General features: G+C 44.4%; 3 protein-coding genes across 10 annotated transcripts; 1 reads left to right on the top strand and 2 right to left on the bottom strand.

Annotated features, from left to right (window-relative positions):
* Positions 1-31,629: 31,629 nt before the first annotated feature.
* zgc:154093 (uncharacterized protein LOC777623 homolog) lies at positions 31,630-45,921 on the bottom strand. 2 transcript variants are annotated; one of them, XM_041179089.1, is made up of 3 exons: positions 45,665-45,921; positions 39,756-39,888; positions 31,630-33,250 (listed from the first exon to the last, which is right to left on the bottom strand). In XM_041179089.1, exon 3 carries the CDS (start codon positions 32,989-32,991, stop codon positions 32,245-32,247), a length of 747 nt encoding a protein of 248 aa, XP_041035023.1. In that variant the 5' UTR covers positions 32,992-33,250; positions 39,756-39,888; positions 45,665-45,921; the 3' UTR covers positions 31,630-32,244. The 2 variants fall into 2 exon arrangements, with proteins under 2 accessions (XP_041035023.1, XP_041035024.1); XM_041179090.1 differs by lacking the exon at positions 39,756-39,888.
* Positions 45,922-102,736: 56,815 nt separating this feature from the next.
* LOC121272522 (regulator of microtubule dynamics protein 3-like) lies at positions 102,737-162,385 on the top strand. Its single transcript, XM_041179137.1, has 13 exons — positions 102,737-103,236; positions 113,102-113,224; positions 116,227-116,476; positions 128,372-128,474; positions 130,021-130,081; positions 131,196-131,268; positions 145,306-145,349; positions 146,474-146,561; positions 151,640-151,689; positions 152,811-152,889; positions 156,096-156,145; positions 159,716-159,803; positions 161,982-162,385. Exons 1-13 carry the CDS (start codon positions 102,737-102,739, stop codon positions 162,030-162,032), a joined length of 1,560 nt encoding a protein of 519 aa, XP_041035071.1. The 3' UTR covers positions 162,033-162,385.
* Positions 162,386-175,515: 13,130 nt separating this feature from the next.
* zc3h4 (zinc finger CCCH-type containing 4) lies at positions 175,516-252,644 on the bottom strand. Of its 7 annotated transcripts, XM_041179177.1 has the most exons (13): positions 252,233-252,434; positions 244,043-244,280; positions 223,185-223,295; positions 221,843-222,131; positions 220,431-220,993; positions 217,935-218,048; positions 216,179-216,290; positions 213,953-214,062; positions 207,129-207,481; positions 204,258-204,598; positions 203,181-203,423; positions 199,574-200,534; positions 175,516-175,709 (listed from the first exon to the last, which is right to left on the bottom strand). In XM_041179177.1, exons 1-13 carry the CDS (start codon positions 252,331-252,333, stop codon positions 175,703-175,705), a joined length of 3,543 nt encoding a protein of 1,180 aa, XP_041035111.1. In that variant the 5' UTR covers positions 252,334-252,434; the 3' UTR covers positions 175,516-175,702. The 7 variants fall into 7 exon arrangements, with proteins under 7 accessions (XP_041035111.1, XP_041035106.1, XP_041035108.1 ...); XM_041179172.1 differs by lacking the exons at positions 175,516-175,709; positions 252,233-252,434 and adding an exon at positions 252,442-252,644 and having other exon boundaries at positions 196,366-200,534; XM_041179174.1 differs by lacking the exons at positions 175,516-175,709; positions 252,233-252,434 and adding an exon at positions 252,473-252,644 and having other exon boundaries at positions 196,366-200,534.
* Positions 252,645-288,358: the final 35,714 nt, after the last annotated feature.

Below are 288,358 nucleotides of genomic sequence, written 5' to 3'. Positions count from 1 at the left end.
GGAACACAGGCTGAGGTCAAAGAGCCACATATTTATCTGTAGTACCAAGTGGTGATAGCATTGTCTTGCAAGTTACTGAAGCTAACTGAACTCTTTAGCCCATTGATTTAGATAAGGCTGGACATTATTCAGGGTATCCGAAGTCTTGACACATATTGTGATTAAAGCGCTGGGATCATGTTAGTTTTGATATGAAAATGACATTATCAGGGTTTAAATGTCATTAAGCAATGGAAATACATTGTAACCCGGAGTAACTGTTTTTACTTCCTGTTTTCAAGGCAAACAAAGGGAACTAGATTCTAATTTTATTCGAAAAGGAAACATGAATGATCCTCAGGAAATCCTTTGAGGAATCCGGAAAAATTCCAAAAAAACTTTAGATATGTAAACTTGGGGCAGAAGAATTTATAGGGCAGGAGGATTCATCACCATTAGCCTTTTCAGTTAGATCATTCCTAATCTGTATCTTAACACTGTCTCTCTTCCTAGGTTTCATATCTCTTAATATCCTTGCACAGCAAAAATAGATCAGTTTTGAAATTTTCCATTGACCCCCCCCTCCCCCCACCACCCCCCTGCACCAACACCCCCCCCCCCCCCCCCCCCCCCCCCCCCCCCCCCCCCCCCTAGCCTCAATATCTCTTTGAGGAAGTGAGTTCTGGATTTCCACACTGAAGAAATGCCTCCCAATATCATAAGACCATAAGGCATAGGAGCAGAAATTAGGCCATTCGGCCCGTCAAGTCTGCTCCGCCATTCAATCATGGCTGATAAGTTTCTCAACCCCATTCTCCTGCCTTCTCCCCGTAACCTTTGATCCCCTTACCAATCAAGAACCTATCTATCTCGGTCTTAAATACACTCAGTGACCTGGCCTCCACAGCCTTCTGTGGCAATGAATTCCATAGATTCACCACTCTCTGGCTAAAGGAGTTTCTCCTCATCTCTGTATCACTCCTGAATCGCCTGGCTCCAATTTTAAGGTTCTGCTTCTTTGTTCAGTCTGGACCTCCCCAGAAGTACAATCCAATCATCGTAAGTTATCTCCTTCTCTTCCCAACATGGCCACTGCAGCCTAAGCTCCAAGGTGCTTTATTGTGTTACCGGGGATGTGGACACAAAACAATGATAAACCTTGTGGAGTCAGATTGATGAAAGACTTAAACCTTCCTAGCACCTTTCATGTTCACCATGCATCCCAAAGTGAGCGTCACGCTCAGTGGTTTCAATGCCAGAGTTGGCACAGACCATCAGACCTGGGGATGGAGTCACAGGGAGGTTAATGTGGCCCCATTATCAGCCTCAAAAGGACTGAAATCATGTACCAACCAGCCTCACAAAATCATTATGTGAAGCCAACTATTACAGTCAATGGTTGAAAGCTTATAACAGTTGACACATTCACCAACCTTGGCAGGACCCTCTGAAAACAAAGTCAGTGCCAGAATAGCCAAGGCCAGTATTGCCTTCAGCAAGCTCCAGAAAACTGTCTGGACCCAAGAGTAATTAGTCCCTCAGCAAAAGGGAAGGTTTGTCTGTCCCACTCTCTTCTTCGGTTTGTGAGACGTGGACAGTTCACTCCAGGCAAACAAACTAACCACTTCTGCCAAGACTTGCTTGCGGACACGACTCAAGGTCAGATAGCAGGACAAGGTTCCTCACACTGTGGCCCCCTCCCTGACTGACAGGCCTAGCATCTGCACCCTACTGAAGAGAACTCAGATAAGATGGACAACACACATTGCCCGGAGGCCAATAAGGCTCTTCTACGGTGAGATAATTGAAGGCAAACATTCACCTGGAGGCTAGAGAAAATGCTTCAAAGACATTCTGAAGGTATCCCCGAAGAGTTTCAACATCACCCCTGAGACGTGAGAGGACCTCGCACAGGATCACTCTATAGGTCATAGTCTCTCTGTGAACAGAGTGTAGATTGGACCCCAAGTCAGGTGAAGTATGAAATGAGACACAATTCCTTTTCTTGATAGTTGTTTTATTTACAAAGTGCAGCATTACATCTGTCTGCCACCTACCTACTAAAACCCTGTGTCCCAGCAGACTTTCTTTATATGCACTCAAGGTACTTAATCCATGTCCTTTACCTGTGTATCCTTAACCTTGATAATATAATTAACATATCATTAATACACTGACCAAAAGGGAACATGAGCTTCACAAGTCCAGAGCCATAGGCACTCTTTCCACACCAACAATACGTGTGTATCCAATTCGCAACAGGCCTTTCCGTGCTCAATTGGTCATTTGCGGATACATCACACCCGAAACCTAATTCAATGAATTCTAGTCGACGTCGTGGTTATTTTCGACCATCAAGGATAAACAAGTGACCAACATCCCAAAGTGCTCCTAGGCAATGATTTACTTTGTGAAGTGCAGTCACTGTTGTCCTGTGGGTCAATGTGGGGATCAGTTTACCCATGGCGAGACCGCACAGGCAGCGAGTGGGATGCATGGTCAGGTAATGGTCTGTGTTGGTTGAGGGAAGAATGTTGGCCCGGCACAATGGAGGAAATCCTTGGGCCGTAAATTCCGACTAGCGTTGAGAAGAGATAAATGCACAAATACTTGGCCTTGAAAATTGCGTGGCCACTTCCGTTCGCCGGAGCTGTTTGGGGGCTGCATTGAAAGATTCCTCGCAGGCCCCAGTGAACCCTAGCTCTGGCCGACTCAAGGAGGCCACGCCCCCTTTTTTTACAGCAGCCACTGTCGTAAAGCAGGTAAGTTTAAAGGGCCGGGGCAAGTGACAGGCCAGGGAGATGGTGAGTGTCTAAGGTAAGTACTTAGGATTTGGGGGTTGGGGGAGTCCGGAGGTTGTGGATCTGAGATTGTGTTGGGGGGGTGTTTCGGGGTCCGAGGTTGTGGGGGGGGGGGGGGTGGATTGGGAGGTTGGTGGGGGTGTTGGGGAATCTGGTGGGTTGGGTTAGTGGGGGGCTTGGGGTCCGGAGGTCCAATGTCGAGGAGAGGGGGGTCCGATGTCGGGAGGGGGACCGAGGTCGTTCAGGGGGGTCCAAGGTCAGGGGGGTTCCAATGTCGGGGGGTGGGGGAGGGTGGTGGGTCAGATGTTCCGAGGTTGGACTTCTGAGGTCCGGGGGGGGGTCAGAGGTTCCGAAGTCTGAGGTCAAGAAGGTCTGCGGTGGTGGGGGGGGGGGGTAAATTCCAAAATCAGAGGGGATGGGGAGGATTCCCGTGAGGTTGGCCTAGGCCTTTACAATAGTCACCCAGAAGTTGGAAGAGGTTTTAAAACTTCTAACTTTTTCTGGGTATAATCCCAGCGGAACCACGTGAAGTTTATGATTTAAATCGCATATTCAGATGGTCCCCAGCGCAGTGCAATTGTCCAGACGAAGTCTGCACTTCTGGGCAATTGGCATGCAAACCCTCACCTGGGGACCTGCCAGAGGGATTCCCCCCAAATCCATTGCTGGAGAGCGTGGAAGTTCCAGGCCAGTATGTTTTTCATAATCCTCCACATGAACCTCTGCAGCACTCCCTCAGTACTGAACTAAAATATCAGCCTAAACTATGTCCTCAAGTGGGGCTTGAACCCAGAACCTTCTGACTAGGGAGTCAGTAGCACTATCCGGTGACCCAATGACATAAAGCTTACTGAGTAAATGAGGTGCTCTCTGGGACACTGACCGAGACAGAATAGAAAATCCCACAGGGAAGCAAAATGCTGCACATGCTGGAAATCTGAAATAAAAACAGAAAATTCTGGAAAACCTCAGCAGGTCCAGCAGCATCCGTGGGGAGAGAAACAGAGTTAATGTTTCAGGTCAATGAACTTTCATCAGAACCGGGAAAACTTAGAGGTGTGACCGTTTTTAAGCAAGTGTGGGGGCAGGGATAAGGGCTGGAGTGGAGGAAAGAGCAAAAAGGGAAGGTTGGTGATAGGGTGGGAGGCAGGAGAGATTAAATAACAAAACGGATGATGGTGAAAGGCAAAAGGGAGGTGGTAATGGGGCAAGGAAAGAAGCAAAAGGTGAGTCTGGAAGAGGTACAAAGTGGAATAATAGAAACATACCCAAGAGCTGCTGTTTGAATCAATCCCCACTCCGTACTGCACAGACAAAGCTCACTGACTCCTCTTCTTAATTCATTCACAGGATGTAGGCATCACTGGAAAGGCCAGGAGTTGTTGCCCATCCCTAATTGCCCTTGAGAAGATGGTGGTGTGCCACCTTCTTGAGTGGCTTGCTGGACCATTTCAGAGGGCAGTTAAGAGTCAACAACTTTGCTGTGGGTCTGGAGTCACATGTAGGCCAGACCAGGTAAGAAGAGATAATGTCCTTCCCTGGAAGGTATTGGTGAACCAGAATGGTTTAATGGTCACCTTTACCGAAACTAACTTTTTATTACAGATTTATTTAACATCACACCAATTGTGACATATGGGGCAGAATATTACACTCGTTATTTTCCTACACTGAGAGGTCCATGAGGCAGACAAAGCACATGTTTACGCCTGTTACCATGGCTGTGCTTTTCCTGGAATAGGTTGCTAGCTTGAGGCCAGAGGCTATAGCTTGAGGACCACCACTCCACATCAAGCACTGACCAGAAGTCTCCTCAGTCTTACTGCCACAAAACCTCCTCATCTTGTACTCCGAACCTCTTGCAATAAAGGCACCTGGATTTCTAACCAGTAAAGTAACAACTATGCGACAATACCATATTAAAAGTGTTAATTTAATAGTCCAAAGCTCATCATCTATAAGTAGTAATGAACTCAAAATGATTGTTTATGATAAGCTCCCACCTAGGGTTGCCAACTGTGATTAAATGTATTCCTGGAGGTTTCACCACCTGACTTGCCCCCCACGCTCCATTAGTCGGCCAACATGTCCATCCTTGTGACATACGGCCTTCCTACACCAATTGGAAAGCAAAACGATTCATTACCCAATTGGGTGATGCTTGACTGTCAGCCAAACAGCCTCTTTCCCCCAATTTTCAATATCTTTAAACCTGGTAAAAGAAACGTTCAATGAAAATGGCAAAAATAAACCCCCAATCTTTTTTAATGTGCCGATGATTTTTCTCCAGGGTGGCACACAGCAGTGTCCTGCAGATTGATCTTCGATTCCTGGAGACCCCAGGCCAATCCTGGAGGGTTGGCAACCCGACTCCCAACCCCCTATCCCCGAGAGTGATGACCTTTCCCTCATGCCAAGCGAAGCCAGCTCCTGACAGGATTCACACAATAATAGAAGCAGCAGGTTGGGAAATAAAACTAAAGCCGGGAAAAAGGCCGAGACAAAAGTAGGGATCAGACAGATGGGGGCAGACTCCCAGCGATACCCTATCACACAGCAGGAACAGAAAGACCCCAGGGGTGCAAGGACTTCAGCCTATTATAGAAAGTTTAAATGAGGTCAGTCTTCTAAGAGGCCACTGGCAGGGAGGAAGTTCCTATTTAGTACAAAAGCTCACCCTTTACTTGACCTGCAGGTTTAGAGTATTTTTGGACGTGCCATTTTTAAGGATGAGAGATTAACCCAGCAGCACCTTTTCAATTGACTCTGGTGCCAGCAAGATACCCATGAGGGGCAGAACAAGAAACCAGCATCACCCTGCACCCAGCCGACGGACCTGAGAGTCGCTGGGCGGGCAAGAGAGGAATGTCCAATCCAAATCCTGTCTCTTTACAAAAGGAATGGGGGACGCACAGAAAGAATTTTGACAAGGCTGAGAGTAAACAGGAGGCCACTCAGCCTATCATGTCTAATGCTGGCTGTTTGAAAGAGCTACCCAATTAGTCCCGCTCCCATGCTCTTCCCCCATACCCCGGGAGGGTATTCCTTTTCAAACATTTAGCCAATTCCTGTCCGAAAGTTAATATTGAATCTGTTTCCGCCGCCCTTTCAGGCAGCACATTCCTCTTTGTAAAGGCTCACAGTGTTAAAAATAATGCCCTCATCTCTCCCCTGGCTCTTTTACCAATTACCGCAAACCTGTCCTCAGTCACCAAATCTCCTGCTAATGGAGATTTCCTTTCTTATCCTTTCTGTCAAACCCTTCATAATTTTGAACAGCTCTATTAAATCTCCCCTTAACCTTCTCTGCTGTAAGCAGAACAGTCCCAGCTTCTCCACATTAACTGAGGGCCTGCATCCTGGGACCATTACTAGTCAATCTCCTCTGTGCCCACTCCAAGGATTTGACATCCTTTCTAAAGGGTGCTGCCCAGAATTGGACATAATACACCGGCTGAGGCCCAATGACCCTCGAAGGGAATAAAGTGCATCCTTAGGGATTGCTGGAAGAGAGGGTTTTCATATTTTTTCCATGGGATGTGGGCTTCACTGGCAAGGCCAGCATTTGTTGCCCATCCCTAACTGCCCTTGAGAAGGTGATGGTGAGCTGCCGCCTTGAGCCGCTGCAGTCCATGTGGTGTAGGTACACCCACTGTGCTGTTAGGGATGGAGTATCCAGGATTTTGACCCAGCGACAGTGAAGGAACGGTGATATATTTCCAAGTCAGGATGGTGAGTGACTTGGAGGGGAACCTCCAGGTGGTGGTGTTCCCATGTATTTGCTACCCTTGTCCTTCTCAGGGGTAGAGGTCATGGGTTTGGAAGGTGCTGTCAAAGGAGCCTTGGTGAGCTGCTGCATCTTCTAGATGGCACACACTGCTGCCAGGGTGTGTCAGTGGTGGAGGAAGTGGATGGGTTGCTTTGTCCTGGATGGGAGTTGCACTCTTTTTTAATTCATTCATGGGATGCTGGCTAAGCATTTATTGCCCATCCCTAATTCCACTTGCTCAGGGGCATTTAAGAGTCACATGCAGGGCAGGGCAGGGCAGGCCAGGATAGCAGATTTCCTTCCCTAAGGGACATTGGACATTTACAACAATGGTTTCATGGTCATCATGAGACTTTTAATTCCAGATTTTTATTGGATTCAAATTTCACCACCTGCTGTGGTGGGATTCGAGCCCAGGTCCCCAGTCTCTGGATTTCTAGCTCAGCGCCAATACCACTCTGCTAGTATTCCATCACACTCCTAGCTTGTACCTAGTCGATGGTGAGCAGACTTTGGGGGAGGGTGTCATGATACATTCAAACCTTGCTATTTAAATGCAAGTCTTTGATATGCAGCTTCATTGAGGCTGATCATCCTTGATATGGAATCCTAGATGGGACAGAACCAGGTCCAGGCCAGGGAGTAGCAGACTTGCACGCTACCTCTGAACAGAAGGGATGAAGGTGCTTTTTCAGCCCTGAGCTAATTCGCTTTCCATGGCTGGAACTAGGAACTCTCAGCTTAGAAATTTCCACTTCTGGCTCTGTCCCCTGCCAGCCATTGACCATCTGACAGGCAGCATGTAATCTCACAGGAAAAGCAGAAATCTGAGGCTTTCCATTAAATCCGTGGGGATTCCACGAGAGTTAGGGAGAGTTATGGGCAAAACTCCCAAGGAATCTCAAGGCTTAAATCCCTGTCTTGTCCAAGCAGAACTTCATTTAATGTTGTCAGTTACTTTTGAATGACCAAACACAGCAATGATATTAAATGAAGGCTCCTTAAGCCAAGGCTCCTTCGATAGCACCTTCCAAAACCGCAACATGTCACCTAGAACTTCAAGGGTGGCACCACCTGGAAGTTCCCCTCCAAGTCACTCACCATCCTGACTTGGAAATCTATCACTGTTCCTTCACTGTCGCTGGAATCCTGGAACTCCCTCCCTAACAGCACTGAGGGTGTACCTACACCACATGGACTGCAGCGGCTCAAGAAGGCAGCTCACCACCACCTTCTCAAGGGGAGGTTAGGGATGGGCAATAAATGCTGGCCCAGCCAGCGACACCCACATGCCATGGAAGAATAAAAAATCGCATACCCAGTTAGCCTCGAGAATAAAATTAAACTTGAAATCATGAACGATAGAATGAACAATCATTCAGTACGCTCCACCCATTGGGAGTCTAGTTGGGTCACAGAAGCTACGTCTCAAATGTGTCACTGGTCTCTGATACAGGTGGCCTCAGTTGAGGTGGTGGCTGGAGCATTGCTAATGCTCTCAGGGTGGACAACCATGAGGGGTTCGTGACCCTTCCTGGAGAGCATGGGCGTTGGCAGGACCAGGTGTGGCAGGACCAGGTGTGGCAGTACCAATTGTTGGCAGGACCAGGTGTGGCAGGACCAGGTGTGGCAGGACCAGGTGTGGCAGGATCAGGTGTGGCAGAACCAGGTGTGGCAGGACCAGGTGTGGCAGGATCAGGTGTGGCAGGATCAGGTGTGGCAGGACCAGGTGTGGCAGGATCAGGTGTGGCAGGACCAGGTGTGGCAGGACCAGGTGTGGCAGGACCAATTGTTGGCAGGACCAGGTGTGGCAGGATCAGGTGTGGCAGGATCAGGTGTGGCAGGACCAGGTGTGGCAGGACCAGGTGTGGCAGGATCAGGTGTGGCAGGATCAGGTGTGGCAGGACCAGGTGTGGCAGGATCAGGTGTGGCAGGATCAGGTATGGCAGGACCAGGTGTGGCAGGACCAGGTGTGGCAGGACCAGGTGTGGCAGGACCAATTGTTGGCAGGACCAGGTGTGGCAGGACCAGGTGTGGCAGGACCAGGTGTGGCAGGATCAGGTGTGGCAGGACCAGGTGTGGCAGGATCAGGTGTGGCAGGATCAGGTGTGGCAGGACCAGGTGTGGCAGGATCAGGTGTGGCAGGACCAGGTGTGGCAGGACCAGGTGTGGCAGGACCAATTGTTGGCAGGACCAGGTGTGGCAGGACCAGGTGTGGCAGGACCAGGTGTGGCAGGACCAGGTGTGGCAGGATCAGGTGTGGCAGGATCAGGTGTGGCAGGACCAGGTGTGGCAGGATCAGGTGTGGCAGGATCAGGTGTGGCAGGACCAGGTGTGGCAGGATCAGGTGTGGCAGGATCAGGTATGGCAGGACCAGGTGTGGCAGGACCAGGTGTGGCAGGACCAGGTGTGGCAGGACCAATTGTTGGCAGGACCAGGTGTGGCAGGACCAGGTGTGGCAGGATCAGGTGTGGCAGGATCAGGTGTGGCAGGACCAGGTGTGGCAGGATCAGGTGTGGCAGGATCAGGTATGGCAGGACCAGGTGTGGCAGGATCAGGTGTGGCAGGATCAGGTGTGGCAGGATCAGGTGTGGCAGGACCAGGTGTGGCAGGATCAGGTGTTCCAGGATCAGGTATGGCAGGACCAGGTGTTGGCAGGACCAGGTGTTGGCAGGACCAGGTGTGGCAGGACCAGGTGTTGGCAGGACCAGATGTGGCAGGACCAGGTGTTGGCAGGACCAGGTGTTGGCAGGACCAGGTATGGCATCCGTTCACCCTGGGGAAATAGCCAGGCAAGGTCCAGCGTAGAGGTGAGCGAGCACTAGCTATTTGATTGAGGCTCTGGAAGATAGTTGCCCACATAGATCCACAGCTTGGATAGCACCTTCAGGAGAGGGTAGAAGAAACTGAGAAAGTTCCATCAGAAAGGAGTTAGGAATAATGAGCAGTCTGCTGCCTGTTCTGGGTAAAGAGGTGGAAGTGGTTAGCTGCGAGCTAATTGGGGATAATTACCTTAAGCAATGCGTTTCCTTTCTTTCACTGGAGTGAAAAATTACTTGATTGAATGGAACAAAAAAACATTCCCAAAGCAATTTTAAAAAATGTAAACAGTAATTTACCCAAAGTGTACAGGAGCTGCTTGTTTATGAAACAAAATCAACGTGCATTCTTATGTCTTTAGTTCTAATCTCAAAAGTCTGGAAGTGATAGGCCTCAACTTTCAAATGCTTTTGCCTATCTTTCCATCCCTCAATGGCCTTGCTGCTCCCTATCTCTGTAATCTCCTCCAGCCCGACAGCCAATCCCCACTTCCCCACCCCCATCTCTGCCCTGCAGCCCCAATCTCTTTGTGCATTCCTTTCACCCCATGATAGGATAGATGTGTCCCTCAGTCTCACTCCCTGAAATCTTCCCCCTAAACCCCTCCACCTCCTTATCCTCTAGGACCCTTCATTAACCATCCACGCTTTTGGTCCTCGTATCCCCCGGTTTAGCTCAGTATCCACTTTTCCTCATATCCCTGTGACCTAGTCTTCATGGTGTTTTACAACCACCGTATAAATGCAAGTCACAGTTTGTTGTTAGCATCAAATTAAAATGTGCCCAATTCCGAGTGTTGGAATGTACAACACAAAGAAGTGGATCATTATACATTTTGGAATGTGACCCATACACATTTGGCAATGGGAATTCCAATCACACTGATGACTGGAGCCCACTTATTTCGCATGATTTCCTATCAGCGTTAACATCAGAAAATTGAAGTTTTAGCCTCTGGACGTCAATTCCAGGAATGTTTTTCATGTCCAGAAACTAAAGCAAAGGAGAAAGAGAAAAATACAAGTGAGTATCTCTCTTCCCCGACCTCAGATTCCTTTAAGTATCTTTACTGCTAGTTGAGGCTTAACCTCACGATCAGTATTGCATTGTATTGATGCCATGTTGTACCTTGCAGTTGTAATTGATAGGGATTTCCATTGCTAGCAGGGGAGGCAGTGGCATAGTGGTATTATCACCATTCTAGTAAGTCAGAGACCCCAGGGTAATGTTCTGGGTTTGAACCCCACCATGGCAGATGGTGGAATTTGAACCCAATAATTAAAAAATCTGGATGTTAGAAGTATAATGATAACCATGAAACCATTGTCAATTGCTGTAAAAACCCATCCGGTCCACTAATGTCCCTTTAGGGAAGGAAATCTGCCATCCTAACCTGGTCTGACCTACAAGGGACTCCAGACCCACAGCAATGTGGTTGACTCTTAACTGACCCCTGTCAAAGGCCTTGTAAACCACTCAATTCAAAGGCAATGAGGGCTGGGCAACAAATGCTGGCCTTGCCAGTGACACCCACATCCCAGGAAAGAATAAAGAAAAAAAAAAGCGGACAGTCACAGCAAGAGTGAGATCAGCCAGGAGGTGCATGGCTGCCAGACAACTCTTGCAGTGGTGTGGGGGAGGTGCCCTCCCTGGATGTTGCTCCACTACACAGATAAAAGCAGCACGCTGCAGACAGCTGGAAATCTGAAATACACACTGAGACCTGGCAGCATCAGTGGAGCGAGAAACAGGAGTGGGAAATCCATCTCAAATAGCCACATTTTACTCAGTGCTGGTAGCGAACCTGAAAGATTGTGGGTGTTTTTTTCTTCCTCCCACAGGGCTTTGTGCTCAGGTGGTCTGTCATGAAGCCAAAGCGTTTACTCCAAATGGTCTTTACCTTAGCGTTTCAGCCCAGCTTGACAAACATCTCACCTCACCGTGCAGACCAAGACAGAATCAGAGAATGGTATAGTGCAGAAGGAGGCCTTTCAGCCCATCGTGCCCATGCCAGCCCTTTGATTTATTTAAAGAATGCGACACGGCCAATGTCAGCCTCCTTTCTAACCAACAACCAGAGTCTCAGAAGTCTCTCTTTCTGAAAACCTAATAATGGTTAATCAGTTAAATGCACCATTTGAAAGAGGCACTTTTACGTCACTGTGACCATAACAAACTTTAATCAAATTGAAATAATATTCTTGATGTCGATGAGGCATCCCAGAACCCTCGCTCGGTGCCCAGGGATGCCAACTCTTTGAAAACTGCTGTGTAAATAGTGCCACGTCCCTATTTTAACTCTGCAGCCCTGAGAACGTTTTCCCTTTTCAAGTGGGCCTTTTGAGAGTAACTAAAAAAAAATGTATTCCTTCATGGGATGTGGGTGTCACTGGCAAGGCCAGCATTTGTTGCCCATCCCTAATTGCCCTTGAACTGAGTGGCTTGCCACACCATTTCCATGGGCAGTTAAGAATGGAGAGTCTTTTCTGAAGAAGAGTCACACAGATTCGAAACCGTTAACTCTGTTCCTCTCTCTCCACAGAGGCTGTCAGACCTGCTGAGTTTTTCCAGCATTTTCAGTTTTTATCTCAGGTTTCCAGCATCCGCAGTATTTTGCTTTCATCTTATGTAAGAGACAACCACGTTGCTGTGGGTCTGGAGACACATGTAGGCCAGGCCAGATAAGGACAGCAGATTTCCTTCCCTAGTGAACCAGATGGGTTTTCATGACAATTGTCAATAGCTTCATTACTGAGACTAGCTTTTCAATTCCAGATTTATTAATCGAACTTAAAGTCCACCAGCTGCCATGGTGGGATTTGAACCCGTGTTCCTAGAGCATTAGCCTGGATCTCTAGACTGCAAGTCCAGTAACATTACCATGACACCACCATCTCCCCAAATTGGCTTCTACGGACCATTCAGGTAATACATTCCAGATCAGAACAACTTGCTGCATTAAAAAAATCCTCCTTATCTCGCCTCTGGTTCTTTTGCCAATTACCCTTAACCAACCCACTGGAAACAGCTTCTCTTATTTACCCCATCAGAATTCTGAACTCACCAATAGAATGATAGAGTTATGCAGCACAGAAGCAGGCCCTTCGGCCCATCGAGTCCATGCTGGCCATCAAGCGCCTATCTACTCTAATCCCATTTTCCAGCACGTGGCCCATAGCCTGTATGCTATGGCATTTCAAGTGCTCATCTAAATGCTTCTTAAATGTTGTGAGGGTTTCTACCTCTACCACCCCCTCAGACAGTGTGTTCCAGATTCCAACCACCCTCTGGGTGAAAAACTTTTCCTCAAATCCCCTCTAAACCTCCTGCCCCTTACCTTAAATCTATGCCCCCTTGCTAATTGACACGGGAAAAGTTTCTTCCTATCTACTCTATCTATGCTCCCCATAATTTTGTACACCTCTATCAGGTCCCCCCTCAGCCTTCTCCGCTCTAAGGAAAACAACCCCAGCCTAATCAGTAAGATAAAAGCAAAATACTGCGGATGCTGGAAGTTCTGATGAAGGGTCATACAGACTTGAAACGTTAACTGTGTCCCTCTCTGCAGACGCTGCCAGACCTGCTGAGTTTTTCCAGCTATTTTTGTTTATGTCCCAGCCTATCCAGTCTCTCTTCATAGCTTCATACCTATTCTCAAGCTGAAATACTCAGCCCGCCTTAGTGTTGACATTCATGTTTGGAGATCTGTTTTTATTATAACGCTAGATATGGACAGCTAATTAAACAGCAACTTGAGAGATCATTCTAAAACACCAGGCATCTTTCAACACAATTTGTTGCAAATAATTCAGTTTATCCCTAAAATGTGTTCACAATTTTAAAACTCCAATACACAGCTCTCTCTGGTAGAGATAGGGGCTGCAAGTGTTCAGTTAATACACATGGTCAGTTGTATGAATAGATAAAGCTTTATCAATCACCCAACTGACATCTTACCGTACACCTAAAGCATGATAAAGGCACTGAACAGGAAAGGCTGTTTGTAAATGGACTTGATCAGTCTTCCATTATCTATTGATGGGACATATTGGGGACATGGCCCACTTAGGCAGGGTGGAGTTTTCCGTGTCAGCCCGCGGCAGGTTTCGTGATGGGTGGGGCTGGAAAATTTGGAGAGAGGTCAAAAATCGGAAACATGCCGGCGGGAAAGCAGTTTGGAATTTTCCCCTCACTGTTTTTGTGGCAGGCTGACAGCGGGTCAGGTTTCTTGGCAAGTTCCCCATTTGCAAGCCTTCCCATGTCGTGAATGCTCATTAAAAAATGGCTACTTGTCGGGATCATGTAGACCCTCCCAATCTAGCAGGAAATTAGTCCGGTCTGAAACACGTTTGGAACAAAGTGCCGTGCCGCTGATGGCCCTCACTCCCGACTTCGAGGTGAACTGCTCCGGGTTCTCACCAAAGGCAGTGACATGCTGCGCTGGTGGGGGTTAGGCTTGCTCTCCTCACTGGTTTCCTGCGTTGTCCGGGAGGGTGTTATCTCAGGGACTAAGCCAGGGCAACAACCCAGACAGAGACCAGCATTGAAACCTGGGGCGGGGTGGGAGGGGGAAGCAGGAATGAGACACGGGGTGGAGGGGACAATGGGGAAGGGTGGGTTTGGGGAAGCCGGGAGGGGGCGGGTTAAGGGGTTACAAGGAAAATGGACAAAGATGGGGTTGGGGGAGTGGAGAGTGGGGAAATGTCAGCAGGCAGAGGGGGGACTGAGGGTGGGGAAGCTGGAGCTGACATGAAAGATGGGAACGCAGACACAGTGGGGGGTGGAATGGGAGGAGGAAGCTTGTAGGCTCAGGAATACGGTGAGCGGGGGTGCGTTGTGTTAGTTTGGCACAAGGGGTAAGGTTTGCATAAAGCTTCATGGAGGTGGGGGAGGGAGAAGGATTGCACATGACGGACGTGTCACACAGAGGGGTAGAGGGTGTGGACTGCAATGGCAGCTGTCAGGAAGGAATGGGAGAGCCAAGAGAAAGGCAGTCATGGTCCCTGGCCTGGGGCCAAGTAGTCAGGGTGCGAGAGTGAAGTCAGTCCTGGAGCTTTGTGGGCCATGCTACAACCATGGCATGCAAGTTGTAGCCCTACTCCAGGGAGGGGCAAGGCCTGTGTGCTCAATTGGGACAAGGCCCAGCTTGGTCTGCAGGGTGTGGTCATGGTCTTACTGTCTCTGGCCATGGTATTGTCTATCTTGGTACTGGGCTACAGATGGGATGGTCAGGGTTCTGGGAGGAATCTGTAGCCTGGAAAGGAGGAAAACGTAATACAGAGTTGGGGTTTTCGAAACTTTCTTGGGAGGTTCCCCTCTGTACGTGACCATGCTTCAAGATGGGGAGGGGCGAGGTCCACGGTGGGCACTGGGACATGTACAGTCATATGTTCAGGTGGGTGGGTTGGAATTTTGACCACAATGACAATGGGAGTCAGAATTATTGGGCGAGGCTGGAGAACAATGGGAGGGAGCTCTTCCTGCACATCATGGGATTTCAGGAAGATTGAAGGGACAGTAACTGTCACGAAGGGAAGGTCAAAGTTGGTCTCATAGGAAAATCTGAGCACCGCCATCTTGGCAAGTTGAAGTTATGGCGCAGTCAGAAATGGCACCTGGGCAAGAATCTGGTTGGGAGTGGCCAGGGTTAGTATGGGAGGAGACCAGGGCTGCACTCAGGGGCCCATTTCATGGGGCAGCCTCACCCTGCTGCACTCAAAACATTGAAATGGAGTCAGAGATGAGAGAAAAGTGGAAGATCCCGTTGTGAATGTTCCACTGGAGCCATTGCCTTTTTTAGCATTTTAAAGCTCCCCGTTACATCTACAAGATGCACTGCAGGAACTCACCAAGGCTCCTTCGACAGCACCTTCCAAACCCATGACCACTACCATCCAGAAGGGCAAGGGCAGCAGATAGATGGGAACACCACCCACCTGGAAGTTCCCCTCCAAGACACTCACCATCCTGACTTGGAAATATATCGCCGTTCCTTCACTGTCGCTGGGTCAAAATCCTGGAACTCCCTCTCTAACAGCACTGTGGATGTACCTACACCACATGGATTACAGTGGTTCACAAAGGCAGCTCATCACTGCCTTCTCCTAGGGATGGGCAATAAATGCTGGCCCAGCCAGCGAAGCCCACACCCCATGAATGATTTTAAAAAAAGAGCAGGAGTCACTGGCTTCACAATGCATTGTGATTCGGATATCAAAGAGAGGTATGTGAGAATGTTAAGGAGAGCAAGTGTCTAGGAAGCAAAGCTGCTGCATATGTGCCACATCATCAATGAAAACCTCTAATGTGTTTCATCCAATTGGCATGGATCACGGACCAAAGGGCATCCAGTCATTGTTGTGGTGCAAGTTAAGGCTGATTGGGATATATGATAATAGATCGCAAGAGTTCATTTGGTAAGGTCACACATTTAATGATGTCTTCAAAGCTCTCACGAGTTTTGTTGGATTGAGGTGTCAAGTGTCAGAGTTGGCATTGTGGCCACCTAGGCATATAAGTGTGCACCTCAGCTATAAGGCTGTGTCAGTGAGAAGCTATTAATGCAGATGCAGCTCTGGGGCATCACATTGTCCTTCTGTGTGCAAGTGGAAGGTCTATTGTAACTTTTGTATCTACCATTCCCCAGGGAGAAGGGTTGAAGTATGGAGCCTGTGCTCAATTCTGTCCTATTGGTGGCTATGATCTGACTGAAGAGTAGGAGAAGGGCCCGCTGCCGCCTAGAGCAGCTTCGAGAGGACACCCGGCTCAAGGTCCATGGTCCAGTGGAGTCCCAGCAACACCCAGAGGATGAGGAGGTTAGACTCCTCCCAAGGAGGCGACTTGCACGACCAAAGGTCTACTGCAAAAGACTCTCCCCTCTGGAGCTGAGCGACAGGCAATGCCGTGCCCATCTGTGCTTGTCAAGAGAGCTGGTGGATCATATCTGCCACATTCTGTTGGAGGATCTAATGCCCCCATGGACTGGGAAGATATCACCTGCCAGTGGCTCTGCAGATCACCGCCGCACTTAATTATTTTGCCTGCAGATCATCCAGGGATCCACTGGGGACCTGTGCGGCATCTCACATCCCTTAGCACAGGAACGTATCTAGGAGGTGACAGATGTCCTCTACTGTGAGGCTCATCATTATGTGAAGCTCACACTCGATGAAGCTAGCCAGGCTGCTAGATTTCTGGGGTTTGTGACCATCTCAGTCTTCCCTGGAGTACAGGGTGCAATCGACTGCACGCATATGGCATTGAGAGCTCGATGTCAACAGCTCCTGATGTTCATCAACAGGAAAGGGTTGCACTCCCTGAATGTTCAACTGTGCCAGGTACCCAGGAAGTTCCCATGACACATACATCCTGAGTCACTCCCAGGTGCGTCACATATTCTAAGTGTCCCAGCGAATGAATGGGCTGGTAGCTTGGGGATAAGGGGTTCCCAATCAAATGGTGGTTCATGACACCCGTGCATTGTCGCTCAGAGGAGAGATACAACGAGGCGCATAAGGCAACACGGTCCAACATCGAGCAGACCATTGACATTCTGAAGATGCGCTTCTGATGCTTGGACCACTCAGGTGGGGCTCTTCAGTGCTCTCCAGAGAGGGTGTCCCACATCATTGTGGTGTGTTGTGCCCTTCACAACCTGGTTCTTCAAAGGGGGGCATCACTTGCCAGAGGGAGACATGGAGGAGGCTGAGAACTCCCTGGATGATGAAGAACAGGATGGGCAGGATCCTCAAGAGGGAGGTGACGATCAGCTCCCAGGTGAGGACGCCCACAAAGAAGAACAACATGGAAGACTTGCCCGTGACGCGCTGATAGCCACAACATTCCAGGAGGAGTAAGGTACAGACGATGGGACACATCCACAATCATTTTCTCCCTTACTGCCTTGCCTGTGAACTGAATATCCTTTACGGCCAGTGACATTGAGAGCAATCTCAGCATTAGGCCTTGCACCTTCCAACCTCATGATTCACTCAGCTCTGTTCATTGGAAAGGTCAGCACTGGTGCACTCTGGGAAGTGATAGTCACCACAACAGCGCAGAGGCTGCGTCAAAAGCCTTGATGCAGTGGTGACCATCTTTCTGGGAAGGTTTTTATGGACACTAAGATGCGCGCATGGTTGGACACAGCATCATGTCTACAGATATTGCGCTTTGGCACCAACAACAAAGGTAGCCGCCTCTACTGCAGAGACAACTACAGCTACCCTCCAAGGCTAGCGAGGACTCCTAACTCCATGTTGTCTTGTAAGAATTATCATGGCTAGCACATTTTGCAGAGCCTTCAGCAAAGAGTTTCACATTTCTCCCTGACAATGACACAAGGGTAGAATAAACATCACGAGTCAGCTACACATCACATGAATGTGAGGCTCACGAAGAGAGGCAGGCAAACATGGATCACCCTCTCAATAAGATGGCATATAGAGCAAGTGTACAATGCTTTCAAATAAATACTCCTCCTGAACAGCAAATGTATTTACAAGTGTGCAGGATACTTATAATGATTGAACACCTGTGACCCAGACATGAAATCAAAACTTCTTAATTTTTCAGATGCTACCACATCCCCGACATCTGCAACACAGCTGGAGGTATCATGCTGACTGCTATGCCCTGTTGTCTTTGGTGACTTTGGCAGGCATCCTCTAGGAGGGCTGGGAGCTGGAGGACCCCAGCCTGCATTGGGTGTCCTGCTGCAGGGTAGGAGCACCCTACTCGGACTGTACAGCTGGAGGTGATGGGGTCACAGGCAGAGGGGACTGGGATCATCTGGACACTCTCGCAGTCACCTGGATGTTGCTCCCGGGATGCCCATCTGCTAGTCATCCTCCCTGTGGGTGCCTGAGGGCCTCTGCCAGACTCCCTGACGAGAGGAAACACCTGGAGGGAGGTTGAGGTGCCCCACATTACCCCCCCTTGCCTAGCCTTGATGGATCCCACCAATGCCAAAGGCGATGGAGTGTAGGTCCAAGCACAAATCCAGCAGAATTTGTTGGTCCAAGGTCTCCAAGATGGTCTTCACCCTTCCCATGGTGACCTCGAGACACTTACATGTCAGTGCCACAACATCAGACAGAATGTGGACAGACTCCTCCATCCTTCACTCTGGTCTGTGGGCTGCCTCCCGCAACTCTACCTGATTTTCTGCCGCCTGTCGTTGCATCTCCAGAATGTTTGACATGGCAGTTTCCAGAGGATCATCATCAGACTCGGACTCAGCAGATGCCTGATCTCCAGCAGTCCTCTGAGTGCCAGGGAACTGTGCTGTCACTGCCTCTGACTGCTGTGGTAACAGGTCTGTGAGATGTTACCCAGAATGTGACCCCGAGCCTACTCTGCAACTAGGACCCACTGAGGTGTGTGTCTCTGAGCTGGAGAAGGGTGTAGGTGAATGCAGTGATGGGTCTGCACTGAATGGATCTTCAGCTTCCTCATCTAAGATGGCCTGGGGGCCGGATCTTATGTTGGCTCTGCTGATATGTCTGGACCTGCTGGTGCCTGTAGGAAAGAGCAGATAGATTTAGTTCATGAACAGACGGGATACAACATTGCATGTCACTCACTGAGAATGTCAGGATGTGATGAACTCACGGAGGGATCCTCTGTACTTTCTGGGAGAAGCTGATCTTGCCTTCCCCTCTGGAGCGGTCCCTGTCCTCCCCTGCCAACTCACCGGCATCCTCCTCGAATTTCATCAGGCCCTCCGCCCTCCAGTCTGGGATCTCTCTCTCTTGTTGTGTGCAAGGTTAGCCTGGGTGGAGACAAGTAGATGGAATGTGATGAGAGGAGATGGAGGAGGAGAGGTTGGGAAACCTGCATGCCTGCTGAGCCCTCCCAAGTAAGGGCTGAGAATGGAGTTAGTGCAGCATGATGGATCAGATGCTGGTGAGGCGAAAGTGCCCATCGGACAATCAGTGGTGACGTGTCCCCCATTAACATAGTGTGAGATCCCTGAGCAGCGTAACCCTTTGAGTGCATGATGCCATAATGAGAGTGTGAGATTGGAGTGAGGAGAAGGTTGACTTACCCTGGCAGAGCAGATGAGGTCATTCATCCTCTTCCTGCACTGGACTGAGTTGTCTGAAGCACTCACCACCCTCGCGATGGCCTCCCAGGCTGGCGAGGGGAGGCCGGTGGGCTTCCTGGAGCCACACACCCTTATCAGAGCCTCCAGGGAATCATTACAAAACCGGGGAGCAGCTTTCTTCTTTGCTGCTGCCATCTCCACACGTCTTCTTCTGAAAGCTGGCCTGGAGAGAGCGAGGCTGGCGTTTAAATATAACACCTGGACCTTCCAGCCCATTAGGTGATGACAGGTTGGGGAGGTGGGGGGACGGACGAATCAGTTCCCCACTCGCCACGTGATTCAGAGGGAAACCCGCCTATGCATAATTAATGAGCAAACATTCACGAAATCGGGAACGATTTCCCACCATGGCGCCCAGCAGGAGACGCACCCTGGAACCCACCCACCACCGCACTTAGTTTCAAAAATGGAAGCTTTTGCCCATAGTGGGAGATGGTGGTGCTGTTGATAATATCACTGAACTAGCAACCAGGTTAATGCTCTGGGGATGTGGGTTCAAATCCCACCATAGCTGGGGGAGTTTAAATTTAATTGAAAGCTAGTCTTAGTAATGACTATGATCATCAATTGTAAAGACCCATCTGGTTCACTAATGTCCTTTAGGGAAGGAAATTTGCCAGCCTTACATATGGTCTGATCTACATGTGGCTTTAGACCCACAGAAATGTGGTTGACTCCCAGCTGTCCTCTGAAGTGTTCAGTTCAAGGACAATTAGGGATGGGCAATAAATGCTGGCTTTGCCAATGCCACCCACATTCCATGAGGGAATGATTTAAAAAATGGCATGAAATTGACTGAGGATGTGAAATATTGAGCACACAGTAAATGTACAAAAACATCACAGAGATACAGTGAATAAAGCTGCATACAGGGATGTGGATTTTGCTACAGAGGCAGAAGGGTCAGTAATTTTGCATAGGAGCATGCTGATTGCCTGACTTATCACCGCCTCCTCCCAGCTTCTCCTGGATTATCCTGGGAAGGAGGCTACCTGCCAGGTAATGGTGAGACATCAATTCGTCTCAGTATTAATCCAATGGAGTGGTCTATTTCCTCAAGCCTGCAAATTTTCCATTGGCACACAACCACTGAATCAAAGCTCGGTTGTTGCCTGGAGAGTCTTCCAGGTGCAGGCCAGAGGGGAGCAGTGGGGGGGAGCTGACAGGACTACATTGAATCTTGATCCCCTACCCCAGAGATCACCAGGCCACGTCTGTAGACCAGCCTGTGAAGGCGCTCCCCCTTCCCACTTTTAACCTGACAGCAGTGGTCTCATTTATAGTTAAAAGTTTTAGAAGTCTTCAGAGGGTGCCTCAATTTTGAGGTACCCTTGAGGTCCCCCAAATGCGTCAGCAGCGCCCACCTCCCCCAGTGGAGTTGCCAGCAACCCCCCCCCCCCCCCCCCACCCCCCACAGCCGTGGGCGCTCTGATTGGCCCACCCGGCTGGGTTCCCTAATTGAACAGCAGGGTGGACTCAGACACCATTGGGGTCAGGATCCGTATATGGTCCCAACATTGGGACCAAGCAGGTCCCAATTTACCAGCAGAGCCAACATAAGCCAATGGTAACCCCTTGGATGTTGATGGTGGAGGATTCAGCAATGGTAATGCCATTGAATGCCAATGGCAATTGGTTAGAAAGAACAAAAGAACAAAGAAAAGTACAGCAGAGGAACAGGCCCTTTGGCCCTCCAAGCCTGCGCCAATCATATTGCTAATCATTTCCCTCTATTCCCATCCTATTCATGTATTTGTCAAGCTGCCTCTTAAACACCACTATCGTACCTGCTTCCAGCACCTCCTCTGGCAGCGAATTTCAGACACTCACTACCCTCTGCCCCGCACATCTCCTCTAAAGTTTTCTCTTCTCACCTTAAATCTATGTCCCCTAGTAATTGACTCTTCCACCTTGGGAAAAAGCTTCTGACTATCTACTCTGTCCATGCCACTCATAATTCTGTAAACTTCTATCAAGTCACTCCTCAATCTCTGCCGCTCTCGTGAGAACAATTCTAGTTTTTCCAACCTCTCCTCATAGCTAATAACCTCCAGACCAGGCAGCATCCTGGTAAACCTCCTCTGCACCCTCTCCAATACCTTCATATCCTTCTGGTAATGTGGCGAGCAGGATTGCACACAATATTCCAAGTGTGGCCTAACCAAGGTTCTATACAGCTGCAGCATGACTTCCCAGCTTTTATACTCCATACCCCTGCCGATGAAGGCAAGCATGCCATATGCCTTCCTGACTAACTTATCCACCTGCGTTGCCACTTTCAGTGATCTGTGGACTGTACACCTGGATCCCTCTGCTCTTCGATGCACTTAAGGGTTCTGTCATTTACTGTATAATTCCTAGCTGTATTGGACCTCCAGAAATGCCATTATCTCATATTTGTCCAGATTAAACTCCATCTGCCATTTATCCGTCCAAGTCTCCAACCAATCTATATCCTGTTGTATCCCTTGACAATCCTCTTCCCTGTCTGCAACTCCTTCAATCTTAATGTCATCTGCAAACTTAATTAGCCCAATTACTACAAATAGCAAAGGTCCCAGCACTGATCCCACTAGTCACAGCTCTCCATTCAGAAAAACACCCTTCCACTGCTACCCTCTGTCTTCTATGACCAAACCAATTCAGTATCCATCTTGCCAGTTCACCTCTGATCCCATGAGATTTTACCTTCTGTACCAGTCTGCCATGAGGGACCTTGTCAAAGGCCTTACTGAAATCCATGTAGATAACATTCACTGCCCTTCCATCATCAATCATCTTTGACACTTCCTCGAAAAACTCAATCAAGTTAATGAGACACAACCTCGCCTTCACAAAACCATGCTGCCTCTCGCTAATACGCCCATTTGCTTCCAAATCGTAGTAAATTCTGTCACAAAGAATCTTCTCCAATAATTTCCCTACCACTGACATGAGGCTCACTGGCCTGTAATTTCCTGGATTATCCCTGCTATCCTTAAACAATGGAACAACATTGACAATTCTCCAGTCCTTCTGGGACCTCACCCGTAACCAGTGAGGATACAAAAATTTCTGTCAAGGCCCCAGCAATCTCCTCCCTTGCCTCCCTTAGTACTCTGGGGCAGATCCCATCTGGCCCTGGGGACTTATCCACCTTAATATTCTTCAAGATGCCTAACACCTCCTCTTTTTTGATCTCAACATGATCCAGGCTATCTACACACTCTTCCCTAGACAAATCAACCGTTAAGTCCTTCTTTTTGGTGAATACTGATAAGAAGTACTCATTTAGTATCTTTTCCATTTCTTCTGGCTCCACCCAGATTCCCACCTCTGTCCCTGAGTGGGCCCACCCTTTCCCTGGCTACCCTCTTGCTTTTTACATATGTATAAAAGGCCTTGGGATTTTCCTTAATCCTGGTTGCCAGTGACTCTTCATGACCCCTTTTAGCCCTCCTGACTCCTTGCTTAAGCTTCTTCCTACTTTCTTTATATTCTCCATGGGCTTCATCTGTTCCCAGCCTTCTAGCCCTTACGAATGCTTCCCTTTTCTTTTTGACTAATCTCACGATATCCTTTGTTATCCAAGGTTCCTGAAACTTGCCATACTTATCCTTCATCCTAGCAGGAACATGCCAGTCCTGAATTCTTATCAACTGACGTTGGAAAGCCCCCCAACATGTCAGTTGTTGATTTGCCCTCAAACATCCCCTTAAGTTTTCTCTTTGGAGATGGTCATTGCCTGGCACTTGCTTGGCACGAATTTACACAGTGAGAGATATAGACAGTAACTGTAGACACACGGTGTAGGAATACAATCTATGGATTAAAGTACTACACCAGTCAAAGCTAATTAATGGAATCCCTACTAGAGAGAATAGCAGAACATTTCAAAATGCAAAGATGCGATAATGACTAGTCGGCAACAATCTTGTTGAAATTTTTGAAGTGGTAACAGAGAGAATAGACGATGGTAATGCATTAGTTATCAATTATCTAGGTTTCTCAAAAGGCCTTTGATAAGGTACCCACAAAATAGACTGATGAATAATGTCCAGGAATGCAGTGTCAGGGGACAAGTAGCAGATTGGGTTTCTAGCTTGTTTCAAGACAGCAAACAGAGAGTGGGAGTACCAGATGGTGGGAGGTGGTGTTCCACAAGGATCAGTGCTGGCACCACTGCTGTTCACAATTTACTTTAATGAGTTAGACTTTGAAATAAAAAACATAGGCCGGGACTTTCCCTGAAATATGCAAGGTCCATTAGCAGGTGGGAAAAGCAGCATTCCACCCACTAGCCCCAATGGCAGCTTTTTGCAGAGAATCACCTGCATCACAGCCGATTAGTTCTTCATCCACAGAGAACATGCCGTTCCACTGGCAGGTGGCATCTGACTTGCCCGCCCCACTGTGACCTTGGCGCTCCCTAACCCCAGGTGCCATATTTAAACGGTGTCCCTGCCCAGCGTTCATACTCTCTGTAGCAGCACCAGTGAAGACATGGTCCCAAAGGAGCATGCTGCACCCAAACTCAATGATGCATCACTGGAGCGCCTGTTGAACACAGTCGAGCTCTGCCACGATGTTCTCAAGCCCCAGCTCTGCCTGCAGGCCTTCCCCCAAGGTGACCAATCCAGCTTGGGAGGCGGTCGCTGTGGTGGTCAGTGTAAATGCCCTGCAGACGAGGTCAGCCACCCAGTGCAGGGAGAGGATGAATGATCTCATCCATTCCACCAGGGTAAGGGAACCATCTATTCACTTTCAATTCACACACTGTCAAGCCCATCGCACATTCACAAGGATCTCACTCACTGCCACTTCCAGGGACATCACCACTCACTCACACACGCCCCCACATCACCATCTGTTCTCATCTCCTCTGGAGTTTGCATCCCAATCCTGACCAGGACTCCACTCGCCACGCACACACTGTAGGCATCCTTATCATTTGACCTCGTATGCGTCTTGCTTGTACTCTCTCCATCTGTCTTCATGCAGGACAAGCTGGCTCACAATAAGGAGAGGTCCCATACCAAGGGTGGAGTTCCTGAGATCAAGGCTCTCATGGATTTTGAGAACAGAGCCATAGAGCTGGCTGCAAAGAACGTAGACCATGCTTGTGTTGACAGTGAGGTGCAAACTCAAGTGAGGATCCTGCGCTAGAATATCCAATAGACAACCATACTGTGAGTGATAGCTCCTGTTTCAGAGTCACCTGCCATTCACTCATTGTCTCTACTTTCTTTCGTAGGCACTTCTGGGAAGCTGCTAAGGACATCCACAAGACAAGCCCTCAGCTCCAGCCACGACGACACTGTGGACTAGGAACCAGGGGACAGCACTCAACCCACACCCTCCACCAGCTCAGAGATACACACCTCGGTGGGACCTAGTTCTAGAGTAGCTTCGGGGTCACAATCTGGTGAGCACAGAGCACCATCTGGACCACAGCAAGTGGAGGCAGGGAGATCAGAGGTTGCCGGCACTCTGAGGACTGCTGGAGGCACCGATTCTGCTAAGTGTGAATCCAATGACGAGCCTCCGGACTAGGTCCTAAATCAGTTCCTGGAGCTGAAACAACAAACACGGGAACATCAGGAGGGGATGTCAGATGCACCCCTCAGACTACAACGCACGATAGAGGGGTCCTTCCGCCTTCAGTGCGAGGTGATAGCGCCGGCATGCAGACGCACCAAGGTCAACACTGGCAGGTTGGCGGTCGCCATGGACACTTTGCGCGGGCTGAACTCCATCACTATAGCCGTTGGTGGCATCCATCACTGTTAACGCGAGTGGGCTGCAGGGCACCTCAATCTCACTCCAGCTGCCCCTTCTCCTCAAGGAGTCAGTCAGGATCTCTTGGGCACCAATAGGGAGGAGAACCAGCAGCTCGACACACAGAGGCCATGGTATTCCATCCCACTCCTGACTTCTGCCTTGTAGATTGTGGACAGGCTTTGGGGAGTCAGGAGGTGAGTTACTTGCCACAGAATTCCCAGCCTCTGACCTCCTCTTGTAGCCACAGTATTTACATGGCTAGTCCAGTTCAGTTTCTGGTCAATGGTAACCCCCAGGGTGTTGATGGTGGGGGATTCAGCTAGGGTAATGCCATTGAATATCAAGGGGTGGAGATGGTCATTGCCTGGCACTTGTGTGGCACAAATGTTACTTACCATTTGTCATCCCAAGCCTGGACATTGTCCAGGTCTTGCTTCATTTCAACATGGACTGCTTTGTGAAGAAGACATAAGGAGTTTTCAGACAGATATAGATAAGTTGAGTGAGTGGGCAAAAAGCTGGCAGATGGGGTATAATATGGGGAAATATGAAGTTGTTCACTTTGGCAGAAAGAATAAAAAAGCAGAGTATTACTTAAATGGAGAATGACTGCATAATTCTGAGGTGCAGAGGGATCTAGCTTTTCTTGTTCATGAGTCACAAAACGTTAGTATGCAGGTACAGCAGATAATCAAGAAGGCTAATGGAATGCTATCCTTTATTATGAGAGGGATTGACCATAAAAGTAAGGATGTTATGCTTCAGTTATACAGGGCATTGGTGAGACCTCATCTCGACTATTGTGTGCAGTTTTGCTCTCCTTATTTAAGGATGTAAATGTGTTGGAGACGGTTCTGGGGAGGTTTACTAGATTGAAACCTGGATTGAGTTGGTTGTTTTATGAGGAAAGGTTGGACAGACTGGGCTTGTTTCCACTGGAGTTTAGAAGAGAGGGGTGACTTGATTGAAGTATATAAGATCCTGAATGGTCTTGACATGGTGGATGTGGAAAGGATGTTTCCTCTTGTGGGTGAGCCCAGAACTAGGGGGCATTGTTTTAAAATTAGGGGTCACCCTTACATTGATAGAGATGAGGAGAATTTTTTTCTCTGAGGGTTGTGCGACTTTGGAACTCTCTGCCTCAGAAGGTGGTGGAGGTGGGGTCACTGAGTATTTTTAAGACAGAGGTGGATAGATTCTTGTTAGGTAAGGGAATCAAAGGTTATCGGGGGTAGATTGGAATGCAGAATTCAAAACACAAACAGGTCAGCCATGATCTTATTGAATGGCGGAGCAGGTTCAGGGGCTGAATGGCCTACTTCTGCTCCTATTTCTTATGTTCGTATGTTCATATATGATTTTATGTTCAGTATCTGAGGAATCGCAAATGATGCTGGACTTTGTGCAATCATCAGCAAATATCCCCACTTTTGACCTTATTGTGGGTGGAAGCTCATTGATCAAGCAGCTGAAGATGGTTGGGCCTAGAACACTAACCTGAGGAACTCCTGCAGTGATGCTCTAGAACTGAGATGACTGACCTCCAACAACCACAACCATCTTCCTTTGTGCTAGTTATGATTCCAAGCAGTGGAGAGTTTTCCCTGATTCCCATTGACCCCAGTTTTGCTAAGGCTCCTTGATGCCACACTCGGTCAAATGCGGCCTTGATGTCAAGGGCAGTCATTCTCACCTCACTTGCATCTTCATGTTAAGTGTGCTTGTAGAACGAATCTCATTCCCATGCCTCATAGGGTCCCGTGATGTGCATTCTTGACTCTGAGCGATTGAGGCCAGGGTATGCACCTATCTCATCTGCGTTCTTGACAGGTGGAGGTGTGGTGTTTAAGGAGAGATGCGCTAACACATGGAGAAGGCTCATGTACCATCCAACTCTATCCGTCCGCTGTCTCTCAGCAGGGTTATAATTGTAGGTACAAACCTACAATCAGAGCTTATGTGCGCTGCCTTCAGCCAAACAGGTTTCCGATGTACCGGGTATCAATCTGCTGAGCTCAGCAAAAACTGGGATAACTTTGTTACCTCAAGGTGATGAAGCAACGGCACACTTGAGTGAGACATCCAACCTTAAGCGTCTCTTAACTTGTAGTTGCGACTATTGCAGGGAGAAGGGTCTGGCCACAAGGTTGATAAACAGTGGTGTGCGTCCCATCACCTTGACAGTCCCCAGTGACTGATGCTGCCTCTTGGTCTTGAGGGTTCTGCTGCTTCCTTTGGTGTTCTAGGTGCCTCCATTGACTTCTTCTCATTCTTCCTTCCTGCCTATAAGCAATAATACAGGCAGCGATAACACCAGGATCCATCTTTCTGATGGCCTCCTCACTGCAGTGTCTTTGAGAAACATGCAAGAACCAGCATTTGTTGCCAAAGGTCCACTTTCTGTCCGTGATTGTGGGCTCCAGCCCTTTTCACACATGCTAGAGAGTACCGGCCCCTAAAATGATGCCCAATGCGGGATGCACATGAACGTTCACCACGAACCCCACCTTCTCCTAAAGCCCCCATGACCGACTGGCGGCAGCTTCGGCCAAGTGACTGGATGTCCTCCTTTCAGCAGAGGCGCTGGGATCATCGCGAGACCCCCCCCGAAACTGATGCAGTGCAGCCTGTGAAGCGTGGCGCTGACCCCCTATGGGCCACGAGCACTGCGCGATGCAAGGTATGCAAATTCACCTCGGGGTCAGGGGCCAAGTGCAGGTTGCCAGCTGCACGTCAACCTAAATCCTGTTGGAAACATGTTCTAATTGCACGCTGATGTGGGCTCTTAATCCTGTGGGGAGAGATGATTCCAGTCAGCAGGCGTCATAATGAGACGCTGATTTACGCTAATGGTGTTCGGGACATTCACCAAAGACAGCTGAAGCGCACGACGGCTTCCTCATTTTACATCGTTGTAAAACCGGTTTTGGGCCTTCCCCTGAGGTTTAGCTCTCACGCCTGCCATGGCTCCCACCGCGATCGGGAGCTGAAAATCCTAGCCACAATTTCTAAGTTTGCGGATGACACCAAATTGTGGGAATGGTCAATACTGAGGAGGGCTGCAACAAAAGTACAAGATATCAGCAAACTAGCAGAACGGCCATATAATTAGCAAATGAATTTCAACAATGTGCATTATTGTGTTTTGGCAAGAAAAGTAAGGAGGTTTGCATTTTACTTTGGAAATAGGAAGCTAATGGGGTCAAAGTGCAAAGGAATCTCAGAGTACAAATACATGAATCACTAAAAGTTGCACCACAGGTTAACAAGGTCCTAAAGAAAGCAAACAATGCCAATGGGTTTATTTTTAGAGGGATAAAACTGAAAAGTAAGGAAGTAATTCTAAACCGGTACTGAACTGTGGCTAGACCACAACTGGGGATATCCTGGTCACCATACTATAAAAAAGATATTGAGGGACTGGGAGGGTGCAAAAGATTTCTCAGGGAGATATCAGGCGGGCAGGGGTACAGATAAAGGATAAACAGGTTGGTTCTCTATTCTCTTGAAAAGGGCTGAGAGGTCACCCAATAGAGGTCTTTAAAATTATGAAAGGTTCTGATAAGAGTTGGCAAAGAGAGAATGTGTCCATTTGTGGGGAAGACTTGAAAACTAGAAGTTATCAATAGAACATTCGCTGCCAATGCCGTGCAGGCGCAGTTGTACTGTTTTACTCCTTTACCTCGAGAGAGTAACGACCAGGAACAAAGATGGCATGTTTTAGGCAGCTTGATATGTCTTAGTGGCCTTGTTTTTTTCTTCTTTATTTTTGACTGGCTATCTCTGTAACTGACTTACTTTGCTCTGTTTTAAAACATTTGAATAGCTGGCAGGGAGCTGCTCCTGATCTGCAGGGCTCATTTCCATACAGCACACAGCTGCCTCAAGGAAGAATGAAGACTATCCACGTCAAATAACATGTAAAAGATAATTGCTGCGGAAAATGGCAATTTTAACCCCCTCCTGCGAACGAATAAAAAACTTATTTCGAGAAAGGGCACAGAAACCGGCAGATGGTGTGATGCATGGTGACATCTTTGACGCATGTGTAGAGGATACTGGCATGCTGGGCACAGAGGAGCGACGTCAGTGGATTTCTGCGTGTGCATAGACCAGTGCCAATGTGCAGATGGGTTCCGGTGGCCATCTTGTGCTTTGGCAGGAGACGCAGTGTATAAGATCATCACCAAGAAACCAAATAGGAAATTCAGAAAGAAACTTTTTTACCCAGAGGGTGGTGAGAATGTAAAACTCACTACCATAGGGAGTGGTTGAAGTGAATAGTGTAGATGTATTTAAGGGAACAAGCATATGAGGGAGAAGGTATAAGAGAGTTACAATGATAGATTTAGATGAGGAAAGATGGGAGGAGGCTCGAGTGGAGCATAAACGCCAGCATGGACTGGTTGGGCCGAATGGCCTGTGCTGTATATCCATTGTAATCCTAGGCATAACCTAACTGCACCATCATTGTTTGGCCTCCCCAGCACAACATTCATGGTCATCATCGCGGGCTATTTACCGCTCATATTCTGAAACAGTCATTTCACAAGAATGGAATTCGGTTTTGTTGGAACAACCAATTAAGCATTTTAACATTTGAAATGCAAACAAAAAAGATTAAATTCCATTCCACAGATAGCTGATGAGCTTTAGCTGCTTAAGATTATGTTTGTACAATGTATTTCTTGTCATAGTTATGGCGGTTCTGTGATATATCCCACTCAAGGACACACGTTGATTAATGGATACTTACTAAAAGCAGAGGTCAACAGGACCAAAGCACACAACATTTTCCCATTTAATAACCAGAAGCATTTCTGTTCCCCACAGTCCCAAGACAGCGAAAGGCTCTGCAAGACTGCGTGTTGGATCAGCCTGAATTGACTGCCAGTAAGAGCGCTTTAGTCTTCAGGGAAACCAGGAGATTATGGTGCCAATGACCCTTCACTGCTCTTAGCTAACTCCTAATGATAATGGCACAATAACAACTGCAGGGGTAAGGGAGCTGGGAGCTGGCCGATTGCAAGGTATGCATGTTTTGGCTAAGGTACGGAGTGAAATTTTACGCCAATGGGATTTTACATTCCCGACTAAGTCAATGGATGCTTGAAAGGCTCCAGGATTGGCCTGGAGTCTCCAGAAATTGAAGATCAATCTCCAGGACACTGCTGTGTGCAACCCTGGAGAAAAATCATAGGGGCATTAAAAAAAGATTGTTTTTTTTAAAATTTTCTTTGAACGTTTCTCTTTACGAGATATAGAAATATTGAAAATGGGAGGAAAGAAGCTGTGTGGCTGACAGCCAAGCAAAGGCCAACTGACTAATAGGTCTTCTTGCTTCCCAATTGGCGTAGGAAGGCAACACATCACAAGGATGGATGTGTTCACCGACTAGTGACTGGAGCATGGGAGCGAGGCAGTGATGAAACCTCCAGGAATACATTTAATCACAGCTGGCGACCCTCGTGGAATGAGGGAGGAGAGGCCAACACTTACCTTCTCAACTGATGGCTAACCCAGCAGCTGCAATAGGTCGATGGGGATGTCAGACAGTTTAGAATTAAGGGGACAACCTGTCCAGTTTTGCACTAGACAGTTCTAGTTTTGAGTGGGCAATCAGGAAATTTCTAAACTAAATGGCGAGTATGTTTTTTTTTAAACAAGTAACTTTTGCCTCCCTTCTGCTGTCTCGTGAGCTGAAGGTGTTAAATTAGCAATGTTTTAAACTAATTCTCATCATCAGCACTGTAAACATCAGACCAGCAAACTACCTTGGTCCCATTCTACTCCCAGGCTGAAGTAGGCCCCTGCTCTTATTTGGAAACAGCAGCAATAACATCTTGCATTTATATGGTGCTTTTAAACTAGTAAAACATCCCAAAGCGCTTCAGAGGCACGGTTATCAGACAAAATTTGATACCAGGCCACATCAGGAGAGGTGAACAAAAGCTTGGGCAAAGTCGAAGGTTTTAAGGATTGCCTTGAAAGAAAAGAGGTAAAGAGACAGGGAAGGTTAAGGAGGATATTCAAGTGCTAGGACGAAGGCTGCTGAAATAAAGGCCGCAGATGGTGGAGCAAAGGAGACCGGGGATACGCAATAGGTTAGAATTGGAGGAGGGTTGTAGGGCTGGAGGTGGTTACAGAGATTTGGAAGGGTGTAGAGCTGGAGGTGGTTACAGAGATTTGGAAGTATAGCAGGGCTGGAGACAGTTACAAAGATTTGGGCGGGTTGTAGGGCTGAAGATGGTTACATTGATTTGAAAGGGTTGTAGGGCTGGAGATGGTTACAGAGAGTTGGGAGGGTTGTAGGGTTGGAGACAGTTACAGAGATTGGGAGGGTTGTAGGGCTGTGGAGGAGTACAGGGAAAGGAAGCCATCAGTATCCAGAGTTGGGAGCCAATTTCTGCTAGCTTTATTGAGCTTTAAAAATCTGGAATAAAGAGCTGGTATTAATAACGGCGACCATTATGCTATCAGATTATTGAAAAACCTTAACTAATTCAACATCATTTCAGAGGCATTTCCATCATAATATCTTGCATGTATTTCTGAACTCTACACTATTGTGCTATTCCACAGAGAATGCAGACAATAACTATTTTTTTAAAGTTGCAAGTTAAGAGTTTAACAGGGTTTTTAAATAATAGTTTAGCAATTATAGCTCACAGAGTTGTATATAATTCTGATATCACCCAGCATTGAAGGGAGCTTAATAAAGTTAAAGGAGAACAGGTAATAGTTTGTTTTCTGTGTCCAGTTAACTTCCTTACACCAACATGTGGATGAAGTTCCAGTTTAGTGAGCGATAAATCTGTGATTATACAGAAGGAGTAGTTTCTAATGTTTGCTCTCAGGCTGAGGCTCAAGTAAGGATTCCCTTGAAGTGTCACCAGCCAATGATATAGTTCTGTACGGACAGAATGGTACATCCTGAATGTCACTGTCATTTCTTCAGCACCTCACCCCATTGGTAAATTGGACAGAGTTTATTAGATTTCTTTATTTCACTGGATCTTGTATCCATCCATGATTCTGAGAACATCATCCAGTATTGATGGCCCTAAATCTAGGTCCAAACCAAGGGAGGATTCAGAACCACTCAGGTAGGAGTCAGAAGGAAAAAGATTCTCGTTGTTGAGGGACATCTCACTGTTGAAGATTAAGGCTCTCTTCCCATCCAGCTGCCCGATGCCAATGACAGAGCATTCAGAGGAAGTGTTTGATTCTGCCAGTAAGGAAACTGATGATCCAACTGTTTTGCTGAATGTTGGGATGGTGAACATTTCTTCAGTGCTGTGGAAACATTCTGTTGAACAGCTGACTGACAGTGACCTCTGACCTGTGCCTTCTTCCAGGTGGAGTCTGGGAGGCTTTGGAGGTGCTTGCTCCTGGTCTTGGCCTTTGTGCGCGCCACTGAACGCCGGAAGGGAAACAGCGTTCTTCAGGAGGGTAGGATAACCCCCTGCTCCATTGTTAAAAGCACGCTCATAGTTGCGCTTCCCATCCAGTCCTTGCCCCGTGCTTTGAGAAGTTGGCCGCCTGTTGAGGTTCGGAAGGAGGTCATAGTTGCCCTGCAAAAAGGAGATGTCCCCGAACATGTCACCTTCACCACCCTGCCCGATGTGGGCACTGTGGCGGAAGTCGCCCAGGGGTGGACTGATCATGTCGCTAGACAGAACGTCGCGTAGTCTCAGCTTCTTGCCCCGCTTGGGGGTCGATGTCTTTAGATACATGGGGGTTTTTGCAGGCATGCTGGGCTGGGTTTCTCAGGCTGAGCTAGTCCTCCACCGATAGAAAAACCCAAATGCTCGGAAACTGTTCTCGTTTTCTCTTCAGTGAAGCATCTCCCTAGCCAGCAGCTCCTGTTTTCTTAGTGTATTGGTGTCACACTCGAAGATGATTCTCACATTGGCAGCAGTGTCACTGGTCTTAGTTATGCCTCAGATTAGAGGATTAAAAAGGCAAAGACCAGGACTATGCAGAATCTGTCACTTCCTTATACACCAGAGCCTGAAAACACAAAAAACTGAAACATTAAATGTTCATTGCAGCAGTTTCACACTGTTAACTAGAAATGTTTCATCCCTTCACAGATTTCTAATCACATTTTACCACTTTGGGTTTTTTTTTAAACTTTTAACCTGCTGTGTAAATATTTCAATATGGTTGAATTTTCAGCAGATTGATGACCAGCAAGCTGTTTTATGTTTTAAATGAAGATTAAAAAGGAAAATCTCTTGTAAAAGTTAGAGAATCTCAGTTGCAGCAATAGTTGGTGCACCAAAATTGATTTCAGATGGCAGTTAGTGAGGAGGTACAAAATTTCAATCTTGATTATTATCGCTGTTGTGTCTCAGTGGATAACATTCTTATATGAATCAGAGATTGTGCCACAGCTCTGTGATTACCTCCTTGTTGCATCTGAGTCAACTCAGACATTACTCCAAACTGAGATAGAGACAGGAAAAGTGTTCCCTGAAAGCCCTCGGCGGGTAGGGTCTTCCGTGGGTGACCCAAATCCTCTTCCTTTCCTGGATGAAAGTGCCCAACTCACCAACAAACCTCCAAAAACAAGCCTCAGTCTTTCCACAAACGTCTCCACTGTAGACATAAGTCAAAAGCAAATTGGATAGCTGGGGACTGGGAGGGATCTCATGCAGCTGAACACATGTCCAGGTGTTCACAGGGCCTGCATGGTCCAAGTTTGAAAGGCTTGTGCCAAATCAGCTGGATGCGCCATTTTATGGCTTCAGGCTGGGTGTATGACAGAGAAAGAGAGAGTTGTAGGAGCTGGAGGAGGTTACAGAGATTTGGGAGAGCTGTAGGAGCTGGAGGAGGTTACAGAAATTTGGGAGAGCTGTAGGAGCTGGAGGAGGTTACAGAGATTTGGGAGAGCTGTAGGAGCTGGAGGAGGTTACAGAAATTTGAGAGAGCTGTAGGAGCTGGAGGAGGTTACAGAAATTTGGGAGAGCTGTATGGGCTGGAGGAAGTTACAAAGATTTGGGAGGGTTGTAGAGGCTGGAGAAGGTTTGGGAGGGTTGTTGGGGCCGGAGAAAGTTACAGAGGTTTGGGAGGGTTACAGGGCTGGAGGAGGTTACAGCGAAGAGTTGTCAGGACTGGAGAAGGGTACAGAGAAAGTGAAGCCTCCAGCAGGCGCACCGGAGTTGGCAACGCATCCACCGACAATTAAAAGGCCCAATAAGGTCATTAGAAAGTTACTTAAAAGAAATTTTTCACTGCCGGTCCAACCTTACGGTTGGCGGGCAGGCAAAAAGGCCAAGCAGCCTTTGCACGTTTTTGGAAACCTCATCCACGGGCGGGATGAGGTTTCCAATAGCAAATAAAAACTTCTATTTTTTCATTAATAACATGTCCCTGCTCATGTGACAGAGTCACATGAGGGGACATGTTTCATAACATTTGTAAAATCTTTTAATTTTTTTTTTTGAAATCAGTTCATCTCCGAGGCAGCTCTGTGCGCACTCGCACGCATGCGTGAAGGTCGTGCTGGCCCCGCTCGCACTCCCCACTCACACCCGCATCTCCCCCCCCACCACCCCCCCCTCCGCCTGCTGAGTGCTGCCATTGGCGTTTTATGCTGCGTGGGCCTTAATTGGCCCGCCAGTGTGAAATTGCCTTCCAGGCCTGATCGCGGGAGGAGGTCGGCTTCCCGATGGCCCCCATTCACTCCTGCCGAGCCCGCATGCCAAGGGCAACATTCTGCCCCATAAAACTTCCACCTATGTTGCTCTTGTCCATTAATATGAATGTTGAAAATGCTGAACTTGAAAGAAGAAAACTCTAACTATTTGAGTAAAACATTACAATAGTTTCCACAGTTTATCTGATTTACATTCGACTCCAGCTCAAACGTTGAGAATTCGGTGGAATTCAAACAGAAAACACGAAAGCTGCCAGGAAAACATTCCATTATTACTGATCAGCCTTGAAGATGCCAGCAATTTACTGTGGGGAGTTTTATCAAAAATGTGGAAAAAGTACTGAATGTTTTTTATGAAGGCCCAACAATTTTTGGGTCATTTGTGGAAAGTTTTGATCTTCATTCACAAAATACCATACATTCATAGCCCAACCTTGGAGCAACACTAAAATAAGTTAGATCGTGTTGTCTAGAACACCCTTGTTCAAACTCAAATTTTAACACCAGAGTTGATATTTATGCAAATATGTTGAGTTATAATCTTCTCTTTCCTGCTTTTTACCCACATACCCCACTACAGGAACAGTGCCAGGCAGTAGAAAGCAGAGTAACACACACTCAACCTTGTGTCTATAAATCTCCCTTTAGGGTCCCTGAAGGGGGAGGGACAGATAAGTCCAGGGTCTAGCTTTTCCAATTGGCATTATCTTAACCCATTTATCTTAGGGCATGAAAATAACGCTAATCAGAAAATCGAGATCCAAAACGTAAAGGGAGTTTATTGGAGTCTCAAGTATCGCTTAAGAGAATTAAGTAGACACAGGGTGGAATCTCAGCCCTCCCCTAATGGGATTCGGTGCACTTAATGGTATCTCCATCCACCTCCATGTTACAGGCTTAAAGATTGCCATTTGGGAGCAGACATTGGCTGGGATTTTGCACTCCCGCCTGTGGCGGGTGTCATGGCAGGTGGGAGTGGAAAATATCGTGAGATGAAAAAAATCAGGTTCACGTCAGCAGGAAAACAGGGCTGGCTCTATTGTCCGCTGGGAGCTTCAATGGCGGACTGCGTTTCCCAATACGCAATGTTGGGAAGGCCGTTTGAATATATTTAAGTGTCATGAATACTCATTATAAAGCCTGCTTGCCGGTATCATCCCTCAACAGTGGATCAAGAGGTAACTTCAGCATCTAATTGGACCAACGTGTTTCACAACCAGATATAAGCGATGCACCTGTTGACTAGCACATTACTCGTGACTTCGAGAGTTGGTCGCCTGCCTTTCATTGCCCAGCGCTCGCAGCACCTCGACTCAGTGCCAGGCTTCGCAGGCAGCACCCCATCGTTCTCACAGGCAAGGCTCTACCTACCAGACCAGCAATGGAAAGGGCCACTGGGCAAGGCCTCCTCCGGGGAGGGACAATGGTGGACAGAGCTTGTAGAAGGGGGCTGCGGGGCATGGCCTCAACCGGGGATGTGCAATGTGGACAGGGGTTGTGGAAGGGGCTGCAGGGCATGGCCTTCACCGGTGTAGGGGCGATAATGGGCAGAGGTTCGACTCAGAAATATGACATGGGCAGGTTCGGGGCGGGCAAACGTCCTCTGGGCCACAATGGAGAAGAGTCTGTTACAAAGGGACATAAGTGAGTTGGGGCCAGAATGGGGGGATAGCAAGGTGAAGAAGTGCTCCATTTTACATGGCGGACCTTGCAAAGACCCTCCTTGTCCCAATCCAGGGATGGTGAGGGCATATTGGTCCAGGGTCAGTAATGCCAGAATGTTGTGCACAGATAGTCTTCATAATACCCCTCGGTCCATGGGGGTTTCTGGCATTATACTGTGCTGCAGAAGGCATGCTCACAATCAGGAAGGCATCTGCCGCCTATAGATGGGGAAAAATAGTGCAGGGGCATTGGAGGGTTCTGGGCAGTGGTGTGCTATATGTCTCACTGGTCAGGAGGCCACAAGATGGGGAGGGGTGAGATCCACGCAGGGCACAGGCACATCAACTTACAAAGATTCTGGGGGCAACACATGGATTTCCACCACAAGCAAAATGCGTTCAAGAATTGGAGGGAGGATTGATAATTGGTGGATGCAGGGAAACCTGGAAATTGAGCTCCTCCAGGCTGATGGGAAGAATTTTTAGTCACACAGGGCAGGTTCAAGCTGGTCTGCGAGTGAGAGCTCAGCACCACCATCTTCCGACCTGAAGCGATGGTGCAGCACGAAATTAAAAAGAGTTGACATTCTAATGGTGAGAGCTTTGAGGGCCGATTGGGGGTCTGATGCTCTGCACTGGGAGGCCGATTGAAGGGGCACCCCAATGAAGTGTGTTTCACCAAATGTGGGGAGATGCACACCTGAGACGTGTTCGGCACCTTTCAGTGGCAACGCAGGGAATCAGAAGAGTTAAGCACGGAAGCACTTCACCATTCCTAGCACTAATCGAACTCCTTGTGTTAACCCCTCATTCCAAGCGCTGAGATTCCCCAGAGCCATCAAAAAGTGTGGGGCTATTGGGCCCCTGGACAAGTTGGAGCAGTTTCTTAAATGCAGGGGTTCAGGATACAGTTGCTGGCAGCTGACCGGATGAGAAGCCTCAGCCCCACCCCACCCTCATCAAATAATTACACATCCTCAGTAAACATTTGCCCTGACGTCTTTTCCAAAGAGTTTAATTAACGAGTGCAGTGGATGAGGGTCCCAGCATCAGGCCTGAAAGCTGCACCACCCAAGCGACTGGCCAAAGCAAAGTCACAACAGTGGCTGGTGTAGAAGGCGGGATGGGGTGGGTGACCACAGTGAAAAGTAAGTGCCAAGATTTCAATGGCGATTCGGTGCCGACACTGAACCCAACAACTTGAACCCCAGTCACTCATTATTCATTGACAGTAATAGAACCTTTGGAGGCTCATGTTCACTCATGTCGTTTTCCAATTTATGCTGCAGACAGCAGAGAGCAGTCCTCCGTCAGCTGATTGTCCATCCCTTTTCCTGCCTTCGTTCAACCTGGGACTTGGATGGTTGGAGGCGCCTATTAGACTTTTAAAATCTCAACCCACCCACCAGTTTTTTGGGGGTTAAGAGTCAGCTCAAAGAATGAAGACTTGGGGAAGAAACAGTTACAGAAAGATTATTTTAAAATCCATGTCATTAAAAAAAAGCGCCTGGTAATCATTAGTGTATTTATCGTATTAGCCAAGAGTCAGTCCCATTTCTCATGTTGTAAAACTGTTCGTGGATCAGAACTCATGTGGAAATTCCCTTCAACTAATATCAAGAATTAGGAATAACACTGAAACCACCGTCAGCAAAGATGTTGAATTCTTAACCTCACCCAGGTCACAAGCCTCAGAGAAGCTGTTTCAAAACAAACACTGGGAACAATGGGGGAAACATTAGATAACCAAGATCGCTATGTAATAGGATATAATGATTTGGATTCGTTTCCGTTCAAATGCTTGGGGATTGCAGAAACAAATTTGAAGCTTCAAGCTTTGGAATCCAGAACAAAAACAGAATTACCTGGAAAAACTCAGCAGGTCTGGCAGCATTGGCGGAGAAGAAAAGAGTTGATGTTTCAAGTCCTCATGACCCTTCGACAGAACTAAGTAGAAATAGGAAAGGGGTGAAATATAAGCTGGTTTAAGGAGTGTGTGTGTGTGGGGGTGGGGGGAGAAGTGGAGGGGGGGTGTGGTTGTAGGGACAAGCAAGCAGTGATAGAAGCAGATCATCAAAAGATGTCACAGACAACAGAACAAAAGAACACATAGGTGTTGAAGTTGGTGATATATATCTAAACGAATGTGCTAATTAAGAATGGGCACTCAAGGTATAGCTCTAGTGGGGATGGGGGGAGCATAAAAGATTTAAAAATATTTAAAAATAATGGAAATAGGTGGGAAAAAGAAAAATCTATATAATTTATTGGAAAAAAACAAAAGGAAGGGGGAAGAAATTGGAATCCAGTGTCATTTTAACCTTGGGAACACTCACCTCTGTATCAGAAAGGCAGAGGTTCAAGACCCACAACAGGCTGTTGTGCATAAACCAGCCTGGTTCGGCGAGCACTAACCACATTCATAAATGTTGGCAGATACGGATATTATTCTGTGATGCTAACACAACCAATGCAGAAGCCTGACACTTCAACTGAGGGAGTGCCACCTTGTCGAAAGTGCCTTTAAGATGAGTTAAACCGAGTCCCTCTCTGCCTTTTCAGGTAAAAGGTCCCGTGACACTATTCAAAGCACGTCTTCCTGGTGCCCTGGCCAACACTCATCCCTAAAACAATGTCAATAAGAGAATGAGCCATACCCTTCTAGAAAAATAACGGCCAGTTCACAACACGCGCCGTTATTGATATGCAACTCAGCCAGCTGTTTCAGGGGATGAAGAGGAATGTCACGAGTAGCAAATCTCCAGAACATTTTATTTTATTTACACCACTTCGCCCATTTACTTTGAACAAACAACATTTCACCTTTAGCCCCCTTGTTAATTTTAAGAACTGGATTTTACGCTGGATTTACACATTAATTGCCATTAAACTTGTCACCGTAAGTAAGTTAAATACCAGCAACTATCCTTTTGACAGTGTGATAATTGTTAATGTAATACTAATCAATCTTTCAGGCCCAAAAATTTAAATTGTTAAGTCTCGTTTCTGCATGCGGTAAATTTTTCTTCGTGCTTTTTAAAAGAGTCCCAAGTTTACACACTTGAATTTCAAACTTTAATCACTTTTTTCTGACTTTTCCTTTCTAGTTTTTTATTGCTCTCTTAACCCAATCTTCCTTTGCCTCACTTTATTTCTCTTTCTGGACATAATTTGACTCTAATTCACCCACCTTTGCCATTGTTCATCTGTTTGTTCCTTCAATCGTTAAATCTCACGGTCTGGTCATTCACTAAGATCCCAGGTGCCCCTTTGTCCTCACTGCAACATGATCAGCTCACATTAGAGGAAAAATTATTTTCGAGCTGATGGGTAAGGCAAAAAGTCTAATTAACAAACGAATTAAGTCACCCAATTCAGAAAAAATTGTGCATCCTTGCTGCTGTGGCAAATTGACTGGCGTTTGCCTACATAACAACAGTGAATTATATTTCATTGGTTGTAAGCTATTTTGGAAATATCCAAAAAATATTAAAGGCACTAAATAAATAAATGTTACATCCTTCTATCCAGGAGCTTTAATGTTCAGTTATAGGTGCCATAGGTTAAATTAACAAACCAGAGACTTTCAAATTTACAGGCAATCACCAGCACTAAGAGAGACATCAGCTCGCTGTATTTTTTAATCAAGTTGTTCCCAAGTCATAGAGTCATAAAGGTCTATAGCACAGAAAAAGGCCCTTCGGCCCATAGAGTCTGTGCCAGTCAAACAAGTACCTAACTATTCTAATCCCATTTTCCAGCACTAGGCCCATAGCGTTATATGCCATGGCATTGCAAGTGCACATCCAAATACTTCTTAAATGCTATGAAGGTTTCTGTCTCTACCACCCTTTCAGGCAGTGAGTTCCAGATTCCCACCACCCTCTGGGTGAAAAAGTTCTTCCTCACATTCCCTCTAAATCTCCTGCTCCTTACTGTAAATCTATGCCCCCTGGTTAATGATCCCTCCACCAAGGGGAAAAGTTCCTTCCTGTCTACCCTATCTATGCCACTCATAATTTTATACACTTCAATCATGTCCCCCCTCAATCTCCTCTTCTCCAGGGAAAATAACCCCAATCTATCCAATCTCTCCTCATAACTAAAACACTCCAGCCCAGGCAACATCCTGGTAAATCTCCTCTGCACTCTCTCTAGTGCAATCACATCCTTCCTATAAAGTGGATTCCAGAACTGCATACAATATTCTAGCTGTGGCCTGACCAGCATTTTATACAGTTCCAGCATAACCTCCCTGCTCTTATATTCTATGTCTCGACTAAAAAAGGCAAGTATCCCTTATGCCTTCTTAACCACCTATCTACCTGTCCCGCTACCTTAAGAGACCGGTGGACATGTACACCAAAGGTCCCTCTGATCTTCGGTACTTCCCAGGGTCCTACCATTCATCGTGTATTCCCGTGCCTTGTTTGTCCTGCCCAAGTGCATCACCTCACACTTATCCGGATTAAATTCCATTTGCCACTGATCAGTCCATCTGACCAGCCCGTCTATATCCTCCTGTAATCTAAGGCTATCCTCCTCACTATTTACCACTCCACCAATTTTCATGTCATCTGCGAACTTACTGATCAACCCTCCTACATTCAAATCTAAATCATTTATATATACCACAAACAGCAAGGGACCCTGTGGAGCCCCACTGGACACAGGCATCCATTCACAAAAACACCCCTCGACCCCTCTGCTTCCTGCCATTCAGCCAATTCTGGATCCAATTTGCCAAATTGCCTTGGATCCCATGGGCTCTTACCTTCGTTATCTGTCTCCCATGCAGGACCTTATCAAAAGCCTTGCTGAAGTCCAAGTAGACTACGTCAAATGCATTGCCCTCATCTACACACCTGGTCACCTCTTCGAAAAATTCAATCAAATCACCCTGTAACACATCCTCTTGTTAATATTGAGAACTTCTAGTTGAAGGGTCAAGGTTTATTATCCGGGACATCAACAAGGTTGAAGGGAGCAGAAGATCAGATAAATTTAGAAGAGTTCGTCCAATGATTCAGATAGACTAAACAAAGGGAGACTGTTTTCAACGGCTGAAGAGTTGGTAACCAGAGGAAACAGATTTAAGATGTTTGGCAAAAAAAAAGAGGTGACATGAGGTAAAAGTTTGTTATGGAATGAATAGTTAAGATTTGAAATGTACTTCCTCGTAAGGTGGTGGATACAGATTCAATAGCAGCATTCAAAAGGGAATTGGGGTAAATGCTTGAAGGAGAAAAAGTTGCAATGATACAAAGAAAGAGCAGGGAATATGACTAACTCGACTGCTCTTCAAAAGAGCCAGCAGTGACTAGATGGCTCAAATGGCCTCCTTCTATACTGTACAATGATTTAATGACACAAAGTATGGACAGGAAGGGAAGTCTGAGGTAGTTAAAGAGCTCTCCAGATCTGTGGTCCTGGTAAAGAATGAGTTAAAGTATGAGGCAAAGAATCACAGTTAATGAGTTAAAAGTTACTGGGCAAGAATCACATTGTGCAACAATAATAACAAATGCGATTTACATCCTGGTACAAAATTATTCTGTCCATTATTTTACTGATTTAACAGCCAATTTAAAATAAATGAGTTAAATGCTTCTGCCAGAAGAGTGGATTACAGAATTTTTTATCAATTTGTTAGTCCCTAATATTACGCAGTTTGATTCCAAATCCTTCCATTTTAATGTAGGTAGAATAAAGTGAAGAGCTAACAGGCAATGTACTTGCAGTTTAGCAGAAACAAACAAAGAAAGTTTCAAAAAGCACTGGCCATACTAATATCAACAAGATAAGCAAGGGAGACTGCTACTCTCTATAGGGCCTTACAGAGACCTAGGAGGTGCCATCTTTACAAATCTGTCTCTACTTCAAGTTCACCTTGACTACATTTGGGATTTAGAGTCCAATCCAATTAAGGATATTTTGATTTAAGTCATTCTGCTACAGTTGTTCAACCATTCTCACACCTCCGTTTTCACAAGTCCACTCAGGTGAGATTGGGCAGACTTCCACTGTTTCAAAATATGTCTGACTTTCAACTAAAATTATCCATGTTGGTCTGAAAAGGATTATATTTTTAATTAGACAATTGATTCATATGCTATCACAACCTTAGACCCCTGTTATATTATGCCGGAGGCAGTTATTGCGTTGTGGTGTATATAGACAGCGCCAGAGAAGAGCAGCATCTGCACAAAAGTCTCCAAAAGGGGTAACTCACTGAAAATCACTCTCCCACCAGCCAAGCATTTGGTGGACGGCCATCTTTTCAACTCACTGAGCGAGGAGATTTCAAACCGGATACATCCCTTCAGCGTGGCCACAGTAAGGGATAATTCACCCAACATTTTGTTGATCAAATTCAAATTTTGTGCAGTTATCTTGGTTGTTTGATTAAATTGTAGCTCATAACTCAGGCGGTTGGATAAACGGAAGGGTGGATGGACGGATGGACAGATGAACGGACGGACGTATGGATAGACAGATGAATGGACGGATGGATGGACGGACGGATGGACAGATGGATGGATGGATGGTGAATGCTGGATGGATGGACGAATGGATGGATGTTCGGACAGATGGATGGACAGACAGATTGCGTCTTTCATGACCTCAGAATGTCCCAAAATGCTTTTTTAACCAATGCTTGTGAAGTGTGATCACTGTAATGTAGGGGACTTTGCGGTCAATTTGTACTCAGTAAGATAGTACTCACAAATGACAATGAGATAAGTGACCAGACAATCTATTTTAGGTATTGGTTGAGAATTAAATATTGGCCAGGACAGTGGGAAAACTCACTGGTTCTTCTTTGAATAGTGCCATAGAATCTGTTATGTCCACCTGAGATAACATACAAGGCTTTGCTTTAACGAATCATCCAAAAGATGGCTCTGTTAACAGTGCGGCATTCCTTCAGTGCTGCACTTAGTGTCTGTCTAGAATACTTAAAAATTCAGTGAAACATCAGCTGGTCTTTAAACCAAGGCACATATTTAAGCACCAGTTAAAGACTAGGCATTTCTAATTTGAGAAAATATTTTATGCAGCGCCTCCCTCTGAAACATCTCAAAGTGCTTTATATACAGGGAATTGATTTGGAATGCAGGGTTCGTTGTGTAGACAAGACTAACATTTAAAGTAGTTTTGAAATGTAGTCACTATTGTAATGTAGGAAACACAGCAGCCAATTTACATACAGCAAGATCCCATAAACAGCAATGAAGCAAATGACTTGATAATCTGCTTTTTAGTGATGTTGATTGAGAGATAGATGTCGGCCAGGTCACTGAGGAGAAATCTGCTATTTTCCTACATTACAACATAGATTTTGCTTGAAAAGGACTTAATTGGCCATGAGAGGCTTTGGGGTGTGAGAGTGATATATAAATGCACTAGACTTCAGTTAAGTCTGCATGGCTTGCTCACAATTCCTCCAGAGCTGTTGTTATATTGGGCTTAATGGGACGTGGGTCTCTCACTTGCCGAACTTGCCAACATTGGTACCCCAGGAGACCAGGCCAAAAACAGAATGTCACTCCAGCTGACAGCCTCAGTAAACCTGATAGTTGTGTCATACCTGTGCGCTGAGAGATGATAGCAGTGCAGGCTACAAAGCCCAGTGGCCCAGAATTTTGCTGCAATAGCAACAATTTTAACGGTGCATGCCATTTTTAATGTGTAAATAGCCAAGAAACTTTGGTGAGGGAGAGGTACCCTGTGATAGCAAAACGCTTGATGATTTGTGCTCCTCTGCCATTAGCCTCGCAAAAAGCAGTGCTCGGCCTCAACCTCCCAGCCGGTTTTAAGAAGTTGCTGCATTTCCACATTAATCATAATGAAACTTGCTCCAGAAAATTAAGGCTAGTACTTAGCATCATAAGTAGCTAAATAATGACAAGATTATTGTTCCTTCAAAGCAACCTCAACCTCTCTGGTCAAGAAAGGAAACAATTTAGACCATGGATTTTCATTCCAGCGGGTAGCAATTTTTTAATTCTTTCACAGAATGTTGGTGTCACTGGCAAAGTCAGCATTTGTTGCCCATCTGTAATTGCTCCTGTACTGAACATTTCAGAGGACCGTTAGTCAACCACATTGCTGTGGGTGTGGAGTCACATGTCGGCCAGACCAGGGTAAGGACAGCAGATTTCCTCCCCTAAAGAACGTGAACCAGATGGGTTTTTACAACCTTCGGCAATGGTGTCGTGGTGATCATTACTGAGATTAGCTTTATCTTCCAGATTTGTTAATTGAATTTAAATTCCATCAACTGCCATGGCGGGATTTGAACCCATGTCCTCAGAGCATTAATCTGGGCCTCTTGATTATTATCACGAGGGCACCATCACCCCCATTACTCTTAGGGAATTTTTGAAATTAAAATTTTTCACGCTTTTCTTATTGTTCCCTTCTGGTGTCTTTTTCTCTCTCTCTCTCAATCCAATCTTTACCACGTTCTGTTTCTCTTTCTGCATCTGATTTGACCCTTCTTCACCCTATTTCCTTTCCCGCTGGTCTTCTGTTTCTTTTTCAACCCTTAAATCTCATTAGTTAAGGAGCTGGATGATTTGCCCTGCTGTTCACTCATGATCCCTGGTGCCCTGTTGACCCCTGTTGTTAGCCCCCATTCCAGCAATTTTTAATGCAAGTCTTTTTCGAACTGAAGGGCAAGGGGGAGGGGGGGGGGGGGGGGGGTAGTTGAATTAACACTTTGAGATGCCTCAGCAAAATGTGGGCCATTAATATTAAAGCAATTCAAGAGCTGGAAGGATGCCAATAGTTGGTAGTTCCTTTCTAATTTGATAAAGCAATACACAAAAATTAGATTTTAATCTTTCCATAATTGCAATCATTAATTCAAAATACTGGCAAAATTGTGAATGAAAAATACATTTTAGCAAAAGCAGGAAGGGAGATTTGAACAGGACCTGAAGTTAAATTGATGCATCCAACACAGAAAAAAAAACAACTTCTTTGAAAGGAAAAATGTAAAAAAAAATTGCTAAAAGAAAAGTGGATCCCCCAGCAACACAGAGTGAGTTAAAAGGAAATCATTACCTATGTAGATACTTGGAAATTGCTTACCTGAAGAAACTGTCCTATCTGTTCTTCACTCAGTTTTTAAATAGTTTTCTTTTTCTGGTTTGGTTACAATTGAAAAAAAATGATGTTGGAGGGAAAAACAGATCGCAAGGCTGTGTGTGTGTTCCAGCACGAAGTGCTCTAGGAGCTCACTAAATTCCAACCAGGCAGCACACAGCTGAAGAACTGTCTAACGTCAAGAAACAGTTTGGGTCACTCTACCACATGCCATGAAGTGTGAGACTGACTGCAGGGAGAAGGCAAGGGGAGGGGAGGGGTGGGGGAGTGAGTGGGCTGTCACCCTGCAGCTACACCCTCAGGCTCAGGGAGCTGACGTCAGAATGGCAACATTGCTTAAGCTTCTTCACAGCTGTCTCTTACTGAGACGCTATCTCACATTCAGATTAAATCTCGGCATTGCTGTTTGAGCTGCCTGTGTGACTCAACCCTTATCAAAGTGTCACCAGCAGAGGCAGGAGAATAAACTGGCCTCTTATGAGTTATCAAGCTGCTATTTGATCCACTGAAAAACACACAGGGCAGAATTTTTCAGTCAGGGATGCTGGGGCAGGCCCGACATGCCGATGCGTAAAATGACGCGAGATGACATTGGGCATGCATCCCGCGATATTTCATTCAGCGGGCGCGCGCCAGAGTCAGCTGTGAGCCCGCCAGTATGTAAACGGCCTGTTAGGGCCATCAAGAAATTAATTGAAGTACTTGTTAATGCTGCCTGTCCAACTCTACGGTTGGTGGGCGCGAAAGGGCCAAGTGGCCTTCGCGTTTTTTAGGAAACCTCATCCACGAGTGGGCTGAGGTTTCCTAAAGCTTTTATGAAATAAATTTAAAAATTGGCCTGCTGGTGTAAAATGGTGGCACAGAGCTGATTGTGGACGGTGATTCACTCCATGACTGACCCCGCCCATTCCCGCCGAACCCACTCATGGCCTGAAAAGTTCAGGCCACAGACTCTACTTCAATACATCCCTGCAGGGGGTGGGAGGTGGGGAGAGGGATGCGTATGGATGTTGATTGGATGTTGATGAATAAGTCAGTGCTCCTCCATGTTAAACACCACTTGGAGGAAGCACTGAGAGTGGCAAGGGTGCAGAATGAACTCTGGGTGGGGGGCTCCAATGTCCACCACTAAGGATGGCTCAGTAGTATCACTACTGACCGAGCTGGCCGAGTCCTAAAGGACACAGCTGCTAGATTGGGTGTGCAGCAGGTGGCGAGGGAACCAACAAGAGGGAAAAACATACTTGACCTCATCCTCACCAACCTAACTGCCACAGATGTATCTGTCCATGACAGTATCAGCAGGAGTGACCATCGCACAGTCCTTGTGGAGAGGAAGTCCCATCTTCACATTGAGGATGCCCTCCATCGTGTCACGTGGCACTATCACCTTGCTAAATGGGATAGATTTTGAACAGATCTAACAACTCAAGATTGGGCAACCATGCGGCACTGTGGGCCATCAGAAGCAGCAGGTACTTGAACACAGTCTGTAACCTTATGGCCTGGCATATCCCCCACTCTACCGTTACATCAAACCAAGGGATTGAACCTTGCTCAATGAAGACTGCAGGAGGCCATGCCAGGAACAGCATCAGGCATACCTAAAAACAAGATGTCAACCTGGTGAAGCTACAACACAGGACTACTTGCATGCCAAACAGCATAAGCAGCAAGTGATACTCAGAGCTAAGCAATTCCACAACCAATGGATCAGGTCTAAACTCTCTAGTCCCGCCATATCGTGTCGTGAATAGTAGTGGCAATTAAACAACTCACTGGAAAAGGAGGATCCACAAATATCCCCATCCTCAATGATGGCGGAGCCCAGTACAGCAGAGCAAAAGATAAGGCTGAAACAGTTACAACAACCATCAGCCAGAAGTGCCAAGTGGATGATCCATCTTGGCCTTGCCCCAAGATCCACAGCATCATAGATGCCAGTCTTCAGCCAATTCGATTCACTCCATGTGATATCAAGAAATGGCTGAAGGCACTGGATACTGCAAAGGCTATGGGCCCTGATAATATTCCAGCAACAGTGCTTAAGACTTGTGCTCCAGAAATTGCCGCACCCCTAGCCAAGCTGTTCCCATACAGCTACAACACTGGCATCTACCCAACATGTGGAAAATTTCCCAGGTATTCCCTGTGCACAAAAATCAGGACTAATGCAACCTGGCCTTGCCCTATCATCAGTAAAGTGATGGAAGGGGTCATCAACTGTGCTATTAAGCGGCACTTACTCAACAATAACCTGTTCACTGACGCACAGTTTAGGTTCTGCCAGGGTCACTCAGCTCCTGACCTTATAGCTTTGGTTCAAACATGGACAAAAGAGCTGAACTCCAGAGGTGAGGTGAGAGTGACTGCCCTCGACATCAAGGCAGCATTTGACCAAGTGTATCATCAAGGAGCTCCAGCAAAACTGGAGTCAATGGGAATCAGCGGGAAAACTCTCCACTGGTTGGAGTCATACCTAGTACAAAGGGAGATGGTTTGGTTGTTGGAGGTCAATCATATCAGTTCCAGAGCTTGAATGCAAGAGTTCCTCAGGGTGGTGTCCTCGGCCTAACCATCTTCAGCTGCTTTATCAGTGACCTTCCTTCCATCATAAGGTCAGAAGTGGGGATGTTCGCTGTTGATTGCACAATGTTCAGCACCACTCACAACTCGTCAGTTACTGAAGCAGTCCATGTCCAAATGCAGAAAGACCTGGACAATATCCTAGCTTGGGCTGATAAGTGGCAAGTAACATTTGCGCCACACAAGTGTCAGGCAATGACCATCTCCAACAAGACAGAATCGAACCATTGCTCCTTGACATTCAATGGCATTACCATCATTGAATCCCCCACTATCAACATCCTGGGGGTTACCATTGACAACTGAAATGGACTAGCCATATAAATACTGTGGCTACAAGAGCAAGTCAGAGGCTAGGAATCCTGCAGCAAGTAACTCACCTCCTGACTCCTCAGAGCCTGTCCACCATCTACAAGGCACAAATCAGGAGTGTATTGGGATATCCTCCACTTACCTGGATGAGTGCAGCCCCAACACACGAAAGACGCTTGACATCATCCAGGACAAAGCAGTCTATTTGACTGACACTACTTCCACAAACACTCACTCCCTCCACCACCAACGCACAGTAGCAGCAGTGTGTACCATCTACAAGGTGCACTGCAGAAACTCACCAAGGCTCCTTAGACGGCACCTTCTAAACCCACGACCTCTACTATCTAGAAGGACAAGGGCAGCAGACACATGGGAACATCACCACCTGGAAGTTCCCCTTAAAGCGCTCACCATCCTGACTTGGAAATATATCGCTGTTCCTTCACTGTCGCTGGGTCAAAATCATGGAAATCCATCCCTAAAAGCACTGTGGGTGCATCTACACCACATGGACTACAGTGGTTCAAGAAAGCAGCTCACCACCACTTTCTCAATGGCAATTAGGGATGGGCAAAAAATGCTGGCCTAGCCAGCAATACCTATATCCCATGAATGAATAAAAAAAAATCCCTCCTCACAAGACAACCCCCTCCATCCCTGGGATTTGTCTGGTGAACCTCAGTTACACTCCCCCTCTATAGCAAGTGCATCCTTCCTTAGAGGCATATGGTGATGATGCACAACTCTACCTGTTCGCCACCTCTCTCAGCCCCTCCATGTTGTCAGACTGCTTGTCCAACATCCAGTCTTGGATGAGCCGCAATTTCCACCAACTGAAGGTTACAAAGATTCAAGCCATTGTCACAGTTCCTTCACCACCAACTCCATCCCCCCTCCCTCATCATCAACTCGCATTGAACTAAACAGTTCACAACCTTGGAGTTTGGTTCAGCACAGAATGGAGTTCCTGAGCCCATTTCCCCTGTCACAAAAAGCACTTACGCCCACTTCCATAGCATTGTCCTACTTCAAACAATCTGCTGCTGAAACTCCCTGCTGTACATTTGTCACCTCCAAAATCAATGATTCCAATGCTCTCCTGGTTAACCTCCCTCTCTATAAATGTTAGCTCATCCAAAACTCTACTCCCTGTCAACTATTCCACACCAAGCCCTATTCACCCATCATTCCCACTCATTAAACTACTTTAGCTCCGGTCCCCCAATTGCTCAAGTTTAAAATTTCTATCCTTGTGTTTAAATCCCACGATGGCCTTGTCTCTCCCTGTCTCTGTAATCTTCTCCAGTGCTCTGATATCCCAACTCATTCTGAATGTTTAGTTAATGTAAATTTGATTTAAATTGAGTTCTGAGGAGGGGGCTTTTGTCATTGGCATGGCCAATGGTTCATCCCTAATTACCTTTGAGAAGATGCTGGTGAACCACCTCTTGAACCACTGCAGCCCATGTGGTGTAGATATATCCCTACTGCTGTTAGGGAGGGAGTTGTCTCATTGTTTAAATTTCTGAGGTTTGCAAATTAGGAATAATGTCTGTCCCTGACTGTGACACTAGATCACACTCTACAAATAATAGTGAATTTAACTGTGATGTGCTTTCCTGCTTGGGTCAATTAATGAAACACCCAGAAATCTAAGAAAATAGGTGTCAACTATGGCTCAATGGTAACTTTCTCACCTCGGTCAAAATGTTTAAGTACCTTTCCAGACACTTTAGCATGATACAAAAACAAAAAAAATGCGGAAAAATCTCAGCAGGTCTGACAGTATCCATGGGGAGGAAGACAGAGTTAACGCTTCGAGTCCGTATGACTCTTCATCAGAACTAAAGGGAAATAGAAATGTGGTGAAATATAAGCTGTTAAAGGGGGGTTGGACAGGTGAAGCTGGATAGAGGGCCAGTGATAGGTGGAGGCAAAGGAGAGATTGACAAAGACGTCATAAGCAAAAGGTCAAAGGGGTGTTGCCGGGGGTGATATTAGCTAAAGGATGTGCTAATGGTGACATTAAGGGTAGAAAGCAGGATGAGCAAGTGACAGATAGCCCTAATGGGGGTGGGGTGGGGGGAAGGGATTGAAATAGGCTAAAAGGTAGAGATAAAATAATGGATGGAAATACATTTTAAAAATAATAATAGAAATACGTGGGAAAATTAAAAAAAATATAAAAATATATATAATAATTATTAGAAAAAAGGGGATCAAAAAGCAGGTGGGGATGGGGGTGGAGGAGAGAGTTCATGATCTGAAGTTGTTGAACTCAATGTTAAGTCCTGATGGCTGTAAAGTGCCTAATCGGAAGATCAGGTGCTTATCCTCCAGTTTGCGTTGAGCTTCACTGGAAAATTGCAGCAGGCCAAGGATGGACATGTGGACATGAGAGTAGGGCGGAGTGTTGAAATGGCAAGAGATAGAAAGGTCTGGATCATGCTAGCGGACAGACTGAAGGTGTTCTGCAAAGCGGTCGCCCAGTCTGCGTTTGGTCTATCCAATGTAGAGGAGACCATATTGGGAGCAGCGAATGCTAAACTAAGGACTAAATTGAGAGAAGTGCAAGTGAAGCACTGCTTCCCTTGAAAGGAGTGTTTGGGCCCTTGGACGGTGAGGAAGGGGGAGGAAAAGGGGCAGGTGTTGCACCTTCTATGGATGCAAAGGAAGGTGCCATGGGGGAGGGTTGAGGTGTAGGGGGTGATGGAGGAGTGGACTGGGGGGGTGTCCTGGAGGGAACGACCCCTACAGAATGCCGAAGGGGGGGAGAAGGGGGGGGTGAAGGAAAGATGTGTTTGGTGGTGGCATCATACTGGAGTTGGCGGAAATGGCGGAGGATGATCCTTTGAATGCGGAGGCTGGTGGGGTGAGAAGTGAGGACAAGGGGGACCCTATCATGGTTCTGGGAGGGAGACGAAGGTGTGAAGACACGGTTGAGAGCCATATATTTTTCTTTTCCCACCCATTTCTATTATTGTTTTAAAAATTTATTTCCATCCATTGTTCTATCTCCACCTTTTAATCTATTTCAATCCTTTCCCCCCACCCCACCCATGCTAGGGCCATCCGTCACTTGCTCATCCTGCTTTCTACCCTTAATGTCACCACTAGCACATCCTTTAGCTAATATCACCACCGACAACACCCCTTTGACCTTTTGTTTATGACATTTTTGGCAATCTCTCCTTTGCCTCCACCTATCACTGGCCCTCTATCCAGCTTCACCTGTCCAATCCCCCTTTAACAGCTTATATTTCACCTCATTTCTATTTCTCTTTAGTTCTGATGAAGAGTCATACGGACTCAAAACATTAACTCTGTCTTTCTCTCTGCAGATGCTGTCAGACCTGCTGAGTTTTTCCAGCAATTTTTGTTTTTGTTTCAGATTTCCAGCATCCGCAGTATTTTGCTTTTTCCTTTAGCATGATATCTAGGCTATAATTCCACTGCACTACTGAGGGAGTGCTACAATGTTGGAGGGGCTGTCTTTGGATGAGGCATTAAACCAAGGCCTTGCCTGCCCTCTTAGGCAGATGCATAAAATTCCACAGCATTATTGGCAGAATTGTCATTATTGGCAGGAGAATTCTTCCCTGTGGGCTGACCAATATTCATCCCAACCAAACTTACTAAATCAGATTATTTGCTCAGTATCACTTTGCTGGTTGTAGGATCTTGCTATGCATAAATTGGTTGCTGTGTTTCCTACATTACAATGGTGACTGGGCTGGATTTTGATTTCCTGGGTGGGTAGCTCAAGTCGGGAAATTTCCTGGCTTGACACAGAGATCTGAGGAAAAAGTGCCCCAAATCTTGAGATTGCTGCTCTGAATAGTGTGGGGTAGAGTCGAGCCCGTCAACCCCAGACACAGATCAGAGGCAGCCACAGGGATTGCTGAGTGCCAAGGCTGTTTAAAAGACCCACTTTGGTTCAATTGGGACATCCCAGTTGTTTAGTTAAATATTAGGCCCTCTAGCCCTTACCCCTCACACCGCATCAGCTGCCCCCCCATCCACTCCCATACCTTATTCATGCCAACCCATGTACCCCCCCAAGCACCCCCATAGCTCCTCATCACTTCCATGCCAACTCATGCTAACTCATGCTCCCCATCCGCCATTCTTTTCCCTTGCACCCTCCATGCCGAATTCATAACCCCACATCAAAGACAGCTAATCCTTTGATAACCTCTTTGAGCTGTCAATCAAATTGTGAACTTATAACCCCCTGCTAGGACAATTGTACGTTGCAGGAAGCAGTAAAACATTAATAATGCTATAATAATAACACTTGGGGTAATGTCAACAAACAGCTCTTGCAACAAATAGAACAGATTTTTTTCAACTCTCACTGACACAGGCAAGATTTTTAAAAAAATTTTAAATCAAAATTGAAATAGAGAGCTTGACAGTTCTACATACCTTTTCCACACTTCACAAGCATTTACATCTCTTCCATCAATTCATGACTCCCACACTGTAGGTTAAAGGGAACTTGCTACAGCAAAAATGTGCTCTGAGTTCAAATGGCCCTGCTGAGTCCATGTTTCCCTATGTGTGCATCGTGCCCTACTCCATTTCCCCTAATGGCAAAAATGGGATCTGTTAGAAAAGGTGGGGACGGTGGGTGGGGGGAACTTCTGGATCCAGTTCCCGTCTTCCATTTTTAAAAGTTTGAGGCATCTCAATGACAAAATCCAGCCCCACGTTTCAAAAAGTATTTCATTGGCTGAGAAACGCCTTGGGATGCCCTGAGCTTATGAAAGGTGCTACATAAATGCAAGAGTTTCTTTCTTTTTTACCCCTTAAGTCACAAGGAATGTCTCCAACTACCAGTTATATTGCAGACTCCAAATATTTCAACACTATCTGAGAAATCAAGTCACTTGGCTCTTTAATTGGTGTTTTATTATGTTTTCACCATCACTGCTCATCCATTGAATCTCTGAGGACAGAAACTTGTCCTCACACTTAATTTCATTCTCATTTGAAGATGGAATGTCCCAGGTAAGGCATCCACACGTCACCAATTTATAGCAACAATACCACCTGCATTTAATCAGCATTTTCAACTTAAGAAAACATCCCAAGACCCTTCTCAAGAGACTTAGCAGTGAAGAATTGACATTGAGTCACAGAAGGAGATACCAGAACAGAAGGCCAAAGAGGTAGGTTTTAAGGAGCATCTTAAAGGGTGAGAGAGGGGTAGAGAGGCAGGGGAGGGAAGTCCAGAGCTCAGGACCAGGGCAGCTAAATGCTGTTCATGCTGTACAACACCCCAAAACCAAACTAACCCTTTCTATTTCATAAGACAGAATAATGGCACACTGCACCAACCAGGCTACTGGACTCATTTAAAATGCAGTTAGATGTTGTAATTGGAAGACAATAAAGGTTGCCTTTCTGAAAGGACGAGATTAAATTGGCTGAAGGACCTTCTTCACTCAAACCAATATTATCTTTTTTGTCACCAACCCTAGGCACTCTAGTGCACTCTTCCCAGGTCTTGGCAACTTGCTCTAGCAAAGAACTGGCACAAACTTGAACATTTCAGAATAGCACAAGTACATTGTTTGCATTTTAAAGGGAATTTCTTGGTTGAAATTCCCAGTTCCAGCCTCAATCTGAGCTGAATCGGCAGGACCCAGGGGAGACATTGAGGCTGTAACACTCTTGGATTTTGCAGGTGAAACGTCAGACAGGATTCGCACTCTAGTGATCCCAACTGGAAAGAGCCAAGTGGATATCTGGCAAGATCATGATCAATTTGATGCCCCACTCCTGGTTAAATAGCCAACACCATATGAAGAAATGCTCCTTAAGAGATGTACCAAAAGCCGAGTGGCACACATGGAATTTGAGTGCAGCACAAAACCAGCACAGGATTGCCACCTCTGACGCAAATATTAACGTATGACCTACAACTGCCCCCACCCCACACTCCCACAGGTTGCCTGGTCTGTCCATCACTGCAGCACCCAGCCTAGGCCCACTAATTGAAAAACATATGGACTCTTTCTTTACCCGACTGAATGATACTTCAAACAACTTTTCCACCCCTCCTCCACTCGCAATTGCAATATTTGTATAACTAAAACATTCAAAGAGAATGAAAAATAATTGCACAATTTATTTAATGCTCCTGTGACTTTTTTCCAGGATTACTCACTGAGGGACCAGGAGACTCCAGGGTAATCCCTGAGGGATGGTAGCTACTGTTAAACATTTTTAAAGACCAGGAAATGAAAGGAAGCTATTGAGAAAGTACCTTTGATCCACTCTTGCATTGTTGATTCCTCAACCACCTTACAGAGCATAAGGTAAGGGGATCACAACCAGCTTTTTGAATATTATTGCTGCCTCGCTATTGACAGCATCAGCTGCCAAGCCCCTCCTCCTTTAGACACAAGAGCATTATTTTGGTACCCATGGTCCACCCGCACCCTCTCCCCTATCCCCCCACCCCCCTCATCCATCATCTTTCCTATAGCTTAGCTTCCATTTTGATCTCACTTGTATAATGACCAGGGCCAATTTTCTTGGTCACAGGTGATGTGTAAACAGGAAGAAAGTCTTGTATTTATTGAGGCTTTTTAATGATCCCAGGAGGTCTCAAAGCACTTTACAATCAATTAAGTACTTTTGAAGTGTAGCCACTGTTGTAATGCAGCAGCCAGTTTGCACACAGCAAGCTCCCACAAACAGCAACATGACAAAAATAGAAAGACTTGCATCTATATCGCGCTTTTCATGACCACCAGGCATCTCAAAGCACTTTACAGCCAATGAAGTATTTTTTGAACTATATTCATGCTTGCACAGAGCAAACACCCACAAACAACAACCATGATAACCAATGACCAGATCATCTGTTTTCTGTGATGTTGCCTGAGGGCTAAATATTGGCCAAGACCCAGCGTTAACTCCCCCATTTTTCTTCAGAATAGTGTCATAAGATCTATTACTTCCACCAGAGCTGGCAGATAGAGCCTCAAATATGTGAGACTTGACTTTTGTGCCTATGTCAGAGAGCGGGATTCAAACCTAGGGCCTTATCATGCAGAGGCAAACTTGCTACCAACTAAGCCACAGCTGACACAATGGTCAAACATCCTACTTTAATGATGTTAGTTAATCAGGACACAAGGGACACAACTGCTCTTCTCCAAAATAGTGTCACGCAACATTTGCGCCCATTCAAGAGGGGGTTAGTTTAACATTTCATCTCAAAGGCAGCATCGCCAACAGTGAAGCATTCCTTCAGTAGAGCACTGGGGATTTCAGTCTGGACTATGCACTTTAGTCTTGCAGTGAGACTTGAGCACACAACCTTCAGACTGAAGCAAATGTGGCTTCTGCTAAGAGACAACTGACACCACCCAACTGATGGTTCTTATTGCTGCAGTGAGCTTGCTCAAGAGGCTTGGTGCTTTTTGACACAGAGTAATTGTTAAGCAAAATGAACATCAAAATGACAACATTATCCCAAGTGGTAAAATAAATTTGGTTTTGATAGGGTTAAAACTGTTTTCGTAGAGGCATTCCGGTGAGCTAATGGGATTTGTGTTTGTCTTGGCTTTCTGCCTCGGCTCCATATTTGGCCAGAAAGCTGAACTTGTTCTATTGCCAAATGATCTGAGAATGACAAATTCTTTACTCATGTGGAATTAGGATTTTGGATAAGTAGCCCAAGAGGCCTTTCCGAGGGAAGCACAACTTTACTGGAAGCATCTGTTTTGTATTTCAGCTGGTGGGAAAACTGAAGTCTGACTTTAAAAACTAGATTTAATGAGCCTTATCCAGGCCCCTTTTTGTTTAAAAAAAAGTGAAAATTACTCCCACATTAATGCTAGTTTGTTTTCATCTATTTTGCATAGTTTCACTTATAGGTCACCTTTAAAATGACCCCCTCCTGCATCCTTAGCTGCGTTCTCACAACTGCATGCAAATGGATTCCCCAAGATGTGGTATTTCATGTCACCCCTGCCTGCTTTGGCACGCAAAGATGCATCCAAGATTAGCCTGATCTCTTGAACATGCTGATCAGGTTAGTTTTTACGTTTGGTGACTGAAAAAAAATTAACTTTAGAGCTAGCTGATTTAAATTGAAGCTCTGGAAAAGGTTTCCACTGGGGTCACTACTTCAGCAATTTACAGCGCAGAAGGAGCTCGTTCAGCCCATCATGCCTGTGTTGGGCTTTTGAAAAATCCATCCATTCAGGTCCACTCACCCTGCTCCATCCCCATGGGCACAATTTTGCCGTCGGCGAGCAGGAGGCGGGGCCCGCTTGCCGACGCATAAAATGACGCAGGATGACATCAGGCGGAACCCCCGATGTCACCGCGCCCCATTTAAATTTTCAGGAAGGCGGGGGCGCAGCAAAATCAGCTGCGGGCCCGCCGACCTGTCAATGGCCAATTGAGGCCATTGACAGGATCATTTAAACAATTGAAGGACCTGCCCGTCCAACCTTAAGGTTAGCGGGTTGGCCAGGAGCCCCGGTGGCAAATAGAGAAAACGTGGAACCTCATCCACAGGCGGGACGAGGTTTCATGCAGGGTGTTAAAAATTTTAATAAAGTTAATCTGTAAATTATGAACATGTCCCATCTCATGAGGGGGACATGTTAGGGAATTTTTTTTCTCTATTTTTCATATTGTTCAAAGTGGAAGCGATCTCCCTAAGGCTGCACTTAGCCTCAGGGAGATGTGCGCTCTTCTGTGCGCATGCATGAAAGAGCGCGGTCTCGCTTTTACGGAACCCCCCCCCCCACCCGCACAGGAAGCGCATAGCGCTTTCCGCCAGACGTCACGCTGGGTGGGCCTTAATTGGTCCACCCACGAAAAATGGCGGCGGGGCCCACTTATCCGGCGGGGATCGGCTCCCCGCTCGCTGGAGATTGGGTCGGGCCCGCCCACCCAGCAGGCAGAAAATTCTGCCCCATAGCTCTGCAATGTTTTCCTTTTCAAGAATTTATCAAATTCCCTTTGAACACTATTATTGAGTCTCCTTCCATCACACTTTCAGGCAATGCATTCAAGTTCAAAACAAGTCACTTTGTAAAAATTATCCCCTCATCTCCCCACAGGTTCTTTTATCTCCAACCTCTGTCCTCTGGTTACTGACCCTCCAATCGCCGGCAACACTTCCTCCTTATTTACTCTTGTCAAAACCCCTTATAATTTTTGAACATTATTATTTGTGGCTACAAATTTTGAATGCTTTCCTTGAGGAATAATGGCCCAACATTTGCAGGGGAGGCCAAAAGCAGCTAAGGACGCCGGAAGGCAGGGAAGATGGAGATCCTGTTGATCTTCACGGCAGGGACTCAACAACATTTTGTAGCTCCATTCTCCGTGCGCAGCCAGGCCAACAGGCGGGAAGAGAAGGAACGCCAACAGGAGGGTCAGCTTCATCCCCAAGGCCCGTCTTTGGATATTGCACCCAGTCCAAAATGAATGATAGGACCCATGATGCTCAAAAAAAGTACAAGTCAACAAAGTATGCTTAAAGGTTTAATTTCAAGGAGAACAATACTTAGAAACAGCTGAAATCAAGGCTTTTCCTTTTGTTTAGAATTCTACTCTAACCATTTATTTCTGTATTTTGATATTAATAGTGTAGCAGTAAAGTTTTTCCTGAGAAAGGGGACGCATAGTGACATTATTCAATTTGTTGTGATGTATGGGTAGGAGAAAAAGTTGGTGCAGGGAGCTAGAAATTTACAGCCTGCGTAGAAAGTAAGGGAGTTAACACTGGTGGGCAGTCCTTAAACCGGAGCCACAGAAAGCATGTTATTTCAAATCTGTGTGCACGTGTGTGTCAGTTGTTTAGCTCAGCTCTCCTGCATTTTTGGAATTAGTGACTCCTTCAAACTAATTCCTTTCATTTTATCAGCATCGGCAGTCTGAAGAAAAATCTTCCAAAAAGAAAATCCAAGCATAAGAGGCAAAAGTGTATCCGTTATAACCAGGGCAGATGATTTATTGCAATGCGTGACTGGCAATTGCTCAACAACCTCCTCAGCCACTCAATGTAAAATTGCAGGATTTGGCTGCAAATTGCTCGAGGCAGGGTAAATACATGTTCTAGGGCTCATTGGAAAATGTTGAGCCATGATAGTTCACTAATTGCAACAACTGGTCCATTATTTTACTTTAAGCAGCTTAACAACTATGCTAAAACAGTACAAGATAGGAATTTAACAAGAATGCATGAACCAGCACACAAAAGAAAATAGGCTCCTTAAAAGGGTGATCCATATATCCTAAATAAATATGTTTTAACGATAACTCCAAATCAATCATTTATTTCAAAGTCTAACGGTATGGTATTGCATTAGTGTGAGCTGTGGCTCGGTTGGTAACATGCTCACCTCTTTTCAGTTAGAAGTTGTGAATTCAAGTCCCACTCAAGTGCGGGAATATAGGTTGGTGCTCCAATGAAGTATTGAGGAAGTACTGCACTGTAAAGGGTGTTTGTCTTTTGAATGCGATGTTAAACTGGGATGGATCTAAAAGATCCCATGGCACAATTTGAAGAAGAGCACTAAACCAGATGATCTGTTTATTATCACATTGCCCTTTATGGGATCTTGCTGTGTGCAAATGGCTGCCATGTTTTTTATATTACAACAGTGACTATAATTCAACAAAAAGGTTAATTGGCTGTAAAACACTTTGTGACATCCTGAAGGCTGCTATACAATCATAAGTCTTTCATTCTTCTGGGACGAACTGGAAATGGGTGCACCTGAGGTTGCTTTTGGCTACATTCTGGATAACATTTACTGTAACTCTACATCCATTTGCTAATCCCAATCGTATTTAACGTTTAACCTGTTTAAACTGTAAGCAGATTAACAAATAAATCATCTATTTATAGCCCAGTATTAGGACTCGCTTTTCCAGTAAAACCTTTTATTATAAAACCTGTGCACAACAATAACAGCTGTATCCAAGTGGCCTTTATCAAGTGCTGCTGGTTTCCTACGGCAAGTTCCAGTTGCAAAAATGATGGCACTAGCCAGCAAGGAATTTAGCAAGGCTTGTGACAAGCTCCTGCATGGCAGACTAGTCAGAGCCCTTGGGAGCCAAGGGCAAGGTGCAAGTTGGATCCAAAATTAATCAGTAGCAGGAAACAAAGGGCAATGGTGGATGGGTGTTTTTGTGACTGGCAGACCGTTTACAGTGCAGTTCTGCACAGCTCAAGGCTGGGTCCCTGGATTTTTATGGTTTTATTAATATCTTAGATTTAAATGTAAGGAGAATGATTAAGACTAAATTACATTCACTTTTTTGGCCTTGCAGGACCCTTGCATGTACTGCAAGTTGCACTGGAGATGCAGGAGAACAAATCCTCAGAGGACCTCATTCCTCCTGAGGGCACATCCACACTGAAGGGGTGGGGGCAATGGGTGAGATTTTTTTTTTTAATTTTCCATGGGATGTGGGTATCACTATTTGTTGTCCATCCCTTATTGCCCTTGAGAAGGTGGTGGTGAGCTGCCTTCTTGAACTGCTGCAGTCCATGTGGTGTAGGTACACCCACAGGTGCTGTTAGGAAAAGAGCTCCAGGGTTTTGACCCTGCAACTGTGATAGAATGGCGATATGTTTCCAAGTCAGGAAGGTGTGTGGTTTGGAGGGGAACCTACAGATGGTGGTGTTCGCATGTGTCTGCTGCCCTTGTCCTTCTAGGTGGTAGCAGTCATGGGTTTGGAAGGTGCTGTCCAAGGAGCCTTGATGAGTTGCTGCATTGCATCTTGCAGATGGTACACACTGCTGCCACTCTGAATTGTTGACGGAGGAAGTGAATGTTTAATGAGGTGAATGGGGTGCCTTGCCCGGGACTGTGTCAAGATACTTAAGTATTGTTGGAGTCGAAGTCATTCAGGCACGTGGAGAGTATTCCGTCACACTCCTGACTTGTGCCTTGTGGATGATGCACAGACTTTAGGAGACAGGAGACGAGTTACTTGCCACAGAATTCCCAGCCTCTGACCTGCTCTTGTAGCCACAGTATTTATATGGCTAGTCCAGTTCAGTTTCAAGGACAATGGCAACCCCCAGGATGTTGATAGTGGGGGGATTCAGTCATGGCAATGCCATTGAATATCATGGGGAAATGATTAAGTTCTCTCTTGTTGGAGAGGGTCATTACGTAGCACTTGTGTGTCACAAATGTTACTAGCCACTTAACAGCCAATGCCTGAGTGTTGTCCTGATCTTGCTGCTTATCGATATTGACAGCTTCAGTATCTGAAGCTTGAATGGTACTGAACACTGTGCAACCATCAGCGAACATCCCCACTTCTGACCTTATGATGGAAGGAAGGTCACTGATGAAGCAGCTAAAGATGGTTGGGCCTAGGACACTACCCTGAAGAACTCCTGCAGAGATATCCCGGGGCTGAGATGATTGGCTTCCAATAACCACAACCAACTTCTTTTCTGCTAGACATGACTTCAACCAGTAGGGATTTTTTCTGCTGATTTCTGTTGGCTTTAATTTTGCTTGGACTCCCTGATGCCACGTTCTGTCAAAAGTGCCTTGATGTCGATGGCTGTCAGTCTAACCTCACCAATTGAGTCCAACAATTTTAGATCATAACCTCTGCCTCCATTTTGTTTTGTAGCTTTTTTCACTGGTTTGTTTTTTTTTCATTTCTTTGTTTATTTTTCACTTTGCATTTTGACGGCTGCTATCTAGCTATTCACACCTCAGCTAGAGACACCTTTTGTTTCTTTACCCATTACCACTCCGTTTAGTTTTTGTAGCATGAAATCATTTGTCATTTGATCTCTCCTACCCTCCATAGTATCAGAGCCTTCCTTTTTGTTTTTCCTCTTCCCTCCCCCCATTTTATTTGCTCAAATTTCTATGGGTAGGATTTTGAGGTTGTTGGGTGGGCGCTGTGGGCAGGCCTGGGAGTGGCCAGGAAACGGTCTGCTGCCCGTGATTGGGCTCTGACTGCGATTTCACGCTGGGCGGCCCAAATAAGGCCCACCCAGCGTGAAACGTGACTCCGCATTGTTCGGGGAAGGCCGGGGGGGTTGGGGAGCAGGGGCGGGGCCCTGTCGGCTGCCGGGTCCTTTAGAAATGGCCCAGGCAGCCCCGGTAAGCTGCCACAGAAGAACATCTCCTCTGTGGTCTCAATATCAAAGTTATGGAGTCGAGTGCGGCTGGACACGGCAGGTTGGGTGGGCAGGTTGGGTGGGCACTCGGCCCCCTGCATTTTGGACAAGTGCCTCACCATCCTCCCGGAGGAGGTGGCTGCCAGGAGGGACTCCCTTGTCCTCAGAGATGGGAGTTGGAGGCCACCGCACCTCACAAAAAGGGCACGGGAGGAGGTGGCAGCGCTGATGAGCAGTGGACATGGGTGCAATGCCAGAAGCGCTTCAATGACCTGCTGCACTCAGGAAGTGTGAGTATCGTGTTGGCATGGGTCGTTGTGCAGAAGTGTTAAGGTGTGGCCTTCCCCCCATGGACCTCAGGCGGGCTAGAGTCTGAATGCCAACTGTCAGTGATGCCGGAGCTGGCCAAGGGGGTGAGCCCCGGCCACTTAGACTGAGTGTCTTACGGCTCGAGGTCTACGACTCTGATGTGCCCTGCAAAGAGTTCCTCAGCTGGGGTTGGCCAGGCTGCAATGGTGAGAGTTGACTAATCAATGTTCCTCTGTCCTTTCAGGAGAAGACGAGCCATAATCAAGTAGAGAGGACACATACAGGTGGAGGCCCGCCCAACCTCCTGCTGCTCACCAGATTTGAGCGAGACACCCTCGAGCTTGAGTGCCGGCATGCTCCAAGTGTAACCAGGTGTGGAGAGGCAGGGGTGCCAGATGAAGGTAAGAGTGCAGTGCACGGAGCTGAGACTTTTGGCTTGTGCAACAATTCCAGTGTAGTCTCTTTATTGATAGGAGCCTTGAACCTGGAGTCCCCATTGATCATTGGAAGACGATGCCACCATGATGCAGATCTCCATTCTCACCAGGGTGCCTGGCATGCACAGTGGCAGTGTGATGACTCTAACTAATGACATGTCCTTGTTCTCTCTTTTAGGTTCACCATCAGGCGTGCGCTCTCTGGACTCCAAGGGCCACCCCTAATGCCAGGGGGCCACCTGGCTTCAGTTGCATCTGCATCACACCCACTCTCTGAAGCAGGCACCAGCGCAGATACCAGCACCTCGGTGGGCATTAGATTGGCAGCTAATATCTTGTTGCACATTGGTGAGGTCGCTTCACACTCGCTTGAGGTGCAGGCGGAGGCAGAGAGTGCCAAGGGCACTGGCAGTCGGAGGACTGCTGGAGACCAGGACGATGCTGAGTTGAAGGCTAATGATGAGCCTGTGGAGTTGTCCATTAGGTGGCAGATGCTGGATGTCCAGCGATATGTGCGGGAGGATCTGGTGAGATCCATGAGGGTATGTGCGCCATGGTCTCCGCAATGGAGGAGTCCATGTGGAGCGTGAGCATTGTGCTGATGCTCATGACTGAGCGCACTGCCTCCTCCATTGAGAGAGTGGTGGCTCTGTGAGGCAGATCCAGGGACAGAATCAGGGGCTCCTGGGGTTGCGCTCATACCTGCAAGCCCTCACAAAGGCAATGACCTCAGGTGATCAGTGCCAGTCTGGGAGATGGATGAGGCACCCAGTATCCCAGCTGGGTACCCGTCCATCAATAGTGAGCAGGGAGGTCCAGAGTGACCTCACTTTGGTGCACGAGCTGCTTGTCATCTCTGTGGGCTCCTCTCAGGGCACTCTGGGTGATGGCAGCAGCTACTCTGCCTCTCTGCCAGTGACTATCACATCTAATGAGGCTATGATAACTGGGGAGATGCTAGACGTGGCACTGGCCGCTCCCTCCCAGGCAGGACCAGCACAGGCTCCACTGGCCAAAGGACGACCGTCAAGGTCATCAAGGCTAACAAGACAGCAGAGTCAGCAGCTGTTTCCAATGCCAGTGCCAGCAAGGGGGGGACACCAAGACACAGCACTCGCAAACGTAAGTTAAAGGCCCCATAAACACAAGAGGGACTGTTCACAGGTGATTTTCTGTTCAGTTATGTTTGCTTTATCCAGACTGGTCTGGGAATGAAGACCAGAGAAGGTTATGTAAATTGTTTGGAATTGTCAACATGAGATAAATTTTGCTTTTGTCGTAGTGGCCTGAGTATGCTTCACCTTTGCATTTTATTGGTGCAGAGTGCGCCAGTATGTAATGCTGGATGTGAGAGGCTCTAAACTTCATTGCACAGGCACTGAGTGGACTTTGGATTCAAATGAAAGGGTCATTTCAGAATCTGGGATGGAGGCGGCAGTCCTGGCATGAGGTGGAAGCAGATCTTGGGCAGCCCAGCCGAAGGAGCTTTGGATCAAGGCGTCCCTGGTGTCCCTGCCTGCCTGGAGATTACCTGGGCCTGCCTCCACATCCCCAGTATTCTCCTCACCGTGCTCCTCTTCTGACTCACTACTGGATTCATCATCTGTGGCCTGTGGAGCTGCATCAAGATCCTCTTCCTCCAGTGGGTCCCCCCATTGCCAGTGCCAGATTGTGGAGAGTGCAGCGTATAACCACTATCAGTGACACCCGCGTTGGGGGGTATTGTAGTGCATCCCCTGAATGGTTCAGGCATTGGAAGCACATCTTGAGAAGACCTATGGTCCTCTCTACCACCGCCCTTGTGGAGGCCTGACTCGTATTGTAACGCTTCTCTGCCACTGTTCTTGGGTGGCGGAGAAGCACCATGAGCAACCTCTTCAACGGATTGCCCTTGTCACCCAGCAGCCATCCATCCAGTCGGTTTGGAGCACTGAATAGCCTCGGCACCTGGGAGTGTCTCAGGATGTAAGCGTCATGTGAGCTGCCAGGGTACCTTGCACAGACTTGCTGAATCTGCATCCTGTGATCACACACTCTCTACATGTTCATGGAGTGAAATCCCTTCCTGTTGACGAAAGCACCCAGCTTATCAACTGGCGCCTTAATGGCCACATGTGTGCAGTCTATAGCACCCTGGATACGGGGAACCCAGCAATGGCTGCAAAGCCTCTGGCTCGCTCAGCCTGGCTGGCCTCGTCCGTACGGTAAAGAATAAAGGTCAGTAGCAGCCCGATCAGAGCTTCTGTCACCAGCTTGACACAACTGTGGACAGCCAATTGGGAGACTCCACACAGATCCCCCACTGACCCTTGGAAGGAGCCGGAGGCATAGATGTTGAGGGCCACTGTGACCTTCAGAGCCACTGGCATTGGATGTCCACCCACACAGTTGGAGCTGATCGCAAGCCCAATCATCTAACAAATGGAGGTCACTTGAGAGGTGGAGCCTCCTTTGGCATTGCACCTCGGTCATACTGAGGTAACTGCATCACTGCCTGTAAATCCTGGCAGCAGGATAGTGGCATCTTCTGCTTGGATCTCTTGCTGGCCCTGCACTCCTTGTGCCCGTGCCTCTCCTCCAACAGGCCAATCTCCAGGAAGTTGCATAGGGACACCTGGTTTCTTCTCCCTTCTGCCCCTCCCTTCCTCCCCAGAGGAGGTGCCTCCAGCGGAGACCACAATCCCCATCACCAGGGTAATGGGAGGTTGTCTGACACTTGCAAGGGTCCACATGGTTTGAATCCTCTGAGGGACTTGGAGACGCCAAGGAGTCCAGAAATGAAGCCTGGAAATGCTAAGAATGAAGCTCCGAACAGAGATGAAGCTGCCAAGTACCAGTAAGTCACCAACAACAAACTATGTACCAAATTCCCCACTACTGACACTGGCAATGCTGCTCACCCCTTTAGCTCACCCGTGGATAAGGTTTTTGAAAATGTCGGCTGGCCGCCTGCTTGTTTTGCCCATGCAACAAGCGCGAAATCGCACGGGCAACGAAAATTCACCGTCAGTTGGATTGATAATGACCTTAAGTGGCCTTTTAATCGATTGCAGGTGTGGGTCTGGCATCCTCTTGCGCCCGCTGACCAACGTCGGGAAGCCCACCCGATGTCATCACGTGCTATTTTATGCTCGATCAGGTTGGGCGTGCCCGTGGGACATAAAATTCTGCTCTATATTTCTGCATTTCTATATTTCCTCAGTTCTAATGAAAGATCAGGTTGAAATATTAGGCTGGATTTTCGTGGCCAACTTTGGAGGCCTTTAAAAATGGCGGGTGGGATCCGGATGCAGCAATCCCAATACCATTTCCAGCAGATCCCATTTTTGCTGGCAGGGAGCAGCACATTAATCACACAGGCAAGAAGCCCGAACTCAGCAGGGCCATTTAAATTGGTGCTGAATTCAAATAGACACCATTTTGGCTGTTCCAAGGGCCTGCAGTGTAGAAGTCACAAATTGATTGAGCAGACATAGGCACTCTTGTAGGGCAGATAATGTATATAAAGTGTCATGATCTGAAGCTATTTAAATCCCCAGCCCATTAAACATGAATAATACCAAGCTGCAGTTGTCAGTTAAAGCAAAAAAAGATAGCTGCTGCTGGAGTGCATTGATTACCAGGTCATCGGTTGTAGCTTAATCGGCAAAAAAAAACAATTACCATCTGTTCCTGAAATTTCAATAGACTTCATTGCTGACACTTCCCAAAGGCTGTTATTACAGATGATCCAATTATGAATGCCTGGCTGAGTTTCAAAGGCTCCAAAACCATTTATCTCAGTGGTGGTGTGGGGGGGGGGGTGAGGTGGTGGGGTCACTGAGCCCATATTTTGAATGACAGTTTTAAGAGGGTATTAAAATATTGTCTGTCTTTGATATGGTTACTGAGTAGAAGTGTGTTTGTTTTTATAGCAGATGCACCACTTGTGGGGATTTAAAATCTTTTAATGGGTTTCATGAATGAGAGTGTTTTTCTATGTCTAGTGTATATGAATAAGAGCTCTAATAGATGCTTAAAAGTTTTTTTGTCTCCACATGGCTCCTGAAGTCTGCCCATAGTGGATATTGGGTGAGTGGCTATGGAGGTGGCATGTGGGGGTATGAGGTGGCATAGTGGTTTGAGGTGGTATGTGGGGGGGTTGGTGGAGGGGCTATGAGGGGCATTGGAGGTGGATGAGGGATGAGAGCTTGACAGACTAACAGCCTTTTATTAATCTGGCCAGTCACAGAGAACTGAGGTGGGCCTCCTAACCAGCCTCCATGGCCGCCTCCAAGCTGCCTCCATAGGTGACAGCCCTGCCTTGATCATGCACCACCCCTCCCCCGACCCTCCCTGGAGCGAAAATCATACATGTAGGGGTCACTTCCATGGACACGGGTATTTCTCAACCCGAGTTTCCCATCTCTATGGTGAAAATCCAGCCCATTAACTCTGTTTCTCTCCATATATGTTGCCTGACCTGCTGAATATTTCCAGCATTTTCTGTTTGTATTTCAGGTTTACAGCATCTGTACTATTTGATGTTTGCATTCACCACTGTGCTCAGCTTTCTGTCTTTCAGCTAATTTTTGTATCCACACTGCCAGGCTTCATGCTGTTCATCCTAATGAGGGTCAGGAAAGAAGGGCCCTAGAGTAATTGATTTAAAAGGTTTAATTTAAAGGGATAAGTCATGGCAGGAGAGCTCCAAGCTGTGGTGTGCTCCTCGTGCTCCACGTGGAAAGCCGGGGACATTTCCAGTGCCCGGGACCAGCAGGTGTGCATGAAGCGTGTCCAGCTGCAGCTCCTGGAAGCTCGGGTTTCAGAACTGGAATGGCAGCTGGGGTCACTGTGGTCTGAAAGCATCGTGGATAGCACGTTTGGAAAGGTGGTCACACTGCAGCTGAAGGGACTTGAGGAAGGAAGGGAATGGGTGACCACCAGGCAGTCCAAGAGAAACAGGCAGGTACTTCAGGAGTCCCCTGGGGTTCCACTTGCAAATTGGTATTCCATTTTGGAAGCTGATCAGGGTGCTGGTTCCTCCAGGGAGTGCAGACGGAGCCAAGCTTCTGGCACCACAAGCAGCCTGTCTGTACAGAAGGGGAGGAAGAGAGGAAGAACAATAGTAATAGAGGATTCTATAGTCAGGGGAACAGAGAAGCGCTACTGTGGCCATCAACCTGACTCCAGGATGGTGTGTTGCCTCCCTGGTGCCAGGGTCCAGGATGTCACTGAACGACTGCAGGGCATCCTGAAGGGGGAGGGTGATAAGGCAGAGGTAATGGTACATGTTGGTACCAATGACATAGGTAGAAAGAGGAATGAGGTCTTGCATCAAGAATTCAAGGAGTTAGGCAGTAGACTAAAAAGCAAGACCTCTCAGGGTGTAATCTCTGGATTACTCCCAGTGCCACATGCTAGCAAGCTCAGAAATAGGAGAATAGCACATATGAATACGTGAATAAAGAGTTAGTGCAGGAGGGAAGGTTTTAGATCCCTGGATCACTGGGACGATTTCTGGGGAAGGTGGGATCTGTACAAGCGGGACGGTCTACATCTGAACCAGAATAGGACTGCGGGCGGGTTTGCTATTGCTGTTGGGAGGAGTTTAAATAACTCAGCAGGGAAGGGGACACAGAATGTTAGCAGAATAGGGACACATCATAATACAGTAAAACAATCAAGTTACAGGGAGCCCAGCTGCATTAAGTTTCAAGGGAGCAAGGCAAGGCTGGATAGCCTCTACTTTAATGCCAGGAGTATTACAGGTAAAACGGGTGAGTTGAGGGTGGGGATTGACACGTGGGATTGTGATATAGTAGCCATCACAGAGGCGTGGTTGAGGGAGGGGCAGGATTGGCAGCTCAACATTCCAGGATATAGAATCTTCATGCAAGACAGGGGAGGGGGTAAAAGAGAAGGAGGCATTGCATGATTAGTTAAGGAGTCAGTTACTGCAGTAAGGAGAGATGATATCTTGGAGGGGGCATCAAATGAAGCTTTGTGGGTAGAGCTTAGGAATAAAAAAGGGGCAGCCACATTTTTAGTGTTTATTATAGACCCCCAGATAGTCAGTGGGAAATTGAGGAGCAAATATGTGCATAATTTGCGGAGGTGTGTAAAAACAATAACAATAGGGTAATTATATTAGGTGATTTCAACTTTCCCAACATTAATTGGGATAGGCATAGTGTTAAGGGCTTGGAAGGAGTGGATTTCTTGAAATGTGTACAGGAGAACCTTTTAGGTCAATATGTTGAGAGTCCAACAAGGGACGGCGCAGTGCTGGACCTAATTCTGGGGAATGAAGCCAGACAGGTGGCTGAGGTGGTGGTGGGGAAGCATTTTAGTGATAGCGAACACAAAATGGTACAATTTAAGCTTGTTATGGACAAAGAAATAGACAGGTTGCAAAAAATTGTTTTGGATTGAGGGTGAGTGGATTTTCGTAAAATAAGGCAGGATCTGGCCAAGGTAGACTGGGAACAGCTACTTGCGGGGAAATCTACAGAGGAGCAGCTGGGGGGGAGGGTATAGGCTCAACATGTTCCCTCCAGGGTGATAGGAAGAAGTAACAAGCCTAGAGAACCATGGATGACCAGAGATGTTGAGGTTACAATGAGAAGGAAAAGAGAGGCTTTTAGCAGGCACAAGGGAAACAAATCAGCGGAGGCATTAATGGAGTACAGAAAGTGCAGGGTGGAGCTTAAGAAAGCAATTAGGAGAGCAAAGAGGGGATATGAGAAAGCTCCGGCTGGGAAAAGCAGGGAAAATCCTGATATTCTATAAGTATATCAATGGGAAGAGGATAACCAGGGAAAGAGTAGGTGCCCATAAGGGACCAAGGGAACAATCTATGGGTGGAACCAGAGGACATCGCTAGAGTGTTGAATGAATACTTCACATCAGTCTTCACCCAAGAGAATGAGGATGAAGGTATCGAACTCGGGGAGAGAGACTGCAAGATTCTTAAGCAAATTGATATAGGGAGTGATAAGATATTGGAGGCATTGGCAGGCTTAAAAGTGGACAAATCTCCAAGTCCAGACAATTTGTGTCCCAGACTGCTGAGGGAGGCAAGGGAGGAGATTGCAGGGGCTCTGACCCAAATTTTTAATTCCTCTCTGGCCACGGGGCAGGTGCCAGAGAGCTGGAGAATAGCTAATGTGGTTCCGCTATTTAAGAAGGGTTGTAGAGATAAGCCAGAGCACTGCAGGCCAGTGAGTCTCACGTCAGTGGTAAGGAAACTATTGGAGACAATTCTGAAGGAGAGAATCTATCTCCACTTGGAGAGGCAAAGTTTGATCAGGGATAGTCAGCATGGCTTTGTCAGAGGGAGGTCATGCCTAACAAATTTAATTGAATTTTTTGAGGAGGTGACCAGGTGTGTAGATGAGGGTAATGCAGTTGTTGTAGTTTATATGGATTTCAGCAAAGCCTTTGACAAGGTCCCGCATGGGAGACTTATAAAGAAGGCAAATGCACACGGAATACAGGGTAATTTGATAAGGTGGATTCAAAATTGGCTTAGTTGTAGGAGACAGAGGGTGATGACAGAAGGATGCTTTAGTGACTGAAAGCCAGTGTCCACGTACCACAGGGATCTGTGCTGGGTTCCCTATTATTTGTCATTTATATAAATGACATAGATGACTATGTGGGGGGGTAGGATTAGTAAGTTTGCGGATGACACAAAGATTGGCCGGGTGATTAACAGCAAGGTTGAGTGTCTTGGGCTACAGGAACATATATTGCTTGGCCTAAATAGCCAAGTGGTTATGGTACTGGGTTTGTAACCCCAAGATCAAGAGTTCAAATCTCACAATGGCAAACTGTGAAACAATGTAACTTCATCTGAAACAGATGGAACCAGGTTTGTACTCAAAAGAGTTACAGGAACATATAGACAGGATGGTCAAATGGGCACATAAGTGGCAGATGAAATTTAACCCTGAAAAGTGTGAGGTGATACACTTTGGAAGGAATAATTTGACAAGGAGGTATTCAATGAATGGCATGACACTAGGAAGTTCTGAGGAACAAAGAGACCTTGGCGTGTGTGTCCATAGATCTCTGAAGGTGGAGGGGCATGTTAGTGGGGTAGTGAAAAAGGCATATGAGACACTTGTCCTTTATCAATCGAGGCATAGATTACAAAAGTAGGGAGATCATGTTAGAGTTGTATAGAACCTTGGTGAGGCCACAGCTGGAGTACTGTATGCAATTCTAGTCGCCACATTATAGGGAGGATGTGATTGCACTGGAGGGGTGCAGAGGAGATTCACCAGGATGTTGCCTGGGATGATACATTTAAGTTATGAAGAGAGGTTGGATAGACTTGGGTTGTTTTCGTTGGAGCAGAGAAGACTGAGGGGCGACTTGATCGAGGTGTACAAGATTATGAGGGGCATGGACAGGGTGGATAGGGAGCAGCTATTCCCCTTAGTTAAAGGGTCAGTCACAAGGGGACATGAGTTCAAGGTGAGGGGCAGGAGGTTTAGGGGGGTTGTGAGGAAAAACCTTTTTACCCAGAGGGTGGCGACAGTCTGGAATGCGCTGCCTGGGAGGGTGGTGGAGGCAGGTTGCCTCACATCCTTTAAAAAGTACCTGGATGAGCAGTTGGCACGTCATAACATTCAAGGCTATGAGCCAAGTGCTGGTAAATGGGATCAGATAGGTAGGTCAGGCGTTTCTCACATGTCGGTGCAGACTCAATGGGCCGAAGGGCCTCTTGTGCACTCTGTGATGATGAATATGGCATTTTACTTGATTACAATGCTGCTTATAGTAGAGTAACTTGTTTACACTATTGCTGAGAGTCAAAATGCGTAAGATGGCCGGTGCCGTTGTAAATTTGAATATCAATTTGATTAAAGTTAAAGGGAAATTAAATTGAGGATGTTTATTTAAGTAAAATAAAAAAGCTTACAAGGATTGTACCAAGACAATCCATATGTACCTTGAGTTACAATTAAAAAGGTATAAATGATAGAGATACATAAATAATCCCTCCACCACTGATGCACAGTGGCGACAGTGTGTTCCATTTACAAGATGCACTGCAGCAACTCACCAAGACGCCTTCGACAGCACCTTCTACATTCGAAACTCGAAACGTTAACTGTGCTCCTCTCTGCTGATGCTGCCAGACCTGCTGAGTTTTTCCAGGTATTTCTGTTTTTGTTTTGGATTTCCAGCATCCGCAGTTTTTTGTTTTTATCTCTGTGTTTAATTGACTGCCACTACTCTTCAAGAAATGCCTACCTTGAAGAAGTTTTGTACTACTCTCCATCAGGATTTTCGAATCTCTCTTTTGCCTTGGTCACCTTCATTGCTTTCCATTTCTCTCCTGGTGTTTGACAAGGTGTTTACTAAAACCCGCTTTCACAGCCATATCTCCTTTCTCAGTGACTGTTTCCGTCTCTGGCTTACTCCACGTGGATTTCAACTGAAATTCTATCCCTCATGTTGCGAACCCACCCAGGATTACAGGTATCTCCGGGATATAAAATATTTCTCGGACAGCTGCTCCCATCACATTCTGAGATCCACACTCAGTGCCATGTGCAGCCATATGAACATACTCGACCTCTCCCTCCAGCAGCACCGCCACACCCATTTTCAAAGCTGCGTGTGCCCTCAGTTTCATTTTATTCTTTGTCTCATCCGATGCCTCAACAAGAAACTTTTTCTCTTTCTCTCAAGTGCTAAGGAACGCAAGCTCCAACTCATCGACACCAACACCCATCTAGGACCCTCCACCCCTGCCTGTCCCTCCATCCCCACCCCATCTTCCAATCCCAGCCCCAGCCGTGTATTCACTATACCCCCTGACCTTCCCCTCTCCAACGCTGAACCTTCAGTGCTCAGCAAAGGACTCAGTTTCATACCCTTACGCCCTCATCTCAATGAATTTCGGGCTCGGCACGATGCTGAACTCTTCTTCCGCCGCCTTCACCTCCGTGCTCACTTCTTTGGGCAGGAGTCCTCTCCCCGTTCAAAGGATCCTTTTACCCACATCCAATATTCTCCCTCCACCTGGACCCCTCCCTCTGGATTCTTACCTTCTCTTCATCTTTTCATTGAGAACTGTCGGTGTAACATTAGTCGTCTCAATTTCTCTGCTCCTCTCACCCATTCTAACCTGTCTCTCTCTGAACTTACTGCACTCCATTCTCTCAGGTCCAACCCTAACATTGTCATCAAACCCGCTGACAAGGGTGGTGCTGTTGTTGTCTGGCACAGTGACCTCTACCTCGCGGAGGCTGAACATCAACTCGCAGATATTTCCTCCTACCTCTCCCTGGACCATGACCTCACCACTGAACACCTAGCCATTGTTTCCAGGACTGTCACTGACCTCATCGCCTCTGGATATCTTCCTTCCACAGCTTCCAACCTGATTGTCACCCAACCTCGGACGGCCCGCTTCTACCTCCTACCCAAAATCCACAAACAGGACCGTCCCGGCAGACTGATCGTGTCAGCCTGTTCCTGCCCCACGGAACTCACTTCTCGCTATCTTGACTCCTTTCTCTCTCCCCTTGTCCAGTCCCTTCCCACCTACATCGTGATTCCTCTGATAGCTTACGTCACATCAACAATTTCCAGTTCCCTGGCCCCAACCACTTCTTCTTCACCATGGACGTCCAATCCCTCTACATCTCCATCCCCCACTGGGATGGTCTGAGGAGTCTCTGCTTGTTCCTCGAACAGAGGCCTAAACAATCCCCATCCATCACTACTCTCCTTCGTCTGGCTGAACTAGTTCTCTCACTGAATAATTTCTCCTTAAACTCCTCTCACTTCCTCCAATTAAAAAGTGTGGCTATGGGTACCTGCATGGGCCCCAGCTATGCCTGTCTCTTTATGGGGTACATGGAACATTCCTTGTTCCAGTCCTACTCCGGCCCCCTCCCACAACTCTTTCTCCAGTACATCGATGATTACTTCGGTGCTGCTTCATGCTCTCGTCGGGACCTGGAAAAATTTATTAATTTTGCTTCCAATCTCCACCCCTCCATCATTTTCACATGGTCCATCTCTGACACTTCCCTTCCCTTCCTTGACCTCTCTGTCTCAATTTCTGGTGATAGACTGTCCACCAAAATCCATTACAAGCCTACCAACTCCCACAGCTACCTCGACTATAGCTCCTCACACCCCGCTTCCTGTAAGGACTCCACCCCATTCTCTCAGTTCCATCGCCTCCGTCGCATCTGTTCCGATGATGCTATCTTCAAAAACAGTTCCTCTGACATGTCCTCCTTCTTCCTTAACCGAGGTTTTCCACCTACAGTAGTTGACAGAGCCCTCAACCGTGTCCAGCCCATCTCCCGCACATCCGCCCTCACACCTTCTCCTCCCTCCCAGAAACATGATAGGGTCCCCCTTGTCCTCACTTATCACCCCACCAGCCTCCGCATTTAAAGCAAAAACAGAATTACCTGGAAAAACTCAGCAGGTCTGGCAGCATCGGCGGAGAAGAAAAGAGTTGACGTTTCGAGTCCTCATGACCCTTCGACAGAACTTGAGTTCGAGTCCAGGAAAGAGCTGAAATATAAGCTGGTTTAAGGTGTGTGTGTGGGGGGCGGAGAGATAGAGAGACAGAGAGGTGGAGGGGGTTGGTGTGTTGTAGCGACAAACAAGCAGTGATAGAAGCAGATCATCAAAAGATGTCAACAACAATAGTACAATAGAACACATAGGTGTTAAAGTTAAAGTTGGTGATATTATCTAAACGAATGTGCTAATTAAGAATGGATGGTAGGGCACTCAAGGTATAGCTCTAGTGGGTTTTTTTTTTATTTTATATAATGGAAATAGGTGGGAAAAGGAAAATCTTTATAATTTATTGGGAAAAAAAAAGAAGGGGGAAACAGAAAGGGGGTGGGGATGGGGGAGGGGACTCACGACCTAAAGTTGTTGAATTCAATATTCAGTCCGGAAGGCTGTAAAGTCCCTAGTCGGAAGATGAGGTGTTGTTCCTCCAGTTTGCGTTGGGCTTCACTGGAACAATGCAGCAAGCCAAGGACAGACATGTGGGCAAGAGAGCAGGGTGGAGTGTTAAAATGGCAAGCGACAGGGAGGTTTGGGTCATTCTTGCGGACAGACCGCAGGTGTTCTGCAAAGCGGTCGCCCAGTTTACGTTTGGTCTCTCCAATGTAGAGGAGACCACATTGGGAGCAACGAATGCAGTAGACTAAGTTGGGGGAAATGCAAGTGAAATGCTGCTTCACTTGAAAGGAGTGTTTGGGTCCTTGGACGGTGAGGAGAGAGGAAGTGAAGGGGCAGGTGTTGCATCTTTTGCGTGGGCAAGGGGTTGTGCCATAGGAGGGGGTTGAGGAGTAGGGGGTGATGGAGGAGTGGACCAGGGTGTCCCGGAGGGAGCGATCCCTACGGAATGCCGATAAGGGGGGTGAAGGGAAGATGTGTTTGGTAGTGGCATCATGCTGGAGTTGGCGGAAATGGCGGAGGATGATCCTTTGAATGCGGAGGCTGGTGGGGTGATAAGTGAGGACAAGGGGGACCCTATCATGTTTCTGGGAGGGAGGAGAAGGAGTGAGGGCGGATGCGCGGGAGATGGGCCGGACACGGTTGAGGGCCCTGTCAACGACCGTGGGTGGAAAACCTTGGTTAAGGAAGAAGGAGGACATGTCAGAGGAACTGTTTTTGAATGTAGCATCATCGGAACAGATGCGACGGAGGCGAAGGAACTGAGAGAATGGGATGGAGTCCTTACAGGAAGTGGGGTGTGAGGAGCTGTAGTCGAGATAGCTGTGGGTGTCGGTGGGTTTGTAATGGATATTGGTGGACAGTCTATCACCAGAGATTGAGACAGAGAGGTCAAGGAAGGGAAGGGAACCCTCCATCATTTTCACGTGGTCCATCTCTGACACTTCCCTTCCCTTCCTTGACCTCTCTGTCTCAATCTCTGGTGATAGACTGTCCACCAATATCCATTACAAACCCACCGACACCCACAGCTATCTCGACTACAGCTCCTCACACCCCACTTCCTGTAAGGACTCCATCCCATTCTCTCAGTTCCTTCGCCTCCGTCGCATCTGTTCCGATGATGCTACATTCAAAAACAGTTCCTCTGACATGTCCTCCTTCTTCCTTAACCAAGGTTTTCCACCCACGGTCGTTGACAGGGCCCTCAACCGTGTCCGGCCCATCTCCCGCGCATCCGCCCTCACTCCTTCTCCTCCCTCCCAGAAACATGATAGGGTCCCCCTTGTCCTCACTTTATCACCCCACCAGCCTCCGCATTCAAAGGATCATCCTCCGCCATTTCCGCCAACTCCAGCATGATGCCACTACCAAACACATCTTCCCTTCACCCCCCTTATCGGCATTCCGTAGGGATCGCTCCCTCCGGGACACCCTGGTCCACTCCTCCATCACCCCCTACTCCTCAACCCCCTCCTATGGCACAACCCCTTGCCCACGCAAAAGATGCAACACCTGCCCCTTCACTTCCTCTCTCCTCACCGTCCAAGGACCCAAACACTCCTTTCAAGTGAAGCAGCATTTCACTTGCATTTCCCCCAACTTAGTCTACTGCATTCGTTGCTCCCAATGTGGTCTCCTCTACATTGGAGAGACCAAACGTAAACTGGGCGACCGCTTTGCAGAACACCTGCGGTCTGTCCGCAAGAATGACCCAAACCTCCCTGTCGCTTGCCATTTTAACACTCCACCCTGCTCTCTTGCCCACATGTCTGTCCTTGGCTTGCTGCATTGTTCCAGTGAAGCCAACGCAAACTGGAGGAACAACACCTCATCTTCCGACTAGGGACTTTACAGCCTTCCGGACTGAATATTGAATTCAACAACTTTAGGTCGTGAGTCCCCTCCCCCATCCCCACCCCCTTTCTGTTTCCCCCTTCTTTTTTTTTTTCCCAATAAATTATAAAGATTTTCCTTTTCCCACCTATTTCCATTATATAAAATAAAAAAAAACCCACTAGAGCTATACCTTGAGTGCCCTACCATCCATTCTTAATTAGCACATTCGTTTAGATAATATCACCAACTTTAACTTTAACACCTATGTGTTCTATTGTACTATTGTTGTTGACATCTTTTGATGATCTGCTTCTATCACTGCTTGTTTGTCGCTACAACACACCAACCCCCTCCACCTCTCTGTCTCTCTATCTCTCCGCCCCCCACACACACACCTTAAACCAGCTTATATTTCAGCTCTTTCCTGGACTCGAACTCAAGTTCTGTCGAAGGGTCATGAGGACTCGAAACGTCAACTCTTTTCTTCTCCGCCGATGCTGCCAGACCTGCTGAGTTTTTCCAGGTAATTCTGTTTTTGTTTTGGATTTCCAGCATCCGCAGTTTTTTTGTTTTTATCTCCGCATTTAAAGGATCATCCTCCGCCATTTCCGCCAACTTCAGCATGATGCCACCACCAAACACATCTTCCCTTCACCCCACCTGGCGGCATTCCGTAGGGATCATTCCCTCCGTGACACCCTGGTCCACTCCTCCATCACCCCCTACTCCTGAATCCCCACCTACAGCACTTCCCCATGCAAATGCAAAATATGCAACACCTGCCCCTTCACTTCCTCTCTCCTCACCGTCCAAGGGTGCAAACATTCCTTTCAAGTGAAGCAGCATTTCACTTGCATTTCCCCCAACTTAGTCTACTGCATTCGTTGCTCCCAATGCGGTTTCCTCTACATTGGAGAGACCAAAAGCAGACTAGGTGACTGCTTTGCAGAGCACCTTCGGTCTGTCCACCAGCATTACCCAGACCTCCCTGTCGCTTGACATTTTAACACTCCACCCTGTCCTCTTGCCCACATGTCTGTCCTTGGCTTGCTGCATTGTTCCAGTGAAGCTCAATGCAAACTGGAGGAACAGCACCTCATCTTTCGACTAGGCACTTCACAGCCTTCCGGACTGAATATTGAGTTCAACAGCTTTAGATCTTGAACTCACTCCTCCATCCCCATCCCCTTTCCATTTCTTCCCCCTCCCTTTTGTTTTTTCCAATAATTTATATAGATTTTTCTTTTCCCACCTATTTCCATTATTTTTAAATGTATTCCACACTCTGTTTATTTCACCCCACCCCCACTAGAGCTACCTTGCTTGTCCTGCTCTCCACTCTTAATTAGCACATTCTTTTAGATAACACCTCTTTGTTCTTTTGTCTGTGACATCTTTTGGTTATCTCCTCCTATCACTGCTTGCTTGTCCCAACAACCTCCCCTCCTTCTTCCACCCCCCACCCCACCCCCCCACCCCCCAAGCCAGCTTATATTTCACCCCTTTCCTATTTCTACTTAGTTCTGTTGAAGGGTCATGAGGACTCGAAACATCAACTTTGCTCTTCTCCGCCGATGCTGCCAGACCTGCTGAGTTTTTCCAGGTATTTCTGTTTTTGCTTTGGATTTCCAGCATCCGCAGTTTTTTGTTTTTACCTTTTACATTCATGACCTCTACCATATAGAAGGACAAGGGTTGTCATGGAACTATATCGTCGTTCCTTCACAGTTGCTGGGTCAAAATCCTGGAACTCCCTTCCTAACAGCACTGTGGGTGTACCTACACCGAAACAAAGTGCAGAGATTCAAGAAGCTCACCACTACCTCCTCAAGGATACTTTGAGATGGGTAATAATGTTGGCCTTGTCAGTGACGCTCACATCCTGTGAATGAATTAAAAGAGAAGCTTAATGATAATCTTATACCCCATGTAATTACATTCTATTTTAAATAAAACACAAGTAGGCTTATAGACTTTGGAAATTAGTATTTGCAGACTCTTTCCCCAGGGAATCCAACCCCAGTCTGCAGAGCAGTGTGGGAACAACCATTTCTTACTGCAGTTTATAATTTCACTTGGCAGTAAGTTCCAGTGGCTGTTTATAGATGGTTTAGTCTTAAAATTAGATTACGTTTCTCAATCTGAGCTACCTGTTGTTAAAACAATACAGGAAAATACAGGCTATTATCTGATCTGGAGTGACAGTTCCTCTGGTTATGTTAAGAACATAAGATCATAAGAAATAAGGAGGAGGATTAGGCCATTTAGCCCCTCGAGCCTGCTGTCATTCAATAAGATCATGGCTGAACTGATTGTGGCCCTAATTCCACTTTCCTGTCTGCCCCCCCATAACCCTTGACTCCGTTGTCAATTAAAAATCTAATTCAGCCTTGAATATAATCAATGACCTATTCTCCATTGCTTGCTGGGGGAGAGGATTCCCCAGACAACGACCCTTTGAGAGAAGAAGTTCCTCCTCAACTTTGCCTTACATGGGAGAGCCCTCATTTTGAACGTGCCCCTTAGTTCTATATTTCCCCATGAGGAGAAAATCTTCTCAGCATCTACTCTGTCAAGCCCCCTCTGAATGATCTAACCTGGAGGGAAGTTCCTCTGACTATTCTGCACTAGCAGGAAGATTTTCAGCAGTCATAATTTCTAAGAAACTACTAAATATTTTCTTTCAGGATACGTTTTTGTTTTCATTGGAGATAGTGAACAATGGGAATCTCTCTGCCTTGTCAATGATGTCACCAGTAAGTAGAAATCAGAGCAATTCTCCCTGTCCACCACCCAACACTGCCCCCAGAAGCTTCCCTCTGTGATCTACTTGTGAAACCATAAACACAGTCTTCATGGATGTATTTTATGTAAGCCTCTGTAAAATTTTTCTATATTAAATTGAGCTCTAAATTCAGGTTTTTATTATTCATTAATTTTGAAACATATATAAACACTGAGAAAATCTCCCCCATAAAATTGTGAGATTGTAAAATTTGAAGCAAATATCACAATTGAAGTTGTGTACAGAGCAGACTAAAATTGTCTCTTGCTACACTGGAAACTCCCTTCAAAATCCACAGGGTGAATATCAGGAATTACAGGTTACAAGGTTAAGCTTGGACTGATGTTCACAGAGGTACAACCAAACATCTTTATATACTCACTGAACAGCTGCCATAATTTCAGCAAAAACTCTGACCTCTTCCCACCACCGCCCCCCCCCCCTGCCCCCCAACCCATGACAAATGAGAGTGGCGGAGGTGGAGTTGAGGGTTGGGGTTAAAATATAGAATGTGTGGAACAATACCTCCCAACCCATTGTGCATAGGTCCAAAATCATTGTTATGGTGTTCGAGTGTTTAGCCATGGAGAAGTGGGGTACTTAATTCACATATTCAGATTATTGGACACAAAGGAAATCAAGGAATGTAAGGACAGGACAGGAAAGTTGATTTGAAGTAGAAAATCAGCCATGATCAGGCTTGAGGGGCTGAATGGCCCACTCTTGCACCTACTTCTTATGTTCTTAAATTGGGCTCTCTGAAGCCTGATTAAAATTTCACAGGGCTTGGGAGAAGGGACGCAAGAGCTGCTGGCTCCATAAGGGAGAAGACTACTTTTTACAACACTCCTTGTTAGCCAGGAGAAACAGGAGTGCTTCCCCCAGGCCCCTTAAAGAAGCCATCATTCTCCCATAGCCTGATTTCCAGCTTTCACCCCTGCCCCCAGCCCTCTAAATTGGCAACCTCCCTCCCTCATCTTGGGCCCCTCAAGGAAGGCTTTGATCTCCCCCAGCCCTATTTCTTGATTTAACACCCTATCGCGCAATTGCAGCCCCTCCAACCCCAATCACCAGATCTCCCCACCCCCCAATTCACGACCAGCATCTCCCAGCCTTGACTGTGTGCTCCCATCTCCCCACCACCTGCCAATTGTTGAGGACCAGCCCCTGGCTGCAACCTCCTGCAATTGAGATTCTCTCCAATTTGTCTGTCAGGCTTTTGGGCAAGAGACAGAGCTAAAAGATATTGGCAGTGCCCTCAAGTCCCCCATCCTTATGTGTGTTTCAGCCATTTTTGGCCTCTCCTGTGCCTTCCCTGTAATTACTGGGGCCCAATTAATGCCTTTTTGCCCCAATCATTTATTGCAATTACGGCGGCTAACCAGGAGAATCCCAAAGGAAACACTTGATGGGCATCTTTAACATAAAAAACCATTCCGTGGTGCTTCACTGAGGTGAAAACACTGAGCAGAAATTAAAAAGTTGGGGAAGGAGATTAAAAGCACAATGGATGAGGTAGATTTTGTGGAGACTTCTGAAGGTGTGGAGAAGATAATCAAGTGGAGGGGTTTAAGCAGAGTTGCAGGATGAAACGAAAGTCTCTAACACAGAAAGCAGGAGTGCAGGGTAGAGGAGGCCACAGTCAGAAGAGTGTGTGCCATCACATAGGGCTAGAGGAGATTGCAGAGGCATCACAAAGTGACTTGTAACTGAAGCAACCTCAGTGTTGGGCTGGCTGAGGTGAGCTAATTGCGGTAGAATTGTACCTGGAACCTTTGGCCTGTATACTGAATGCAAACAAGGTGATGTGTTTTATTCATGAGGGTAGCTGTTTTGCTTTTTTGTAAAGTTAGTCTTCCAAAGCACCCTGGTTGATGTTCTTTCAGTCACCCTAAATAACTCCACCTTGCTATCTCTTTCAAGAGCCTGCAGAAAATTTGTTGTTGACCCTGCTTTCATCCTTCGTCCCTTTCCCTACGAACACTCTTTTCTGCTCCCCTTTTCCTGCTCCCCCTTTTCTCCTGGGCTGCCCTTGCTTCTGCTGTATCCTTCATGATGCAGATACAAGGCCTACATTCTTTCGGAGTTGGGAAAGGCTTGTGTAGAAGCTGCAAACAGCGTTCTTCGATCCTTCATCTGTGAAGTGTGTATCGGTTGGTTAACTGAGCTGTCAGGGAGTTAGCTTTGGACTTGTAAACCTTAATCAGTATAAATTACACAGGCTTTTGTTGCAACAGTTAGTGAGTTTCAAAGTTAGTTCACTGTGTGAAGGACTTTGAGATAAGATGATGTATAAATGAAACTAATATTATTTTTCTTAGATTCCTTTAACAAATTGAAATATCATCAGTCACAATAAACAAGTGGCAGCTTCATGGCGAACACCTTGAAACCTGTGTTTCCTTTGCAGAGGCAGGATGTGCTATTTTCATAAGTCAGTTTATTTTCTCGGGTTTACCAGGCAGATAAAATGCCTGTAGATCACAGGGATTTTCTTACTTCCTTTTCCTTATCAGTGCTGTGAGAATATCCTGCACATGATCTCATCGTTATGTCATATCACTGATAACAGGCAACTTAAAGGATCATTCAGAGTTCTGCCAGAAACCTTTAACCCTTTCTGCTATTGTGGCGAATTTACCAATGCCATTGTTTCTCCCCTGGTAGCATTATTACTTGACTGAGGGGATCTGTTACATCATATTATTCCATGATTCTTTGTGACTTTTTAAAATTTATCTCCATTTCCTCCCACATTTTCCGATTGTATTAATTTGCTTGTCCATCGCTTAATTTTTCAATCGCGTAAAAGAATCCACACCAGGGATATAAACTTGTCTGTTCTCTCCACACATCCTCACCCACTGGTTATACGTTTCCATCTTCTAATTTCCACCCCTCCTGAAAGCGCTGGCCCAGACTGGGGCAGTGTTCTTCATTGCAAGGCCCTTGAGCCAGTGGCAGCTCCCATCGGCACTAAGTGCAGCTCCATCCCCAACTCCCTCCATCCATTTTCAGTAAGGGCTTTATTTATCCTCAGAGGGCCAGAGCCCAACCCAGCATTATATTCCTATTTATTTTATTTTTAACATCAAAAAAAGTGTTCCCAGCCTGTCAAAAGTCAGCCTTCTTGACATGTCACATTGACCACATGGTACAATGTGCGCCAATAAGTATAAGTATCAGTTATATTACCACAACAACCACCATAGAACTAGCAGAGTATTCAACCATTGGTGTTGTGTATTTTTTTGGCCCAAGTGAGCTACTGGAGTAGTAAGCAATGATAATTTAGTAGCCGATGTGGCTCTCGCACTGCAGGTTTTTTTGCTAAAGTGGCCCTTGCTTGAAAAATAGTGAAGACAACTGGACGAGGGTATGGGAGTTCAGCTATATGGTGAGACTAGAGAAGCTGGGGTTGTTCTCCTGAGAGCAGCAGGGGTTAAGGAGAGATTTAATAGTGAGGGGTTTAAATCATAATTATGAGGGGTTTAAAAGTGTAGATAGGGACAAACTGTTTCTGCTGCCAGGAGGTCAGTAACTAAGGCACAAATTTAAGGTAATTTGCAATAAAAGAAGGGATTGATGCGGAGGTTTTTTTTCCACAGTAAATTGTTATGATCTGGAATGCACTGCCTGAGAGGGTGGGAAAGCAGATTCAACAGTAACTTTCAAAAAGGAATAAAAACTAAGGGAGAGGGTAGGCTTTGTTTCTTTACTAACCATTAACACTCCCTTTACCTTTTGTTTCATGACATCTTTGTCATTTAATCTCTCCTGTCCTTTACCCTATCCCAGACCTTCCTTTTTGTTCTATCTCTCCCTCTTCCATTTCCATAGCATAAAACCCATTACATTTCTACCTCCCTTCAGTTCCGAAGAAGAGTCAGATTTAACTCTGTTTCTCTCTCCACAAATGCTGCCAAGACTTGCTGAATATTTCCAGCACATTCTGTCTTTATCTCAGATTTCCAGCATCTGTAGTATTTTGCTTTTACTTTCAAACGGAAACTGGATATATTGTTGAAAAGAAAAGCTTCAGGTCTACGGGAAAAGCTAAGGGCAGTGGGGATAATTGGAAAGATCTTTCAAAGGGACACAATGGACCTAATAGCCTCATTTTGTGCTGTAAATTTGTATGATGTTATGATGGGTGGAAGATATCATTATGGAGCGTGAAGAAAAAGAGCATGTAGTGGTCCAAGCGCCAATGGTCATCTAACAAAACCATTCTGCTGAACATGATTGAGGATTCCTTCTCCTAAGTGTCCCTCTGCAGGCTTCTTATTTCAAGTCCCCCCCAACACTTTTCCTTTGGTCTCTTGCAAGCGAATATTCTAAGATTACTACTGGTACTTGCGAGCCAAGCCTCTCTTCCAACAACCTCACGTTGCTACCACAAACCAAACTCTACAGAAAGGAACAAATATGTTTCATTTCCAGTCAGTTACACTGGGCTCGATTTTCAAATCAGGGTTGATCATTTCTGGGTCCTGACCCCTACGGCACATCTGCGTCGCTCACACGGCATCGATCACAAGGCTCAATCATCAAACGTAAATGCCCTGACTGGGACAATGGTGAGTTCAGCACCCAATTAGTGGTGCGGAGTTCCGCCAGGAGGCAGGAGCTATCTGCAGAGGCTGAGCGGCAAAGGCAGACTGCAGCCATGATAGGGTTTGCCTCTGCATTGCAAATAAGAAGAGGTCGTACATTGGAGGACCAACAGTCCTATTGCTCCCAAAAAAAGGCCATACAGCCAGCTGAAAGTACTGCGCCCAAGTGGCACAAGATCTCCCAAAAACTTTCATCTTAAAAAGAATCCTTTATGCCTTCCCTCACTGAACCTGACTGCTGTGCACTAACGTTTGAGTGCAGCAATTTACAAAGTAAAAATCACCTTTCCTCCCTCGCCGTCCCATTAACAAGCACCTCAGGGAGCTTAGCAGGCTGTTAATTGGAGGTGAGTGGGATCCTGATACCCACCCTCCTCACTTTGAAAATTACAGGCACATCTCAGAGGCATCGGGACACTGACACACCATCCAAGAGTACTATTGTCAATGTGCACCCAGCTCCTGTTCTGGGCCCCAATTGAAAATCCTAGCCACTGAATGTAAAGTCAAAGTCTGCCACCACAGAACTTCATACACCTGTGCAAGGACATCCACATCTGTCTGCTCTCTGGCACTATTTCGAAGAAGAGCAGGGAAGTTCTCCCAGGTGCCTTGATCAATATTTATCCCACAACCAGCATCACTAAAACAGATTTTCTTATCATTATCTCCTCATCACCGATCATTATAAAAAGCACTTGCTCACATGGGAATCATTAATATCCAGCCATATCTGAATCAGTAGACAGACTGGTTTAACATCTCATCTGAACACAGCGACCAACGGCATTCCCTCGGTGTTGTTCTGGAGCATCCAGCTATTTTATGGACAGATGTTGTGCAATGGGGTTGAACGAACAATCCTCTGGCTTAGAAGCACAAATCAGTACCTGTACCAATTTGACAGCTAAGTGCATTAATCAGTTGAAAGCAGATTAATTCCTAAACAGTGGCATGGATGTAAAACCAAAATCACTTTGCTTTCACACAAATCCTATTGTACAACTGTTATATACATTTTCAATTTCATCATGAGTTGAAATCCTGCTTCGCAATATTAATGATGGATGCATTAACATATATATAGGATCACTCTGACTGTCATTTCACAAAAGCATGAACATGTGGATATTAGCTTTCATTATAGGGCTTTGGAAAAAGAATTTAATTTGAACTCTCAATGCGTTTGCTGTTGGTAACACTCGATATGCCTTAATAACCACTTGAATTATAAGAATATTATTCAATTATGAGGTTGGAAATTTGTTATACTATCTTCATGTAAGCACAGGACTCCAATCTTCAGACAAAATGCTAATGAGGCACCAACTTTATAGCTCAGGTCTGGCAGCTCCATCATCCCTGTGCTTGTTAACCTACCACTGCTCCTGATCAGACAGCACTTCAATTTAAGATTCTTATTATTGTTTTCAAATCAAGCGGTGGCCTCACCCCTCACTATCTTTTAGTCTCCTCCAGTTCTACAACCCACTGAGCACTGTGGCAACTTGTACCTCCCCACAAACATCTGCACCTTCAGCTACGAGGCCCTGAGCTCTGGAATTCCCTCCCTAAAACCTCTCTACCTCTCTCCTCCTTTAAGAAGCTCCTTAAAACCTACCCCCCTTCCAAGCTTTTGGCCATCTGTCTTAATGTAGCTTAGAAGCTCCCATAAACAGCAATGTGACAACGAGCAATCTGTTTCTGGGATGCTGATTGAGGGATAAATATTGGTGACTCCCTCAGTGCTGCACTGAAGAGTCAGCCTTGATTTTTGTGCTCCAGTTCTGGACTGGGACTTGAACACACAACCTAAAGCCTCAAAGGTAAGAGTGCTACCAACTGAGCCACGGCTGACACAACAACAGCCAACTACCGATGAAACTCTGTCAAAACCAGCAGAGACAGACAAAGCTGTCAGAATGGTCTCAATCCCTTAAAATATGGTCTGCAAATTCTTATCAATCCATGGAAGCAATAACAAAGTACACTACCTTGTAACTTATGCTGATTCTGTTTCTTAATTCCTGCATCGAAAGTACTTTAGCTTTATTTCAGCGAGTTATCTTTACACCCATTCCCATGCCTTATCCTCATTGCCCAACTCTAAACTGTTTTGGAATCAGCTGTATCTACACAAAGAATTAAAACAGTACAGTGAATCCTTGTTTAGTGTTGCAGCTGAGTTCCTGAAAAGTGCAACTCTGAGTGAACGACATTGTGGGTAGAGTTTTGCGTCCTGAGAGCGGGTGCGCGCCAGACACGCTTGGGTGTGAAATCACGTGAGATGACATGGGTGAGCGTCCCAATGTCATCACACACTCAACGGATAGTTCGCTCAGTGGGCGCGCTCGGGTGTTGGAACCATCAATTAAAAGGCCACTTAAGGCCACTAAAAAGACAATTGACCAATATTTCATGTTGCCCATGCAATCTTGCACTCATTGCATGGGCAAAACAGGCAGGCAGCCAGCCGACATTTTGCAAAACCTCATCCAAGGGCGGGGTAAAAAGGGTCAGCAGCATTGCCAGTGTGAGTAATGAGGAGTTTTGGAGATAGTTTGCTGCTGGTTGCTTATTGGTACTTGGCAGCTTCATCTCTGTTCAGGGCCTCATTGTTAGCATTTCCAGGCTGTATGTCAGGACTCTGGTGTCTCCAAGGTCCCCGGTGGATTCAAACCATGTGGATCCTTCCAGGCACCAGACAGCCTTCCCTTACCCTGGTGATGGGGATTGTGGTCTCTGCTGGAGGCACCTCCTCTGAGGAGGGAGAGAGGGGCAGATGGGAGAGGAGGCCACGTGACCCCATGCAGCTGCCAGGGGAGCGACATGTAGGAGAGGCGCAGGCACAAGGGGCGCAGGGCTGGTAAGTAGTACAAGGCGGAATGAGCCACAGAAGATGTCACTATCCTGCTGCCAGGGTATACAGGTGTCGATGCAGTTACCTCAACATGACCGAGGTGCAATGCCGAAGGAGGCTCCACCTCATGAGGGAGACTGTGACCTCCACTTGCCATATGATTGGGCCTGTGATCACCTCTGACTGGGTGGGTGGAAACCCCATGCCAGTGGCTCTGAAGGTCACAGTGGCCCTCAACTTCTATGCCTCCAGCTCTTTCCAGGAGTCAGTGGGGGATCTGTGTGCAGTCTCCCAATCAGCTGTCCACAGTCATGCTGGTGACAGAAGTTCTGATTGGGCTGGTACTGACATTTATTTATTTTTGTACAGATGAGGCCAGTCAGGCTGAGCGAGCCAGAGGGTTTGCAGCGATTGTTGGGTTCCTCTGTATCCACGGTGCAATCGACTGCACACATGTGGCCATCAAGGCGCCAGCGGATCAGCTGGGAGCCTTTGTCACAGGAAGGGATTCCACTCCATGAACATGCAGATAGTTTGTCTCCACAAGACACAGATTCAGCAAGCCTGTGGAAGGTACCCAGGCAGCTCCCATGACGCTTACATCCTGAGACACTCCGAGGTGCCGAGGCTCTTCAGTGCTCCAGCCCCACTGAGTGGATGGCTGCTGGGTGCCAAGGGCTAACCCATTGAAAAAGTGGCTTATGATGCCTCTCCACCACCCTAGAACAGAGGCAGAGCAGCGTTATAATAGGAGTCATGCCTCCACAAGGGCAGTCATAGAGAGGTCTTCTGAAGATGCACTTCTGATGCCTGGACTATTCAGGGGGAACACTACAATACCCCCAAATGTGGGTGTCACTGATAGTGGTTATACGCTGCACTCTCCACAATCTGGCACTGGCAAGGGGGGCACCCACTGGAGGAAGAGGATCTTGAGGCAGCTGCACAGGCCACAGATGATGAATCCAGTAGTGAGTCAGAAGAGGAGCACGGTGAGGAGAATACTGGGGACATGGAGCCAGACCTAAGTAATCTTCAGGCAGGCAGGGACACCAGGGACGCCTTGATCCAACGCTCCTTCAGCTGGGCTGCCCAAGATCTGCTCTCACCTCATGCCAGGGCTGCCGCCTCCATCCTGGATTCTGAAATGACCCTTTCATTTGAATCCAAAGTCCACTCAGTGCCTGTGCAATAAAGTTCAGAACCATGCACATCCAGCATTACATACTGGCACACTCTGCACCAATAAAATACAAAGGTGAAGCATACTCGGACCACTACCACAAAAGCAAATGTAATGTTATTGTCACACTCAAATCACACTGACATGACCATTACTGGTGTTGATGTCCACTCCAGCAGACATATAAACCAAACATAACTGAACAGAAAATCACCCATGAACTGTCCCTCTTGTGTTTATGGGGCCTTAAACTTACGTTTCCGAGTGCTGTGTCTTGGTGCCCCCCCATCGCTGGCACCGGCATTGGAGACAGCTGCTGACTCTGCTGTCTTGTTGACCTTGATGACCTTGGCAGTCGTCCCCCGACCAGTGGAACCTGTGCTGGTCCCGCGTGGGAGGGAGCGGCCAGTGTCACGCCTGGCATCTCCCCAGTCACTGCAGCCTCATCAGATGCCACGGTCACTGGTAGAGGGGCAGAGGAGCTGCTGCCGTCATCCTCAGCTCCCTGAGAGGATCTCACAGAGATGACAAGCAGCTCGTGCACCAACATGAGGTCGCTCTGGATCTCCCTGCTCGCCATTGGTGGACGGGCACCCGGTTGGGATACTGGGTGCCTCATCCATCTCCCACATGGACACTGACCACCCGGGGTCAGTGCCTGTGTGAGGGTTGCAGGTTCGAGAGCGACCCCAGGAACCCCTGATTCTGTCCCTGGATCTGCCTCATAGAGTCACCGCTCTCTCAATGGAGGAGGCAGTGCACTCGGCCAAGAGGGTCAATGCAGTACTCCCGCTCCGCATGGACTCCTCCACAACAGAGACCATTGCATACATACCCTCTTGGATCTCACCAGATTCTCCCACACATCCCAATGGACATCCAGCACCTGTTGCCTAATGGATGACTCCAGGGGCTCATCATTTGCCTTTGGCCCAGCATCGTCCTGGACTCCAGCAATCCACTGACTGCCAGCACCCTGGGCACACTCTGCCTCTGCCTGCACCTCAAGCGAGTGTGAAGTGCCCTCACCAACGTGCACTGACAATGTAGCTGTCAATCTGATGCCCACCAAGATGCTGGTATCCGCGCTGGTGCCTGGTTCAGAGTGCAGGTGTGACGCAGGTGCAGATGAAGCCTGGTGGTGCTCTGGCATCAGGGGTGGCTCTTTTGGGTTGTGAGAATGAGTGTGTGCAGGCGAATCTAAGAGAGAACTTGGACATGTGTTCATGTCCTTTTTCACTATGCATGCCATGCACCCTGGTGAGACAATGGAGATCTGCATCACGATGCCATCCTCTTTCAACAATCATTGGGGACTCCAGGTTTGAGGCTCCCATCAATTAAGAGACTACACTAGAATGGTTGCACAATCCGAAACTCTCACCTCTGTGCACTGTGCTCTTACCTTCGTCTGACACCCCCGCCTCTCCGTGCCCAGTTGCACGTGGTGCATGCCGGCTCTCCAGCTCCAGGGCGTCCTGCTCAAACCTGGTCAGCAGCAGCGGGTTGGGTCAGCCTCCGCCTGTCCGTGACCTCTCCAATTGGTTATGGGATGTCTTCTCCTGAAAGGACAGAGGAGCATGGATTAGTCCACTCTCTACCTGCAGCGCCATTGCAGCCTGGCCGACCACACCTGAGGAACATGTTTCAGGGCATATCCGAGTCGTGGCCCTCGAGCCGCAAGGCACTCAGTCCAAGCAGCCAGGGTTCACCCCCTTGGCCAGCAGCGATGTCACTGACAGTTGGCACTCAGAATCTGACACTCCTGAGCTCCACGCTGGGGGGGACAGCCAGCCCTTCACACTTCACCCAGGCTGATCCATGTGTACATGGTACTCACCTTTCCTGAGCGCAGCAGATCATTGAACCTCTTGCGGCACTGCACCAATGTGCACTGCACAACTCATGGCTGCTGACCTGGGCTGCCACCTCCTCCCAGGCTTCCTTCATCAGATGTGGGGGCCTCCTCCTTCCGTCCTTTGCTGCAGGAGTGTCCCATCTGGCAGCCACCTCCTCCAGGAGGACAGCGAGGCACTCGTCCGAAAAGCCGGTGGGGGGGGGGGGGGGGGGGGGGGGGGGGGCGAGTGCCCACCTGACCTGCCCTCCCGCCTGGCGTCTCTAACCGCTGCCAAGGCCACAAGTACCGTCTCGGCAACGCAGGATGTATGCTTCTTCAAGGGGCTGCCTGTGTTGTTTTTAAACTGCCCGCTGGGTCGCCATTGGACACCCCTCCCTGCCCGGCCCTTTCCCAGCCATTGGGAAGCCGTGTTTCACGCTGGGCGGGCCTTAATTGGCCAGACAGTGTGAAATCGCGGTCGTGGGCCGATCGCAGGCAGGGACCTGTGTCCCAGCAGATCCCGGGCCCGATCACACCCGCCTGCCAAACTGAAAATTCAGGCCCATGTGAATCAGATTTTCCCATTATAATCAATGTAAAATCTGCAGTGAGGTTCTATAGGCCCTGACAAAAAAAATCATGAAACCTTTATGCCCTCTAAGTTGAAATGTTATACATTCCTAAATTCCTACATTCAGAACTGAAATAACTTTTTAAATACATTTAAAAGTGTAAAAGAAATATGCTAGCTCTTTCTACTTACCTCCCCAAAGCTCCCGTTGACTGCAACCCTCCCCACCACTCCTGATCCCCAACCCTCCCGCTCTCTGACCCTCCCGCTCACCACTTGCCTCCCGCTCCCTGATACTCCAGCTCCACAATTATACCTGCTCACCACCTCTCCCGCTCGCCTTTCCCTTCCCGGTGCACCCTCTCATTTGCTACTTGCCTCTCCCTTTCCCTCGTTGTGAGTGCGGACACAGGAGAGGAGCGGCGAGAGGGAAGAAGCAGGAGATGGAGCGAGAGGAGACCCGGGGAGGGAAGTGGTGAGCGGGAGAGTTGACAAGCAGGAGGGTTAGCATGCAGGAGGGTTAGTGAGCAGGAGAAGCAGTGAGCGGGAGAGAGGTGACGAGCGGGTGAGAGATGGCAAGCAGGGAAATTGGAGAGCGGGAGGGAGGCAGTGAGTGGGAAGGTTGGAGAGCGGGAGGGAGGTGGTGAACAAGAGGAATGGTGAGCAGGAGGGAGGCAGTGAGCAGGAGGGTTGGCGAGCGGGTGTGAGGTGGTGAGCAGGAATGTTGGAGAGCAGGGGGGTGGTAGGCAGCGAGCAGGAGGGTGGGACACACAGGATCGAGGCTGTGAGAAGAATGGTTGGCAAGTAGGAGGGAGGTGGTCAGCAGCAAAGTGCAGAGAGCAAGAGAGTCAGCAACTGGGAGAGAGAGACGGTCAGCGGGAGAGAGGCAGCGAGCAGGGGGGTTGGTGAGCAGGGAGACAATGAGCGGGAGAGTTGGCAAGTGGGTGAGCTGGAGAGTGAAAGCGTCAGCAAGCGGTAGAGAGGCGGAGAGCGGGAGTGTCAGCGAGTGAGAGAGAGGCGGAGAGGGGTAGTGTTGTGAAGAAGGAGAGAGGCGGGGAACGGGAGTGTCAGTGAGTGAGAGAGAGGTGGAGCGTGGGAGTGTCAGTGAGCAGAAGAGAGGTGGAGAGCAAGTGTTGGCAGGTGGGAGAGACGGAGATCAGGAGCTTCAGCAAGTGGTAGAGGGGCGGAGAGGGGGAGTGTTGGCGAGCGGGAGAGAGGCGGAGAGAGGGAATGTTGTTGGTGGGAGAGAGGCAGAGAGCGGGAGTGTCAGTGAACAGGAGAGAGGCAGGGAGCAGGAGTGTCAGCGAGCAGGAGAGAGATGGAGAGCAGGAGTGTCAGTGAGCGGAAGAGAGGTGGAGAGCAGGAGTGTCAGCGAGCGGGAGAGAGACGGAAAGTGGGAGTGTCGCCGAGCAGGAGTGTCAACGAGTGGGAGAGAGACAGAGAGCGGGAGCTTCAGAAGTGGTAGAGAGGCGGAAAGCTGGAGTGTCCGTGAGCAGGAGTGTCGGCGGGTGGGAGAGAGGCGGAGAGCGGGAGGGTCAGCAAGTGGGAGAGAGACAGAGAGCAGGAGTGTCAACAAGCAGGAGTGTCAGCGAGTAGGAGAGAGACGGAGAGTGGGAGTGTCAGCGAGCAGGAGTGCCAGCGAGTAGGAGAGAGACGGAGAGTGGGAGTGTCAGCGAGCAGGAGTGTCAGCGAGTAGGAGAGAGACGGAGAGTGGGAGTGTCAGCGAGCAGGAGTGTCAGCGAGTAGGAGAGAGACGGAGAGCGAGAGTGTCGGTGAACGGGAGAGAGGCGGAGAGCAGGAGGGTCAGTGAGTGGGAGAGAGAAGGAAAGCGGGAGTGTTGGCAAGTGGGAGAGATGGAGAGCAGGAGCTTCAGCAGTGGTAGAGAGGCGGAAAGCTGGAGTGTCCGTGAGCAGGAGTGTCGGCGAGTGGGAGAGAGGCGGAGAGCGGGAGGGTCAGCAAGTGGGAGAGAGACAGAGAGCAGGAGTGTCAGCGAGCAGGAGTGTCAGCGAGTAGGAGAGAGACGGAGAGTGGGAGTGTCAGCGAGCAGGAGAGAGACGGAGAGTGGGAGTGTCAGCGAGCAGGAGTGTCAGCGAGTAGGAGAGAGACGGAGAGCGAGAGTGTCGGTGAGCGGGAGAGAGGTGGAGAGCAGGAGGGTCAGCAAGTGGGAGAGTGGTGACGAGTGGAAGAGTTGTTGAGTGGGAGAGAAGTGGGGAGTGCATGAGAGTTGGCGAGTGGGAGACAGGCGGCAAGCGGGAGGGGGTCGGTGAGTAGGCTGCAGGCAAGATAAATTTGGGCTGCATAATGAATATCACTGGTATAGATATTCTTCACACAAAATTGTACTGTAGAGTTTTAAGTAAAAATCGCTGCTGCTTCAAGTGTGAGCAGAAGCTTCTCCTTGCATGTTGTGCTATTAATGAGAGGGTTGATCAGCAGACATTTTTTGGGTGGAAACTTTATGTTTATTTACAATATACTCAGCAGCAACTACACGCGTGCTTTCAACTCCAACTCTAATTCTGCACTGACCGCTGAGGTAGCCCGCGCGACTCTCCTATTGGTTACTACAGATCATGTGAACTTTCTTAACAAGTATTATTCTTAAAGATACGCTGCACACTAAATAAAACCATAATTGCTGCACTGCAATTGCCCAAAATGACACTGATTGGGTCACACGGCAAAACGGCGCTAAACCAGAAATCCTGACTCTTCTTGTGAATACCAGCTACATCCACAATGTTAAAGCGGAATGATGCTAAATGAGGTGACTTAAAACGGGGACTTACCGCAAAGCAATTCACATCGAAATATCTGGCTCAGAATAAGGCTGCATTTCAAAATCAAAGCTGATAGCATTGTTATGTGGATTCAATAATCTAATATTTGACATAATTCTTTCGGTGACTGTCATATTTCTCCAGCTTTATCAATACATTACCCTTTTTGCTTCCTTTTTCAAAACATTGTCAATATATTACTACATTACAGCAGTGACTACATTTCTAAAGTGCTTCATTGGCAGCAAAGCACTTTGGATCAACCTGAGATCATGAAAGACCCAATAATAATGAGGTTTTCTTCCTTTCCTGCAAAAATGACTGGATGCACTAATTTGACCTGGATCCCCTTAAGATAGGTGAAATTTCAACCTGTCAGTGATTCGCCCTAAATAATCTGGTGCTTTGGAGTTAACTGTGAGCCATTCCACCTTCAGACTCTCCGAATCTCTATCCACAGTGGAAGAGGAAAGGTATCTAACGTCAGAGAGCGCCACCTTTGGGCCTTCCCCGTTGGAGCAGCCTGGGGGTGAAGGGGCAAAGGCCAGAATTTTGGGTTGGCCGAGCGGGCAAGCGGGAGACATGAATGGTCGCAAAATGGGGCATGGTGACGTTGGGAGGGTGTCTCGACGTTAACGTGCCGCCTCGCAATATTCCAGTCTGCGGGCGCGCGCAAAGATCGCAACTGGGCCCACCGCCAGTTAAAAGGCCAATTAGGCCCATTTAAAGAGCAACTGATAGCGATTTTGAGTGGCCCGTGCGCTCTTACGCTTGGCACATGGGCCAATCAGCCATGGCGGCCTTCACGATTTTCATTCATTCTACGTCCAGGGCAGGATAAAAGGTCCACGGGACGTTGGCAAGGTGAAGAGTTAGGAGTTTTGCTGAGAGTTGTTTGGAGTTGGTGTAGAGATCGTTGCTGGCATTTTTTTTTGGTGTTTTGGGTAACTCTCTGATTTCTAAGCATTTGCAGAGGCTTCCTGCAGAAGGGCCCCCTCGGTGCAGAAACCTGTGGAACCATCTGGGCAAATGGGGATTGTGTACTTTGCCAGCGGGGACTTCCTCAGAAGAGGAAGAGAGGGCCAGAAGATACAGGAAGCCAGCTGCCCACAGGCACCGTCCCAGAATCGGCCCTATGGACCGACAGACGCAGCCACAGGGGGTGGAGGGCCAGCAGGAATTGCAAGGCAGAAGGGTCCGGAGAAGGCACCATTACCCAGTGGATAGGGTCTACAGACAGTGATCATCCTACCTGGACATGTCAGGGGTTCAGTGTCGAAGAAGACTCCGCCTCTCCAGGGATACTGTCACCTCCATATGCGAAGTAATCGACCCTGAAATTGCATCCAACTGTGTAGGTGGCCACCCTATGCCAATGGCTCTGAAGGTGACAGTGGCCCTGAGCTTTTATGCCTCCGTTTCTTTCCCGGGGTTAGTGGGGGATCTCTGTGCTGTCTCCCAATCGGCTGCCCACAGCTGCATCAGGCTGGTCAATAACTCATTGTTCCGAAGGGCTGATGAGGCCAGCCTGACAGAGCGAGCCAGAGGCTTTGCTGCAATTGCACGATTTCTCCGAAGTCAGGGTGCCATTAACTGCACACATCTGCCCATAAAGGCACCAGCTTGGGAGCCAGGTGCCTTTGTAAATAGAAAGGGCTTCCACTCTCTCAATGTTCCAGTCGTTTGTGACCACAAGAGTCAGATACTGCAGGCTTGTGCCAGGTATCCAGGAAGCTGTCATGATGCCTCCGTCCTCCATCATTCCTAGGTGCTGAGGCTGTTAATTGCTCCGGCATGCTTGGAAAGCTGGCTCCTAGGGGACAAAGGCTATCCGCTGGAAAGGAGTCTGATGATGCTGCTGAGACACCCAAGGACTGCAGCTGAGGTCATGCCTCCACAAGGGCAGTCACTGAGAGGGCCATAGGCCTACTCAAGGTGAGATTTCACTGCCTTGACTGCTCAGGAGGATCACTGTAATATTCCCTGAGCGTGTATCCCTTATTGTTGTCGTGTGCTGTGCACTGCACACTCTGGCTCTTTCAAGGGGGTCCCACTGGGAGGATGAAGATAGCGATCCTGGTCTACAGGTCGCAGAGGATGAATCAAGTGCTCAGTCTAAGAAGGAGACCGAGGAGCCCCAGGGTGAGGAGCAGGATCCCAATGTGAAGATCCTGGGAGGCAGGGAGACCAGGGAGGCCTTGATTCAGAAGACTTTCAATTAGGAATCCAAAGCAAGGAGTCAAAGTGATGGCAAGGGAAATGCCACCTAACTGATCAGTGCTGATGAGACACTCCTGTCACACTTCACTCAAGTCCTGACATCTGAAATAAACCTTGCGGCCCTTTATATTTGTGACACATGACTCCCAGGCCTCTTCCCTAACAATTGCATGAAGCACACTACGGCCATTGCATATTATCTAACATTTTAATAATCAAGGCAAAGATATATATATGCACCATTACACATGTGGCAAGGAGAAATTAATCATCCATGAGACCCCGAATGTGACCACTGTGACTTAAATTTCCATTTGCGAGTGCTACATCTTGGTGCTTCCCCCTCGCTGGCAGCTGGATTGGAGGTAGGGGCTACTAACTCTGATGGCCCATCGACCTTGATGACCTTGGCGGCCATCCTCTGGGTGCCTCTGAAGGGTGGGAGAATCCAGCGCCATGGCTGGGCACTCCTCATCATCATGGACTGTTCAGATGTGATGGCCACTAGCGGAGGGGCGGAGGAGCTGCTGCCATCATCAGGAATGGCCCGAGAGGAGATTGCAGCTGCAAGCTGCAGCTCGGCTGCCAACATGAGGCTGGTCTGAACCTCCCTGCTCACCATTAATGGATGGGCAGCTAGCAGAGTCACCAGGTGCCTCATCCATCTCTCACACTGGCAGTGACCTGTTGACGTCACTGACAGAGTGTGGGCTTGCAGGTCTGAACGCTACCCCAGAAACCCCTGATTGAATTCCTGGAGCTGCCTCTCCATGAGAGTCACCACTCCCTGTATAGAGGAGGGTGTGCGTTCGGAGCTCTGGGCCAATGCAGTGCTCTTGATCCATGTGGACTCCCCCAATACTGAGACCATGGCACGCAGGCACTCAGGGATCTCTGCCAGATCTTCCCACACATCCCACTGCACACTCAGCATCTGCCGCTTGACGGACGACTCCAGAGGCTCATCATCTGCCTCAAGCTCAGCATCATCCTGGTCTCCAGCAATCCTCCAACTGCCGATGGCCTGGGGACTCTCTGCCTCCGCCAGCTCCTCAGGTTGAGTGTGACATGCTTTCACCACTATGCACCACTATCTGCTCTGATACATATATGTTCACCGACATGCCTGTATCTGCGCTGGTGCTTAGTACAGAGGGAGAGTGTGACATGGAAGCATCCAGCAGCTGGTCATCCTTGGAGGTCAAGGGAGGGTCCTCAGGTTCCTTATGGGGTCGTGATGATGTTCCCTCTGAGGGGGGAAGAAAAAATGTCAGTATGGAACAGCATTATGAAGTCACTTTGCGTGCAGTCTGGCTGCTTCTCAGAATGGATGTCCGGCTGAGCAAAGATTTCTGAATGGACGAGCAACAGGGATTAGTGGATTTCACATGTTAGTCTTACAACTGCAGCCCTACATCACTCATACCCTCCACTCCTACATCACTCACACCCTCCCCCAATCTGTTCCCTGTCCACTGGACTCTTACCCTCATCTGACACCTCTGCCTCTCCATGATCAGTGAGCCTGGCTCCACATTCGCAGGCCATTTCTAGTGCTTGCTCCTCTGCCTGACTTAGGAGAAGGAAGTTTGGGATCCTATCACCCATCTGTCCTCGCTCCTGCTCATTGCTACTCCTCTCCTCCTGAAAAGACAAAAGTACTTCCATGAGTCCTCCTCTACATGCCAGGACATTCCAGCCTCCCCCCCAAAGACGCAGGTTCAGGTGACCTTCACATTACCACACCTCACCCTGACATACATGCCAGCGATGATCTAATGGCACAATGCTGGTCACAAAGGAATAATTTTGTTGTTTGAACGCTGCACAATCACATGCTTGGTAATATCTCTTCTCTTAAGCAGTGCCTCAGGATCGAGGATGACTTGCTTCCATTCCATTCCGATGGGTTCTGAGATGGCTGATAAGTCCAATGTGTGATCTGCAGACTCTGCCATGTGCGGGGCATGTGGTGCTTGGAGAGTCAGGTAGATGAGGTATATGGAGGTTTGTGTGCTCTCTCCAATGTCACAAATTCACCCCTATGTATTCCCAACAAAGCCTTTCGATCTGTTCAGTTCCTTCCTGAATGAACCTTCATCATTTTGCTCAGTCATCTTCAGGGATGCTTGAGGACATCCCTAAAGGATTCCCGCTGTCCTCCTGGGGGTCTCCAGTCTCACTGTAATATAGTCATCCAACCCTAGAGGGGGAACTAGGAGTGTTCTGTTGGAAAACAATTCAGTGCTAGTCTAACTTGTTAATATTAGGGTCTTTTCCTGCAATTAAATAATCAATATTTATTGAAAAAAATGAATACGACATGAAGTTTTAATGGCTTCTCGCTTTCCTGGTACAGAAATGATTTGTCCCTTTGTAAAAAATTGCAGATCTCCCATGGTGTCCCACGTTCAAAGTCAGGATGGAGTGTAATTCCAATGGTGCATTCACAATGTTGCAGGGGAGTTTTGGGGATCTGCAGCTTCTGGAGCTCATGAGGTACATCTAGTGGTGGAAGTGCGCCATTGCATTCATCATCAGACTCCCCAAAAAAGGAATGCATAGCTTGCAAAACAAATTAAATAAGAGATTAGACCAAAATATATCACAAAATAAGACAGATTTTTGATCACATTTGCCATAATTGAAGAACCAAGCTGTGGAAGCCTGCCAAACAGAAATCTGTCAATCTCGGTTATGAAATTTTCAATCCCACCCCTCAACAGCAATTTTGGGAGGGAAGTGCTCTTTCTTGGAAGAAGAGCTTCTCAATATCACCTCTGAACGGCCTAGTTCTAATTTTAAGGCTATGCCTCCTTGTCCTGGACTCCATCCACCAGAGGAAAGAGTTTCCATCTATTCTGAAAATTCTTTGAATCATCCAAAACACTCCAAATCAGTCCACCCCTTAATTTATACCACAAGCATAGTTTAGGCAACTTGTTCTCATAATTTAATCCTTTTAGTCCCGGCATAAGTCTGACAAAGTCAGAAGAAAGATAGAGATAGCCAGAAGTAATTTTGTGAAGATAAAGGGTAGATTAACAACAAGGAAACTCTGGTTTGTAACAAGGGAAAAACTCATAGGATGCTACATTCAATCCACTTTCCTGTATGCCTCAGGAATTTTCTGTGCCCCTTGGCATTGCGTGTCATGGTGGACATGAGCGGATAATATGGCGGGAAAGCCATAAAGACATCGTGAAACTAGTTTGCAATTGGCCGCACCGGCGTCAATGGTGGGCTGCATTTCCCGCTACCACATACTGGGAACTTCATTTTAATATATCTGCATATAATTATAAGCCCTGTTCGCCGGAAATACTCTCCCACACTGGATCATCCGAGCACTTATAAGGCACTGGTGGAGGGTACAGATGAAAGCAGTGATGGATCTTCCTCGGTTGGCTCCTCAGCATCCTCCTCTGAGGTCGGGCTTTTGTTGGTCCTCCTAATACGCCTGGATGGGCTAGTGCCTGGAGGAGAGAGAAGGCAGATTTTGTTCATGAGCAGCCTGAATACAAGATTGCATGTCACTCACTGTGAATGTCAGGGTGTGCTCAACTCATGGAGGGCTCATCCGTGCTAGGTTGCTGGGAGAAGCCGATCTCGCCTTCCCCACAGGAGCGATTCCTATCCTATCCAGCCAGCTCAGCGGTGTCCTCCTCAAATGTAGTGAGCTCAGTTACGTTGCCCGTTCCTCCTCTCATCTGGGATTTTTTTTATGTTGTGGGCAAGCTTGGCCTGCATGAAGACAAAGGGATGGAATATGATGAGAAGGGGTGGAGCAGAGGTTGGGAAATATGCATACCTACTGTGTGTGGTGAGCCCTCCTCAGTAAGGGCTAAGGATGGAATTTGTGCATCACGATAGACGAGATGTGATAATGTGCAAATACCTGTGAGACTATCAGTGCTGATATGTGTTAATATTGTGTGAGATCCCTGAACAATGTAGCCCTTTGATGCCATGATGAGAGTGCAATATTGGAGTAAGCTGAAGGTTAACTTACCCTGGCAGATTGGAAGAGAACATTCATCCTCTACCTGCAGTGGACTGAGTTTCGGGAACGGCTGCTGGCCGCACTGACCTGCTCTGCGACCACCTCCCAGGCCAGAGAGGTGAGGCTGACATGCTTCCTGGAACCATCCCTGGGGTACAACACATCCTGATGCTCACGCACACCTCTAATCAAAGCCTCGAGGGAGTCATCGCTAAACCTTGGGGCAGCTTTCTTCTTACTCTTCTTCTGCTGCACAGACATCTCTGCAGCTCTCCTGAAGACAGCTGGGCTGTCTGGACAGATTGAAATGTGCGTGCTCGGGTGGTGTCTAAATATGGCCCCTGGACCTTCAACCCCATTAGGTAACTGCAAGGTGGATGAATCAGTTCCCAACCAGCCATGTGATTCGGAGAGGTACTCGCCTATGCATAATTAATTCGTTTCCAAGCACGAAATCGGGCGTGATTTCTCACCACTCCGACCAGCGGACTCACACCATAGAACCCACTGCCACAGCACTTAGTTTCCAAAATGGAAAATTCCACCCCAAGTCCTTAGTCAAATTTGTTACATCTCCCAGCCTTTTACAATAACCCTTAACATCCTCCTTTCCAACCGGGCCAGGAGGAGGAGCTGCTGGGGAATTTAGCACCAGAAAGGTGACTGTGTTCCTCACAATTCAGAATGCCAGCAAGAGCCTGCTGTAACCCATTAGATCAAAAGAGCACTTCCACTTATATTGTGACTTTTACCACTTTCAGACATCCTAAACCATATTACAAACAGTGGAGCAATTTTGAAGTGTAGTCACTGTTCCAACATAGGCAATGCAGCAACCAATGTGCACACAGTAAGCTCCCACATACAATAATGAAATAATGATTAAATGATCTCTTTTAGTGATGCTGCTTGGGTAGATATGAACAGCATGAGGCCATTCAGCTCCTTTGAGCCTGTTCCACCATTCAATTAGGTTGTGGCTTGATCTGTGCGCTAACCCCATCTACCGACCCTTATTTCCATGACCATTAATACCCTAGCCCAAGAGCAGGCTACCAAGCACGGATTTGAAATTTTGGTTGACGACTAAATATTGGCTGGGGCATCCAGGGGAACTCCACTGGGAATCTTTTCATATTGACCTGGGAGTGTCAGTTTAATATCCCATCTGAAAGCCGTCCCCTCTGCCAATGCCACAATCCCTTAGCACTGGCCCTGAAGCAGCTTAATGCCCCTGCACAATCGCCCTGGCAGCGATGTACAGAGAGAGTCAATCTTCAAGCAAATGCTTACAAACTCCCCTCCCATAGAAATAGGGTCGCCAACTGTGATTAAATGTATTCCTGGACGTTTCATCACATGACTTGCCCCCGCAGTCCAGCCATTCATTGGCCACATCCATCCTTGTGATGTACTGCCTTCTTACGCCAATTGGAAAGTAAAAAGACTCATTACCCAACTGGATGATGTTTGCCTGTCATCCAAACAGCCTTTTTTTTTCCATTTTCAATATATTTATGTCTTGTAAAGAGAATTGTTCAAAGAAAGTTTAAAATAAAACTATCTTTTTGAATGTCTCTATGATTTTTCTCCAGGATTGCAGTGTCCTGGGGATTGACCTTCAATTTCTGGCGACTCTAGGCCTATCTGGAGGAATGGCAACCCAACATACAAACATATGGTACATGAATCACAAAATATTAGTCTGCAGGTACAGCAAGTGATGAGGAAGACAAATGGAATGTTGGCATGTATTGAAAAGGGATGGAATATAAAAGTAGGGAAGTTTTAATACAGCTGTGCAGGGCCTTGGTGAGATCACATCTGGAGTACTGTGTACAGTTTTGGTCTTCTTATTTGAAAAAAGATATAATTGTGTTAGAAGCAGTTCAAAGAAGGGTTCACTCGACTCACGACTGGGATGAGGGGCTTATCTTTTGAAGAAAGGTAGAACAGGTTGGGCCTATACCCATTGGAGTTTAGAAGAATGAGAAGTGATCTTATTGAAACATAAAAGATCCTGAGAGAACTTGATAGGGTAGGTGCCAGGAGGATGAACAAAAATAGGCCATTTGACCCAACAGGTTTATGCCAGTCTTTACCCTCCATACAAGCCGCCTCCCACCCGTTTTCATCTATCAGCACAACCCTGTGCATCAGCTATAGTGTCATTACTGTATATAAATATATCTATTCCTGTCTGCAAATGATAATTCAATTAATGTGGGATTAAAATGAGTCAAACCATAAAGGGTTTTGTTGCCTTTTTCTTTATATAATGTTAAGTTGGAGACCTTTGTTCCAAACCAATGTTAAGGGGACCAATGATGTGTCCTGTCAGTTCACTATCCATTCTTTGTACTGAGGTACTGAGGGTAAGGATTATTATTATCATTGTAGTATCACTGGAATAGCAATCCAGTAGCTGATGCACAGGGTTGTGCTGATAGATGAAAACGGGTGGGAGGCGGCTTGTATGGAGGGTAAAGACTGGCATAGACCTGTTGGGTCAAATGGCCTATTTTTATTCATCCTCCTGGCACCTACCCTATCAAGTTCTCTCAGGATCTTTTATGTTTCAATAAGATCACTTCTCATTCTTCTAAACTCCAATGGGTATAGGCCCAACCTGTTCTAACTTTCTTCAAAAGATAAGCCCCTCATCCCAGGCTAGTGCTATGGGAGCACAGATTTGAATCCCACTACAGAGCTGGTGAAATTTAAATTCAACTAATAAATCTGAAATTGCAAACTCATCATGGTGACCATGAAACTATCACTGATTGTCGTTAAAAACCCATCTGCTTCACCAATGCCCTTTAGGGAAGGAAATCCGCCATCCTTACCCAGTCTGGCCTAATTCAGACCCACAGCAATGCGGTTGACTCTTAACTGGCCTCCGAAGTGGTCCTAGCAAGCCACTCAGTTCAAGGGCAATGAGGGATGGGCAACGAGTGCTGGCCTTGCCCGCGACGCCCACAACCCTCGAAAGAACTTTAAAAATTATGATGTTTGAACTTCAATTGTCGTAAACGCCGCGAACATGATCATTTGTATTGTAGGTGAATAAACTGTGTGGCAATAAATAAAAGTAAATATATTTTTTGAAGAAAAATAACCTCTGCATGATGCTCAATGAGAACCTTTACAGACCTGCATGATGCTCACTGCATTTAGCTGCAAGTTTGAAAGTAAAACACACTGTTAAATAAATAAAGGTGACAGTTGGTAGTCAGATACCAGCAGGTTTCAGTCAGCCAGGTGCATCTCACTCAGGTTGTCCATGTCCGCGCGGGAGGCAGGACCTTACCTGGCTTGCTCACGTGTGGGCCTTTCTTACGTTGCCATGGCGACGGAGCAGGGCCAGCTTCCAAGGGGGGGGGGGGGGGGGGAGCCGGGCACGTGATCCTGGTCTCGCGAGATCTCACTCCCCCCTTCTCTCTCTCTCTCTCCCTCTCCCCTCGTGCGTCCCTAGCAACGGGGGCGGGGTGGTCACGTGACGGGCGGTCAGTCGGCTCCGGCCGGCGGTGGTTGTGGAGGGAGCGGGCACGTAGCCAATGGTGTGATTGACACAGCCCTTCCCCCATCCGCCCCCCCCCCCCCCCCCCCCCCTCCACCTTCTCCTCCTCTTTGGGCCGATGTTCAGTCAGGAGAGGTTCAAGGCCGTGGGCTTGCTGGCGGGGGCCGCGGCCGGGGTGGCCTCGGGCTTCCTGGGCTTCTACTACTTCTGGAGGCACCAGAAGAGCCGCCTGGTGCTGGAGGGCTTGGGGCAGGAGGGGAGTCTCCAGGCCCAGGCCCAGGCCCGGGCTCAGGTTCAGGCCCAGACCCAGACCCAGACCCAGGTTCAGGCCGTGGCCCAGGCCGCCCCCAGCGGGCCCACAGAGGAGCAGCTCGAGATTCGCTGGCACCTGGACTCCATCCAGAGCTGCCTGGACGGCCTGAAGGCTGAGGTGTCCTCCCTCAAGGAGTGCATCCAGTCCATTGTGGAGAAGCAGACCAGCCTGAGGAAGCCCAAGAGCTCCAGGAAGAAGAAGAGGAGATACGAATCCAAGAGAGACAGCGACGATTCGACAGAGTCTGTCTCCATCTACTTCACAGCCAACGCGGGGAAAGCCTCAGACAGCGAGAGTGAGGCGGGGTTAGTTGGAATTATTGCTCCAGGTGGGGAGGGAAGGGCTGGGGGACATCTCAATATTCATATGTGACTTGGGGCTCCATCTATATTGCAGTTCTACTGTACACCATCACGCTACACATGATGTAGTGGTGAGCCACCCAAGGGTGGGCCCTCTGCTCATTTCTCCACAACCACCCCCCCCCCCCCGCCCCTCACTTTTCCCATCTGTTGCTCCCAATTACCCCCCATGTTCAACTTTAATGAGCACTATGACTCGGAAAAGAATTCACAAGGTCCTTTCCCATTGCCTTCCTCATATGTATCCTCTAGGCACACGAGTCCTCTTCCCAAAGGATCCTTCACCTGTAAGCAGCCGTTGTCCCTTGAGGTTTGAGTTCTGCTATCCCCACTGAAAATTCACGGTTCCACTTGGGTCTTGGCTCGACCCTGAGCATGGGACCTTTGACTAGGCCTAGAGCGACTCACAAAAGGTCAGGGTTGACCACTCCCTGAGGTCTCAAATGACCCTGTTATTTCCATATAATACATTCAGATATGTACATGTGTGTGAAATAGCAGGTCTGGCAGCATCTGTGGAGAGGGGAACACTGTTATCCTTGCAGGCCTGTGACCTTTCATCAGAACTTGAATTTTGGATCAAAATTCTAGAAATCCCTCCCTAACAACACCTCTACCACGTGGATTACTGTGATTCAATAAGGTGGTTCACCACTACCTTCTCAAGGGCCATTAGGGATGGGCAATAAATGCTGGCCTTGCCAGTGAGCTACATCCCAAGAGCGAATAAAAAATATAGGAAGTATTAGAGATATAATGGACTTTAAGGGAAAATGGCAGGTAGGAAAAAGAACAAAAGGGAAGGTCTTAATATGGTTAGAGCAGAAGTTAAATAACAAAATAATTCCTGGTGGAAGGCCAAAAGGAGTGGTAATGGGACAAGATGCATGTAGAGGAGGTGCGAATGGCAGGATCCTGACTAGCTGCTGTCTGAAAGCAAATATGAGGAAATAAAAAAAACAGCAAAGAAAAAAAGAAACAAAATGAGGCGGAGGTTCAAGGTTGGCTCCTCACTCTTCACACAGAAAGACATCCACAAAAATCACAAATTGATCATCTAGCTATAGGGCCGAGTTGGAGAACTACACGTTTGCAAGATGTTCGAGTGTATAGAGGATCGGACATATTTAGTGATCACCATTTGATAATAGACATTGAAGAGATTTCATATCAGCAAGCTCAGATCAGCCATGATCTTATTGAATGGCAGAGCAGGTCAGAGTTGCCTAATTTGTATGTTCATATGCATGTAAGCTCAATTACACTAAAAACTAAAGGTGCCATTCAACTTACTCTTAGCAACATATTTGATGTCCTGGCTGACTCCATGCCTGGAACAGTAAGCTGGTGGGAGGAACTGAAGGTAGCAATGAAAGCAGGGGAAGACTAAAAGTATTTGAAGAAAGTGTGGATTAGTGGCAACAAATGGGATCTTATAAAAGAACGGAAGGTACTTCAGCAGAAAAGCGAAACAGGCCCACATAAATAAAGATTGTGAGGTGAAGGGGTGTGCTAAAAAAGGACAATCAAGAATGGAGCAACAAAAAATCGCATGAGCCAGAAGGTGCAGCTGCCTGCAATGACATGAGATCACTATTTCAAATTGGAAAGGAGATTGCAGGCAGGATGAAAGCAAAGATGGAGCTGATTATTGCGAGAGATGGTACACTTATATTAAAAGGTGAAGACTAGTTATCACAATGAGCAGAACATTTCCAAGAAGCCCTCAATAGACCTACTCCAGCCAACTCAGCTCAAGTTGATCAGCCCCCCCCCCCCCCAATTAAGCTTTCAATAAATGTAGAGAAGTTCACTGAAAATGAGATAAGAAAGGCAATTGTTGCTCTAAAGAACAAATCTCCTGTTATAGAAACTATCTCTCCAGAAATGCCCAAGGCAGGTGGCGAAGCAACTGCCTAGTGGCCATGTCAACTTTGTAACCAGGTCTGTGACACTGGCATTGTTCCCAAAAACTGGAAAGATGGGTCAATTGTCTGTAACCCACCCCCCCCAAAAAAAAACCTCACCCAATGTAACAATTGGAGGGGAGTCACTCTCCTATGAATACCAAGTAAAGTGGATGACCACATGATCCTTAACCGTATTCGAGACATAGTGGATGGTGAACTTAAGAACAACAGGCTGGCTTCAGACTAAAACACTCTTGCGCTGGGCAGATTTTTGTGCAATGGTGCATCAAGAATTGCCAAGAACAAGCCCTCCCCTTGCCATCAGTTTTATTGATTTTACCAAGGCCTTCATTGGCTTTCACTCTGGAATATTCTTTCTTCATATGGCATTCCACCAAGGATGATTGCACCAATTGAGAAGAGCTATAAGAATTCCAGATGCTGTGTTAGGACAGAGGATGGTTACAGTGACTGATTCCATGTGCTGACAAGGGCAGGCAATGTTGTATCCTTTTCCCTCTTTTTGTTATTGCCATTGACTGGATATTAAGGAAGTCAACTAAGGATAATCTTGAATTGAAAGGGCTCAATGATAGTCAATTTACAAATTTGGACTTTGCTGATGACATTGTTGCCTTATCAGACGGCATAACTGGGTTTCAACAGCTCATTAACTCAATCGGCAATCAGGATGAGAGACTAGGGCTTGCCATAAGCATCAAGAAAATTAAGAAATATGATGACTGGAAACCACCAACAAACAACAATGTTTACATCAATCAAAACAAAGTTGACCTGGTAGAGAACTTCACCTATCTGAGCAGTTCTGTTATCCTCCAAGGAGCCATAGACAAAGAGCCCAATGCAAAAATAGGTAAAGCATCATCAGCTTTCAACCAACTGAAAAAGATTTGGAACAGTAAAAAGCTTTCCATGAAAACTAAATGTAGGTTCTATTGTCCAAATGTACTCTCCACTGTCTTGTATGGTTGTGAAACTTGGAATCTGCCAAGAAAGGAAACTGGATGCCTTTGATACCAGGTGTCTTCAAAGGATTCTAGGCATACACTGGTGCGACTTTATACCCAAGTCAGAATCACAGAAATGCTACAGTGCAGAAGGAGGCCATTCAGCCAATCATGTCTCCACCAGCTCTTCAAATGTGCAATTCACTTAGTGCCATTCTCCTGCCCTCTCCCCATAACCCTGCACATTCTTCCTTTTCAGTTAACAGTCTAATACTCTTTTGAATGCCTCAATTGAACCTGCCTCCGCCATACTCTCAGGCAGTGAATTCCAGACCCTTAACTATTGGCTGCATGAATAGGTTTTGCCTCGTGTTCCTTTTGCTTTTACCAGTTACTTGAAATCTGTGCCTTCACATTCTCAGTTCTTTCATAAATAGGGAGAAACTGTTCCCATCTACTTTGTCCAGACCCCTCGTGATTTTGAATATCTTTATCAAATCTCTTCTCAGCCTTCTTTTCTTCAAGGAAAGAAATCCTAACTTCTCCAATATATATTCATAACTGAAGTTCCTCAAACCTGGAACTATTCTCATGATTCTTTTCTGTACTTTCTCCAATACCTCTACATCCTCCCTATAGTGTGGTGCCCAGAAGTGGATGCAATACTCCAGCTGAGTGTCCTATACAAGTTCAGCATAACCTCCTTGCTCTTGCGCTCTATGCTCCTATTAATAAAGCCTAGGATACTGATGCTTTATTAACCACACTCTCAACCTGTCCTGCCACCTTCAATGACTTATACACATATACACACAGGTCCCTCTGCTCCTGCATCCACTTTAGAATTTTAGCCTTTATATCGTCTCTCCATGTTCTTCCAATCAAAACGAATCACTTCATGTTTCTCCACATTGAACTTCATCTGTCCGCCCATTCCACCAACTTGTCTATAAGTAAAGAGAAGTTTGAAGTTCTACACTATCCTCCTCACTGTTCACAATGCTTCCAAGTTTGGTATCATTCACAAACTTTGAAATTGTGCCCTGTATGCCAAGGTGTAGGTCATTAATATATATCAGGAAATGCATTGGTCCTAACACAGATGACTGGGGAACTCCACTACAAACCGTCCTCCAGCTGAAAAATATTCATTAACCACTACTCTCAGTTTCCTGTCAGTCAGCTAATTCCATATCTATGTTGCTACTGTCCTTTTTATTCCGTGAGCTATAATTTTGCTCAGAAATCTGTTGTGAGGCATTATAAGACATCTTTTGGAAATCCATGTACACCACATCAACTGCATTTCCCTCATCAACCCTTTCTGTTACCTCTTCAAAAAACTCCCAAGTTAGTTCAACACGATTTTCCCTTAAGAAATCCACGCTGGTTTTCTTTAATTAACTCACATTTGTCGATGTGACTATTAATTTTGTCCCGAATTATTGTTTCTAGAAGTTTCCCCACCGCCAAAGTTAAACTGATTGGCCTGTAGTTGCTGGGTTTATCTTAGCTCCCTTTTTTGAACAAGGGTATAGCATTTGCAATTCTCCAGTCCTCTGGCAACATCCCTGAGTCTAAGGAAGACTGAAAAATGATGGCCAGTGCTGCTGCAATTTCTGTTCTCATTTCCCTCAGTATCCTTGGGTGCATCTTATCTGATCCCGGTTCCTTAATCACTTTAAGTATAGATAGCCTATCCAATACCATCTCTTCATCAATGTTAAACCCTTCTATTGTTTGAATTACCTCCTCTTTCAGCATGGCCTGGGATAGCATCTTCAGGTGCAAAGTATTCATTTAATACGTCAGCTATGCCCTCTGTATCCATGTGTAATTCCCCTTTTTGGTCCCTAATCGGCCGTTACTCCTCCTTTTACCACACTCTTACTATTTATATGCCAAAAGAAGACTTTGGGATTCCCTTTTATGTTGGCTGCCAGTCTTTTCATACCCCCTCTTTGCTTCTCTTATTTACTTTATCCACAGAACCTTCTGTGTTCAGCCTCATTCTTAATTGTATTTTCTACCTAACAACTGTTTCCACACTTTTTTCATCTTTATCTTAATTTCTATATCTTTTGTCATCCAGGGAGTTCTAGCTTTATTTTCCCTACTTTTCCTTTTGAGGGAATGTATATTGACTGTGCCCAAAATACCTCCTCTTTGAAGGTAGCTTATTGTTCAGCTATTTTTCCTGCCAAACATTGACTCAATTTATTCAGGTTGTTTTTACCCTGTTCTTACCTTAAGAAAACACTCAGAACTGCCTCCAGTTTCATCCATCTGTAAAAGATGGCTTTGCCATGTCACCTGAAATTCGTTATTGTGGTCCGCCCATCAGTTCATGCACTAAGCTCCTACTGGATGTAGAAGAAGAGGGCAACCCAAGATGAACTGTCAGCAGACTGTGGGTAGAGATCTCCAGCTGGTCACCAGATGCTGGAGCAACATAAGAACATTGCAGGAGAGAGTGGAGTGCTTTGTCTCCTCATGTGGCTAGACGCAAGAGCTACTAAATCTAAGCAATTCAGAAGTTGTGATCTAAAATTGTTGAATGCAATGTTGATTCCAGAAGGCTGTAAAATGCTCAGCCGAAAGATGAGATACTGTTCTTCGAATTTGTGTTGAACCTCATTGGAACACTCAGGAGGCTGAGGACAGAAAGATCAGAGTGGGAGCAAGGTGGAGAATTAAAATGGCAAGTGACAGGAAGCTTGGGATTGCACTTGTGGACTGAACAAAGGTGTTCTACAAAGTGGTCACCTAGTCTATGTTTGGCCTCCCCAATTCAAAGGATTCCTCATTGTGAGAAGCAAATACAGTATGCTAAATTGAAAAAAAAATACAATCAAGTTGCTGCTTCACCTGGAAGGAGTGTTTGGGACCTAGGATGGTGAAAAAGGAGGAAGTAGAAGGCAGGTGTTGCATCTCTTGCGCTTGCATTGAAAGGTATAGAAAGGAGAGGGGATGTTGGGGATGATTGAGGAATGAACCAGAGTATCTTAGAGGAAACGGTCGCTTCGGAATGCTGAAAACGTAGGGGAGGGGAAGATGTGTTTAGTGGCATCACACTTGACATGGCAGAAAAGGCAGAGGATGATCCATTGAATACAAAGGCTGGTGGAGTAGAAAATTAGGACAAGGGGAACCTTATTGTGGTTCTGGGAGGGAGGGGAAGTGGTGAGAGCAGAAATAGAACAGACGTGATGGAGAGCCCTACCAACCATGTTTGGGGATGGGGAGGGGTGGTTGGGCACCGTCAGTTGAGGAAACAGGAAGACATATTGGAAGTGATGGTATGGAAAGTTGCCTCATCCAAACAGATGTGACGGAGATGGAAAAACTGGAAGAAAGTGCTTATATGAAATGGGGTGGGAGTCAGTGGGTTGAAAGTGAATATTAGTTCACAGGCTATCCTCAGAAGTAGGTGAAAATAGACTGGACAAGGGGAGAAAACAAAATACTCAAGATAGGTGGAGTCACATCTGAATCTTCCGATGCCCTCTGTCACTTCAACAGTTTCCAGTTCTGTGGGCATAACCATCTCCTTTTCACTGTGGGCATCATTTTTTCACTTATTGTTTTTCTTTGCTTACAGATGGCAGCTGTTCAGGGTCCTGCCATTCACATCTCCTGTTGACACATCTGTTTCTTTACTTACACCATTACCACTCCCTTTGGCCTTGAACCATGTCATTGAATCTCTCCTACGCTCCACCTGATCACAGACCTTCCTTTTTGTTCTTTATCCTAACGATCTCCAGCCCAATTCCATGCTCAAAACCCTTTACATTTCTAACATTTCCCAGTTCTGATGAAAGGTCACAGACCTGAAATGTTGGGTGTAATTTGATGCTCTTTTTAATGCTCCCCTTAAGGGCCTCATGCAAAGGTGGAGGGGACTCGACATGTGGGGAGACCAACAAGCATGCACACAAGTGGGATCTCCCTTTTTTTTATTCATTCATGGGATATGAGCTTCGCTGGCTGGGCCAGCATTTATTGCCCATCCCTAATTGCCCTGGAGAAAGTAGTGGTGAGCTGCCTCCTTGAACCTCTGCAGTCCATGTGGTGTAGGTATACCCACAGTGCTGTTAGGAAGGGAGTTCCAGGATTTTGACCCAGCGACATGAAGGAACGGAATATATTTCCAAATCAGAATGGTGAGTGACTTGGAGGGAAACTTCCAGGTGGTGATGTTCCCATGTGTCTGCTGCCTTTGTCCTTCCAGATGGGACTGGTCTTGGGTTTGGAAGATGCTGTCGAAGGAGCCTTGGTGAATTCCTGCAATGCATCTTGTAGATGGTACACACTAATGCTACTGTGCGTCGGTGGTGGAGGGTGTGAATTTTTGCGGATGCAGTGCCAATCAAGTGGGCTGCTTTGTCTTGGACGGTGTCAAGCTTCTTGAGTGTTGTGGGAGCTGCACTCATCCAGGCAAGTGGGGAATATTCCATCACACTCCTGACTTGTGTCTTGTAAATAGTGGACAGGCTTTGGGGAGTCAGGAGGTGGGTTATTCGTCGTACGATTCTTAGCCTCTGACCTGCTCTTGTACCCACAGTATTTATATGGCTAGTCCAATTCAGTTTCTGGTCAATGGTAACCCCCCAGGAAGTTGATAGTGAGGGATTCAGTGATGGTAATGCCATTGAACATCAAGGGGCAATGGTTGGATTCTCTCTTGGAGATGGTCGTTGCCGGACACTTGTGTGGTGTGAACGTTACTTGCCATTTGTCAGCTCAAGTCTGAATATTGTCCAGGTCTTGCTGCATTTGGACATAGACAGCTTCAGTATCTGAGGAGTCGTGAATGGTGCTGAACATTGTGCAATCATCAGCGAACATCCCCATTTCTGACCTTATGATGGAAGGAAGGTCATTGATGAAGCAACTGAAGATAGTTGGGCCGTGGACACTGCCCTGAGGAACTCCTGCAGTGATGTCCTGGAGCTGAGATGACTGACCTCCAACAACCACAACCATCTTCCTTTGTGCTAGGTATGACTCCAACCAGCAGAGAGTTTTCCCCCTGATTCCCATTGACTCCAGTTTTGCTAGGGCTCCTTGATGTCAAATGCTGTCTTGATGTCAAGGGCAGTCACCCTCACCTCACCTCGGGAGTTCAGCTTTTTTGTCCATGTTGTTCAAAGGCTCTCAGTGCCTGTTCGAGCAACCCCAGTCCTTTCCTCCAACCCCCTTTCCCCCTTGCCAGTGATCCCCTCCCTGTGACCCCTATTCCACCCACAGTTACCTTTCTCCAGGGATCCAACGATGATCCCTGATCAAAGCCCTAGTGTATTATCGACAGCAGCCACCATTCCCGATGGCACAGCTGGTAATGGAGAGTTGCTGAACCCTGATTGACTGGCAGTGCTCGGGAGTGAGGTTTCCGCCTCACTGGGAGAAGTCCCAGAATTAAATGTCTCCCTTGGAGCTAGGAGCACCAACGACAGGGTCCTTGTTGCCAATCAGGGACTTAATTCCCTTTGGGCTGCTGGAGATCTGGTTGGTGGAGGTGCTACCCGGTTTGGTGGCGGTTGTAAGGCATCCCACAGCCCTCATTAAATTCTGCCCATTAACTCTGTTTTTCTCTCCCTACAGATACTGCTTCGTATTTAGAGCATTTTCTGATTTTTATTCAGAGTTCCAGAATCTACAGTATTTTGCTTTTGTACATTTGTATAAATAAATACAGAAATGTCAGTATATGTACATCTGTGTATATATATGTTATATATGTGTGCGCATTTATATAATAAATGGGTATATATTATACATATGTGTATATACATTTTATGCATATATATCCTTGTACATACTTTTGTATTGGTGCCTCTAAGTTTTTAAATGTTTTTAAATTAAATATCTGAATGCTTGTGCATGCGAGTAAATATGTGTGTATGTAAGTGCATGTGTGTGTAAGTCTGTGTTATCCTGCCTGTGTGTGCATGCACCCACGATGTATGGTTGCATATATACTTTTGTGGGTGGTGTTTGTGTGTGTATGCACACACACACTTGTGTTAGCACGTGTGCCCGCTTGTGTTAGCATGTGTGTGCCCACATGTGCGTGTGCCCACATTTCTATGTGCACCTGTACCTGTGTATGGGTTTGCATTTTTGTGCATATGCATGTGTGCAAGCTGGTGTGTGTGTGTGTGTAATATATATATATATATGTATGTATAGTTATGCGTATATATGTAAGTAAGTATCAATATGTACATAATCCTGTATATATATATGCATATATTTAAGTATATAGATACATATATGCAGGAATGTATATATACATGTGGGTATGTATGTGCATAAACATTAGTATATGTGTAAGTATGTATGTACATGATTGTGCATATATATCCATGCATACACAAATACAATGTAAATGTGCCAGTGTGTGTTTACATATTTGGGTGTGATAGTATTAGTATAAGCACCAAAGTCGTGCTCTATAAATTAAAGTGCTGATTGAATCCATGAAAACATACTTTTGGTGTAAGAAATGAAGCCTCATAAGGGTAAACCATTGTTTCAGAACCACATAGGGCAGGACAGCACCAATCTAAAGCTTTTATCTTGATAGCAACAACATCCAGAAGATCTGAAATAAAAACAGAAAGTGCCAGAAAAACTCAGTATGCCTGGCAGCATCTCTGAAAAGAGAAACAGTTAATGTTTCAATGTGACTCTTCTGAGTTTTTACAGCAGTTTCTGTTTTTATTTCACATCTCCAGCATCTGCAGTATTTTGCTTTTATGTCCAGGAGATCACAGTTAATAATAACTCTTTGTCTTTTATATTGTGAGAAGGATTCTAATGGTAAGGCATCTGCTTAAGATAGTTTTTCTCCCGGAGTATTAATGCCTTTGGTCCTTGGTAAGAATTGAAAGTAAGAATTTACATTTCCTTTGTAATCCACAGGCAAATAGAAATCCCGGCAACATTAGATTGTTCCATGCTTGCTTTTGCAGCTGAATCATTCACAGATGACAGGACTGGGCTGGATGCTGAGTCTCCATTTCTTCAATATCAGCCAACAGCTGGGTAATAAATTGAACTTCAAGTTATTATAACGTTATTCTTCCCTCCCCAAGACCACTTTTATCACGCAAAATGTGTAAAAGGATTGTCAAGAGGGGAGTGAGTACAATACTCAAATAAAATTTCTTATTCGTTACTTTTTTAATTGAAGAATTGTTCCATAGTAGCTAAAGAGTCACCAACTGCAAGCTTCAATAAGCAGAGAATAATGAACCAATGGGCTTAAAAATCTACTGGGAACTAGATACTTTCAAAAACTGTATGGTGTTTGCATGCCATTTATCTTGTCTGCACCAGTGCTTGTCAAACTGTTCATCATGTTCAGCATATAAATGTGTGTCAGAGTAGTTTGATTAAATGGAATGCTTAGAAGTACTCTGTTCTGCTGTATCTAAAAGTATTTCCAATTTTATCTGAGCCTATCCTTGAGGAATTGAGTTGACATGAGGCAAGAGCTTCACAACTCCACTGTGCTCTGACCCAGTGGTTTTTCTTCATTGTGAGCCAGATACTGATTGTCATTATGCTATGCAACTGTAGAGGCTGATGCTGCTCCTCTTCCTGTTCTAATCTTTCTCATGGACTTTTGAACAGCAATTACTCTATAGCAGCCGGGAACGGGACATTTTTTGATGTTTCCTCTCTATCATTCAGGATTACCGTTGCCCCAGCTCATATCAACTGACCCGGCACAGACCTCTAATCAAACCTGGATCTGCGTTATCTGTTATTCACTTCCCTACCAGATAGTATTCTTACCAGCTGAGCTGTGGGGAAATCTGTAAATGGAATTTTAAGATGCAAATGCTGTCCCATTGGTTCTGGACCTGTGTTTATGAATTGCAAAACTCAAAATCAGAATTATTCTTACAAAATAGGATTTGGAGAGGGTGCGGAGGAGATTTACTAGAATAGTTCCAGGGATGAGGGATCATAGTTACTTGGATAGACTGGAGAAGCAAGAAGCTGGGGTTGTTCTCCTTCGAGCAGAGAAGGCTAAGAGGAGATTTGATAGAGGTGTTTAAAATCATGAAGGGTTTAGATATAGTAAATAAGGAGAAACTGTTTCTAATGAGTGAAGGGTCGATAACTAGAGGGCATAGATTCAAGGCAGAAGAACCAGAAGCGATATAAGGAAAAACCTTTTATTGCAAAGAGTGGTTAGGATTTGGAATGATTTGCTTGATCCGTTCAGACAAAAATGTTCTATAATGAGAGCAGTGATATTTATAAATTGAAATGTTCACAATATCATACTCAGCCCATATCTTGTATTCTGCAACAACTTCAACTGATTTTTTCCATTTAAACTGAACCGATTCTCCACCAGCCAAATCTACTCCAGACTTCTGCAGGGTGGTGGATACGGATTCAATAGTCACCTTCAAAAGGGAAATGGATAAATAATTGACGGAGAAAAAAATTACAGGGATAGGAAGAGAGCATCGGGGAGTGGGACTAGCTGACTTGCTCTTTGAAAAAACTAGTACTAACTCGATGGACTGATTAACCTGATTCTTGCAGGCAAAAAAGGACCCCATATACTATACACATTTTGAAAATAATTAAGTCACTGCCCTTATATTTTGTCAAGTTAAATTCATTACTTTTCACAAATGATAGTGTTTTCATGAACTGTTTTTCAGTTTGCATCATAATCTTTGGAACAATTTTCCTTTTAGGATCTTGTTGAGGAAAACGTATGTTCAATGTAGCACATACTTACAAATGAGTATAGTCCATGTTTTTAAGTGGATAGAAGATAAACTATAAAGGAATGTAAGTCTAGAAATTACAATTTGCATTATTAAGCTACGAAATTCCTCCATCCACTATTTTATTTAAAGAATGAGACTGCTTATAGAAATGACATGCTAAGATTTAATGAATAAGACAATCACAATCAAAGAACACTCAGAATATGATTAAGTTAATACTGGTGATGCTGAACCATGACTTAATTACTACTTTATTGGTCATTTGTAGGATGTAAGTCATCTTCCACAGATCTTCGTAATACATTCTCCACATATATGAACATATATAAAATGTTTTCCTTTATTTCAGTCTTGACAAATGAATGGCAGCATTCCAGGGTAAGTGGGTTGCAAGGAAATGAAATCTATCAGTAATGGAGAGAAAACCTTGTGTAGTATCATAGGTTGTAACTTCTCCAAAGAAGTTTAACTGAAATGAAAAACTTTGTATAAGGGAAATATGAAATTAAAACCAGGAAATACACAGCAGGTCAAATAGCATCTGTAAAGGGAAAAGATAGATTATTGATTTTTTGGATGTGTAATCCTTCAATCAGAATTATACGAAGGACCCCCACCCCCAGAACATTTGTAGTTTCCCTTTTCTCCTTATGCAGCAGGTCAGTCAGCCCAAATTTATTCATTAGGTTATACTTCCTCTCCGTGCTGTTCCACCCAAAGTGCATTACTTCACCCTTCTCTTCATTGCGTCTATCAAATATCTTCCCATTCCATCAGCCTGTATACATTCTCCTGTAGTCTGCTATGACCCACAGACTTCAAAATTGTGCTCTTCCTACCTAACTCCAGGTCGTTTATATATAACAAAAGCAACAGTTCTAATATCAATTCCTGGAAGACCCTTCTGCGTGCTTCTTTCTAATCAGAAAAACTTTTCTGAGCTCAGCTCATGTTTGTAGGCAGAACCCAAGGGTCCAATATTGTCTGATCACCTCAGTCAGTTTTGAAATATAATTATCATTCCCAAGTTTCCCAGCTCAATATGTTAATTCTTATTGTCCAGATTTTTGATCACATTTTTGTATTAGCCATTATTTCCCATTAAATATTTCTGTCAGCTGTTGCAACATAGTGAAGTCTTTAGCTTCTAAGTGGCTCTGTGGACCAAGTTTCTAAAGTCTCTGTCGCAACTCCATTGCCGCCTCATATATGAAAAAAACTTACATTCATCGCTTACCTTTAGGCAACACCACTGAAATTTGTAAGATATTGTACATTTATTTCTAGTTCTACCACAGCACTTACTGACACTGAGGTGGAGAAGGATGAAGAACAGAAAAGCAATTTGGTTCAGGTTTTCGATTTCTCCCCTGCTCTGAAACCAGAACCAGAGACTGGGGCTGTGCAATCCTTGATATCGCCAGAAGTAGATCAGAGTGAAATGAGTGCCCTGCTGGAAGAAGTAGACAGGTTACATGGTGGAAGCAAAGAGGAACAAGAACAAGGATTTAAAGTCCTTTTAGACAATAAAAATAAGGTAAAATTAGTCCAAAATTTTGGTACACAACTATTACTGAAACAAACTAGCCTTGCAATAATGTAGAAAACTTGGAAGAATCAGTGTGCTGGATCAAATTTCTTTAGAATTCATAATGTTGGCCCTAAGTCTTGTAATTCAGTTGTACAGTGGCATAGTGGTTATGTTACTAAAGTAGTAATCCAGAAGTCTGCACTAATGTTTTGAAAACATGAGTTCAAATCTGACTGTGGAAGTTGGGGAATTACAATTAAATTAAATAAATCTGAAATAAAAAGGTGGTATCAGTAATGGTAACCATGAAACCACTGGTTTATTGTAAAAACCCATCTGGTTCACTAACGTCCCCTTAAGAAGAAAATCTGTTCTTATCTGGTCTGGCCTTCTGAAATTTCTTAGCAGGCCACTCAGTTGTATTCAAAAAGGTGACTCACTACCATCTTCTCAAGGGCAATTAGGAGTTGGTAATAAATGCTGGCCTTGCCACCCATGCCCACATCCTGCGAATGCATTTTAAAAAATCAAAGCAGCATTTAATAAATATCCATTAATGGAAGATTACAACACAAATCAACTTGCAAAATAATTGCTTAAGAAATGTGTTTTTTCAACAGTGTTATTTATCTTTCAACTTCAAAATTTTAATTTTTCTCTGTCTGACACTTCCTTCCCTGATGGCCTTACCACCTCACCTGGCCAACACAGACTCTAAATCTGTACTATGGTAGTTGGTCACATAAGAACATAAAGTTCTTAATGTCTTCTCAAGTGGTCAAGACATGGAAAATAACCAAAGCCCTGTCAACATCAGCTTCATCCTCTGAATAGTAACTGTAAATTAACACCCTAACAATCTGTAAAAAGAACTTCTTTAAAATTGATTCTTTGCGTTGCTACAAAATGCCTTTTAACCACATCACTAAGTTCATGTTAAGACAAAGCCACATATTACTCCCATTGAACCTTGGTAGTTTTGTTAATTCAGACCAGATCAAATAAGCCACTTTTAAAGGAGTTCTTAGGAAAATGACTCTAAATTTAACTGAGTTTTAAACAGATTATAAAGTAGAGAGTCACATAGATTGCAAGCATACTCTGGTGTAAGAAGACACACATTACAAAAGTTTAAAAAGTTATTAAAGAACATTCTGTGTTACATTCTTTTCTTCAGTGTGAACGTACCAATCAGGGATTGGTGAAACAGTAATGTGTGTTCTTTATTTGAAGATAAGACTATATACAGATAATGTTCACTAGGAAGTTAAGTATAGTACATCTGACTTCTACCCTGAAACTTGCATTTTGCCTGCAAGTCATGGTCCTCACTCAAGGTGGTAAACAGTAGTTTAAGATATGCTCCCTTAAAGGTGTATGCACATCATTTCACAACATTGTGCATGTTCAAGAGTTCTTCAGAAATCCATAAAAACAACAATAACTTATATTTATGTAGTGTCTTTAACATAATAAAACATCCCAAGGCACTTCACGGGAGTGTTAGGAAGCAAAATTGGACATCCAGCCACGTAAGGCAATATTAGGGCAGATGGCCAAAAGCTTGGCCAATAAGGTAAGCTTTTAAGGAACTTCTTAAAGGAGGAAAGAGAGGTAGAGAGGCGGGGCATTTGGGGAGGGAGGTTCGGAGCTTAGGTTCCAGGGAAGTGATGGCACAACCACCAATGGTGGAGAAATTAAAATCAGGGATGCTCAAGATACCAGAACTAGATTAATGCTAATATCCTGGAAGCTTGTGGTTTGGAGGAGATTACTGAAACGGGCAGGGATGAAGCCACGGAGGGATTTGAAAACAAGGATGAAAATTTTAAAACCAAGTCCTTGTTTGACTGGGAGCTAATTTAGGTCAGTGAGCACAGGGTTGATGGGTCCACGTGATTTGCTGCAAATAAGGACACAGCAACAGAGTTTTAAATAACCTCAAATTTACAAAGTGTGGAATTTGGGAGGCTGGACAGGATTTAATTGGAAAATTTAACCTAGAGGTGACAGAGGCATAGATGAGAGATTTAGAAGCAGATGAGCTGAGGCAGGGGCAAAACAGGGCAATGTTGCAAGAGTGGAAATAGGTAGTCTCTGATGGTGTGGATATGTGGTCGGAAGCTCATCTTGGAATCAAATTAGACACTAAGGTTGTGAACAGCATGGTTTAGCCTGAGCCCATTGTCAGGGAGAGAGATGAATTTAGTGGCAAAGGAGTAAAGTTTGCGGAAAATGCTGAAGAATAGGGGTTGGATTTTTGCGGAGTCAGTAAGATTCTGGGGATCTTTAAAAATGGTGGGTGGGACACGGATATGGAAGTCCTGTCCCCATTTTGAGCAGAGCCAATTTTTGCCAGTAGGGGAAACAGGGCAGGACATGATTCACAGCTAGGAAACCAGAACTCAGCAGGGCATTTGATCTTAGTGCTGATTTCAAACAGAGCCAGTTTTGGTGTTTCAAGAGCCTTAACCTACAATGTGGGAGTCACAAATTGATGGAGTAGATGTAAATACCTTTGAAGAGCGGATACGGTCTACATAAGTGTCATGATCTGAACTTTTTTAAATTGCCACTCTTTAAACTTTAAGAAAAAACAGGCTGCAGTTGTCCGTGAGAGTTGAAAGAAACCCGCTGCAGGATTACTTTGATTGACAGATATAGGTTAAAAAAGGTAGCATCTGGCTGTGCAATTTCAATAGAGTTCTTTGTTGACATTTCCCCAAGGGCTATCATGTGATTACGAAAGCTTGGCTGAGTTTCAAAAACTACAACTATCTCAGGTGGGGGTTGAGTTCATGGTTTGATTGACAGCTTAAAGAGGCTATCAAAGAATTAGTTGTCCTTGATGTGGGATCTGAATAAAAGTTTGTTTTTAAAAGTAATTAACCTCTTGAGATTTAAAAGCTTTGAATGGATTTTATGAATGGAATTTTTTTCACTATCAAGTGTGTAGGAGTGAGAGCTGTATTATATTTTTAGAAGTTTATTTTTCATCTTCACATGGCTCCTGAGGTCTGCCCATGGTGGATACTGGGGAGTTGCAATGGAGTTGGCAAGAAGGGTATGCGTGCCTATCGGGGGAGTGGGGGGGGGGGGGTGAGTGAGGGGCATGAGTCAGCATTGAGTAGACATGGAGGGTATAGGGGCCATGGGAATGATTGGGGGTTATGAGTTGGCATGAAGGGTATGAGTGGCCATGGGGGTGGGGGGGAATAAGGGGTGAAGACTAGAGGGCCTAACAACTTCTAAAACAACTGGGACGCATCCCCAGAGAACTGAGGTAGGCCTTCCAACCAGTCCATCTTAGCACTTGCCTGCTCCCGTGGCTGTCTATGCTCTGCTTCTGGGGTTGTCAGGCCCAACTTTATCCCGCACCCTTGGAGTGAAAGTCATGCATGTGCTTCAGTGTACTTTTTACTGAGGTGGGTCTGAAGAGTTGGCAAATTTCCCAACTGGAGCTACCCACCTCAGAAGTTACGATCCAGCCCAATGCCTTCAATATTCCTAATGTTTAATTGGAGAAATTTCTGCTTATTCAGTACTGGATGTTGGGCAAGCAGTCTGCCAATTTAGGCACAGTGGAGGGGTTGAGAGAGGTGGTTGCGAGGTAAAAGGTTGTCATCAGCATACATTGCACTGACATTGTGTTTTCTTTCGGATGGGGGTCGCCAAAGGGCAGTATGTAGATGAGAAATAGAAGGGGGCCAAGGATATATCCTTGGAGGTACTGATGCGGGGGCATGAAGAGAAGCCAGAGCAAATGATTTTCTGGCTACTATTAGATAGTTAAGAGTGGAACTAGATGAGCGCAGTCTCACCTAGCTGAACAGTAGTGGAGAGGCATCAGAGAGAGAAGGTGTGATCAACCATGTGGAAGGCTGCAGGCAGTTTGGGAGGGATAAGAGGGTATAATTTACCTTTGTCACAGTCACAAAGGATGGCATTTATGACAATGATAATTTAACCCTTGGAGATATAATTCTGATAGATCTACACTCCACTCCCTCCAAGGTCGATATATCCTTCTGAAGGTGTGGTGCCCAGAACTGCTCACAGTTGAACTTGTATAGGACACTAGTTTGGCCTCAGCTAGAGGATTGCATCCAGTTCTGGACGCCACACTTTCAAAATATGTGAAGACATTGGAGAGAGCGTGGAAAAGATTCATGAAAATAGTTCCAGGGATGAAGAACTTCAGTTATGAAAAATGATTTGAGAAGCTGGGATCATTTTCCTTGGAGAAGAGATGATTGGGAGGAGATTTGATAGAGGTATTTAAAATCATGAGGGCTCAGAATGGAGTAGATTGGAAGAAGCTGTTCCCACTTGTGAAAGGATTGAGAACCAGAGAGCACAGATTTAAAGTAATTGGCAAAAGAAGCAAAGGCGACATGAGGAAAATTTTTTCATGCAATGAGTGGTTAAGATCTGGAGTACACTGCATGAGAGTGGCAGAGGCTGGTTCAATCGAGGCAGTCAAAAGGGAATTTGACTATTTTCTGAAAAGGAAGAATGGGGAGAAAGCAGGTGAATGGTACTAGGTGACTATCTCATGGGAAAGCCAATGCAGACACGATGGGCCGAATGGCCTCCTTCTGTGCTGTAACAATTCTGTGAGACATTAGTTTTCCTCAGGGATCATTACTAGAAACACTGATCCTTTTGACATTTATTAACATAATAACTTGGTTACACATGGCATAATTTCAAAGCTTGCAGATAACATGAAACTGGGAAATGTAGTACACAATGAAGAGAATAACAGACTTCAGGATGACATAGACAGATTAGTAAAATGAGTAGACACCCAGCAACAAAACTTAATGCAGAGAGGTGTGAAGTGATGCATTTTGATAGGAAAAATGAGAAGAGACAAAATAAAAAATAGTAGAAGTTTTTACATAGAGGATTCAGCACAGAAACAGGGTACCCTCCTGCCACTTTTCCTCATCTAACTGTTAGCAAACCTTCTGTTTCCTTCTCCCATAGATGCTTATCTAGCCTTCCCTGAAATGCATCTATTTTGGTTCTTTCAAGGGATGTGAGCGGTGCTTACAAGGCCAGCATTTATTGCCCATCCCCAATTGCCTAGTCTGGTAGGCTGCTTTCTTGAACTGCAGCAATCTATGTGGTGTAAGTAACCCACAGCGGTGTTAGGGAGGGAGTTCCAGGAATTTCACTCATCAACAGTGGAGGAATGGCAATATAGTTCCAAGTCAAGGACGGTATGTGGCTTGGAGGGGGCCTTGCAGGTGGTGGTGTTCCCATGCATCTGCAGCCTTGTCCTTCTAGGTGGTAGAAGCTACAGATTTGCAAGTTGCTGTCAAAGGAGGTTTTTCAAGTTGCTGTTGTGCAGCTTTCAATGGTATACACTGCTGTCACTGTGCGTCATGGTGGAGGGAATGAATATTCAAAGTTGGGAATGTGTTGCCAGTCAAGTGGGCTGCTTTGTCCTGGATGATGTCGAGCCTCTTGAGTGTTGTTAGAGCTGCACTCATCCAGGCAAGTAGAGACTATTCCATCAATTCTGACTTGTGCCTTGTAGATGGTAGACAGGCTTCGGGGAGTCAGGAAGTGAGTTACTAGCCACAGAACTCCTAGCCTCTGACTTGATGTTGTAGCCACAGTACTTATATGGCTGGTCCAGTTAAGTTTCTGGTCAATTGTAGCCCCCGAATGTTGATGCTGGAGGAATCGGCGATGGTAATGCCGTTGAATGTCAAGGGAAGGTGGTTAGATTCTCTCTTGTTGGAGATGGTCATTGCCTAGCACTTGTGTGGCACAACTGTTACTTGTCACTTACCAGCTCAAGCCTGAATGACGTCCAGATCTTGCTGCATATGGACACGGACTGCTTCAGTATCCGAGGAGTTGCGAATAGTATTGAAAACTGTGCAGTCATCAGCAAACATCCACACTTATGACCTTATGATGAAGCAGCTGATTTAGTTGGGCCTAGGACACGGCCCTGAGCAATTTCTGCCTGATGTGCTTGAGCTGAGGTTGATTGGCCTTCCCACAACCACAACCAGTTTCCTTTGTACGAACTATGTCGCCAACCAGTGGAGAGGTTTCCCCTTGTTTCTCATTAACTTCAATTTTTCTAATGCTCCTTGGTGCCGTACTCAGTCAAATGCTCACTCGCACCTCGCCTCTTGTGTTCAGCTCTTTTGCCCATGTTTGGACCAAAGCTGTATTGAGATCAGGAGCCAAGTGGCCCTGGCAGAACCCAAACTAAGCAACAGTGAGAAGGTTATTGCTGTCTATGTGCTGGTTGATAGTACTGTGAAGATAACTTCTATCACTTTGCTGATGATCGAGAGTAGACTGATGGAGCAGTAATTGACCAGATTGGATTTGTCCTTATTGTGGACAAAACATTCCTATCCACCTCACCTCCCTACCCACTTACCCACCTACCCATCTCACCCACCTACCCACTTACCCACTTACCCCTACCCGCCAACCCATCTACCCCATCCACTTGCATGCCCACCTACCCACTTACCACCTACTCACCTCATCCACCTGCCCACTTACCCACTACACCCACCTACCCCTTATCCACTTAGACACCTACCCACCACACCCATCTACCCCTTATCCACTTACACACCCACCTCCTCACCTCACCCACCTACCCCTACCCACTACACTCATCTACCCCATCCACTTACACGCCACCTATCCCGACCCACTTTCCCATCTACTCACCTCATCCACCTACCCATCTTTCCCACCAGTCCCCTACCCACTTACCTACCTCATCCACCAACCCACTTACTCACTCACCTGTTCACTCATTCATTTGCTAACTTTCACACTAAGCATTTAAATTTACCATGTAGTAGATAGTCCTGTAAATAGGGGTAAAAACAAAAAATTGCGGATGCTGGAAATCCAAAACAAAAACAGAATTACCTGGAAAAACTCAGCAGGCCTGGGATGCTGCCAGGCCTGCTGAGTTTTTCCAGGTAATTCTGTTTTTGTTCTGTAAATAGGGGATGTGGCTTGTCTTCCCCTGACCCTGCTATGATCCGATGGAGTTCTCCAAGAGATGCTGCATTCCGCATTTCCAGGACAGCTGGGTTCGGAAAACTTCGGTAGAAATGTGGTGCAGCGTAGGGTTGGGCAAATTTCTGGAGGCAGTGAGAACGATTGCTGCTCCTTGGGGAATCCGGGTCATTATTTTATTTATTTTTATTATTTTAACAAATGATGGTAGACGGGTTGGCGGGTAGGGGTAGGTGGGTAAGTGGGTAGGGGGTAGAGGGTGAGGTGGGCAGGAATGTTTTGTCCACAATAAGGACAAATCCAATTCGGTCAATTACTGCTCCATCAGTCTACTCTCTGAATGAGCCTGAGGAATGGTATAGTTACGCCATGATTATGAATAAAACTTTTAGTCAGAGGAACAGGTTTTGTGGCCTGCGATCATTATTGTTTCTAGTATAGCTGAGAGGATAAATTATTCTGAATGTGATATTAGCTATTTTTTATCATGAGATTCAGTAGCTTAAAAACTGTCTTAATTCTACACATCTCAAGTTAAAGTTTGTTTTAAAGATGACTTTAATGACAAAATTAAAATATGTCAATCAATACATAGCCAATTGTCTCTCTAATGGAGAGAGAGTCTGCGGTCCTTTGTGGACTATGATTAATTATTTACTTTTCTGGCAAAATTTTTGTTAAAAAAAACACGATATTTCCAAGTTAGACCTATGTTGTTGTCAATTTTTTTCTATTGATGCATAATATTAGCACCTATTTTGTTTATTATGCATGCACATTGTGCATTCAACCAGAGACACTTGTCATTTTGCCAAATATTTGGTATAGAAATGTCAAATTTGTGTCATGCAGTTCCCAATTATTTTTATTTTAGGCAAATACTTTTTAAAAGGTTATTCAGGTAAAAAAAAAAGGTTGGCAACCCTTGCCTTGGAAGAGATTTACTATAATGGTACCAGGAATGAGGGAGAAACTGGGGTCGTTCTCTGAGAACAGAGAAGGTTAAGAGAACATTTGTTAAAAGTATTCAAAATAATCAAGGATGTCGTTGGAGTTGTTCCGCTGGCAGAAGAATTGATAACCAAAGGGCACAGATTTAAGGTGATTGACAAAGGAACCAGAGGTGACATGAGGAAACTTTTTTTTAGTTAATGCACTATCTGAAAGGATGGTGGGAACAGATTTGATAATAACTTTTAAAAGGGAATTGGAAACATAATTGAAGAAGGAAAAAACTAGAGGGCTGGGGGAAAGGCCAGGGGGTGAAATTAATTGAATAACTCTACTAAGGAGCCAGCACAGACATGACAAGCCAAATAGCCTCCTCCTGGACTTCCTTCTGTGCTGCATCATTTTGTGCTTCTGTGAGTCACACAGAACAAAGGATCTCAGTTTGATATCTTGCCAATGCTGAGTCAACTGATCCTAGTTGCTGTGGAATAGAGGCTCTACAGTCAATCTTAGCACTCCCAGATTAGAGAGGGGAAACCTACCCAAAGTTTCACTCCTGACTGTTATCTGGTAGACCCCCACACCGCCACCCCCCCTCACTACTTTACAGTCCAATAGCCTGCTGAAATGCACAGTCTACATACGTCAGATAACTGAAGACAGTGAATTGTAGCCAGCAATAAAAAAACACCCAAAAATATAGGAGGGAAGGAAAAAGAGAGAAATTATCCAGTATGTTGTATTTCTCCTCAACTCTTCTGAAACTTTTCTCAAAAAACATCCAAGTTTGGTGCCACTATTTCTTCTTGTGCCAGTGCCAATGTGTTCTGTTAGTGAATGATATTGGATTTGAACTGAGGGTTCATTAGGATAAAAATTTGCTAGAAATGGAACCGATCAGTCAGTATCTGAAAGAGGGGGAAAGGGCTTAATTTAGGTGGGCCCATTCACCCAGTCCAGCCTAATGTTAGCCCGTCATGTAGTTTCAGATGCTGGCTGCCCCCCTGTGCACTCCAGCATTTTCTGTTCTTAATTGAGACTTAGCAGTCGTTTAAAACTTGGTTAATGGTTTTACACTGCTAAAAACAAGCAACCATATTGTTCATGAACTTTCTAATGTATTTAGCTGAGACTGTGAAGAATTATGAAAAAATGTTACTGTAGGCTGTTTCTTGGTGGCCAGGGGTTTAAGAACTATATTTTAGGGGAGATGATGACGTTGTGATAATGTCACTGGATGAGCAATCCAGAGACCAAGGCTAATGTTCTGGGCGCAGGTTCAAATCCGGAATTAAAAGCTAGTCTCAGCCATGAATCTATCATCTATTGACATAAAAACCTATCTGGTTCACTAATGGCCTTTAGGGAAGGAAATCTTCCATCCTTACCTGATCTGACCTACGTGTGACTCCAGACCCACAGCAATGTGGTTGACTCTTATCTGCCCTCTGAAATGACCCAGCAAGCCACTCAGTTCAAGGACAATTAGGGATGGGCAACAATTGCTGGTCTTGCCAGTGACATCCACATCTCATGAAAGAATTTTTAAAAACATTTGAAGACGGCCTATAACTCTCATGATTACATGGGGAAAGATTCTCAACCATAATTGTGTGTGTTATGACATTTAAGTATGTCGGGCAGGTCAAAAGGGAAACAAGATAGCTAAGACCCAACAAAAACTGGAAGATTTCACATTCTAATCATGATCCCATTTCAGTTCAGTGTAGGTCCAGTTCTGAGTCCAAAGTATTCAAAATCATCAGGGGTATGGACAGAGTAGATAGGGAGAAATTGTTCCCATTCGTGAAAGGATTGAGAACGAGGGGACACAGATTTAAAGTAATTGGCAAAAGAACCAAAAGTGAAATGAGAAATAACTTTTTCACACAGCGAGTAGTTAAGATCTCGAATGCACTGCCTGAGAATATTGTGGAGGCAGATTCAATCAAATCATTCAAAAGGGAATTAGACGGTTATCTGAAAAAGAAAAATATGCAGGGTTAAGGGGAAAAGGCAGGAGAATGGCACTAAGTGAAATGCTCATTCAGAGACTTTTGCAGACATGATGGGTCGAATGGCCTCCTATGCTGTAACGTTTCTGTGATTTTGTGAAATATCAGCCTATCGAAATACTAAATTGTGAATGTACTGCACATGATTGATATGGAAGTGGCTTTAATACTGAAAGATTAACAGTCAAAATGTCATTGCTGCAGTCTTATTGAGAAAGAATTTACAGTTCATTATCTTGTAGAAATTTCTTAGCCAGGATATCTACAGCTGTAATAGTTTAACTGTCACATTTAGATGTCACATTTTGTTACCATTGCAAAACAACTTTAAAGAGAAAGGAAGCCAGCCACTTGCTGTGGTTTTTCTGAATTTGGGCAGTTATCAGAGTTTTACAATCAGCTGCCAATATCCAAAGAAATAATCACATTCTAATTGATCTCAGGATGCACTCGTGATTTATTCTCTAGGTGACCCAAGAATGTGCTTATTTAGAATAAGCTGACAGTCTGTTCCTGAAGGGAACATTATTATGCACATTATGCATAACCTGATATAAAACCCAAAATTAGGTTGACATTTCATTGCAGCACTGAGGGAGTGTCTTTTCGATGAAATGTTAAATCAAAGCCCCGTCTGCCCTCTCAACCTGAACAAATTGGGTCTGTTTTCTCTGGACTTTAGAATGAAAGGTGATCTCATTGAAACGTACAAGATTCTAAAGGGATTTGATAGGGTAGAAAGATAGGGTTGAAAGATTGTTTCCTCTGGTCAGGGAACCTAAAATGTGGGGCGTGGTCTCAGGATAAGAGGCTGATCATTTAGGATTGGGATGACGAGAAATTACTTTACTCAAAGGGTTGTGAATCTTTGGAATTCTCTACCCCAGAGGGTTGTGAATGCTTCAACATTGAATACATTTAAGGCTTGGATAGACAGATTTTTGGTATCTCAGGGAATGAAGGGATATAGGGAATGGGCAAGAAAGTGGAGTTGAAGCCCAAGATCAGCCATGATTGTATTGAATGGCGGAACAGGCTTGATGGGGCAAGTGGCCTACTCCTGCTGCAATTTCTTGTACTCTTGTGTTCTTGTGTATGTCAAAGATCCATGATCCATCATCAGCCCCACAGGCCTGGACACCATCCACAAGCCAAATAATCAGCTCCCAAAGCAGATCCTGTTTTCACAATTTAGGGATGGTACCTGATCTCGGGGAGGACAGCAAAAACATTTTAAGAACACTCTGAAGGCCTCATTGAAAAGGAGACAAATTGACATTGGTGCATGGGAGGAACTTGCCACCCACAGTGCTATTTGGCGGTATCCCATTCAACAAACCACAACACAATCAGAAACTGACGGCACAATCTCTGTTGCAGAGAAGCAGTAAAAGCCGAAGGAGAGAAAGCAGAACCCCGGCTCGAGAAAGCCCCCCCTTTCTCAGGACTACTTTCGTCTTCTCTGCCCAAAGATCTGTGGCTTCAGGATTGGCCTGCTGAGACACCTCAAGACACACAAATCATGAAGCCTGGCAGATGTCATCCCCGTTTCGAGGGACTGTTGGCGATAGCAATATAAAAGACCCCATGGCACAATTTCAAAGAAGAGTAGGGGCGTTCTGCCTGGTGTCCAGCCCAATATTTATCTCTTAATTAACATCACTTAAAAAAATCAGGTTATCTAGTCATTGTCATATTGCTGTTTGTAGGTTTTTACTGTATGCACATTGTATACTTCAAAAACTTAACTTGGTTGTAATGAGGTTGAAGAGGTGTCCTGAGATTGTTAAGGAACAGTATAAACACAAGTCCTTGTTCTTTCTTTAAGTTGTAATTTTTAAATATATCAACAAAGTTATCCTCACCAAGCCATTATCTCATTGTATAGCACATCTATTAACTATCCTATGATTTACAGTATGGTAAAAGAAAAGAGTTCTGTTGGCGGATGATTCGTGCCTACAGCGACATGACTCAGCTGACAGAAGATAAAGAAACACAGAAATGCTATGCTTTGGCTGGTAAGAAATTTATTATTGAAACTTTAAAATTTAACAGTGTCCTCCCTAATTCTGGTCTCTTGAGCATCCCTGATTTTGATCACTCTACCATTGGTGCCATGCCTTCAGTTGCCTAGACCTCGAGCTCTGGAATTCCCTCCATAAACCTCTCTAGCTTTCTATCTCTCTTTCTTTCTTTAAGACACTCCTTAAAACTAAGCTTTTGGCCATCTGCACTAATATTGTTTCATATGGCTTGGGGTCAAGTTTTGCTTTATGACACTCCTATGAAGTTCTTCAGGACATGTTATTATGTTAAAGACACATACAATATTTTGTACTTTCCCTCTCAAATTTTTTGTCTTTCCCCCCAGAGGCTTCGTCTTTCCCCCAAAGGTTTCATCTTTCCCCTGGAGGTTTTGGCTTTTCCTCAGAGGATTCATCTCTTCCCCCAGAGGTTTTGGTTTTTCCCCGGAGGTTTCATCTTTCTCCTGAGGTTTTGTCTTTCTGCTGGAGGTTTTATCTTTTCCCTGGAGGTTTTGTCTTTCCCCTGGAGAATTTGTCTTTTCCCCTGGAGACTTTATCTTTCTCCTGAAGGTTTCATTTTTTCCCCAGAAGCTTTGTCTTTCCCCCAGAGGTTTCATCTTTCCCCTAGAGGTTCTGTCTTTTCCCCTAGAGATTTCATCTTTTCTCCCTCAGAGTTCTGCACTTTCCCCTTTGAGTTTCCATCTTTTCTACCTCAAGGTTATGCCTTTCCCCCTCGAGTGTCTTTCTTGCCTTCCCCTAAGGTGCTGATGTGTGCTGGGGTCTAATTTCGCAGATAGCAGCAAGATCCAGGGACCTTGCCCAAGTGCCCATTCCTCCTGTGTGAGTCCTACAGTGGCCGTGCAAGGCATCACAATCAAGTCCAATCTTGTCTTCACCTGACTTGCATGTTTACACTCTTTCAACAGAGAACACTGGATCATGATCAGAAGCAGCAGCCCCAATAATCATCGTACTCTATAGCCCAGTGGCACTGTTTCCAGTTGTAGCACAAGTGCTTTTATCCTTGCTGAGTTTACTCAATAGCATAAAGCATGAATCAAACTGCAGTTCTCCTTGGTATATATGGCTCAGTTCTATTCTGGGCAGCATCCTTATCTACTTGTTCTTTTATTGAATTGATCCTTGAGTTTGAGCATGAAAATGTAAAGTTGTCTCCTTAACCAGTGAGTGCTGATTTTATTTTGCCATTGTGCAACCCAGTTAGATTCAGACCATAAACAGATAGCTTGAAAGAGTGAGTTTGTAAACTCACATAAGAAGCTAAACACTGTTTTATATAACTCTGCTTAAAATTATACTTAATTCAGTATGCTGTTATAATTTGGCACTGCTACATTCAGAAATTAACAGTCGTACAAAGGACAGGAAAATCTGTGGAATGCATCAAGATTGTTTTCTAAATGATTGCCAGACTTCTTTTTAAAATCATAATCATTAGCTCTTAGCGATCCGATAATTTTATATTGTATCCCTAAGTTCTTGTGTGATTTTTCATTCCACTTTCCCCCATTCTTCACAGGAAGAGATGAAGCAACTGCCAGTCTGCAGGACCATGGGGACAGTATAGAATGCCAAATATGGTATGGAGTTATTCCTTCCTTTCTCGTCCCAAATAAACCTGGAGGGTCAGTAAAACAACTACAAAGGGGCTTTCTGGAGAAATGTATGCCCTGGGATTTTTTTTTTCTGGTTATGTGAAATAAGAGAACAACCCAGTTGGGTCAGAAAATGGGTGGTAAACTGTGGAAGCAATAGCAATAGCTTGTTAGTTGTAGCAAAGTTGTAAAACACACTGGCCCACATTTTTCTGCCAAAATAACAGCAAATCTAATGGCGCGTACCTTTATTAGTAAATTGTCTAGCCACTTGTAGCGAGAGAAAGGACCCCAGTGTGTTGCTTCAGGTTGCAGGACGATTATCCCCGCACCATCATGTTCCTTGTAAAACTGTCCACTGTCAGCCTTCTCATTAGTTTCAAAATACTGCTGGGTTTGCACTTAATTGCCGATGAAAGTTGATGCAGGAAGCTATAGCTGGCACTTAACATTATAATAACGTTTTTAATTATGAGATTTATGTTCCTGCAATGCCACTTAACCTGTCCTTCCCAGAAAAGGAATAATTTAAACAGTGGAGTCTCATTCCTACACATATTAAATTGTTAGAGAGTTTTAAAATTTAATTTTTAAAAAGCTTAAGTTTTTCTCTCCCTCAATCCAACCTTTCTTTCTCTCGCTTTCTCTTTATGGACCTAATTTGGCTTGAATTCACCCACTTTTCTTCTCTGCCATTCCTCTGCTTTTTTAAAATCCTTAAATGTCTTAGACTGTTCACTAAGGTCCCACCTTCACCATGATGTTATCAGCTCACTCTGGGTGTACCTCCACCACGTGGACTGTAGCGGTCAAGGAGGTGGCTCACCATCACCTTCTCTCAAGGGCATTTAGGGATGGGCAATAAAAGTGTTGGCCTAATCAGCAATGCCAGTGTCCCCCCAGCTTCTTGCCAGGCGAAAAATCTGAGCTGAAGGGTGGGGGAAGAATTCTGATCGGTCCTTTATGATTTCCATATAATTAGAAAACAGAAGAAATCTTCATGCATGCAATGATGTCTCTGCCTCACCAAAGTTATTAATTGTAATCATTTAAACAGTGGGGGATTTTAATATTTGATATTTTTTTTTCCATATTGAAGGCTTGCCGTGGTGTGTCGCCATCTGCAGGACCAAGGCATTGAGGATAGGTCTGAAGAAAATAACAATCTCAAGGTCAGGAAAATTATTAATTGAAGTGCCTTGAATGTACAACCTAGGCTGGGACACCTGTGCAGCATTGAGGGAATGCTCTATTATTGGACTTGCTGTCCTTCAGGTGAAAGATCAAACCAAGACCTCTCTAATCTGTTCTAATGGACATTAAAGATCCCACAGTACCATAGGAAGAAAATAGTGTTCTCATCAATTCTCCTTCCTTAACCAACCCCAACAAAAACAGATAAAATCATCATTCATTTTGTTGGTATTTGTGGAATCTTGCCACATACAAAACGGTGGCCACATAGACACATTAACAAGTCAGGTCCCTTCAAGTATGTGAAGCACTTTGCGATATTGCTGGTGCTAAATAAATGCAAGTCATTTTTTCTTTCAACTGGAATTTGTAGCTTCTGAATTATCTACCAAGCGTTTAATTTCCTCTTTGCAATTTTAACACAAAGGTTAAAACATTCATATTGTTTAGTGCATCAAGAACAGCCCAGACTCAGGCTGTTACAGATTTTGGTGTATTTCCTAGGGCCATAAATTGACAGCATCGGAGCTCAATTGAATAATAATGCAACTGCAGGATAATGTACAGTCCTAATGCAAGTTATAATGTAGTTATTATCAACACACATGTAAAACATCTGAGAAATGTCACTGAAAATTCCAATAAAAAGAATCGCCATGTTTGATTTATGGTTTTAGAGACGTACTGATTAAGCAAACAGAATTTCGCACTCCCAGTACTTTTTCTTTCCTTCCCCTCCCATCCTGAAGGCATTGATGGGGTACAGTTGCACAGGCTCCAGCTCTACCATTCAGTGGCATCTCAACCAAGTGAGCCTAAAAAGTGTGTTGACAGATTGTCAGCAGAATTTTTTATTAATATTCATTCATGGGGTGTGGGCTGTTGTTAATGGAAATAATTACCCCATTAAACATGACATTTGGGAAACCATCGCTGGCACCCCTGAATCTTCCCGATATATGGTTGCCACAGTTGCACTTCCATGAACCTCAATTTTGTTAAACAGCCTTTTATGTGGTATTTTGTGAAATGTTTCCTTAACATTCATGTAGAACACATCCATTGCATTCCCTTCATCAACCTTCTTTGTTACTTTGTCAAAAAATTCAATTTGATTAGCCAAGCACAATCTGGATTTTACAAATCCATGCTACCCCTCCTTAATTAACTCAAACCTCTTCATGTGTCTGCAGTATAAAGGGTTAACAGATGACATATGCTAATGTATGGCATAGATGATGATGTACCACTGACACTAGTTATTCATGTGTTCAACTCTCTCAAGACAGCAAGATTCGAATCATGCCTAAGAGCTACATGCCTACTCTGTAACATGTTTAGAAGTAGTACTAAGAAACAAATGTTAAGCAGATATCAGAATATGTCTACAGTCTGTCTAAGAACCAAGTCCCATGCCTAGAGTCCAATACAGGAGGACCCAATATCAGAGCAATGGAGAAATCAGTGACATTGGTGTTATCGAAGGAACTACAGAGTGAAGAAACCTTTGAAAGTGGCTCTAAGAAATTTTGGTGGTAGGAGGCGGCACACTGGAGAGTGGTAACAATCACCCTAGCTAGTGAGCAATCCCTGCCCTTGCCCCACCTCTTTGGCTGACTCGAGGGCCCCCACAGAGGCCAACAGTGGGAGTTATGGAAACTCCATTTTCTCTGGTACTGAGCAGTGTCAGGTCTTCACAAAAGAGTCAAAGCTCCAAGTTTGTTCCTTTCTTTATGCAGTAAGTCTGGTATCAGATGATGTTCTCTTAAGACATAGTTGTGAGTGTTCAGGATGAGAAACTTTCTGACTTTCTGCAGACCAAAGATGATCTTACATTGGATCAAGCAGTCCAGAAAGTGAGATAGGCTGAGCTTAGACCATTTATTCGGGCTATAATTCGTGGCAACTTCGAGGCTTCATATGACTCTATAGATTGGGTAGACCAATAAGCAGCAGCCTCACCCATACAAAAGCCTGCCAATTCAACCAAAAAGGTGGGAAACTCCAAACCGGCAGCCATTTTTAGATGCTCACATTGTGGAGCGAAAACGCCAAGACTGCCCAGCAGGAGGTATGGAATGCTTCCTGTGTGGCAGAACTGGATATTTCAAGCATTTCTGCAAATCCAGCAATTCTAATTAAAGTGGCAGAACAGCAAGTATTTATGAAACACATTATTTCCAAGAAACAGAAATTCTAGAAAATGACGACCCTACAGAGTACCTAAGAGAAGTAAATGGTCTTGATATAGACTACTGGTCAGTTACAGTCCAAGTTCAAAGTTTCATTACTTTTAAAATTGATACTGGAGCGTGTCAGGAAGATATAATAATTCTTATAATGTTATTGGAATTTATTGTAAAGCAGTGGTATCTGTGTCTTTGTGGATATGTGTGAGACTTAACTGGATTAAAGGCAGCTGGTCTGAAGGCTTTGATTTGGTAGAAGATGAGCTAGGTTTGAAATGTTAAGTAGGTAAACATAGGTGTCAAGGAAACATTTGCATTTTTAAATAAACCAGACTAGATTGTTTTCAAAGGAGGGGTGAAATGTGTCACATAACCAGATGAAGTTCAGAAACAGTGTGTTTATTTTTCCCAAAGATTACAAGTAAAACTTAATGCTATGAGAGATTTTATTATCAGAAAGGTAAAGTCCGAAGACATAGTAAAACAATGGGAATTTGCATTCAAAGGGGAAAATATGTAAAAAGGAGCGAAGGCTGTGTGTAAGAGTAGGCATTTTAAGATCTAACAAGTCTGAAAATCCTTCAGCATCTATGCCTCAAGCTGCTATCTTCAAAGAACTGAAGTTAAGAAAACTCACTATGAATTTGACTCAGGGTATTGTGTGTCACCTTGCCTGGGTCTTTTAAAATCTACGTGTCTTACTGTTGCCTTAATAAAAGTGCAACTGGGAGTCAGATTCAGTAGGGGATTTACAAGTTATTATAGTAGTAATTTGTAGACATGTATGTGCTTAAAACTATTTCTCTTATTAATAAATGTTTAATCTAGTTTTGTAAAAAACCTGTAAGACTTGGTGGTCTTATTACTACTGAATTCAAAGCATCTTGAAATTTATACAAATTTGCAAAACAAGTTGTGGCAGTTGTTTTGGGATTTGAACAATCAGCATTTACCATCAGCTGTGCCATAATAGAGCGGCTGTTAACGTATTAGTAAGTGACCTCAACTGGCTTCAGTCGATGACCCTTTATCCATCAGACATCAGGTTACAAGGTCTAGGTGGCATAGAATTCCAATCAAAGGCAGGAGTTTTGCACCTCTTAGCTGCAAGGGGCGATAGATCATTGTTTCTCTCTTTGTTCTTCACAATCAATGTACATTCTTGTTGAGTGGTGATATCGGCATACTTCTAGGAATCTTAGAAAAAAAGATGAAGACCAATCACAGCTTTTCACACTGTATCGTCCCAAACCCATCGCATTAATTATGCATTCCCGGGAAACACGCCGTTTCCATGGCGGGCAGGCTCTCATTCGCCAGCCACGTCATCACCTCACTGCTTCAGCACACTGGGTGCCATATTTAAAGTCCAGCCACGTGCACACCTCTCGGTGCTTCCAGCCCGCGACTGCTGCAAAGAAGGCATGGCCCTGAAAGGCAAAAAGACTGCAACCCCCAGGTTCAATGACGTGTCCCTCAAACGCCTTTTGGACACACAGGAGGCTCGCCATGATGTCCTCTACCCCCGCTCTGGCCACAGAATGGCAGCAACCTCACTAATCTGACTTGGGAGGCGGTAGTCAGCACCAATGCCCTTCAAAAGAGGCCTCATCCGTTCCGCCAAGGTAATTCACTCTTCTTATCACTCTCAACTCACACACTCACAAACCCATCACACACCCACAGGGATCTCACACCTCAAGGACAACACCACTAACTCTCACACACACCCTCACATCTTCATCAGGCTCATAGCCTCTCACACTCGCGTTTACATCCTGTCCATGGCTCCCCTCACCACACAAACATTCCACTCAGTGCCATGTGTCCTGTTCACACTCTCACCATCAGTTTTCATGCAGGAAAAGCTGGCTCACATCAGCAGGAAGTGATCACAGAGCCGGGGTGGAGTGACCCACGTTAAGTCCCTCACTCACTTTGAGGAGTGTGCAATCGCACTGATTGGTGAGGGTATGCACATTGCCTGCGGTGACAGTGAGGTCAGCAGCGAACACCCTCATAAGGATCCTGCAGCACATTATCCCTCTTTCAACGCAAATTTGATTTCTCTCTCTCCTGCTTTTGACTCTGCTGCCATGCACTAATTATCTCTACTTTGGTTCACAGGGAGCTCTGCCAAGCAACCGACACCCTCAGCCAGCCATTCCCTCAGTTCCATCCACGTCCTCACCTCCAGCTAAGAGGACACCTCCTCCATTGAAGAGCTGGGAATAAACAGCCTGGAAGACGTGCCACAGTGCTTATCCACACCCTGCACCAGCACAGAAACGCACACCTCGATGGAACCTAGATCTAGACCAGGCTCAGGTTCACAATCCGTGTGGTCACCGCACAGACACATGTCCTCAGCAGGAGGAGGCAGGTTTGTGCAAGCTCCCTGGCACTCAGAGGAATGCTGGGGATCAGGTATCTGAGAGGTCCGAGTCAGATGACAAACCTCTAGATCTGGCATTCCAACTCATCCTGGAGAGTCAGCAGAAGGCGTGGGAACATCACAGAGTTGTTGGAAGCCCTCAGCAGAGTGGCACACGAGTCGGAGGAGTGCGTCCACCTGCTCTCTGATGAAGCGGTGCCCACATGTGCATGTATGGAGGTCTCCATGGGGAGGATGGCGGATGCCATGGAGACCCTGGTCCAGCAGAACATGGAGATGTGTGCAGACCTGCACTCCATCGCAGGAGCCATGGTGAGTTCCTGCAGTGGCAATGAGAGAGAGAAACGGGGCACCTCGATGTCCCTCCAGGTGCTCCTTCCCCTCAAGGAGTCAGGCCGGGGCCCCTGTGCACCCGAAGGGAGGAGGAGCAGCAGCTGGACACCCCTGGGACATCCACTCAGGAATATCAGAGGTTTGTCCTCTCCCTCTGAGTCCCCTTTGCCTGTGAGCCTCTCAACCTCGTCCTCTGTCACCACAGAGGGAGCAGCTGGCTAACGCGTGAGTCTAGAGGGAGAAGTGTGTGTGTGGCAGGGCCTTTCGAAGCCTCATGCAAGAACTGTCCTACGCACGCGGATGCTTCACATATCATACCTCAATATCCTGAGCATTTTGAATGCTGCCTGCTGGGTTTCGCTTTCAGTTGACCATCTGAGCTGACCTGCATCTCCGCCCACCCAATGATCACACTCCATGCAACGCCTGATCTCTCCCACCACTACCTGCTATGGTTTCACTTTCGATTTGGCCAGCATGGTCTTGATTAGGTTTCTTGTGTGCTCCCTCATCTTTTCCCCTCCCCCAGTCACCCTTTTTCTTTCCCCCATCACAGTTGACTACCCTGGCATCACCTTCCACCTCTCCTCTGTGACCTACCAGCCACAACCCTTTTCTTTCGGGAATGTCCAGGCAAACATGCACGTTCCCTTCCTTCCTGAAAATTCCACCCCATCCACATTCACCTCCCCAACCTCCTCCTTCCCACCCCCAGGGTCCTTGTCTGCCTCCGATTCCCCACCAGCCACCCTCGCCGTCCCTTCAAATGTCACCATCGAACCCTCAACCTACCGCCTCACTCTGCCTTTGGTCATTCTCACCATCCCTTCATACCACAGTCTCACCATCCCTTCATACCACACCCACCCACAGTTTGCTCCCAGGAGGCAGTCATGCACCCATCAGACCCCTCCATTGCACATTCACCTGAACATCCCCCCCCCCCCCCCCCCAAACCCGGACCCCTTCCCCCTGCAGAACCTTCTCTCTCCTCTCGACCCCTTCCCCTGGAACCCCTTTCACCCTCTGGAGCCCTTCCGCTCCTGAATCCCCTTCGTCCTGGAACCCCTTCACCCCCCCACCCCCGCCCCTTAGCTCTTCCATCCCCTGGACTCCCCCCTCCCCCTTCCTGACTCCCTCAGACACCCTTACTTCTTCTGCCGCCCTTAGTACTCTCCCCCTCCCGACTCCTTCCTCGACCCTTACTTCTTCCTCCACCCTTACTCCCTTCCCTCTCCACATTCCTTCCTCCCCCTGGATTCCCTCCCCTCTCTGCACTCCTTCCTCCATCTGGACTCCCTCCCCTCTCCATACTCCTTCCTTTACACCTACCTCCCCCGTTGCCATCTTCTCCCCACTACCCCCTCCCCCCAAGCTCCCCCTCCAACCTCACCCCCCGACACCTTCATTTTCCCCCTCCGAACCTCAACACCCGACACCTTCATTCCCCTCTTCCCAACCTCACCCCTCGACACATCTTCCTTTCCCAGTCGATCCTAGTCCTTCCTCTCTTACCCCCTCGACCATCATCCATTGTGAGCATCAATGGTGACTTTCCAACTTCCATGAGCTGTTTTGCAGCAGAGCCATGTCCATGAGATCCACCCAGCTTGCCATGGACATTTCTCCAGGATCCTGTTGCTGTCGGGCTCCAGCATCTTCTGATCCTCGGATGTCCCATGATATGAGCAAGGCCCTAGCGGTAAGTCATGACTTCTGCACGTCACAATTGTCAAGACATGTTCTGCACCGGCGTGTTTTCCAGTCGACGTGGGTGGACGATCCGGCAGGGGGTTAAATGAGTCGGCAGGCTGGCCTTATAATGATATGTCCATGTATTACAATGAGATTCCCAATTGTCCGATTGTGGGGAACGCGGCCCACCATCAACAGGCTGAGCGGACACTCGCAAACTGGTTTCACAATGTCGTGAAACCGATTTTTGGCCTTCTCACCATTTTGTCTGCTCATGCCACCGAACATGCCCAACGCCAGCAGGCACAGAAAATCCAAGCCAATGTCTTTCATGCATCAACCTTCAACCTTTATTTAGAATAGTGTGGAAATTCCAGCTTCAGAAGCTGAGGAAGTTTATACACTCAGCAATAAGCTCCTTTCTTACACAGCGGCAACATCCACTAGACCCAGGGCAGACAAGAAGATTATGAATCTCTCAGTCCTTCATGAAGTAAGGCCAGAGGTGGAGGATACAGAAGGCACTGCAGCAGAGGGTGACCACCCAATGAAGACCTGCTGGACCTGAAATGGCTCTTCCTAGAAAGTGTTGAGGAAGAATTCCTTGCAGTACTGAGTGATCTCTTGGAGGATGAAGTCCTAGAGAATGATTCATCTTTCCCATTGATAGAAGCACCTTATAAAGTCTCTGTTGTCTTTTTCAAGGAATCAAATGTGATTTTAGTGGCTGAACAGCATTCAGATCTTAGTTCCATTGAATCTACCAACGCATTGCCTACTTTACCTCCTGTTCGTGAAGAGTCTTCCACAGAGGATGCTTTGCCTGAGTCCAAGTTAGAGTTCTTGGATGATCACACTGCTCAAGACCTTTCCAGGGTGAAAGTCAATTGTCACCCATACTTCAGTCCCAGCTGAAAGTCTTCTCTTCAGAGCTGGAGTCAGAATCTTTAGCATTTCTGAAATTGCAGAATCCTGTACAACAATTTGTCCCAGAGTTGATTGTCTACAGGAAATTTCTTTCATTACAGAAGACGAGGCTGTCTTGTCTCCATATTCTGAGCAGTTCTTCCCATTGTCCATAGTGCAGCAACCTTGTGCAGAATGAAGTGTGGTTCTCTTACCACTGCCTACAAAAAGTAGATGGTCCTCCCGGAAAATTATTGGGAAATCATCTCTCCTTTTCCTGACGGTCTTACAGGAAGTTGGTCATTTTTTCCCTCATCATCTAAATGAATTGAAATCTCAGATCTTCAATGCCTTTTGAGTCTTTGATACAGCAGTCTATGATAGTCTTCCCAGGAGTTGAAGATCATTCTTCTTCTGAAGCTCCTGCCCCGAGTCCTTCAGGGGAGCAACAAATTCCTCAGAGTATCCCACGTTCTTCTCTTCCAGTCCCAAAAGGTCCAAAGGTCAGTTCTGTTCAGTCTTCTCTTTTGGATCAGTCTTTTGTAGTAAAGTCTTCATCGTCCTCGCAGTTCAGTCATCTTGAGACCTACACTCAGCTTCCCAGTTATGCTGACAGCAATGATGATAAAGTGTCCTATTCTGCAGAGATGATGTCCTACCAAATGTAGAAGAAAACCCTTATGTCTCCAAGCCATCTTCCCTAAGGGCTGAGAATACTGTCGGAGATTGAATCCCCCAGAACTGTAACTTGGGAGGGGAAGAGTAGGAGTTGGAGTTGAGTCGAGTCTGCAGTTGTGAAAAAGGGAGTTACAGAAATGTAATGTAAATAGTTGAAGACATAGTTTGATGTTGTTAAAAAGTAGGATAGCATACTTGGGGTGAGGTGTAATATAAAGGCTTAACTGATGGGATATGTTAACGTATGATATAAATCATGATGTACCACTGACACTAGTCAGTCAAGTGTTAGTCCCTGTCTCAAGTGAGAGAGGTTGGAATCATATCTAAGAGCTACGTGCCAACTCTATAATCTGTTTATTAGTATTAATAAACAAGTGTTAAGCGTGTGTTTACAGTCTGCCTAAGAACCAAGTCCCACACCTAGAGACCAAGTCAGAAGGACTCGATCTCAGAACAGTGTCTATCAGTACTTAATATTGCATTTGTTTTCACCATTGCCCCGTGGCGCTAGTTGTAAACCTGAGGAGATTTGTGTACTATACTTAAGATATTTTTCCTACTCAGCTAGGTTAGTACAGAACATTGCATGATATACTTATCCCTTATGTTAACTCTACCCACATGCACAACACTGCATTTATCTGTATCAAAAGACATCTACTGGATTTGGGCCCATTCCCTCAAAGTATTCCATACTAATGAGAGTTTTGATTTCTTGTCCAAAGTCCTGACTCTTACATAAATTTTTGTATCATCTACAAATATGCACACAGTTCCTTACAACACCTTCATCCAGATCATTATTAAAAGCTGTGAAAAGCAATGGCTCTAACCCAACAGGATCCCATGCAGAACCACTACCTGCTTCCCATGAGAATTGTGCCATTTACTTTCAAAATCCAAGATCTGCCAACTAATCCCACAGGACTCTATCTTAAAATGTTATCTATTGTGTGACAACCTTGTTCAAAGCCGCTTGAAAATTCAAGGATACCATAACAACTGGACTATCTTCATCCATCAACATGTAATTCCGCAAATAATTCAGCCAGATTCATGAGACATGACCTGGAGTACTGCGGGAAAAAGAGACATGTTGAAGCTTTTTGTCTTGCTCTCACCAGAACACTTGCAAGAATACCAATACAAGGGGAAAACAACAATTTATACCATATGTATGGGGTACCTATTCACCAATGTTCCACTTAAACAAGCCATTAATATTTGCACTGCAGCACTATATCATGGCAATCTAGATCTGCCACCATTGCATGAATCAGCATTCATTGAATTTCTGAACTTGGCAACTCGCACAGTTGAGTTCAGTTTTAATGACACCATGTATGCCTCTAGGTCCAGCTCTCATAACATCTTTGTTGGGTTCGGAGAAACATGTCTTTGATAGAATGACACCTAACCTCCTACCCCTCGCATATTTCCGATATGTGGATGGTACGTTCGCTATATTTAAATTTCCCGACGTGTCTTAATAGGTTCCACCTGCGCTCATATTCACCTTTCAAATGGAGCACTCAAATGAACTCCTCTTCCTTGACATACTAGATGAAAAATCTGCCAGGAGGTTCTCTACCATGGTCTACCGCAAGCCTGCCTTCACTGGTCAATATATACATTGGGATTCTTACAATTCCACGCGCTGTAAGATTGGTCTTATTGGCAACCTTGTAAATAGGGTGTGAGCCATTTGCTCTCCATGCAAGCTTGATACTGAAATAGGCCCATCAAAGGCATCCTGCAGACTAATGGGTACCCTGATCAGATCATTTCGCGCTGTTTATCACACAAACTCATGAACAGGTCTAAGGCCATCAGTTCCGGCCCTGAAAAGTGCCCAGCCTACCTCAGATTACCCTGGAAGGTCAAAGTATGCCAAAAATTTGAACGATAGGTGAAGCTAGTTGTTTCACACTGCTACTATGCAGTAGCAACTTGAGTGGTATTCGCTAATAACAGGATGCTGCCATCAAGCCAAAAAGATGTTCTGTAATCAGAAATGAGTAATGTGGGATATGAATTTCAGTGCCTGTGTGAGGCTATGTATGTAAACCTTATTTTCACTTTGGCAGTCTTTAATCACCCCACTGTCCTTGTTCTCCAAAAAAGTATTTTTAACACCCCTTCTAACACTTGCATACAACTGAAGTCAAGCTAAAGTAATTTCCCATTTCTAACTTCTTACCCTTTTTGACCATTGTCATGACATGTCTCTCTCTCTTTCTCTCCCCAGTCAATGGGAGCACTCCCTGATCCTAATGAGCTGTTAAATTATATATCCAAGTGGTTTACTGAGAATAGTTGTCAGGACCTGGAGCCCTTTCTGATTTGAGACCCCTTATTGTACCTGGATTAGACATGCATCCACTTTAACACCTCATAATTAAGAGTCAACTATACACAGAATTATTGGTAACTGAGCATTGCATACTGGGGTAAAGATTTTCTGTAAAAATTTATACAGATTAATAAAACAAAAATCTCTTCAAGGTGTAAATCATGTTTAATTTATACAGGCTTTAATGAACTCTGTGCACTAAAGGCACAAACATTAAGCATAGCTGGACATGCATCGCCAGCCTTATTTTTAAGAACTGGTTACGTCTCAGCTCCATGAGACCTAGGGCTGGAATTTCGCCAGCGAGGTGAGAAATTCACCTTGGTAAATCTCCCAATTCAGCAGACTCACCTCCATGGAAACAACCCCGCACACACGATTTTCACTCTAGAGAGGTAGGGGCATGATAGACTTGTGCCTGCCGTCTCTAGAGGCAGCTCAGAGCTGGCCACGGAGATGGGCAAGCACCAAGCTGTTCTCTGAGATTCAGGCCAGTTTTATAAAAGACTGTTAGGCCCTTTAGCCCTCACCCTCACCTTCCCATGCCCCCTCATACTCCCATGCCACCTCCATGCCTCCTCATACCCTCTTGGCCTCTTTTCCCCGTGTCACCTCTATAACCAGTACCTACTACGGGCAGACCTCAGGAGCCATGTGGAGATGAAAAAAGTAAGTTTCTAATAGTCTAAGGGCTGTCACTCATACATACTTGATGCAGAAAGAAGTTCTCATTCATGAAACCTATTCAAAGATTTTAATCTTCCAAGTGCTCAATTTGTATTCACCAACTGCATCAAAGACAGCTAATCCTTTAATAGCCTTCTTAAACTATCAATCAAAATGTGAACTCAGCCCCCCTGCCCCCTCCCTTGCTGACATAAGTGGTTTGTAGCTTTTGAAAATCAGCCAAGCATTCATTTATAGGTTCGGCTATAATAACAGCCCTTGGGAAATGTCAACAATGAAGCCTATTGAAACTGCAACAATAACGGCTAATGGTATTTTCCTAAGCTACACCAAATAGCCTGTCAGTCAATGCACTCCAGCAGCAGGTGTCTGTCTTTTCACATGAACAGCTTTTTAAACATTTTTTACAGGGCTGGGGATTTAAATAACTTCAGATAAAATGGTTATACAGATCTTATCTGCCCTTCACAAGCTTTTACGCCTACTCCATAAATTTGTTACTCCCACACTGTGTTAAAGCCCATGGAATAGTCAAAATGGGGTATGTTTGAACACAGCACTAATTTCAAATGGCCCTGCTGAGTTTGGGTTTCCCACCTGTGTGACCCTTTCCCCAGCCAGCAGAAATGGGATCTGCTGGAAATAGGAGCGAGACCTCAGTATCCAGGGTCCCACCCACCATTTTTAAAGGTCTCTGGAATTAGCCTGACTCTGCAAAAATCTGTGTCAAATTACTAGGACTATTCCAAGCACAGAATTGCCCCAATGGCCTGCTCAACCCATTCTAAGTGGTTGCAACTCCATTGTGCATTGAATCTCTGAACTATAGTTCATAAAAGACGGCGTAAGGCCTTCATTTGTCTACTGGTAAAATTTGATAGCCTGAATCAGTTTAAAGTCAAAGGACAGTTGCTATTAAGACTTTCTGCAAAGTATGCAGTCGGTTTCTGGTCTGTCTCTTGCAGTGAAGAGGCAGAGAGTATGGCACAGTCTTTTAGTTTGGGGAATCTTGGACACTCTTCAGATAAGTGTCAAAAATACAGCAAAATATTACTAGTGGTGAACTGGCTTTCATTGCGTCCGCCCTCACGCCTTCCTCTCCCTCCCAGAAACATGATAGGGTCCCCCTTGTCCTCACTTATCACCCCACCAGCCTCCGCATTCAAAGGATCATCCTCCGCCATTTCCGCCAAATCCAGCATGATGCCACCACCAAACACATCTTCCCTTCACCCCCCTGGCGGCATTACATAGGGATCATTCCCTCCGGGACACCCTTGTCCACTCTTCCATCACCCCCTACTCCTCAACCCCCTCCTATGGCACCTCCCCATGCCCACGCAAAAGATGCAACACCTGCCCCTTCACTTCCTCTCTCCTCACTGTCCAAGGGCCCAAACACTCCTTTCAAGTGAAGCAGCATTTCACTTGCATTTCCCCCAACTTAGTCTACTGCGTTCGTTGCTCCCAATGCGGTCTCCTCTACATTGGAGAGACCAAACATAAACTGGGTGACCGCTTTGCAGAACACCTGCGGTCTGTCCGCAAGCATGACCCAAACCTCCCTGTCACTTGCCATTTTAACATTCCACCCTGCTCTCTTGCCCACATGTCTGTCCTTGGCTTGCTGCATTGTTCCAGTGAAGCCCAATGCAAACTGGAGGAACAGCACCTCATCTTCCAGCTAGGCACTTTACAGCCTTCCGGACTGAATATTGAATTCAACAACTTTAGATCTTGAACTCCGTCCTCCATCCCCACCCCCTTTCTGTTTCTTCCCCCTTCCTTTTGTTTTTTCCAATAATTTATATAGATTTTTCTTTTCCCACCTATTTCCATTATTTTTAAATATTTTTAAATCTTTTATGCTCCCCCCACCCCCACTAGAGCTATACCTTGAGTGCCCTACCATCCATGCTTAATTAGCACATTCATTTAGATAATATCACCAACTTCAACACCTTTGTGTTCTTTTGTTCTTTTGTCTGTGAGATCTTTTGATGATCTGCTCCTATCACTGCTTGCTTGTCCCTACAACCACACCACCCCCCTCCACTTCTCTCCCCCCACCCAACCCCTCCCCCCACCACCCCACACACACCTTAAACCAGCTTATATTTCACCCTTCTCCTTGGATTCATCCAGTTCTGTTGAAGGGTCATAAGGACTCGAAATGTCAACTCTTTTCTTCTCTGCCGATGCTGCCAGACCTGCTGAGTTTTTCCAGGTAATTCTGTTTTTGTTTTGGATTTCCAGCATCCGCAGTTTTTTGTTTTTATGGCTTTCATCAGTGGTCAGTGGTAGTTGGAGGTTAAAGATTTGTATCTCGTTCACAAAATGCAAGGAAAAGCATTTAAAAGATTTTGATATAAGCCCAGGGTTGTTATAGCACCCCATTAAAATATTTCTCAAAAGTAACATCTTCTCATCACCTGTGGAGAATTTTAAGGAAAAGCGCTAACAACTGAAGTGGGAATGATTAGTAGTATTATTGGGCAAATTGAAGACTATCACAATTCAAAGAGTGAATGGGAAACGTCACTTAACCTAAACTTGTAGGTTTTGGAAATAAGAGGACTGTGTTTTCCACGGAACAGAACCTTGTATGATATTCATCATCTGCTCAAACACCCCTCAATTTTTGATATCAGCTGAAATCCTCGGATCATAATTTGAGCTATTTTACTCCTGTGCAGACCATGACTAGATTAAATGATCAAGCAAGGTAATGCGCTGTCAAATATTAAGTATTAAATGTGAATTCCATCTTTTACAGGAGACACAAGTTGAGACTGATGTGCTGGTTGAAGATGTTAACAGGCAAGTTTAGATCAGCTGCTGTCCCGGCCCAGTAACCAAGTCGGCAGTACCAAGCTGCACAGAGTTGAAGACCCCAGGTTCAATTCTTAGCCTGTTCCAAATTAGACAATCTCAGTTACAGTAGCATTTGGAAATTGAGTTACACTGACTTTCAGAGCTCAGACTTAGACATTGTGTGGCATTGGACTGTAATTTCCCTCCTGTCAATTCCAACCAACACTCAATGTCAAGGCTCCCACCTGAAGTTTTATTTGGGTTCACTACTGTTAAAAAAAAATCTTTCAATCACCAGAAAAGCTCTGCTTTGGAGCTGCTTGAACATAATTTGATCAACAATAAACACCATACATATTATGTTGTTTATTGCATCATTGATTGCCGAGGTTTTTCTGAACATTATTTAATCATTTTATGAAATAAAAAGCAAATAAATAAGATACAGTATATTGAATAATGTAAGTATATCATCTATATTTTGGTGTAGCACAAAATGTAGAAACAATACAGTGAAAACAGAGCAGGTAACTCAAGTTAACACCGTCACAAGCACGATGGCCTCTTCTGTACCAAAAGTTCTATCACTTTATAGTGATGGAAAATTGTACTATGTTTTACTTATTTACATCAAAGGCCCACACATGCTTTGAAATTATTATCTTGTACATCAATATGAGAAATATCCAGTCTATTTTTATCAAAAGTTCTGTGTAATCGTGGACTGTTGGGAGCTACTTCATAAAATATTGAAATAAAAGGCTAAGCATCCTTGGCTTCATGCCACAGACTATGCTGAGCCACCTGATCTCACCTGGGATGACAGTTAGAGTGCTGCAATTGACCTCAGCACCTCTGGACTGCTGGGTGGAGGCGATACCAGCCAGGGTTTGTAATTCTGATCACTTTCCATTGACCCTTGTTAAAAGAAGAATTCTAGTGTAAACCTCTGGTGAGGACAGGATTGCGTTAGGCTGCAGTGATTTTACAGTTGATAAGACAGGTGATAGGCCTAGACTCGTAGATTGAGAATAAGAACTTACTGGAAGTATTGGAGGCCCGTAGACCTGTACTCCAGCAACTGGCAAAAAGATGTCACCGGTATAGACTTGGTTTTCTTATTTCCACAGTTATGACAGCGTAGACTCCAATCCTGCCAACATCTCTCTCATTGACACACTAGAAATAACTGAAGCCTCCGACAACATTGAAGAACAGGTAATATTAAAATAATATGCAAACGTGGAATTGCTCAACAATATATAGTTGCACAGAATATGTTTATTATAGATGTATGAAATAAAGAAAATTTTATTTATGAATTGTGAGCTGATTGAAATTCAACTCTAGCTGAATTGCTAATACAACAGCAGGCGCATGGGAACACCATCTCCTCTGGTTCCCCTCCAGGTTACACATCATCTTAATTTGGACACACATCACTGTTCCTTCATTGTCAGTCAAAATCTTGCAAGTCCCATCCAACAGCACTCTCGGACACAGCAGTGCTGCATAACTAGTAGGTGGAAAAGTGGAGGCAAAGAGGGGAAGCTTTGCAAGGAGTGAGCATCAAGAAGGCTCTCCACTGAAGGCCCTACCTACCACACATCTAGGAGTAATACGCCTTACCTACATATAAATCAGGAGCAATGCCTGAAGAGGCTCCAATATTTCAAGAAGGTGATAACCTTCTTCAGCCCAACCTACAGCTTCACACCAGGGTGAGGACAGACCTCCCAGTCTGCTTTTAACGGTCACCATCACCCTTCCCTCTTATGCCCCTGGAATCTCACAAACATCGTGATGTCTCACAATATGGACTTCATCACAGCGTCCAGGAGGTGACGGAGGCCATATTACACGATGCATGGAGATTTCACCTCTTCAAAAGCAGGATGAAAGGGCACATGGCTTCATCAGGGTAGTGGGATTCCCAGTGGCGCAATGCGCTGTGGACTGTTCGCATGTAGTTCTGTGGGACGTTATGTCAACGGGAAGAAGCACAGAAACCACAAGGACCACCACTCTACAAATGTGCAGTTGGTGTGTGACCACACAAAAGATCCATCTCAGTGTGCCCGCTATCCTGGCAGTAGCCTGGATGCCTTCATAAGAACATAATAAATAGGAGCCGGAGTAAACTTTATAACCCTTTGAGCCTGCTTCATCATTCAATAAGGTCATGGCTGTTCCTTGACTTAATTTCCACTTTCCTGCCAATCCCCACATCCCTGAATTCCTCTAGAATCCAAAAATCTATCTATCTCAGCCTTGAATATGCTCAAGGATTAAGCATCCACTGCCTTCTGAGGTAGAGAATTCCAAGGATTCACAATCCTCTGAGTAAAGACATTTCTCCTCATCTTAGTCTTAAATGATCAGCCCCTTATCCTGAGACTATACCCCTAGTTCTAGATGTTCCAGCCAGGGGTTAACAACACTTACCCTTTCTAGTCACCTCAGAATCTTATAAGTTTCAATGTGATGATCCCTCATTCTTCTAAACTACAGAGGATATAGGCCTAATCAATATACGACAACCCTTTCATCCCAGGAATCAGTCTAATGAACCTTCACAGTATCATCTACAAGGCAACTATATCCTTCCGTAGATAAAGACACCAAAACTGTCCGTAGTACTCTAGGTGTGGTCTCACTAAAGTCCTGTAATATTATAACAAGACTCCCTATTCTTACTCTCCAGCCCCCATGCAATAAAAGCCAACATGCCATTTGCCTTCCTAATTATTTGTTGTACCTGCATGCTAACTTTTTGTGTTTCTTGCATGAGGACACCCAAGTATCTCTGAACATCAATATTTAAAAGTTTCTCACCATTTAAAAAAAATTGTGCTTTTCTATTTGTCCAACCAAAAAATCTCATATTTGCTTGCATTATATATACTCCATCTGCCATCTTATTGCCTACTTTAGCTGGCTATACATATCTCTGCAGCCTTGTGACGTTCTCACAGTCTACTTTCTCAGCTAGCATTGTATCATCAGCAAACTTGGTTACATTACCCTCAGTACTGTCACCCAAGTCATTAAGTGCCTTGTTAACACCTCCTTAATAATGGATCCCAGCATTTCCCGATGACGGATGTCAAGCTATAACTGGCCTTTAGTTCCCTGTTTTCTCCCTCCCTCCTTTCATGAATAGTGATGTTACATTTTTTACCTTCCAATCCTCTGGGACCATTCTAAAATCTAGGAAATTTTGGAAGATCAGAAATTTACATTTACATAGTGGCTTTCATGAGTACAGGATGTCCCAAAACACTTCACAGCCTATAAAGTCATTTTGAAGAGCAGTAAAGATGACTGTCAATGTACCCACTATCTCTACAATCACCTCTTTTCAAACCCCTACATGTTGGCCATCAGGTCCAAGAGATTTATCAGCTTTTAGTCTCATTAGTTTCAGTACTTCTCCTCTATTGATGTAATTACTTTTAAGTTTCTCATTTTCATTAGCCCCATGGTCCCCCATTATTTTTGGTATGCTTTTTTGTCTCCTACTGTGAAGGCAGACACAAAATATTTGTTTGACATTTCCTTAATCCTCACTATGATTTCTCCTGCCTTAGCCACTAACAGGGCCAAAGATCCCATGACAATATTTCACGGAAGAGAATAAAAAGTTATCCCGGGTGTTCTGGCCAATATTTATCCCTCAAACATCACAAAAACAGATTATGTCATTGTTATCACTTTGCTGTTTGTGGGATCTTGCTGTGTCTCCTACATCACAACATTGACTCCACTTAAAAAGTTCATTGGCTATAAAGCATTTGGGCTGACCGGCAGTCTTGAAAGGCATGATATGAATGCTAAGTCTTTCTTTATTTAATTAAAAACAAAAAAACTGCGGATGCTGGAAATCCAAAACAAAAACAGAATTACCTGGAAAAACTCAGCAGGTCTGGCAGCATCGGCGGAGAAGAAAAGAGTTGATGTTTCTTTATTTAGTTGGTTCAATTTGCCTGGGACACTGATACCAGCTGAGATTAAGTGAAGTCCATTTCAACGAAACACTTCCCTTTCCCAAGTACTGGAGCCAGTGCCCCCAAAATCAAAACTTCTTCCTCCCAAAACACACCCCTAGCTCTCACTCTCGCTGATTTATCCTGGCTCCCACTCTTGCTGCTTTATCCCAGCTCCCACTCCCATTGCTTTATCCCTGCTCCCTGTCTTGTTGATTTATCCTGACTCCTGTTCTCGCTGATTTATCCCAGCTCCCGCTTTCGCTGATTTATCCCAGCTCCCGCTCTCACTGCTTTATTCCACTCTTATTGCTTTATCCCAACTCCCACTCTCGCTGATTTATCCCAGCTCCAACTCTCGTTGTTTTATCCCAGCTCCCGCTCTTGCTGATTTATCCCAGCTCCTACTCTTGTTGATTTATCCCAGCTCCCACTCTTGTTGATTTATCCCAGCTCCCGCTCTCGCTTATTTATCCCAGCTCTGACTTTCATTGCTTTATCCAAGCTCCCGCTCTCATTGATTTATTGCAGCTCCTGCTCGCGCTGATTTATCTCAGCTCCCACTCTCACTGCTTTATTCCACTCTTATTGCTTTATCCAAGCTCCCGCTCTTGCTGATTTATCTCAGCTCCCACTCTCACTGCTTTATTCCACTCTTATTGCTTTATCCCAGCTCCCGCTCTCACTGATTTATCCCAGCTCCCACTCTCGCTGCTTTATTCCACTCATTGTTTTATCCCGACCCCTGCTCTCACTGATTTATCCCGGCTCCCGTTCTCGCTGATTTATCTCAGCTCCCACTCTCACTGCTTTATTCCACTCATTCTTTTATCCTGAGCCCCGCTTTCGCTGATATATCCCAGCTCCCACTCTCGCTGCTTTATTCCACTCATTGTTTTATCCCATCCCACTCTCTCGCTGATTTATTCCAGCTCCCACTTTTGCTGCTTTATCCCAGCTCCCACTCTCAATGATTTATTCCACTCATTGTTTTATCCCAACCCCCGCTCTCGCTGAGATATCCCGGCTTCTGCAAGGAGTCAGGCTGGTAGTTTACATTCTGAAAGCTCTAAATTAGGGGCAGTTTTGCAGAACTGCCAGCATTCTGCCGTGTCCCTCACAACTTGGCTCTCATGAGGGCATATCTCGTGCCAACAAGCCTTCAGCTAGTACCTAGGGAGGAGGAAGAGAAGGAGGCGAAAAGGAAAGGGGAGGAGCAAGGGAGGCTTCCCTTGGGATGGGCTTGAGCAGCCACTCACACTCCGGTTCCCCTAAAATCTTATCCCAACAAAATTGTTGTTCCTCAGTTCCCCACCTCTATCCATCTGCCACAAAAAACCTGCCACAACATCTTGATCCAACAACACATCCAATTACGCTAATAAAAAAAAACTGTTCAGCCATATGGATTCCCTTAGTGCCTGTCTTCAGTGTGCCTTTGCCTGGCTTGTCAAAGGCAGCTGACTTTCAGTGGGGAAGGCCGCAGATGGCCTTACAGGATGCCCTCGAGTGTTTTTGAGCTTTGAGGACCAGGCTTTGGACTACATCAGCTTGGTTTGGGTGGCAGCAGTCTGGGCTGGCTGGCTGAGAGGCAACAGCAAGGGCATTGGCAGAGTGACAATGTTGGGATCACAAATGCTGTTGACCAGAGAGAGGAGAGCAGGTTCATCCTTTGTGTGGTCACTGACACTTCCACTGAAGGCGCCTCAACAACCCTAGTAATCTGCTGATTTCTGGACCCCCGTGAGAGCCTGCTCGCTCCGTTGAGCACTGAGATCTGCTGCCACAATGCAGCAGCGATGGATGCCATGTCCTCCGTTCTGAGCTTCCACTGCAGCACTTAGGACTTAATGGGGAGATTCAAGCTGTGCTGCAGTGGAAGCGGCCATCAGACACTCCATCATGGGTCTGTCTACCAGCGCTCTCATAGAGTTGGCTACCACTTCCACTGCAGAAAAGATGGCAAGCTTTGCTCAATGGATGGCCTGTGCCAATTGTAGCCAGAGTCCTTCATATGCCTAGACAGACAGGAGATTATCAGGCAGGCCTGCCAATCCCCTAACCATCTTGGTATCCACGTTCATCAGCATTCTCTTGTAGGTCACTCTATCAAAATCCTCATCCGAGTCCCCCTCAGCAGAGCTCATCAGTGCAGAAATCATGCAAATGAGGCAGTCAGTTTAAACCATGTCTAGCCCTATTACTCCAGTAAAGACCAAAACCAGATTCTTTAAAAAAAGATTAGCCAAACCAGTGTATCACGAAATATTAACATTGCACAATGTTAATAATGAATTATTTCTTTTGTAGGACATGCAAGCACAACGTGAAGGTAACATATTAGTTGATGCCATTAACAGGTAAGCTTACCACAAGTTCAAATCACTGTTGAATTAATAAATGCACTGCCACAATGACTTGTGGATGGTATGATCGCATAGCAAGTGCAAAGCCCCAACCTTGATTCTTGTTTTCTTTCAGGCTCATCGACCTCAGCTTGGATAGCAGTTGTGGCATTATAATAATTTTCAGTGCACCTATGCTTCCTTGCTCCTGACTCCTTATAATGGAAAGATACACATCAGTCTGGCCACTTTGCACTTTCTCCATTGGCTCTGTCCTGTTTATTGTATGAAAATCAGAACTGCGCACAAGTGCGGCCTGATCAGAGCCTACACAAGTTTAAGATAACTTCACTACTTCTGAATTCTGTACCGCCAGACATAAATCCCAATGTATTATTAGCATTTCTAATTACATTGCTGACCTGTGATGCTACTTTTAATGATTTGTTCATTTGTGTTCCTAGATCCCTTTGCTTTTCTACCCTGTTCTGTTTCCTGTTTTTTAAGGTATAGGTTATGTCTCAATTTTTTTCTGTCAAAGTGCATCATCACCTCACACTTATCTCTGTTAAAGTTCATAATGTCATGTAACTGCCCAGTCTGCAAATTTAGTGCAAGCATTGATGAGAAGTTGTCTTAAGTTTAATTTGTTTACCTAATTATTTTGTATATGTTGTTTGAGGATTTTTTTTAATATAGCCATATAATCTTAGAAACCACCTCAGGAAATACTTGGAGCTAAGTTTTGAAAAAAATGCACGGTTGAACAAAGTCATTTCATGAGATGGTCTCAGGCTCACTCTGGTTTGTGCTAAGATACCCGGTCTCAGGTGGGCTGGTTTTGGCCTCTGGCCAGGAAGGATCTCACTCCTGATTGTTATCCAGTGATAGAAAGTACATGTGTGGTCGACAGGTTTAGGCTGGGCTGTTAAACCCCCTTGCCCTTGGTCAAAAAACATGTTGACACTCCTCACCCTGGCTTACACCTTGTGAATAATCAGTGGCACGAGGTGCAGGAGGCCTTGTGGTATCCATGGAATTGTGTCACAGCCACAGTCAGTACTTTCCAAAGAGAAGTGAGAAGGAATAGCATGTGTGAACTAGAAGAATTGCTGAACCTTTCCATATTTCCACAGTTATGACAATATATACACACAGCACTACGCCATGTCTATCACTGACATAGCTGCCATGGAGGAAAGAGACAAAGAAGAGGTAAAAGAATAGAATTTATGTAATAGGTTATTGCACACAATATCCATAGAGGCATAAACTGAATATATTTTAATGTGGTCTGGTCATAACTCAGTCAGAGGATGGGTTCTTCACCTCCCTCAGGTACCATGCCCTAAGAGGGCACTGGCAATTATGGACTTCCACTGGATTAGTCTATGATTATAAAACAAAAACAGAATTACCTGGAAAAACTCAGCAGGTCTGGCAGCATCGGCGGAGAAGAAAAGAGTTGACGTTTCGAGTCCTCATGACCCTTCGACAGAACTTGAGTTCGAGTCCAGCAAAGAGCTGAAATATAAGCTGGTTTAAGGTGTGTGTGTGTGGGGGGCGGAGAGATAGAGAGACAGAGAGGTGGAGGGGGTTGGTGTGGTTGTAGGGACAAACAAGCAGTGATAGAAGCAGATCATCAAAAGATGTCAACGACAATAGTACAATAGAACACATAGGTGTTAAAGTTAAAGTTGGTGATATTATCTAAGCGAATGTGCTAATTAAGAATGGATGGTAGGGCACTCAAGGTATAGCTCTAGTGGGTTTTTTTTAATAATGGAAATAGGTGGGAAAAGGAAAATCTTTATAATTTATTGGAAAAAAAAAGAAGGGGGAAACAGAAAGGGGGTGGGGATGGGGGAGGGAGCTTACGACCTAAAGTTGTTGAATTCAATATTCAGTCTGGAAGGCTGTAAAGTCCCTAGTCGGAAGATGAGGTGTTGTTCCTCCAGTTTGCGTTGGGCTTCACTGGAACAATGCAGCAAGCCAAGGACAGACATGTGGGCAAGAGAGCAGGGTGGAGTGTTAAAATGGCAAGCGACAGGGAGGTTTGGGTCATTCTTGCGGACAGACCGCAGGTGTTCTGCAAAGCGGTCGCCCAGCTTACGTTTGGTTTCTCCAATGTAGAGGAGACCACATTGGGAGCAACGAATGCAGTAGACTAAGTTGGGGGAAATGCAAGTGAAATGCTGCTTCACTTGAAAGGAGTGTTTGGGTCCTTGGACGGTGAGGAGAGAGGAAGTGAAGGGGCAGGTGTTGCATCTTTTGCGTGGGCATGGGGTTGTGCCATAGGAGGGGGTTGAGTAGGGGGTGATGGAGGAGTGGACCAGGGTGTCCCGGAGGGAGCGATCCCTACGGAATGCCGATAAGGGGGGTGAAGGGAAGATGTGTTTGGTGGTGGCATCATGCTGGAGTTGGCGGAAATGGCGGAGGATGATCCTTTGAATGCGGAGGCTGGTGGGGTGATAAGTGAGGACAAGGGGGACCCTATCATGTTTCTGGGAGGGAGGAGAAGGAGTGAGGGCAGATGCGCGGGAGATGGGCCGGACACGGTTGAGGGCCCTGTCAACGACCGTGGGTGGAAAACCTCGGTTAAGGAAGAAGGAGGACATGTCAGAGGAACTGTTTTTGAATGTAGCATCATCGGAACAGATGCGACGGAGGCGAAGGAACTGAGAGAATGGGATGGAGTCCTTACAGGAAGTGGGGTGTGAGGAGCTGTAGTCGAGATAGCTGTGGGAGTCGGTGGGTTTGTAATGGATATTGGTGGACAGTCTTTCACCAGAGATTGAGACAGAGAGGTCAAGGAAGGGAAGGGAAGTGTCAGAGATGGACCACGTGAAAATGATGGAGGGGTGGAGATTGGAAGCAAAATTAATAAATTTTTCCAAGTCCTGACGAGAGCATGAAGCGGCACCGAAATAATCATCGAAGTACCGGAGAAAGAGTTGTGGAAGGGGGCTATGATTATGCTTGGCAAAGTACTGCAGTGGTTTGTCTTCGCCTTATGGGGAAACTCTCCCACCGTTTGCCACCTGCCATCAGGCATATTGGAAGGATTTATAGGCTGATAATCAGCCTGGTTGGCTATGTTATAAATGCACCTTCCATGGCTATCAAGTCCTGAAGTGGGGCTTGAACACAGAGGCTTTTGGCCCAGAGGTAGGGACACTACCACTGCACCACAAGACCTCCAGAGGATGGGAATCATCACGATACTTGCATCCACCCCATTGCAAAATCCATATTAATGTGGCACTTTCCAATCTTATTTTTGGCAAGGATTATATTCCCTCACTACGAGTAACAACGAATGAAATTACCTACTGGTTTTGTTCCTTGAGACTGGTGTGACTCATCATAAGTGTCATATTCCAGATCCGCTCCAAATCCCAGAATTGCCCCAGTGTACGCTGCAAACTCTCTAGACATATTTGGGAGTAATTTGGATTTTGGCTGACAATGAATTAGCTGCCAATTACGCATCTCTCCTCATTTTCATTTCTCTTGAAACCAGTAAGGAGTTATATATAGTGGGAAGCTGTTCCAATATCAACCATTTTACACAATTGCTGAAAGCCACAATGACTCCCATTGTGTCTCTGCAGTGCAGTGATACTCTGAACTGTGCTTAAAGGGAAGAGGAAATTGACAGATGTTTCTTCATTTATTTAATAACATGAGCTGCTACCACAAACCAGTCGAGGAACAATCATTCTTAGAATAACAATTCTTTTTGAAATGTCAGTTTCTGGTCAGCCCTGTGTGCCTGCCTTTGGTTGAGGGAATCTTGGCATTATTATCAGTTTTATCATGGTGAACTAGCACAGCTCAGAGAAGAATATCAGTTGCTGGAAAGGGAATGGTTTTATAGGCTGATAATCAGCCTGGTTGGCTATGTTATAAATGCACCTTCCATGGCTATCAAGTCCTGAAGTGGGGCTTGAACACAGAGGCTTTTGGCCCAGAGGTAGGGACACTACCACTGCACCACAAGACCTCCAGTTTTCCCATCATGATGCAGGGTTGCCATTGTGTCCATTAATTGGAAAATTGTTGCAGCAAAATAATAATCACTTCCCATTACCTGTGAAAGCCATGCAGCAAAATCTAACATGGATAGAGACAGTCATTAGGAACTTGAATGAGTAAATCGAAAACAGTCACAACATGGGTATAACATGACCAAAACAAGACGGGAAAAAGAAAACTAGTATTTCTGACAAATGATGGTGGACTGGAGATAACTTTGGCAGACTCTCACACTACACTCTACCACTGAGCATCAGCAGCAGCCCCCAATGATAACTGGACTATAATAATTTTCTCAGGAATACAACCAGATTCAAAAGCTAGTGCAACGTAACATCAAATATTAACTGCAGCATGTTCATTGCGAATTCCATCTCTTACAGGACATGCAGGCACTAGAAGAAGCTAACCTAATGGTTGAATTCATTGATGGGTGAGCTTACCATGAACTCAAATTACAATTCTGACTTAGCTGATGTAGCCAAGATAGCATTTGGAAAGAGCGGCTGAGTGATTATGTTTGTTATTATATTTATTTATTTATGTATATTTTCACCACAGGTAGTTTGGACTAGATTTTGATGGGTCCCCCTGGAGGACAAGGCACACCGAACAGATTGTCAAAAATTTGTAATTTGATCCAGTCATTTCAGACAGGCTGGAAAGCTTACAGTACTAGCACTACCACTTTCAAAGTACAGACAGGGCTCACACTCCGGCTAAGGGATACTCGCAACATTCACACTCCTGAGTTCAGTGAACACACACACTCACACTCCCGAGTTCAGTGAACACACAGCATTTACACTCTCGAGTTCAGTGAACACACAGCATTTACACTCTCGAGTTCAGTGAACACACAGCACTCACACTCTCGAGTTCAGTGAACACACAGCACTCACACTCTCGAGTTCAGTGAACACACAGCATTTACACTCTCGAGTTCAGTGAACACACAGCACTCACTCTCGAGTTCAGTGAACACACAGCACTCACACTCTCGAGTTCAGTGGTCACACAGCATTTACACTCTCGAGTTCAGTGAACACACAGCACTCACACTCGAGTTCAGTGAACACACAGCACTCACACTCCCGAGTTCAGTGAACACACAGCACTCACACACTCGAGTTCAGTGAACAAACACACTCTCACTCCCGAGTTCAGTGAACAGACACACTCACACTCCCGTGTTCAGTGAACACACAGCACTCAGACTCCTGAGATCAGTGAACACACAGCACTCGCACGCCTGAGTTCAGTGAACACACACACTCACATTCCCGAGTTCAGTGAACAGACACACTCACACTCTCGAGTTCAGTGAACACACAGCACTGACACTCCCGAGTTCAGTGAACACACACACTCACACTCCCGAGTTCAGTGAACAGACTCACGCACACTCTCGAGTTCAGTGAACAGACACACTCACACTCCCCTGTTCAGTGAACACACAGCACTCACACTCCCAAGTTCAGTGAACACACACACTCACAGTCCTGGGTTCAGTGAACACACAGCACTCACACTCCCGAGTCCAGTGAACACATACACTCACACTCCTGAGTTCAGTGAACAGACACACTCTCACTCCTGAGTTCAGTGAACAGACATACTCACACTCCCGAGTTCAGTGAACAGACAAACTCTCATTCAGAGTTCAGTGAACAGACACACTCACACTCCCAAGTTCAGTGAACAGACACACTCACACTCCCGAGTTCAGTGAACTGATACACTCACACTCCCCTGTTCACTGAACAGACACAATCTCACTCCCGAGTTCAGTGAACAGACACACTCACACGCCCAAGTTCAGTGAACAGACACACTCACACTCCCGAGTTCAGTGTACACAAAGCACTCAGACTCCTGAGTTCAGTGAACACACAGCACTCACACTCCTGAGTTCAGTGAACATACAGCACTCACACTCCCGGGTTCAGTGAATACACAGCACTCGCACGCCCGAGTTCAATGAACAGACACACTCACACTCCCGAGTTCAGTGAACAGACACACTCACACTCCCGAGTTCAATGAACAGTCACAATCACACTCCCGAGTTCAGTGAACAGACACACTCACACTCCCGAGTTCAGTGAACAGACACACACTCACTCTCGAGTTCAGTGAACACACAGCACTCTCACTCCCGAGTTCAGTGAACAGACACACTCACTCCCAAGTTCAGTGAACACACAGCAGTCACACTCCTGAGTTCGGTGAACAGATACACTCACACTCCCGAGTTCAGTGTACATACATCACTCATACTCCCGAGTTCAGTGAACACACAGCACTCACACTCCCGAGTTCAATGAACAGACACAGTCACACTCCCGAGTTCAGTGAACACACAGCACTCGCACTCCTGAGTTCAGTGAACTGACGCAGTCACACTCCCGAGTTCAGTGAACACACAGCGCTCACACTCTTGAGTTCAGTGAACAGATACACTCACACTCCCGAGTTCAGTGAACACACAGCACTCACACTCCTGAGTTCAGTGAACACACAGCACTCACACTCCCGAGTTCAGTGAACACACAGCGTTCACAGTCTCGAGTTCACTTGGAAGGAGTGAGGGAAATATGAGGGAGAAAACTTTAAAAGTTGACATTTTGCTGGACCAGGAACCAGTGCAGGTCAAATTGCACGCGGAGATTGGTGAATGGGACTTGCTGCGAGTTAGGATACCTGCAGCAGGGTTTAAGATGGACTTAAGTTCACTGAGGGTGGAAGATGGGAGGCTGACCATGAGAACATTGGAATCGTCTGACAAATACCACATTATATGTTACGCATGTTGACAGGAACACACAAAACTCTCAATTTTAAGCAGAACATCACCAGTTTCTCTAGACCCCCCCTGAAGTCTTTCAACTTTGATACCATTCTAGTAGATTTCCTCTGCACCTTCTTTAAGGCCTTGACATCCCTCATGAAGTCTGGTGCCTGGTATTGACCACAATACCCCAGTTGAAAGCAATCAATGTCTATAAAGATTTAGCATAGCTTCTTTGCTTTTGTACCCTATGCTTTTATTAATAAAGCCCAGGGCCCTGTAATACTTTTAACAACCATTTCTACTTGTCCTACCACCTACAGAGACTTGTTTGCATACACCCGCAGGTCTCTCTGTTCCTACAACCCCTTTTAAAATTGTACCATTTAGTTTATATTGCCTCTCCTCGTTCTTCCTATTTTTCCACTCCCACCCCCCAACCCTGGGCAGCCACTGCATTTCTTCCTTGAGTTCCTGATCTACTCCCCCACCATTCCCTCACATTCCTTGAGTTACTGATCTTCTCCAGCCAGCCAGCACCAAGGAGGAACCTGCACAATCACAAAGGAGATGCAAGGTTCTGATGGAGAGGTCTTTGGGCTTGGCTCCCGTATGGTTGCGCACGTGCAGGATGACTGATATGCCTGGCAGGTAATCACCCCATATAATAAAGAACCCGCAATGGCTCTGAGCTAAGGAGAAAAAAAATTCAGCCAATACTCCTGATTGCCATCAAACCTCCTCCATTAGGAAGTGCAGCATGGACATTTGTGTAATGATAAGATCAGCATCAGTTGTGTTGCTCGCCTGCCCACACACAGATACATGAAGAATTGTAATTTGGTGAGGCACCACGCATGGGACTGTAGCTCAGTATGGGTCAGTGCCAGAGAGAAGAAGAGAACCCCAACATGATATCTTTAAAATTGGTTTGATCTTGGGATGTGGGCAACACTGACAAGAAAGATTTTATTGCCCATCCCTAGTTGCCCAGAGTATTTAACATCAACCACATGTTGTGAGATTGGGGTTACATGTCAGCCAAACCAATAAGGAGTGCCAGGCTCCCATTCCTCTATGGTCATTTACTGGGGCCAGCCCTGGAATTGCCAGATTTCAGAGTTGATCTTCATAAGGGTGGGATTTGAACTCTCAAACCACTAGGCTATCTATGACTAATAATAACTACAAATATCTTCCATATTTCCACAGTTACCGCACGACATACACAAATGAATGCAACATCAGTGCCTCTGACACAGCCCAAACAGCAGACACGGAGAGTGAATACGACCAACAGGTGAGAAATATAATTTAAAATATTTTGCTAATCAATTTGCCAATACACAATCTCATCTACAGCTGTGAATAAGGAGAACAGTTTCATAAGTAAATTGGTCAAAACTACCTCTGCTTCAATTCAGCTCATGTACTGACAGCCAAGTCTGCTGGGGCATTTTTTTTAAGGTTTATCAAACTTATAGTAACTTCAAGCACTGAAACTATCAATGATTGCAGGCTGCAACTGAAACTGGCCGTGTTTCACGATGACACTTAAAATGCCTTATTCGAGAATCAATAGAGCCAGTATCACTAATGTTTACATATACAGTGGAGTTAATAAATGTTTCTCTGATTTGTTGTTTTGCACAAGCACTGTAATTCATTGGTGTAAATCACATGACAGCATATCTCACCTATCATTCATTTATGATGTTTCATTGTTCAGTGAATCAGAACCCGATGCTCAGCGATGGGGTGGATGTGGGGAGTGGGGCGGGGGGCAAGAGGAAATCAGAACCCAACTTAATGGTGAGAGGGTTAGAGAATCAGACCCAACTCACGGTGAGAGGGTGAGAGAATCAGACCCAACTCACAGTGAGAGGGTGAGGGAATCAGACCCAACTCATGGTGAGAGGGTGAGGGAATGAGACCCAACTCACGGTGAGAGGGTGAGGGAATGAGACCCAACTCACGGTGAGAGGGTGAGGGAATGAGACCCAACTCACGGTGAGAGGGTGAGGGAATGAGACCCAACTCACGGTGAGAGGGTGAGGGAATGAGACCCAGCTCACGGTGAGAGGGTGAGGGAATGAGACCCAATTCATGGTGAGAGGGTGAGGGAATGAGACCCAACTCACTGGGGTGGAAGTGGGGGGGGCAGGGTGAAGGGGTGGAGGGTGAATCAGAACCCAGCTCCTTAAACTGGTTTTTAATGCCTAATTCTAATCAGTGCTTTCACCATCTCCTCCTTCCACTCATTAATTCTTCTGTTTGACTGGAAGGATCATATATGATATTTAATTGATCCAGTCAAGCTTAGAGTCCCCAATATATATTCTGGCAAACCGTCTTCAATCATTTCTATTCCAATAGAACCTCTGTAAATACGCATCTGGTTTAAAATCTTAGGCCTATTATTTGATTTGACCTTTTTGACAGATTGCTCATGAACCAATGATCTTTCAGTGCCCACTTCCCAATGCATTTATGGTTCTCATCACCTGAAAGTTGCTTAGTGACACCACTCAGAGAGATTTCAGGGAAACATTGCTGGTGATAATTTTTCTGGGCAGGGAGGCAAAGAGATGTATTCTCTTCCAAAACTTGAATGTCTCCCTATGTATCCTTAGCACATCAGTGTCCTCAATGACACTGCCATATTGATATATATTCAATGGCAAATTATAAAGTAGACTACCTCTCAGACTTTAAACCTCAGATATACACATCCCTTTGCATCAACATTTAGCTTCACAGCAACACAAAGCTATATTATGGCATAAAAACAGAAAGTGTTGGAAATACTCGGCAGGTCTGACTAGCATCTGTAGAGAGAGAAACAGAGTTAACCTTATGAGTTATATTCGACTTGAAATGTTAACTCTGCTTCTCTCTCCACAGATGCTGTCGGACCCGCCAAGTATTTCCAGCACTTACTGTTCTATTTTACATTTCTGGCATGCACAGTATTTTGCTCTTATTCTATGCTATGGCACTTGGAAGACATGATGCCTAAACCTGATTTAGTTAAATAGTGCAAGGAATCTGGCACTATATTGAGGTTATACTGGTTGCAACTCAACTGTAGCCAAGCATGAAACATATATCAAGCGTTTCCAGTTAACATAGCTGTTCACTTTCCCCATGCAATAAAAGGGATAAAGATAGATTGATATTTATATATTTTCTTTCACAGCCACCAGAAATCCCAAATAACTATACAGTCACTTTTGAACTGGAGTCAGTTTTGTAATGTAAGAAACATGGCAGCCAATTTGCACACAGCAAACTCCTAAGAGAATTGTCTCAAATTCTAAACACAATGAATCACACTCACAGCCTTTGAACAGGACCCAGCATAAGACAGCAGTAGAGAAGAGATTAATGAGATTACATTTGTTTTCAGTACAATTTAACAGAGTTCAGGTAGTGAACAAGCCATTGAATTTGATTGTGTTGTCTTCCCCCCTTTCAGGATGAAGCTGATGAGGATGAAGCTGATGAGGATGAAGATTTGCAGGACTGAAGAGAAAAAGCTTGAGGAACCAACGGAACCAAGCAAGGACTGACTGCTGGAGTGACCATGAGCTACCAGTACCGTAGAACTTGTCATCGTCACACAGCAATGGTTAACGATTTGATTTAAAAATTAAATCAAACAGTACTTGAGCATTATATAAATAATGAGATTTCTTAAAAGGCAATCTATTCTCCCTTCCTCTCCTCCAAGACTCCCCTTTCCCTCAGTAAGTGATGCCCTTTCAGCCGGTGCTAGACTGTATTTGTCATGGACATCCTTGTCAGGAAAGAAACATTCTTTGGGCCTAACTATTGCAAGGACAGAGGAATAAGAAATATTCAAATTGTTTTTGTTATAGGCAGCAGGTAATAAAATGGAAGGAATTCATTTAGCAGTGAATTTTAGCTCCTCTATTGATAGTCAAACTTGGCTGGTGTTTCATTTAATTCACAACATGTTTCAGTTTAATAGGAATTCTTAAAATGTAATAAACAGGCTGTACCAAACTGTAGCATTTGTTTGTTCCATTATGCAAATGGGAGTCAACTGAAGGTTTCAGTTATATTCATGAGGTTTGTGAATTTTCTATTCCAAAGCCTCAGGCGGCCAAGCAGTGAGACCTTACCAGTACAGACACAATGAGCCAAATAATATCTTTCTGTGCTGTATGATTTCACTCTAGAGAAACACAGCCAACTGCAGGTGCATAATCTCCCTCCAGCAACAGCGCTCAACAATGGAACTGTCCCTGCATTCTGGAAACTGATGGCATCGCCACTGCTTCAGGATTGTTCTGAAGTCACCAGGAATTAAAGATGAATCTCCTAGGCACAGTTGTGAGCAATACCCAGGGGAAAAGAAAAACATACAATCGTTAAATTATTTTTTTTTTTTGGACAGTTTTATGGGAGAAGTGCTATTTGACGAAGAGAGGCACTTGGAGCTGGCCGGTCATGTAATGAAACTTCCAGCCAGCCTTTGGCATCACAAATCCACAAAAATGAGAATCTTATGAATCTGCCTCATCCTTCCTGGCCTGCTGCAGCCTTTGTCACAGTTGATCACACCATCCTTCTCTCAAGCTTCTCTGTTGTCCAGCTGGTTGCAATTGTACCTAGTTCCATTCTCATTTATCTATTTGTAGCCAGAGAATTGTCATCAATGGCTTCTCTACTTGCTTCTGTGCTGTTATCTCTGGCGTCTCCCAAGGATTGATCCTTGCCCCCCTCCTACTTCTCATCTACATGCTGCCCCTCACAACATAACCTGTAAACCCGTTAGTTTCCACATATACACTGACGTCATCCAGCTCTACTTTACCACCACTTCTCTCGGCTCCTTCACTGTCTCTAAATTATCAGATTGCTGGACGGACATCCGGTATTGGACGAGCAGAAATTTCCTCCAGTATGGGAAGATTGAAGCCTTTGTCTTTGGTCCCCGCTACAAACTCAGCTCCCTCGCCATCGACTCCATTCCTCTCCCTGGCAACTGCCTGAGGCTGAACAAGACTGTTCAACAACTTTGGTGTCATACTTGGTCTGAATTAAGCTTTCAACCATCCATCCATATGATCTCTAAGACCGCTCACTTCCACCTCCATCATCTCCCTGACACCGCCCTGCCTCAGCTGTCCTGTGGCTGAAATCCTCATCCATGTCTTCTTACTTCCAGACTTAACTATTCTAATGCTCTCTTGGCCAGCTTCCCGCATTCTACTCTCTGTAAACTTGAGGTCGGCCAAAACTCTGCTGCTTGTGTCCTAACTCGCACCATGTCCTGTTCACCCATCGCCCGTCTGCTTGCAGGTGTACACTTGCTCCCAGTTTAGCAACGCCTCAATTTTCAAACTCTCATCCTTGTTTTCAAATTCTTCCTTGGCCTCGCCCTTCTATCTCTGATCGGCTTCATAGATATCTGTACTCCTCAATTTCTGGTCTCTTGAGCGCATCCTTAATTTTAATCGCTCCACTATCAGTGATCATGCCTTCAGCTGTCAATGCCCTAAGCTCTGAAAATCCCTCCCTAAAACCACTCTACCTCATTTTCCTCCTCTAAGACACTTTTTAAAACCTACCTCTTTGACCAAGCTTTAGGTGACCTGCCTCAACATCTCCTGAAGTGGCTCGGAGTGAAAGTTTGTTTTATGTAGCTCCTGTGAAGCACCTTGGGACATTTTATTATGTTAAGGACACTGTATGAATAGGAGTTGTTGTTGCCACTGAGTTTATAGTTCACATATCAAGGTAATTAATTTAGGTATTTAGTTTCACACATTATAATGCTGTCTTTTCATATGGAGAAGTCCAGCAGTTTTCAGGAGGCTGGTCCCCAGTGCTATGCGTAAAAAAAACAAATACAGATCTTAGACAAGAAATGCCCCTATCATGCTTTCTGACATCCAATGTACTTTTTCTTTTGTGAAGTCAGACATTATCATCCCAGTGAAAGGTGTAAGTGCATAAACCACGAAAAATGGCTCATGACTTAGCGAAAGACTCAGCAATAACTGCAACTGTCTGAACTGGATCTGTAACTATGCAAACAAAACAGTGAAACCGGTATAAAATTGCTGTAAGTCTCTTAGTTCGCAGATCAACATAACCATCACAAACTGTTATGTCACCAACTCGGATTCATGTGGTGACTTTTAAGGGTTTGAAGGACACTGAGTGGGAAATAGACAAATTGCAAGGAGTCATCAAAGGCCTGGTCAGAGAGTGAGATTTTGCAAAGCTTTACAAGGAGCTGAGGGAGGTGGCAGTTAGGAAACTAATTCCAAAGTGCTGACGTATGGCAGCTGTAGACTCCACTTCTGATGGAGGAGTGAGGGCAGGAGAAGCTGACAGACGAGACCAGAGGCCGGGGAGCTCAGGTGCATGTTGGCACATCAAGCTGAGTGAAAAGTCAGGTAGAGACCAGAAAGCTTGGACAACTGTTGGGAAATCCATGAATTGAGGATAGGGAACCACTGGTGGTTGGAAGGGTATGAGTGGATAAGTCATTTTTATATCCATATAACAGAATGTGGCTGACTGTGGCAAGCTGGCATTTATTGCCCATCCCTAACTACACTTGAGAAGGTGGGTGGTGAGCTGCCTTCTTCAGTCACTGGAATCCATGTGGATTACAGCTTTTCTTAGCAGTTTTCATACAACTGAACGGCTTACTAGGCTCAGATGGAAGTTAAATTGCTTTGGGTCTCGAGTTACATCTGGCCAGACCTGGTAAGGATGGCAGATTTCCTTCCTTACAGGACATGAGTGAGCCTCTTGGGTTTTATGGCTGCCTGAGAGTTTCACGGTCACCGTCACCGATACTATTTTATTTTAGATTTATTAAATTACTAAATTTAAATTCCCAATCTGCTGTGGTGGGATTTGAACTCACATGTATGGATTATTAGTCCAACCTACTAGATCACTAACTCGGTAACAGAGCTACAATGATACCATACCCAGGGGCACCAGTATAGAATGTGACACCAACAATGACTATTGATGTTGATACAATTATTCATTGTTTTATTTTAGTTGACTTGAGCATTTTTGTTCTACATGATGAATGTTGTTAACATCATTGGACAATAGCGATTCACCCCACCCCCAACCCCACCCCTCCAGCCCCATATAAAGCTATCTTCAGGGTTCCCATTCAGTCTGATTTTGAACAGTATTGATAGGTGCTGGAACTGTATTGATGTCTAGGGAGCAGCCTGGAATTCAGAATATCCTTTCACCTAGATAACCGTAAGCCCTGTCTTTAATCATTTTAGTGAATGTGCACTGGCCCACACATTAAATATTGGATAATTCTATGTGAGAGCATTAAAATCAAAATGCTAAATTATCCTTACCCCAATTTTAAAATGAAAAAATGAATGATTTGCATTTACATAGCGCCTTTCATGACCTCAAGATTTTGCAAAGCACTTTACAGCCAATGAAGTACTTTTGAACTGTTGTAATGTGGGAGACCTGGCAGTCAATTTGCACACAGCAAGATCCCACAAACAGCAATGTAATCATGACCAAATAATGTGTTTTTTAATTATGTTGATTGTGGGATCAATATCTAGAAAGTCACCAGGGACCATTGCCCTGCACTTTCTTTGAGTAGTGGCCACAGGATCTTTTACATTCAGCTGAGAGACCAGACAGAGCCTGGGTTCATAGGACCCTAGGAGCAGGAGTAGGCCATTCAACCCTTCGAGCTTGCTGTGTCATTCAATAAGATCATGGCTGGTCTCCAGTTTGCCATCTCCCCCCCATAACCCTTGACTCCTTTGTCTATCAAAAATCTGCCTACTCTACCTTGAACAAATTCAATGACCCAGCCTACACTGCTTTCTGAGAGAGAGAATTCCACAGACTAACAACCCTTTGAGAGAAAAAAATTTCTCCTGATCTCCGTTTCAACTGAAAGACAGCACCTCCAATAATGCAGCACTCCCTCAGCACTATACCAGGACTGTCAGCTACATTTACATGTTCAAGCCTCTGGAGTGAAGCTTGAACCCACAACCTTCTGACTCAAAAAGTGCTAAGCACAAGAGCTAATTTCTGAGTCTTTTCTACACTGAGAGATGTGATGTGTACCTCTATTCAATCATTTTTTCTTGCGTTAAATTACATTTTTTTATCTGATTCCAAATGATGAGAAAATGACATTTAGTTTACTTCTTTATTTGATGGAGATTTTCAAAATCCTGAGGGGGCTGGACATAGTAGATAGGGAGAAGCTGTTCCCGCTCAGATAAGGATCGAGTATGAGAGAGCACAGATTTAAAGTGATTTGCAAAAGAAGCAAATGTGACATGAGAAAAAACTTTCTCACGCAACGAGTGGTTCGGGTCTGGAATGCACTGCCTGGAAGTGTGGTGCAGGCAGATTCAATCGAGGCATTCAAGAGGGCAATAGATGATTATTTGAATAGAAACAATGTGCAGGGGTATGGGGAAAAGGCAGGGCAATGGCACTAGGTCATAATGCTCATTTGGAGAGCTGGTGCACACATGATGGGTGAATGGGCCATTAAAATTCTGTGATTCTGAAGCTTTATTTCTGTATTAATTGATCACACCCATCTTATCAAAATAAAAATAAACATGACCTTACATGAAGATTCAAGTAAGAGAAGACAGGGTACATTTACACTCACTACCTCCCCTTCCTCGATCAGCTAGTCAACCCATTCTCCTGATTTAAAAAGGCAAGGAAACATCACTTCGTAAGGGCAGGGCAGGTGTGATGAAATAAATCAATAAAAATTCACTTCTTATCCTTTTAAAAGGTCTTCCTGCTATCTTCCAAACTAAGCAGAAATGTTGCCTCTGTACAATACAATATGCATTCTTGAGAGTAATTACATTACAATAGCCACATTCAGAGCTACCAGCGAGCCTTAATACAGAGGAAGTCTTGATTGGACTCAAATGAGAAATCAGAACCTCTAATTGATAAAAGAGGAGGAAAGCTGCCCAGCACACATAGCTCATGTTTAGGCCAAACCAGTCAAACCAGTGGTCAAACCAATGCTTTTAAAATTAAACCAAAGCTAAAGATGAGAACAGCAGTTAGATTGAACAATCAATCAGAAGCTAGTATCTGCAGAGTGTTAAATACAACACCAAAGTCATATCCCATCAAATTAAATTACAAGGTGTGGGTGTCATTGGTAAGGCCAGCATTCATTGCCCATCCCCATTTGCTTTTGTTCATTAGCACAGTGTGCAAGGCCAACTGAAGCAACCCAACTGGCTAGCTAACTCTTTACTAACTGGGAATCCAGCACATGCCCCCAGAATTTTCTAAAATGGTTAGTGCACAGAAGGAGGCCATTCAGCCCATCAGGTCTGTGCCAAATTTCTGCAAGAACAACTCACCTAGTCCCACTTATTGCAATTTCTCCTGTAGCCCTCAAACCTTTCCTCTCCAGTTAATTATCCAAGTTATGATATAAAGAAAAAATATGATTCCTAAACTATGATTTCCTGCCAGGGTTCCATGCAGGGGTATTTGGAATGACAAAAAGAAAAATAAGCATTGGTAATCAAATGGAAGCAGAAATTGCTGGAAACATAGATCAATGAGTGTCTGAAAGATAATGATTTGGAGGTGACCTTCACAAGTTTTGAAAAACGGCTTCCTGCAAAATGTCAACCAACTTTTTCTGTCACATGTTTACGATTATATCTTCAGGTAGCAGCCAAAGCAAATGGTAACTTGATCTGTATAGTACTCATTATATAACAAAGTGCTTCAGAGATAGAGGATGCTGAGCCAGGTGGAGATTAGGAAGATGGGTTGTGAGATGGCTTTGGAAAGGTGCAGAGATGGAGAAGTTGAAAGAGACATCTCCAGAGAACCTGATTGAGACAACAACAGGCTCTGCCAATACTGGTGGAGGGAAGATGGCTGAGGTTGCAGACCGAAGCTTAATGGATCTGAAAAACCAGAACTTGAGTGGCTTATGAATAGCAGCTAAATCTCACGCTGGAATTTTTCTTTTATTCACTTACGAGATGTGGGTGTCGCTTGCTAGGCCAGCATTTATTTCCCATCCCTAATTGCCCTTGAGAAGGTGGTGGGTGAGCTGCCTTCTTGAACCGTTGCAGTCCATGTGGTGTAGGTACACCCACAGTGCTGTTAGGGAGGGAGTTCCAGGGTTCTGACCCAGCGACAGTGAAGGAACGGTGATATATTTCCAAGTCAGGATGGTGTGTGACTTGGAGGAGGACTTCCAGGTGTTCCCCATCCATCTGCTGCCCTTGTCCTTCTAGATTGTAGTGGCCGTGAGTTTGGAAGATGCTGCCTAAAGCTTGGTGAATTCCTGCAGTGTATCTTGTAGATGGTACACATTGCTGCCACTGTGCATCAGTGGTGGAGGGAGTGAATGTTTGTGGATGGGATGCCAATCAAGATGTTTGCTTTGTCCTGGATGGTGTTGAGCTTCTTGAGTGTTGTGAGAGCTGCACTCATCCAGGCAAATAAAGAGTATTCCATCACACTCCTGACTTGTGCCTTGTAGATGGTGGGCAGGCTTTGGGGAGTCAGGAGGTGAGTTACTCACCGCAGGGTTTCTAGCCTCTGACCTGCTCTTGTAGCCATAGTATTTATATGGCTAGTCCAGTTCAGTTTCTGGTCAACGGTGACCCCCAGGATGTTGATAGTGAGGGATTCAGTGATTGTAATGCCATTGAACGTCCAGGGGCGATGGTTAGATTCTTTCTTGTTGGAGATGTCATTGCCTGACACTTGTGTGGCGTGAATGTTACTTTCCACTTGTCAGCCTAAGCCTGGATATTGTCCAGGTCTTGCTGCATTTGTACATGTACTGGTTCAGTATCTGAGGAGTCGCGAATGGTGCTGAACACTGTGCAATCATCAGCGAACATCCCCACTTCTGACCTTATGATGGAGGGATGGTCATTAATGAAGCAGCTGAAGATGGTTGGGCCGAGGATGCTGTCCTGAGGAACTCCTGCAGTGATGTCCTGGAGCTGAGATGATTGACCTGCAGCAACCACACCCATCTTGCTTTGTGCTAGGTATCTCCGATGGTATTTCTCAGTCTGTTACGACTGAGTGTGTGCAGTTGTTGGGCACAAAGGAGTATATTTTGAGCGTGAGGTGAGCGGAAGAAGATAAAAGGTGCAGATCGAGAAGCCTACCCGCAGTGAGACCAGTGGCGGAGTGACATCACAGACCACGGGTGCAGGGAAACCAGCTGATTGGTGAGTAGGATTGGTGAGTATTTCTAGTCTTTAAAGTTAAAGTGAGGTCTTTAGTTTGTGCTTAGGTCCCTAGACTTTCTTTTCTCTCTTTTTCTTAAAACTAGCTTGTTAAGTATAAAATCGATACTGGTGTAAAAAAAAAATTACAAAGAAGTGTAAAGAGCAGGGATATGGGAGTAATTAATTAATTAAATATGATAGCAATGGCAGGATGAGTGATGTGTTGCTGCTACAGCATGTGGGAACTACTGGACACCAAGTTGATCCAGAGTGAACTCATCCGTTGTAAGTGTCTGCGGCTTGAGGAACTTCAGATCCGAGTTGAGGAGCTGGAATCGGAGCTGCAGACGTTGCACCACATCAGGGAGGGGGAAAGTTACCTGGACACTTTGTTCCAGGAGGCGGTCACACCCTCAGATTAGGTAATTCAAATTTGGTCCCTGATCAGGACAGGAGGATGTGACTGCAGGTGAGGCAGATATGGGGACCCAGGGGTTGGTGTTCGAGGTGCCTCAGCCCCTGCAACTGCCCAACAGTTACAAGGTTCTTGCAAGCTGTGCACATGAGAGCAGGGACTGCAGTGGGAATGAGCAAACTCACCATGGTGCCATGGTACAGGGAGTCATTCAAGTTGGGGGAGGAAATAGGAACGTAGTAGTGGTGGTAGGGAACAGCATAATTAGGGGGATAGATCCTTTTCTCTGCAGCATTGAGTGTAAGTCTTGAAGGTTGTGTTGCCTGCCCAGTGGCAGGGTTAAGGACATCTCCGCAGGGCTGGAGAGGAACTTGGAGTGGGAGGGGAGGGATCCAGTTGTCGTCATCCACGTTGATACCAATGACATTGATAGGACCAGAAAGGAGGTTCCACTGAAAGAATTTGAATCATTAGGAGCTAAATTAAAAAGCAGAACCTCCAAGATTGCTGCCTGAGTCACGGGCAAACTGGCATAGGGCAAATAAAGTCAAGGAGTTAAATGCATGGCTCAAAGATTGCTGTGGGAGGAATGGGTTTCAGTTCACGGGGCACTGGTGCCCAGTACTGGGGTAGAAGGGAGCTGTTCCGGTGGAACAGGCTTCATTTGAACTGTGCTGGGACCAGTGGCCCGGTGAATCAAATAACTAGGGCTGTAGAGAGAGCATTAAACTTAATAGAGGGGGGAGGGTTCTGGAGAGGGGATACATAGGTTTACAAAGCAAAAGGTTATGGCAGCATTGCAAGGCAGCTATTTGGGTAAAGATACCCAGAGTGTGACAGGAAGCGACAGAGTGTACAAACATAAAAATACAGCAGCAAATAGGGTCAAAGGAGGATAAAATAGTATAAAGGCAAAATTAATGGCTCTTTACTGAAATGAATGTAATATTTGGAACAAAATAAATGAATTAATGGCACAAATAGAGGTTAATGGGTAGGATCTTATAGCCATTACGGGGACATGGTTACAAGGAGATCAAAGTTGGGAACTAAATATTCAGGGGTATGTGACTTTTCAAAAGGACCAGCAGGAAGGAAAGGGTGGTGGGGTAGCTTTGTTATTATGAGATGAATAAGTACGATAGCAAGAAATTATCTTGGATTGGAAGATGTAGAATCCATATGGGTGGAGGCAAGAAATAATAAGGGGAAGAAGACACTGGTGGGAGTAGTCTTTAGGCCTCCTAACAGTAGCCATACTGTAGGACAGAGAATAAATCAGGATATAATGAGGGCATGTGAAAAAGGCAATGCATTCTTCATGGATGACTTTAATTTTCATGTAGATTTGGAAAATCAAATTGGCAGAGGTAGCCATGAGCAAGAATTCATAGAGTGTATTCAGGACAATTTCCCAGGACAATATATTGTGGATCCAACCAGGAAGCAGGCAATTTTAGATCCAGTAATGTATCATGAGGCAGGTTTAATAAATGTTCTCAGAGTAAAATATCCTCTAGGAAACAGTGACCATACCATGGCAGAATTTAGCCTTCAGTTTGAGAGTGAGAAACTTGGGTCAGGAGGAACTGTGCTAAACTTAAATAAGGGTAATTACAAAGGAATGAGTTGGATGGAGTGGACTGGGAAAGGAGTTTAGCAGAAAAGACGGTTGATGAACAATGGCAGACAAAAGAACATAAGAACTAGGAGCAGGAGTAGGCAATTCAGCCCCGCGAGCCTGCCCCGCCATTCAATACGATCATGGCTGATCTCATTTCAGCCTCAACTCCAACTTCCCACCCTCTCCCCATAACCTTTCAACCCAATACTAATTAAAAATCTGTCTATCTCCTCCTTAAATTTATTCAGCATCCCAGCATCCACTGCACTCTGAGGTAGTGAATTCCACAGGTTCACGGCCCTTTGAGAAAAGTAATTCCTCCTCATCTCTGATTTAAATCTACCACCCCTTAGCCTAAAACTATGGCCTCTCATTTTAGAATGCCCCAAAAGGGGAAACATCCGCTCCACGTCTTCTTTGTCTATCCTCTTTAGCATCTTATATACCTCAGTTAGGTCTCCTCTCTTCCTTCTAAACTCTAGTTTAAGGACATTTAAGAAAATAGTTCATGACTCACAACAAAGATATATCCCAGTGAGGAAGAAACTTTAAGGATGGGATAAACCAACTGAAAGAGAAAACATACAATGTAGCAAAGATTAGTGGTAAGCCAGAGGACTGGGAAAGTTTTAAAAGCCAACAAAAGATGACCAAAAAAATATTAAAGAGGGAGAAAATAAATTTTGAGGGTAACCTAGCAAGTAATATAAAAATGGACAGTAAGAGCTTCTTTAAATATATGAAAAGGAAGAGAGGGGCCAAAGTAAACAGGCCCCTTAGAGAATCAGGCTAGGGAAATAATAATGGTGAACCAGGAAATGACAGAGGATTTGAATAAATACTTTGCATCAGTCTTCACAGTAGAAGACACTATTAGCATTTCAAAAACACTAAATAATCAAGGGGCAAAAGTGGGGGAGGAAATAAATACAATAACTATCACCAGAGATAAGTGCTAGGGAAACTAATGGGTGTTGTGACCGATACAGTAGGTAAAGCAGAGTTATTTAAAAATCCCAGAGGAAAACTTTAAACAACTGTCATAACCTATAATTTTAAGTGTCGTGTTTAAGATGCAACTGTAAATTCAGGAATCACACCACCAGTTCTTGAAGTTTTACATTAAACTAAATGAACCATATTATTAATTTGCACAAGTTAAATATATACACATGGCTACAAATTACTACTATCACAACTTTTAAAAATTCCCAAACTAATCACCATTAAGGCAACATAGACTTAACCAGGCAACAGGCAAAGCATTTTCACCTTACAAATTCAAAATGAGGTTCTTTTCACTTTGGTTCCTGTGGAGACAGTTGGAGGCTCACAGCTGCTTTTGATCTCACATTGCCTCTGCTCTGCATACACAAAACTGCTAAAGTTATACCTAGCAAAACCCATTGAATGTAAATTCTCATTGTGTCACCAAGCTCTAAACTAAACCTCTTTAACAATAAAACCCCTTTCATAGTACCAATTTTATTAGTAATATAAACATATGGCTTGATATCTGCTGTATAGGTGTCAATTTTCACCTTACTTCTATTCAAAAAAATGCAGCTACACTCAATCCTTCTCTGCATTGCTTCACTGAACGTCCAACAATCACTTCCATATGTCAAAATAGGCATGATGTAGCATTCCAGGATTCTCAGCTTTCATGTTTGCATGGCTAATTTTGAGCTGATCATAATCTTTTTCATTTTTTGAAATGCATCTTTGACCATCCCAATCTTTTGTCTTATTTCTTGGTCGCACTTTCTATCCGATGTTAACATACTTCCTAAGGAACAAAATGAGTTTACCTGTCTTCTCATTCTTCACTGTGATCTCACATTCTGGTAAGATTTTCCTTTTCGACAATACCAGACATTTTCTTACAATTTATGCTCATCCCTTTCTTCTCACTTTACTCTATCCAAAATCTTTTGCAGTTTCTCCTCAGAGTCAGCAATAAGAATGGTGTCATCGGCTTATCTTATCTTATTAACATTGTAATCAACTAATAATTCAGGAAGGTCTTTGATCTCTCTAAGAGTATTTTCACCATACAAATTGAATAAATCTGGAGAGAAAACACTGCCCCCCCCAACTCTTTTAATCTTCACAAAATCACTTAGAGCATTTTCATCTTTTACAGTTGCAGCTTGTTCCCAATAAAGATTTATTATCTCTCTCATATCCTTGCCATCAAGGTCAATAGACTCTTAACATGCTCATCAGTTCTGAAACTGTGCCCCCTAATTCTAGGTTCCCCCACGAGGGGAAACACCCTCTTAGCATCTAACCTGTCAAGCCCCCTTCAAAATCTTTTATGTTTCAATAAGATCATCTCTCATTCTTCTCAACTCCAATGAGTACAGGCGCAACCCGCTCGAAGCTTGAGACATAATTTCTCCGTCTTCCCAGGAATCAACCTGGTGAACCGTCTCTGAACTTCTTTTTTCAGGAAGTATATATTATTCATAAAATTTGTAAAAGAACATCACATAGCAGTTCAAATTTGACAATCCATTAAGTGCATGACAGATGGGTTCCTCTCAATACAGTACATGCGATGCCTCACTATGCTTGCCATTACAGGTTATATTTACAATGTCCATTTACATTTCATATCAAACATTTTCTGGTGCATACAGCCCAAAGGGTTTTACACAGTTTGCAGCTCCTCAGTATATTATGGCAAGAGGGCCTTAGGCAGTGGTCATTCCCCATTGAGCCTCTGGGTGTCTGCCCCAAACTTTAGTGCATCTTTCAGCGCGTAGTCCTGGACCTTGGAATATGCCAGTCTGCAACACTCAGTTGTTGACAGCTCTTTACACTGGAAGACCAACAGATTTCAGGCAGACCAAAGAATGACTTTCATTGAATTGATGTTCCTCCAGGGACAGTTGATGTTTATCTCGGTGTGTATCCCTGGGAACAGCCCATAGAGTCTTGCTTGGGATGAACCTCAACAAAAACCATTGTATCTCTCTCCAGGCCTGCTTTACAAATGGCACATTCCAGAAGGAGATGGACAATGGCCTTCCCCCACCAGAGCTGCTTCAAGGACAATGTGCAGAGTGGGTGAGATCCAGACATGCAGGAAGGATCTGACAGGGATGGCCCTTCACACCACTAACCAAGCTACATCTTGGTGCTTGTTGGAAAGTTCTGGCGATGAAGCATTCTGCTAAATGACAGTCCGCTGAGGGAGCCATCCTACACCATTTCCTTTTCCCACAGGATATTACATGCAGACCACTGCCTGATGGACTTGTGGTCACATGTATTTTTCTGAAATCACTCCAGTGCGAGTATATCCCTCCTTAAATAAGGAGACCAAAACTGTATACGGTACTCTGTGCGTAGTCTCACCAATGCCCTGCTTTTTTTTCTTAAGCAGCCCTTCGAGATCAAGGATGATCTGCTTCCACCCTGGTTCACTGGGTTCTAGATGGCTGATATATTCTATGTGTGATCTGCAGACTCTACCACATATGGAGCAGGTGGTGCTTGGAGGGTCGGGTAGATGAGTTGTTTGGAGGTTTGTGCACTCGCTCTAACTCTTCGACTTTGCCTCTGTGCATTCCCAATGAAGTCTCTCAATGTGTTCAGTGCCTTGCCAAATAAGCTTTCTCCGCTTTGGTCAGTCCCATGAGTTGGCAGAGATGTCTGATGTGGTGTGTTGAAAATTGCAATATACATTTTGTGCACTTGAAGCTATAATATGCATTTGTACCAGCAGAGGGAGTCTGCAACAAGAGAAATACAAGGCAGCCATTGTTGCTTGTGCATTTATAAATTCTGTGTGTCTCTAGCTGTTTCTGTCCCAAGAACTTCACAATGATGATAAGGATGATGAAAAATAAGAAACATTGCTTCAAGGGATGAATCTTGTTGGAGGATTTTGCCTACTTTCTGTGGAGAAGGAAGCATTTTAAGTTTGAGAGTCAGAGGCACACTCAGGCTGGGTTAAATGCACACATGCTCAGATCTCACAAACAGGAAAGTTTATATAAAGTATACATTTGTGCAGATTTTGCAAAAAAAAAACCATCTTGATCAAAAAAATCTTAATCTTGGATCATTACAGAGAGGTTTCAGTGGCATTGTCTATGCCCAATCTACCACCTTTTGATGCACATTTAGAAGCATCATCTGTATTCCCATATTGGAAAACGCTACTTGGAAGGTGCAATGGCAGGTTTTGCAATCACAGATGATAAAAGGAAAGGTACCATACTTCTCCACTATGGTGGTGAAGAACTGCAAGACCTTTTTGAGACACTTACACAGAATGACAGAATTTTAAAGGCACAGAAGGAGGCCGTTCATCCCATTGTGTCTGCACCAGCTCTCTAAATGAGTATTATGACCTGGTGCCATTCTCCTGCCTTTTCCCTGGAACCCTGCACATTATTTCTATTTAAATAATCATCTAATGCCCTCTTGAATGCCTCGATTAAAACTGCCTCCCAGTCAGTGCGTCCAGACCCTAACCACTCGCTGCGTGAAAAAGCTTTTTCTCACTTGATCAAAATGACTACGACTCAGTGATAAATGCACAAATGTGTTATTTTATGACCTGGATGGGAGGAGAGCACAGACTCCCTAGCCCCACTAATCCACAGGTCAGAGCAATAGTTTAAATATTTAATTCATTCACCAAAATGGCCAATTGTTGCCCCTTCACTACTGCTAGGCCCAGGATAAAAGAGACTTTAACCAGGCTTCTTTCACATAAATTGAGAATAATTGATTTATTATTAACCAAAGCTTCTTTTTTAAAAAAAAATTGAAAGACTGGTTTACATACAATTTACAATCTGGAAATGTTATGATTTGCCTCCCATTTAAAATCCCAATACACATACACACACACAAACAAAACAAAACAAAGGACAAGACAAATAAGGTCTCTGCAGAGGTCAGCATAAGGGAATACTATAAAAAGGATAAAGTTCAAAAAGGTCTTGACTCTATCAATCTGACAGAACATTGGTCACAGCAATCATCTGGAAGTCCTTTCAGATGGATCTTTGGTGAAACGCTGTCTTTGTGAACTCTCACTTGTCCCAATTTCGCTGGTTTTCAAATACAGGTGAGTTACACTGAGATGAGAATTTTCTGGCTGAAGGTGAACACTCCACTCTGGTCTGCAGGCAATACAGGAAGAGAGAGAAGGAGCAGGAGAGAGAGAGAGAGAAGCAACATTCCTTTACAGTTTTCTCCCAATACACACACACCTTGGCCCCACTCTCAGCTGCACTGAACTATCAGTGGCTCCCAGGGTTTCTTTCAGCCCCACCTATTTCCACAGCTTGGAGCTACCAAACTGCTCCTGGGCCTTCTCCTGAGTCCCAACCACACAGCCAGCTCACAGCACTTTCTATAACTTAACTGGGGCTTCTGCCTTTGCCCCTGCTGTGACACTTGCAGGCCGGCTCCCTGAAGCTGACTGCCTCAAACTGTCTCTCTGACTGACCCTGTGAACTGAGCTGGGGAACCTACTAACACACTCACAATGGGTCCCACCCTTGTTACTAGGCTGGAACCACTGTAACAGCATTGGAACACCCTGGCCCTTAAATGTTACCACGCCCACAAGGGACACACAGATCAATGGATTTTCTAACAAATATTTCACACCCAAGAGAAACACAAGATATGAAACAATCGTCCTCCGATGCACAACGCAGGAGGAAAACGAAACAATTGACCAATACTGTTAGCAATTGAGGCAGCTAGCAGCCAAATGTGACTTCGATGATGTTGAACACGTCAAACGGGGAAATTAAAACACAAATAATGAAGGTTGCCTCCCTGCCCAACTATGCCAAAAAGCACTCAAGAAAGTCAGAAAGCTGCCAGAGCTATTGGAGTTAGCAACATCAATATTGCTTTCAGAGTCCAGAGCTACTGAAGTTGAGGCTGCCAACAGTAAACGCCACACTCTAGGCTCAACTCCTATGAAAACTATTCATCACTCACGTGCCAGGAAACCACCCGCAAAGCAACAACAGTGGTCTCACAAACAAAGTTGTGATGTGTCCAACCGATGTTTTCACTGTGGTGGTGCTTACTCACACCGGACAGTGTGTCCTGCCACTGGTAAAAAGTGCAAAGCTTGTGGAAAGCCCAACCATTTTGCTTGTGTTTGTCGCTCATCAACAAATGAACTATTAAGACCAGTGCCAACAGAATGGTGCCATGTATGCATACCACAGTAAAACAGTGAGTCACCTCCTGACTCCCCAAAGCCTGTCCACCAGGTACAAGGTGCCATGGTCATACCACAGAAAAAGGGCAAGAGGATGTAGCCAATGTAGAGGCGGATGACCCTGAACATACTTTTGTGCTGTCTTTCAGACACAGCAGCCGCACGTGACAGTGACCATTGGCTGCTCAGACTTGAATGCTCTAATAAATATAGGAGCATCTATCAGTGTCATGGGACACTGCAAACTAAGGAATATGAAAATTTTCCCTTATAATAGTGACAAACTACTGAAAATTCCCTGGACTTTCGAAACAGCAATCTAATTCAAAGACACTAGAATAAAGGATGCATATCTGGAGAATGTGACAAGCTTATCAGTTTTCACACAGCAGCAGATCTGCACGTGGATGATTTCTGCGCATACCAATAACATTCTCAAATGTATGCTGACCGCTTCAGTGGAAATCGGCAAACTGAAAGGTTTTCCATGCAAGTTGCACATAGACCCCAATGTGCCCCCAATCGCGCATCAACAATGACGAATAACATTTCCTGTCAGGAAGCAGACTGAGAAGAAACTTCAGTGTCTACTTGACCTTGACATTTTGAGAAAGTTGGGGTGAGCCTACCCTCTCAGGTCTCACTCATACAAGTTGTCAAGTAACCCAAGAATGAAAACCAGTTTAGAATCCACATTGATATGTGGTCACCAAACCAAGCCATGCAACAAAAAAGATGCTTGACACAGACAGTTGATGACATCATAGAGAAAGTGCATGGTGCTAAACTTGACCTCAATGTAGGGATACCATCAAATCGAGCTAGCAGCAGAATCGAGGTATCTTAGTATTCTCCACTCACATCAGAATTTTTCGATACGAGAGGCTCAACTTTGGAGTCAATTCAGCAGCTGAGGTATATCAGCGCATGATTCAGTCTGCACTTCAAGGACTTGAAAGCATGTTGAACATCAGTGGTGACATTCTCATCTACAGTCACACAGAAATTGAACTTGAGACACGCCGGCATGCATGCCTACAATGACTACAATGTCTTAGAGGATGTAACCTCACCTTGAGCAAAGACAAATGCTTGTTCAGTGAAAGCAGAATCAAATTCTTCAGCCATGTGTTCAGCAGTGAAGGAGGGTCACCTGATACATGGAAATTTGATGCCAATGCAAATGCTGCGAATTCTACAAATGTGCAGGGAGTCAGAGTCTGCTAGGACTCATCTTGTACGGTAGTCACTTAATTCCTGACCTCACTATGCTATCTGTCCCCCTATATGATCTGATAAAAGAGACCACCAAGTGGAAGTGGACCACATCACACTAACAGGCTGTACACCTGATCAAATAATGGTTATCAGCAAGTTGCACAAATGCCTATTTCAACCCTGAGAAAACCACCCAGCTAGGTGTGGATGCAAGCCCAGTTGGCTTAGGTGCAGTTCTTGAGTGAAAAGACAAGGCAGGGAATCCATCAATTGCTGCGATGGCAAGCCGATCGCTAATACCTGTGCAGCAAATTTATTTGCAAAGAGAGAGAAACACTCCCTATCACATGGGGTTGCTTACATTTTCATCTCTATTTGTATGGAAATGTGTTTGAAATCATAACCGATTACAGACCACTAGTAAACTTGTTCAACAATCCACATAGCGAGCCACCTACTCGAATAGAGCATCGGATACTCAAACTACAAGAGTATAAGTCCCGTGTTGAGCATCAGCCAAACAAACCCAACTATCTTTCGTGACATCCATTACAAATAGTCAGTCCAACCTGCAGTGAGGGAAAGGTTGCTGAACAGCATCTTAACTTTGTGAGCCTGAATGCGGTGCCAAAGTCACTAAAACTAGCCAACCTCAAAGGAGCAACAAAGCAAGATGAAATGTTTCAACTACGTACGACGGTTTGGGAATGGTGAAACTGGGAAGACCTGTTCGGAAGAGCATCCAGAAACAAAATCGCTCTCAAGCCACAAGGTTTTCGCAAAATTCACAATGAATTCACCGTTACAACCACATCTGCTGTCATTAGCAACAACCGGACTGTCAGCCACTGAGCAAGCCACTTGGTTCAAGGGTCATTGAAGGATGGGAAACAAATGCTGGTCTTACCAGTGACATCCAGATCCTATTAAAAAAATCATAGTGTATTGAAAAGATATCTGTAGCAGCAGAAAGAGTCTGTACCAGAGGAATAAAAGGAGGCCATTGCTTGTTTGTGCAGTTATATACTCTCAGTGTCTGTCTGTTTCTGTCCTAAGAACTTCACCTTTGATCTCTTCAAGAATGCTTAGGGGGCATCCCGAAAACTTTTCCATTGTCCTCCTGGGGGTCTCCTGCCATAGCTGACTTCCAAGTAGAGTAGTTGCTTCAGGAGTCTGGTGTCAGGCATACGACCGACAGGTCCTGCCCAACGGAGCTGGTTTTGAGTGATTAGCATTTCAATGCTGGGCATGTTGGCTTGGGACAGGACACTGCTGTTTGGATCGCCTTTCTTGCCAATGGATTTGAAGGATCAGCAAAGACCTCGTTGGTGGTACTTTTCCAGAGCGTTCAGGTGCCTGCTGTAAGTTGTCCAAACCTCTGAAGCATGTAGGAGCCTGGGGATCACTGCTGCCTGATGAACTATGAACTCAATCTTGGGTTTGAGATCCTGGTCCACAAATACTCTATTCCTCAGCAGGCCGAAGTGTAAGTAGTTTTGGGATGGTTAGAATTAGAGTTATTATGATTTTAGTACAGTACTCAGTACTCTGTTAACTAATCCAAAATCTTTGCTTGTTTAGATTATATCCTTCAAATATATCGAATTTTAAAGAATTTGTTGTATTTACTTCGGTTGTAAGTTTCAAGATGCATGTTTTGGGACAAATGAACTGTGAACTCTGGTAACCTCACACAGTATGGAACCAGAGAACTGGGCAGGATTAATCCAAACCAGTTCTCTCCATATAAATGGATAAGGGTTTCCACACTTCTCTGCAAAGGTCTTATCACCTCAAAGCCCTAATTCAAACGAACTAGACACTGCTCACACAGGGTCTGAGCCAATCAGCAGGCTGGAGTGGCTCTGAACGTGAAGTGGTCCAACAATCAGAAAGGTTTAAAAAGCCAGACCTCACCTCGCTTGATTGCATAGAGACAGAAAAGAGTCCCAGAGATGGAAACCGGAGACTTAGTAAACAGAGAAGCTGCAGCACAGTGGGTAGCAGAGCAGAGAAGTCTTCAGAGCAAAAGAACTGAGAGGAGTCGAGCATGCCTAACTACACCCAAAGCTCAAATAGAGAGTAAAGGCCCAAACAGTTTTTAAGTTGCAGCTTTGGTTTGTTAAGTAGAACTTTAGTTTCTTAAATGCCTGGATGTACTAAATCAAAATATCTCCTGTTGCCTTATTGGTTTTGTTGAACTATATCCAGAGGGCCACCAAAAAGTTGATAAAAAGGGATAAAAATAGAATGAGAGTAAACTAGCCAGAAATATAAAAACAGATTGTTAAAGCTGTTATAAGTGTATAAAAAGGAAGAGAGTAGCTAAAGTAAATGCAGAGACAAGAGAAAATCTCACAGTGAATGAGGAAATAGCAGAGGCATTGAACAAATATTTTGTGTCTGTCTTCACAGTAGAAGACACAAGATTCATACCAGAAATAGACGGTAACTTAGGGGCTAAAAAGTGAGGAAGTTAAGGAAATTAATATCAGCATAGAAACTTAAGGGACTAAAATCCAACAAATCTCCAGGGCCTGATGGCCTACCCCCTAGGCTTCTAAAAGAGATAGCTGCAGAGAGTGTGGATGTGCTGGCTATGAATTTCCAACATTCCTTAGATTCAGGCACAGTCCCATTATATTGGCGGCAAATGTTACACCACTTGTTAAGAAAGGAGGTAGAGAGAAAGCAAAGAATTACAGGCCAGTTAACCTAACATCAGTTGTTTAGAAAATGCTGGAATCTATTATTAAGGAAGTCTTAACAATGCATTTGAAAAGCATTGGATGATTAGAACAAGTCAACATGGTTTAACTAAAGGGAAATCCTGTTTGACAAAGTTATTAGAGTTTTTTGAGGATGTAACTAGTAGGGTAGATAAAGGGGAACCAGTAGAAGTAGTATACCTGGATTTCCAAAAGGCATTCGATAAGGTGTCACACAAAAGGTTAGTAGGCAAGATAAGGGCTCATGGAGTGGGGGCAATATATTAGCATGGGTAAAGTATTGATTAATAGATAGAGAGCAGAGAGTGGGCAAAAAATTGGGCTTTTTCATGTTGCCAGTGTTACGGGCTGAGATGGGAGGAGTGCGCAGCTAATTCTTGCCTCACTTCTCCACAGATTGTAACAATAGTTTAAATGTTTAATTCACCCACAAATCTGGCCAATTGTTTACCTTTGATACTGTTATTCATGGCATAAAATGCTCTAATCAGGTTTCTTTCAGCAAACACAAAAAAAATTGATTTATTATAAAACAAACTACTCTTCAAAAAACAAGTTAATAAACTGATTAACATACAAACTTCAATATAGAAATGTAATGATTTTCCCTTCTCAAAAGCAGATATTCAAACCCTCATAAACACACAAAAATACAAGACAGGACAAAACACAATCCACTGCAGAGGTTGGAGGATGGGAATGTTTCTTTTTAAAAAAAATAAAATTAAAAGAGATCTCAATACTGTTGATCTAACAGAATTCTGGTTACATTAGATCTGTAAGTTCTTCCAGACAGATTTGGTGAAACTGTCCTTGATGACTCTTACTTATCACAACTTTGCAGACTTTCAAAATAAAACAGATGCGATACCCTGATGAGACATTTTGGAGGAAGGTTTAACACAAAGTTGGGGCAGAGAGAGGGAAAGAGAATCTTTTTCTTGCAGCCTGCTTCTAAGGTGGACACACACTCACTCAGACAGAGATTTTGAAGGCCCAGGTGTTCAAAGAATACCCCTCTTAGACCAGGTGTTTTTAACCAATCAGCAAGAGTCTTTAGCCTGGCAACAGCAGTTCTTTGTTAATGTACATATACCAAGTATCTCTTTCCTCTCCAGGTATTCTCCACTGGACATTTATCTTGACCCGTGGCTTCTTGAAGAATGGCAATAATCACAGCCCCGAATTAATATTGCAATCTTTTAAAAATAGCCCAGGAGGAAGAATGCCCAAAATTCAATGTCCTTCAAATTTCCCAAAAATAGGTTCTTCATATGCCTCCACCCATAAGGAATGAAACACCATTTTCAAAAAAACACCTTTACAAAACATATAGGAAAACTTGTACAACATATATAAAAATTTTAAACATGCACTCACCCATTCTCACTCACTCCTTATACAGAATATCTGTATAGGTTCTGATCTTTTGATTTCTATATTATACTAACAAAAATTACATTCTGGATAAAGCATCAATAATTACATTATCTTTTCCAGCAACATGGACAACCTTCAAGTTATAAGGCTATAGTAGCAAACTCTGTTGAAATGGTCTGGCATTCTGAGTCTTAAACTTTTCTATAAAGGCCAGGGGATTATGGTCAATATACATTAGGGTTTCTTTGCAGCCATGATAGACAAATATCTCAAAATGTTTTAGAGCCAAAAATAATCCCAGGGTTTTCTTTGCTATGGCAGAATTTCTTTTTTGATGCTGATTTAACTTTTTAGAAATGTATCTCACTGGCTTTTCTATGCCTGATTCCTCTTCTTGTAATAAAATTGTACCCACCTCCAAGTCACTGGCATCGATTGCCACCTCAAAGGTGAAGAAGCTAGGGGCAGCCAACACCAGTTCATGGGTTAAAATTGCCTTCAACTTCTCAATAGCTCTTTGGCACTCTCTCGACCATACTATCTTCGACTTCTTTCGTAACAAGTGTGTTAGTGGAGCAGCTATTGTGCTGAACTTTGGTGTCTAACTGTCTTAATATTTCAGAATTAACTAATCAAATAGCAGGAGATGAACTGTCTAAATCTCCTTCTGCCTCACTCTCACTGTCTCTTTCATCCTCCACTCTCCTTGCTACCTGCTCCTTCCTATCCTCCTCCCTACAATGGTATGGTTTTAACATGTTGATGTGACATAGCTGATTCATTTCCCTGTGATCTGGGGTGTCTATCAAATAATTTACCTTACTAACCCTCTTAACTACCTTGTATGGACCACTGAACCATGCTTTCAGAGGATCCTCCTGTAAAGGCAATAACATTAACACTTCACCCCCTGGTTGAAATGTTCAGGTCTCAGATTTTTTAATCTGCCCATTCCTTCATTTTTGTTTGAGAAACTTTAAGGTGTTCTTGAGCCACTCTTCAGGGTCCATTGAGACATTTCTGGAACGTGGACACATAATCTAATATACAGGGTTCATCCCTTTGTCCTAAAAACTTTTCTTTGATTAATTTCAGAGGACCTCTTACCTCAAGTCCATAGATTAATTCAAAAGGACCAAAACCGGTAGATTCATTCAGTGAATCTTGGGTGGCAAACAGAAGAAAGTCCAGTCCTTTGTCCCAGTCATGGGGATATTCATGATGATGGGCTTTAATCATTGTTCTCAGAGTTTGATGGTGCCTCTCTAAAGCTCCCTCTATCTGTGCATGGTATGCCATGGGCTTTAACTGTTTTACACCCAAACTACTCATTGGCCAACATTTTCCTCCCATCGGGAGGGAAACGTGGGAGTGGACGTGGGCGGGCTTCTGATCAGTGCCCCCAATTGGGGGCGCGCCGCCATTTTACTTGGGCGGGCCAATTAAGGCCCAGCCAATGTGACGTCCGCTAGGAAGCGCTATGCGCTCCCTGTGCCGGCGTGGGGGGAATCCCTCAGCCGGGAGTGCGGTCTTTCACCCACACGCATGAAAGAGCGCACGGACCTCCCAGAGGCGAAGTGCTGCCTCAGGGAGATCATCTCCAATTTAACACTGTAAATAACGAGGCTTAAAAAGTTCCCTGCCATGCCCCCTCATGTCACACTGTTGGGACATGTCCATAACTTTTATTGAAACCTTTCGTAAAAATTTAAAGACCCTCCTGAAACCTCAATCCCACCCGTGGTGAGGTTTCAGGCTTTATCCAAAGCCCACCTGGGCTCCTGGCCTGCCTGCCAACCTTAAGGTTGGATGGGCAAGTCCACCAATGAGGTTAATTAGATTTTTAATGGCCTTAATAGGCTGTTGACAGTTTGGTGGGCGCATAACCGATTCGGCTGCTGAACTGAAAATCTAAATGGGAGGGGTGGCACCGGTACACATGCCCGACATATACCCACCTCTTTTTACACGTTGGTGAGTGGGCCCTGCCCCCGCTCGCTGACTGGGAAAACCTGCCCATTATGTTGTGAAAAACTTTAGGCATAAAATTGGAAACTTGATCAGACTGAATCTCTATCAGTAATCCAAATCTAGTTTAAAAAAAATTGGGTTAACTTCTCTACCACAACCTTAGCTGTAACCCTCCTCAAAGGGATGGCCTCTGGAAATTGGGTTGTCCTATTATGATAGTAAGGATGTACTGGTGTCCCACTTTTATTATCTCTAAAAGTCCCACACTGTCTGCTAACACCCAACTAAGTGGTTCTCCAAAGATTGGTATGGGAAATAAAGGTGCCAGTTTGATTACATGTTGTGGTTTTCCCACCATATGGCATGTTTTAGAAAACTGCACCACATTATTGTGAAGACCCGGCCATTAAAAACATTGACTTATGTGTCCTCGGGTCTTTTGGACTCCTACATGCCCTGCCATAGGAATTTCATGAGCTATCCTTAATATTTCCTGATGTTATTTGATTGTACCACTACCTGATGGACCACTGTTCACTCCTTGTCCGCAGGTCTGTGGGGTGGTCTCCACTTCCTCATCAGAATCCCATTTTTAATACAGTAGCATGCAGAACCCCTTCTGCTTTAGCTTCAGTTTGAGCTGATTGGGCCACTTAACTCTGGATCGGCTTGCTGAGCCCCAATCAGAGATGAGCTTCTGAACATTTCCTTCAGATTGTCCAAGTCCACAAAGAAAGTTTCAGACAGCCAAATATGTTTGTGGTGCCAATGTTACCTCTGACAATGGAACTACTTTATCCATTGATTGGGTCACTACACAAGGAAAAATTCCTGGAACCTTCTCTTGCAATTGTTCTGTCTCCTTGACTTCACTTGGTCTTTCCATAGCTGAAGAAGCTACTTTTTTCGCTCCGGCCAAATCATTTCTGAAGAGTAAGTCAACTCCGTCTACAGGTAAACTATGAACAACTCCTACCGTTACCATTCCAGACATTAGGTCACACTCCAGGTGCACCCGATACAGAGGTATAGTATATACTTCTTGCCAATACCATTCATTAAACCTTGGCATTTAGTGAGCTCTCTGGTGGAAAAGTCAGGCCTTTCCCCAGCAAAAGAACTTGTGCAGCCCCTGCATCCCCAAGTAAAATGATAGGTTTACCTGCTTCACTTGAGGAATAAGTAGTAAATTTTCCTTTTGAAAAGAATTCCTTGCAGATTTCAGGTATCTTGTTCACCTCCCCCACACTCACAGCAGCGTTCACACTCGGACTCACTGCTGCAGTTAGCTTTCCAATTGATCAGTTGCATTTTCAGTCAGGACTCTTTTTCCTGAATCATCCTTACCTTCCCCAATAAGTCCCATAGACTTCCCACACAACTTCCAGCAATTTTCCTGAATTCCTTTTTATTCAATTAAAGGATGTGAGCATTGCTAGCTAGGTCAACATTTATTGTCCATCCCTAGTTGCCCTTGAGAAGGTGGTGGTGAGCTGCCTTCATGAACTCCTGGAGTTCCTGTGGTGTAGGTACACCCACTGTGCTGTTAGGGAGGGAGTTCAGGATTTTGACCCAGCAACAGTGAAGGAATGGCAATATATTTCCAAGTCAGGATGGTGAGTGACTTGGAGGGGAACTTCCAGGTGGTGGTGTTCCCATTTATCTGCTGCCCATGTCCTTCTAAATGGTAGTAGTCGTGAGCTTGGAAGTTGCTCTCAAAGGATCCTTGATGAGTTTCTGCAATGCATCTTGTATGTGGTACACACTGCTGCCACTGTTCGTTGGTGGTGGAGGGAGTGAATGTAGAAGGAGTGCCAATCAAATGGGCTGCTTTGTCCTGGATGGTGTCAAGCTTCTTGAGCATTGGAGCTGCAAGAGAGTATTCCATCACACTCCTAACTTGTGCCTTGTAGATGGTGGGCAGGCTTTGGGGAGTCAGGAGGTGAGTTACTCGCCACAGGATTCCTAGCCTCTGATCTGTTCTTGTAGCCAAGGTATTTATATGGCTAGTCCAGTTCAGGTTCTGGTCAATAGTGACCCCCAGGATGTTGACAGTGGGGGATTCAGTGATGGTAATGCCATTGAATATGAAGAGGCAATGGTTCAATTCTCTCTTGTTGGAGATGGTCATTGCCTGCCATGAATGTTACTTGCCACTTGTTAGCCAAGCCTGGATATTGTCCAGGTCTTGCTGCATTTGGACATGGTCTGCTTCAGTATCTGAGGAGTCGCGAATGGTGCTGAACACTGTGCAATCATCAGCAAACATCCCCACTTCTGACCATATGATGGAAGGAAGGTCATTGATGAAGCAGCTGAAGATGGGTGGGCCACCTTGTTACAATGGAAACACTTAGGCCTTCTGACATCACTCCCATCCTCAGAATTTTCCTTTCTGGTCTAAGGAGGAAATTTCAGCACATTCCCAGTTGTCCCTTCTCTTCTCTGGCTACTTGCCTACCTCTCGCCCTCCCACTTTCTATCCTTCTCTGGTTTGTGGGGGTGATGGAGAAAGGGTTTGGATTTATGGACAAGCTTGTAATTATCAGTCATCTCTGCTACCTGTCTAGCTGTTGAAACCAGAAGATTTGTTTCTGGTTCTCTACATGAGTTCTTGCTACTGGAGGGAGTGAATTTTTAAATTCCCCCAGGAGAATTATTTCCAAAGGGTCTCATATGTGACCTCTACCTTTAGTGCCTATATCCAACAAACAAAGCTAGATTGCTTTACCCTCTCAAATGCAATGCAGGTCTGCCCAGGTTGTTTCCTTATGTTTTGAAACTTTTGCCTGTATGCCTCAGGGACCAACTCATATGCACTAAGAATATCTTTCTTTCCTGCATCATAATCCATAGTCACCTCTTCCGACTGTGATGCATAAACCTCATGAGCTCTGCCCACTAATCTACTTTGCAGGAACAATGTCCAATTTTCTTTTGGCCATTTTATTTGCTTAGCTACCTTCTCAAATGAAATGATGAATGCCTCTACACCCCTTTCACCAAACCTTGGAAACACATGTACAAATTTAAACATCTCCCCACTGGACTCAGGGTTGGGATAAGTTCTTCCACCTGCAAAATATTCCCCAACATCTGTTGCCTCTGTTTTAAAGTTCAGCTTTTTAAGCTGGTATGCCCTTTCTTGTTCCTTCTCTCTTGCCTGAAATTCCAGTTCTAGCGGCCTAAATGCTTTCTCTTCCTGCTCTTTCCTGTTCAAGTTTAAGTTTCTCCAATTCTTTTTGTGTTCAAGCTGCTTTATTTGCAACCGAATCCCAGCCAACTCAGTTGACTCATCCCCTGGAGAGTGCGATCTCTCTTGTATCCCTTCCAGTTTCAAATGCTGCACTATTACCTCAACTATGTCTGCTTTCCTAACCTCTTTGGTTAATTCTAACTTCAACTTATCTGCCAATTCCCTTAGCTTAGCCTTGGTTACTTTTTGTAAACCAGTCAAGGATAAATCTTCCATCTTTAAAAAAGTCATTGCAACTTCCAAAGCCATGCTGATTGCCAATGAATCAGAAACCTGGTATCTGTCTTTTTATTCTTCAAAAATTATTATTAATCTGCAGGCAATCATTCATTGTCTGCTCTTCAAATCCCATAAGAGACTCCAATCATATGTTATGGACTACGATGGGAGGAATGTGCAGTTAATTCTAGTCCTACTTCTCCACAGGTTGTAACAATAATTTAAATGTTTAATTCATCCACAAAACTGGCCAATTGTTTACCTTTGATAGTTAATCCTAGCATAAAAAGACTCTAACCAGGCTTCCTTAAGTTAACACAACAAATTTTGATTTAGTATAAAACTACCCATTAATTAACAAGTTAATAAGCTGGCCTAAATAGCCAAGTGGGTATGGTACTGGGTTTGTAACCCCAAGAGTTCAAATCTCACAATGGCAAACTATGAAACAATGTAACTTCATCTGAAACAGATGGAAATGGGTTTGTACTCAAAAGAGTTACAAGTTGTAGTTTAGAAGTGTAATGATTTTACCCTTTAAAAAAAATATTCAAGCCTCCATACACGCACACAAACACAAAAACAGGACAAAACAAACTCAGGCCCCTGCAGAGGCTGGAGGATGGGAACATTTCTTTTAGGGGAATAACATTTAAAGAGATCTCAATACTGTTGATCCAATAGAATTCTGGTTACAATAGATCTGGAAGTTCTTTCAAACAGATTTGTTGGTGAAACTGTCCTTGATGACTCTTACTTATCACAATTTTATAGATTTTCAAAATAAAACAGATGAGTTATCCTGATGAGACGTTTCTGAGGAAGGTTTAACACCTAGGTGGGGCAGAGAGAGGGAAAGAAAATCTTTTCCTTGCAGCCTGCTTCTAAGGTGGATACACACTGACTCTGCCTGAGAGTTTTAAAGACTAAGGTGTTCAAAGAATACTTCTCTTAGGCCAGGTGTTTTTAACCAATCAGATTGAGTCTTTAGCCTGGCAACTGCAGTTCTTTGTTAACTTAGATATATCAAGTATCTCTTTCCTCTCCAGGTGTCCTGGCTGGACATCTATTTTGACCCGTAGTTTCTTGAAGAATGGCATAATCACAGCCCCAAATTAATATTGCAAACTTTCAAAAATAACTCAGGAGGAAGAATGTCCAAAATTCAATGTCCTTCAAATTTTCCAAAAATGGGTTCCTCACAGCAGGCAGTTCCTCTCAGCTATTTACAATTTATATTAATGACTTAGGTGAAGAAACAGAGAGTAATGTATCTAAGTTTGTGATGATACAAAACTAGGTGGAAATGTAAGCTGTGGGGAGGACACAGAGAAGCTGCAAAGAGATACAAACAGGTTAACTGAGTGTGCAATAGATGGCAGATGAATATAACGTAGGGAAATGTGAAGTTATTCACTTTGGTCGTAAGAATAGAAAAGCAGAATAATTTTTAAAGGGTGTGAAACTTGTAAGTGTTGATGTTCAAAGATACTTGGGTGTGCTGGTCCAAGGGAACACAAAGTTAGCATGGAGATGCAAGCAATTAGGAAGGCAAATGGCATGTTGGCCTTTATTGCAAGGGGCTTGGAGTACAAGAATAAAGGAGTCTTGCTACAATTGTACAGGTTTTTGATGGGATTACATCTGGATTAGTGTGTGATGTTTTGGCCTCCATATTTAAGAAAGGATATACTTGCACTGGAGATGGTACAGTGAAGATCCACTAAATTGGTTCCTGGGATGAAGGCCCTATGATGAGAGGCTGAGTAAATTGGGTTTATATTCTCTGGAGTTTAGAAGAATGCGAGGTGATCTCACTGACACCTACAAAATTCTGAAGGGACTTGACAGGGTGGACGCTGAGAGATTGTTTCCTCTGGTTGGGGAATCTAAAACACGGGGGCACAGTCTCAGGATAAGGGGCCAATCGTTTAGGACTGAGGTGAGGAAAAAATTCTTCACTGAAAAGGTTGTGAATATTTGGAATTCTCTACCCCAGAGGGTTGTGGATGCTCCATCATCAAATACATTTAAGGCTGGGATAGACGGGTTTCTGGTTTCTGAGGCGATTAAGGGATATGGGGAACAGGCAGGAAAATGGAGTTGAAGCCCAAGATCAGCCATGATCGTATTGAATGGTAGAGTAAGCTTGATGAGTGGTCTACTCTGCTCCTATTTCCATTGTTCTGAGACATAAAACTCACAGAAGGCTGAGCTGGAACATTGGAGGCAATCATGAATTTTGTCTTCTATGCCTGCCATCACCTACAGGAGGCTCCCAAAGTATAGAAAATTCTCCACATTTTCCAGGATTTTGTCATTGATCTTAATTGATGGGAGGAGGTGTGTTATGTGGGAGCTGGTTGGAGGAGGTACGTGGTTATCAGCCAAGGTTTCCTTGCCCATGTTGGACCTGATGCCATGAGACTTTACGGGATCCGGAGCCAATGTTGAGAGCAGCCAGGGCAACACCCTGCCAACTGTACACCATGGTACCACCACCTCTGCTGGAACCTAATGGAATATAATTAAAGATGTGTGAAGTTATCCACTTTGGTAGAAGATTGAGCCTTGGTCTGACTGTGCCTGGAGTATTGTGTGCAGTTTTGGTCTCCTTATCTAAGGAAGGATGTACTTGCCATAGAGGGAGTGCAGCGGAGGTTCAGCAAAATAATCCCTGGGAAGGTGAGATTGTGTTATGAGGATAGATTGAGGAAACTGGGCCTGCATTCTCTATGGAGTTTCAAAGAGTGAGAGGTGATCTCATTGAAACTTACAGAATTCTTACAGTGCGTGACAGGATAGATGTGGATAGGATTCTTCCTCTGACTGGTGAGGCTAGAACCCGGGGATGCAGTCTCAGAATAAGGGGCAGGACATTTAAGAGTAAGATAAGGAGGAATTTCTTCACTCAGAGGGTGGTGAATCTTTGGAATTCTCTACCCCAGAGGACTGTGAAAGCTCAATTATTGAATATGTTCTTGAGAGAAATGGATATGAATGACATCAAGGAATATAGAGATAATTGAGAAAAATGGTGTAGTGTTAGATGATCAGCCATGATCTGTTTGAATGGTGGAGCTGGCTTGACAGACTGAATGGTTTACTCCTGCTCCAAGGTTCCTATCCAGATTCCATTGCAGACTCTTTTTGTTCTCCTCACAACTTGTTTTGTAGCCTTTTGTAACCTTTTTTTAGTAGCGTCAACAAATTTGGCTCCAGTAGTCTGCCCCTTCATCCAAGTGACTACTATACATTGTAGATAATTGAAGCCCAGCAATGATTCCTGTGGCACCTTACTTGTTAGTTTGCCAACCTGAAAATGACCCATTAATCCCAACACTTTTTTTCTCTCAGTTAGCCGAGCTAATATATTTACCCCCAAAACCATGAGCTCTTGTCTTGTAACCTTTCATGTGGAACCTCATTGAACACCTTTTGGAAAGCCAAATACACTACATCTATTGGTTCGCCTTGCCTGTTGCATCCTCAAAGTATTCTAATAAATTTGTCAAACACAATTCCCCTTTCATAAAACCGTGTTGACTCTGCTTGATTGTATGATAAGTTTTCTAAATGTCTTGCTATCACTTCCTTAATGAAGATAATAGGCTAACAAGCCTATAATTTCTTGCTTTCTGTCTCTCTCCTTTGTATTTAGACTAGGCCAATCTAGAGCCATTAACTCCTGGAAAACAAGCTACTGCCATGAGTCTGCTGCATACTCTGTCATCAGCACATATTCCTGGAATGTAACTACTCAAGATCATTTTTTTAATTCTGCATGAGTTCATCTCCTGGGAATACATGGAGCTCCTCCAATCAGAGATATAACAGCAGCAGTCTCAACAGGATTGGTTACAGGACTACTGTCATAGTAATTCACTAAAACATCAGGCAGTTTCCAAACAGACGGCAAAGTACTTTAAGCAGCACTTGCTTTCAACCTGTAAATTGTTGAGTGCATACATTGAGACTCAATATCGTGAACACAGCCATAAACAAAATTTTAAATCCTCTGTTTTTGAAACTGAAATAATGCTGAGCTATGGTTGCAGCATCTGCTTAATGTAGGTATGTGTCATATTAAAACTGCAGTCAAGTGATGTGAAACAATCCATTCAAAACCAACAATCCTATGATCAACATTACCACACAGACAATTTTCATTGTATTTATCAGGGACAGAAATAAATTTGTAAGTAACAGGATATTATTTGCTAACAAGTACCCAGTGATTCCTAGTCAAAGAAGATATTTGATGCGCTCATCAAGGTAAAGGAGGTCAGTGCTGAGGAATGGGACACTTTCATTATCAGACAGTTAGCAGTATTTAAACACTGCCAGGTCAAATATAGCATGCTTGGATGCTTCATTTACACAGCTGTGACAACTTGCCCCTCAGAATATCTATTCTTCCCTGAATCCAGTAAATCATAGAAACTTACAGCACAGGAGACAGTCCCTCGGCCCATTGTGCCTGCATTGGCTCTTCGAAAGAGCAATCCTGCTTAGTCCCCAAATCCCATTTTCTGTCATAACCCTAAGTTCCTCATTCGCAGGTACCTCTCCAACATACTTTTAAATTTTTTACGGAATCAGCTTCCATCACCTTTTCAGGTAGAGCTTTTGAGATCCCCGTCTCCTGAGTGAGATTGATTTCGGGAACTGCTATAGTCTATGCAATCCCATTTCATGAAGAGAAGAACCTTCCTGCTTGCAAAGGCTTCCACTCCATCACTGGGATGAAAGAACAGTATCTATTCAAATGCACCATCCATTCCAATCCCATTCTCTCCACCATCATCGTTTCAATGAGCTGAACCTCAGCTGAAGCCTCATAGATTGACACCACCCAGATTCTTAGCTTATTTTTTTTCAATTTACTCCTTTCACAACCATTCTTACAGTGATTCAATTCCACCAATGCCAATGGCTCTTCACTTCCTTGCCTAAATGACAATTCTTTATTTATGAGCCTGGACAGTAGGTTTCTTCACAGTGGAAAGAATCGTGACAGAGCCTGGTGCTGTCCTCGATCAATGTTTAACGTGTTCGCTCTCCAGCAATGGTTACTAGATAGCGATCAAAAATGTGAGTCATAACCTACCAGCATTGAAGTTAATCACAGCCTCAAATGGACCTCAATGCACCCATCACCAAGAATAAAATATCAATACTGCACTTTTTATTAGCTTGGTTAAAAAGCCGATGAAGGATACATGACAATACAATCTACCTATCACAAATGACGTGATTTTGATGTTTAAGGGTGCAAAGTAACACATTATACTAACTTCAACATGCCCCTCCCTCCCCTCAAATAGCATCTTTTGTTTAAAGAAAGATACATATAGTTTAACTAATTAATATGATCACTTCAAAGACAGTTAAATACAAAGACTGATTTTTTTTTTACATATACTAGGAAAACAGATTCGTGGGAGTTGTGAAGAGGCTGGACCCAGCATGAGGCAACACTTTACCGTATGTTGGTGATTTTAGCTGCCACTAGTCAAATAGCCAAGTGTCATGTAACTTGTAGCTGCATTTTTTTGCCATGTTAGCCGAACCGTTAAAACAACTGATATAAGAATCAGTGCAGATGCTGCAGTTGGCCCAAGAAAATATGTAGAGGTTGACTAATTCTGTGTATATACATTAGCCAAACCATTAAAACCCAGTTTTTACATCAATCAAATCTAATTAATAATCGATGAAGCAATAAAGAATCCAGTGTGTACTCGGAAGGTCTGAATCAAGATTTCTGTGATCCATATTGAAGGACTACTAGAATCTAAGTAAATCCTTCTGATTCATTTTCGAATTGGCATGCCATCATCAATGTAGCATGTTTAAACCAATTAGAAACAGGTGCAGTTTGATATCCTAAACTGCAGAGTCACAAAGTGGATTTGAATCAAAGCAGCAAAGCCCACTAGCCATGAGGTTTTCATCCTGTGTACTTCAAGGATTATAAACTGGCAAACTTCACTCGATGATAATTTTTTAAAAATCACCGCACTATTTCAACAAACCCACTTACTTTGAAGGGGTTAACTCCTGAGACGAAATAGTGATGAAATTTCATACAAAGCATACTATGACAATGACACATCATCATGTTCCAACCTCAAGCCCTTCAAATAATCCCAACCCAAGAATAAATTTCCAAAAATGTGTTTGCAGGATAAACAGTTCAAGACATCTGCACAAATGCAGTGCAGATAGTGCTGGTCTGCTGGGAACACAGGCTGCATGCTTGGCCACTCTAAAATGAATCCAAATTAGGTTAAATCTGATTTGAAGTGATAATACCGCTGTGCAAAGGATAACTTGCATTTAGATTCATTCTAAGTTTTAAACCTGGATCAGCAAATTTGGATCTGGCCTTGTACTATGTGCGCTTTGTCCTCCCCCTGGAAATCGACTGCTATGAGCGGTGAGATTGAGGTGCTCAGGCTCAAATCACAAATAACACCCACCACCCCCTCCCCGACCCCCATAATACTGTCCAATGTAAAACTATGTATGGGATGTCATTCCAAAGTAGCTCAGTGAAGCTTTTAAGTAATCCTTGGTTACAGAATTAAAAGCACAAGACCCAGTTTCCTCCCATTCCCACACTGCATATTGATGGATCATGAACAATGCAGATTATATTGTCCCACCTGATACTGCACAAACAGACTATACCCTGGGACTTCAGACGTCTCAGACTTGGTGAAAGAGGTCACATTAGCCAATCCAAAAATTAAACTGCCGCTCAATTTCTGTTGGAATTAGTATGGCGAATGCATTACATTTTTATTAACGTGGCACATCTAAAGTAAATCATATTTCATTTGGTTTCAGTTGGATCACAATTGGTGTCCTGGCTCAGTTGGTGAAAAAAGCCAAACGGCAAATTTATTATTTGTCACCAGTGAACCATGTTATGGAATTTCAGACCCATTTATAATCTAAATTACACTTTAACTCTCATTCCTGAATGTGCTACATTTTGTCTGTGCAAAGGATTGGGTCTCCGCTTTTTGCAGCTTAAATTTCTTAAAATTGAACAATTTCTATTTGGGACTTTCAGAAGTTAGAACTTAAATCTTGTGATGAAAGAAAGCACAGAATGGATATGTCGTGTAGAGTTTACACCTTGCTTCCCATTTCAATAACTGGCAAAAACAAGGTTGCTCTGTGACTGTGCATGTTCACTTACAGATGTACAAGGGACACAATTTCAAAAACTTCACAAGTCGTCAACTACATCTTCTTGGACATTTTCCTATTTTAAATATCTGTTAATGAGGCATTTAAATCTTAAAAGAGGAAGATTTTACTTTACATCAGGCTTTAAAAATCAATAAAATTAAGTTAATTTTCATAATTATTTCAAGTGATAACACTTATGTAACAAAGCTAAAGTGTGCTTCAATTATGAGCCCATCTTAGCCCTGGAATGAATTGATGTAAAGTGTGGGAATTACTAGAGCCCAGCCAAAGATTGTTACCTGTAATAAATGGCTGGTTACTTACATTGCTCGAGTGTCCAAGATATTGGGAGCTCCTCTCAAACACTCCACACACTTTTTGAAATGGAGAAGAGCAAATAATTTATACAGATCCTTAACAATTTATACATAAAAGATATAAATACACCTTATTAAAAAGGACAAAATCTCCAAAATGTTAGTGATATAGAACAAATATTTTGGAAGCAAATTAAAAGAGCTGAGAGCCTGATCAACAGGTTCTAAAGGTATCTGTGCTCCTGCATTTTGCGACACTCTCTGAACCTCAATATTGGATTTTACCTGTTAAACATTCAAAATATCAGATATTGTAAATATTATGTACAAGTCATACAGAATGTAAACACAACTTAGAATAATGTACTGTGTGACATCAGCCAGCTGCTTCACACTGGTTGCTAAATGGTGTTGTATGGTCAAACAGCGTTACAACTTTGTATAATAAATACTGATTACACCAATGGAGTACACCACAGGTTATTGACTGTACTAAATGCATAATAAAAATATATTTGGCTGAACTCTATAAGGTCATTGCTATCTCACAAACTATAGAGCTACCTCTCTTCTAGACAGCATCATTGCCAAGTAAACTCCAGAGACAGTTTTCCTATTGGAAAGATGGTTATCTATCATCCTAGTGTTAGGTATAAATCCACACCTTATCGCAGTCATCATCTATGCTATATGTATTGCCACAGGATTCTAACACATCCCAACTAACCAACCAAAACACCACTTCCTTTGGTCCAGATACTTTTGAGTGTAGACCTAAAATTACCTGATCAGAATATTCCACCTCCTCACCCCCTGGCCCCCATCAACAAGGCAGATACCTTAGCCATACTTGTCAGCTTTTAGTCATGTGTCAGTCACACAATCCCACAAACTAACCCTGCATTGCCAACTACTAAGGCTAGCAGTGAACACATTAGTTTGTACATCCCTTGATCACAATCCAAACCTTGTTGACACTGACAGATTATTTTTATATCAGCTATCTGGCTTGCCCACCAACACACCCCTGCTGATAACTTAGCAGCATCCGCTGGGAGTGCATTTGCTCTATCACTTGCCCCGCAATAACTCATGGCAAGATGGAAAGTGGCTTGTTGAGACTGATTCAGGTGGTTTGTCCAGTTGGATTTGCTTGATAACTTTGAAACTTTACAACCATTTGACAAGGAAGCACAACATTAAATTTACAGCGTTGTAACTGGAGAATTGCTCGCTGCTGCTAGGTGCACTAGTGCACAGAACACCTTACAGATGATGAGTAAAAAAATAATTTAAACTCTTCCATTGGAATTAGTCCAGTGTTAATGGAAACTTTGTTACGGTTTAAATTTTAACAGCAAACCCTACATATTTACACAGACTCCAAAAAACAAAATTATCTTGTCGTTGTTCATCTGATCTGGATTTTAGGAAATGTGGGAGCCTTACAACAGAAAAAAACATTTTATTTTCTTCACAGATTATTCTACACTAATCCATCAGTCTCTGATTCTCAGTGCCTAAGCTACAGATACAAACAGGCCTAAAACTGTGTGAATGCTTGCCTTTCTCTCTGCATTTTGTACAAATTTACCCTATAAAGAGATTAAAACAAAAAGTAAAACAAAGCAGCACCTTGTGTATCATTTCTCCACAGAAGAAATGTTTCAATATACAGTATTTGGAGCCTGTTGTGGAAATGTCACGGATAGTGGAATTCTTGAATTGAGAAAGCCTTGGTAACCTGGAAGACACACATGTCCAATTTGGACACGATTTGGAATGCACACAAACAATGGCCAGTTCTTGCCACAGTTTCCAGGGAAGCAGGGACCAAGGGCTGCACGAGGTGCTTCGTTTTTTTTTTATAAACTTTTTTTTTTGATTTAAAAAAAGTTATCTGTTATTCTTGAATACTCTGTCCCCCAGTTTATCAAGAGTACAGTTTATATACATATATGCATGTATTTTTAAAATACATGTTTTAAAAAGTCAACATTTCTGATAGGGCTCTTCGTTTATGCTTGGGAAGTTTCACAGCCATTCGTGTGAAATCTTGCTAGAAGTTGCAGATTGGGGATATCTGGTGTTGCAGAGGTTGCAGGTGGCCATATTTATGATATACTGATATATCCTGGCCTCTCAACCTCTTCATCCCCAGGTCAAGCAGGAGAAAATAAACTCAAGAACCCACAGAACAAGACTCTTAATTGAATGTGTCGGAGGGTCACTGCACAACTCAGAACATAGTATATTCACGTTCGATGTCAATTATGAACTTCTAAATGTAACTACACTACAGTGCTTCTAAAAAACTGAGTCCTGTTAAAAAAAAACAATCTTGTTTTCTACTTGAAATTTTCCAACATCGGAAGGAACTTGGTACCTTGTCATAGGCAAGCGCCTTTCTTTGGGCAGAATGACTTTTCTTTCAGAAAGAATGCTTAAGAGCCAATAGTTGGAAAAAGCACATTTTTGCTTTTTTTGCTGTTGAAGAGTCTGAACTAATCGCCTGAATCACATGTTGGATTCAGGTATTGGTCTTCTGAACTGACTAAACTTCAGCTCAGAGAATTCTATCACTGCTTTCTAAGTATATTCACATTTGTCACTATATTAAATTACAAAGTTAAAGAATATGATAGAACGTTGCCCAACACTGTGTCCAGCCCCTGCTGTGAGGTTAAATATACACGGTTAAATGCAGCATTCACTGTCCTTTTACAATTTACTGACAAAACGGTGACGCTGTCGGATCAAAACCTTTAAAAACATCCTTCAGGGAGGTTGTGTCCTGCTCGCTCTCCTCGTGAGGGCTGTTGCCACCAAAAGGACTACCTGAGCCAGATTTACTGGCCTGCTTCACCTCAGAGAACTGCGGGTGAATCAGTCCAAACAGAGATGGCACTGGGAGGTTGTGCACTCCCGTCTGACCCGTCTCCTGTGAGGGGGCAGCAGGAGTGGCTGGTTTTGGCCTAGGCCTGTTGTAACTATTATATCTGTCTGTGGAAGCTTCTGAACTTGACTTCTCATTTTCCGGCTGATCCAACGCTGATTTCCTTACAAACAATGGCTCTTTCGGCTTACTGGTACTTTTAGGGGCATCCGACCCTTTAAGTTGAAGGTTACCTTCACTGGAAGACTCTATGCTTCTGACATTTGCACTCTGGGTGCTCTGAGTTCTTGGATCATACAAACTAATGCCACTCAGCATAGTGCTCTGTCCCCCACCTCCTCCTCTGCTCTTCCCACCAACAGTAACCAACCTGGGATCATATGGTGCAAGACCAGCACCCAACTCCTTCCCTACAGGGGCAGCGGGGGGCTCACTTTGTTCCACGATCTTTCCGGATTGTGAGCTGGAGGTCTGGAGGCCAGCAGTGGACCTCTGCAATCTTGGGTCAGCAGGTATCTTTCGCATCCTGGGGTCAGAAGGCTTGTCGCTTTGTGCAGTCACCTTGGTTGCTGAAGTATCCACACTCTTCAACAGTCTGGACAATAAGCCCAAGTCTGGAAGGGCAGAACTTGATGCTGGCTGGGGGTGTTCCACTACTGGGTCAGCAATGCGCTGCCTGGGGTCCGAAGGTCCAGTTGGCGGACAGCGGTTCAACCGGGGGTCCAATGCTGGGAAGGGCACGGGAACAGCAACAGGATCTGGCTTTGGAATAGGCAGTGGGATCAGGTCCTCTGGGCTCCACAAAACACTTTTAGCAAAATGAGGTTTCCCCAGGGAGGTGTCCATTTTAATATGGCTAAACTGTTTAAGCTGACACCTGGGATCCCTCAGTGAAGAACCTGGCAGTGGATCAAGAGGAATGGCGACTGCCCTGTCCCTCAGAATCCTCTCGCCTTCCTCTTCATTAACTACTGCTTGAGGTTTTACATTGACAGGGGCAGCCTGATGAATGGCATCTGCTTTTGGCACAGTTCCAGTCCAGCTTTCTGCAGCAGCTGCATCAGATCCAGAGCTTCCTGGTGTGTTCTCTGTGCTTCGAGAAAGCCTGGGGTCCCTCGAAATCCGAGGATCCACAGGTCGGTTCACATTTGACTGCCTTTCCTTCTGAAGACGTGGATCAACAGCACTCTGGCTGTTACCGTTGTTATGTGCCACCCACTGGGCTTGGACTTGAGGCTTGGTAGCAGATTGCTGACGGAGTGTTTTTAATATGGAGCTCATACTACTTCCACCTTCCTCTTCATCACTTGAATACCAATTATCACCATCACCTACAAAACACACAACACATTACTTTATATTGCAGGAGTTATTCCAGCTTAGGTTTGATAGCTCAATTAATTTATGGAAAATGCACAAACTTTCAATATACTTTATGGTATAATTTAGCATACAATCCCTGTTTCTCTACTTTTCTGTTCCCAGTATAGCCATGCAAGGTGAGGCATTTTGAAACCTTGAAAATGACTAAGAGGCATATAAGACAGTAAAAGGTAAATAAAAAAGTATCACTATTTCAATCTTAAATCACAAAAATTACTTTGAGGGAACAGGGGTTTGAACTGGAGAAAGGTAAACGTAGAACTAATGCCAGGAAGCTTTTCATACTGTCATGAACGCTTAACTTGGCAAGACAATTAATTTTTAAAATGTCTCTTTAACTTGAAACAAAACAAAGTTCTGAAAAGGGCAGTGGTGAATTTCTAGTAAACATTTCAGTCTTAAGAAGTGTCTCAGGTTGCCACGGGGCTAGAAAGTCAAATAGAAACCCACTGAGGTGTCAAGTTGTAGTTTCTAGCACCTCTCATAAAAAAAACACAGTTCACAGAACAGAATCTGCTGCTATTGAGAATTAGGCAAAAATTGCACGTGGAAAAGCCCAAGCAGGATGCTTTTAAGGGTTAAAAACAAAAACAGAATTACCTGGAAAAACTCAGCAGGTCTGGCAGCATCGGCGGAGAAGAAAAGAGTTGACGTTTCGAGTCCTCATGACCCTTCGACAGAACTTGCATTCGAACGCAAGTTCTGTCGAAGGGTCATGAGGACTCGAAACGTCAACGCTTTTCTTCTCCGCCGATGCTGCCAGACCTGCTGAGTTTTTCCAGGTAATTCTGTTTTTGTTTTGGATTTCCAGCATCCACAGTTTTTTTGTTTTTATGCTTTTAAGGGTTCCCCAACCATTCCAAAGAAAGAGAACGGCACAGATGGGGCTCTTGAAGATTTAGGGAACAGGGTTTCATCGAGATGTGCCTTGCTGGGGATAATCAGATCCAGAAACTCAGGCGGAGAGGAACAACTGTCGAAGAACACTGGACATTTTGACCTGACATCAAAGAAAGTGGAGAACCTTTGCTGGAGAGCTGCGAGTGACTTTGAGTCTGTTCCATCAATGCTACATATCTACCTGAAGCATGGCATAGAGCCTTTGAGAGTCATATTTTGATTGTGTTAGCTACTTATTGCAAAACATACCTTTTTCTTTAATTAACAGGCAACTGATAAATCAAACTAATACTTGAACTGAAACTAAAACAAAAATAAAAATACCTGGAAAAACTCAACAGGTCTGACAGCATCTGCGGAGAGGAACACAGTTAACATTTCGAGTCCGTTCTGTTGAAGGATTCGGAGTCGAAACATTAACTGTGCTCCTCTCCACAGATGCTGTCAGACCTGCTGAGTTTTTCCAGCTACTTTTATTTTTGTTTTGGATTTCCAGCATCCGCAGTCTTTTGCTTTTATCTTAATATTTGATCTATGTTGATTTTAGTTTGTGTTACAGTAAAAGTCTTAAAAAGTAAAATCCTGTCCTTTGGTTATTTTTGTTGGCCTTTTACAAAATTCATCTCTTTTAAGAAGTTATCGGTCTCTACAGGGATGGTAAAATACACAGCATTAACTGGTGGAAGAGACTTCTGGGCAGAGCAGTGAAGGCAAACCTACTGACATAATTTAAAAATTGAATGCTCTGATGGGGATTGAGGGGGTTGGCGGTGGTGCGGGGTGGGGGGGGGGGGGGGGGGGGGGGGGGGGGGGGGTGAGAGAGAGGGAAAGCGAATATTCTGTCTGGATTAGTGAACCAAACAGCTTTGCACTTTCTATTTATGTTGAAAAACATGGGTTAGTGGTGTCAATATTGGCTTGTATCAGGCAGAAGGAGATGCAGTCAACATTGGCGAGGGACAAGTCTCCCTGAAAGTGTGAATTGGCGGCCCATCTTTATGGAGAGCAGCACCTTGTAGCCTGACAAGGGCCATCAATACTCTCAAAATGAAGCTTTTGACGACGGATTTAAAATTCGACCCTGATAATGGAGTCTACCATTAGATGTATTTGACTAACATATTAAACATGGGTTTGAATACAGGAAGGTGCAGTTCACACGAGGTACGGACATTTCAGATTTGCAACAAGCTTTCAAATACTGTGGGCAACAATCTTTGTATGTTTTTAAGAATAGCTGGAAAAAATCTGCTTACTTGTTACTTTGATTGCGGCTTACACTGGGAAATTGAATAAAGGTACAGGTCAAGTATCTTATATCCAAAACCCTCAGGCCTGATTGCATTTCGGATTTCAGATCATTTCGGTTTTTGGATACCGCATACAAATTTACATTACAATAGCCTTAGCCTAGGCTAGCTATTGTCTAAAGTAAATAAAATGGTTAGGAAAGTAAGATATATCACTGAATAATAAATACAGGGTACCTGTAATATGTTTCTTTTTGACATGTTCACTACAAAAATCACAAGGTAAACAGTGCAGACAAACAACTAAACCTCCCCCACTAAAATCAATGAAGTTCAAAAAAAGTGCAACTTTTGGATATGTTCGGTTTTCAGGTTTATGGATAAAGAATATTAGACCTGTGTTTATTTTACAATGCCCAATCAAAATATAAAAGCAATACTCACCCTCCTCGTTTTCCTTCTCCCGCTGGCTGCTCTCTGCTCTCCTCTTTGCCTTCTCCTCTTCCTCCTGCTGCTTTTGCTGGATGCGGAGAAAAAGTGCTCGCTGAGCCGCAGGAAGGAAATCCGGGATATTTACATTGGCTTTCTGACCGGATGAGACACCTCCATTCTCCTCAGCTTCCATTTCCTCAATCTGTGGCACCAGAACTGGCTGGCCATCTCCTTCATCTATCTCTTCATAGTCACCTGGCAAAAACAGTGAACAAAGGTTGCTTTCTGTGGAACTGGCTGAATTCTCATACAACTCACTAAATTCAACCTTTTCTCAAAAAGGTCTAATCGTTTCAACACAAATGTTGCTATATTTCTATTCGATTCATAACAGTTCAAGAGTCATTTTTTGGGAATAGTCATGCTGTTTCACAAGAAGTAAACGGAGCAATGACTGTTCCATATGGTTTATAGTTGGAGGTGCAGGGGGAGCGGGTATAGAAACCATTTAGCAAAAATGTGGAAATTCCTCTAATTCATCAGCTAATGAAAGTGGAAAACCCTCCATTTTCTCCTTACAGGACACATCAGCCCCACTAAAGAAGATGGAAGGTCATTTTGCCAAAACTTTTTGGCTATATGCTGGGGCCACACGGGATTCTGAGGCAACTGTCTCCCCAGTGTTTTCTGCCCAAAGAGACAATGGCAAGAAGAGGCCAGATAACTCAACATGCCAAGAATGTGGAATGGAATCCAAAATCCCCAATGCTCTAATAGTGCATGTTGATGCTCCAATATTTTGCCTTAGCTGAAATATGAATTGATTATGAACAAAGGAAAAAGTCAAAGTACTTTTAATCGCCAAATGTTACCTATCTCTATAATTGGAAAAACACCTAAATAATGCAGTAGATAACTTCAGTTTTGTCAGTCACTTCCTTTCATAGGTTTTCAAGCAATCAATCTCTAATTTTAAGGTAAACACAATTTTCTGTTTGTGACTCTCATTTTATTTTAATGTCAAAAAAGATGGATATTTGTTAAAATTCATCTATGCCCTGGACTGGAAAGGGTTACCATGTTTCCTACCTTCCTCTCCATCTTGACCAAGGTCCATCTGCATTCCCGGCTGTTGATAGTAGTTATCATAGAAATTGGGTTCAGAAGGAACAGGAGGCATCATTCCTGGATCTCCTTGCATGAATGGTGCCATTGGAGGGCCTGGTCCTACTGGCGGTCCTGGATTCATACCAGGGCCTAACGGCATCTCCTCTGGCCCAGGGCCTGGCACAGGTCCAGGCATTGGGCCAGGCATGGGACCTGGTCCTGGTCCCATACCTGGAGCAGGTCCTGGACCCATGGGAGGTCCTGGTGGCCCTGGAGGTCCCGGAGGCCCTGGGAAACTAGGAGGCGGTGGTGGGAACCGAGGCCTATGTAGAAAAGAAACATTAGTCATTTTATTCACAAACTCATGCTTAGTTTGCAAACTATTGTTTGTCAACCTTATCCTTTGAGGACAATTGCATTCTTTCTGCATAAAACCAAACGTCACAAGAAACATTGTTTTAGTTTCAAAGGATTGGAGTTCATATAAGTCTATCTAAAGCCAGATCAGATGGTGACCGATTCAATTTATATGGAGATGGTTGTGTAGCTATCAAAGCTGAACAAGTCAATGCAGAGGCAAAGAGACCTATTAGGAAACAAAACATGGTACAACAACAAATATTTCCAATGAACCTTCCCTTGTGCGACATCAGAAACAGCCAAGAAAGATTTGGGTGAAGAAAGTCCTTTGATTCATTTGACTTCATTCCCTACAAATGTCAACTCATTACAGCTTTTTTGGACTCGAACTCAAGTTCTGTCGAAGGGTCATGAGGACTCGAAACGTCAACTCTTTTCTTCTCCGCCGATGCTGCCAGACCTGCTGAGTTTTTCCAGGTAATTCTGTTTTTGTTACAGCTTTTAGTATTCACTAAAGATGATGACATCTCTAACAATGCACCACTCCATCAAAAGTGCATTGGCACATCAGCCTAGGCTATGTTTGCAAGTCCTTTAACCTTTTAGCCCTCAGCTCAGGGAGTAAGGATGACTCATGGATGGAAACAACAGGCCATCAATGGATCAAACTGTCATAAAGTCACATTGCATGGAGCTCTATACAAAATGTTTGCATTTGGGGTGACTCCAAATATTAGTTTTCAAGCATAAACCACAACAATTGTGCAACCAAGGACTTAAGTATATTACTAATACAATGATTATTTTAGAATCAGTTTATAATCTATCACAGTACACTGTAAAATTGAAGTTATTGGAAAAATTGCTGCGCACAAACAGCCTATACATCGTGCCATCCCGATAAGCATTAGAAGGGATAGTAAGATGAAAAGCGAACTGGGGATTCAATCAGCCTGCAGCCCCTCTATGGATTCAACTAAACCCCACCATTTCTGCCATGTTCTTCAATCCCCTCTTTTTTCCAGAAAAAAACAGCTGTGTAAGTGCAGTAAGAACTCTAGCTCCGGTGATTCTACATTTTACAACAGATGAAAGATTTCCTGTTTTAAAAAAGTCAACAGGGTAAGTTGACCAGTGGCTTGAAGAAACAGAAGTACTGGTATGTCATTCTGAGACAAATATCTAACGCATGGTTCATGCTAATATTTTAGAAGTAATGTTTAATTCTGACAAGACAATTGTTGTGAAGGTAAGGTAACTAAAATGCTGGGCTTTACAGACTGACAGAACACCTAAAAGAAAATGGTACTGGTTCAGAAGGTTACCCATGTTTGTTTCATAGAGTCAGAATAGGAGAGATTGAGCCATAAAACAGCAGGTGGCTTACTTAGCTGGAGAACTGGAGACGTGATGTCTATACCGCTTGCGAAGAAGTGCAGTCCAGAGAGATGTTTTATTTTGGGAGTTAGAGCTAAATTAGTTTAAAAGCACTGTGAACCCTGAAAGGCTACATCGTTATGGAGATGGATAGAGCTAAATAAGTTTCTCTGGTTTCAATTGGTCTGTGTGCTTGCTGGGAGAGGGGGTTAGTTGCAGTTTGGACCTCATGTGGTTTGCAACTTACATAGGAGTCCCGGGAGACATTTGGTGTAGTTAAGGCTCATGAGAAGTCCTGGGGAGCTGAGGTGGTGGAGGAAGGTCGCTAGTTCTGTGCTGGAGAGGATTAGGGCTCAAAAGGAGTCCTAAGAGCCACTTATAGCTCAGTGCAGCTAGGAAATTGGAGCTCAGAGAAACTCAGGGGCAGTGCCGGCTTAGTGAAGATAGCGGTGCACAAAAGAGTTGGAAGCGAGCTGGTAATTAGTGGTGGGTGTGCAGCTCTGTGAAGCCCGTGGAATGCAGTCTCAAGAGAAGAGATTGAACCATCGGGAGATGAGTAGTTGTTGGCGGTCTGAGTCATTCGAGCTTTTGAAGGAATTCAGAGGCTAGATCTTTGAAAGAGAAGGGTTGAAATCCCTTGTGAGGGAGACAAAGTCTTAATGAGACGTTGTGACTCACAGTGGTCACTAACATCTAGATGTGAAGCTGAGAAATCCATGGGGTCTGTTTTGGTCACATCTGCCATTTAACATGCAGTCTGATATGTTCAACCACAGTTCGCCTGAATTCATATTTACTTCATGTTAATTCTGAATGTTAGAAGGTAGAAATTGTAGATTGTTTTACTTTTCGGACGTTGTATAGTAAAATTTATTTTGTTTGATCAAAATCGTGGAATCTTGTAGCTTTATTCTCCTAGTGGAATTTCAAACTTTGTCTACTTTAAGCAAAAAGTTACCGGCCCCCAATCGGATCTTTGGCACAATTTTTAATCACATCATATACTTTACAACATTTGTTTTTGAAAAGACCATTTTAAAAACAAAATAGCAGAAGTATAACTTTGACACCTCTAATTTAATAGGCTTGTTTCAAAATTTCACACAAAACGCTTACCTCATTCCCATTTTATGTGCCAGATGTGGAGTGGGTTGAACAACAATCTCAAAGAGTGAGGGGATCTTCTTTTGACCTGGCAGGCATGGTGGTCCAGGGGGTGGGGGGCCTGGAGGCGGAGGGCCTATTGGTGGGGGACCAGGTGGCGGGGGACCAGGCGGTGGAGGCGGCCCCATCATCGGAGGCCGAGGGGCATTGGGAATATTCGAAGGAGGTGGCATTGGAGGTCGGGGTGGTGTGGGCAATAACCCAACTCCAGGTGGCGGCTTTGGTAAAGGAGTGATTCCTTGTTTCTTTAGCTCTTCTACTTCCTTCTCATCCTCTGCGCCAGCTTCTGCCTCACTGGCTAGCATCTGATTGAAAAGATGAAAAATCACCAACTTAATGATCAGCTTATAGAATGATACAGGCAGAGGGAGGCCGGCATGTCTGTGCTGGTTCTTTGACAGAACTTTCCAATCTGCTCTTTCTTCATAGCCTTGTAATTTCAAGTATGTCAATTTCCTTTTGAAAGTTATGATTAAATTACTCTCCCATCATCTTTTCAAGCACTGCATTCCAGATCACAGCAACCCGCTGTGTAAAAAAAATGTTTCTTATTATTGTCTCCGGTTCTTTTGCCAATCACTTTCAATCTGTGTCCTCTAATTATCGACCCTTCTGCCACTGGAAACTGTTGCTCTTCATTTACTCTATCAAAACATTTCATGATTTTGAACACCTTTATCACCTTCTCAGCTCTAAGGAGGACAACCCCAGCTTTTCCAGACCCTCCACATAACTGAAGTCCCTCATCTCTCGTTCATTCTAGTAAACCTCTGCAGCATGCTCTCCAAAACCTTGACATTCTTCCTAAAGCATGATGACCAGAATTAAACAATATTGCAGCTTAGGCCTAAGGAGTGTTTTATAAAAGTTTAGCACAACTTCCTTGCTTTTGTCCTGTACACCTCAATTAATAAAGCTAAGGATCCCATATGCTATTATTAGCAGCCTTCCCAACTTGTCTTGCTGCCTTCAAAGATTTGTGTACATACACCACCCTCAGGTTTCTCTGTTCTTGCATTCCTTTTATAGTTGTACCATTTGGTTCATATTGCCTTTCCTCATTCACTCTATCAGAATGCATTACTTCACATTTCTCTGCATTAAATTTCATGATATATATATATATATATATGTATATATGTCCAGTTAACCAATCTATGTCCCCCTGAAATCTATTACTATCCTCCTCATTGTTCATTATTTTTCTGAGTTTCACAGCATCTACAAACAGAAATTGTGCCTGTATACCCAAGTTCCAGTCATTAATATATGTTAAAAACAACAGTGGTTCTAATACCGATCATACTGTTCACCACTACTCTCTGCTTTCCACTTAGCCAATTTTCTATTCACGTTGCCACTGTCCCTTTAATCCCGTGAACTTCAATTTTGCTAACAGGTTGATTATGCTGTGCATCCAAAATGCCTTTTGAAGATTAATAAAAATATCAACCACATTACCTTCATCAACTCTTTTTGTTATTTCAAAAATTCAATCAAGTTAGTCAAACATAATTTGCCCTTAATAAATCTGTGATAACATTCATTTATCAGTCTATATTTTTCCAAATTACAATTAATTTTGTCCTGATTTATTGTCTCAAAGTTTCTCCTCACTGATCACAGAATCACAGCGCAGAAGAGGCCCTTCGGCCCATTGAGTCTGCACCAACACGTGAGAAACACGTGACCTACCTACATAATCCCACTTACCAGCACTTGGACCATGGCCTTGAATGTTATGACGTGCCAAGTGCTCATCCAGGTACTTTTTAAAGGATGTGAGGCAACCCACCTCCACCACCCTCCCAGGCAGTGCATTCCAGACTGTCACCATCCTCTGGGTAAAAAAAATTTTCCTCGCATTCCCCTAAACCTCCTGCCCCTCACCTTGAACTTATGTCCTCTCGTGACTGAACTAAGGGGAACAGCTGCTCCTTATCCACCCTGTCCATGCCCCTCATAATTTTGTACACCTCGATCAGGTCACCCCTCAGTCTTTTCTGCTCCAACGAAAACAACCCAAGTCTATCCAACCTCTCTTCATAACTTAAATGTTTCATCCCAGGCAACATCCTGGTGAATCTCCTCTGCACCCCCTCCAGTGCAATCACATCCTTCCTATAATGTGGTGACCAGAACTACACACAGTACTTCAGCTGTGGCCTCATCAAGGTTCTATACAACTCCAACATGACCTCCCTACTTTTGTAATGTACGCCTCGATTGATAAAGGCAATTGTCTCATATGCCTTTTTCACCACCCCACTAACATGCCCCTCTGCCTTCAGAGATCTATGGACACACACGTCACGGTCCCTTGTTCCTCAGAACTTCTTAGTGCCATGCCATGCATTGAATACTTCTTTGTCAAATTACTCCTTCCAAAGTGTATCGCCTCACATTTTTCAGGGTTAAATTCCATCTGCCACTTATCTGCCCATTTGACCATCCCGTCTATATCTTCCTGTAGCCCAAGACACTCAACCTCACTGTTAACCACCCGGCCAATCTTTGTGTCATCTGCAAACTTACTAATCCTACCCCTCACATAGTCATCTATGTCGTTTATTTAAATGACAAATAATAGTGGACCCAGCACAGATCCCTGTGGCACGCCACTGGACACTGGCTTCCAGTCACTAAAGCATCCTGCCGTCATCACACACTGTCTCCTACAACTAAGCCAATTTTGAATCCACCTTATCAAATTACCCTATATCCCATCTGGATATAGTTCTTTATAAGTCTCCCATGTGGGACCTTGTCAAAGGCTTCGCTGAAATCCATATAAACTACATCAACTGCACTACCCTCATCTACACACCTGGTCACCTCCTCAAAAAATTCACTCAAATTTGTTAGGGCATGACCTCCCTCTGACAAAGCCATGCTGACTATCCCTGATCAAACTTTGCCTCTCCAAGTGGAGATAGATTCTCTCCTTCGGAATTGTCTCCAATAGTTTCCCTACCACTGACATGAGACTCACTGGTCTGTAGTTCCCTGGCTTATCTCTACAACCCTTCTTAAATAGCAGAACCACAGTAGCTGTTCTTCAGTCCTCTGGCACTTCTCCCATGGCCAGAGAAGAATTAAAAATTGGGGGGAAGAGTGCATGGCTGAGGTGCTAAATAAGTGATTCCCATTTGTCTTAACTAGTGAAGAGGCTGCTGCAAGTGTAACAGTAAAGGAAGAGGCAGTAGTAATATTGGATAGGATAAAAGTAAAGAGGATGCATTTAAAAAGTTGACAACCCTCAAAATAGAAAAGTCACCCAGTCCAGGTGGGTTATATTTTAGGAAACTGAGGAAGGTAAGGGTGGAAATAGCGGAGCCTCTGGTGAAAATCTTCCAGTCCTCCATGCATATGTGATTGGTGGCAGAGGACTTGAGCATTGCAGATGTTCCCACCCCTGCTCAAAAAAGGAGAAAAGGGTAAAAACTGGCAACTATAGGACAGTCAGCCTAACATCAGGATCAGGGATCTGTGCTCGGTCCCCTATTATTCATCATTTATATAAATGACATAGAAGACTATGTGGAGGGTAGGATTAGTAAGTTTGCGGATGACATAGATTGGCCAGGTGGTTAACAGTGAGGTTGAGTGTCTTGGGCTACAGGAAGACATAGATGGGATGGTCAAATGGGCAGATAAGTGGCAGATGGAATTTAACCCCAAAAAGTGTGAGGTGATACACTTTAGAAGGAGTAATTGAACAAGTAAGTATTCAATGAACAGCATGATACTAGGAAGTTCTGAGGAACAAAGGGACCTTGACGTGTGTGTCCATAGATGTCTGAAGGCGGAGGAGCATGTTAGTGGGGTGGTGAAAAAGGCATATGGGACACTTGCCTTTATCAATCGAGGCACAGATTACAAAAGTAGGGAGGTCATGTTGGAGTTGCATAGAACCTTGATGAGGCCACAGCTGAAGTACTGTGTGTAGTTCTGGTCACCACATTATAGGAAGGATGTGATTGCACTGGAGGGCATGCAGAGGAGATTCACCAGGATGTTGCCTGGGATGAAACATTTAAGTTATGAAGAGAGATTGGATAGACTTGGGTTATATTCGTTGGAGGAGAGAAGACTGAGGGGCAACCTGATCAAGTTGTACAAGATTATGAGGGGCATGGACAGGGTGGATAGGGAGCAGCTGTTTCCCTTAGTTGAAGGGTCAGTCAGGAGGGAACATAAGTTCAAGGTGAGGGGCAGGAGGTTTAGGGGAAAAGTGAGGAAAAACTTTTTTACCCAGAGAGTGGTGACAGTCTGGAATGCACTGCCTGAGGGGGTGGTGGAGGTGGGTTGCCTCACATCCTTTAATAAGTACCTGGATGAGCACTTGGCACGGGCCAAGTGCTGGTAAATGGAATTAGGTAGGTAGGTCAGGTGTTTCTCATGTGTCGGGCCTCTTCTGCACTGTATGATTAAAAAAAAAATCAACTTGCTGGTCCCTAATCAGCTTTACCCTTCCTCCGACTACTTTTTTACTCATGTAAGACTTTTAAAACTAGCTATGTGCTGCAAACCTGTAGCTGTTCAATCTACCTTCACTCTTCCAGCCAGTCAAGAGAGGATGCTTTGATTTGGGCTGGAATTGAAGGTTATCAGATGAAACAATCCCATCTTGCACGATTTCTAAACTAATGACAAACTGTTTCCATTTTATCCCCACTTTTAAAGGAATTTTATTCCAACTTACATTGCTGAGAAGTACATCTGAGAAGGTGGACAAGCAGCCTGCTCCTAGGCATCTGAAAATGTCATTTCTGAACAAGTTACCAGAAGGTGCACTACTCTGGCCTTGGGTAACTCACCTTCTGACCTTCTCTGAGGAGAACTTCATCACTGTTTAACCCTCCCAACAGCACAGCCAACACCAGGACTTTGCTAACCAAATGCAGGAACCTGGTCTCCTTACACACTGTGGAACAGTCAATCGGAATGCTATTGTGCAATCTATGGGGATGAACCTATGGGGATTTATAAAGTTCTGCAAATGAAGGTCGACTTCAGTGGCAGAAAGTTAAATAAATGAAGCTGCAAAGTTGTCTCTGGAGGAGGGGAGGTCCACTTCAAGAAGTGGATTCTCCAAAGGCACCAGAATCCATCACCTTTTTTTGGCTTTGCTTAAAAGGAACAAAGTACAGACTGAATAATTACAAGCCAGTCAGTTTGACCTTGGTAGTGAGCAAAATATTGGAATCAATTCTGAGGGACAGGATGAACTATCACTTGGAAAGTCATGGACCAATCAAGGACAGACAACATGGATTTGTTAAGGAAAGGTTGTGTCTAAATGATTTGATTGAATTTTTTGAAGAAGTAATGAGGACTGATGAGGATAGTGCAGTTGATGTAGTCTACATGGATTTTGGCAAGGCTTTTGACAAGGTCCCACATGGCAGACTGGTTAAAAAAATAAAAGCACGAGTTCCAAGGGAACGTAGCAAGCTAGATACAAAATTGGCTCAGTGGCAGGAAAGAAAGGGTAATTGTTGATGGATATTTTGTGACCGGAAGGCTGTTTCTAGTGGGGTCCCACAGCGCTCAGTGCTAGGTCCCCCCTGCTTTTTGTGGTACATAGTAATGATTTGGATGCAAACGTGAGGAGAATGATCAAGAAGTTTGCAGACAACACAAAAATTGGATATGTGGTAGATAATGGGGAGGATTGCTGGAGACTTCAGGAAGGTATCAATGTACTGGTTAGGTGGGCAGAAAAGTGGCAAATGGAATTCAACTGAATGCATTTGAGGAGGTCAAACAAGGCAAAGGATTACACAATGAGTGGGAGGGTACTGAGCGATATGGAATGAAGTGAGAAACCTTGGAAGTGAATGGCCACAGATTCCTGAAGGTTGATAAGGTAATTAAGAAGTTATATGAAATCTTTTCCTTTACTAGGCGAGGCACAGAATATAAGAGCAGGGGGGTTATGCTGGAGCTATATTAAACATTAGTTAGGCCACAACTTGAATACTGTGTGCAGTCCTTGTCACATTACAGAAAGGATATATTTGCATTAGGGAGGGTACAAAGGAGATTTACGAGGATGTTGCCAGGACTGGAAAATTACAGCTGCTGCTGTAGGAGAGGAGGATCACTTCGAGAAGGGAAAGACACCAGAATCCATCAATGTTTTTTTGGCTGTGACCTGACAGTCTGAAATGAAACTCAAAAACTGTGCACGTGCAAGGTTATCCTGGAATACAAGTAGGGCAGATAACACAGCACAAGAAACTCCAACATCACGGTGACTGGAATGGCTGTAATGTAAGCTGTTTCTAAGATAAGCAATTTCCCTGCAGCGGCAAGCATGTCGGCGCCAATGTTATGAAAGTCACATTTTACTAACTGAAATGAACAGTTAAAAATTAGCTACTTCTGTGTTCCCAAAACGACGGAGAGGGAAAATGCACTGCAATGTTTCACAACAATCAATGCAGATTAGGCATTTCCCTGGTTCAATCATGGGTCTGTGCTGTGAGCTGATCGAGGCAGCTGCAATGATGCCATAAATGAGCCAGGATTCCTGCTCTCCATTATTATCCAGTGACTATTTGCTGACAACTGCTCACCTTTCGTATTGGGTGAGAACACGATTGCACTTAAACGTACTCCCTCCTGCCCCATGGTAAAATCACAACTGAAAATATCCACTGAAATCAAGGTACTGATGGGCTGCCACCAACATGCAACTACAGCCTCATCTGAGTCACTGCTGACAAGAGGGGATAAAACTGTTAAAGAAAGCCTAAAATTTGCTTTACCTTGTCCAGCAGCTCCCTGGTTTCTTCAGTAAGAAGTCTGTGGGAAAATTTGCACTCGTCACCCTGGTAACAATTTCCAGTTGTATGAAAGAACTTACAAGGGAATTCATGTGAGGCATATTAAGGACAATAATTTTCCTGAAAGGGGAACAGGCTTCTCCAACTATAAAGCTCACCCCAAAAATTTAACAATTACTTTTGCATTTTCCTAATGGACAGGCCAACTACCTCTCAGTATTTTTTCCCAGCTGAGGAATTTATGCTGTTTATTCTGCAGCTACCACAGCCCGAATTATACAGCCTGTCTCCAAATTAAACTGTAGCAGTTAAGGGAGAGTTTTGTTCATATACTTATACCCACCTGCAGATGGTAGACTCTAAAAAATTTGGAGAGGACCATGCATATTCACAGAACTACACAAAATAAATCCACTCAAGTTTATGGAGCATTCAGAAAGTTCAAGGACTTTTGAGAACGATTCAAGCTTGATTTGACAGCTCAGATGAGACATGGTCCATGTGGTGCCAAACCTGGCCCCGGTCAGATGATCAACCTGAGGTGATCTCACACCATGTGACTCGAATGTTGTATTGCCTCTCTGCATCACTGCAATGTGGCTCTGAGTTGAACACGCCCAGTGTGCAGGCATTATGGTTGAAAATAGCAGATGAGAAGATAAAGTAAATTGAGTAATACTGATTAGCAAATGCCAAGCTTCAAAGTTTTAAAAGACTTCAGTCGAAAGGGGGAGTTGGGAGGCAATTTGTCCCACATTCAAGAAGTCCTTGGAAAATACAGATAGGGTTTGCAGAAAAAGCAGGATCCTTTCCATAAAGGAATGAGGAGACATTATTAATTTCATTCTATGTGCATCTGCAGTTTGTTTGTACAGATAGATCTCCCTTTACATTGACGGGAGCCAGTATGATGGTTTTATAAGAACAGAGCACTCTACCATGTACAAGAAGGAAATTACTCTGCTGCTATGGTGATGATGTGCCCTTTTACAGATACAAGTTGCATTACAATAATAACAGAGACAATCTGCATGATGACGGTCTCTCACTATTTGTAACGTGTTGATTGGAAGCAACATTAGCTTCCATGTTTATCTAGCAGGGGGAGGCATGCAGATCAGCAATTCTGAGAGGGTTGCTGGGGCTAGGACATGGTTCAATAGGTGAGACACACTGTCAGAAGCTGGTTCACAAACGGTTTCAACGCTTCCACTGTTGTTGCCTCTGGTAGTCATGAAAATAACAGCCGCAGTAGAGTGTGGTATGGGATAAGGGATTTGGTCAGTTTTGATATTTTAAAAGTGCAGGACTAGCCTGAAATAAAGGCAGAGATTGGTTTCAAGCTTGGAAAAGGCTACCGCTGCTTACATATAAAAGTATAAAAGCATGGCTTTTACAAAAAAACAGCAGATTCTGTAGTGAGCCGAGAGATCACAGGACCAACAGATGAAGCTTGGAGGGTTACATATTAGAACAAGCCAGAGGGAGTCATAAATTTAGTTTAATTATACTAAATATAACTATGATTGGGAGTGACTGAAATATGACTGAATGGTGATACAACAAAGTTAACAAGAATTAAGAGCTACTTACAGGAAGCAGATGAAATATATTTAAGACTATTTACAAAATGAAAATTTAAACTAAACTCTTATGATTTAAAATGTAAAATAAACTCCAAGAGTAAATTATTGTCCTGTACTCCCTTCCAGTTCCTCATAATTTTCTACATGGTTTATGTGAATGTTAAAACCCAGTAAGAGTGTAATTTTTTTGTAAACAATTACTTAGGAAATAAAGTTTGTAATGGTCACTTTGCATGGGGAAATCTGAATCATCATCAACCAGCTTTTAGAAAGTGGGTCTGGAAAAAAAAGTGCTGGAATTCTGAAATTAAAATGTGCAAAGTTCTGCTCTCAGAGAGTGAATTCTCAACAATCTGGCAACAGTCAAGAATGTATGCTTTACCAAAAGATTATTTGTAAAACCAATTTATCAAGGGTGAGGCACTCTGAAATACCTTTAAAACACTTTTTTAAAAGTTGACCTGACACTGTACTGAAGCTACAGTCTTTACAGTGTCAAGACCAAGATATAGTAGTGTTTTCTCAGCAGGTCTCACACCAATATGCCTTGAGCTCGGATTAGAACCCGAGTTATACTGTCAGTTTAGCATCAGTGAAAAGTGGAAACACAAGAAAAGGATATTGTGCATGTAGAGACAATTTTCTGCTTTAGCGCAGAATCCATTGTAGTAAAATCTGCAGAGCTCCCGCTTTCGGGGTGGCCCTAAATCATGGCTGAAATTGCACTGGTCTCCCTGTAGAAAGGAGAATAAAAATACAACAGTTAACATTTTTTCACTATTCTCATTTGAAGCAAACTTGTGCAAAAAAAAAGAAAGTGGCAAATGATTATTAGGTTAAACAATTGATATCAGATACAAAAGCCACAGGAGCTTGTTAGGTCACATAAAAGACTTATTCATTTATATATATTTTGGTGTCTTCAGCAATGTAGACAATGCATGGTTGCAGATGAGTCAGGTTAAAAGATAACACTGCAGCTCTGCCCAATATGCATAGCGATGGACCACTGGAAAGCTATAAAAATGCTCAAATATTCTTCGGTCATTATGGGTGAGCATGAATGATACCGGGCCCTGAAGAAAAGTCACATGGACTTGAAACGATAACTCTGTTTCTATCTCCACAAATGCTGCCAGACCTGAGTTTTTCAAGCTATTTTTATTTCAGATTTCCAGCATCCACAGTATTTTGCTTTTATTGAATAATTTCAGCCCAGTCCTTGGACTGAGCTCTATGTGGCATACAAGGGGAAAAGCGGGGGGAAGAGGAGGAAGTTAAGAGGACAAGGTGTACTAGACAGCAGTGGGCCATCCATCAACTAATGGGGATTGATAAGCAAATGCCCTAAACCATCTAGTTAGAAGGTGAAATACAGTAGGATGCAAGCAGCCTAAAATAAGGGCCAAAATTAAGTAGTCATGTTTTATCTTTACATCAGGTTCAAGAATTCGCAACTGAACGAAGAACCCAGTGCAAATAAATTTCACTGATTATTGCACAATTCACCTAGGTTGTTTCTTCAACTCGATTCATTAAATTTTGGCAGAAGTTTCTGTAGGTTATCACACCTCAAGTGTGAACTGGACAGTGAGTTTTGGGGGTAGTTGTCCAGTACTTCTGAGGAATCAAATTGGGACATTTATTGTCCAGACTTTCCAACTGAAATTTGTACATACACTTGAGTGATCTGTGCCATGTTCACACAATGTAGCTGGCATCATGTTCATACATGTTGACAGTACTGTTTCAGGTTCAGTCATAAGCAAAGCCCAAATCTTTTATGATGAGACCAATCATAGCATAAAATCCTATACTGTACACAAGGACAGAAAATTGAATGCCTACTGCTAGAAATTGAATGCCTACTGCTAGAAATTAACATTGGCAACTTGGAGCGTAAGTCAACTGTAATTCAAAACAGTTGACTTCAGACTCATCTGCTGGGAATGGATGTAATTACTTAATTAATATGCTGATGTGCACAATATGTGAACTTTTATTTTAATCCAAATTAAAGAAAACAAGTTCTGACAAAAAGATAGTTAGCAGACTGGAGTTTCATGTTTCTTTTCCAGTCTGTGTTGAATTAACTGACCCATCAGTTATGGACAGAGGCATTGATTTTATAATTCGTGCCAGTGTCCCCAGGTAATAGAGGGGATATTCAGATAACATTTTAATTCTTAATCATTATTGTAAGCCCTGCTAAAACTCCCTTTGTGTGAACACAGATGAGGAGCTTGGTTGTAAGCTTATTGTGAATCTGGCTAATAGGCTGCAGTTTCATATTCCATTTCTGGTTTATGTTGAATTAACTGACTCCTCAGCTACCAACAGAGGTACAGGTGCCATAACTTTTATCCGTACAGCCTCACCTTTGAGCACCTGCCCTCTACGAAGAACTTGCAGAGTACTTTCCCTTTCTTCTCTCCACACTGCTGATGTCCTAGATCATGCATGTTCCTCCTATGCATCTCTTCACCGAAATCCTAGGAAAACACAAAATGTTGGGTGGGACGGAGTGAGGGAGTTCACCATGTTCAACATAACCAATTGAAATGATGGTCATCAAAATTAAAGATGTGTAAATCAGAGATGCAACAGTACTGCAAGATGCTACTGAACTGGAAAAATGAGTATAATAGACATAAAAATCCTCCTCAAAAATGTCAACACAAGTGATTTTAAGGCATTACTTACAATGGTTCATTGATACAAAAAAAAAGACACAGCTTGGCTTATCCTCCCATTTTAAAACAGTGTCTTATTGTCCCTCACACTCCATTATCTGGAGACGAGATCAGGCTGCGTTTTGTCACCTGATTGTTCGAACAGTGTGACAGAAAACATCATGATCAAAGCAACGAGAAATACTGAGACCAAAGACAGTGTCCAAGTGTGGAAGGATTGTCCAGCATCTGTCTATGCAGATGATAAAAGCATTGCCACTGGGTCTTGGTTACCCAAAGTATGAAAAACGCAGAAGAGTTTGAAGATTGAAGAAAATGGATACTGATGAAAAAGAGATGGAGAAAGTCAGAATGTATGTGTCTGGGAAGTTCTTCAACCAGTAAAAACAGCTGTCAGAAAACAAGTGAAAAGTTGTTCAAACTGAAAGTGTTTCTGACTGATTGAGGAAATCAGCATAGGTGATGAGACATGAAAATGTATAAGAAGTTATTCTTAAGTCAACGGCCAGGATTTTCCCCGTCCTGACACTGTCTTTAAAAATGGCAGGCAGAACAAAATCCCGGTATTCCTTCCTCTGTTCCCATCGCTAGAAACTTGCAGCTGCAAGGGATAAAGGGCTGGGTTGCGAGCCTGCATTCCAGCTGTCCCGGTTTTGCTGGCTCCATTGCAAAGTAGGCATTTCAGGCCCCCCCCCCCCCCCCCACAATTTTCATGGAGGCTTTGGAAGACAACATGATTCAGATCAGCACAGAAGTGCTGTAAACTATTGGGGAACCCCAGTTTGGAGGTGGGAACCATTTAACAAATAAATCCAAAACTTGTTGCCAACTTCACAAGTCATAATGAAATGCTACATGATAAGTTTTTAGTATAGTGATCCTTAAACTGATCAGCACCACTGAAATGGAAAAGTTTCCAAATGCATTAGATTACTTTTTCCACTGGATAAAGTGCTCTTCTACACTGAACAATCTTGAAATTCAGATGTGACTATGAGTTGTTCCCCTGGCTTTAATCTTTTCATTGAATTTCAGCTCAGGCATCTGTATCACTGTTACAAAGCTTGAATAGATGCCTGAGTTCTTTGAATGACTTCAAAAGCTTTAATGTATTCCGCTTGACGTTTTAGCAACACAGTTGTGCAATGGAATCTCGTTATGGAAGTTGGGCTGCGCTCCAAATACACAAATAGATTCAGCTCAGCAGGGGCTGTTGATACAGCTGTCAAGGGGGCTGCGAACCTATTTAACAGTTTTATGAGCTCCTAATTGGATTATGTTTTGTCAAGTTGTTTTTGAATGAATGTTTGTTTGTTTATTTATTTTGACAGTTTTTTTGAATATCCCAAAGACTTCCTGATGTTATTATAGGGATCGTTAAGTTCTGTACATAGTAGATATGTGGCAAATGGGAATGGGGGGTGGGGGGGGGGGGGGAGTGAGAGGGATATGGAATGAAGGTTAGGAGGCCTCACACTCATCTCCACAGCCGTTGTCTCAGCAAACGAGGCTAGTCTTTCAACCAGCTTGCCACGGCATCTGCCCACCTCTGTCTCAGACCAGCTTCCGGAGGCAGTGACCCCAACTCTAGCCCATCTCTGCCACTCCACCATGAAGATAGCCTAAGTAGGCATTGCCAAGCAGGAGAAGAGATTGAAATACTAGGAAGTGGCCCAAGCCCAAATTCCCACCTCCAAGATGAAAATCCAGCCCAATACTTCAATCTGGTGCAACAGCTGGACTCCAATGAAGACACATGACAAAGTGCCAATGTTTTAGAACAAACATCTAATAGATGGCTTTAAGTTACAGAACCATCATATGCAAGTCAAGTGTTTTCATTTTCCTCCTGTAACTGCTCTTGTGACACAGGACAAGCCTTGCCTACCCCAATGTCCAAGTGTGCATGAGTAGTACTATAGAAGCTGAAAAAATGGTCAAGTGAGTTCATTGCCAGCTGGCTATAGAGGCAAGAGAACATAACACAAATAATAATTTAAGCAAAGATCTTTCTCTGTGCAATATTTAACCAATTTATTTTTCTTCAACGTATGGTTTTCTTTGATATGACTTAGCAATATTTACTCTTTACCTATATAATAGTCTTCAGCTCTTTAGGGATAACTGCCCATCAAGCATTAATTCAATACTCAGAAAAATAATTTCAGATTTTACTCTTACCTGCATATCGTCATCATAAAGGTCGTCGTCACATTCATCCATGGGATCCATCATATGTCCTGGCGGTCCATGTCCCGGTGGTCCATGTCCTGGCCCAGGTCCATGACCAGGGGATCCATATGATGGCCCTGGTAGAGGTCCATGCGCAGGGGATCCATATGCTGGACCAGGCCCATGTCCTGGTGGTCCATGACCAGGACCAGGCCCATGTCCTGGGCCAGGATTGTGACCAGGAGGGGGCCCATGTCCTGGACCAGATCCATGGCACGGAGGGGGCCCATGACCTGGCCCAGGTCCATGGCATGGAGGGGGCCCATGTCCTGGTCCTGATCCTGGCCCGTGACTTGGGGGGCCATGTCCCGGGGGCCCATGCACAGGCCCAGGCCCATGCCCTGGAGGTCCATGTTCTGGTGGTCCATGCCCCGGCCCTGACCCATGTCCTTGTGGCCCATGTACTTGGCCATGTGCTCCTCCTCTGCCTCCTCTTCCACCCCGTCCCCTCGCCCTTCCTCGGCCACCTCTGCCTCGGATACCACGTCCTCTACCACCACCTCTGCCAGGACCTGCAGTTAAAAATAGAAAGCAGAAAATATCAAATTTATAATCAGAATAGGATAGAACGTAAATGAACAGAACAATAATGCATTGAAAAGTACTCAACAAGATGAATTATAAACAAATTACCATGTCAATAATAATGGCTGCAATGAGAAGCAAAATGAAGTCTAGCAAATGATATAAGCAATCTTTATCCCTAACTTTTAGCTGCATCGTAAGATTGGCTTTTAGTTCACTGAAGAGAATAGATACTATAAAGGCAAAAGTCAGGAGTGTGATGGAATACTCTCCACTTGCCTGGATGAGTGCAGCTCCCACAACACTCAAGAAGCTTGATCCAGGACAAAGCAGCCCACTTGATTGGCACCACATCCACAAACATTCACTCCCTCCACCACCGACGCACAGTAGCAGCAGTGTGTACCATCTACAAAACGCACTGCAGGAGTTCACCAAGGTTCCCTGGACAACACCTTCCAAACCCACGACCACTACCATTTAGAAGGACAAGGGCAGCAGACACATGGGAACACCACCACCTGGAAGTTCCCCTCCAAGTCACTCACCGTCCAGACTAGGAAATATATCGCTGCTCCTTCACTGTCACTGGGTCAAAACCCTGGAACTCCCTTCCTAACAGCGCTGTGGGTGTACCTACACCACATGGGCTGCAGCGGTTCAAGAAAGCAGCTCACCCACCACCTTCTCAAGGGCAACTAGGGATGGGCAATAAATGCTGGCCCAACCAGTGAAGCCCACATCCTGTGAATGAATAAATTTTTAAAAAGCATATGGAAAAAAAAAACTGAAGGAAAAGAAAGGAACACAGAAGTTCAAGTTTCTGCAAGATATACCTGATGCGCCACGGCCCCTGTTGTGTCCTATGGGCATGTGGGACTGCTGCTGCTGCTGCTGATGTTGGTGCTGTTGCTGAGAAGCCTCCTTTGCCTTCCTGTATTGGCTTAACTCTTTGGCAAAATCATCATACTCTTCCTCGTCCTCCTCAGGTACTTCCTCCTCCTCTTCCTCATAGTCAACATACTGATCATCCTCATACTCCTCATACATGTTATAGTTCATCTTTTCAGTTTTCATGTACGTCTTCTTTGGTAATGGGGCTCCTGAAGGGGCAGGATAAGGTGGCTGTGTTGAGCAGAGAATAAAACATGTAATTAATTCAAGGACAGAAAATTCATTAAAAATGCTGATTTACCAAAGCATCAATAATAACATAACAGTTGAACATTGAGTTGGTAATCTAATATTCTGCCCCATAAGGGGAAAATGCAGATTTGTACCAATAAGTGTGAGTTCCAAATCTTAGCCACGCCAGCAGTGGAACGTGTAGGGCAGAAGCTGGCCGCTTCACCACATCAATAAAGTGAATATTGGTAAGAGATTAAGCCAAGACATTCTTGTGCATCACTTAGCAATTAATAACATAATGGAAAAGTTAAAAGACTGAAGGTTGGGTCTGTCCTTGCTGACTATGAAAAGGTTAAACCCCCATCACAGCCCCCCAATTTCCAATTCTTGTCCTATTTAGTTATGATTTGCTAAATAGCGCACATTTTCTCAATGTTTCTTCTAAGTTGTTTGCACACTGCCACTTTTTTTCATCTTCCTTGCAACTCTCCCTAGCCTGTATACTGGTCCTTAAGAGGTCAGCTGGCACCCTACTCATGGATCCCTGTCAATAATAGTCATAAGCCAGCAATTGAGAGCTGCTTGTCAACAGTCTAGGTGATAGATTCGCCAGCTTTCCTTTCCTTCCAGTTGGGAAACCTCTGTTGTTCGCTCAATGCCCCCTAAAACATAGCTGAGTTTAGGAACTTAGAATGTGGATTCTCTTCCCCAGCAAGCTGTGGTGGTTGGGTTATTGAATATATTCAAGATGGAGTTAAACAGATTTTTGATTGACAAGAGAGTCAAGGGTTATGGAGGGCATTCAGGAAAGTGAAGTTAAGGCCACAATCAGATCAGCCATGATTTTATTAATTGGTGGAACAAGTTTGAGGGGCTGAATGGCCTACTCCTTGCTCCCTATTTCTTATGTTTTTAATACAAGGGAGACCCAAAGAGAAAAAACCTTTCTGAGGCCATAGCCACAGTAATCATCGGATAAAACACTTCAAGGGTAGCAATGTAAAGCGATGTACCAGAAAATGCACTAATACTTTACTTCACAGCCTGTACCTGTGAATATGGTGGGCTGTATTCTCGGTACTTCCGGTATCCTTTCTCTCCAGGACTATAGTCAGACTCATCACTATAATCAGTGTAGTCATCACTGGAAGATACATGTCTCTGCAAAGACAAATAAAGTGGAAAGATTGAAAATACAAGTCAGAGGTGCACATTTAAATTGTTACCTACCACAACTGGATGACACATTAAATAATTAGTCTTGTTTTAGATGTCACACTAAGATACTTATTTTTCAGATGGTAGCAACATTTTGAAAGTTATGTTACCAGAAGACAATAAGGGCAGCATTACTGAGTCTAGGAATATTGCGAAATTTCATCCAACTTCATGGCTTTTCAGTTAAAGAAACCGTACAAAAGCATTGCTTTACATCTTTTGTAAAGAGGATCTATACTACTGCAGATTGCTGGGGCTAAATATTGCCACCATTTGATTCTCTAATGCAATCAACAAACTTAATTCCTTAATAATTGTCTAATCATTGCCATTTCTTAGAATAGGCTTACAGGCAAAAAAGTTGAGAGCCAGGGTTGATGAATAAAGTGAGAGAGGGAATATTAATATCTTTGAAAATGGATAAACACCAGGCCTGGTTGAAATGTATCCCAGGCTATTAAGAGAAGCAAAGGAGGAAATAGTGAAGGGTGTGACTATCATTTTGCAATCCTATCTGGGTAGAGGTGCAGTGCTAATGTTGTACCACTGTTTAAAAACGGAGAATGGGATAGCCTGAGTAATAACGGGCCAGTCAGCCTAACCTAGATGGTGGGCAAATTATTGGGAACAAATTCTGAGGGACTGTATTAATTGTTATTTAGAAAGGAGCGGATTAATAAAAGTCAGTCAACTTGGATTTGTTAACGGAAAGTCATGTCTGACAGTTTTTGTGGAGCTAACAAGAAGGGCTGATGAACTTAGCACATTTGTAGTAGGTTAGCAAGGCTTGGCCCAAGATGGCAGATTGGCCGGAAAGGTTCCAAGAGAAAGTGGCAAGTTGCATCCAAAATTGACAGAGCAGAAAGCGAAGGGTAATGACCAATGGGTGTTTTTCTTACTGGAAGGCTGTTTCCAGTGGGGTTCCACAGGCCTCAGTACTAGGTCCCTAGTGTTTTGTGATTTAGACTTAAACATAGGGGACGTGATTAGAAAATGTGCAGATGATGCAAAAATTGGCTGAATGCCTGATAATGAGGAAGGAAACCATAGACTGCAGCAAGATTTAAATGGACTGGTCAGATGGGCAGAAAAGTGGTAAATGGAATTCAATCTGGAGAAGTGTGAGGAGATGGGTTTGGGGAGGGCAAACAAGGCAATTTGAAAGACAATAAATGGTCGGGTACTGAGAAGTGCAGAGGAACAGAGGAGTAATGGAGTGCATATTCAAAGATCCCTGAATGTAGCAGTACAGGTAAACTAAGTGGTCGAGAAGGCATAACGGGATACTTCCCTTTGTTAGTTGAAGCACAGCATGTAAGAGCAGGGAGGTTATTCTGGAACTGTATAAAACACTAGTTAGGCTATAGCTAGAGTACTATGTACAGTTCTGGTCACCACATTACAGGAAGAACCTGATCACATTTGAGGGGGTACAGAGGAAATTTATAAGAATGTTGCCAGGACTGGAAGATTTTAGCTACAAAAACAGATTGGATAGGCTGGGGTTGTTAACCTTTGGGATGCAGGAACTAATGGGAGATTTAATTGAAGTGTTATAAAATTAAGGGGGGGCCTAGTAACACTGGATTATTAAGGCTATTTCCCTTAACAGAGAGATCATTAACCAGGGGACACAGATTTAAAAGAATTGGAGAAGGATTAGAGGAGAAATATTTTGACCTAGAGGTTAGTGAGTGGCTGGAACTCATTGTCTGAAAGGCTGGTGGAGAAATACTCACTACATTTAAATTAGTGATTAAATTAGTAATTAAATTTACATTAGTGGGTGTGTTCTATTGGCCACCAACTAGTGGGAAAGATATAGAGTAAATTTGTAAGGGCATTAACAGAGAGGTACAAGAACTATAGGCTTGATATAATGGGGAGCTTTAATTATCCTAATAGACACCGGGATAATAATACTGTACATGCTCATGTAAAAGTCAAATTTTTGAAACCCATTTTTTAAGCAAAAAGTTCGGGGTTCAACTTTTACACAAGTAATGTTTCAGAGGGGCTTACTTTCAATTAAAAAGTGAAGCCATCGCTGAGACATACGGAAACACCCGATCAGCACTCTCATCATTTGGGTATGTGTCTATGAACAGTCCTAAACAGTGGAACTTATCTTTGCTTCCAAACACAGTGCCAAGGCTTAATCAGTCTTCATGAGTCAAGACAGCTAACCGTCACAGTGAAGATTATTTTTTCCAGTCCCATACACTTTGAACTGGGCACAGAGCTCCCAGACATTCAGGTAGCATGGCACTTGTTTCCAGATTGATCCGCTTTTACTTGGGTGTTAGGTGAACGTAATGACATGTCAACATGGTGGTCCCACCAAAATCCCATTGAGACATTGAACCCAAGCCTACTCCCTGATATGGCTGCTCCTGCTTCAGGGTGCTTGACAGTCCAGGAGAGGAAGTGGCTGCGTTGGCTGGGCTTGCAGTATTCATGCTGTTCGAGGGTCAGGGGAAGCAGAGGAAAGGGAAGGACTGCGCCATTGGGAAATGCCACACTGACGGCTCCCAGCCCTTGGCCTAAGCTTTGGTGCAGGTGGATTTCACCGAGTCAGCCAAGTTCTGTTTTAATGAATAATGAATTGAAGTATATGAAAAATTAAGGACTTTTTGGCCAAAAGTCAGGGGATGACATTTAGATAAGATCAACTATTGCTTGAGTATGCATGGTAAGTGTTAAAGGGCAGACAGAGGGAAGAGTTTCTGAAATACGTTCAGGAAAAATTTTTGCATTGGTATGTTTCCAGTCCAATGAGGAAGGAGGCACTGCTGGGTCTGGTTCTAGGAAATGAAGTGAATGAATCAAGTACAAAAACAGAATTACCTGGAAAAACTCAGCAGGTCTGGCAGCATCGGCGGAGAAGAAAAGAGTTGACGTTTCGAGTCCTCATGACCCTTCGACAGTTCTGTCGAAGGGTCATGAGGACTCGAAACGTCAACTCTTTTCTTCTCCGCCGATGCTGCCAGACCTGCTGAGTTTTTCCAGGTAATTCTGTTTTTGTTTTGGATTTCCAGCATCCGCAGTTTTTTTGTTTTTATATATGAATGAATCAAGTGTCTTTAGGGGTGCATTTAGGGAAGTTATCATTGTGTCATAAGAGTTAGATTCGCTTTAGAAAAGGATAAGGTGCAACCGAGAATAAAATATTTACTTGGTTGAAGGTCAATTTCAGTGTGAATGGATCTGGACCAGATAAATCAGAACCAAAGACTAACAGGCAAAATTGTAGCAGAACAATGAGCCGTCTTCAAGAGGTGGTAGTTTGGGTACAGTTGAGGTCCACTCCCAGAAAGAGGAATGGTAAGACAAACAAAGTGAGAGTGTCACTGTTTTATTAATTACATTGTTCAGGTTTAATGGCAATTACATTGTCAAACAGATGATGGGTATTTATACACCTGTAAATGAAGATAGATGGGACACTGGGGAATGGGAATAGTGTTGGTTGTGAGTAAGTCAATAAACTCCCTCCAGCAAAGAAAGCAGCTGTGTCTTAGTTTTAACTTCACCAATCAGCATGGATCCGATTAACATTAGTAGCAGAGAATGGTTTGTCTAAAGGCGACGACTGTGGTGTCCGATATTACAGCTGGTAACAACATGGCGGCTTCCAACGCTGAATTTAATTCTGTCAGCACACTTGCTGACTTACAGAGCACTATTCTCACTGAATTTGCTGCACTTCATTCGGAACTGCGTTCCTCTGTTGCCACTCTACAAGCCTCTGATGCCTCCTTCAATCAAAGGATGCGGGATGGTGAACAATCAGCTACTAACCCGAGCCACAGAATTGCGGCTCTGGAGACCCGCTGCACCCAGCTGGAAGCCCAAAATACTAAATTGTTAACGAAGGTGGATGACCTGGAGAATCACAGCCAAAGACAAAATTTAAGGATTCTCTCGGTGCCTGAAGGTGCAGAACAGGGAAACCCTACCTTTACTGAGGCACTTCTTTTGGAGGTTTTTGGCAAGGACAGTTTCAACTCACCGCCAATAGTGGACCAAGCCCATCGCTCTTTGGCGTCGTGGCCACAGCATGGCCAGCCCCCAAAGCCGTTAATACTAAGGCTGCATCTCTATAGAGTGAAGGAGCAAATTGTGCATCGGTCTCGAGAAAAGGGTTTCGTGAAAGCAAGATATTCATCTACCTTGACCTCAGCGTGGAACTAGCCCGGCGTCGTGGAGAATATAATTTTGTTAAAACCCAACTTTGTGAAGCTGGACTTAAATATGGCTTTCCCCACCCTGCACGCCTGCTCTTCAATGGGGTGAAGATTTTCAACAAGCCGCAAGAAGCTTCAGCCTTTTTCAAGGACACAATTGTACCTTCTCTTAATAAGACATATCATAATTTCACCCAGAACAAAACAGTACACAATGCTTAATTAGTAACTATGCGTGATGGTTCTATTACATGATAAGTTTTGCAGGTTATACCAATCTCTTGGTATCTTATGTCCAAACTGCACTAATCGCAGGAGGTTTTACATTAACCCTATGTTTATTTGTTAACTTTTACCACATGTGCAGTTGAATTCTTTGAGAGTTCAACAGCTCTTTATATTCCCCCTTTCTTGCTGATTACTGCATTACAAAACTGTTGCTTCGGACAGGTTCTGCACCTTGTTTGGCATATGCTGAGCTTTACAATACTTCCGTTTCAGATATTTGATTGTATATTGCTTTAATGTAAGCTGTCTTTTCAAGACACACTGGTATAAATAGTACACTAGCTGTGAGGGGTAGCATTCACCTAATTTGGGGAAGTGATGTAAGCTTTTCTTTCCTTCTTCCCCTTCTACTTTTTCTCCCTTTTCTTCTCCCTTCTTTTTCTCGTTCTTTTCCAAGTATACATATATACTTTCCTTTTGGTCAGTTTTTAAACATTCTTTAGGTGGATAAGCTCTGGTTCAAAAATATTTAATCCTTTATTTGCAGTGGTTAACCTATGGGGGCCATATGCTTTGATATGCTTTTATTATCATAATGTCCACTAATATTAAGGCCTCACGGGGTGCTTTTATCCATTTTATCACCTGGAATGTGAAAGGTCTAAATCACCCAGTTAAAAGAAATAAAGTTCTGTCTCATTTGCATCATTTGAAAGTGGGCATTGCCTTCCTGCAGGAAACTCACATACATCTGACCACTTTTAAATGCGGAAAGGTTGGGTTGAGCAGATGTTTCATTCTAATTTTCATAGTAAAGCGAGAGGTGCAGCAATTTTAATCAAAAAGACATTCCTTTTGTTCATTCCCAGATTATAGCTGACCCTAATGGCCGCTATGTTATAGTACAAGACAGACTTTTTAAACTGTCCATTGATCCTAACTAATGTATATGCACCCAACTGGGATGATCACCGTTTCATTTCAAATTTCCTATTTTCCATTCCTGATTTAGACTTATATGACTTACTTCTTGGAGGAGACTTTGTGTTCTTAACTCAAACTTAGATCACTCATCCACAAAATCTGTTCCAATATCAAAATCAGCCATCAGTTCTATTCTGGATACACACAGCACACAGATTGGTAGACTCATGGCATTTTCTATACCCATCAGCAAAACAATACTCCTTTTTCTCTCCAGTTCACCACGCCTATTCGTGTGTTGACTATTTTTTTCCTTGACAAGAGACTGCTCACGTTAATTCAATCTTGCGCATACAATAGTTTTGTGATCTTGATCATGCCCCCTTAGTTTTAGCAATACAATTCCATGACCAACCTGTTTCTCGCCCACCACGGCGTCTTCATTCTCTTCTTCCGGCAGACCCAGATTTTATTAAATTCATTTCCTCGCAAATACATACCTTTATAGGACTTAATACTACTCCAGATATTTCCTTTGCTACTGAATGGCAGAGTATGAAGGCTTACCTATGTGGGCAAATAATTTCATATACTGCTTAGCTCAACAAACACAATACCTCAAAACTGTCCCAATTACTTGACCAAATTCTCTTCATGGACCAGCAGTATCTATTGCACCTACCCCAGTATTATACAAACAGCTGGCTCTGAATTTGATCTTCTTTCCACTAAACAAACAGAAAAGCTTGTACTTAGATCACGTGGCTCACCATTTTATGAGCATGGTGAACAAACCAATAAGCTCCTGGCTCACCAGCTTCACCAGGCTGCTTCCTCTCAGCTGAGAGCTGAAATCACCACTCCAGCGGGGTCAACCACCACCAATCATCAGGAGATCAATGATCAATTCAAACTTTTTTATTTCACTCTTTATACCTCAGACTCCTTTGCAGACCCTGGTTTATTTCACAATTTTTTTGATAATATGGACATCCCATCCCTAACGTCTGACTCTAGGAATGCATTAGGAGTATCTCTTTCCCAAAATGAATACTAAAGGCAATTAACTCTTGATGGATTTCCAATAGAACTTTATAAAAAAATCTAATCATAACTTTCTCCATTATTACTCTCTCTGTTTTTGGAATGCTTTCTCTCTAAAACACTCCATCCTACACTGCACGAGACATCTTTGTCTATTCTTTTAAAGAGGGATAAGGATCCTCTGCATTGGAGTTCATACCAGCCTATTTCTCTTTTAAATACAGATGTCAAGGTACTAGCTAAAGCCTTTACCCACCGTCTTGAAATTGTCCTTCCATCTATTATCTCTCCTGACCAGACTGGTTTTATACAAGGTAGGCAACCCTTCTGTAATTTAGGGCGTCTTTCCAATATTATTTATACATATTCATTTACTCCTCTCCCTGATGCAGAAAAGGCTTTTCATAAAAGTGGACTGGGACTACCTTTTCTTCACTCTTCAAATGGATTTGGATCCATTTTTATAAAGTGGATAAAACTATTGTATTCCTCACCAGTTACTTCAGTACATACAAATAATATCCACACTAAACTTTTTGACCTCCATCGAGGTACTAGACAGGGCTGTCCCTTTCCCCCCTACTTTTCGGTATTGCTCTTGAGCCTTTGGCAATTTCACTGCGGACCTGTGGGGATATACAGGGTGTTCTAGGGGGCGGAGGTGAGCAGAAACTCTCCCTATATGCTGATGATCTGCTTCTTTACATCTCTGATCCAGCCTCACCTCTCCCACATATTTTCTCTATTCTTGAGCGATTTGATCATATTTCAGGTTTTAAAAATAATTTGCAAAAGAGTGAAATTTTTCCTACTAAATCTACTGCTAAGAGTTACTTTCTTTCTTCCCTCCCCTCCAAAATCTTAATAAACAGTTTTAAATATTTAGGAATTTTAGTTACTTGATCCCTTGGAGACCTTCTTATGCTCAACTCTGACCCTTTGTTGAAACATACAAAGCAGGATGTAGCATGTTGGTCATATAAATTCTGTAAAGATGAATATTTTGCCAAAATTTCTATACATATTTCAGTGCATTCCACTGTTTATTCCCAAGTGTTTTTTTTTGTTGCAATAGACCAATTAGTTTCTTCCTTTATTTGGAATAAGAATACACCCAGAATTTGTAAAATTTTTCTACAAAGTCCCAAACATTTCGGAGGTTTGGCGTTGCCAAATTTTCAGTTTTATTGTTGGTCTGCTAATATCCGTAATATTTCTTGTTGGCTTCATTTGGACTCGGCTAGTTTGGCATGGGTGCAATTGGAGGCAGCCTCCTGTCAATCCACATCTCTGCCTGCTCTGGTGTACTCCTCCATTCCTTTCTCAACCAGTCACTTTTCTTGAAACCCTATTGTTAGACAGCCACTTAAGATTTGGACCCAGTTCAGAACACACTTTGGGCTGCAATCTCTCTCTTCATACAGACCTATTAGTGCAAACCCTTTATTCCCACCTTCATTAGGAGATTTTACCTTTCAAGTCTGGCACACAAAAGACATCATTGTTAACTCATACATTGATAATATTTTTGCTTCTTTTGACTCTCTCCTTTGGAAATATGATCTGCCCCGCACACACTTCTTTCCCAATTTACAAATTTGAGATTTTGTGCGCAAAAAAAAATCACCCAGTTTCTTTTATTGCCCCCTAAATCACCAATAGATATTATGTTAAAATTAAATCCTTTTGTTAGGGGTTTCATTTCCAAGTTGTATTCTTTAATTTTTTTCACTACACTGCCCTTTGCTTTCTACCTTAAAAACTCTTTGGGTGCAAGATTTTGACTCAGACTTATCAGAAGATAACTGGAAGTCTATTCTCTCTCGGGTACATTCCTCATCTGTATGTGCAAGTCATGGGTTGCTACAATTTAAAATCTAACATACACCCATCAATCCAAGGTGAAATTATCTAAGATTTTGATCCAAGCTGTGATAAATATCATACTGCCCCAGCCTCTCTAATTCATATGTACTGGTTGTGTCCTAAATTGGCTTTGTTTTGGACAAAAATTTTTAGATCATTCTTACATATTTTCAGTAGCAACATCGAACCCTCTCCTACTACAGCATTCTTTGGAGTGGAACCAAATGGTGACCCTCTTACAAAAAGTCAGACTGATGCACTTGCCTTTTCAACGTTATTGGCTAGACATATTATTCTATTAAATTGGGAAGTCTGCCCTGCCTTCTTTAATTGGATATGTGATCTTACGCAGAATCTTAAACTTGAGAAAATAAAGTACACTATAAGGGGCTCCACTGATGGATTTTATGTAGCTTGGCAACATTTCTTAGATTACTTTGAGGAACTACAGCCCTCTACTGTCATATAACTGACCCTAATTAGGTTGTATGTATTTTATCAGGTGAAACTATATCTGACCTATGACTGTTGTTGATTTTATTATTTATTTTTTGTGGGGTTGGGGAGGCTTTTTTTTCTCTTTCCTTTTTCTTCTTCTTCCTCCTACTTCTCTTTTCCTTCCATTTTCTTCCCAAGTGTAAGTGTATTGAATTATTGCTGTACTGTAAGCTTTTTTTTTTGTATGGTTACTCATTATGACCATTGTTAAGTTTTTTTTTCGATGGTTTTAAGACCAAAAACTGTTTTCGGGAGTTACTTTTGAGAAGAGTGGCTGAAAGCAAGTGTAAAGTATCAGGATATGATTTTCCAACATTATTCTGTGAAGCTGAACCTTACGACCCAGGGAAGAATGAAGTGGATATGTGGGCACGGGTTATATCCTTACCAAAGAAAAAGCAAAGCATGGCCTTGGCTCTTCCCCTTCCCACCAGAAGCAGGGTTAGGTACAAAGTATTTTCAGCGCTGGAGGCTCATCAATCAGACACTGGGATAGGTTTGGATAAACTCTTAAAATTTATGGGCAAAATTTATAAGAAAGATGGCCAGTTAAATGCATTTGAGGCATGGTCAGTTTTTGATAAAGTTAGAAGAATGGATGGTTATTCCATAGAAGAATCTATCAGGAATTTAACAGGTTCCATAACAGCTTGCAGAAATTCTATTTGGAGATCCCTAATTCAGTGCTTGCCTTCAAATTGTTGGATTCTGCTAAAGTATCAAACAGGGATAGGTTCCTGGTTTTGACTGGAGTGGGATTCTCAGAAGGAGATAGGCTTTTGGAACAGACATGTGAAGCTTTAAAAATATTTCTGGGAAAACATTCATTTCCAGCCACTTTCCTTGCACCAATAGAACATTCAGCAGTAAAACAAAAGATGGAGGATTCGATGCTGGCACAGATACGGGGCACAAGCATCAAAAGAAAGAAGAACTACAAACAAAACAAATGAGAATAGAGACCATTTTGGTAGCCCTAACAGACAACAGGAATTGGGCAACTATGGCATGAGGATAAACCCCAGGAATAACTGAGGAATGATAAACAGGTGCTTCAGACATGACTCGGAATATCATTATGCGATGAACTGTCCAAAACTGAATAACAGGGTTTTTAAAATGACACATGGCAAGGGAAGATCGGTAGAGAAAGATGGTGATACTGATCAGTCAGAAGCAATTGTACTGGTCACCAGAAGTTTTAGTCTGGTGATGGGTGTTCTAGTGATGGACTTATTCAATAGACAGTGGATGTATGCGTACAGTATGTGGAGTGGATTGGTTAAAGTGCTACCTGGATTCTCTAAATGATAAAGACCAAAGTAAGATTAAGGAACATGAGAGTTCCAGTTACTTCAGGGTCGGGGATGATAACACATTCATATGTACTGGTCGTGTCCTAAATTGGCTTTGTTTTGGGCAAAATTTTTAGATCACTCTGACATATTTTGGTGGTGATTCTGTGCAACATGGCCAGAGTAAACCATTTTATCAGCATGGGTGGTATCCAGTAAAATACCCTGACTACTGAGTAAGCCGTCTATGAAAGGGGCTCAAATGAAATTAGATGGAACATGGTGTGGCAATTGTTTTGGGAAATCTGTAGATTTAGAGTTTAGGCAATTGGGACATTATTGTATCCCCTTAACAAGACCTAACATTTTGAATCACAATGTTAAAGAAGTGTTGATGACATCGGGGGCAGGAGTTTAAAGGAAAAAAGGCAAATTGTTTTAAAACTACATCGACAGTTTGCCCATCCATCTTGTCATAGGTTAAAAATTCAACTAAAGGGTGCAAGGGAATGGATGATGAATATACAAAACTTGTAGAAGAGATCAATGACAAATGCGAGATATTTAGAAAATATAGGAAGATATTATCATGGCCCATCGTGAATCTCCCATTAGCAAGAGACTTTAATGAAGTTGTAGCAATGGACTTGAAAGTATGGGATAAGGACAAAAACATTCTTCTCTTGCACTTTGTGGGCATGGCAACTAGATTCAGTCTGTCAACAGTATAAAGTAAAGAAAAATGGTAATTGTGGACTAGATAATTGATAGGGACTGGACTGGGAGCACGGGCTGAATTCCTAACTGACAATGGGGGGCAATTTGTCAATGATGAGCATGAGAGAAAATATGAACATCGTATTGATGAACACAGCAGCAGAAATTCCCTATAGTAATGGGATTTGTGAAAGAAATCATGGCAGTAATTGATGAAATGCTTCACAAAAACTTAGCTGACTAATCGAGCTGTAAGCTGACATCAGCCCTGGCTTGTTCAGTCCATGCGAGGAATTTACTTCAAATGGTTGGGCCGACAGTCCCTATCAATTAGTTTATGGGAGGAAACCCAAAATACCTTTGGTGATGTGGGATCATCCCTTGGTAATGAAGGGACTATGATTAGTTCAACTTTTTCTGAGCATTTGAATGCCCTGCTTGCAGGGAGAAAGGCATTTATTAAAGCTGAGGTTTCAGGGAAATTCAGTGAGCCTTATGACACCACATAAGGACATCAGAAATATAGTTTAATCCAGGGGTCAGGATATATTATGAAAGAGAAAGGCTGAAAGAATGGAAAGGACATGGTAAGGTTACAGGCAGTGAGGGTAAAACAGTAATTTTACAATATGGGAATCAAACTGTTGGATACATTCCTTGAGGCTAATTGGCACTGATTATACATTTACAGAATCTGAACAGGGCATAGAAAGTGAAGAAGCACCATGCACTTCACATACATGTATGTTGGCCAATTATGAGAAGCAGATTACAGCAGATGAAGGGATGATTGATTATGAACAAAGTGATACTGAAGCACAGGATAAGGCAATGTATCCCAAAGGACAACTACCTAAAGTTGGCACTAGAGTAACACATATGCCAGTAAGAGCCAGTGTGTGGAGGGATGTTACCATTATAAGGAAGGAAGGAAAAGCCACTGGCAAATACAAACATTGGCTGAATGTGCAACATGAGTGACAAGAGGCAAGACCCATGAATTCACAAAATAAGGTAAAGGCCTGAACTGTGCACTCCCATTGGCGTCGGACATTATGGCGGGCGTGAGCGGACAATTTGGCAAGGCGGTCAAAAATCGGTTTTACGCTGTTGTGAAACCAGTTTGCGATCATCCGCTCTGCCCATCAATGGCGGGCCTCCTTTCCCGCCATCCAATGTCGGGAGCTTAATTTCAATGCATTTGCGTCTCATCATCTTGCCTGCTCGCCGGCATCATTCCCCATATCAAATTTACCGCCCACATTGGCAGGAAAACACGCTGGCCCAGAACACACCTGGGCAATTGTGGCGAGAAGAATTCAGGATTTACCATTAGGGCGTGGCTCACATCCGGACATCCGAGGAGCAAAATACGCTGCAGCATTACAGCTAGCGGATTTTGGTGGAACATGTGCTGGGTGGATTCTCATGGACATGGCTCTGCCGTGACGCAGCTCATGGAAGGTGGGAGGAGGGAGTAAGGGTGGGGTGTTGTCCAGGTGAACGTGCAAGGGAAGAGTCTGTGGAGTCAATGACGACGGCCGGGATAGAAGGGACAGCGAGGGTGGTTTGTGGGGAGTCGGAGGCAGACACGGACCCCGGGCATGGGAAGGGGGAGGTCAATGTCGATGGAGGTGAAATTCTCAGGAAGGTACGCAACATGCACGTTCACCTGCACGTCCTGGAAAGAAAAGGGTTCAGGTTGGTATGTGATGGTGGGGAGGTAGAAGGTGATGCCAGGGGAATCAACAGTGATGGGGGGAAAGGACATGGGCGATGGGGGAAGGGGAAAGGATGGGGGAGCTGAGAAGAAACTTAACTAACATGGCTGTCAAAATTGAAAGTGAGCGGAGCCTCATGTTGGACAGGCACAGGTGCTGCATGGGAGTTCGATCAGTGGGTGGGCGGAGATGCAGGTCAGATCACATGGACAACTGAAAGAGAGCCCCCGCAGGCAGCATTGAAAATGCTCAGGACATTGAGATGAGTAAAGGAGGAAGGCTCCACATGTGTGGGAGAATACTTGCACATGACTCTGAAAGGCCCTGCCACCACACAGACTTCTCTGTCCAGAATTGCTCATGGTCCGGCTGTGTGCAGCTGACCTGCCAGTGGGGGGTGGGGGGGGATGCAGTGGGAGGGCTCGCAAAGCCTGTCAATGAAGCTGAAAGACAACATTGCACATTATTCAGTGAAAGTGAATATATTTTCAGATTATAAAGTGACAAAATGTAGGCAACCACTTGCCATCAGAAATTCTAAATGTTGCTAGGCCCAACATTTCTTCTAGGTGCTGCCCTGACATCCTCAGGAGGGGTGGAAGACAGCCTGTGCAATGGTTAGCTCTGTTGCCTCTGATGACTTCGGTGTGCACTCTCTGGACAGCTAAGGCCTTGAGGGCTCCAGCTTGCTTTGGCTGTCCTCCTGTGGGCCAGCCACTTCCTCTACGGTGATAGAGAACGAGGTTGAGGAGATCACAGGCAAAGGGGACTTGGAACGAGAGGACAGCCTCTCAGGCTCCTAAGATGACCCAGGGTTGTCCAGCTGCTGCTCCTGTTCCTTCGGGTCCCCAAGGGCCACGGTCTTGAGGGGAAGGAGCATCTGGATGGACGTCAAAGTGCCCCGTTTCCCTGTTGTGTTGCCACTGCAGGAACTCACCCACAGCTGCCACGATAGAGTGCAAGTCTGTGCGCGCACCTCCACATTCTGCTGGGCCAGGGTTCCCATGGCATCCGCCATCCTCCCCATGGAGACCTCATTGCATGCACCTGTGAGCACCATTTCATCAGAGGGTAGGTGGACGCATTCCTTTGACTTGTGTGCCACTCTGTTGAGGGCTTCCAACAACTCTGCATGATGTTCTCCTGCCTTCTGCTGACTCTCCAGGATGAGTTGGAAGGCCAAATCCAGAGCTCGTCATCTGACTCAGACCTCACAGATACCTCTTCCCAAGCAGTCCTCCAAGTGTGGGGAGCTCAGCTGAATCTGCCTCCTCCTGCAGACATGTGTCCGTGCGGTGACCACCAAATTATGAAACATGCCTGCTCTAGATCTAAGTCCCACCGAGGCGTGTGTGTCTCTCTGTGTTGGTGGAGGGTTTGGGTAAGTGCTATGACATTGGTCTTCCAGGCTGCTTATTTCCAGCTCCTCAATGGAGGAGGTGTCCTCTTGGCTGGACATGAGCACCTGGATGGACTGAGGGATTGGCTGGCTGAGGGTACTGGGTTGAGCTCCCTTGTGAACCAAGCAAAGATAATTAGTGCATGGCAGCAGAGTCAAAAGCAGGTGAGAGAGCAATGCCAGTTGCATTGAGAGTGGGATGGTGGAGGACTCACACGTGGCTGTTTGTCACAGACCTCAATTCGCCACAGGCACAGTCCACGTCCTTGCCAGTCAACACAATGGCACACTCCTCAAAGTGAGTGAGGGGTCTAATGTGGGCCACTCCAACCCCCGCCCCGGTCTGGGACCTCTCCCTACTATTGTGAGCCGGTTTCTACTGCATGAACACAGATGGAGTGTGTGTCAGCAGGGTGGATGGCACTGCATGGAATGCTTGTATGCTGAGTGGGCCATGGATGAGATGATCTCCGAACTCCAGAGGATATGAGTCTAACGGGGATGTGGGGATGTGTGTGAGAGTTAGTGGTGTTGACCTTGAGCTGTGAGGTCCCTTTGGGTGTGTAATGGGTTATTGAGTGTGAGAGTTGAGTGATGAGGTGGTGATAAATGATGAGAGCATTCATCCTCTTCCTGCACTGGATGGCTGACCTCCTTTATGCTCTGGTGGTGCTGACTGCCACTGCCTCCCAGGCTGGATTGGTGACACTGGTGGAACCCCTGTGGCCAGAGCGGGGGAAGAGGACATCGCAGCGGCCTTCCACTGCAACCAGCAGGTGCCCCAGAGATCACACTAAATTTGTGGGCTGCCATCATCTTTGCTTTCAGGGCAATCTGTCGCCTGGAGCAGTCCTGGTCTGAAGGTATGAAGTAGACTGCACTCTTGTGTGCTTTAAATATGCGCCCAGAGCAAGGATGCGATGAGGTCATGAGGCGGTGGGTAAATCTGAACCTGCCCACCACTGAGCTGGCGTGTTCCTTGTAAATGCATTATTAAAGAGGTGGAATGCACCAGGAATGGGTTTATACGGCGTGAAAAACCACCATTGTGGCCAGCAAGTAAAACGTCCTTCCTCCCGCCTGCTACTGCGTTTAGTGTAAATCTGGGATGATTCTGCCCAAAGAGTTGGAAGGCTGAAAAATGCAGGGCGAGTTCTGAAATTGGGCTGCAGAGTGGTCACGGCCCTAGGAAAAGATCACACACTTGTGAAACAGACTCTGATTGCAAAAGGGAGAGATCATGTAGCAGCAGTCCAGAAAGAGAGGATGGAGAGTGGAGGACAAGAACAAAGACCATAGAATAGGCTAGGAATGCCACTAGAAGCAGAAGCCCTTATGATCGAGAAGTTTTAGTGGCTACTAACAAATTATAAGATAAGTTGAAAAAGGGTGCCAAACAAAAAGAATTGGAAAGAATTTGGTGTAGATACAAATACCAGTCTGGGGACAGCCAGCCTTATTACACAGGTGGACATGCACAGAAAAGGTACTTCCTGATGGCACGTATAAAGCTAAAGCTAGACTAGTAGCTCGGGGGTTTTGAAGAACAGCTTGGTGATCAAGATGTTAGGGTGGACTCCCATACTGCAGGGGAACTGAGCTTGAAGATTTTCTTAGCTCTTTTAGCAACACATTCCTGGGAATGTAAATCGATTGATATAAAAGCTGAGTTTTTGTAGGATGAGAAATCCTACAATTTACAATGTTATATTGACAATATAGATGGGGAACTGTGGAAATTAAACAATTGGGTTTATGGATTGAATGATGTGCCAAGGGTATGTCATTTCTCAGTTAGGTCTGTCCTGTTGAAAACAAGTTGTGTTCAGCTAAAGGCAGACCCAGCAATTTTCTATTGGTATCACAAGGAGAAACTCGCAGGCATCTTTATAATGCGTGTTGATGGTTTTGTTTGGGGAGGTTACGCAGAATTTGAGCAATGGGTGACAGATAAAGAAGAATTTAAGGTTGGAAGTCAGGCGTGACATTAAATCAACAGTCTTACTTAGAAAATGTCCATCGCATTCCAATAAATCAAGCCAGGTCCTCACACAAAGAGGATTCTGTGTCCAAGGAAGAAATAAACCAACTGACAAGTTTGATTGGACAGTTGAACTGGTTGCACACTCAGACTAGACCTGATGCTAGTTATGACGCATTGGAACTGAGTACTACAATGAAACATGCTACAATTGAGGAAGCCCTGAGAACAAATAAAACATTAAAGAAATTAAATTCAGAGAAATGCACACTCAAGCTTCCAACTTGGGTTATCCAGAAGATGTGAGGTTAGTCACTTTTAGCAATGCTTCACATGCCAATCTTCCAGATGGATATTCTAACATAGCAAGGTTTATCATATTCTTGGTGAGAAAGAATAATAAATGTTGTCCATTGGCCTGGGAAATTAAAAAAATAAAGTGCAGTTAAAAGCACCTCAGCTGCTGAAACACTGTGTTAGTAGAAGCAATAAATATAGGGGTGTACTTTTCTAATATACTGAAGGAAATACTATACAAGGGCAGTACAAGAAAAGCTTTCCCATAGAATGCTATGAGAATAACCATTCTCTTTGGGGCAATGTTCATTTGACAAAGGGTGTCACTGAAAGAAGTTGAGAATTGACCTTGCTAGCATAAAGGAAATAAAGGAGAGAGATTTCCAAAATAAAATGGGTGGATGCAAGTCACTGATTGTCAGAGTGTTTTACGAAGAGAGATGCTTGCTCCAAGAGATTATTAGATGTACTGAAAGAGGGACGCCTTGTGTTATAATGAGGATATGGAAAACAGATATTTTCTTTGATTGCTTTGTAATTATTTACATATGGTAAAATGTTTAAAGAAGGGGGAATATGGGATCTATTAATGTTTGGTTATAACAATGTGAGACATAGAAAATGCAAAAATACATATAATTTTGTTTCTTTTTGTTTAGTTTGCAAGATTGTTCTTGAGTTTTCAAAAGTTTTAATTTAAAAAAAATGGAGAATCTGTCACTCTCTTATTAATTACTGTTACAGTTTAATGGCAATTACATTGTTAAATAGATGTTGGGTATTTGTACACCTAGCTAGGACACTGGTAGTGGGAGTAGTGTTGACTGTGAACTATGTCAGTAAACTCTCTCCAGCAAAGAAATTTGATCTGTCTTAGTTTCAACTTCACCAACTGGCGTGGGTCCGATTAATACAGAGCTCCCCGGATGAAAGAAATAGAGAGCAAAATGAAGCTTATGATAAATATCAGGTTGATATTGCAACTGAGACCCAGGCTGAATATAGAAAGTTTTTTATACTCTTTCATGGAATGTGAGCGTCGCTGGTGAAAACAGCATTTGTTGCCTAGCCCTAATTGCCCTTGCACTGAGTAGCTTACCAGGCCATTTTAGAGGGCAGTTAAGAGTCAACTACATTGCTGTACTGGGGTCTGGAATCACATGTAGGCCAGACCACGTAAGGATGGCAGATTTCCTTTCCTTAAGGACATTAATGAACCAGATGGGTTTTTACAACAATCGATGATAATTTCACGGTCACCATTACTGAGACTAGCTTTATAATCCAGATTTAGTAATTGAATTTCAATTCCACCAACTGCCATTGTGGGATTTGAACCCATGTTCCCAGTGCATTAGCCCGGCCCTCTGGTTTACTAGTCTAGTGACATTACCACCACACCGCTTGATTAACTAAAAGGAAAGAAAGCAACTCGAAAGTATGGGAAGAAACTGGTAGCTAATATAAAAGAGAATTCAAAAGTCTTCTATAGGTATGTAAATATTAGAAGGCTATTAAGAGGAGGGGTGGGGCCATTTCGGGGCTGAAAAGGGAATCCACGCATGGAGACAGAGAGCCTGGTGGTGGTGTTAAATTAATACTTTGCATTTGTCTTTAGCAAAGCAAGAATAAGCAAAATTCATAGAGAAAGCCGAGATAGTTAAAACAGCAGATGCGCTAAAAATTGATGAAGAGGAGGTATTAGAAAGGCTAACTGTACTTAAAGCTGATAAGTCACCAGGACTGAATGAAATGCATCCAAGGATACTGAGGAATGTGGGGGGGTGTAATTATGGAGGCACTGGACGTCATCTTCCAATCCTCCTTAGGTTTGTGAATTACACAAAACTTGAAGGTATTGTGAATTGTGAGGAAGATAATGATAATCTTCAAGAGGACATAGGCAGCTTGGTGGAATGGGCAGACAGGTGGCAGATGACATTTAATGTAACAAAGTGTTAAGTCGTACATTTTGGTAGGAAGAATTATGAGAGACAATATAAAATAAAGAGTGAAATTCTGAAGAGGATGCAGGAACACAGAAACTTGGTGGGGTACATGTGCACCAAGGTAGCAGGGCAGATTGAGAAAGCAGTTAAAAGGCATTCAGAATCCTAGGCTTTACAAATGGAGGCATAGAGTACAAAAGGAAGTAAGTTACGATGAACCTTTATAAAACGTTCAGCCTCAACTGCAGTATTGTGTCCAATATTCTGGCAATAGTACTGAAGGCTTGTGCTCCAGAACTTGCCACACCCCTAGCCAGGCTGTTCCAGTACAGTTACAACACTGGCATCTACCTGGCTATGTGGAAAATTGCCCAAGTATGTCCTGTCCTCAAAAAGCAAGACAAATCCAACCTGGCCAATTACCACCCCACCAGTCTACTCTCCATCATCAGTAAAGTAATTGAAGGGGTCATCAACAGTGCTATCAAGCAGCATTTGCTTAGCAATAACCTGCTTACTGATGCCCAGTTTGGGTCCCGCCAGGCCACTCAGCTCCTGACCTCATTACAGCCTTGGTCCAAATATGGACAAAAGAGCTGGACTCCCAAGGTGAGGTGAGAGTGACTGTCCATGACATCAAGGCAGCATTTGACAGTGTGGCATCAAGGAGCCCTAGCAAAACTGGAGTCAATGGGAATCAGGGGAAAAACTTTCTGCTAACTGGAATCATACCTAGCACAAAGGAAGATGGTTGTGGTTGTTGGAGGTCAGTCATCTCAGCTCCAGAACATCAGTACAGGGGTTCCTTAGGGTAGTGTACTCAGCCCAACCGCCTTCAGCTGCTTCATCAATAACCTTCCTTCCATCATAAGGTCAGAAGTGGGGATGTTCGCTGATGATTGCACAATGTTCAGCACCATTCGCGACTCCTCAGATACTGAAGCAGTCCATGTCCAAATGCAGCAAGACCTGAACAATATCCAGGCTTGGGCTGACGGGTGGCAAGTAACATTTGCGCCACTCAAGTGTCAGGCAATGACCGTCTCCAACAAGAGAGAACCCAACCATCACCCCCTGATGTTCAAAGGTATTACCATCACTGAATCCCCCACTATCAACATCCTGGGGGTTACCACTGACCAGAAACTGAACTGGGCTAAGGATATAAATTCTATGGCTACAAGAGCAGGTCAAAGGCAAGGAATTGCGTGATAAGTAACTCATCTCCTGACTCCCCAAAGCCTGTCCACCGTCTACAAGGCACAAGTCAGGAATGTAATGGAATACTCTCCACTTGCCTGGAAGAGTGCAGCTCCCACAACACTCAAGAAGCTTGACATTGTCCAGGACAAAGCAGCCTGTTTGATTGGCACCACATCCACAAACAATCACTCCCTCCACCAGCAACACACAGTTACAGCAGTGCCTACAATCTATAAGGTGCACTGCAGGAATTCATCAAGGCTCCTTTGACAGCACATTCCGAACCCATGACCACTACCATCTAGAAGAACTAGGACAGCAAATAGATGGGAACACCACCACTGGAAGTTCCCCTCCAAGTCACTCACTATCTGAACCTTGGAAATATATCGCTGTTTCTTCACTGTTGCTGGGTCAAAATCCTGGAACTCCCTCCCTAACAGCACTGTGGGTGTACCTACACCACATGGGCTGCAGCAGTTCAAGAAGGCAGCTTACCACCACCTTCTCAAGGGCAACTAGGATTGAGTAATAAATGCTGGCCCAGCCAGTGAAGCCCACATCCCATGAATGAATAATAGAGAAAAAAATAAAATGCTTCGCATCACACTTGAGGAAGGATGTGAAGGTTTTAGAAAGGATGCAGAAAAGATTTACAAGAATGGTCCCAAGGGTGAGGGACTTCAGTTATGTAGATAGATTGGAGAAGCTGGGAGTTGTTCACCTTAGAAAGATATGATGGAGAAGTTCAAAATTATGAGGGGTTGAGACAGACATTAGCAGAAGGTCAGAGATCCAGGGGATACCAGTTTCAGGTGAATGGCAAAACTACTGTGACATGAGTTAAAACATTTTTTTTAAACGCAGTGGTTAGGATCTGGATTTCATGCCCAAGATGTGGAAGCAGATTCAATTGTTGCTTTTACAGAGACCCAGCATGGAGTCCTGTGTTGTAACTATTCCATGATTCTATAATTATTCTATTAAGTGCCATAACTTACAAGGCTATGGGCAAGAGCTGCAAAGTGGGATTAGACTTCATAGCTTTTTTAAACTGGCACTGGTGATGAGTTGAATAGCCTCCTTCAGTTCCATAAATTTCTATGTTGACTTCCAAAATTATTAAATGAGCAATGTTCCTGCTAAGTTATGCAAGTGCACGCAGTCTGGAAAGTACCACACAGGCCTTGTCCAGAGATAAAATAATGCATGTGTGGCCACAACAGGAACTGCACACTGGAAAAACTGGCCACGCACAAGTACATTTTAAAGGGATCATTGTTTCCGAGTTAAATATTCCTAATATTATTAACCCTGAGGTTCAACTATAACGAATGTATTTAGAGAAGTCCAGCTGATATTGAACTTTAGGGCTGATTACCTTGTGCTTTGATTTCCGTTTCTTTTTTGATCTCTTCTTTTCTTTTTCCCTTTCTTTCTTCCGCTTTCTCTTCATCCTACGGTGGGACTTGTCCTTATCCTTTTCTTTCTCATCATCTTCGTGATCCCGTTCCTGTTTTTCGCCTTTCTCTTTCTTGATTTTCTCCTGGGATTCCTCCTGAGCTTCCACTTCCTCACCATCATCTTCTAATTCCCCTTCCTCCAGTTCTCCTTCTTCCCTATATTACCAAAAATGAATCATTGTCAGGGGTAGTAGGAATTGACATTGTGGAGTAAAATGTGATTTCATTTAAATTATAAATTAAGCAGATAAAGGTAATCCACAAATGATTTTATGATGCTCGTGAACCCAGTGAACTGAAAATAATAAAACTATGGTTCCTCTTTGAGTTCAGCATTGACCACCATCCTGTTCCACTGAGTACAGGGTTAGAAGCAGGATGCAAATCTTGCCCTTGAAGCTTAAATAATAAACTGGCACTGTTATTCTAACAAGAACTTGACTGTCATGTACAGCAATGTGCTAATATATAGTTTAGAGTTACAGAAAATTTAACTTGCTGAGAAATCATTAAAGAACAACTGCTTTCATCTTATGAATAAACATTAAGTTGTGAGCAGTGTTTGGTTTTCTCTTGATGATGCTAATGCTACGGTTGGGTTTTACAGGTCCCTGTAACCCTCTGGTACCTCACAAAACTGGTTATTGTTCACTAAGGAGTGAAAGTCAATCATTGTTTCACTGAGGAGGTAACCAGCAATGGGACGAACATTTAAGAAATTGAGCGCTCCCGTGATTGACTGTATTTTCGACACTCTGTTTCTTCTGTGAGAACCCTGTGCCCTATCAGAGCAGCCAGTCCACCTCGGGGAAGCAACAAAGCAAACATATTCCTGTTCTCACCTGAACCCTGACTACATTTTCCAATCCAAACCTCTTGAGCATGGGGTCAATTGCAAGAACCCCAGCTTATGTCTTGGCTGAGGTTAGTGAGCTCAGTACAGAATAGAGATTGAAATTGACCCTTCTGATTTGTAGAATGGCAACAATTTTATAACCCCACTAAAATAAGGCTCTCCCAATGACTTAGCATTTAAGTAGTGAATACCTGGGGCAAGCAGACCAGCGAGATCTCAAATTTGTTATTTTGGTCTGTGGTGAGCTAACTGATCTCAACCACAATTAAATTGGGGATGCTGCATAATGGCTTCTGTACCCATTACTGGAGGGAGGAGAACTGGCCTGGGTGTCCACCCTGAACATGACCCAGTGATTCTTGCTAGAAGGCATTTGAAGAGCAGCAGCATGATGCGCTATGATTCTCTCTAACTTCAAACTGCCAAAACTAAATATCTTGGCCTGCACGTTCAGAGAAAGACCCGATGGACAGTTGTCTCCAAGAGATTGGACTCCAGCAAGAATCAGTGGTTTCAGAAGACAGGAGAAAATCAAAGAAAGAAAAGTCTCAGATTTCTGGCTACTGATGCATTTTCATTGATATTATTGGTTTCTATGAACATTTTAAACAGTTAATATGGCTAAATTAAGGAAATTGAACAATAAAGAAAACTTTCCCTTTCAAACATTCCCCTTTCTGCTTACAATTGCATATCAATGAAGACATTTTTTTGATTGCTTAAATGCTGAAAGGTAAATGAAAGAATGTCTTCTAGTGTGGGTGTTCAAATGGACACAGCTCAGTTTACCACGCCTTTATTTTTCAATGGAAACAACTTTATATTCACACTGCAGTAATGAAAGATGTTGGATGAAGATGCAGCTTTAAAAATGTATGTTCTTTACATCATAACAAGGTCTAATAACTCAGTAAGATACCCAAAGAGTAGTTGTACCTTACACACAAGTGAAGTCCCACATGTAATCCCTAGTTTGTGTTGAGTTGGATCTCAGCCAAGAAAGTGACTGGAATATTATAAGCCTTTCTTCCTGTGCGCGCAAGAAAGCACCACTAGCTATTTTAACTTCTCCTGATTATCAAATAGCATTTGGGTAAATGTGCACACATAGATGATAAGTGAGGACCAAACTTGGCTGTAGGGTCTTCTCCCTCACCACCGTGACCACTGACTCACTGTCATGGCTCACATGTCACTTGGTTGAGATATTATAGGGAGCCTGCACAGCCACATACAGTTCCCAATCCTGGGCTGTTCCAAGCGTCTTGTAGTTTCTATGATGGGGCATGACAGCTAGTCATGGTAAATCAGCCTCAGACTTCCACCTACCTGAGCAAGATCTCTACCTAATGTACAGCCCTTTACACCTCTTTCTTGCAATTAAAGTTTTTTTATATATATGTACAATTGTAAGGTCCATTAGCTGCTTCTTGGTGAAAACGATCTGCAGATTTCCACAACCTTTACCCCTCCAGCAGGCCATAGTTCTCTCCCACCAACCACGGCAGTTCTGACAAAGGGTGTCACAAAATTTTAATCTGACTTTTTCTATCAGCTGTTAACTGGCATGCTGTGTATTTCCATCATTTTAGGCTTTTGAAGGCCAGCAAGCTATTCTATCATCTGTGGCACCATACTCCAGCCCTGCTCTGCCCTGACCTGACATCAGTACATTTTCCAATATCAGCCACTGAACTGCATTCAGGAGAGGGAACCCTAGCTCATTTGTTCCCTCCATGGCCCTGGTGCAGAGGCCAATTGTAACACTGCTGCTAAGTTCAAACAACTCACCAAAAAGCTACATTTCAAACCTCACAGCCCCCTGGCTTATATTGCTCAATGTAGCACCTGGCACCCAAATTTACTTACTACGTAATAGGAACACAGCACTTGTTTAAACCCTTAAAATTGATGTCTGTAGAACAATGTGATCTACATCCGAGCAAGAACTCTGCATTATTCCAACTCTGACCTCATGTGCTGCCTCTACTTCCTCAGCCCCCACTGGTGAGCGCAGCTTTAGCCTTCCCAAATCCTCTCCACCTCTTTATCCTGAAGGTCCCCAAAAATGTACTACTTTGACAAGCTTTCGTCCACCTACCCAAAACCGTCCATCTTTAGCTCAGTGTCAATTTTTTGTCTGGTTATGCTCCTATAAAAGGTGTTGGGGGTGCTTTACTATGTTAAAGGTACTACATAAAAGCAAGTTGTTGCTTTTTCAAACACCAGAACCCATTGTACCATTCATTTTTTACATAAATTTTTAACTTAAACAGAAATAAGGACTTTATTACCAGCCAACTTGGGGCTCGATGTTTGAAATTCAAACATGGTATTTGAGGAGCTATAATTTCCATTGTAATGAACTCCTACTCAATCAAACAGGGTTGGGGAGCCGCTGAACAGATGAAAGCCTTTGCCTCAGGGGCATTCTGCCAGAGAAATAAAAATCAGATTTTGTATACCTCGGAGTACCGGTTGCACGGTGATTCTGACAGAAACCCAATAAATTTCCCGTCCACCTCCCCAAGCAGTAATGGTATACCAGGACCGAAAAACAGTAACAAGTAACTTGGGAACATCCTCCATCCAATGTAAAACTTCCCACTCCCAATACTAGAGGCAAACCTCCCAATAGCAATGCCTCTCATCAAGGATTTGTAATTACACTAAGTGTAATAGAAATAGAAACTGTATGTATAAGGTATATTTTTTAAAAACTCAAAAACAAAAAGTACAGGCAGTGTACCTTATTCCATCATTCCTTTGAAGAAACAGTGGACCAAAACACTCAGGAATATCTGCACAGCGTGTTAATGCGTATGCTGGAAAACGCTTGGTGTTTTGGGTATGGAGCTTAAATTCAAACATTTTGGGTTACCACTAGCTGCCTCATCAGCAATAGGCATTTTCAAAATGAAGTAATTTCAATCAGCATTCTCATTAAGACTTTCGGAAATGAAGTCAGTACTTGGCTTATCTTCAAAAATTATGTCCAAAGATGTAAATTAGGGAATATATTTTTAAGTTAATGAAAACCCTGGTGAATGAGCGAGCTTGGATTTGTATAAATAGGATAAAAAGGATAAACAGCACAGAAAGAGGCCCTTTGACCAACCAGTCCCATGCCAGTGTTACCATCTATCCTTTCTCCCTCATATTTGTCTAGCTTCCTCTTAAATGGATTCATACTATTCTCTTCAACCACTCCCTGTGGTAGTGAGTTCCACAGTCTCACCACTCTTTGAGTAACGAAGTTTCTTCTAAATTCCCTATTAGATTTCTTGGTGATTATCTTACATTGATGGCCTCTTCCTGATAGGAGGAAACATTCTCTCTGTATCCACTTTATCAAAACCGTTCATAATTTTAAAGACATCTATTAGGCCACCACTCAGCCTTCTTTTTCCAGAGAGCAGAGATCCAGGCTGTCAATCCTTCCCTGATCTGTATACCCACACATTTCTTCTGCACTCTCTCCACTGCATCTATATCCATTTTATAATGTGGTGACCAGAACTGCACGCTGTTGTCTAAGTCTGGTCTAACCAAGTTTCAGGTTTAGCACACCTTCCCTACTTTTCATTTCTATCCTGGCTTAGATTGTCCATCTAATGGGGAAAAGGGAGATTCTAGTAACACTAAGAGTTTTCTGTCTTTGTAAAAAAAAGTCATATACCAGCCCAGAGTTAATGGTACATTTCCTCAAATATTAGCGATCACTCTTCCACAGCCACCTATCAAACATCAAGGGTGTTAAAATATAAGGTCTTAGAGCAATCTGCAACAAAACATTCAAAAGTATCTCTTTAATAGAAATAAAGTGAGTCTTTGTCCTCCTGAGGCTCCAGCCCGTGCATACTGGATTGATACCCAGCCAGGTACTCATGCTGACTCCCCAGCTGCATCTTATTAATCCCCCGATCAGGTTAACAATTTGTCCACGTGAAAGAAAAGGGAGTTAAAACAACCCAGAGCACGATCTGCTGAATGTAGAAGGCAATGGAAGAAATAGGTTGCATCATGTCCCTCTAGATAGAAAAGAATGAGTCTGTTTATGACTACATTAAATTTTTAAACCAGTCAATTACAATTTTCTAACATTTTACAAACTGCCCACAAAATCTCACTCATACACTGTCATCTTAAAAATCACAAACCAAAAAAAAAATGCAACTCACTCAACTTATTTCATTGTACAAATGAGCTTTCTCCCCTCCTCCTCTCCTGAAGATATTGCATCATACTCATTGTGTGACATTGCTCTGTGGGTAACCTCCAGTATCTCCTTCAAAGGAGTTACTATTCATGTGAAAACGTTGACACGTTTTCCCATAATACAGGCATAACAACAGAACCAACTCCTCTCCTCAGCAATGTACAGGAGTACTTCCAACACAATCTGACTGATTTCCCCTCCCTACAGGGCATTTTAGTGCCCTCACTACCTTGGGTCTTCAAGTCTGCATGGTACAAATGCCTGCTGCTTTTACCAACTGAGCTAATGGGAAAATGCCAAACTTAAGGCTTTTTAAATAAATTATTTCAACAGGGTCAAAACAGGGTCATGCAGGGTCAAAACTAGATTGATGTAACAATTAAAATCTTTCACATCCTTTGCCAATTATAGCTATTTTACGCTTCCTTTAGCTCCCACCACAAACTGGCTACAACATCATCAGCTGATCTGGTCTGAAGGCTCTGTCACCGACTGCTTAACAGCTGACAAGATTGAGTTACTAATCTCCCCAATTTTTCAGCAGCGCTCAACGTTTACTTGTGCAAAATACCGGGAACTCAATAAATGGACGCACAGCTTTTGTTCTGCCCCACTGATACACAAACTTGCTGCACTACCTTCCCCACCAATTAAAAGAGCTAAAGACTGTCCTCTGCTTAAAGTACAATGAAAATAATTTTATTACTAACTGTGAAATTGTAATCCATAAATTAAGAAGCTTTATCAACATGACAGGGTGGTGATTTGGAAATGGAATAAATAGTTAATGAGAATTAACTATTTTATTATTTAATTCTCTCTTTTAAACTGGTTTTAAATTTCCCAAACCCCATTTCCAGCTATCCTTGCACAATTCCATGGCTTTGCAAATAATTGGACTTTTACTTGACTCTGTCAATGGTGCTCAAAGCATCTGCAAAGATTGACATGGAAGGCGATTTACCCTTTTATATCAGGGAGCCCACGATCTGTCTATCATTTCCAATAATACAACATGTTGGGACCCCAGTAATAATCCCAAGTCCTTCTCTTCAGTGGCTCTATGATACATTTGGGAACTTTAAGATCAACTTGAAACAATTAAATGATGAAAAATGTGGCTAATCCCCATTAAATATCTATTTCTGTGTACAAACCACCATCCTGTCACGTCCATCAAACTTCTAGCCAGGTTCTATGTTATCCCACACAATGACTCATGAATTACTGAAACAAAATATTTTTTGGTACAGCAACAAGTCATAACTACTCTGCCCTGGTTAAAAACTTAAGTTACTCAGTGTCTACACATGATCTTAATTAATTGAGATCTTCAAGTTTGTACTCACCCCAGAAATGGACTTTACTTTTAAAGCAAATTTCTTTGTTGAGGTCGGTTTTAAGACATGTAAATGATTTTGCCAACATCCAAGAGTATGTGTTATTTTACTCCAGGTTATTGATAAAGTAACTGCTTTGTTTGTGGATAAGCAATTTACAAAAAGGCAGTGCTCAACTCTATCGGCACTTTGATCCCTAACTGATCTCTAAAATGCAGTCCAGTTCACCCTGCAATGACTGGCACCATCTCCCTTCATACCTTATGGTATTGCAGCATCGTCAGTAAGGTAATGTAACATATACTGGCACACCTTTGAAAAAAATAGGCTTAAGAGACGACGTATTTCAATGCTGCTCCGAGATGCCTGTTGTCTGAAAAATCCCAATTTATCTCAAATTACTCTTGCTACTAGTGTCAAATCTGTAAGTCTCTATTATCTTGTTTACTTATATAATCCATGGTCTACATATTGAATTTAGAAGGGCAAAATCTATAACTGTGTTGTTGGGTGTTTTCAGTTCAAATGGATGTAGTTTAAAAAAAAATTTACATGTCCATCACAACACTTTATTGAAATCCTAATGACAACACTGTACTCTGACCTTCCATAACAGGAATAAAATGAGAACTACAAAAGAAATGTACATAGGAGGGATCAGTTAGTTATTCATTGCTGAAGACAGTGAAAAAAAAAGAATTAAATGAGTTGCAATTTGGCATTTCTTTTTGCCCAAAACAATATAGGAAAGGATACGATATGAATGCTTCATGCTGACAAGTAAATATTGTACAAACAGAAGGTGGTGATTTTTTTTTAATGTGGGTACCAACAGATTTAGAAAAGGACCGAACCGAAGCCACCAAAAAGAAAAAAAAAATAAATCTTGGGCAGCTGTATTTGTGAAAGGATTGAAAAGTTTTTTTTTTGTTTTGCTCCGTGGGTCATGCATATTTCAAAGAACATCACAAACACATCAAGATATATTCAAAAGGGTGGGTTTAAAATAAATGATAAATGTTTCTCAATTTTACAATGAGGACGCTGGGTAAAAAAAAAAATCGAAGTTCAAAGGTCACTTGCCGATGTCCTTTAACCGGGCTGCGTTTTATTAAAAGGATTTATCAGAGAGGGAGGGAAAAAAAATCATTAATGTAATGATATAAACTAATAAGCATACAGAAATAGTTCCCTACTGTAAAAGTAATTGCTGTGCATTAAAGACATAGTCACATTGCTCTCCACCACCCAGGCATGCGATTAGGCCTTAAACCCTTCTCCTTTCTATATATATATATATATATGTAAAAAGGATATATATATATATATATAAATATATAATCTAGCGACCACTTTTCAAGAGGATTTAGAATGAGATAGTAAAAGATTATATATTTTCTTTCCCCTCCTCCCCCCACCCCCCCCCCCCCCCCAAAAAAAAGTTAATCCACAGATACATTCATTCCTCTACCTTCCGTTTCCAAGGTGTCCCCTTCAGGAAAAAAAAAACCTTGGCAAATTGTTGGACAATTTGTTGTTGTTGTTGTTGTTGTTGTTGTTGTTGATGTTGATGATGGATTTTTTTTTAATTATTATATATTATATATATTATTATTATTATATATATATTTTTTATATATAAATAAATATATCAAAAGAGAAATGTTGGATAAAAAGGTTGTTTTTACTCGACCTTTCGTCTCCTGACTCAGTGAGGTTGATGTTGTTGTGTTCGTTTTGGGGGGACTGCTTGTTGGAGGAGGTGAGGCTGAGGCTGAGGCTTTCGAGAGACATTTTTCTCTCGCTCGCTCGGCTCGGCTCGGCTCTCTCCCTTTTGTCTTTTTCTCAAAAAATTATTTATATTTATATATATATATATATACACATATAAAAAAAAATTACCACCGGGCACTGCAATTAAGCTCTCACTGACTCTTAGAGATAGGAAGTAAACGGTTCTGTTGTTACTGTTTAAGCGTTTTGGTATTGGCAGGTATTTTCTCGGTGCTTTTCTGTGCGGATCCGACCCCCGGGTGCCTCTCCATTACACACACTGACTGAGGGAAGCAAGAGAAAGGAAAACACCCTCCACAACATGGCGGCCGCCCGACGCCGCGACGCGCGGCCGAGAGGAGGAGGGGGAGGGGGAGGGGGGGGGGGGGGGGGGGGAGGGGTTGGAAAACTGCTCACGGAAACTCACGAACCCTGCCGCCGGAAACTCACGAACACGCGGGCGGCCGGAGGAGTGACGGGGGGGGGGGGGGAAGACAATCACCACGGAAATAGACGAACGCTGCCGCCGGAAATTCACGAACACGCGCGCGGCCGTAGGAGTGTAGGGGGGGGGGGAAATCTCCACGGAAACGGACGAACGCTGCCACCGGAAACTCACGAACACGCACGAGGCAGTAGGGGTGTGGGGGGTGGGGTGAAAATCTCCACGGAAACGGACGAACGCTGCCGCCGGAAACTCACGAACACGCGCGCGGCCGTTGGAATGGGGGGGGGTGGGGTGAAAATCTCCACGGAAACGGACGAACGCTGCCGCCGGAAACTCCCGAACACGCGCGCGGCCGTAGGAGTGGGGGGAGAATCTCCACGGAATGGGACGAACGCTGCCGCCGGGAAATCCCGAAGCGCCGAACGCCCGCCCGCCTCGTCGGCGTCCGGAGTGGGTGGGGGGGGGGGGGGGCGGGGTGTTGAGGGGAATTGGGGGAGGGGGAAAGGGGGGAAGGGAGGGAAGGGGGATGGAGCCGAAGCCCCGCCCCGTCCCGTGACGTCACCGCAAGCCTAAAGTTGTCCGTCGTGCTTTCCGGAGAGGGGTGAAGGGAGGGGGCGGGGCGGGGCGGGGCGGGGGGAGAAACGGTGACGTCTTTTCCACGGAAATGCACGAACGGCGACCGCCCAAGCGCTTGCCTATGACGTCATTGTACGGTAAGGTATGACGTCTCCAGGGAGATGGTGGCCCAAGTAATTGGGAGGCACAGGCTCTGGGGATAAAGCTTTAAATCCCACCAGACAGCTGGTGGAATTTAAATTCGGTTAATAAATTTGGAATTGAAAACTAGTCTCAGTAATGGCGACTGTGCCAATTACCATCAATTGATTTCAAAACCCACCTGGGTCACCAATACCCCTGAGGGAAGGCAATCCACCATCTTTATCCTACACAGGTGACTCCAGGCCCGCAGTAATATTGTTGACTCTTAAATGCCCTCTGAAATAGCCCAGCGAACCACTCAGTTTCAAGGTCTTGCCAGCAACACCCACATTCCATGAATGAATGAGGAGCAATGACTGAAGTTTACATTTGTATGGGGTGGGGAGGTTGTTTCTATTTATGTCATTGGATTTACCAAATAATTGATAAAAACAAAAACAAAAAACTGCGGATGCTGGAAATCCAAAGCAAAAACAGAATTACCTGGAAAAACTCAGCAGGTCTGGCAGCATCAGCGGAGAAGAAAAGAGTTGACGTTTCGAGTCCTCATGACCCTTCAACAGAAACCAGCTTATATTTCACCCCTCTCCTAATATTCGCTCAGTTCTGCTGAAGGGTCATGAGGACTCGAAACGTCAACTCTTCTCCGCCGATGCTGCCAGACCTGCTGAGTTTTTCCAGGTAATTCTGTTTTTGTTTTACCAAATAATTGTTTCTTTTACCTGTTTAAACGCACTTTTCATCTGTCTGAATTTACAGAACAAAGCAAACTTTCCTTTTATATCACTTTGGGAAATGACAAATATATCACTTTCACCTTCTGTACTCTTTGATGATGAGTATACTGATGTAACTCCATATTATTCTTTAAATGCCTAATTTTTTATATCCTTGCATTTTAATGCACAAGTACATTCTGTGCAAGTATTGACCTTTAACAACATGTATATATATCCCCCTTCCTTCAGGTACCTTGCCCTAAGAGGGCATGGGCGACCATGGACTTCCAATGGATAGGTCCATGATCATAAAAACAAAAAACTGCGGGAGCTGGAAATCCAAAACAAAAACAGAATTACCTGGAAAAACTCAGCAGGTCTGGCAGCATTTTGTCCCTACAACCACACCCCCCACCAACCGCACCTTAAGCCAGTTTATATTTCACCCCTCTCCTAATATTCACTCAGTTCTGTTGAAGGGTCATGAGGACTCGAAACATCAACTCTTTTCTTCTCCGCCGATGCTGGTGGGTCCATGATCATGCTTGGCAAAGTACAGCAGTGGTTTGCTATTGCCCTCTAGTGTGGCTGACCAGGAAACATTCCCATTCTTACTACCTGCCATCAGGCATGTTGGAAATCAATCTGTTTGGCCACATTATAAATACACCTTCCATGGCCATCAAGTTCTGAGGTAGAACTTGAACCCGGAGCTTCTGGTCCAGAGGTAGGGGCACTACCCACTGTGCCACAAGACCGTCTGCCATATTTGCCAATGTAATTTTGCATTTAAATAATTTCAGAACTTCTTTCAGGTTGGCTTGTTCCTCCGTTTACTCTTAAGAGCAGCCAAGAGTAATGTGAGGTGCACTGTACCAGCCACATCTTTCGTAGAAGATATATCTGCAGCTAGAGATTGGTGGAAGCAAACAATGGATGCTTGCTGTGTAAGTAGTATTGAAGACTATTTATTCATTGTGTATTTCACTTGACAAATTGTTGATGATATAATGTCATTACTGGCAATCTATTTCCAACAATGCCATTTAAAGGTGTATGAATACAAACAAGAAGAAAGAAAGGCTTGCACTTCCATAGCACCTTTCACAACAACAACATGCATTTATATAGCACTTTTAGCTTAATAAAAAAAAATCCAAGATGCCTCACAGGAACATTATCAAACAAAATTTGATACCGTGCCACAAAAGGAGGAATGAGGGCAGATAACCAAAAGCATGGTCAAAGAGGTAGGTTTAAGGAATGTCTTAAAGGTGGAAAGAGATGGAGAGATGCGGAGAGGTTTAGGTAAGAATTCCAGACCTTCGGGCCTTGTCAGCTGAAAACACAACTACCAGTGGTCAAGCAATTAAAATCAGAATTGTAGGAGTATCTTAGAGGGTAGTAGGACTGGAGGACATTACAGAGATAGGGAGGGGTGAGGCCAAGGAGGGAATTGAAGGATGATGATTTTAAAATTGAGGCATTGGTTCACCGAGAACCAATGTAGGTCAGCAAACACGGGAGTTGATAGGTGACTGGGACTTGGTATGAGCTAGGACACGAGCAGTAGAGTTTTGAATGACCTCAAGTTTACGAAGGATAGAACTTGGGACCCCAGCCAGAAGTCAGTTGGAACTGCCCAGTCAAAATGCAACTGTTGTGATAGAATGCTCGCTAATATGTAAAGTGTACTCATGTAAATACATGTTCATGTAAATAATTATGTCATCACCGTACATGACCAAGGTCATGCACAGCAGCCATCTTAGTTAGCCTGCACAGTAAGCGAGAGGAAGCCACCATTACTTCATGTTCAACCTCTATGCCTGTCTTCAGCTTCGTTTGTATTAGTCAAGAAAGAGATAACACAACAGCAACACAGGCAGGAATGAGGGTTTCAGCACCAGATGAGTTTTGCATTGCCAGCTGCGATTAAATGTATTCCTGAAGGTTTCATCACCTGACTTGCCCCCACACTCCATTAATCGGCCGACACATCCATCCTTGTGACATACGACCTTCCTATGCCAATTGGAAAGCAAGAAGACTCATTACCCAATTGGATGATGCTTGACAGTCAGCCAAACACTTCTTTTTACCCCATTTTCAATATTTTTATTTCTGATCAAGAGAAACGTTCAAAGCAATTTTTTTAAAAACTATCTTTTTTAATGTTTCGATGATTTTTCTCCAGAGTTGTCTTCAATTCCTGGAGGCTTCAGGCCAATCTTGGAGGGTTGGCAACCCTAGATGAGTTGATGCAAGGGCTGAGTCATGAGTCCCTCAACACTTCAACCTCTGACCTCATAACATTGCCAAGTGCTTCACAACCAATTAAGCATTTCTGAAATTAGTCACTGTTATACTGTGGGAAACACAGCTGCCAAGTGGTGCACAGCCAGTATGCACAAAGAACAATAGATAATGACCAAATAAATCATCTTTATTCAACTGATAATGGTTGAGGGATAAATATTGACACAGGACAACCCTCCTCTTCTTCGAATAGTGCCTTTAGAGGACAGACAGGGCCATGGTTTATCTGAAAACTGGCAGTGAAGCACTTCCTGTGTACTGGAAAGTTGGCCTATCATTTTTGCTCAAGTTTCTGAAGTGGAACTTGTACGTACAACCTTCTGATTCAGAGATGAGAATGCTTGATCCCAATCAGCCACAGTTAATACCGCTGAATGAGGAAACTACTTCTTCTTCCTGGTTCACAATATAAGGATAAAAATGTAGACTGTCAGATTATGTGTCAGGAGATAAACAAATGTTTCCTATGAAGGCACCAATTGAGAACTGGCCTTAATTTTCCCAGCCATATTGGGCTATTTCCAACCACAAGTCTCGGGGAAATAAATCCATAGAGTGCCTCAAAACCTACAACCTCAGGATTGAGACTGTACTGGATTTCAAATCTTGCCAGTTTTCAGGTTGGGACCACACAGAGCACAGGGGACTGGCGCGTGTTGTAAGGCTGTTTGGTGCTAAGGTCTGGAGACTTGTGTGGTTGAACATAAACTATTTATTGTTAACACACAACTATATACATCTCTCTAAAATGTAGCTGAACGAAGCGCTATCTTCATGCCGACTTCTCTCTACACACTGTCTACCATCATGTGACTCTCTACATCATCGTGTGGGCGATACTGTTTTCCCAGTCCCGCATTAACCCTTATTAACCTGAACTTATACTACATCGCGCAAAGCTGATAACTAGTCCATTCCAATGCAGCACCTAGCCAAACAAGCCGATAAGTTATTTTACTCATTTAATAAGAATTAAAATTCATGCATGGCAGCTGATAAACTGCGATTGCTTTTTGGATGTCTCCAGTTTGAAGATCAACAGATTTGAGCCACAGTATCTGTACTCATAACTCTCTCAACTGCTGAATGACGTTAGAGCATTTCTCATAGTTTATGCTTTCATTTTAGATTTCCAGCTTTCTCTATTTACCTCCATGGATTCTGTGCTGTTTATTCCTTTTCACTTTAGCTAATCTGAATACAATAAGGATGCTATTTGAAGAGTCATACGGACTCGAAATGTTAACTGTATTCCTCTCTGCAGATGCTGTCAGACCTCCTGAGTTTTTCCAGGTATTTTTATTTTTGTTTTTGTTTTGGATTTCCAGCATCCGCAGTTTTTTGCTTTTAAGCTATTTAGCCTCAGTGTCCCTGGATTAGAGTAAGGAAAACTAGCAAGTGCTGATACCTGGCAACCCTGCCCAAAGTGCAGTTGTGCTCAGTGTGATGCCCATGCAGTTGAATAGTTGCTGACACTTATTGGCAAAGTTCATACACACAGAAATAGTTGGAACTATTTACCACTTCAAAGGACAAGGGCAGCAGGTGTGAGGGAACACCACCACCTGCAAGTAACCCTCCAGGTCACACAACATCCTGACTTGGAAATATATCACTGTTCCTTCACTGTCGCTGGGTCAAAATCCTGGAACTCCCTCCCTGACAGCACTGTGGGTGTAGCTACACCACAGGGACTGCAGTGGTTCAAGAAGGCAGCTCACCACCACCTTCTCATGGGGCAACTGCGAATGGGCAATAAAAATGCTGGCCTACCCAGCAATGCCCACATCCCATGAATGAATTAAAAAAAAGTACTGGAGAGGGAATAGCCCTTGTTGAAATTAATCCCTGCTGCGGGAAATCAATATCTTCAGGAGGGATGAAAATTGACACAGGAGTGCAGGGCAGGTCTTGAAATTACACATGCGGAATTAGTGGGAATAAATGAGTACCACCTGCATGTTAATAGAAATCACATTAGCATGGACATACTGGCAACTTCTTTATACAATTAGTAGGAATCACTAAAATTGATTACTGTCTGTGCTTTTCCACTTAGCAGAATATTCATACTTGCATTAGAAGCAGTTTAGAGACAATTCACTGGGCTGATTCCTGGGTGAAAGGATTTGTCTTATGGGGAAAGGTTAAGCAGGTTGGGCCTATACTCATTATAGTTTAGAAGAATGAGAGGTGATGTTATTGAAACATGCAAGATCCTGAGGGGGTCTTGACAGGGTAGATGCCAAGAGAATGTTTCCCCTTTTTGAGGGAATCTAGAACTAGGAGGCACAGTTTCAAAATGAGGGGTCTCCCATTTGAAATGGAGTTGAGGAGGAATTTCCTCTCTCAGAGGGTCGTTTGGAATTCTCTTCCCCAGCGGGCAGTGGAGGCTGGGTCATTGAATATATTCAAGGCTGAGTTAGACAGATTGTTGATTGACAGGGGAGCCGAGGGTTATGAGGGGCAGACAGAAAATGGAGTTGAGACCACAGCCAGATCAGCCATGATCATATTGAACGATGGAGCAGAACCAATGGACCAAACGGTTTACTCCTGCTCCTATTTCTTTTGTTCCCATATGCTAACTGTTGTTATCATGCCAAATAGCAGGATAGGGGTTGATTGGAATTTGATAAGGGCTGAGGCAGGAATACATCATCTTCAATGTTTTCACTGACGCTGGATGCCATGGGCTCTGTTGTAGTATGCACCATGATGTGGAGAACCATCTTCTCTGTGAGGGTTACAGGCATCCTTGTTTCCCCCACTGGTTCTGCTCTGCCCCTGGTGATTACAGGCGAACTTGATCTGCAATAGAGATAGGGCAGAACGTCAGTGATTGTGTTACTATGGTTGTGCCACAGCTGGAGGTATGTTCCAACAGCAGGAGCTGGGAGTAAAGCTGGCAGCATTGGGAGTTGGGGGAGGGTGAGGTGGAGCATCTGGATGTTGGGCGTGTGTCCTGAGTGTCAGGCTGGGTGAGTGATAGGGGTGTGGCGCATTGAGAAACGTGAGAGGTTGGTGGTGCAGTGAGTATGAGGTCCTTTGAAGATGCAGTCACTTACCTTAACCACCTGCGCAAAGTTACTAAACTTCTTGTGAGGCTACTGCCAGGTCCTCGGGGCCAGACTCTTTGCATTGACCTCCCTGACCACCTGCTTCCGGTCCTTTCGGAGCATGGTCCTTGAGGGCCTCTTTGATGGCACCTCTCCCCGCCCGACCCACACCCCCCCCCCCCCCCCCCAAAGCATGACCTTTCTCCTCTTGTCCACCTCCCCAACGAAAGCTTCCAGTGCTGCAATCATGAACGTCGGAGTCCTCTCTCTTCTATAATGCTCCTTTTGTGCAGTTTCCACATGCAGCCGGCAGCAGCTCCTTTCCTGTGAGTGCAGCTCCCCCTTTATGAAGGGCAGACTGTCTTTAAGAGGAGTAGGCTGGTTGCACCATCAGTGCTCAGGCAGCCATGAGTGTGGGCCCCACTCAGACCAGCACTACAATCAGGTGAACGAGGAGGCAGTACCAAATTTGTGTGCTGCCTACCTCAATGGTAACAGGTGCTGGAACTGCGACTCCTGCACCCAAAAATAGGGCATAAAGAATTTTTGATGCTAAGAACCCAACTTAAATTTATCTTATACCTGGTGGTAACATAATGTAACCATCAAACCAGAGCAAATACAAATTTTCATTGGCTCTTATCTCTATGTTTGCAGGATATACGGAGGGCGGGTTTTTTGGTGGTTTTGTGCCTGAAAAGACAGGTCAAAGTCTGTTTTTTGTTGACACTGGAGATGAATTGAAAAATCTGCTCCATAGTAAAGGCAAACTGAAGCCACTCCAAATTGACCTAAACCCTCAGTAACAACGCTTGTATGGTATGAATGAGTCAAGGCAGTCAATTATTTTAAAAGAAGCAACTGCAAAAGTAACCTCCTGGTATTTGTCTCTTGTCAGCTTCTGGATCCAGCTTTTGTTTCCTTCAGCCTGCCTACACTGCACCACAGAATCACACAGTGCAGAAGAGGCCCTTCAGCCCATCGAGTCTGCACCGACACGTGAGAAACACCTGACCTACCTACCTAATTCCATTTACCAGCACTTGGCCCACAGCCTTGAATGTTATGACGTGCCAAGTGCTCATCCAGGTACTTTTTAAAGGATGTGAGGCAACCCGCCTCCACCACCCTCCCAGGCAGCACATTCCAGACTGTCACCTCCCTCTGGGTAAAAAAGTTTTTCCTCACATCCTCCTGACCCTCACCTTGAACTTATGTCCCCTCGTGACTGACCCTTTAACTAAGGGGAATAGCTGCTCCCTATCCACCCTGTCCATGCCCCTCATAATCTTGTATCAGGTCACCCCTCAGTCTTCTCTGCTCCAACGAAAATAACCCAAGTCTATCCAACCTCTCTTCATAATTTAAATGTTTCATCCCAGGCAACATCCTGGTGAATCTCCTCTGCACCCCCTCCAGTGCAATCACATCCTTCCTATAATGTGGTGACCAGAACTGCACACGGTACTCCAGCTGTGGCCTCACCAAGGTTCTATACAACTCCAACATGACCTCCCTACTTTTGTAATCTGTGCCTCGATTGATAAAGACAAGTGTCCTATATGCCTTTTTCACCACCCCACAAACATGCCCCTCCGCCTTCAGAGATCTATGGCCACACATACCAAGGTCATTTTGTCCCTCAGAACTTCCTACAGTTATGCCGTTCATTGAATACTTCCTTGTCAAATTACTCCTTCCAAAGAGTATCACCTCACACTTTTCAGGGTTAAATTCCATCTGCCACTTATCTGCCCATTTGACCATCCCGTCTATATCTTCCTGTAGCCCAAGACTCAACCTCACAATTAACCACCTGCAAACTTACTAATCCTACCCCCCACATAATCATCTATGTCGTTTATATAAATGACGAATAATAGGGGACCCAGCACAGATCCCTGTGGTACACCACTGGACACTGGCTTCCAGTCACTAAAGCAGCCTTCTGTCATCACCCTCTGTCTCTTACAACTAAGCCAATTTTGAATCCACCTTATCAAATTACCCTGTATCCCATGTGCATTTGCCTTCTTTATAAGTCTCCCATGTGGGACTTTGTCAAAGGCTTTGCTGAAATCCATATAAACTACATCAACTGCACTACCCTCATCTACACACCTGGTCATTTCCTCAAAAAATTCAAATTTGTTAGGCATGACCTCCCTCTGACAAAGCCATGCTGCTTATCCCTGATCAAACCTTGCCTCTCCAAGTGGAGATAGATTCTCTCCTTCAGAATTTTCTCCAATAGTTTCCCTACCACTGACGTGAGACTCACTGGCCTGTAGTTCCCTGGCTTATCTTTACAACCCTTCTTAAATAGTGGAACCACATTAGCTGTTTCCGAGTCCTCTAGCACCTCCCCCATGGCCAGAGAGGAATTAAAAATTTGGGTCAGAGCCCCTGCAATCTCCTCCCTTGCCTCCCTCAACAGTCTGGGACATAAATCATCCGGACCTGGAGATTTGTCCACTTTTAAGCCTGCCAACACCTCCAATACCTTGTCACTCCCTATATCAATTTGCTCAAGAATCTCGCAGTCTCCCTCCCCAAGCTCGATACCTTCATCCTCATTCTCGTAGGTGAAGACAGATGTGAAGTATTCGTTCAACACTCTACCGAAGTCCTCTGGCTCCACCCATAAATTGCCCCCTTGGTCCCTAATGGGCCCTACTCTTTCCCTGGTTATCCTCTTCCCATTGATATACATAGAATATCAGGATCGCTTCCTCCGGGACACCCTGGTCCACTCCTCCTTCACCCCCTACACCTCAACCCCCTCCCATGGCACCTTCCTATGCAACCGCAGAAGGTGTAACACCTGCCCCTTTATTTCCCCACTCCTCACCGTCCAAACACTCCTTTCAAGTGAAACTTCCCTCAATTTAGTCTACTGCATTCAGTGCTCCCAATGTGGTTTCCTCTACATTGGAGAGACCAAATACAGACTGGGTGACTGCTTTGCGGAACACCTTCGGTCTATCCACAAGCATGACCCAGACCTCCCTGTCGCTTGCCATTTCAACACTCCACCCTGCTCTCATGCCCACATGCCCATCCTTGGCCTGCTGCATTGTTCCAGTGAAGCTCAACGCAAACTGGAGGAACAGCACCTCATCTTCCGACTAGGCACTTTACAGCCTTCCGGTCTTAACATTTCATTCAACAACTTCAGATCATGAACTCACTCCTCCGTCCCCACTCTCTTTCATATCCCCTTTTCCCAAAAATTTATCATTTTAAAAAAATATATTTTTCTTTTCCCACCTATTTTAAAATTTATTTCGATCTACCGTTTTATCTCCACCTTTTAGCCCATTTCGATCCCTTCCCCCCACCCCCACTAGGGCCAACTGCCACTTGTTTGTCCTGCTTTCTACCCTTAATGTCACCATTAGCATATTCCTTAGATAATATCACCACTGTCAACACCCCTTTGTCCTTTTGTATATGACATCTTTGGCAATCTCTTCTTTGCCTCCACCTATCACTGACCCTCTATCCAACTCTACCTGTCCAACCCCCCCCTCTACCAGCTTATATTTCATCACATTTCTATGTTTCTTTAGTTCTAATGAAGAGTCGTTTGGACTCGAAACGTTAACTGTGTTCCTCTCCGCAGATGCTGTCAGACCTGCTGAGTTTTTCCAGCTATTTTTGTTTTTGTTATAACCTGGAACTATATCACCATTCCCTTCAATATCACTGGGTAAAATAGCTTGGAACTCCTTTCCTAACAGCACATGGACTGCAGCGGTTCAAAATGTTGGCTCACCATCACCATCTCTAGGACAATTCTTTTTCTTTTTCAACTGAGGTAATTCAGCATAGGAGGAAGCCCTCATGCCTATATCATGAAGGATTTCTGCCATATACTAATACGCTGGCAAGATGTGTTATCAGTAATGGCTGACTAGGATCTCTCCTGTCTTTACTGCCAGCAGCTATTAGGAGTGAACAAAAAATGCTGGCCTTCCCGATGATGCCCACACCTCATGAACAAATGAAGAAAAATGTCATTGCCCTGAAACCTTAGCTTTCTCCACAGTTGCAACATGACATGCTGAGTGTATCCAGCACTTTCTGTTTTTATCCCAGATATACTGCAGACGCAAGATTACACTTTTGTTTACATCCAACTAATCTAGACTGAATCACAAAAGCAAAAGATCCCTCTTCACTGCCAAGCCCCCGGGGGCATTGCAATGTTAAGTTAATTAATAAGACCAAATCAATAATAAATTGAGGAAGTATCAGCTTATCTCCTGTAGCATTGATCATGTTATGTCAGTGGATGTTCTGTTTTATAATAGCAGGAATACACTATCATGTAACACACAATGTACCACCCCACTGCAAAGGTGGAGCTGTATGTAACTTTGCACGTTGCTCTAAAACCACAAGTTTGAAGTAACACAACAAAAACAGAATTACCTGGAAAAACTCAGCAGGTCTGACAGCTTCGGCGGAGAAGAAAAGAGTTGACGTTTCGAGTCCTCATGACCCTTGCCGATGCTACCAGACCTGCTGAGTTTTTCCAGGTAATTCTGTTTTTGTTTTGGATTTCCAGCTTCTGCAGTTTTTTGTTTTTATCACAAGTTTGAAGTACATTGACAATGAGGTCAATTAGAGGCTCATTCTGAGGTCAAGTTAAAACCAGTTGCTAGTGATCAGGAAGTTTCGTAGAATAATACAGCACAGAAGGAGGCCATTCACCCCACCAAGACTCTGCCAGCTCTTTTGAAGGGTAATTCAGTCAATCCCAATCCCCGGCTCTTTCCCCACATCCCTGCAATTTTTTTTAACCAATTCTCTTTTCAATTTTGTTCATTCTATCATGGGATGTGGGTGTTGCTGGCAATTGCCCTTGAGAAGGTGGTGGTGAGCTGCCTCCTTGAGCCGCTGCAGTCCTTGGTACATGTGGTACATCCACAGTGCTGTTAGGAATGGAGTGCCATGACTTTGACCCAATGACAGTGAAGGAATGCCAATATAATCTCAAGTCAGGATGGTGTGTTGCCATGGGAAGAACTTTCTCCCCGTCGGGGGGGTTGTGCGGGAGCGGGCGCAGGCATGCGCCACCCATGATTGGCTGGATGCCGCCATTTTATGTGGGCGGGCCAATTAAGGCCCGCCCAGCGTGACGTGCGCCCGGAAGCACTAAGCGCTACCTGTGCGGGCGGGAGGGGATTGCTTGAGTTGGGGCCTGCGCGTGAAAGAGGTTTACGTTTAAAAAATTTGAATAAAAGGAAAAAGAATTTTTAGGACATGTCCCCTCCCCCTCATGTGAAACTGTCACATGAGCTGAACTTGTCTATGAATTTTATTAAAAATGTTTTCAAATCTTTAAAAACATTCATGAAACCTCATCCCGCCCGTGGATGAGGTTCCATGAAAAATGCGATGACCGCCTGGGCTCTTCGCCTGCACCGCCCCCCCCCCCCCCCCCCACCAACCTTAAGCTTGAATGGACAGCTCAGTTTATTCTTTTAATAGGCCTTTGACAGTTCAGTGGGCGCCCACCTAACTGAAAATCTGAATGACGCGCGGTGACATCGGGACGCGCGTCGTTATTTTACGCCTCAGCGAGCGGGCCCTGCCCCCCACCCCCCCGCTCGCCAAGCCAAAGATTCTGCCCCATGTATCTACTGCCCTTGTCCTTTTAGGTGGGAGAGATTACGGTTTGGAAGGTATTATTATTCAATCTTCTTCACCACCTTTTCAGGCAGTGCATTTCAGTGACAGCTCGTGTTGTTAAAAAAAAATGTTTCCTCATGACCTTTCTGGTTCTTTTGCCAATCATCTTCATCTATGTGTCTTCTGGCTTTCAACCCTTCAGCCACTGAAAACAGTTTCTGCTTATTTACTTTGTCTAGTAGTAACATCCAATGTCAAAAAGCAGTACTGAAATCCGAAAAATGGCCAAGCCAAAAATGCTTTTGCAAAATTAAGCAACCTTCCAAGAAAGATCAACTTGAGCCTTGAAATGAGAACCTGTGTACTAAAATGTAATGTTAGGTCAGTAATGAATTCTGAATGTGAAACTTGAAGCTTCGGAAAAGAGGAAGAAAAGAAAATCGACGGTATTAGCTGTAAATCAGGAACTGGAAGGGAGGGAGGAACTCAAAAAAAAAATCACAATCACCAGGGAAGTGATACTGAGCAAATTGTTCGAGCTGCAGGTTGACAAGTGACCGAGTCCTGATGGATTTCATCCTAGGGTCTTGAAACAAGAGGCTAGTGCGATAGTTGGTGCATTGGTTTTAATTTTCCTAAATTTACTCAATTCGGAGAATGTTCCATTAAATTGTAAAGTAGCTAATGTAACTCCTTTATTCAAAAAGGGAGAGATACAGAAAGCAGGAATCTACAGGCCAGTTAGCTTAACATCTGTCGTAGGAAAAATTTTAAAAGCTGTTATGAAAGATGTTTTGGTAGGGTACTTAAAAAAATTCAAGGCAAGAGTCAACATGGTTTTGTGAAAGGAAAATCATGTTTAACCAATTTATTGGACTAGTGACATAGGTGCAATAGATCGTAATGTGGAACCAATTTGGGTGGAAATAAGGAATAGCAAGGGGGAGAATTCGCGGGTGGGAGTCGTCTATAGGCCCCTGAAGAGTTACCTCACTGTAGGACTAAGTATAAATCAGGAAATAATGGAGACATGTAAGAAGGGCGCTACAATTGTCATGGGTGATTTTAATCTGCATTTTGACTGGACAAATCAGATTGGCAGGGGTAACATGGAAGATGAAATTGTAGAGTGCATCAGGGATTGTTTCTTAGAGCAACATTGCAGAACCTACCCAGGAACAGGCTATTTTAGATCGAGTAATGTGTAATGAGGTGGGATTAATAAGAGATGTTGCAGTTAAGGATCCTCGAAGGGGTAGCGATCACAACATGGTAGAATTTCAAATTCAGTTTGAGGGCGAGCAGCTCGGATCTCAACCAGTGTCCTCAGCTTAAATAATGGCAATTACAGAGGTATGAAGAAAGAGTTGTCTAAATTGAGCTGGGAAAATAGACTAAGGGGAAGGTCAGTGGATGAGCAGTGGCAGACATTTAGGCAGATATTTCATAATGCTCAGCAAAAATTTATCCCAGTCAAAAAGAAGGACTCGAGAAGGACAAATCACCCATGGTTAACGAAGGTGATCAAGGAGAGTATCCAATCAAAAACTAAGGCATACAAAGAGGCGAAAACTAGTGGTAGGCCAGAGGATTGGGAATTTTTTAGGAATCAGCGGCGAATGACTAAAAAGCTAATGAAGAGCAAGAAATTGATTATGAAATTAAATTGGCTAAAAATATAAAAACAAACAGCAAGAGCTTCTATGGATACATAAAAAGAGAGTGGCTAAAGTGAGCGTGGAACCCTTGAGGATGCAACTGGAGAATTGATAATGGTGAACAGGGAAAAGGCAGATAATTTAAACCAATATTTTGCATCAGTCTTCATGGTGGAGAGCACTATAAACATCCCAAAGATATCAAATAAGTCTCTATCACAAAGGACAAAGTATTTGACAAACTAATGGGAGTAAAGGCAGACAAGTCACCAGGACCTGATGGCCTGCATCCAAGGGTGTTAAAGGAAGTGGCTGCAGAGATGGTGGAGGCATTGGTCGAAATATTCCAGAACTCACTGGATCCTGGGAGGGTCCCAGCAGATTGGAAAGCCGCTAATGTGATACCCCTGTTCAAGAAGGGAGGGAGACAAAAAGCAGGAACTATAGGCCAGTCAGCCTGACATCTGTCATTCGGAAAATATTAGAGTCCATTATTAAGGAAGGAATAGCAGGACATTTAGAAAAACTTAACACAATCAAACAGAGCCACCATGGTTTTGTGAAAGGGAAATCATTTTTGACAAATTTGCTAGAGTTCTTTGAGGATATAACAAGCAGAGTTGATAAAGGGGAACCAGTAGATGTAATGTATTTGGATTTCCAGAAGGCATTCCATAAAGTGCCACATAAAAGATAGGAGCTCACAGTATTGGGGGTAATGTATTAGCATGGATTGAGGATTGGTTAACACACAGAAGGCAGAGAGTCAGGATGAATGGGTCTTTTTCAGGTTGGAAAGACATAACCAGTGGAGTGCCACAAGGATCAGTTCTGGGGCCTCAACTATTTACTATCTATATTAATGACTTGGAGGAGGGGGCAGGGTGTAATGTATCCAAATTTGCTGATGATACAAAAATAGGTGGGAGAGCATGTTGTGCTGAGGACATAAGGAATCTGCAAGGGCAGAGTGAGTTGAGTGAGAGGGCAAAAACTTGGCAGATGGAGTTTAATGTAGGAAAGTGTGAGGTCATGCACTTTGATAGGAAGAATCAAAAGGCAGACTATTATTTAAACGGAGAGAGACTCTGAAAACGTGCAGCATGGAGGGATCTGGGTGTTCTTGTGCATGAAACACAAAAAAGTTAGCATGCAGGTGCAGCAAGTAATTAAGAAGGCAAATGAAATTTTGGCCTGTATTGCTAGGGGGTTGGAGTTTAAAAATAGGGAAGTATTGTTACAACTGTACAGGGTGTTGTTGAGGCTGCACCTGGAGTAATGTGTACAGTTTTGGTTCCCATATTTAAGAAAGGAGATACTGGCATTGGAGGCAGTTCAAAAGAGATTCACTCGGTTGATTCCCGGGATGAAGGGATTGACTTATCAAGAATGGCAAAACAGGTTAGGCCTTTATTTATTAGAGTTCAGAAGAATGAGGGTGATCTTATTGAAAGCTACAAGGTTCTGAGGGGGGGGTTGAGAGGGTAGATGTTGGGAAGATGTTTCCACCAGTGGGAGAATCTCGAACTAGGGGACATGGTTACAGAATAAGGGGACGCTTGTTTAAAACTGAGATGCAAAGGAATTTCTTCTCTTGGAGGGTTCTGAATGTCTGGAATTCTCTACCCCAGAGAGTTGTGGAGGCTAGATCACTGAAAGTATTTAAAGAGGAGGTATATAGATTTTTGAAATATCGAGGAGTTGAGGGCTATGAGGAGCTGGCACGAAAGAGGAATTGGGGCCTGGCACAGATCAGCCATGACCTTATTGAATGGCAGGGCAGGCTTGAGAGGCCGAATGGCCTACTCCAGCTCCTAATTCTTATGTTCTTATATTCTTTGAAGGTGTCACATGTGCTATGGATGGAAGGAAACCATTCGATGTACTGTCCTTAGATTTCCAGAAGGCATAAGGTGCCACATCAAAGGTTATTGTGGAAATTAAAGTTTATGGTATAGAGGGTAACATATTGGCATGGATAGAAGATTGGCTAGCTAACAGGAAACAAAGAGTAGGCATAAATGGGTCATTTTCTGGTTGGCAGGGTGTGACAAATGGTGTGCCACAGGGATCAGTCCTGGGGCCTCAACTCTTTACAATTTATATAAATGATTTGGATGAAGGGACCAATGGTATGGTTGCTAAATTTGCTGATGACACAAAGATAGGTAGGAAAGTAAATTGTGAAGAGGATATTACGAGGCTACAAAAGGATATAGATAGATTAGGTGAGTGGGCAAAGATCTGGCAAATGGAGTATAGTGTGCAAAAATGTTAGGTTGTCCATTTAGGCAGGATAAATAAAAAGGAAGCATATTAGCTAAATGGTGAAGATTGCAGAGCTCTGAGATGCAGAGGGATCTGGGTGTCCTAGTGTATGAATTGCAAAAGGTTAGTATGGAGGTACAGCAGGTAATTAGGAAAGCTCATAAAATGTTATCGTTTGTTGCAAGGGGAATTGAATACAAGAGTAGGGAGGTAATGCTTCAGTTATACAGGGCATTGGTGAGACCACATCTGGAATACTGTGTACAACATTGGTCACCTTATTTAAGGAAATATGTAAATACGTTGGAAGCAGTTCAGAGAAGGTTTACTAGATTGCTACCTGGAATGGATGGGTTGTCCTATGAGGAAAGTCTGGACAGGCTAAGCTTGTATCTGCTGGAATTTAGAAGAGTATAAGAGGTGACTTGATTGAAACATATAAGATCCTGAGGGGACTTGACAGAGTGGATGTGGAAAGGATATTTCTTCTTGTGGGAGAATCTAGAACTAGGGGTCAGTGTTTAAAAATAAAGGTGGTCCATTTAAGGCAGAGATTAATTTTTTTTTCTCTGAGGGTTGTGAGAATTTGAAATTTTCTTCCTCAAAAGGTGGTTGAGGCAGAGTTTTTGAATATCTTTAAAGCAAAGGTAGATAGATTCTTGATAAGCAAGGGGATAAAAGGTTATCCGGGGTGGATGGGAATGTGGAGTTGAAGTTAAAATTAGATCAGCCATGTTTTATTGAATGGTGGAGCAGACTCGAGGGGCCAAATGGCCTACTCCCCTGCTCCTAATTCGTATGCTCGAAATGTGGTGCTTGAGAAGGATCCTAAGGATAAACTGGGTGGAGAAAAACTAACAAAGAAGTACTGAATGAGGCCAAGATCAAGAGATTTCTTAAATAATATCAAAAGAAGATAAATGGAGTACTTTGGACATGTTATCCATGCAAAAGAGTTGGAGTGCCGAATCACCACTGGAAGGATTTACAGAAAAAAAACAAGAGGCAGGCAGTAAAGGAAGCAGTTAGGCAACATTAAATATGAAGGAATAGCACCTCATCTTCCACTTAGGCATTTTACAGCCTTCTGGACTTAACATTACGTTCAACAACTTCAGACAATGAACTCTGTCCTCCATTTTGATTTTTTTTCCTGCCTCCCCCTACCCCTCCCCTTCCCCACCCACCACCCAGGGCAAGTCTGTAATTTGTTGTCATGTTTTGCTTTCAGAAAGGCTTGACCCTTGTTCTGCTATTAACACATTCTGCTACCTGACCTTCATACCACTATTAACACCTCCCTTAGTCTTTAATACTATCATTACCACTCTCTTTGTCTTGTGTCCATGACATCTTTGCCTTTTAATCTCTCCTGAGCTCCCAACTATCCCTGACCTTCTATTTTGCTCCACCCGCTGCACCCTGTCTCTTCAACATCTTAAAATCCATCACATTTCTACCTCTCTGCAGCCCTGAAGAAGTGTCATGCAAACTTAAAATGTTAACTCTGTTTATTTCTCCACAGTTGCCACCAGAACTGCTGAGTTTTACCAGCGTTTCCTGTTTTTATTTCAGGTTTCCGGCATCCGCTGTATTTTGCTTTTCCACAACATTACAGACTGGTTTAACCTGATCCCCAGCAATGAGGTCATCCACTGCTGCTACGATTGGAAAGTTTAGAAGATCACGGTCGCCCACACCAGTCGGCACGGCACTTGGGTGACGACTCTTAGGTGATGGCCCTTCATGATTTTTAAACGCCTCCACCAAATCTCCTGTTAGCCTTCTTCACTCTGTATTCATGAAACAATGTTAAACTCCGAGTGTTTCAGTGATGAGCCCTGTGCTTTCCCCCTATGGTGTGTAAAAAGAGGACCAGACACATTCTAATTACAACTAAGGTAATCAAACCACTATTTAAAAAAATAGCCATGTTCTAGATTAAAGGGCATCTTTGATTTAGTTATGTCTTGTTACAGAATCTTGAGTTATTTGACTAGAACTATTCAATAGCCCATATTTGAAAGTATATTTGTGTTAAAGAAGCAAAATTACTAAAAAGAAGTATCATTGAAAAAAGACAGAGTTTTTCATCTTGCACTCACCAGGACATTCGCAAGAATACCAAATCTAAAGGGAACAACAATTTATTGTTCATGAGAAGAGAGTGCTTGGCACCATCCAGGACAAAGCAGCCCATTTGATTGACAGCCCTTCCGCAAATATTCACTCCCTCCACCTCCAACGAACAGTAGCAGCAGTGTGTACCATCTACAAGATGCACTACAGACACTCACCAAGGCCCCTTAGCACCTTCCAAATCCATGACCACTACCATCTAGGAGGACAAGGGCAGAAGATAGATGGGAACACCACCACCTGGAAGTTCCCCTTCAAGCCACTCACCATCCTGACTTGGAACTACATTGCCATTCCTTCACTGTCGCTGGCTCAAAGTCCTCTGTCCCTAACAGCACTGTGGATGTACCTACACCACAGGGACTGCAGCAGTTCAAAAAGGCTTCTCACCACCACCTTTCCAAAGGCAATTGGGAATGGGCAATAAATGCTGGCCCAGCCAGCAATGCCCACATCCCATAAATTAATAAAAAAAGTGGACTCTGATTGGTAGAAACGTTGCCATGGAGAATGCACCAGTTAACTGATGACTGACAGTTAACTGCCAAGCATTGTTTAAATTCAGACCAGGCGGGTTGACTCTGATTGGTCAAGGCATTGCCCTGGGGAATGAAACAAAGAATGGCTGTCACCTATTTTGTTCATTTAAAACAGACGCAAAAAGAATTACTGAAATAAAATGCAGCAAAATTGACCTGAAATGGTGAAAATGATGAGAACTTCAACTTTCAAGAGGTAATTAAGTCCAAAGCAGTTGTTGGAAGGCACCTGTCACACCTATAGAAAAATTTATATTTTACTTATAGGTTTATCTTTATTATTAAATGAAACCATCCCAATAGCTCACGATAGAGTTTTGTACTTTCAAGACCCAAATTATCACATCCATTCAACTAAAGCTGCTATTGGAGAACAGCTCTTTTTACACATAATTCTTTAGCATACATCTAGGTTTAATGGGAGGTGCCAATGAAGCTTTCACAGTGGAATATCAAGAGCTCTTGCCATCATTTTCATAAGGAACGTCATCATTGTAGGCTTCCTAATATTGAAGCTTTGCAGAATCCCACTGGTAATTCTTCATCATTCTCCTCCTTTCCATATTACCTCCAGTGCTGTAGATCCTCCATTTCCATAAGTTTCAGAGTTTTTTCCATTATCACAACAGCAGCAGTAAGCAATGATACAAAGCATTGTTAGGGCACCTACTGCAGCCCTAATAATTCCACCATAAAAGCCAATGTCCATATATGCCTGTGCGGATGTTTGGCAGAACTCTCTTGGCTAATTCTATCTGTTGAAATTGCCAATAGTTAGCTGATTTTGAAGATCCTTTCCTGGGGTTGACAATTCCAGCCAGTTTATAGATTCTGCCAAAAATGTATTGGACTGAATCAATCAATTGTCCATCCTTTTTTTATTCTTTCTTGAGTTGTGGGCATTGCTAAGGTCAATATTTATTGCCTATCCCTAATTGCCCTTGAACTGAGTGGCTTGTCTGACCATTTCAGGGGACTGTGGGTCTGGGTTCACATGTCGGCCAGACTGGGTAAGGACAGCAGATTTCCTTCTCCATAGGACATTAGTGAACCAGATGGGTTTGTACGATAATCGATGATAGTTTCATGGCACAGTTACTGAGATTAGCTTTATAATTCCAGATTTACTTTTTATTAATTAATTTATTTTACTAAACAATTGAATTCAAATTCAACAGGCTGCCATGATGGGATTCAAACCCATGTCCCTAACAGTTTTTCCGACTAATTCCTAAAATTCCTCTGGATTGCTGGTCCAGTGACATTACCATGTCGCCACCAGCTCCCCATCGGGGAAGAGATACCACTTAAAATTAACTTGAGTCCTTTCTGTCACTCTGGTTGTGCATTGACATTTTAACTGAAAATAATCACCTCTACCACTCTCTATTTGAGGCTGACAGACTTTGACCATCGTTGCATTCAGAGCTGTTAGCAGTGCAAACAAGCTTCAGGTCAACCTGAGCAATTATTTTCCTGTTAACTGTTACGATTGAGAGATATTTAAAAGACACAACTCTTCAAAAAGTGACTGTAAACTGAGGATGTTCGATTGTGATAACCTTCCGACCTTGCTCTTGCACTGGCGTTCACTCACTGTGGATTGGCAGCCACTTATAAATTCGTTGCACCCCCGCCCACCCACACCAGAAGGTCAGAAAAAAGAACATAAGAAATGGAAGCAGGAGTAGACCATTCGGCCCCTCAAGCCTGCTTCACCATTCAATAAGAACATGGTTGATCTGATTGTGGCCTCTCCCCCATAACCCTTGACTCCCTTGTCAATCAAAAATCCTTCGACTCTGCCTTGAATATATTCAATGACCCAGTCTCCACTACTTGCTGGGGTAGAGATTTCCAAACACTAACGACCCTCTGAGAGAAGAAATTGCTTCTCAACTGAACAACAACTCACGTTTATTTAGCATCTTTAATGTAATAAAATGTCCCAAGGTGCTTTCCAGGAGCATTATAATAGAGTACGGCACCAAGCCACATAAGGAGTTATTGGGTCAGATGACCAAGAGCTTAAAATCAAAGAGGTCACGTGTCTTAAAGGAGGAAAGCAAGCTAGAAAGGTAGAGAGGTATAGGGAGGGAATTCAAGAGCTAAGAGTTCAGGAAGCTGAAGGTGTGGCCACCAAGGGTAAAGTGATTAAAATCAGGGATGCACAAGAGGCCATAATTAGAGGAGCACAGATATTCTTGATGGTCGTGGGGTTGGAGATTACGCTTTTGGGAAGGGCTGAGGCCGTGGAGGGATTTGAAAACGAGGATGAAGATTTTAAAACTGAAACATTGCTTGATTGGGAGCCAATGTAGATCAGCGAGGAGAGGGTTGAAAGAAGAACAGGACTTGCTGCGAGTTAAGATAGGGGCTGCAAAGTTTTGGATGATCTCAAATTTATGGAGAGCAGAATGTGGGAGAGCAGCCAGGAGTGCATTGGAATAGTCGAGCGTGGAGGTAATAAAGGTTTGGATGAGGGTTCCAGCAGCAGAGGAGCTAAGACAGGGTTGAAGTCGGATAACGTTACAGAAGTGGAATTAGGTGTTCTTAGGGATGGTGTGAATATGAGGTCAGAAGCTCATCTCAGGATCAAATGTGACACTGAGACTGTAAACAGACTGGCTTAATCTCAGACTGTTGCCAGGGAGAGGGATGGAGTCAGTAGGGAACAGAGTTGGAGTGGGGACTGAAAGCAATGGCTTCCGTCTTCACAATATTTAAGCAAGTAGAATTTAGGTTTCATGTTGAAATTTACGTGTGTGATGGTAAAAGTGTAATGAATGCCCGGAATTTTCTGGCCCTGTTGTCGATGGGCGGGCGTGAGTGGATAATATGGTGAGAAACCCAAAAATCGGTTTCACACTGTGGGGAAACCAGTTTGCAATCGTCCGGCCCGCCCATCAATGGCAGGTTGTCTTTCCCACCGACAGACATCAAGAACCTAATTTCAATGCATTTGTATCTCACTGTGTTGCCTGCTTGATGGAATCACCCCCCCCACCCCCCGCCCCCATCAAATTTACCGCCCACATCGGCAGGAAAGCACACCGGCCTAGAACACGCCTTGACAAGTGGGACGTGCACAAGTCAGGACTTACCGGCAAGGCCTTGCTCACATCGTGGACATCCGAAGTCCAGAAGGTGCTGGAGCCCCACAGCAACAGGATCCTGGAGGAACATCCATGGCATTGCTGGGTGGATTCTCATGGACATGGCTCCACTGCGAAGCAGTTCACGGAAGGTGGGAGGCCTCCGTTGATGTCTGGGGTCTGCTTCAGTGCGTCACAACCTTGGCCATGGGTTGCTATGGATGATCGTCAAGCAGGGAAGAGAGGAAAGTCCAGCTGTGAGTGGGAGAGGGAGGTGTACTGGGGTGAGAGGCGGTGTGGTGACGTTGGAAGGGGGGGAATGAAGGTGTCACAGGGAGGTGAGGTTGGGAGGGGGGAAACAAAGATATCGGGGGAGGTGAGGTGGGGGTGGAGGGAGTATGGGGGGAGGAGGGTGTAACGGGGAGAATGCAGCAACTGGGGAGGTAGGTGTAAGGGGAAGGAAGATGTGAGGGATGGAGTTTGGAGTGGGAGGAGTTCAGAGGGCAGAAGGACTTCAGGGGTAGGAAGGAGTTCAGAGGGGGGAAGGAGTCTGTTTGGGGGGTTGGGGGGAAGGAGATCGAAGGGGGGGAAGGAGGTCAGGGGGAGGGAGGAGTCAAGGAGGAGAAGGGAGTACAGGAGGGGTGGATGTCCAGGTAAATGTGCATGGGAGTGGAGTCAATGACTGCCTCCTGGGGGTCAAACTGAGGGTGGGCATGGCAGGAGGGAATGGTGAGTATGAGAGGGGTCAGTGTGAGCTGGAAGGGTGGGAGGCTGAGGGTGCGACTGTAGCGATAGAAGGGATGACAAGAGTGGTTGGTGGACCCTGGGGGTGGGAAGGAAGAGGTTAGGGAGGTCAGTGTGGATAAGGCTGGGATTCGTGGGAAAGTAGGGAATGTGCACGTTCACCTGGACATCCTGGAAAGAAAAGTGTTCAGGTTGGTAGGTGATGCTGGGGAAATGGAAGGTGATGCCAGGGGAGTCAACAGTGATGGGGAAAAGGACATGGGTGACTGGGGGAGGGGAAAGGAGGGGAGAGCTGATAATAAACCTCACTATGATCACATTTTTCAAACTGAAACTGAGCAGAGCCTTATGTTGGGCAGGAACAGGTGCTGCATGGGAGTGAGATCAGTGGGTGGGCGGAGATGGAGGTCGGCTCAGATGGACAACTGAAAGAGAACCCCAGCAGGCAGCACTGAAAATACTCAGGACATTGAGATGAATGATGGAGGAAGGATCCGTGTGTGTGGGAGAGGCTTACACGAGGCTCTGAAAGGCCCTGCCACACACGCACTCTCCCTCCAGAATCACTCATGGTTCATGCTGCTGAACTGCTGTTGGGGGTGGGGTACAGGGTGAAGACTCACGAAGCCTGTAAATGAAGCTGAAAGATACCATTACACATTACCCAGTGAAAGTGAATATATTTTCAGATTATAAAGTGACAGAATGTGTTCACCTGTGCAACCACTTGTGATCAGAAAATCTTAACTTTTCTTGGCCTACCACTTCTGCTAGGTGCTGCCTTAACGTCTGCAGGAGGGGCGGAAACAGCCTGTGCAGTGGTTGGTCCTGTTGCCTCCGATGACGTTGGTGTGTCTCCTCTGAAGTGCTGAGGTCTTGAGGGCCCCGGCTTGCTTTGGCTGTCCTCCTGTGGGCCGGCTGCTCCCTCTGCGGTGACAGAGGACGAGATTGAGGGGGGCTCACAGGTAAAGGGGACTCAGAGGGAGAGGACAGCCTCTGAGATTCCTGAGTGGATGACCCAGGGGTGTCCAGCTGCTGCTCCTACTCCCTTCAGGTGCCTGAGGGCCCCGGCCTGACTCCTTGAGGGGAAGGAGAACTTGGGGGGATGTCGAGGTGCCTCATTTCCCTCTCACATTGCCACTGCAGGACCTCACCCATGACTACCTTGATGGAGTGCAGGTCTACGTGCATCTCCACATTCTGCTGGACCAGAGTCTCCATGGCATCCACCATCCTCCCAGTGGAGACCTCAATGTGTGCACATATGGGTACCACTTTATCAGAGAGCAGGCGGACGCACTCCTCCAACTCTCATGCCATTCTGTTGAGGGGCTCCAACAGCTGTGCATGATGTTCCCCTGCTTTCTGTTGACTCCATAATGAGTTTGAAGACCAAATCCAGAGGCTCGTCATCTGACTCGAACCTCACAGATGCCTCTTCTCCAGCAGTTCTCTGAGTGCCGGGGAGCTTGGCCGAACCTGCCTCCTCCTGCTGCGGACACATGACCATGCGATGACCACCAGATTGTGAGCCCAAGTCTGCTCTAGATCTAGGACCCACCGAGGTCTGTATGTCTCTGTGCTGGTGCAGGCTGTGGGTAAACGCTGTGATGGATCTTCCAGGCTGCTTATTTCCAGCTCTTCAATGGAGGGGTGCCGTCTTGGCTGGAGGTGAGGACCTGGATGGAGCAGAGGGACTGGCTGGCTGAGGGTGTCGTTCGCTTGGCAGAGCTCCCTGTGAACCAAAGTAGAGATAATGAGTGCATGGCAGCAGAATCAAAAGCAGGAGAGAGAGACACTCACATTTACATTGAGAGAGGGATGATGTGGTGCAGGATCCTCACGTGGGTTTTCACTGCCGGCTTCACCATCGCCGCAGGCACGGTCCACATCCTTACCGGTCAGTGCTATGGCCGCTCCTCAAAGGGAGTGAGGGGTCTAACGTGGGCCACTCCACCCCCGGTCTGGGACCTCTCCCTGCTGTTGTGAACCAGCTTCTCCTGCGTGAAAACAGATGGAGAGAGTGTGAGCAGAACACGTGGCACTGAGTGGAATGTTTGTGTGGTGAGCGGAGCAGTGCATGGGATGAGGACACGAGTTCCAGAGGATATGCACCTGATGAAGATGTGAGGGTGTGTGTGAGAGTTAGTGGTGTTGTCCCTTGAGGTGTGAGATCCCTGTGGATGTGTGCTGGGTTTGTGAGTGTGTGAGTTGACAATGACGAGAAGAGTGACTTACTCTGGTGGAACGGATGAGAGCATTCATCCTTTTCCAGCACTGGATGGCTGTCCTCTTTTGCAGGATTCTGCCACTGACCACCGCTGCCACTGCCTCCCATGCTGGGTTGCTGACCTGTCTTGCTGGTCTTCGTCCAGAGCGGGGGTAGAGGACTTCACGGCAGTATCCATTTTATCCATTAGGTGCCCGAGGGAGGGTCACTAAATTTGGGGGCAGCATGTTTCCTCCCTTTGGCAGCCATCAGTTCCCAGCAGCTTCCTATCCCTTGAAGAGTGCTCGCTCTGTGTGGGAGGGCCCCTTAAACGCGACGCCCGGTTTACTGAAGGCCTGAGATGATGGCAGGGTGGGTGAATCAGAGGGTTCTCCGCCAGTGAGCCGGTGTGTTTCCTGGGAATGCATAATTAATGAGGCAGGACGCGCCGGGAAGGGGACAATATGGCACGAAAAGCCACCATTGCGGCTAGCATGTTAAACACCCTTTTTCCCACCCACTACCGCCCTTAGTGCAAATCTGGGATGATTCCACCCAATGTGTATGGAATAAGAGATGTTATATAACTCTCCAGTGGAATTGGTCACAGATAAATAAACATTGAAAAATAAATTGAGTAAACGAACAATGTTTTGCTTACCTATTGAAGATCGATTAAGAAATATATTTCCTTCACTTACCACATAAATAAATCAAGTGTATTAAAGAAGGAGCGTGAGGTGGAGAGATGCAGGAAGGGAATTCCAGAGCTTGGGGCCTAGGCAACTGAAGGCACAACCACCAATGGTGGAGGCCAGATGATTTAGTTGCAAAGACAAATATCTCTTCAAATATATATTTAGTTACACAATTTGTTCCAGGTTTAAACCAAGCAGATACTTTTCAGGGATAAAAGCAAAAAACTGCAGATGCTGGAAATCCAAAAGAAAAACAGAAACAGAAATACCTGGAAAAACTCAGCAGGTCTGGCAGCATCGGCAGAGGAGAGCACAGTTGACGTTTCGAGTCCTCATGACCCTTCAACAGAACTCAAAATGTCAACTGTGCTCTCCTCTGCCGATGCTGCCAGACCTGCTGAGTTTTTCCAGGTATTTCTGTTTCTGTTTTTGTTTCAGATACTTTTTGGGTTTTATTTTGCTTTAATGTTTTCATGCTTTACAACTGTGAAGATAATTTTTTTAAAAATCAAGTTTCAATGAGAGGTTGCCAGCCCTCCAGGACTGTCCTGACGTCTCCAAAGAATTGGAGCGTGATCTCCAAGGCATTCTAATGAGTGAGCAATCTTGGAGAAAAATCATTTGTAAACCACTGGGATTATGTTCAGGCAGAGTTGGCAACCCTCGTTTCAATGTTGTGAGTCCTCAGGTTTTGCATTGCTGATCATAGGGGGCGGGGCAGGGATACCGACAGTTAGACTTAACGTACTCTCCGAAAGGCTGGAGTCTTGCTGTTGAGCATGAATAAAATTCTGGTGGGCCACACTTGAATTCCCCTCCCCATGACCCACCCCACTTCCCGCACCATCCCCTCACCACCACCTGTCCAAAATGTGACTGCTCAATAGAGAACATGTATCTTGGCAGACTTGGTATCTGCCACACTTCTTCATTCAGCTGGTAGAGTGACAACTGTGGGAAAGATGATGAACCCAAATACAGGTTTCTCAGAAAGGCACAGGTCATCAATGGAGAACATTGTAAACGAAAGTGCAACAGTTTTTGGTGAGCTTAATTCATTTTGATTGAGTTTCCGTATCTTGTTTATTAAAATTCTCCTTATTTCAACAACCAAGGTTGGAACCAAAGTTGGCACAATTTTCAAAATATATTTTGAATAACTTTGATGATTTCTTTTGGGTGCTATTTTTTAAATGCCAATTTTTGATTGGACATTTTTATCCCCTTGACATGTTGATTGAAACATTTCATCCAGATTCATTTGCAATTTGTTGGTATTACATGAAAATGATGTTTTAATAAAAATCTGATGCTGCGACCCTTTCTGATGAGACACTTTGAACTGTGACAGATGTGAGCTAAGTGTATATCTTGAGGTTCCACTTGGTATTGTTCACAGTGCTATGACCTCCACCACACGGGGCAAGGAGGCAGGTCCCAAATCCACCCCAGCCGGAACAAAGATTCAACCCCATGTTGTTGACACCAATCTGGACCATATCAACCATCCCCCAATGAGTCCGAATTGCCATGGCAACATACACTCTTACATGCATGTTGTAGCCTGGAACTATGGATAGTGATAGTAGCAGTTCTAATTTTCTTTCCACCAAATGGCTAACTTTCCCACTCTTATACCTGCCACTGGCACACATTGGAAGGACTTATAAGTTGATACTCAACCTGTTTGACCATGTTATGAATGTACCTTCCTTAGCCATCAAGACCTGGTGAGGGATTTGAACCTGGAGCTTCTAGTTCAGAGGCAGGGACACCACCCACTGCACCACAAGACCTCCAAGTTTCACAACTCTCTAAGTCAAGAAATTTCTCCTTGTCTTAGTCCTAAACAATGTTATGATGTGGAAAGTGATGAGTGCCAGGCAGACGAAATCCACAAGGTAAAATTGGCCATGCTATCACTACAGTTTTGCAATTTGTATTTATTGAGAGTATTTGTGCACTGAACTCAGAAGTAATGAGCCCACTAACACCTTTAGAGATTTTAAAAATTAAATTAAAACATTTATTAACAAGAGAAAAGATTTCAAGTACATACACAAGATCACAGTTACTTAGTACTATAACAAACGCCAAAATTCCTAATTAACCCGACTCCCAACTGCACAACCTCTTTAAGGCAACAATCTAAAATAGATTTTAAATTTAGATAGGCAATCCAGCAAGTTTACCACAGCACCCACTCGACAGTGGAATTGGTTACTGGATGCAGCAGACTTCTGCAAAAGTGGCTGGAGACTTTTTCCCCAAGGCTGTTAGATGGTCCTTTTAGATCTTATGTGGCCCCCCAATATAGCCTTCCATTCTTCTTTATATATGTATCTCACTCTCTAATCTGTAAATTCCATTGTTCTAGATGTCTTTGAAAATTTACTTTTCCCATAATATAAAAATCTTTCATACAAACAAGGTGCAGGAGTAGGCCATTCAGCCCATTGAGCCTGCTCTGTCATTTAATAAGATCATGGTTGATCTGATAATAACCTCAAATCTGCATCCCGCCTACCTCTGATAACTTATCACCCCCTTGCTTAACAAGATTCAATCCACCTTGGCCTTAAAAATATTCAAAGACTCTGCTTCCACTGCCTTTTCAGGAAGAGAGTTCCAAAGACTCGCGACCCTTTGAGTGAAAAAAATTCTCCTCATCTCCTCTAAATGGGCCACCCCTTATTTTTAAACAGTGACCCCTAGTTCTAAATTCTCCCACAAGAGGAATAATCCTCTCCACATCCATCCTGTCAAGTCCCCGCAGAATCTTTTACATTTCAATCAAGTCGCCTCTTACTGTTCTAAACTCCAGCAGATATAAGCCTAGTCTGTTCAACCTTTCCTCATAAGACAATCCACTAATTCCAGCTATTAGTCTGGTAAACCTTCTCTGAACTGCTTCCAACGCATTTATATCCTTCCTTAAATAAGGTGACCAATACTGTACACTGCATTCTAGATGTGCTCTCACTGGTGCTCTGTATAACTGAAGCATAACCTCCCTACCTTTGTATTCAATTCCCCTTGCAATAAATGATGACATTCTATTAGCTTTTCTAATTACTTTCTGTACCTGCAAATTAGCCTTTCGTGTTTCATGCACAAGGACACACATATCCTTCAATATCTCAGAGCTCTGCAATCTCTCAACATTTAGATAATATGCTTCTATTTTATTCTTCCTGCCAAAATGGACCATTTCACATTTTTCCCACATTATACTCCATTTGCCAGGTCTTTGCCCACTCATTTAACCTATCTATATCTTTTTGTAGCCTCATGTCCCCTTCACAAATTACTTTCCTACCTATTTCTGTGGCATCAGCAAATTTGGCAACCATCATCTATCGCTTATCCAAGTCATTTATATACATTGTAAACAGTTGAGGTCCCAGTACTGATCCCTGTGGCACATCACTCGTTACATCTTGCCAGTCTGAAAAAGACCCATTTATGCCTAATCTCTGCTTCCTGGGCTGGCCAGCCAATCATCTATCCATGCCAATATGTTACTCCCTACACCATGAGCTTTTATTTTCCACAATAACATTTGATGTGGCACTTCATCAAATGCCTTCTGGAAATCTAAGTACAGTACATCCCCTTTATCAAGAGCACGTTACTTCCTCAATGAACTCCAGTAAGTTGGTTAAACACGATTTCCCTTTCACAAAACCATGTTGACTCTATCTGATTACCTAGAACTTATCCTAGTGCCCTGCTATAGCATCTTTAATAATAGCTTCTAACATTTTCCCTATGACAGATGTTAAACTAACCTGTAGTTTCCTGCTTTCAGTCTCCCTCCCTTTTTGAATAATGGAGTTACATTTGCTATTTTCCAATTTAATGGAACCTATCCCAAACCTAGGGAGTTTCGGAAAATTAAAACCAATGCATCAACTGTCTCACTAGCCACTTATTTTAAGACCCTAGGATGAAGTCCATCAGGACCTGGGCACTTGACAGCTCTCAGCTCCAACAAATTTGCTCAATACCACTTCCCTGGTGATTGAAATTTTCCTGAGTTCCTCCCTCCCTTCCATTTCCTGATTTATGTTGCCAATATGGTCAGTACCTTTGGGTAAAGTAAACATACTGCTTGGCCTTGCTTATCTTGTTAGTTGCAAATATCCTATCGTCCCTTTTGAAACCTAAACGACCCCTTCATTTACCTAAAAATGCAAATTTCTTTCACACCCTATGTGCTGCCTTCATCCATTAGTTTACTTATTTGTGTTTCAAATGCCTTTTACACCTAACTTCCTTTGCTAATTTCAACCTTGCAGACTCCAGTTCAATTAAATCAAATCACACAGACAGAACCATAGACACTCACACTCATAAACCTATTTTACACTAAACTGCAATAATATTATGAAAAATATGATATTTTCAGGACAACGGCTAGCACCTTATCCTGAGTTCTGAACCTGACTTATTTCAAGTCTCTGATTTGGAAGGAAGTGACAGAGAAAAGGTTGCAGGTTTTAAATAGGCAAGAGACAGATAAACGTATGAAAAAGAGAGAATGTAATTGTAGTTAGTCTGATCTAGGGTTGTGGGAGCTATGAGAGGGAGTGATAGGTATTGAAAGAGTAGACAAGTGTAGGAACATCGGTTGGGATCCTTAGATGTTAAACATTTCCTGGGGGTACTAAAAATGATGTTTGGAAATTCTGCCACTGGGGTATTGTGGAAACACGCTCTGGGAGGCTTCTTAGTCAAACAAAACAAACTTTATTTACATGAGAACTTCCCAGGCTGCTTGCATCCAGTCAGCCCCTCATCCAGCCATCTTTTCCGAGGAAACCCCTCTCTAGAATTTATTCCCCCGTGCTATCCACACATTGGTTGAACAAATCACGTGACCCCTACTCAGCTGAACTGGTCTTAGACAGTCATCACAGGCACAACATTGTCTGGAGGGTGCAGGATTGTGGTTGGGCATGGGAACATTTATGCGCTACTATTAAAACAGTACAATTTCAATAATGGATTCTGAGCTATGTATTTCAGCTCACTATCTCTCCCTTATAAGAATATTGGTGGCACAAACTCTCCTCCCTTCTTAATAATATCAAACAAAACCAAAGTTCTGATCTACAGCCAGAGTTGAAACTAGCTCCGTGATTCATTTCAAGAACTGTAGTCTTCAAGGGATACACAACCACATCTTATCTCACATGGCAGAATTCTCCCATTCTTAATATATACAAACAGCATATTCTCTAACTATAATGAACACTATAATGGGGGATTCCCTTGCTCAGACAGCAGTCCTTTACAGTTTTAGGAAAAACTTCCAGTCTGGTGACTGCCTCTGTTGTCAAGCAACTCAAAATGGGTTTGTCCTTTTAATATTCATTTTATACTCAAATAATAGGAAGGTACAAAGATGCTTTCACCATGTGGGGAAGACCAAAATTACTTCTTGACTTCTCTGCCCAAAGGTTGGCCTAATCCACAGTGCCATGACCTCCACCATGGGTAGGGCAAGGGTGCAGATCCTGAATCCACCTCAGCCAGAACAGGTATCAAACCCTGTGCTATTGGTGGCAATCTGATCTACACCCACCATCCAGCCAACTGAACCCACCAGCTGCCCGCCCCCCATGAGTCTGAGTTACTATGACAACATAAACTTTTACTTTAACACCTATGTGTTCTTTTGTTCTGTTGTTTGTGACATCTTTTGATGATCTGCTTCTATTACTGCTTGTTTGTCCCTACAACCACACCAACCCCTCCACTTCTCTCCCCCTCCCTTACACCAGCTTATATTTCACCCCTTTCTTACACTCACTCAAGTTCTGTCGAAGGGTCATGAGGACTCAAAACGTCAACTCTTTTCTTCTCTGCCGATGCTGCCAGACCTGCTGAGTTTTTCCAGGTAATTCTGTTTTTGTTTTGGATTTCCAGCATCCACAGTTTTTTTGTTTCTAAACTTTTACTTGCCTGGGGCATGGAAAGTGATTTTCTTTCCATCTCATGGCAGACCAGGAATCTCTCCCATTCTTACCACTTCCCATTGGTGTTTGTTGGAAAGATTCACAAGGTGATATTCAACCTGTTTTGACTGCACCTTCCTTGGTCATCAAGGCCTGGAGTGGGACTTGAACCCAGAGCTTCTAGCTCAGAGGTAGGGACACTACCCACTGCACCACAAGACCTCCAGAGCAAAACTAGGGGCCGTAATTATCAGAGTCATTAATAAACCTGATGGAGATTTCAGGAGAAATGTCTTTATCCAGAAAATGGTGAGAATGTGGAGCTCGCTACCACAAGGAGTAGTTGAGGTGAACAGATGCATCTAAGGGAATGTTAGATAAACACATGACAGAGAAAGGAATAGAAAGATATGCTGATAGGGTTAGATGAAGAGGGATGGGAGGAGCTTATGTAGAACATAAATGCTGGTGTGGACTAGTGGACCAATGGCCTATTTCTATGCTGTAAAATCTATGTAATTCCAAATAAATGCAAATTGTTATAGACGCTTTCCAACAATCATTGCCAATACATCTCTTCTCCTTCTTAGGCAGTCCCCTGGGATTGAGGGTGATTTGCTTTCACTCTTGTTCAATGGGTTCTGAGATGGCTGATGAGTCCAAGTACAATCTGCAGACTCTGCCACATGCAGGACAGGTGGTGCTTGGAGGATCAGGTAGATGAGTTGCTTGGATCTTTGAGCGCTCCCTCCATCTCAAATTCACCTGAACATTCCTGACAAAGTCTCGCGATGTGTTTGGTGCCTTCCCGAAGGATTCTTCTCCATTTTGGTTGGTCACAAGCCAGGATCGGCAGGGATGTTTGACTTCTTCAGGGATGCTTTGAAGGATTCTCCAAAGCATTTCCGCTGTCCTCCTAGGAGTCTCCTGCCACCACTGAGTTCCGACGAGAGCTGTTGCTTCAGGAGTCTGGTGCCAGGCATATGAGTGACATGCCCTGCTGACTGGAGCTAGTTTTGTGATAAGTCTTCAATGCTGGACATGTTGGCTTGGAGAGGACACTGCTGATGGATTGCCTTTCTTTTAGATTTTGGATTTAGAGGCTCTTGCGAAGGCACCAGCGCTTGGACTTCTCCAGAGCTTTGAAGTACTTCCTGCAGGTTGTCCAATTTTCCGAAGGATACAGGAGCTCCAGCGTCACTGTTGCCTTATAAACCATGGCCATCGTCTTGAGTTTGAAATCCTGGTTCTCAAATTCTCTTTTCCCCAATCAGCCAAAGGCTGAGCTGGCACATGGGAGGTGACAACGAATTCATCGTCTACATCTATCTCCGTCGAGAGGAGACTCCCAAGGTATGGAAAATGGTCCACATTTTCTAGGATTAAACCCTTGATCTTAATTGTTGGTGGAAGGTGTTGTGCTATGGGAGCTGGTTGGAAGAGAACCTTAGTTTCCTGGGTGTTCAATGAAAGGTTTCATTTTTTTCATGTGTTTCAGAGAAGTTGTTGACAATGATCTGGAGCTCAGCTTCTGAGTGAGCGTACACACAAGCATCGCTTGCACTGAAGCTCAATGATTGAAGTTGGAGTGATTTTGGTTTTGGATTGAAGACGGTGTGGTTTGAACAATTTCCTGTCTTTTCGGTAAATTATCTCCACGCCTGTGGGTAATTTGTTGGAGATGAGGTGCAGTATTGCAGCGAGGAAGATGGAGAAGAGGGTTGGTGTGAATACATAGACTGGCTTGACAACAGTCTTCGCTGAGATAGGGTCTGTGGTGGTTCTGTTGGTGAGGATCGCAGTTTGCATGTTATTGTGGAGTAGGCAGAGGATGGTGACAAATTCCTGAGGCAACCAAATTTTAGGAGAATACTCAATAAACCTTCACGGTTGAGGCTTTTGGAAGGTCGAAAGAGGCCATGTTCAATGGTTGGTGTTGTTCCCTGTGGAGATCGTGTCAGTGAAGCCTCTTGATGAGCAAAAACCACACTGCAATTCGGAATGAGCTCTTTGGCCAACCGGAGAAGGCAATTGAGGAGGATCCTTACAATGATCTTCTCTGAGACAGGAAGTAGGGACATTTCTCTGTAGTTACTGCAACACATTGTAGTTGCCAGCGCATAGGAATAAAGGAAGAGGGCATCCATAAATATAAGAAATAGGAGCCTGCTCTGTCATTCAGTCCAATCATGGCTGATCTTCTACCTCAAACCCACTTTCCCATCCTTTCCCTATATCCCTTAATTCCTTAATGTTCAAAAGTCTCTCAACCTCAGTCGTGAATTTATTTACTGGCTATGCACCCACAGTCCTCTAGGGTAGAACATACATATGAACAAACAAATTAGGAGCAGGAATAGGCCACTCGGCCCCTCGAGCCTGCTCCACCATTCAATAAGATCATGGCTGATCTGATTGTAACCACGTTCCTGCCTACCCTTGACAACGTTTCACCCCCTTGCTTATCAAGAATCTATCTAGCTCCGCCTTAAAAATATTCAAAGGCTTTGCTTTCCACCACCTTTTGAGGAGGAGTTGTCCAAAGACTCACAACCCTCAGAGAAAAAAATTCTCCTTATCCCTGTCTTAAATGGATGATCCCTTATTTTTAAACAGTGACCCCTAATTCTAGATTCTCTCATAGATTCACAACTCTCTGAAATAAGAAATTTCTCCTCATCTTGGTTCTGAAAGGCCAACCATTTATCCTGTTGTTATCCTATGTTTCCTAGCTCAAGACTCTTCACGTAGAGGAAACACAGTCTCCCAACATCCACCCAGTTAAGTCTCCTCAGGATCTTATATACTTCAATGAGATCATCTCCCATTCTTTTAAACTTCAGAGAATATACACCCATTCTACTCAATTTCTCCTCTCAGGACAACCCTCTCATCCCAGCAAAGAATCTAGTGAACTTTCATTGACTCCCTCGAAGGCAAGTATATCCATCCTTAAATATGGAAACCAAAACTGTACTTCATATTCCAGGAATAAAAACAGAGAATGCTGGAAATACTCAGAAGGGCTGTCAGCATCAGTGGAGCAAGAAACAGAGTTAACTTGCTGAATATTTCCAGCATTTTTTTTTTTCATCTCGGATTTCCAGCATCCACAATATCTTGCTTTTACTCCAGGTCTATTCTCACAAAAACCTGATGAAATTGCAGCAACATTTCCTTACTTTTATGCTCAAACAGCCTTGTGATAAAGGTGGATATTCCACCTTCCTTCCCATTTGCCTGCTCTGCTTGCATATTAACTTTCTGTGATTTTTACACAAGGACTCACAAATCCCTCTGAATACCAGCAGATATGTATTTCTCACCTTGTAAAAAATATTCCGCTTTTCTATTCTTCTGGCCAAAATGAACATTACATTCCCCACATTGCACTCCATCTGTCACATTGTTACCCATTCACTTAACCACTCTACATCCCTTTGTAGCCCCTTTGTCTCCTCCTCACAGCTTGTTTTCCTGCCTTACTTGGTATGATCAGCAATTACATTACATTCAATCCCCTCATTGATATCAATTGTAAATAGTTGAGACTCAAGCACTGATCCTTGCATCACTCCACTAGTTAAAATCTGCTTACCCAAAAAAGCCCTGTTTATTCCTACCCTAAGGTTCTATGCCCCCACTCCACCCCCACCCACCTCCATTGGCGTATTTGAAGGCGAGGTTGCTTGTAAAATAAAATGGGTGTCCTTCCTGCCAACCCCCGACTTGTCTCCCATATTACTGTGGGTGGCAACGACTGTTCTCCCACAACAAGACATGGGAACTGCTAAGAATTACATTGAAAACCAATTTAAGATTGTCAGT

This window comes from Carcharodon carcharias, chromosome 34 (genome assembly GCF_017639515.1).
Source record: "Carcharodon carcharias isolate sCarCar2 chromosome 34, sCarCar2.pri, whole genome shotgun sequence".
NCBI classification, from domain to species: Eukaryota; Metazoa; Chordata; class Chondrichthyes; order Lamniformes; family Lamnidae; genus Carcharodon; species Carcharodon carcharias.
The sequence above is the reverse complement of the archived record's forward strand: the minus strand, read 5'-3'. Positions and strand labels throughout refer to the sequence as shown.

Excerpts from the sequence above, each read along its gene's own strand:
- zgc:154093 (XM_041179089.1), bottom strand. The coding sequence starts at position 32,991 with ATGCCTGCAAAAACCCCCATGTATCTAAAGACATCGACCCCCAAGCGG.
- LOC121272522 (XM_041179137.1), top strand. The coding sequence starts at position 102,737 with ATGTTCAGTCAGGAGAGGTTCAAGGCCGTGGGCTTGCTGGCGGGGGCC. Across the intron at positions 152,890-156,095 it reads AGGAAAGAGACAAAGAAGAG|GACATGCAGGCACTAGAAGA; the intron begins GTAAAAGAATAG and ends CATCTCTTACAG. Across the intron at positions 159,804-161,981 it reads AGAGTGAATACGACCAACAG|GATGAAGCTGATGAGGATGA; the intron begins GTGAGAAATATA and ends CCCCCCTTTCAG.
- zc3h4 (XM_041179170.1), bottom strand. The coding sequence starts at position 252,333 with ATGTCTCTCGAAAGCCTCAGCCTCAGCCTCACCTCCTCCAACAAGCAG. Across the intron at positions 244,281-252,232 it reads ACTGAGTCAGGAGACGAAAG|GGAAGAAGGAGAACTGGAGG; the intron begins GTCGAGTAAAAA and ends TTGGTAATATAG. Across the intron at positions 223,296-244,042 it reads AACGGAAATCAAAGCACAAG|AGACATGTATCTTCCAGTGA; the intron begins GTAATCAGCCCT and ends TTGTCTTTGCAG.